We start from the raw sequence: 275226 nt of genomic DNA, 5'->3' as shown, positions 1-275226 counted from the left end.
TTTAAATAATTTAGGGAACAATAATTTGGAAAAGTGCTGATAGAATTCAACTGTGAATCCATCTGGACCTGGCGCTTTACCCGTAGGGAGGTGTTTGACAGCTAAAAATAATTCTTCTATGCGTTGTGGGTGAGAAAAGAATAACGTCATGGCTCCCAAGATGACATGCATTCAAGAGTGTACAGGGCTTGATAGTAATCCGAAAAGCAGCTAGAAATATCTGTATCACGAAACAGGCTAATACCCAATTGATCGTTTATTAATTTGATGGAGAATTTTTCTGTCCTGCATTTCAAATAATTGGCCAACAGAATACCAGATTTGTTTTTGCCACCATAATATTTAGCATTGATTTTTAAAAGCGTACCACATGCTTTGTGTTGATTTGTTGAATTGAATCTTTGCGGCCACCAGAGCCTCCAGATCAGCGTTGTTATTCCTAGAAGTGTAGTACTTGTTTTTTAATTGCAGCCATTGCTCTTGCAGGTAGGAGGGGTGGGGCTGGGTGGTGGGGGGGATTTCAACAATGAGGGAAAATGTATTATTTATTTAATTTTCCCTAGTGGTCGTCTGTTGAAACCCTCCCAACCTGGCCCCACCGCTCTTATCTGCACAGGCCACTGCTGTCTAATTGCTTTATATTAAATAAAATGTAAGCTGATTCCTACTCCATAGCTTTCCTTTTATTGGAGGAAAAATTTGAAATAAATCTTCTGGAGGCAGCTTTGAAAGCAGGCCCCAAAAAATTGAAAGGCGATCTCCCCTGTGTCATTAGTCGCAAAAAAGTCATAAACGTAAGCTTCATACAAAGTGAGGAAAACTTTGTTAGATAATAAATTATAATTGATCCTCCAGCAAGATTTGGGAGGGTCATCTGGAAGAATATCTAGATCAGTCAGACAGGGACATGATCTGAAATCATGATGGAACCAATTTCCAAGTGACCTTGATTAAATGATTTTCATCCTAATTCTTATGCTTTTGAGTCCCAGCGGCATTTCAGTCTCACAGAGGTCTGATTTGATGAGTTTTGTACTTGCATTGCTGACTTGATTGGATCTTTTTTTTAGGTCTGGCCTAAGCCAATTTCCCTTGGGAGCCCCGGCAGCACTCAGGGTATTGCTGATGAGTCGCTCATGCAGTGTAGAGAGCCTCAAATGCCTTGCAGCCTACAAATCACTGCTTATCCCTTCTAAGTTCCCCGGTAGCCCACCTGCCCCATAGACCCTGTGCAGAACGTAGCACCAGAGACATCACATACTTCTTTACAAAACAGGCCCTGCAATTGCATAGTGCTTAGTTTAAAACAATAATCAAAGTATTCAACACTGTAACTGGCAAATACATTTCAAGTTGCTAATAGGGAAAAATATATAGCTTTGGAAAGGTAGGGTGCCATATTTTTTAACATGAACACTAGAAACACGGCACGGTAGAGTGGAAAGCAAGACAGTTTTTCATTATAAAATACATTTAAGGCTTGCAGTGATAGTAGTTATGATAGTGGCTATGCAGATATCGGTCCAGGACTGTGGGTATGAAGGCAGCCTACTCACCTCTGTTTGCTATGCTCCAGAGACTGATGCGTAATGGCTTCAGAACAACTGAGAGCCGACATAATACAACACAAGTAATTGAATGGATATTCAATTACTTTAAACACTGAAATGACGATTAACGTCTGGGCAGTCTTTCAGGGCACATGTCACACTGCTGTCTCTCTAGCTTCTCAAAACAGAGCTTGTGGTTGTTTATTTTGTCTGGAATTTGAGTTCAGTTGATATAAGTGCAATTGTCACCTTTTGCCAAAAAAAACTTACTCGTAAGTCGTGGGCACCAAACTTGACAACATGAACCTTTTTCCAATGTTAGAAAAACGACAAATTAGCCAAAATACATTTACTCACATGCCCTCATCAAGGTGCTCCTCTATCCTGTGGGTCCCTCATTTGTCTGTCTCACTGTCATTGTCCAATCTATCGATTACTGCGTAATCCCACAGGAGACTGTGGATCATCCTTCAGGAGGCTATGGTTAATGTCTCCTTCTTTCCTACTACCAGGTGGTTTCTGGAAAGTAGAAGAACATCTTTAAAACAACGCATACACCTCCAGCATTCCTGGAGGTCGCTGTGCGTGTGTCCCTATATATGTAGCTTTCAAATTTCCAAGTCAAAGTCCACTTTACAGTGGACCAAATGTGCAGAGAAACAGGCACTACACTTGAGCTTAGCCAAAGATTGAGAAGCGATTGTTTATTGCTTATACAAAAATAGAGGGCAACAATTTTGACTTCTACAGAAACTGGGTAACAGTTTAAACTTCACTTTATCAAGAACCAGTAGTCGCTAAGAACCGGACATGACCGTATAAAGTAACTGTAGCTTATTTTTAACATGAACTACAGAGCGTTACAGACAGCTTTTCAGTGTAAAATGCACTTAAGGTTTGCAATGGTAGTGAAAGAGATTCTGGATATGCTAATGTGGTCTCAGGATGGTGGGTATGCAGGCAGCTCACTCATGTATGTACGCTTTTCTGAAGGCAATAATGTAAAAAGGCATCACACTGGCAGCCAACTGAGGGCCCCACAATTATAACTGATTCTGTTACAGTGTATGGCTTGACATGATTAGGAGGGTGATGCACCCTTTTTGTTACTGGATTGTCCAAAATCGGAACAAGAAACGTATCCAGGTGCAATAGTGCATAGAGCAAAGATGCATGGAATTTGAGAGCCACTTTATATAATCCATGTTCCTTTTAAAAACAGGAAAAGGACATAACTATGGAAAGTAAGAGTAGCTTATTTTTTTTTAAATGAACACTAGATTAATTATTCTAATGATAGTGGTAAATAGAGGCGTCTCTAGATGTAATTTTTAGTAGGATACACATGGAGCCATAGATAAAACTGGCAGGGTCACCTACAATGGGCGATCATGAAAACACTGAATTGAAGGTTAGTATGGTTTGTGGAAGGGGCAAGGCCTTTAGAGTGTCTCAATCATTTATTTCTCCTCTTAACACCACTCTCTTTTGCAGTCTCCTTGTTAGATAGTTACGCTGTTTGTCTCCACCTATCTTTTTGAAAGTCTGTTTGCACAGCTCCATCTCCTCTCTTTCCTCTTCTGCACCCTCTTTTCACTTTCTCTTGTAAGTACTTCCTTGCATCTTCTTCACTTCGCCAATCACCCCAAACACACACAACGCGCCCACTCACCTGTAAACGCTGCATTTATTTTATCTTTCATTAGGCACATGAATTATCAAATCCATACTAATATTATAAAGAGAGAGCCCAAACCTTTGAGGCGGGTAATCTCAGTAGCCACAGCACCAATCACAACACCCAATACAGCGTTGGAAAGGGCAGTTGCACAGGACATAGGCTATGCAGACGGCCACCATATACATTTAAACAGTAAAAGAACCGTGCCAGCAAAGTAGTCCCTTGTGGGCGTGTCTGCGTTCTGCTGTGGGCGTTTGCTGGGGGCGTGACAAATGCTGGAGGCGTGTGGTACGTTCCGCCCTTCATGCCATGTAAGTCGGAATTGCACCGCATCAAGGGGCACGCTGGGGGCGTGACACGCTGGGGCCGTGACAAACGCTGTGGGCGTGTGTCCGCACTCTGGGCATGTGTCCGCCTTTCATGCCATGTGAAGCGCTAATTACGCAATTGCGCCGCATCAAGGGGCACGCTGGGGGCGTGTCCTATGTTCCGCACTTCATGCCATCTGAGTCGTACATTAATCAGATCATCTGCTGTGGCCGTGTGCTGGGGGCGTCACAAAGGCATTCACCCCGAAGCGTGGTAAGTAACCATTCGCAAGACTCCCTTGGGGGACTGCCCGTTGTCTCACACATACTGGGGGTGCCGAATGCAGTGTGTGCCTTGGCCTAGGTGCGTCTGAAAGGGTCGAACGCAGTGTGTGGCTTGGCCTGGGTGCGTCTAAAAAGCACTCGGGCCGAAGAGCGTCGGTGTGGGTCATAAAAAATAAGAGCAGGCGGAAACAATCATTCACGACTCACACAATTCTAATTGTTAGACGGTCGCCGCTGGCCCTCAAGCAGGGGCACACGGGACTGAGCGTGTCTGCGGGGACAATTACTGCAGCTTCTCATGCGCGCTGTTAGTGAACTATCACATTAAACCAAAGTACACGCGCCTGCTAACATCAGCCGGGGCTGTAACCGGGCTCAGGCGGCGGATCACTACACTAATTACACGCGCCTGCTAACATGAACCAGCGCTGCAGCTGGGCCTCAAGCGGGGGGACAGGCGCCTGCTAACATCAACCAAGGCTGCAGCTGGGCCTCAAGCGGGGGAACACACAAATGACCGTATCTGAATACACACATTACACACATTCTATTTCATACCCGGACAACGTTGGGACGGGCTGCTAGTATGGGATAGAGAGGGTGCTACAGTGTAAGCAACTCAGGAGAATTGTGTATTATATTGGGTTTCACACCACACTGGTTGTCTCTAAGCTCTGTAAACCACAAGTGTTACTGCTGCTGTTAACTGCCCCAGTTCCTCGACCTTGGAAGCATTTAGCATTGAAAGCAGAAGAGGCCTTGCTAGGATTCAAACTTGTGAAATCACCGTAAATGCCAGTCTCTAGCGTTTATCTTATTTCGCTAAAGGAACAAGATGATTGGAAACAAATGAACCAGTAAGGCAACTAATTGAGTTCAGTGGCTGATGCTTACCTGCCGGCTAGTATTTCAGCTTAGTATAGGTGGCTCAGCCTTTCATCCTTCTGAGGTCAACACACAGATTACCATCACATTGGGCAATATTAATTAGCATGTATTGCTTACATCACTTTGAAACGAGGAAAAAGAAGCTTCCTCATTTGCTCAGCAGGTCGGATAACTGCAGGGAATCAAGAAGACCCTAACAGTGTGAAGATTTCGGCATTACACTTTTTTTCCACCTGGCATTTTCCCCAGTGGGCTGTAGCCCCTCTGCCACTTTCCCCAGCTCTTCTTAATTGCAGCAGGCATGGAGAGGATTCAAGAGAGAGAAAGATGGAGGGGGAAGGTATACAGAAAGCAGTCAGAGAGGGAGAACAGAAGAAGAGAAGGAGAGAATGGATTTAAGGAAAGAGAGAGGTTGTATGAGGAGTTAAAGGGAGCAGGGCTCATTTGAGCATTTTTGCCAGGTCTGCTTTGGTCCCTGGATTCTGATGGTGCAAAAACTGTGTGTAGGCTTTGAGAACTGCAGGGGATGTGATTGAACCTTGAAATAGGGCTGTGAGGAAACAAATGAAACAAGAAACATCGAGGTTGTGAGTGGGCTTGAGGTGGAAGAACAGACAAAATGTTGTGAGGAGTAAGGGTGATGAGACCAAGCAGAAGAAGGCTACAGGAAAAATGACAAATCTATACCGATTTTCATAGCGCTGTTGAGGATCGATGGGGCCAGGGTGATTTAGAAGAAATTAGATACACTGAAGGACATTGTTTGAAATGGAGGTTTGCACCCTATCCAAGTAGGGACCACAATCCTAGCCATGGTAAGTCAGATAAACACCCTAAATTAACCTGTGCTCTCCCTCTGGTAGCTTGGCAAAGAGGCAATGTGTAAAGTATTTATTTGTGCAGTATTACAGCAACTCAATGAAAACACCACAAAAAGACTCCTCACAGGTTTAGAAAAAACAAATAATATTTATCTGGGTAAAACAAGACCTAAACATCCAGAAGTCGAGATATGAATTTGTAAAGATTAAATGTGAAATCAGAGCTTTGGAGTCACTAGAGGTCAAAAGGTGACTTGAGGTCGCGAGGGACTAAGGCATAGCCAGATTAAATACCGATGGACTTACTCTTTTGGCATAGCCTTCCCGTTCGGCAACAAACAACACTACTTCACAGAGTGGAGGGGACGGTGGCCTTGAAAAAACGCCACAGCAGCAGGCAGCAACCGCAGGGAGATAACACGCGGAGCAGGTGACGGAGCAGAGCAGCACTCACTAGGCCCCTGGCTGACGCCCAAGAGGGGTGGCAAGACAACGAACCGTTGACAAATGTTGGAACTCCAACCCACGACCCAGTGCTGTGATCATCGGCTCCCTCTAACCTGCTGTTCAAGCAAAGACATCACCCTGAAAAAGCGGCGATATAGTGAAAGAGTCTCCCTGTGCATGAGATCCTAGGGTATAAGACAAAGTAGAGGGGAGTATCTCTATTTCATCAGGCTGAGATAAGATTACGTTTTTTCTCTCTTTGTGCTCGGCTCACTCCGGGTCAAAAGAAGAACTGTTCTAGAAAACTACTGTCCACATATACATGCAAACAGGGCTCTAGGAGCAGAAATGGACACCCCCTGGAGTTACAAAAAGTGAAGCTTTTCTATTGCTTTGGGGACTTCTTGGCTAAAAGTTATTGTTTATGTTCTGTTTTATTGTTTTCACCTTGGCACCTAGGATGTGGCATATTTGACTGGATTGCTGGGAGGGGGGAGGATGGATGTATTGAGGTTCGGGAGGACTTGTGGCTGGACCTAATCAATAAAATGCTCGCGTTAATGAAGGTGCTACACATCACTATTTTAATGGCAGATAATTGCATGTCATGGAATGTAAGGGGTCTCAATTCCCCGAACAAGAGGCAATGTTTGTGGAAATTCCTAGTGGACCATCATGCCCATATAGTAGCCAGTCAGTCAGAAATAACTTTATTTCGCCCACACAATATGGGCATACAAAGTATTCTACAAACACATCTACATCAATGGATAAAAACTATCATTCAAATTTAGAGTAACATGTATTAAGACACAATTTGTAAGAATGTAGATAAAAAATGTTCGTTTATAAACATTAGTTCATAAGTATACACACAAATATTGCACAGCCCAACATCTTGGTTTACATTTTAAATATCAGAATAACAGTTTGATCTCCTTTTGCTCAAAGCAGATAAAAAGAACAAGGCCAAAGAGAAACATGTAAAGGGATCAGACAGTAACTGAAGATAATATAAGGCTATACGACATTGTTTAAAATTCATTTTCCGAATAAGTGGGACAATGAATCTTTTTCTTTCATCACTATAAAATTTACAAAAGAATAGAAAGTGAAGGTCATTCTGGGTGGATCACTTGTCACAGGGGCAAAATGGGAGTGCAGTAATCTGTATAGTAGCATTACATAAACCCACCTAAAGAAAGGGGGAGACCTCCCCCTGAAACACAAAACCTACCCACTAATTTTCTGCTCTTCGATCACTACTAAACAGAACAGCGTCGCCCTCATTTTTCACTCCTCGATTCACTTCCAGCCCCACAACACCAAAACTGACTAATTTGGGGAGGTTCCTTATGGTCAGAGGGGTATTGATGGATAGCTATGGTCTATGCTCCCAAATGCCGGTCAGTTGGAATTTCTCCTCACATTTTTATCTCCTCTGGAAGGCTTTGCCACGGGAGACATAATCTTACTGGGATATTTTAATCTCATCTGGGACCCTACAATAGACACTACTCAACCACAGCGGTCAGTGGGGGGAGTCTCACACTACGGGAAGTAACTGCCCTTAAAGGGAAACTCCAGGCAATATATACCAATAGGGCAGAAAAAAACATTCTAAGCCTCCAGTCCTGGGGATATGATGAGAATGATAAACTAGGCCCTCTGCTAGCATGACAGCTTAGAGCAAAACAAGAGAAAGAATAAATTAAACAAATAGTCGATGACAAGGGCACCACACACCTTAGTGTGGGAGGGAAAGCGGGGGCCTTCTGTGACTTTTACCACTTATTCTATGCAGCAAATCCACTCATAGAACAGAACTGAGCTCATTACCTAGACTCCCACAGGTCTCCCCTGCCAATAATGAGGAACCTTAACAGACCAATTTCAAGGGAAGAGGTCCCGAAGGCAATAGATGTCCTCAAACTCCTGCATGCCCAATTCTACTGAAATTTACAGTCGAGTTAACTCCCTACCTGACAGATCTCTTTAACGAAATAGCAACTACCCACCAAGTATCTAAATCCATGGGGGAAACATTAATCACTATAATCCCCCAAGGCAGGGAAAGATCCCCAATTATGGGACTCATAGCACTACTGAATCTGCACGCAAACTATGGGGCTCATTAGTATGGCGGACGGACTTGAGTCCGTCCGCCATCCTGTGGTAAACCGGGACCGTCCGCAATACATGAGACGGTCCCGCATACCAAATCAGGATGCAACTACCACCATGGTGGTCAAATTTTGGTTTTTAACATTGTGGCGGATGCTACTCACAGCAGCACCGGCGGCAAAGCAAAAAAACATGTTGTGCATTTCAGTGCACTACGTGGAAGGCAAATAGTGTTGTGAAATGGGGGGAACCATGAGTACCCCCCAAGTGCACCCTCACCTCCCCCCAACACATAGGGGCCCGCAACGGGCCTTCCCTAAGTAATCCCCACATGCCTTTTCAAGGCCTGCAATTACCATCATCATAATTTGGTGGACGGTGCCTGCTAGACAAGGCCACCATTTTATGGTCCCTGGACCCTCCACTAGGCAATCTGAATGATGGCTTATGGCGGACCATCCGTCCGCCGCGGTCAGGAAAGGATTCCCCACCATCCTACTTCGGTGGGAGGAAACTTGTGGTCGGCGGACGGAAGGACTGCCACTGCATGGCTGGCGGTGGCGGTCCTTCCACCATCCTCATTGACCCCTATATTCCAAGATATTGGCCAGCAGACTAGAAGATATTTTACCTACACTAATTCACCCTGACTAATCGGGTTGTATAAAGGGACGCCAGACCCATGATAACTTACGCAGGATAATGCACCTAATTGATAAAGCTCAGAAGAAACGTATCCCTATCATTGGATGCAGAGAAGGCCTTCGACCAGGTTGATTGGCCCATTTTAAAGCACCATACGCCGATTTGGGTTTGGTGAGGCCTTCCTGGGAATGGTGAAAGCTAACGCTGCTCCCCTAGATCCCAAGTTCTAGTAAATGGAGTTGCCTCAGACTTTCAATCCATCACAAGGCAAAGGGCAGGGCTGTCCCCTATTTTCCATGCTCTTCGCCCTCTGTATCAACCACTCACAGCGCGGATAAGATCTAATCCAGAGATCAGCGGCATCAGATTTGGTCCAGATAAACAAAAAATGTTGCACTCCGCTGATGATGTATTGCTACCCATCACTGACCATAGTGCTTCCCTACCGGCTATGCAGGCCGAACTAATTATTTTGAATGAGTAGCTGGATTTAAAGTTAAACTTTCCAAATCCTTCTTACTTAACCTGACAATGCCCCAAGAAATGATTGCAGCGATCGAGGAAACTTTGCCGTTCCGATGTGCATGCAAAGAAATTACCTACTTGGGCATTAAAATTACCCCCAAACTAACAGACCTCTATAAGGCTAATTTCCCCTCTTGCTGAAACAACTCAAAACCGATTTTAAAAGCAGGAGCTCTGCATATATAACATAGATAGGCTGAATAAAAGCAATCAAGATGAATGGCCTACCCCGCCTTCTCTATCTCTTTCAAGGCTTCCCGATCACTGTGGACAAATACTTATTCATAGAGCTGAAAAGGATGACCACAAAATGTATTTGGCAGGGGCAAAGAGCCCGCTTATCCCAGCGATTATTAACTGGCCACGCCTGGAGAGAGGTCTGTCACTCCCTGATTTCATTACAAGACCGGAGGCTACCATTATGCATATAACTTTTAATGCAACTCCAAACAGCCGCATATGTCACAAAGCAATAGTTCCAATGGAACATTACTAACAAAACAATTCTAGTAAGCACTAGGTAATCAGCCTCTTTTAAATGCGGCTCCAAGCAGATAAGTCATGCTTTTTCTTACTCTCTTCTGACATTGCTATTCGTGTTACTTATGTTTATTATCACTACCTTTAACATGTATATATTTACTCTTAACATGTATTTACCCTTAACAAATAGGTATTTACCCTAATACTGTTACTTTTCCACTATCCAATATCAATTGGTAAAACTGTGACGTTTTTACGTGATTCTTAAAAATTGTATTGTTTACTTGAATTGCTTACTGTCCCTTCACTCGATACAGATTACTTCTTTCACGCCTTCCGGAAGGCTCCTTTCCTCCCCCTTCCCTCCTCGAGCCTCCGACCTCCAATTTATGGAGGTCGGCTTCCCCTCGATGTCTCTGCCTTTTCCGTCTTTTTCCTACGAGTAAACCGTTTGCTCTTTTCCTATTCCGACTTGTTTTTTCTCCGTTATGCCGTCCCGTCCTTGCCGTTCGCATATTAAATGAAAGGCCCTTAGCAACACACGCGCTGCGTGTTGTGCCTGCCTACTTGTTTTCCTCGGACCGCGCGCTCGAAATGAGCGTCTCCGAGCAACCAGCTGATCGCGATCGGGAAACTGCCAGTTTTTCCGACGCGATCAGCTGATTCTCACGAAGGACCTCGTTTTGGCTACATTTCAAACGCTTTTAAGCTAAGAACTACCCTAGATTGGACAGGATCTTACTCCCTTTATATCAAATAATTCTCATATCCCAAAAAAAAAAAAAAGAGGAGAAATACTATTTATTTAATTCATATTCATAAAAAAAAGGGGAGAACAGGAGAGAATTATTTATTATTTATTAGTATTATTATTATTATTATACCTTACTTTCTCATACCCATAATGTCTGATTCTGACTCAGAACAAGACAATGTTTCTCTCCCCAATATTGATAATGAGGCATTTAAATCTCTTATTCATAGAGAAATGAGATCTTGTATGTTCTCTACACTCTCTAAAGTCATGGCATCTAAGAGATCCCTTTCTCCCGAAGAGGAGGATGAATTTCAACAGGGATTTGATAATGATGATAACCTCACTGATTCAAGGGGTAAAAAGACAAAAAAAATTAAGAATGTTGACTCTACCCCTAAGAGCACTATTTCAGGTCCTAGTACCTCGGGTGTCCCTAGCGGCACAACATATAAAGGTGTCCACCGCGGCACAAATTTTAAAGGTGTCCTCAGCGGCACAACCTATCCAAGTGCTCGAAATAATGAATCCATCTGCCATGATGATTTTGATAACCTTGTCCATGATGACTATAATGATACTGCCTCAAATTTCCCTGATGAATACATCCTCGATTTGGACGAAGATGACCAAGATTTTGAATCTATTGATGATAATTTACCATCTTCCTCAAAGGATAGCATCTTAGACCCTCTTGGTCAAGAAATGTTTTCTCCTCTTAACATTAGACATCCTAGGAGCTCTGATTGGACTCCTTTGGAACATGTTAGCCAATTTATCACCAAGTGGATCAGGAACCCTCTTGAAAGTAATACTCGCAACCTCTTACGGATGGAATGCTCAAGACCTTCTATTGAAGGCAAGGTCTGCCAAACACCCAATCTCGATCCAGAGTTGATAAAATATCTCTTCAAACTCGGTAGGGTTCCCAGGAAGGGTATGGAGAGATCCCTCAAAATTTGTCAGGACCGAGTTCTGGATATCTTAGGCCCCCTCACTAAAATTATTGATGCCGCTGAAGACAGTCACATCAATGGCTCCACCTTGGATACTGACCTTATCCGTGGTTGGAGTCAAAGGGCACTAGTCCTTTTAGGAAACGCAAATGCTGGTCTCAACTCCGAAAGAAGGAGCGTTGTGCTTACAAAAATCAGCCCAAAGTTGAGCGACTTAGCCGATAAAGAGCCCTCTCTCAATCCTAAAGGGCTACTTTTTGGTGAAGACCTAATCAAGACACTAGGTAAATACGTGTCAACCTTTACTGCCCTAGATAGAGCTCATCAAAATATGAAGAAAGTCTTCAACCCCAACACTAATAACCTTTTTGGCAGGGCCGGAAGAAGGTGCCAATCTTTCGGCCGTTTTAATCGTAGGCCCTACGGTAGATCCAGAGGCTTTGACCCTAGAGGCAGTTACCAATCCTCCTACCAATCTCAATTTTACCCTCCAAGAGGAAGAGGCTTCCGTTCGAGAGGTTCCAGACCAAGAGGAGGGCCTAACGACAACAACCCACAAAGTAAGTGTTTCAATTCCTTCCTCCCCTCCCACGAAAGTGGGAGGCAGACTGAAATTCTTTCTCCAAAACTGGAAACTTATCACTGTAGATCCATGGGTTCTGAACACCGTTACCGGTTTTACAATAGATTTCATAGATACCCCAATTCAAGTTTCTTTCCCAAGAGTAATGTCTCTCTCTCCAGATCAAGAAGTGATTATAGAGGAGGAGATTTCTTCAATGCTCCAGAAAGGCGCAATTATAGAAGTCTCCATGGAATTTCTGAGGTTTGTAAGTACTCTCTTTCTTGTGGAAAAAAAGGACAAAGGTTGGAGACCCGTCATAAATCTCAGGGAACTCAACAAGTTCCTTGTTTACAGACATTTCAAGATGGAAGGTATCCATCTTCTGAGAGATCTCTTGTTAGAAGGAGACTGGTTAGTCAAACTAGATCTCAAGGACGCCTATTTTACCATCCCTATGGCCAAGGAACATCAATCCTTCCTACAATTTATTTGGAAGAACTGACTGTGTCAATTCCAAGCTCTTCCCTTCGGTCTCTCATCAGCCCCTTGGTGTTTCACCAAAATAATGAGAGCAGTTGCATCCTCTCTAAGAGAGAAAGGGATTCGTATGATTATTTACCTAGACGACATCCTTATCATGTCTCAAGACCTTACTCAAATTCTTCAAGATCTCAAAATTGTTATGATCTTCTAGAAAATCTAGGCTTTATTGTAAACAAAGAAAAGTCAATACTTTCCCCCTCAAAATCCATGGAATGCCTAGGTTTTACCATAGACACCTCCAATTGTCTTCTTCTTCTTCCCCAGAAGAAGATTTCCAAAATCAAAAAAAGAAATAAGACATGTCCTCAAACATCAAAATCTTTCCTTAAGAGAACTGGCCAGACTCCTCGGTCTTCTCTCTTCCTCCATTCAAGCCATCTTCCCAGGCCCTCTGAATTATCGAGCCCTCCAAAGGTTAAAAGGCAAAGCCTTGAGATCAGGTCTCTGGTACGGAGACCATGTTTCCCTGAATCAAGAATCTATTTCAGAACTAACCTGGTGGTTGGAGAATTTGGATGCTTGGAATGGCAGAGCAATATTCGGTTCAACACCAGATTTCATTTTGGAATCAGATGCGAGCCTTCATGGCTGGGGTGCCTGTCTCCTAGATCAAAATACTGGTGGAATTTGGTCTCGAGAGGAGTCTTCTCACCATATAAACTATCTGGAACTGACTGCAGGCCTTTATGCTCTAATGAGCTTCAAACACTCCCTTCAAGGCAGATCTGTAATTCAAAAAATGGGCAATATTTCAGCTGTTGCTTACATAAATCGTCTGGGTGGAACAAAGTCAAAAGACTTGTCAAATTTAGCCAAAAAACTTTGGATGTTTTGTCTAGAACACAAAATATCTTTAAGAGCAGAATACCTTCCAGGGGATTCCAACCTTTCTGCAGATTGGAATTCCAGATTCCTCTCAGATCATTCCGATTGGAAACTCAACACCTTAGTTTTCAGATCCCTCAACTATTTCTGGGGTCCCTTTCAAATAGACCTTTTTGCGAGCAGACTGACCTTTCAACTAGATCCTTATTACAGCTGGAAGCCCGATCCGGGTACTTTAGCAGTCAATGCCTTTCTTCAATCATGGGTGGGAGTCAACGCTTATGCCTTCCCTCCCTTTGCCATGATCCAGAGGGTCCTCCAGAAAGTGAGACATCAACATGCCTCCATTGTCCTGATAACTCCCTTTTGGCCTTCACAAGCCTGGTTCCCAACTACTCTAGAGATGTCTTACGATCTCCCCTTCTTAATTCCTTCCCTCAACAACCTTCTCACCGACATAGACGGTCAAATTCACCCTCTTGTTCATATAGGGAAGCTGAACCTTCTTGCTTGGAGAGTGTCAGGAGATACAATGATCTCGCAAGACTTTCGTCTACAGCTTCAACTCTCCTCGGAGAATCTTGGGCTCCAGGAACACACTACCGGTATAACAACATCTGGAAAGTATGGTTACGTTGCTGCTTGGAAAGGGACTTGGATCCCGTGGAAGCACCTATCGTTGATATAGTCAATTTTCTCGGAGAACAGTTCGACAGAGGTCTAAGTTATAGATCTATCAATTGCTATAGATCCGCTATTTCTGCTGGTCATTCCTTGGTCAACAGTAAAACGGTAGGTAAAAATCCTATCATTTGCAGAATTCTTAAAAGTATGAGACTTAGAAGACCCCCCAAACCTAGATATCAATCTTTGTGGGATGTTAAATTAATTCTTGACCTTTTCTGTAATTGGCCATATAACTCACTTTTGAACAGAAAGAATCTTTCTATTAAATTAGCTACCCTACTCTGTTTAATTTCATGTCGTAGAGTTTCTGATGTTAAAGCTCTAGATATTTCTTATAGATCTTATGATATGTTTGGAGTTAAATTTGAACTCCACAGAAGGACTAAAACTATGTCTGATTCCATTTTCTATCCTCGTTTTGATATTTGTAAAAAACTTTGTGTTGTGGATTGTATGAAACAATATGATTTGAGGATGCATGCTCTTCGCCCCTGTGGTGTTAATCAGTTGCTTATATCCTTTGTTAAACCTCATAAGGGTATCTCCTCTGCTTCTATTGCAAGATGGGTCAAAATTGTTATGAATTTTGCTGGTATTGATCTAAATATCTTCAAACCACACTCTATCAGAGGTGCTATGGCCAGTAAGTCCTTTTGGTCAGGAGGTAAGTTGGATGATATTCTTAAAGCTGCTGATTGGTCGAATTCTAGAACTTTTGCTCATCATTATTGCAAACTTATCACTCATATGTCTGATGTTGTGTTACATGGCTACCAACATGCATAATGGTAGCCTCCGGTCTTGTAATGAAATTGCGATTCTCCTATTAACATGACTAGAGAATCTGGATTTCATTAAAGAAACGGAGGCTAACATTATCCCCCCCACCCTCCCTGGGAGGTTGATGGTTAATATTTTACTTACTGTTCATTTCTTCTAAATTTACTTATATATGCAATAATAATCTTGCCTTAACAATGAACGTATTATAATTAATAAAATGTTTTACTTAAATTCTTAATTCCTTTTCAGGATTTATCTTTATTCATATTTCTAGATTTATTTACACTTCTTTCTTTTCATATAACCTCTCGTGAACTCTTGTTCCTGATTCCTTCCCTACGGATCTTGGAGCTTTTTCTTGCCTTCATCTACCTTGGTTTATTTGAAGTCTCATCGTTGAATTTCTCATTGGGACATTTCCTTCCTCTCTTTTACTCCTTATTTAAAAGAGGCTGATTACCTAGTGCTTACTAGAATTGTTTTGTTAGTAATGTTCCATTGGAACTATTGCTTTGTGACATATGCGGCTGTTTGGAGTTGCATTAAAAGTTATATGCATAATGTTAGCCTCCGTGTCTTTAATGAAATCCAGATTCTCTAGTCATGTTAATAGGAGAATCGCAATTTCCTCCTGTATAATAGAGTTGCACAACTTCGGGTCTTGGACAAGTGGTCCCTTAAATCCTCAGATAGACATTGGCTCCTGATGGACAGGCAGATAGCGGGAAGAACTATCTGGGACCTACCTTGGAAACCGAAGCAAGACAGACCAAACAATGTCTATCTGAGCACCCCCCCAGCCACCACCTTAAAGTGTGGGATAGTGTAACCAAGGAATCGCCCCTAACGACCTTTCCATCCCCCCACACTTCCATTTATTTTAACCCTGCCTTCCCTCCAGTGCTTCTAGAAGGTCCCTTTCATAAGTGGATGGAAGGTGGATGCCTCGTATTATCTTATCCCTTCAAGCTAGGAGAACTAAGCTCCTTCGCAGATTGTTCTGCTCTTTTTAAGCTGCAACTCACAGAAGAATACCACTATTCCCAGTTAAAACACTGGGTGCAACAACCCCAGGAGCATCTGGCCGCGACCAGGCACTTGCTCCCAAAAGAGAGATTTTTCCAAACCGGCAACACAACTAAGGGCTGCATATACTTTCTGTACTCTCTCCTTTTAATGGTGGGTCCAAATCAAGCTCCATGCCACAGAGGGTTCTGGGATGCCATGCCACACTCCCCCATAGCAGAGAAACAGTGGAGCTCCCTATACAAAGACATTGCTAAATATAACCGCTCCATGTTCTTGAGAGAAGCTCATTACAAAATCATGCATGAGTAGTATCTACAACCCCAGAAACGATATACTGTTTTCCCAAACACTTCCGACAGATGCTGGAGGGGCTTTGGGCTTTTGGGATATTTTCGTCATATTTGGTGGGACTGCCCGTCCATTCAACCCTTCTGGAAAGAAATGATTTCCCAAATTAAACAGATTCTAGGGGACTCAATCCCTTCTTCGCTAGATCACACACTTCTGGGGGTGCGTGAACCCAGCCTGAAGTACCAAACTCAGGGTGACCTCTCTATTATGTGGCTATGTCTGGGGCGGCCAAAATGACAATAGCAGGAGCCTGGAAGAAACCAGAGGCCCCCTCTCTTACTCAATGACATGCCCGTTTCTGGTGAGCCCTAGCCCTTGAACGGATGACAGATATTATTGAAGATTCCCGTAAGAGCTTTGATTACATTTGGTGTCCCTTGGTGGGTTTCCTGTCGGAGGGGTTACCTCTATTTGCTTTTGGGCCTAGGTTGCTGGCCCTCTACCTCTTTCAGGTATAACAGATTTGGCCCCAGTCTTGAATTCCCTGGAAGTCGAAGCATTAAGCCTTCTACTGACTCTTCCGAGAGTGGCCTCAGTCTCCCCCCAAGCTCGGTGTGGTGGACCTCTTAGGTCCTTCGGACTCCAGTTAACGCCCGCCCTACACACCCCTTAGCCACAATAGGCTCATATACACGGTGGACAGACAGAATATCGAGTTTTTAATATCGATATACAAAATTATCGAGTTGCAAATATCGTGAGACAGGAATATTGACAGCAAGAATATCGTGGTCCAGAATATCAACTTGAAGGTAAGAAATATAGTTTTTTTTAAATATAAAAGTCAGTAATATTGTTTGCAAAATATTGTTGTTTAAAATATTGATTTTTATATTAGTGTTATGTATTTTAGTATGTATTTTAAAGGTATGTAATCTAATTATTAAAAATAAGTATTGCTTTTGTTTTTTAAATAAGTATTGCTTTGGTTTTTAAATATATGTGTTAAATTTTTAGTTGTGATTAATTTTATGTTAATTAAATTTTGCATTTTTTTTGTTTTGTCGTGGGTTTATAGGGGAATAGGGCGGGAAGTAATTTAATTTTAATAAATTAATTAGTTTTTTTACTTATTAGTATTTATTTAATATAGATTTAAAGTGTTATTTGTCGTACTACATTTTTTTTATTAATTAATTAATTGGTTGCTAAATTTTAATAATTATTTAACTGATAATTATATTAATTGTGTTCTTTGTTTAGGAACAGGTTGTGGGCTTATAGGGGATTAGGGTGGGAAGTAATTTAATTATAATAAACTAATTAATATTTTTTATTTATTAGTATTTATTTAATTTAGATTTTATAGTGTTAAATGTGGGAATTCATTTATTAATTAATTATTAGGTGGTTGATTATTATTAATTAATCAGTAATTATGTTAATTGTGTAAATTTTGTAGGAGCGGCTTGTGGGTTTATAGGGGAATAGGGTGTGGAGAAATTTATTTAAAAATAACTAATTGATTGTTAATTAATGGTAATTAAAAATTAATTATGGAAATTGTGTAATTAATTTGAGATGTGAGTTGTGGGGTTTATAGTGGTAAAGGGTGGGAAGTAAATTATTTTCAATTAATTCATAAGTTGTTAATTGATAATAATTTAATAATGTAAAATTAGTTATAGAAATTGTGTTATTTGTGTGTGTGTTGTGGTGTTTGTTGAGTTAGAGGGTGGAAAGTATTTTAAGTTGTATTAATTAATAATTATTTTCTCATTATGTTTCATTTATTAATTGATAAATTTTTTGGTAATTGTTTACTTTTATTTTGTGTGTGGATTTTGGTTTGTGTTTGGTGATTAAGTTTATTTTTAAATGTTTTAATTTGATTTTTACTTAATAATATTTGTTTATTTGATGATTAATTATGTTAATTATGGAGGTACAGCTTTTAGAAATTTAGATGTGTTGTGAAATGTGAGGTGTTATAGGGTAGGAAATAAAAAATATTGATTTTGTGTAATAATGTTTTTGATTATAATTAATGTTTATTAAACATAGTTATTTGTTTGTAAAATCTTTTACAAATGTTTATTAAATAATATTTGTAGGTAATTTGTTGATTTTGTAAACATTATAAAATGTTTCTATCTTTTGTAAATTTTTTATATTTTTATATAATTTATATTTTTGTGTTATTAACAATTTTTTATTGTAGTTGATATTTTGTTTCTTTTTTAGTTTGAATTGACTTTGTTGGGAATATTAATTTTAAACCTCTGCTATCCAACACTTTCCCTACTGTTGCAGTCATTGGAGTGGGAATAGTAATGTGTACCCCTCGGCTTTCCAACACTTTCCCTATTGCACTCACTAGAGTTGGAATAGTAATTTTGACCTCTCAGCTACCCAATACGTTCCCTACTGTTGCTCTCTTTGGAGTGGGAATAGTAATTTGAACCCCTCCGCAATCCAACACTTTCCCTACTGTTGCACTCACTGGAGTAGGAATAATAATTTTTACCCCTCCGCTATCCAACACTTTCCCTACTGTTGCACTCATTGGAGTGGGATTAGTAATTTTTACTCCTCCCCTATCCAACACTTTCCCTACTGCTGCTCTCTTTGGAGTGGGAATAGTAATTTGAACCCCTTGCTATCCAACACTTTCCCCACTGTTGCACTCACTGAAGTGGGAATAGTAATTTTTACCCCTCCGCTATCCAACACTTTCCCTACTGTTGCACTCACTGGAGTGGGAATAGTAAATGTTTCTCCTCCTCTACCCAACACTTTCCCTACTGTTGCATTCACTGGAGTGGGAATAGTCAATTTATACCCTCCGCTATCCAACACTTTCCCTACTGTTGCACCCACTGGAGTGGGAATAGTAATTTTTTCCCCTCCGCTATCCAACACTTTCCCTACTGTTGCTGTCACTGGAGTGGGAATAGTAATTTGTTACCTCTACGCTATCCAATACTTTTCCTACTGTTGCACTCACTGGAGTAGGAATAGTATTTTTTTCCCTCCGCTATCCAACACGTTCCCTACTGTTGCACTCACTGGAGTGGGAATAGTAATTATTCCCCTCCGCTATCCAACACTTTCCCTACTGTTGTTGTCACTGGAGTGGGAATAGTAATTTTTTTACCTCTACGCTATCCAATACTTTTCCTACTGTTGCACTCAATAGAGTGCAAAATGTAAGTTTAAAAATTATTAAAATTTTTTATAATTGCATTTATAATATAATGTTTTATTTGATTCTGTAGGTATTTATATATATATATATATATATATATATATATATATATATAATTTATTTGTTGATTTTTATATATTTATATTTTAAAATAAATTAAAGGTATTAGTTTATTAATTGTTTTACAGTAAATATACATTTATATATTACATTTTATAAATGTATGTTTACATTTTTTAATTACATTTAGTTATTATATTTGTTAAAATGTACATCTAAATAATTTTTTACGTTGATTTTATTATTTAATTTAGTATTGGTCCTCACGAGTTGGTTTACACTGGATGGTGTGTTGATGGGTTACTCCGAGCCCATTGTTTGTGAGGACGCCTTGAAGGGTCGGGGGCTCCAGAATTGGGAGGACTGTGCAATAATCAAAACGAGGAGCATGACCCACCCACGCACCAGAAACCTACAATAGGATTCTACTATAGCGAAAATTAGTGCGAGGCGGAAAGGATTCGTGAAGGGTGACATCCTTTACGAGCGTGCTGGAACTGAAAGGATTTTTTCAGGTGGAGTGAAAAATCGAAAATTAACTTCACATTGAGGATTTACATCTTGCCTGACTACTCGCCTTAAAGCCCACACTTACAACAATGACATTGTCACTAAAGAACACTGCAACCTCTGAAAAAAGGTGAAATAAAAACGAGAACTTTCCGGGAGAAAGTAAGATTGAACGGACAATGCATTGTGGGACTTGTATTTGAGCGGAAGGTCACGTGAGGAACAATTTTAAAAGGCAGGCACGAATGCACTTTGCAGATTGGGCAATCCTACTTCCTGCTTTGAGAAAGGCTGTTTGCCGAAACGTTAGCTTGTGGAAGTCTGTTGCGCTGCTGTAAATACCTGAATAAAAGCGCTTTCTCTCCAGTATTGGTCCTCACGAGTTGGTTTACACTGGATGGTGTGTTGATGGGTTACTCCGAGCCCATTGTTTGTGAGGACGCCTTGAAGGGTCGGGGGCTCCAGAATCGGGAGGACTGTGCAATAATCAAAACGAGGAGCATGACCCACCCACGCACCAGAAACCTACAATAGGATTCTACTATAGCGAAAATTGTTGCGAGGCGGAAAGGATTCGTGAAGGGTGACATCCTTTACGAGCGTGCTGGAACTGAAAGGATTTTTTCAGGTGGAGTGAAAAATCGAAAATTTATTTTACATTGAGGATTTGCATCTTGCCTGACTACTCGCCTTAAAGCCCACACTTACAACAATGACATTGTCACTAAAGAACACTGCAACCTCTGAAAAAAGGTGAAATAAAAACGAGAACTTTCCGGGAGAAAGTAAGATTGAACGGACAATGCATTGTGGGACTTGTATTTGAGCGCAAGGTCACGTGAGGAACAATTTTAAAAGGCAGGCACGAATGCATTTTGCAGATTGGGCAATCCTACTTCCTGCTTTGAGAAAGGCTGTTTGCCGAAACGTTAGCTTGTGGAAGTCTGTTGCGCTGCTGTAAATACCTGAATAAAAGCGCTTTCTCTCCAGTATTGGTCCTCACGAGTTGGTTTACACTGGATGGTGTGTTGATGGGTTACTCCGAGCCCATTGTTTGTGAGGACACCTTGAAGGGTCGGGGGCTCCAGAATCGGGAGGACTGTGCAATAATATATATATATATATATATATATGTATAATTTATTTGTTGATTTTTATATATTTATATTTTAAAATAAATTAAAGGTATTAGTTTATTAATTGTTTTACAGTAAATATACATTTATATATTACATTTTATAAATGTATGTTTACATTTTTTAATTGCATTTAGTTATTATATTTGTTAAAATGTACATCTAAATAATTTTTTAAGTTGATTTTATTATTTAATTTAGTATTGGTCCTCACGAGTTGGTTTACACTGGATGGTGTGTTGATGGGTTACTCCGAGCCCATTGTTTGTGAGGACGCCTTGAAGGGTCGGGGGCTCCAGAATTGGGAGGACTGTGCAATAATCAAAACGAGGAGCATGACCCACCCACGCACCAGAAACCTACAATAGGATTCTACTATAGCGAAAATTAGTGCGAGGCGGAAAGGATTCGTGAAGGGTGACATCCTTTACGAGCGTGCTGGAACTGAAAGGATTTTTTCAGGTGGAGTGAAAAATCGAAAATTAACTTCACATTGAGGATTTACATCTTGCCTGACTACTCGCCTTAAAGCCCACACTTACAACATTGACATTGTCACTAAAGAACACTGCAACCTCTGAAAAAAGGTGAAATAAAAACGAGAACTTTCCGGGAAAAAGTAAGATTGAACGGACAATGCATTGTGGGACTTGTATTTGAGCGCAAGGTCACGTGAGGAACAATTTTAAAAGGCAGGCACGACTGCACTTTGCAGATTGGGCAATCCTACTTCCTGCTTTGAGAAAGGCTGTTTGCCGAAACGTTAGCTTGTGGAAGTCTGTTGCGCTGCTGTAAATACCTGAATAAAAGCGCTTTCTCTCCAGTATTGGTCCTCACGAGTTGGTTTACACTGGATGGTGTGTTGATGGGTTACTCCGAGCCCATTGTTTGTGAGGACGCCTTGAAGGGTCGGGGGCTCCAGAATCGGGAGGACTGTGCAATAATCAAAACGAGGAGCATGACCCACCCACGCACCAGAAACCTACAATAGGATTCTACTATAGCGAAAATTGGTGCGAGGCGGAAAGGATTCGTGAAGGGTGACATCCTTTACGAGCGTGCTGGAACTGAAAGGATTTTTTCAGGTGGAGTGAAAAATCGAAAATTAACTTTACATTGAGGATTTACATCTTGCCTGACTACTCGCCTTAAAGCCCACACTTACAACAATGACATTGTCACTAAAGAACACTGCAACCTCTGAAAAAAGGTGAAATAAAAACGAGAACTTTCCGGGAGAAAGTAAGATTGAACGGACAATGCATTGTGGGACTTGTATTTGAGCGCAAGGTCACGTGAGGAACAATTTTAAAAGGCAGGCACAAATGCACTTTGCAGATTGGGCAATCCTACTTCCTGCTTTGAGAAAGGCTGTTTGCCGAAACGTTAGCTTGTGGAAGTCTGTTGCGCTGCTGTAAATACCTGAATAAAAGCGCTTTCTCTCCAGTATTGGTCCTCACGAGTTGGTTTACACTGGATGGTGTGTTGATGGGTTACTCCGAGCCCATTGTTTGTGAGGACGCCTTGAAGGGTCGGGGGCTCCAGAATCGGGAGGACTGTGCAATAATCAAAACGAGGAGCATGACCCACCCACGCACCAGAAACCTACAATAGGATTCTACTATAGCGAAAATTGGTGCGAGGCGGAAAGGATTCGTGAAGGGTGACATCCTTTACGAGCGTGCTGGAACTGAAAGGATTTTTTCAGGTGAAGTGAAAAATCGAAAATTAACTTCACATTGAGGATTTACATCTTGCCTGACTACTCGCCTTAAAGCCCACACTTACAACAATGACATTGTCACTAAAGAACACTGCAACCTCTGAAAAAAGGTGAAATAAAAACGAGAACTTTCCGGGAGAAAGTAAGATTGAACGGACAATGCATTGTGGGACTTGTATTTGAGCGCAAGGTCACGTGAGGAACAATTTTAAAAGGCAGGCACGAATGCACTTTGCAGATTGGGCAATCCTACTTCCTGCTTTGAGAAAGGCTGTTTGCCGAAACGTTAGCTTGTGGAAGTCTGTTGCGCTGCTGTAAATACCTGAATAAAAGCGCTTTCTCTCCAGTATTGGTCCTCACGAGTTGGTTTACACTGGATGGTGTGTTGATGGGTTACTCCAAGCCCATTGTTTGTGAGGACGCCTTAAAGGGTCGGGGGCTCCAGAATCGGGAGGACTGTGCAATAATCAAAACGAGGAGCATGACCCACCCACGCACCAGAAACCTACAATAGGATTCTACTATAGCAAAAATTGGTGCGAGGCGGAAAGGATTCGTGAAGGGTGACATCCTTTACGAGCGTGCTGGAACTGAAAGGATTTTTTCAGGTGGAGTGAAAAATCGAAAATTAACTTCACATTGAGGATTTACATCTTGCCTGACTACTCGCCTTAAAGCCCACACTTACAACAATGACATTGTCACTAAAGAACACTGCAACCTCTGAAAAAAGGTGAAATAAAAACGAGAACTTTCCGGGAGAAAGTAAGATTGAACGGACAATGCATTGTGGGACTTGTATTTGAGCGCAAGGTCACGTGAGGAACAATTTTAAAAGGCAGGCACGAATGCACTTTGCAGATTGGGCAATCCTACTTCCTGCTTTGAGAAAGGCTGTTTGCCGAAACGTTAGCTTGTGGAAGTCTGTTGCGCTGCTGTAAATACCTGAATAAAAGCGCTTTCTCTCCAGTATTGGTCCTCACGAGTTGGTTTACACTGGATGGTGTGTTGATGGGTTACTCCGAGCCCATTGTTTGTGAGGACACCTTGAAGGGTCGGGGGCTCCAGAATCGGGAGGACTGTGCAATAATATATATATATATATATATATATATAATTTATTTGTTGATTTTTATATATTTATATTTTAAAATAAATTAAAGGTATTAGTTTATTAATTGTTTTACAGTAAATATACATTTATATATTACATTTTATAAATGTATGTTTACATTTTTTAATTACATTTAGTTATTATATTTGTTAAAATGTACATCTAAATAATTTTTTAAGTTGATTTTATTATTTAATTTATTTAACATACTTTTTTATATATAAAAAATTGATATTTTGCACATCGATATTTTTAACATCTATATTATTTGTGCGATATTATTGTATTTTACATTTTAAAGATAGGATGTCGATATTATGGATATCGAAATTTTTGTATCGATATTTGTGTATGGGATATTTATGTAGTTGATATTATGTCAGTGATCCCGTATACACCAGGTACCAAGAAAAGTTCAGTTGTTTTATGTTCTGCTTCCTTTGTTAGCTCCCAATTGTAGGACGCAGAAGCAACACGAGATATGTAAACTATGCATGTAAGGCACTGTAATGATGGAATGTCTGCGCCTAGGTAAGGCGAATAGTCATACTGAGAACTTATGGAAAAGCTGTGTATTGTCTTTAGATAACTGATGATCTTGGCATGAGAACTAAGGCCCCCATTATGATGGCTGGCGGATCCGGAACGGACACGGCGCCCAGAAACGCACAGAATCCTGAGGCGAGACCCCGAGGCCGCGGACCGCGGCGCCGCCGTAGGAACAGAGACCACAGGACCGGCCGCCCGGACGACGCGGCTCACCACACCCCGCCACAGGACCAAGTCCTCCGAGAGCAACGAGACGCACTCCGGAGAGTCTCCCAACTAAGTGCCTCCCAGACCTCAGACAATGTTCAAGCCACGAGCCCGCAGATGGTTCAAAGTGACGATGAGGCTATCTACGGGATACCAGACTCCCAGCTGTCGGTGGAATTACCAGAAGTCACGCCACAAACGGCTGACATGCCCCACTGAAACACAACACATGCTCACATCGGACATCACCAGGGCGGCGGGGATGAGACTGAGGGCCAGGCACTACCTAAGACACTGCAGCCTGGACCATCGTTGAGCGTGTCCCTTGCCGCCTTGGGAGCAGACGGAGAGGCCCTAATGCAGTGAGTACTCGCCCGGAGGTATGGACATGGTGGGGGCGGCACGGGGGTGGAATTGTCCACAGGGGTATCTCCCCCCTCTTCCCCCCTTAACTCCTGTCACCCTCCCATGCTGCCTGGAAACATCCCTACTCCGTGCATTCAGACAGTGGGGTTTGCCTCTCTCACATGTATGTGTATAATTGACCCGGCGGCCACGTTCCTGGCGATGACACTACCTGTTGAACGCAAGAGGTAGACTTGATGGGCACCCGGTGGTACTTGCCTCCTTATACTCTCCAAACACTGATCAGGGCGGCTTTCTTGAGCGCCTCTCCACAGCACTGGCGCCCTGGCATGGGCTCCCGTGGATCCTTGGTGGAGATTATAATTGTGTCCTAGATGTACACTTAGACAGGTCAACTGCACCCCCGCCTACTGCTCAGGCACACGTTACCACGAAGGCTCTTCTCAGCTGGGCCCAGCAATGGCACCTACAAGACGCATGGAGGACACGCAACCCCGTGACACGCACATATTCCTATTGGTCAGGCGCGCACGCACTGCATGTCCGCTTAGACAGGTACATGATTTCCCCTGATCTCCTTCCATTAGTCCTGGACACCCAATATATGGGCCGTACCCACTCAGATCACAATCCTCATACATTGGTCATCGCCTGGGACACTCCACATCCTCCCATTCCCACCTGGCGACTCCAACCTGACCTTTTACTTGACGTGACCTTCCGCGACTCACTACTTACACAATCAGCACAATACTTTGATCTCAACACTGGCACAGCGTCCTCTCCCCAAACTGAGTGGGATGCTTTCAAAGTGATGACCCGGGGGCTTTGCCTAGGAACACAGGGACACATGAGACGCCGAATTGAACAAGACTTGACGCGACTGGAATCGGTCCTACTAGACTTAGAGAGCTCTGGGGGGGGGATGCGAACGCCCGACTGACGGAAGCTAAGGCGAACCACGACCGCCTACTGGACCGTCTGCGAAACATCAACTTCGCAGCCCACTCCGCCCGGGTCCACAGACAAGGTGACAGACCAGGCAAACTGTTGACATGGCTGATTGAACGGGAAGATCGGTCTGCCCCAATATCGGCCATACAGGCCGGTGATGGCAGGCTGCTATACTCCCAACGCCAAATACACGAAGCGTTCACGAGTCACTACACAGGCCTATATCGCTCCCGCCTGCATGTCCCACCGACTGCCATCTCAGAACATCTTTCTGATATCCACTTACCTACCCTAACGGCGGCACAGCAGGGTGACCTCGGAGCACCATTGACTCCTGAGGAACTCCGCGACACCATCTTTAACCTCTCAAATGGCAAGACTCCGGGACCGGATGGCTTGCCGGCCGAATTCTATAAAGCTGCCTCGGACGTCCTGATCCCACACTTGGTAAAGATGTACTCTGCGGCTGTGGACGACTTCGCCTTACCCCCGACTCTCAATGAGGCGACCCTGGTCTCCCTACTCAAGCCTGGCAAAGATGGCACGCAGATGGGTTCTTACCGCCCTCTCGCACTTCTAAATACGGACTACAAAATTCTTGCTTCCGCACTTGCCCGCAGACTGGCCCCTATCGTCCCTGCGCATCCAGACCAAAATGGGTTCGTACCGACAAGACACACTTCCCACAACATCCGCCGACTGTTCCGCTTACAGGAATACGCCACAAGACAGTGGCCGAGAGCGGGGTGCCTTGTACTGGATCTAGAGAAGGCGTTTGACTCGGTGGAGTGGCCCTACCTACGAGCAGTCATGGAGAAATTCGACCTGGGGGATGACTATTTGGCCATGGTCGGTCTCTTATACCGTAGACCCATGGTCCGTGTCCGCACTGGAGCGCTGCTCTCTGACTCCATCCGTGTACAGAGGGGCACCAGACAGGGCTGCCCATTGTCACCCCTACTGTTCTCCTTAGCAGTGGAACCCCTAGCTGCGACCCTCCGGATGGCGGGAACGGACTGGGGCGTGCCGTTGGCGGACGGACTGCATGTAGTGTCATTGTACGCTGACGACCTCCTCTTGTATGTCAGGGACCTAACCACCATCCCAGAGTCCCTCGCTGCCATTTTCGGCACATTTGAGGAAATATCGGGATTGCGTGTCAACTGGGCCAAATCGGGAGCCTACTCCTTCAACCCAAACGTTCCTGAGTGTAACATACGTATCGGCGACGAGAGGTTACAGTGGTACCCCAACACGTTGCGATACCTTGGGATACACATCTATCGAGACCCCAAAGATATTCTGGAAGGTAACCTGATGAGGGCGATCGCCTCTACACGAGCGCAGGTGGGGTTCTGGAACACACTACCGCTGAATGTCCCAAGTCGCATAACCTTAACAAAAATGATAGTCTTACCAAGGCTCTTGTACTACTTTGCAAATATACCAACCTATGTCCCTGCCCGGGTGTTTCGAGACCTGGAGGCCCTGCTGCGAGCCCTGATCTGGAACAAAGGTCGACCTCGGGTTGCGTTGACGAAACTCTATAGGCCCACTGCAGAAGGTGGACTAGCTGTTCCCAACATGGAGTTATACTATCTAGCAGCACAAATGCAGTGGGTGTCGGGCTGGCTAGGTGGTAGGAACCTGGGAGACACGGCCACGGATGCCACTATCTGGTCCCTATCCCAGATTCATGTACTGTTTCATCCGCTGACACGGACTCCCCGGCCGTCGCAACTGCTGCTCGCAGTGGCGCGCCGTTGCTTCCTCTGCTGCCTACGACTCACCCGAGCGACGGTACCATATGCGCCTATACTGCCACTGTTAGGCACTCCGACAACGGCAGGGACCCTGACCAATACAAGGCTAGACAGCTGGATCGCTGCGGAGGTAGAAACGTTAGGCGACCTTTACTCTGACAGCGCTCTTTTACCCTTTGCGGCCCTCGTGAGAGATACCTCCCTCCCGGCTGGGCAGTTCCTAACTCACGCGTCTCTTGTACACGCGTTGACTACCGCTTGGGGGGACATGTCTAGCGAACCACCGACACACCACTTCATGCAGTACCTTCATGTCATGAGTAACGGCACACACATCATTCATTGGTTAACGCAAGCACTCCTCCTGCACACATACCCGGCAACTGTACGCCTGAGGGAGACATGGGCGACGGACAGAGGGAGAGACTGGACAGACGGGGAGTGGGCTATGGTCCTGGCTGGCCCAGCGAACATCCCCCGCAGCCCTCGCTTCAAGATCATACAGTTTTATATATTACACCGCGCCTACCTTACCCCGGACAAGATAATTAAGTATTTTTCGGTCACGGATACTGCCTGCGGCCGCTGCTCCCTCCTCGGCGCGGATCTCCTCCACATGCTCTGGCTCTGTCCCGCCCTCCAGCAGTACTGGGAAGGAGTGACCAAGATGCTCCGGCACTGCACTGGGGAACGAGTACCACACACGTGGGAAGCCTGTATATTGGGCTTGTACAAGCGTACGCGACTCAACAAAGTCCAGACCAGGTACTGGGATCTTGGACTCATTACAGCCAAAAGATTACTCACCAAGCGGTGGAAAGCTGCCACACCCCCTCACCTTACACACTGGTGTCTTTCACTGACGAACTGGGCGAGGGCTGAGAGCTCTGTCCTGCGCCGGGAAGAGACAGCGGGGCTCAGAAAGTTCCCCATCGCACAGCAATGGGACGGCATACTGCATTCATTCCTACAGCAATGTGCGGACCATGGAATTACGTGAAGACTTGTGTGTTGCCTCCCCCCTTCCTCAATACACGCTCCTGTGAACCACGCGCGATACATCACACGACACCTATTTGACCGCCCGACTATCTCACACTGGCGACTGCTTGCCCCCCTCCCGGACACGCGCCACCACGCGCGACGCTGTGGTGAGAGCCCGGACATTGCAGTGCTGCGCCGGAATGCAGCACCCTACGAACACTTGAAACCCCCCCCCCCTCCCCTACGACTCTGCCGCGCGAGCGACCTACATTTTTCCACCCCCCCCCCGAATTCCCCGTCTACCTATCCTGTGAGACACGGCTGACATGCTGATTCCGACCCCCGCTCACAGCTAAGGCAAACTCTACATGCACATACCCCTACCTACCTCCTCCATGGTTCATGTTACGGTTCTGTAGTTTATTACTGATTTGGTTTAATCTCCTCTCAGGCCATGTCCGTACACATTCAGTCTTACAATTCAAACAGTTTCATACCACATGGTGCCTTTGAATGTGACATCTAGGGCTTAGGCGCCCCACCTGCGTGCTGAAAAACAGAGGAGGTATTTCCAACGCAATGGGCAGACAAGGCAACTATGCGCCCCAAACACGCTCAGATGCTATGCACCCTCATCACTCGTTAACGTAACACCGTACCCGTCTACGTGTAGACCCACGTGATCAACCTTACCTATGACACACGGCAGATATAGTAGACTTGGCTGACACTACCGCTGATGATGAGGGTTTGCTCGACGTAACTACTCTGATCCACTGACCACATAAAGAAAACCCATAGACCACACACTTACATAACATCGAATGATTGCATAGTTGTTGAATCATGTGATGTGTTGACATACGCTGCCGGACCCCAGGGTTGTCGGCCTTGAAGCTGTGTTCCACTATTCCGCTTAATGCAATGTTCATTACCTGCAGCTGGCCCGGCTGGGTTGTGAGCTACAACGCTGTGTATACTGTATGTTAGACAATAAAGGTCTTTTTAAAAAAAAAAAAAAATGATGGCGGGCGGATCGCCCCCGCCGGGCCGGCGCTGGCGGGGGCGATCCGCCCGCCATCCCTGCAGTAATGACCCCCGCCATATTATAATGGCTGGGGTGTCCGCGGCGGACGGAAAGACTGTCCGCTGCTTTTCCGATGGGTTCTATATGGTGGCGGTGTCTGTAAGACACAGCCAGCCATATTTGGATGTGGGTTTTCAGATGCATTTCCGTGGCGGCATTGCCGCCACGGAAAGGCATGCAAAGTCTGCTAGGGGGGCCCATTGTGGGCCCCCATGGACTCCGGGTGGGTGGGGGGTGCACATGGGGGGTATCATACCTTTCAAAGGACAACATGGCAGGCACCGTGCGGTGCCTGTCACGTCGTGCTTTGAAAAGCACAACATGCATTTTTAGCATTGCGGCAGGCGACCGCCACTGTGGTGGAGGCATTCTAATTGGCCCCACGGGACACCCGCCCTTAAGGCGGGCAGTCCCTTTTACTGTGATGATGGTGGTCCTAATGAGGCCCTAAGTTCGGCTGAGCTACAAATGCTGTTTACTTTGTAAAAAAACAATAAAAAGATTTTGACAACAAAAAAAAAGAGCGTCAGATGTGAAGACTGGAGGATGAGGCTGAACCACACATGGGACCTCCAGCGTCATGAACAAATGCAACTGGGCCGTGAGAAGGCCCTACCATGGGAACAGACAGTGCCTGGAACACCAGGTGAAGAGAAAGAGAAAGCCTGAAACACGAATGGGACTGAAAGATGGGGGTAGTGTGAATTAGTTGGCGTGGGGGATAGCAACACAGGTGGCGGGAGTGTGCGGAAGCAACAGGGAGGTCCCAAGTAACACGAAGAGTGTGGCTAGGGAGTAAGCAACACAGATGGGTTCAGGGAGTAAACAGGAGAGAGAGCAACGTGGAGCAGGGAGGCTAGGTGAGAAACAGCAAAAGAGTGAGAGAAAGAACATTTGGACCTGTAAGGAGGTTGAATCAAATGGATAAGAAAAAAACGCGGACATGGAGCACACCAGGGCAGGTGCATTTCATGAAAAGGGACGCGGGAGCGAGAGAGAGCAGCTCGGAGAGTGGAAGAGATCTACACTTGGAAGACAGTTGGAAAATATATGCCCTCTTATACAATGCTTAAACAAAAAAAATGTAGCGCCTGAAAAAGCGTGCAGTATAAGGACAAGTAATGTCTATGCTGAGGGTGAGGGACAAACACAAGAAGAAAGAAAGTCCACACACACAAATAGGAAGCAGGTAAATGAGAGAGACAATAAAACCAACCAGTGGTAGGCACTAAGCTCCCCTGTAAGCTAATATGTCTAGCAACGGACAGTGCATGCGCTGTCTACGAGGCATGACCTAGAAATGATTGCTTTCTGTATACAATGCATTTACGAAATAATAGACTTAACGTGTGAAGATTCAAACTACATTTGGAATGATGAAATAGTCTGCCATGGAATGCAACCCTTCACAAGAGGTAAAATGATACACCAAACAGCCAATAGCATGAGTTGGAAGAGATTTCTACTCTTCCGGGATGGAGGCAAAGCCTACACTGTGTAGGTTAAAAAAATTAGGGGCTCATTAGGATGGTGGACGGACTTGATTCCGTTCGCCATCATGTTGTAAACCGGGACCGTCTGCCATGCTGCAGTGGTACCGCAACACAAATTAGGATGTGACTGCCACCATTGCGGTCGCATTCTTCATTTTAACTATGCGGCAGGTGCTGCTGACAGCAGCACCCATCGCGATGTTAATATCGGATGTGTTGCATTTCACTGCACTACGTGGCAGGCACCACACTGTGCCTGCCACTTGGTGCAGTGAAATGTAGGGGGGTACCTATGGTGCACCCCCCATCCCCCCAACGTCCGCTACAGTCCCCCGAATCCATTTCTGCCTGTCTTTTCGCGATGGGAAGACCGCCTCGAAAAGATAGGCAGAAAGGGATATCCTAATCCCTGCGGCGGTGCCTGCGAGGCAAAGCCACAATGCTGCCCTATGCTTTGGTTCCGCAAGGCGGGGGGAAAAGAACTGCCTTGCTGAACCGTGGCGGATGGTCTTTGTGTCCTCCACACTTCGCTGAGGATTCCCCCGCCATCATAATCTGGCAGGGGGAAAACTGCTTTCAGATGGCGGAAGGCCCGCCACCGCATGGCTGGTGGTGGCAGTCCCTCTGCCATTGTAATGAGCCTCTTAGTTACAATAGGTCAGGCAGATCCCTACACTGTCAAGTCATCAAGCCATAATTAAAAACTGCTATTTTGCAAAGGGCATTGTGGACCGCAGCAATTTCCTACCAATGGCCGAGCTCACATTCACAAAGTGGTAGTAGCAATCCCTCTTGGACATCTTCCATTTCGGGAATACTACATCATCCCACCCTCCGTTTGTGGAGGCGGTATGTCATCAATGATTCGAGACCAAAAATGCGGTTGTAAAGCATTAATATGCAAAAGAAACAATTGACGGACGGAATGCTGGGCAATGCAAACATTCACCCCCAGTCGCAAGGATCTGGGTTTAATCCATCATTCTTTTGCTCACCACACCACCACAGTTTGGACCCAGCCATATGCAAATCAGGCTTGATCCTGTTCCTTGTGGGAACAGTCCAGCCCGAACTGCCAAGCCAGGTACTCCCTGGACCAGAAACACGCCTCCTGGGTCCAGTTTCAGGGCATCACCCTTCATCAGCCAGGCTAGCTTGAATCCAGTGGTATAGTGACCACGGGACCCACGTGAAGAAAAGCAGAAGTACTGACATAACATTTATAAGCTTGTCCCAAGAATAAATACTCGACACAAACTATCACATAAACAACGCTCAGTAAGTGTGTGGAATATAACAGCAGACATAAGAGAAATCATTATTCACGCTCTGTGTATGTGGAACTTTAAACTCTGGGTGCACCTAAACTTGATACTTCAATTTAACATTAATAAGTGTAATCAATTATTAACCTAAGTATTTTTTTCACAACGAGTTGCTACGATAGTGTAAACAGCGTCAACCGGGTGAGAGGTATTTATTTAACATTTTGTCCTCACTAATTGAAACATAAAATAAGTATGCTTATTTTATAAATGTTTAGGAAACAGTACATCCAGGAAAAGAAGGGGCAACTCTTGAAAGAGTAGAGCATCAATTTAATGTGCTGGAACAGAAACATGGTAAAAGATAAAACTATAAAATGTTGGGATATTTCGAAACAAAGGGTGTGTTTCACAAGGTCCTGTTAAGAGGTTGTGTCTTATTTTGCCACAGGTGTGAATTGAACATGAACTTCGGGTCCGATTTTAAATAAATGTTTTCCATAATTAAGCATTTCTTACTCCTCCAAGAGTAAGTCACACCCAAGTCAGTATTAAGACACAGCTACTCACAGAAAGGTTTTGACAAGCAGGAATGAGATGTAGGGGGCAATTTGCAACCTATGCCCGAAGTATAAAGTAGCTATTCGAAAAAAAAAACTTTGAGAATCATTGCCTGGAGTATCATTCACAAGAATCTTTTAACCATGTTCATGAAAATCAATTGCTCACCGTTTTTTCATGATATTATTAATCCTGCACAGTTTACTTTAGCTTATATTTAAAAGTCTGAGTGCCTACATTCTTGCAAAACTGTTGCCAGTGGGGGTTTTTGTTTCCCCGCTTGTATGCCTGCTTGCTAGAACACCACTAAATTTGGGATAGAGCTACAAGTATGGACGCTTTCACATTCTACACCCAACCACTGCCATTTCCTTTTTGTGGCTGTTGATACAATTACCAAGGAAGAAAATGCATTGCTACTCTTTACAATTTCCCAAATGTGTGGCATTATTGTTGATAGTTTATGTCTGCCTTATTTTCAGTTGCATCGTTTCCCTATGCAGGAATGCGCTGTGCCCCTTGTACTGCCATCAAAGCTCTTGAAAATGTAGGTAGAGTCCACTCTTTCAAGGAATAGATGTCAGTGGTATTGAGATTAATATAATTGCATACGTGGATGATACATCAGTACTGATGAGCAACCCTATTTCGGCCCTACAGTCTGAGAGGGAGACAGCAAACTGATATGTAACTGTGTCAGGTATGAATTGAGCAATAAATATAAAGTTGATCCACTTTGAGTGGGCAGACTTGAGGCTGACTTGACCTGTCAAGGGTCAAGATGAAAAGGCCTTTATATACAATATTTTGCAGCACTTGAGATAATCTTAAGGTCTCCTTCTTTGTCCTTCAGTTAAATCAAGTATAAAGCGCACCTTCTGAAATTCTTTTCAACATGGTGTCAGGCCGATTTGTCCTCCTGATTTCAAGTTTTGCAATGTACAATAGGGAATAATCTGGGAATAACGTGTGGCAACTTTTTGCAATTGTTTTTTTCCACACTGTATCTTGCATGCTTTTCTGTATTGTGCGTGAATTTCCTCCTTTCAATATATGGGGAAACTTGCAGGAGCAAACATTCAGGACTGAGAGCAATTTACTTGAAACCTGTGATTGTGCTTGGTGTGAAACTGGATTAAAAAGTCATATGTTCCCAATTGTACATTTCCTCCATCACTGGGAACGAGGTCATTGATGTCTGGGTATAACTCAATCTACCTTTATCAGAACCAATAGATAGCATTCAAGTGAGTTCAAACAGTTGTTTAATTTCTTAAAGCCGCAATTCTTCTACCATTCCCTGCATGTTTCTTCAAGAAAGTGTTTACCAGTTTTTTTTTATTGGCTGTGGAAAAACACAAAGAATTATTTTATAAAATATATGGAAATAAATGCTGTGGATGCATCAATACTAAAATATACAATAAGTATCACAAGTCTGTATCCTGAATCTGACACAACATTGATTTGACACAATAGGAAAGAAAAAAACGTTAATTATTTTACCATCTATGAACACTTTCGGGTTTAAAATGAAGGAAAATATTAAGCTTGGCCTGTGCAGATATTGATAATATAGATGTATGGCCCAGTGCATCGGAGAATAACTGCAGACAATCAATCTGGTTGAACAAAACTCTCATGTTTAAGAAAGAGCTCCTGAACCGATCACCTTGGTCAAACCTTCAGACAATTGTTGAAGTTATTCTAGTCAACGAAATCCTAAAATTATCTTATCATATAAAACAATGCATTTGGGCAATTAGATAAAAGGGCCCTGCACAAGCTGGCAGACACAACGCCAGTTGCCCAATCTGCCAATAAATTCAAACGAAAGCCTTCATGATTGTTGGGCGCTACAAATTACACAAATATTCAATAGTGTAATTTATAGGTGAAATGTTTTATTCTAAACATGATTCAGACTATTTTGGGCCCCATTAGGATGTCGGGCGGATCGCCACCGTCATGCGAGCGGTGGTGATCCGCCGACATCCTTACCCGCCCGTCACCCATTTCCCCCCGCCAAATTACTATTGCGGGGGTCGACCACGGCGGACAGAAAGACCGTCCGCCGCTTTTCCGGCGGAAAAGGGTTTCATATGGTGGCGGTGTCTGTTGCGGGCCCCCAGGGACTCCGGGGGTGGGGGGTGCACATGGGGGGTACGTGCCTATAGTACCCCCCTGCACTTCACTGTACAACGTGGCAGGCACCACACGGTGCCTGTCACGTTGTGCATTCAAGTGCACAATGTGCATTTTTAGCATTGCGGCGAGCGGTGCTTTTAGCACCGCCCACCGCAATGTTAAAAATGCAGGATGTGCCCGCCAGTGTGGCGGGCGCATCCTAATGGCCCCCACGGGACTGCCGCCCTTATGGAGGGTGGTCTCGTTTTACGTCGGGATGGCAGACGGACAAAGTCCGCCCGCCATCCTAATGGGCCCCCATATGTGATCACAAATAACACTAATTAATAAAGGCAAATAAAAAAGCACAAATTGCTTGAATAGTCAATATTGACATTGTAAATACATGGAATACATGTGTAAAAAATTCATTCATAATGAACTTCAGCCAACACGTGTTTCGTAGGGGATTTAAGCCACTTCTTCAGGGCTGAAACAAAATAGATTTAATTGACAAATTACTAACACATTCATTGACAAGTTTCCTGTTTGCCCAAAGAAAAGCAACAAATATATCAAAAGAAATTCAAGACACCTTACATCATTAGCTTATAAGAAGTGAAGAGAATATATCCTCTTTTGGTCTAATATTGGTTCCGATTCGCTCCTAAATCACAGCTAAGCTCTCAGTTAAATATACATGTTGTTTCTTAATCCATCACCAAATATAACGGATAGTATGTGATTTTTTGGCAAAGAAATAACAACATTGTCCTGGCTTACCATGCAATGCATTTTCCATTATATTTCTTATTCTCTCTCTTCTCATGAGTTAAATGATGGGTCAACTGAAATGTATCCGTTTCTTTTTATTATTAACAACAAGGTTCGTAGGCTTGTTACAAAATTCACGATCGACAGGCTCTGTATCTATAGTAATACATACAAAGTATATATCATGCATAAAAAACCTATGAAGCATTCAAAGTCCACAATCTCCACCAATTGTTCCGACTGCTTATCTATTAACCGCATGCGTGCGGCGGCTTTTCCCGCTGTATGCGGCATTGTTAAAATTACCGCGATACATGACGAGCTCAGCTCGTCATCAGCACACGGCAGGTAACGAAGGGGTTAAAAGAAGCGCTTCATATCACAACTGTTGTATAAGACAATCACATCTCATCCCTTGTTCGAAAGTGCTTGGAGTTTTATGTGCAAGGTTTAGTCTGTCAATTGGAAATGTAGAGAGAAAACACCAGGTGAAAGGGAATTAAATTGAACACCAAACTGAAAAAGGGAAAAAAGGAAAAAGAAAGCTAACCTCATCACAAATACCCAATGCAAGAACAAAGACTCATTTAGACCCCATTCAACAGTAATCTACACTACACTGGAGCGAGAAACGGTGTGTTACTCTTACCAAAAGCTGCCTTGACCTGTTGGTAATCAAGGAGGATACCCTCACTATCGTCTTAAATATCATGTTTCACACAGCGTCTATCTTCCAAGATTAGCAGCATTTCAACTTCACAGCTGCCCAAAGAAGAAACAAAGAGCAACAAACTCATCGTCTTCAAAAGGAATCTACTCTGCACTAGAGCTAGAAAGCAGTTCTATTCTGAGGGCTCATCTGACCGAGTCCAAGAAGTTCATCCATCGACACGTTGGCGTTTCCTAAAGGGTAATGACCGCGGAGTTGCAGCTGCTTAAATACCTAGGGGCATATTAGCAAGGAACCTCGTTAGAATTATCGGCATTTAATCGGCAGGAAACTGCATAGAAAATGGCAATAACGGGCTTGCTAATATGCGTTATAGAATTCCTATAGAATCCCAGGTTAGATGTGCAGGACTAGCCCGGGATGAGAGCACAAGGGGGAGTGGAAGGGGCTTAAATGCCTCATGCGTCCACGCAGAACAGCACTGTAATTTTTAAGAGAGAAAGGCATCCAAAATGGACACTGTCATCAAAACAAGTTTGCTTTTCATGTTAGCGATCTGACAGGATGTGGCATAACACACACGGCTGCCATCTTTGGGACTGGGGACCCGGAATCAAGTCTCAGCATCGGCTCTCCTGATGAACAAATGGCACAGGACTAATTCAAAGAACAAGACAAACTAACAGAAGAGTCGAGAGAAAGCAACATAAATGGACACAGGAGAGGGGAAACATGTGAAAGGGCCAGTCACCATTGGCGGAAACAAAATCAACAAAGGTTGGACATTTGGGACAGTTTCATCACTCAAAAGACACAGAGTTTAAAGATACACCAAAACACTGATTAAAAGCGAGGGACGTGTTGAAACCCAACAGAGTAGATACAACATGTCTCAAACGAGACAGCGCATGCACTGCCTAGGCAAGACCTAATGAAACTATAGAAATGATTAATCATGTTCCTATATGCTTCTCTAGGAATATAGGAGGAACTGTCACATGGAATATTATTTACCAGTGGAAATGAACTACAATAATGACTATGTGTTATTGGTTATGCCATAATGTAAATAATAATTAATCATGTCAAAAGTTTGAATAAATGTAAATTAAATCTATTTCGTTTTAGCCCTGAAGAAGCTGCTTAAATTGCTGTGAAACACATGTTGGCTGCAGTTCATTTTGGATGAAGTCTTTAGACGTAGTCCATGTATTCGCAATGTCAATATTGACAGTTTAACCTATTTGTGCTTTTTTTTATTTGCCTTTGTTAAATTGTGTTTTTGAAATAACATATGTGGGAACCACATATAGTCCCCTTTAGGTTGAGACTAAAAGAGATTTCAACTATAAATTTCACTATTGAGTATTTGTGTTTTCCATAGCGTCTGGCAATCATGGATGCTTTAGTTCGAAGTTATCATATGTTTGCTGGTGCTCACCATCAACCTGCTTCCCAATGGTCTGTGGCCAAAGACCTGTGGTTATTTATTGCTAATGCTGATAATTACATGAGCCTGTTTCTTATGTTTTATATATTACGGTAGTGTGCTAAAGTAAAAAAAATCATATATGTACAGACTTTAGCTTTGGTCTAATGTGTTTCTAAATGGATATTCATTTAAACAAAAATCTTTTTACTGAAGTTTCCAGACAAACAATAAGCGAACAGTGTGAAATCCAGTACGTTCCCAAAATGTTCAGTACAATGTGTCTAACAAATAATATCTGCATTAACTGTACTGGAGGGGGGAATGGGAAATAATAGAGTATAGAGGCGAGAGCCACTCAGCAAGGGAGACAGTGCCAAGACTCTGCAAAGGGATCTTCAAGGCGTGCACTCTGATGTATGATGGCAGACGCATTGCTCTGAAGTCGAACTGAAACGTCTAATGAGCTTAAATCACAGCAGTAGGAGGGTCCAATACCTCGGTCACCCCAATGACAGCTATAGGTTCTTCCACACCAGTCCGGGCGCTGAGGTACAATTCAAAGGGTGACCATATATCATTGGGACGATATTTTGCTGGCATCAACTCCCAGTAGGCAGTCAATTGTTCCTGGCACTAAGCTGCATCCCTAAACCATCAATCTCTCTGTGGCATTGGGCGCCAACCCCGATGTATCTCCACTTGGAGCTTTGCTAATAAAAAAAGAAGAGCTGTCAATTTACACACGTTCGGGGGATGTCTTAGAGATAACCTAAGAGTGCTTTGCACGGTGAGCGCTCAGGTGAGTACCCAGTAATTTCCAAAAGAGCTTAAAATATATATATGCAGAAGTGCTGCACTCCAGGGCAGTCCCACTCAAGATGTAGGAAGTCAGCGCAAGCAGCAGCACAGCACTCATCATCAATCAAACTCATTCTGTACATCTTTTCTGGGGGTGCGGTATAATCTATGTAGATATTTCAAATGCACTAATCGCAGTCTGTAATTGGGAGAGAGAGCGCAGGATTGAGCGCAACAGTACTTCCACTAGTTGTCACAGAAGGGGGTCGCCAGATCTGGGTCCCACGTCTGCTGGCTCGCAGGAACACGCACCAGCGCAGTCGCCTGCATCACAGCATAAAGTCTTGTGATCAGCCTGCATGGGGAAGGGTTTGTAAGAGTCGCCTCCAGGACCTGAAATGTAGGTGGAGTCAGTGGGCAAGATTCATGAATAGTTTGGACTGCGGCTTGCAGTTGGTAATATGTGAACATGTCTAAAAGGGCCACATTGGGTCCCTGCAGAGCCTGTTGTGTTGCGAAGAAGGTGTCATCTGGGTTCACCGCACCCATGGAAGTCAGTTGTAGATTGTGCAGCCTGTTGCGGGTTCTAGCGTCAACATTAATAAGAAAGGAGGGGTGTCAAATAAGTGGCACTCAAGGGGCAAATAGGCATTCCAGTTGTGCCTGCCGTCAGAGCTTGTTCTATGCCCACACCATACAAGCCACTGTGTAGGGTAAAGCCAATAGACTACAAACTGTGCCTGGGTGCCATAGTAATACTAATCTATATCTGGAGCCCGAAGCCCGCCCTGCTTGAAAAGGAGCGTCATTATCTCTCATGTGATTTGAGGCTGTCCATTAGCCAACGTAGGGATAAGAGGCACGAGCGAAGTTGTTGGTAGAAATACAATGGCAGGGTAAGTGGCAGGTTAATGAACAAATAAAGAAATGTAGAAAATGCGGGCCAGGGTGCCGGAATACTCTTTATAGAAGGCAGCAGTGAGGCATGTAGGTCAGGAGCCTGTCTCCAGGCATTGCATTGATAACCAGGACAGCCTCTTCCGCTGAAAAGGGCTTGTCAAAGAATCGCCTATGACCTCATCACGCCACAGCAACTGCACTGAATCGAAATAGGAGGTAAGGTCTGGAGGAAATTGGCAGGCTGCTCGGTTGTGTAAAGGGTGAAGAAAAATATGGTAATCTCTCTCTATAAGGCCACAGTACCAACATGCTCGTTATGTAGTGTAGTTCCTATGTTCCCAATAGGCTCTGTGCATTGGAATAACATAAACGATAGTTTAGACGTAGGACTGAGGTCGACTAGGTTTCTACTGAATATGTTAGACTTAATTATGAATGCCAGCTAGCTCAGAGGTCACTAGAAACTTTCTCGAGTGAACAGGAAGGAGTTAACTTTCCTGAATAGACAGGAAGGGATTAGTTTCTGACAACCGCATAAACATGACAACTTTGTTCCCTCCAGAATAAGGAGTATATCTCCAGAGTCGCGGAAACAATAGATAACTATTTCACTCAGTCAATCGTACATGCTTAGTTTCGCCAGGAGTGCAGAGAAATAGAGAGACGGGCGTTTTCAATAAAAGTGGTTATTTATTGAGCAGTCTTCTTTCGCATGCAAGAGAAGTTAATTGCCACAATTGCAATACTTGTCATAAAGTAAAGTGCATACAGTAAAAGGAGTATTATGAAATAATACTGTAAAAGCATTGATATGGTTTCTAAGCCATAAGATACTTAAAACGGATAAAATACATACAATGATAAAAGTTGACTAAACGTACTCAACTGGTGTTTCTAAAATACGCCTACCCCGGTGTACCTAACCTAAGCCTAGTACGTGGGAAGGAGTAAGTGAGATGTAGTTTGAGTTAAGATAGTTTTTGCCAAGAATCTGAATCAAGAATTCTTTAAGGGTCTAATCAGCTCCGTACCTTGGTTCATAGAATGAAGGAGGTCTTGTATCTCTTTCTCAGGACTTGATCTCCCAGCAACCCGCAAGGGTGACTGGAAACACTGGAGCTGGATTTCTCGGCAGGAGAAAAGGCAGCGTCTCTCTCAGTGCATCAATGGGAGGGTCGGCTTCCTTCGGCACTCGTTACAACAGGGCGTCGGGGAAGTAGATAGCTGATCTGCTCCAAACCACCGTGTGTTTGCTAAGGCAGATGCTAGTATATTTATACCTGGAAGGTGCCGAGTTTGACGTAAGGTTGGACATAAGACGTCACTAAGAACTCGCAGTTCTTTCAGGACTCCAGGAGTTCTTGGACAAATCAAAACAGAAGCAGGGGGAATTCCCGGGCTGCTGGAGGCTTGATTTGTTTTAGGAACGCGTTGTACTTTCTAGGAGTCTATGGGAGTAGCCTTGCCGTATTTGGACTGCATTGGCTATGACTAAATATGGATATGATTCTTATGCCTTTATAAGGATATGATTTGTTATAACCACATGAGGGCATAAATCGGGAATATTTAAATAGGGTCCTAGATACGTTCACAACAGTTAAGTTGGTTATCCTACAGTTCAACTATGAAATCGCTTGTTGGTTTGCGTAAAAAGTTGGCTATTGTCTTACCTGCCCGGTCACCCTCACCATATCGCCGAGCGTGGGCCTCTTTCCCAAATGAGTTTCCGTATGTGCTGTCTATTCGTACTCCGCAAGTTTGCCATGGATAGATGCCAACGTGGAAGCACTGCAATCTGCAAAGTACTGGAAGTCCAACACTCGGTTCGCCTCTAAATGTATAAGCTCAGCACAGCTCATGCAGTACCCCAGGCTGTTTTGCTATACATACTTTCTGCCTTTGCAGTTAAGTGTTAAACAGAAAAGTGGATGAGAGGGCAGAAGCAGCCTTTCAAACACAAATGGCAGATTCTTACTGCTAATAGGCTAACTAGGGTTAACACTATTTGGATAAACAAAAGAGAATATTAAAAAGATATTTACGTAAACAGTGTGAGCAGCAGCAGCTAAACTGTCTGAAGAGACACTGAGAAAAAACTTGTGGCACCCCTCTTTCTGATCCCATCCTTGCTCTAGAGGTTGGTGTGATTTAGGTGCAGCTCGGGAAACAGGCCCTGCCTAGAACAAGTCCAGCACATGCTGCAGACCCCACAATGGGCGCCAGTGGCAATCATTCGGGGCACTGACAAACAGTCTTGGACCGCCAATAGTAAGCAGTCCTCAGACACAAGGGCCATGTTTACCAGTGATCTCTTGGCACCAGATCCAGAAGATTCAACAATATTACTCCAGTTCTAAAACTGTTGACTTAGGTCTCACTGGAAGCAAAATACCAGCTGAAGATGCCCGCATTGACACACAAGGCCCTGCACCATAACACTCCAGTGTATCTGGTGAAGAAACTTGAACTGTTTGGTGGTAGAAGCAACCAGTTTGTGTTTAATTGCGCATCACAAAACATTAAAGAAAGAATTTTAAGTTGCAAGAATCCCTCGCTTTCTGAAGTCATTGACATGGCTTTAAGTATAGAACGCTCTACAATTTCTACTAAGGTTATGCAAAGTAAACCAGAAGGAGAAGTATGGCTCAATGGTTAGAGCGGCAGACCCTGATGCAGAGGACTAGCACGGGACCAGGGTTCAATTCTCCGCCTCGACGGGTCTTGAGCTCAAAAATTCCACGGACCTGATAATTCTCGCCTAGGTGCCTATTTCCAATCATGGAGTCCCACTCTGCAACTCTGGGCAATACCTTGCTTAATCTCCACAACGGCCTCCACAACGCTAAGGATGCCTTGCCTTCACCCTGGGGGTGCCCAGGAGTGGACACCTCACAGGGAAAGCCAGGATGGGTTCGACAGCGTTATTCGTACAAGCGCCTTGAGACCCTTGCGAGTGAGTAGTGCGCTATACAAGTATCAATTTACATCCAATGTTAATTAAATTTCTGAGTTGGAAGAGAGTTACGAAGATGAATTATACTCTATTGACTCAAAAGGAAAAATGTCAAAGCCTGTACAAAAAAGTAGTCAATCATATTGCTACTGATGTGGATCGAAAACAAATATCGGAAATTTTCAGGGATGTCCTGCTTTAGGAAGACACTGTGCTATTTGTAAAAGAATGGGTCATTTTCAAAAGCTCTGCAGAGGTCGTAAGAAATCAGTTTCGGTTTGAAGTTTGGACATCGAAACGGACCAGTGCACAGAGTCTTTAGACAATTTACTTTTAACTGCTGACTATACAAAAGACCCTTTAGAGATTAAGGGCCCATTATGTACAGCATTAATCGACGGTAAAGAAACCAACGTTATGGCAGACTCAGGATCTCCAATAACAATACTTTGAGACACTTATTTTTTGGAGCAGTGGGGAGATAAAGTGTCTTTGTTAAAAACTGATGTTAATCCAAAGGCCTTTGGCGAGATTTTTGTATGGCTGATGTTGTAATTTTGGAAAGAAAAATTATGACAAAAGTCTATGTAGCAATTGAGGGAAAAAAATTAGTAGGATGGAAGGATCTAGCCCGTTTGGGCTTGTACTTAGTTCCAGGTGATGTAAACCCTATAAAAGTTAAGGATATGCCTGTATGCAGCCTAGATGATCTGTCTTCAGATTTAAAGAGTTTATTATCCGAATTTAAGTCTGTTTGCAGCGATCAAATATGAACAAAATTAGGTTGGTTCCTAACGCAATTCCGGTGGTGCATAAGGTCAGACCCGTCCCCTTGAGTGCACGGGAAGAGCGGAAAACCATGCTTGAAGATTTGTGCTCACAAAATATCATACAACCTACGGAATCTTCACAATGGGTGGCCCCCATTGTGGTTGCTCGAGAAAAAAACTGAAGAAATTAGGTTATGTGCGGATTTGAGGGGGCTTCACAAGAACATTGTGGTAGACTGCCACCCCCTTCCTAAGATACATGATCTATTGGCAAATTTAGGGGGGGGCTAGATAGTTTTCTTTAATCGACCTAAAATCTGCATACCATCAGATTCCACTAACTGAGTAGTCTCAGGAGTTAACTACATTTGTTACACCTTTCGGTGCTTACAGGTTCCTGATACTTCCCTTTGGGTTGGCGTCTTCAGCTAGCATTTTTAAGGGCATTCAAACATACTTGGACGATATATTAATTTTTTTCAAAGATTCTATTGAACACGTTGAATTGTTAAAACAAGTACTGTCTATTCTAGGGAACCATGATATGACAGTTAGAGCTGATAAGTGCAAATTTGAGGTTATTGAATTAGACTATCTAGGTCATACAGTGTCTGACAAAGGTATTACTCCTAAATGTTCTGTTGTCAGAGCACTTAAAGAACCAAAAGCTCCATCAGACAAAGATACCCTTTGTTTTTTTTGGGAGCTAGCTGAATATTATGTGAGATTTGTATGAACTATGCTCAAATTGTAGAACCCCTGAGAACGTTGCTAAAGAAAGGACAACAAAAATTGTTTGGTCACAAGATTTAGAGCAGGTAGTATTTCAGCTCAGGCTTTACATGCTTTACGTGATGATTTTCCATCAGTCATTACAGTGGACGCTAGTATGAGGGGTCTGGGGGCTGTCCTTAGTCAGAAAGTTAACGGCAAGGATCAAACTGTAGCGTTTGCTTCAAGGTCTCTGAAATCTTTCGAAAAACATTACAGTACAATTTAGAGAGAAACCTTGGCTTGCGTATGGGCGGCTCAAAAATTTAAGATGTATATTTGGGGCAGAACATTTGAAATTTTTACTGACCATAAGCCGCTAACCTTTATTTTTTCTAAAGTCCCTAGTAATAATATGTCTGCAAGACTGACACGTTTAGTCTCAAAGTTACAAGAATATAACTTTGATATGAAACACAAACAAGGAGGTAAAAATTTCCAAGCGGATTGCTTGTCTAGAATGTTGATGGAAAAAGATGATGAGGATGATATGGAGGAAGACGAGGTTGAATGTGTTGCCGTTCTTGATGCAATTGAAAACTGTAATTCAGTTATTTCCGAATCAGAATGGAAAGATGCATGTGCAAGATAACATTCCCCCCCCTCATCACCTCTTACTTTACCCCCCCCAATGAACCCAAGCCGTTTGATTCAGCTTCCACCAATCTCTCAAGATGAATTCTTCGCTCTTCTTCGTAAAGTCAGCTCAGGATCACCTAATGACTGCTGCCCTCCTCAGATCCTTAGAGAAGCCTTTTTGTCATGCCCTGGCCCCCCATTAGCCCTGCTTAACAACTCTCTCGCTTCTGGGGAGGTCCCTCGTTCCTTCAAACAGGCAGCTGTTATTCCCATCCTTAAGAAAACTAATGCTGACCCCACCGTTTTAAGTAATTACCGCCCAATTTCTCTTCTTCCTTATTTGGGCAAAATCCTTGAGACTTATGTTACTCGCTGCCTGAGTACCTTTATAGAGAATTCCTCCTTCCTGGATAACCAACAAGCTGGCTTTAGACCCCTCCACTCCACCGAGGCGGTCATAGTAGCCGTCATGGATGCCTTGAGGAAAGGTGCCGACAACAACATCCCCCAGGCCCTTGTCCTCCTGGACCTGTCGGCTGCATTTGACACGGTTGATCATACCATTCTGATCGACCGTGTCAACAATGCCGGTATCCAGGGGGTGGCCCTCGAATGGCTCAGATCTTTTCTGAAACATCGTACTCAGGCAGTACACTTATCTACTTTTTCTGCGTCCTACTCACCCCTTACTTGTGGGGTCCCTCAGGGCTCCGCGCTCTCACCCTTATTGTTTAATCTGTACCTCCAGCCCCTTCTTGTCTCCCTCCGTAATACCCCGGTCACTATTTTTAACTACGCAGATGACCTCCAGTTAATTTTTCCCATTGCCAATCTTCCTTCCTCTCGCTCCAATTTTCAGTCCACCATGCTTAACATCGCTGAGTGGATGCTCCATAGTCAATTAAAACTAAACCCAACAAAAACTGAGCTGGTACTAGTTGGGGGCTCCACCAATCCATGGAATTCTACCTTTTGGCCCCCCTCTCTGGGTACTCCTCCTAACCCGGTTGGCACGGTGAAGAGTCTGGGGGTGATCATTTCTGAGGACCTCTCTATGAGGCCACAAATCAATGCAGTTACCTCATCCTGTTTTTTTCACCTTAGGCGGATTCATAAGATCAGCAGGTTCCTCACTAGAGATGCTCTGATCTTAGTCATCCTAGCATTGATCACCTCCAGACTCGACTATGCTAACACGTTGTATGCCGGAATTCCATCTATCCACCTCCACCGGCTGCAACTTGTTCAGAATCAGGCAGCCCGCCTGATCTTTCGCCAGCCTAAGTACCAGCATGTCACTCCTCTTCTGCGTAGTCTTCACTGGCTTCCTATCACCAAACGCTGCATCTTTAAACTTGGCTGTGTCATTTTTAAAGCCTTGTCTGACTCAGCCCCAGCATTTATTATTTCCTGCCTGACACGGTACGTCCCTCACAGAGACCTCCGCTCCGCCACCCTCAATCTCTTGGTCATCCCCAAAACCAGGCGGAAAAAGCATGGTGGCCTTAGCTTCTCCGCCATGGCACCTGCCACCTGGAATTCCCTTCCTACTGCACTTCGTCTTTGTCCCACTTACGATCATTTCCGTAAACTCCTTAAGACTCTTTTATTTCAATCACTACCTGAGTAACTTCCCCACCCTAGCTGCTGTTATGTCAAGAGCGCCATGAAACCGTTGATGAACGTGCGCGGTACAAATACTTTTAACGTAACGTAACGTAACGTGCAAACAATGACGTTTTAACTAAAGTCATAGAATTTTCTTTGTCTAAGTGGCCTGATGCTAGAAATGTATCTGGTGAGTTAAGAAATTGGTCTTTAGTTGCAGATGAGTTATCTGTTAAGGAAGGTTTGATTTTATGAGGTGACAAATTTATTCCACTTACTAGTTTAAGAAATGCTTTAATCAAAATTGCTCACGGGGACATCTAGGGGTGACAAAAACATGTATGAGAGTTAAGCTTCGTTATTGGTGGCCTTCGTTAGAGGCTCAGGTAAGAAGTTTGTTGGATGGATGTGAAAAATGTTTACTGTCAGATAAACACTGGAAACGTCCTAAGGTTCCACTTCACCCTACTGATTTTCCGGAAAAAGCTTGGGAAAAAGAAAGTCTGGATTTTTCTGGACCATATAATCTTCTTGATGAGTCTTCGAGATTTTTTATTTTAGCTGTGGATTACCACTCTAAGTGGATGTACTATAAATGTGTGGATACTCCGACCACAGACAGCACAGTTGCTTTTCTGAACAAGGTGTTTTTTTAAAAGGTGCACCTAAATCTCTGGTTACTGATAATGGGACTCATTTTGTTTCTGAAAAGATGTGCTTGTTTTTGAAAAATCATGATATCAAACATTTAAGAGTAGCCAGATATTCTCCAACTTCTACCGGGTTAGTAGAGAGAGGCAATAAAGTTCTTAAAGAGGGGATTCAGACAGCACTGGCGGCTGGCCTGGATATGAAATCATTTTTGGAAAAAAAGTGTGGAATGACAACACTTCTCCACACTGTACAACAGGAATCTCTCCTTTTGAGTTTTTGAGGGGCAGAAAGGCTAAAACAAATTTGCTTCCATCTTGGTTAGAAAGTAGTAAAATAACATGTGTTGCTGAGGACAAGAATTTAAGAAAGAATGTTAAATTAAGTCAAGAGAAAATGAAAAGAAAATGTGATGGTAAGTGTTCTACGACCAATGTTGAAATTAAGGTGGGTGACTGGGTTTTATTTAAAAAACCTTTTAAAATCAGAAAAGGGGAATCCATATTTTCTAATCCAGTTCTGGTTTGTAAAGTCAGTAAGGGTTCAGCCTTCCTTCAGGATAAAGGCTGGTGGAGCAAAAGGCAATTAGTTAAAGTGTCTAAAAATCAATCTGAAGTAATCAGAAACAAGAAAGCCTCTTTGATGGAGGAGGAGGGGCTCGATTGCTCATACTGTTTGAACAATGGTGAAAGTCAAACATCTTTAAGAAATCAAACACCTTTGCCTTCGTCAGGTAATGAAATGGAATGTGATGGAGGTAATTCTTGAGGTTGTCGTGTAAGAACACTACCTACGAGATTTAAGGATTTTCTTTCCTATTAATACTGAAAGGGTTATTGAATTTTTGCTGTTAGTGATGTTACTTTGTTAATTTTGTTGATTTATTTATTTTTGTTTATTAAGGTTGGAGGTGATGTAATAGTTATAATATTGCTACTGTTTAAACATGCTGTATTTGCCTGATGTTACCATTGATGTCATTACATTCTTTGCTTTACTCGCGCATGGAGTGTGCATCTCCGGAGGTTCGATCGGTTGCTGTCAGTTGCTGACCGAGCCTCTGAGGGTGCGACGCTCCTGGATGTGGCTGTTGTACTTACTTGAAAAATAAACCTGATACATCGTTGGGAATGTGTTTCTGTCTTTAAATATTTCAACTTAACATCTAGGAAGCGTCAACTCCCTACTAAGGAAACCTCAGAAGTTCAACAATAAAGAAAACTTACAACTGCTCATTCTCCGGTCTAGCCCCAAGAATTTGGAATGTACTGCTTCCTTCACTCAGGTCTAACCCCTCGAAATTCTCCTGAAAAAAAGAAGTAAAAATGCATCTGCTGAATAAATGACTTCAAAAGTAGACCTGAAGCCACTCAGCTTTACTACTTTCTGGGGCACATATGGTGCTTAATTATGCGTACTGAGTGTTATATTGTATATGTTTTGATAATTGTTTATTCCTTTTGCATTTCTCTTGTGTGTGTAACTTACCTGTTGTTTGTACAGCGCTCTGATACCCTAACTGGTCATGTTCTTCAAATAAACTGGTCAGGTATGCAAGCACACATTTTTTGGCTACCTCTTTGCAATCCGAAATATTGCCTCGGGAAGTAGATGGGTGCTTTCTTCCAATGAATGACTTTGACTAAATATTTTGGGGGTTCTTCACCAGATTTACTGCCGAGCAGGTGGTTTTACATTCAATAAGAACGATTTTATCTTAATCTCCGTAAAACTATGGTTTGTAAGATGAGAGCACTGGTAAGTAAACTGCCCTCTGGTGAGATACATAGGTGAAGGATTAGGTAAGGATATAAAATACATGGAATTGCATCTCATCTTGAGCTATAATACAACTAATGTACTTTAAAAAGTCTTCAGGCTTACAGTCTACTTACAAAAGTTGCAAATACTAATAATAACACAAATCTTCATATCGTGTGTATAATATTCTAGAGCAACCTGTGTGTGCTTTTCCACGTCAGTGTTAAACTGTACACACAAGATAACACAAGAAATAAGCTTTTCCAAAATGTTCTTTGTGAACTGCAGATACTTAAACGGACTAAATAAACGTAAAATTTTTATAAAAAAAAAGAGAAAATCAGACTCAATGTTTTTCATTGTTTTATAAATAAAAAATGTCACAAAATACAATAAATCACATAGCGAATGTCATCTTCTTTAAATCCAGTAGGCAAAAAGAAATGCAACACTGCTTATAGGGCTTCCTTTATTATAATTCATCGTGCTGATAGACATTGTATTCCTTGGCGGAAATGAAACCATCTTCGTCATGGTCATTCTTCTGGAATATATCTTGTAGAATCTTGTCATGGAGAGATTGGTCGCGTGGTTTGCCGTCTCTCAGAAATTCTTCTGTCAGGTAGTGATTTAACTGCAAAAAAGAATATCAAAGATCATTTGGTTGGACACGAAATGAGAGAACCCTCCCTAAGGTAGAAATAAGATGCAGATTGTTTTATTGAGCAGCAATATGTACTGTGATGTTCCACCTCCTGAAGTACTTAAAACCAAATGGTATTATTAAGAGGTAAGCAGCGGTGGGACATCCAACAAAAACAGAGGATATTCCCAATCATCTGCCTCTGCCTTCTCCACCTAATGCACAGTGTGGGAACATGTGGTGTTTTTGATGCCAGAGCTGCTGTTGGCTTCATCATCTGGAAAACCCTGTTAGTGGACCTGGCATCACTGGAAATAGCGTCCTTGCTGTCTGACAACACCTTGTAGACCATGTCAATGTCAGTCAGAAAAATGCTTTAAATTTCCCCCATGTGATTGCAGAAAAGCCTCAGTGAGTGTGGCATGTTATTTACAGCAGACCTATCATTACTGATAATAATTTTCCAGAAATGGCACCTGCAATGTCTCCAGGAGCCACTTTGGCAGACATCTTTAAATTAGAATGTACAGGTGCGGATGGTGTGGCATCAGGTCTGTCTCCATCACAGTAGCAAATTAAATGAGACCCAAATTCGCAAAGCACAACGTACAGCAAAGAATTTCAGCAATCATTTATGTATCTGCATTTTTGATATCAGACACAAGGGACTGGCCATTCTATTTAGCGACCACAAAGGAAACGCAGTAGAGCTAAGCCAGGCTCATTTTAAGAGGTTTGATTCACAAAGGAAATGTTATAGTCAGAAATATAAGCATGATGTGTTTTCTACAGAGATTTGCCTACATTTCTGGCTTTACGGGGAGTCTCACAAATCCAAGAGAGTATACATGGAAATCTACACATAAAATGTCCATGTATCTACATTCTCCTCTACAGTCACTCCATATTTACTTGTGTGGATTGTCTGGAGGATAGAAGAAAAATGAGGAGTAAGACTGTTGAATATGTGCATTACTATACTGTTTTAATTCAATACGTTTTTGGTAAACCAATTTATAATATACCTCACATCAAGTAAAAACCAATAGTAACTGTACAACAAGGTGCAGCAAGGTATTGTCACATATACATACCTACATTTATCAAGTAAGTGCAGCCATGGCCCGTGCAGGTAAGAGCGATTGGGGCGGGGTTGGGGGGAATTCGGCAGATGACCACATGGTAAAAGTAAATAAATAATCAATTTTCCCTACTCGTCGTCTGTCGAAATCACACCCACCCGGCCCCCCACTCTTACCTGCACGGGCCGTGGCTGAGTAGGTGTAACTAACCTACATGGCACAGTTGTACTGATATCTCATGTCTATGACCGTTGTGTAGTCACGTATAAAGAGTTCTCAATAAAGTATTCCATGGTACTACACCCTCACCCTTGGCTTCCAATTCTGCATCTAGTCCTGTTTTCATTGTAAGAGGGCGTGGAGCTACTTATAATCAGCCCAAGTCCCCCAAACACCGTCATGTACATATTCAAGCCCAGATCATCCAAGATATTAGGAAGTGTCTGTTGAGAATTAAGTAAATTTGGGGTGCCCACGACAATATATTTAACTCTTGCTGGTGCCTCCCAGAAGCCATTTAGAGCCTTACAGATCCACAATGTATGTATGAAGTCTGCTTCACCTTCCTGACATCTCGTACAAGTCAGGAGGGATCTCCTCCCATTTGCTCGAGCCTTTTCCTGGCTAAGTATAAGAGTGGAGGCATTTAAATTAAGTCTATGCTGAGTGGAGATGGCAATCTCTCTAGGAGCCATTAAGTTAGTCTGCCACTCACTTTCGTCCAAGGGACCAAGTTCTGACTCCAAAGCCACTCTGAGGGTTGGAAATATGCCAGACGTGTGTATTACCAATGTCTTGTAGATTTGTAAAGTTCTTTTGTTAGGTAATTCAGACATGGTTAGCTTCACCTCCACCAAATTAAAGTCAAAAGGGTCTCTGGTTGGCAGGTAGGGTGTTAATGCATGACGGAGTTGTAAAGAATATAAAACTAGGATCTATAGAGGCATTTAACTGCACCGCCTCTGGGCTTCTCAGCAGAGCTTTTGGCACCGGAACTCATTTTTTTTAACAAACGAAGCACTGCTTAGAAGCCCAGTTTTACTCTAAATGGTCACAAAGGAATGAGGCATTAGATACAGACAAATAACTGGTCTATATTGCATATTTAACAGATAGTACTAGTTCTGTAAAAAAAACAAGGGCACACCAAGACCTCTTTCAAGGCATGTGCATAGTTTGATGGCGAGCGAGGTGCTGAAATTGTGCTGAATGGTTGGAGCAAACTCTAAACCACATCTGATTTGAACCACAGATGGATTTAAAGACAAAAAGCCTCCTGATTTCCAAGAGAAGACTTTTCGGACTGTATTGATTTACTTCCTGTGAGTCAAATTACAATTAATTCTTAAGAATGTGCAGTTTCTTCCAAAAGTTTAAAGGTCATAGATAAATACAATTTAAATAGAATGCATCATGTTCCTCTTTTAACAGCATTATTAACAATACGCCACCTCATTTCGTGAAAGTTTTTGGTCCATGTCCAAGTCTATGCTTTTAAATGCTTCAACACTTCGTGGTCCTTTGCTGACGGCAAAAAGTTCAATCTCAAAAATCAATGTAGCATTTGGTGGAATTTTGCCTAAAATGAGGAGTACAAAAAAGATAAAAATTAAATAAAGGGCACAAAAAACATGTGTACATGATTAACACTATTATAAAGATGAAAAACCTACATTTGGCAACCTTCATTCTGCTAGATGACATAGCTCTTGCACATTTCTTGTACGAACCGGAACATTATTCTGCATTCCTATTTCACAGGTGCTTGGATTCGCTACACATCAATGTTTCCAGATTCAAAGATACCGGAAGTGAATGAATTATATATGATACACAGATTCAGCAAGTAACATCAGTTCGGCCCATTTTCTTTGGCATCCATCGTAGGCTATAGCGGCATAGGCAGAACGAATAAAAATACATAATGAAGAATCATTCTGAAGAGGAAAGTCGAGAGGGCAACAATGAATCTCCAGGAGCTATCCTATCTACCAAAAAGAATATTAGAAAAGTAAGTAAAGCATGGGTACTCGCCAACATTTGACCAGGGGCCAAAAAAGTATGGCCTGTGGTGTGTCCCGCACATATGCTAGCAGGGTGGCAGTAGGGGGTGTGGGTGCGTCAGGGATTGTGATGGGAGGTCTAAAAAAAAATGATAAATTAAGAGGCAAGCATTTATGTGCAAGTTAACAAATGTTTGCCTGTTTTTTTTTTTTTTTAAATCTGAATATAAGGGTTCAGCAGCTAAATAGTAGCTCGTGCTGCTATTCACCAGGGAGGCCACATGTAAAGGTCAAGAGGGCCGCAAGCTGCCCCATGGCCATACTTTGAGTATCACTGTTCTAAAGGAAATTCACTTATGCAGAGTCTTTGTATAAACCTTCCCACAGCACTAGTGAAAGTGGGGGCAAGGGAGAGGATTACACCAGAAATCTCTGATATGCAAATTGACTAAATTGATACACCACGCAACAACCACCATCGAGGAAACATCCTTGAGAACGGGAAACATCCTTTACCGCAGGAAGAAACACAACCTGCCTACTCTGCAGTCAGTACCCCGAATGCGACGTCACCACATGTTCCTTTACCTAAAGCAAGTCGTTACAACAACTTGCTTTAGGGGCGCAATTGTTGGACTCGTGTTGGATTTTAAGTCCAACACCTTCCCTACTGATAAACTGACTGGAGTTGGAATAGTAATTTATAATTTTCCAAAGTGCAGCATCCCCGTAAGGCAAGTCATGGTAACTAATTGCGTGGTAATGGAACGCGCGGTAACGTCACAGCTGGGTAGTGACTGCAGAGTAAAGGCATGCATGGGAAATGCATGCAGGGTTCCTCCATACATCCCCTGAGAACACAGCTCTTGCAGGAGGTTGCCTGCTGCACAAAAAACACCACCTTAATGAGGTCAGAGCTATTCTCCCAAATTCCATTTGGATGTAAGATTTGACTCCCGAATTACGATAGTAGAAAGTCTGAGAGCAAATGCACTCACAATGTATCACCTGTAGGAGGTCTGGGTATCATGGATGCCATGCCATTTCGGTGTGATATGAATAACACGAGCTTCTTACTTCTTTTCTGAGTGAGGCAAAGGAAAGGGTCTCAAGAAAGAATCTTTCACTCATTTGTTACTTAGCTGGTCAAAATTTGGGAGCGCTCGTCGCTCTCTTTTGAAACACCTGGTCCTGTCATATGGATGCCGTACTTGGAATGAGGCCTTAGCACTAGGTTTTAACTCTTGTGTCTTGGCTTGCTATTCTGAAGTCATTTGGGGCCATATGTATCATACTACCGTTTAGCGAATTCCAAATAGCGAATTTTAAGGAATCGCTATTTGGAATTCGCAAAACGGTATGTATGTACAAAATCGCTATTAAATAGCGATTCTTTACCATTCCTAATTTGCGATTAGCAAATTGCTAATCGCAAATTACCCATTCATTTCCATGGGCCAGGAGGCCCATAGGAATGAAGGTGCAATTTGCGATTAGCAATTAGCTAATCGCAAATTAGGAATTTTTCCAAGGGTGCAGGGGTGTCTCAAGAACACCCTGCTGCACCCCTGAAAAAGAAATTTGGGGGCATATGGCGCACATACATGCCCTAAGGGCATGTATGGGCGTCATATGGCACCTTTTGTTTTTTGGAAAAAAGCTTTTTGAAAAGAATTCGCAAATTACCACCAACTAGAAGTTGGTGGTAATTTGTGAATCCTTAATGGCATTTTTTGCATATTTTTTGTTTGATACATTGCATTTAAGGAATCGCAAAATTTGCGATTCCTTAAGTGCAATCGCAAAATAAGGAATAGCAAATTTTGCTATTCCTTATTTTGCATCAAACAAGTTTGATACATACCATTTGTCTACTTAGCATTCGCAAAGGCCGAAATTCACAGAATTTCGGCCTTTGCGAATGCTAATTAGCTTGATACATATGGCCCTTGGTCCTGGAGCAAGCTAATCATAGGCTAACAACAGGATCCCATGTAATCACCATCTGGCTGTTGACCTTTTATAGCACAAAGAGGGCAGAGACAGACTGGCATCAACACACAAGGGGCCTAAATAGCCTAGTTACGCATACCTGTTCAAGCACTGTGAACCTCACTTATAGCCTAAAGGATCCCTATATGACAACGAGAAAGTATTCTGTGTCTGGCCTCTGCAGGCGGTAGGTGGAACACATACAGATTTTGGTCAATTTGTTTTTATTTTCCAACGCACAAGAAACGGTACATGTTCATATAATCACATCTTATAATTATTGCCGGTACACACATGTATATATTTACATTTCTTCTTCAACATTCCTATGTTCTTTGTCGGTTTACCAAGAAATTACAAAGCCTAGTGAACTTGCCGCTCATTACACAGTCGTCCCTTTTAATCTCTAATTAGTCGCTAACATCAGACCCAGCATCCTCCCGGGGGGGGCTCACATATATTGCCACGGTAGGCGTTCCAATTTCCCCATATTCGGGCCCACTTTTTGGGGCATCCCCTGTGTACATATACTGCTTTCTCAGTCACCATTGTGGTGTCCATATCTTCGTACCATTTTTGCAGTGTTGGGGTCTGCCGGGATCCCCAGTTAAGAGCTATATTCAATTTTGCCAATGTCAGGCCGAGTGTTACCCAGTTCTGGTCCGACTGATTGAGGTCTGTTGGGTCCCATATATTAATAGCGAGGACTTCTATCCCTGGGACCTGCGACATAGTGGTCATAATTGCTTCACAGTATGACTTGATGTTGGGACATCTCCAGATAGTGTATATGAACGTCCCGGAAAGGCCACATTGTCGCAGGCAAAGCGATGTGTCAGTGCTTGCCAATTTATGAAGTAGTATACGTGTATATTATGTTCTGTGTAAGGCTTTTAATTGTTGTAGTCTCAGCCTTGAGGGGATTGCCACCTCCTTTGGAGACGCCAGTGCTTCCTGCTAGTCTGCCGTGTCCAGGGGCCCCAGCTCCGCCTCCCATCGTTCTTTAAGGGCTATTGTGGGATCTTGTTGGTTGTTCACTATTTTTCGGTACAATAGGGAAATGGCTTTCTTGTGTAAATGATCTGTGAGAAGCCTATCCTCTAGTGGTGAGGCTTCCGGCAGCTGCGCACCTCAAGGCAGGGCATTCTGTAGTGCGTGTTGCACCTGTAGATATCTAAACCTCTCTGTCTGTGCTAATCCATATGTTCCCTGTATTTGTTCAAATGGGACGATTTCCCCCTTTTTCCAAATATCCCCTACTTTTGAAATACCTTTTAGGTCCCATTGCCGGAAATCCTTCGTATTGCTCAGTTTGCCTAGTCGCTCTGTGTCCCATATAGGTGTAGCCTGTGTAATTACCCCTTCCCATCCCAGTGCACGCTGTGCCTCAAACCAAATTTCTACTGTGTGTGCTGTTGGGCCTGTAATTGCGGGTCCCGTTTTTTATTGTATAATGTTCCCACGATACCTTCTTTTTCAAGTAAATGCCTGTCCATGCGAAATGCAGGTACTTCCTGTGATACATGAAGCCATTGGTTTATAACCATTAGCTGCGTAGCCCAATCATATTGTTTAACATTAGGAAGGGCAATTCCTCCGTCGTACCACCCCCTCATAAGCTTTTGTATGGCTAGCCGACTCGTTTTGCCATCCCACAATAGTTTGATCATTTCTGCATTAAGCGCTGCGAAATATGCGGGTGCTATCGGTAACAGCGTGTTTTGAAGGGTGTAGATAAACCAAGGGAACGCCATCATTTTAAAATGGGCCGCCCTTCCGAGTAGTGTTAATGGCAATGAGCGCCAATGCTTGGCATCACTTTGGAGTTTTATAAGAACACATACAGATTTAATTGAAGCCAAGACTTCTTGACTGACCTAAGTTAGATTTTCTTTTTTATCTGGAAAAATTGTTGTATGTTATTTTGTTTTGGTGCTTTTATCAGTTTGTGTATTTGTAAAGATTTTAATTAATTATACACAATAAAATTATACATACATACAGAATAACATGAGCCTTGTGTTGCCTTACCTTTGGCACAACCCTTTAAATGAAAGAATTGTGGGAATGCATTGTACAAATCTAGCAAGACTCAATGTGGCTCCCATCGAATGGAGAGCATCCTTCTAAAGGATCCAGTACAGTGGGCATTTCTTGTTGCAAAAGGTAACAAAAGGACTGTCCCATATGAGGAATATTGTTGTCACCACACCTTGCTAAAGCTCTCAATCATAATTTACAGAGGACACTTTTCTCTCTCCGTCACCCTCCACATTCTAACTCCATGGATGCGATAGTAACAACCCACTTTTTCTGAATATATATAATAGGCCCAAACATTCTCACTGCTCACGCTTAGGGACCTCTTCTCTGATGGCCAGCTCCTCATGTTTGAACAATTGATCTTGGAGCACGACCTCCAACCAGGGCAGTTTCTTGTCCATAGACTACTTAGCATCATGTGCCGTACTCTATGGGACACTTCAGAGGGAGACCCTGCCACACATCCGGTACTGCACACAATCATTACCATGGACGACGACCGCAGCCTTATCATTTGGCTGTATAAAGCCATACATAAAATAGCAGTTGCGATTTTGCATGATAGGGAATGGGAACAAGCGTTAGAATGTCGCCGTCTAGTCCCCCGTAAATCCAGTTTTAAAAATATAAAATTGTTGATGCTTCACAGAGCGTACCCTACGCCAGGCTAGTTGAATCGCAACTTCACTAAAGCACAGGAGAACAGTCCACATTGCCAGACCCCTGATGCAAATCTCAAACAAATGCTGTGGTTCTGTCCTGCAGAGTTACTGGCAGTCAGAGCACACCACTGGTGTGACGTCACGGAACTGCCTGATATCCTTACTTGGGGAGCATGCTCCTTGGGCATTTTTATGCGTAGAAAAGAACATAAAGTGCATGTCCGCTTTGCGGTCCTGTCGCTCCTCCTCAGGGCCGGACTGGGAACCTAAACTGGCCCTGGCAAAGAGCTTGGCTGGCCCCCCTGGGAGCGGCAGAGCTGTTTGCCAGGGCCGGTTTGACCGATTTTGTTACAGGGGCCGATTTTGCAGCTATGCTGCAAAAACGGCCCCTGTAACAAAAACGGCCCCAGGGGCCAAAATCGGCCCCCACCCGAGCGGCCCACCGGGGAAATGCCCGGTGCCCACTACGGCCAGTCCGGCCCTGCTCCTCCTCGCTGAAGGTGCACTTATAATCCAATGACGCTCTCCAATAGCCACGCCAGTTGCATTGCGGCACAGGATAGTGCGCAAATGGGGCATGGCTGAGGAGAATGCCCTCCACCATGAAGTGGTTCGACGCTTGCGCAGGTTACCTATCTCACCCCAATGGGCTACCCTCCTTACAGTGCCAAAGGTGTGCAGGAGTGGGGACAGAGCCAAGATACAACAATTTCAATAAAGAAAGCAGGGGCAGCAAAGAGGATGGGAAAACAGGGATAAGAAGGAAGTGGAGAAAAGGAGAGAAAGTACTCCCTCATGCACTACAATGCAAGTAACTGATGTTAGCAGGAGAAGAGAAGTGGCGGTGGGCTAGGGTCTAGGTGTCATTCCGCTTCTAACTACAAGTGTTGGCGGATATCATTGGATATTTCTGTATGTACTTCTCCATTGTGTCTTTGTTCCCTTCCCCTTTCTTTCTAGCTTTTTATGCTTTGTTTATTATCCTGATGACAATAATGCTGAGAGTATTGTATTTTTTATTTCTTCTTTATGTAACATTTACAAGTCGGTGGAATGTTTTGTATTTTTGGTTGAATTATTTGCATAAAATGAAAAAAAACACACACAAAAACTGATGTTAGCAGGAGAAAATACACCTCACATAATCAAAACACAGTGACACCGAAGCGCTCTTTCAGCGGCAAAACACAACAATTGGAAGGAAAGTCATTGAATCATGAAAAAGGAACTGAAATAGACAAGGAACCACTTGACTGTGAGCAAGGAGTTGACCCAAAGCCCACTCAAAATCTATTTTAGATAGAACAGTCCTGCTTACCATCAGATAGCATAGGTGAGAACTAAAAATAGAAGTCCCTTAAAAAGTCACTCAGAAGTCAATCGAAACCAGAGGGTTTACAAAATGCTTCTATATTAAAGCTACTTCTTCAAAGGAAAATGACACGGATTCGCAGTGAATGCTTACATCCAATCCAATGTTACAATTTGCCTAGTAGGGAAAAGGTCAAAGATCACTGTCACATGTATTAACGTATGCCAAATACCAGCTATGTTACAAGCGCCCATGAACAATTTAATGGACAAGAACTAAGAATGAAGAAAGGAGATAAACATATAACCCATGCACTGAGGTTTTCTGTGCAGTTACTGTCTGAAGTATAATAGTAATGACTCAGCACATCCTATTTTTGTAATGTCTACTAATAATATCTACTTTAGGGTCAGTCTAGTTATTGTAGTTCATACAAAAACAGGAGCTCATCCTATGCATACAGATAAATAAAACATTGCTGACAAAGCTATAAATCACTGGAGTTGGCCCCCACCCCCAGACTAAGTGAAAGCTCACTGACATGACCCAGTGATCTCAGGAGTTGGCCTAGTCCTTAAGGATTACAAAAATAACTCCTACCAATCTACTAGAAGAGCTCCTGACTGAGAATGCCTTGAGCCCAGTCACTTGGAATAATTACTTGAAGCAACTCCCAAGGGCCAACTCAAGCAACATAACAAGATCCTCTTTTAAATTTAAGAACGCATTTAACAGATCAGTACTACCATTAAAGGGGCACTTGAAAAAACGTATACGTCAGGCACGTGGACAGACCCAAAATGCCAGTGTCTGGTTAGCAGTACGCAAGGTCAGATCTCAATATAAGAAATTAATATGGACTGAAAAACAAAACCTCCAAAATGAGTTCTGGTCCAAATTACTGTGCAACATCAAGATAGCGGACTCGCGGGCTTTCTGGCTGCAAGTTAACTCTGTAAACCGGACAGCCCAACCAATAAGCATGGCCTGCATAACTGAATTAGAATGGTCTCAACATCTAACGGACACATTCTCAACCAACAACCAGAGCACGGCTACCACCCTGCCCTTCGAAGTAACAGACAACCCAGTGTGGGAAGCCACCGCCCCAGTCCCTCAAGGGAAGAGCGCAAAGGCTAATGGACCAACAGTATCATGGCCAAGGCATGATGATGAGCAAAGTATCTTAAAAATAATTGGGAAAAGTAGGCAAGACAGCGCCCCAGGCCCAAATGGCGTTCCACAAGCCATCTACAAGATGGATCCGCAGTACTGGGCTAGTAAATTCAACTTACTGTTTCGAACGGTAACTAACACAGGTGGTATTCCCGAGAGTTGGAGGGGAGCTATTATATCCCCAATCTATAAAGGCGGAGAGCGCAAGGATCCGAACAACTACCGCCTGATTGCCCTCCTTGACGCTGAATCAAAATATTACGTGTCACTGATTCTAGCAGACCTGGCTGAATGGTCAGAAACGAGCAACAAAATACCTCTGAATCAGACCGGCTTTCGGCGCGGCATGGGTACAACAACGAATGCCATGGTCCTATGCCTCATCGCCGAGAAAAGTCTACAGAACTCCCATGGCCTTTACAACTGTTTTGTAGACTTTAAAGCCGCTTTTGACCGCGTCAACAGGCAAATGCTATGGGCAAAATTAATACATCTGGGCCTACCGGACTCAATTCTCCTGCCCATTATTAACCTCTACACCGAAACCTGGATGCAGGTAAAAGTCGACAATGGGCGTCGTTTGACCAGGAGGATCTATACTGTTGACGGACTAAAGCAAGGATGCGTCCTGGCACCACATCTATTTAATTTATTTATGAGCGACCTGGCAGAAAGCCTTGACAAGGTTAACGCGCATCCTCCCAGGTTAGGCACCCTTCGCCTAACGCACTTATCGTACGCGGACGATGTGGTACTACTGAGCCAGACAAGAATTGGTCTTCAACGTCTGCTAGACGACCTGTCCGGCTACACAAAAAGGAACCTGCTAACAATAAACATCAAGAAAACAAAGACAATGCTCATATCACGACGACGTAAAAATCCGCCAACCTTTCGAATAGAGAACGATCAGCTGGAATCCGTCAATAACTACAAATACTTGGGGGTATACCTAGATAAGCGCCTAAATTTCGTAGTTCACCTCAAAGCTATGGAAAGAAAGGGGGCCACATTACTGCACGCCTTCACCAGCTTGGCAGTTGAGCTAAAGGGCCCTCTCGTCTCCCCTCTGCTAATTGCTATGAAAGCAAAATTATTGCCTACAATAGCATACGGGAGTATTTTGCATCACGGGAAAAGCGCCACCCTCCTGGACAAAATACAAACTAAAGTCTATAAACGGGTCTTCTTGTTACCGAATAACTCTTCCCCAGCGCAAGTTAGACTTGAATTTGGATTACAATCTCAAGTTTTACTGAAAAAATATGAGACCATTAAATTTTGGTACAACGTCTGGAGGAACAAGGAGAACAAGATGAATGGTGCACTCTGGGGAGCGATCCAGACAAGCCCGAACTCTGAGTACTCAAAATACCTAAAGTCCTCACTAGAGGCAACTGAGCTCGGGGCATTGTGGGAAACAAAACTGCCAGTTCCTTCGTTTAACCAGGTAGTCAAAAGGACTGCCAAGAAACACATTCCTCAACGACAAAATAACTTTTAGCAACCGGACTCATGCCTGGATGACTATTAAATCATACACAAGGCCCGCACCAGCACTTTATTTAGATACGGCATTCTCGATGAACCATAAACGTAAATTTCTCCACCTAAGGCTGGGTATTTTAGCTACAAGACTAGACCAACCTAGATGGAAACCACAAGCAACAACGGAATGTGACCATGGCGGTGCAGGTAAACAAGACTTCATACATATAGTCTGTATTTGTCCGGCCATGTACCACGGACGGCGGCACTGGCTCAAGGACAAATTCAATGAGCTAGGAGTCCGCACTTGCCGATCCGCGATATTTCAGACCTTATGTTCAGCGGACGCCCAACTGATCTGCAAATTTGTAAAATTCCTGGCCAGTTTCGTGGAAAAAACAAGGCACGCTGCTACTTGCCGGATGCCCATCGAGGCTCAGAACATTGTTGAAAGATAATCCTGTGCTCTAGAAAAGTTTACTGAAATTGGTTAGACTCTTCGCAACATAGTCCTTACACTTTTCTTTTATCTCCTCTCCCTTCCCCTTTTCTTATTTATTTCCTAGTCATAGTCCCAAAAGTTTGTTTTAAATATTGTAGAATGTCATAAATTGTAATGGTTTTAATTAACCAAACAATAAAGATTTACCTTACGTAACTCCTACCACTTAAAAAAAACTGTGGATGGTAGAACCCACTGAAGGGTGACAGAGAGAGAGGGAAAACTACAAGTTTCAAGATGCCCTTTCATGAATGCACCGGAGCCAGCCCACCAGGGGTTGGTAAATTAGTATTTAAATGAGGTGATTTGGAACTCTCTCGTAAACCAGCCAGAAACCGCATTTGCCAGCCCGTGAACAAGCAGCAAGGAGCTGCGAATCCCGTAGGGCTTTCTCACAGAATTTTAGAAATGCAGACCGGTTTATGCTTGAAAAAAGGTAACTGTTGGAAATAATGGGGTCCTACTTGTTCATTGAGTGCGTCTCTAAGCAAGGGAAAACAACAGTTTGAATATATATATATATATATATATATATATATATATATATATATATATATATATGTGAGATTTCTGTGATTTGCAACCGACTTGGGTTTGTTTTTGTATGAAATGCAAATAATGATGATTCACAAGCAACCCATGGTGCAATGGGACTCCGATCATTAATTTGATTTGGTATGTTGTAATTTGTAAATACTTTGTAAATAGGATTCGCTGGATTCCGTGATTTGCCGATCCACGGCGATGTTGTAATATTCACTGCTATTTAAGTGAATGCAGGAATCAGTATCAATCAAGGGTCAAACTTGCATGGTGTAAATAGAACTATGCATGTGAAGTACTCACTTAGAAATGGCCGCTCCATTTACTCAGTATGTAATGGTGTCTGTTTTCCTTCCACATGTGACAGGAAGTGAAGTCTGCTTATAATGTGCTTGATAACATTGCATGCATTGACACTGACGAAGGACTTACAGTCCGAAACGCGTCTGTCTGTTTGTTGGAGAAAGCCGATAATAAAATTAACTGAGAACTATACCCCCGTGAGTGCGTGATCGTTTTCCTTGGATTCAGGGACGGTTGGAGCTGGAATATTGACGCGCTGGTACCACGCGCGAAAACAGCACCCGCCCGCGAGTGCCTCGGGATTTTGGTACACCCAGGAGCTGGTTGAAGTGTACCGGGGCACCGCGATAACGCAGCAAAGGAAGAGACGTTTCACACGGGTCGCGAGGAAGAGCGACGAATAAAACGTGAGTCACTCCATTGTATATACATAAGACTGCGAGCTGAGCAGGGCGAGGGGGCATAGTTCATCTGAATGCGGTTTACTGTCCCGCAACGGCTAAAAAGTTGAAGTTAATCTCTTTTCCAACTGATGTGTGACAAAACGGATCGCCGCGAGGCGGCGCTAGACATCTTTAAAAAACGAGCTCCCACTGCGCAGGCAATGCCGTTGAGAGGAAGCGCTGGGATGAAATCTTTGGACGCCCTGACTGTTTTATTAAATAAGCTTGAACGCAGCAGCGAGAAGGAGATTAGAAAATGGTGGGAGGCCACCTCCCTCCAAAATTACATGGATGTTGATAGGGTTCCGAGGGGGCTCCGGATCTATATTGTACCGGCATATGAAAATCCAGACCCCATGTTACTGGAACAATGGGCTGAATTGATGGCTGCGTCCTGCAAGGCAATGTTGGACTTATTAGTCAAGTTTGCATGGAGCGACCGAAAGAAAGCCCTAGAAGAAATCGCATCCTTGGAGAGAGACCTCTCAAAAGAGGAGGACCAAACAAAAATACAGCAACTGAGGGATGAAATGAAGAAGAGACTTATGAAATATGAACTTAAAATAAGATCCAGAAAACAAGAAAAGTTCGAAAGGGACGAACGTGATTATAGTCAAGGGAGAGTATTAACGTTTTCTAAGAAATACGATGGTGCCAGAGCAGCCATGAAGGACAAAAGCAAAAAGCAAATGGCGGAACCAACGGTGGAACTAGTTACTTCAGAGTCGAGTGCCACAGATGAGGAGCCCTCCGGGGAAGAAAATCTGGGAACAACGAGCCAAGTGCGGAAGAATCCTTTTCACTTGGAATTCAACCTAATCAAAAAAACGTGGCTGAGAGGGGGAAAGAGCAAACCCCCAGACGACGACGATGTACAAGAAGGGGCGGTTGGCAGAGGAAGAGGCAAAACGACAAGTTACAACACTCGCAAGAAGGGCAACAGGTGGTAGATTGTGATGATAATCTAACAATAATAAATCTCACTGATAAAGACCTATCGAATGTTGAGAAAGACACCTTGCAATTGGGCCTCACTTTCTGCCCGAGTGAAAGACTGGAATTCACACAAACAAGAATCGACCTTTTTAAACTTGTAAGAAAAATGAAGTTACACAAGTTCCACAAGATGAAACCTAGCGATGGTGAATCGCATCACAAAAGTAAGAAGAAAAAGAAAACTGCCATACAATCCACTGACACTTTAACGGTGAGAGATTTACGCTCTGTTCAGGTACTACAAGACCTAAGAGAGGAACAAACACAAACAACTGAGACAACAATAGGTATTGAGCAGGAATCACCGCAAACTAATTTCAGAGCTGTCTCACAGTTTATTCCTCAGATGCCTTTTGATGCAATAGATACTTTTTCAGAGGCAGTCATACAGGATCTTGTACATTATAGAATGAACAACAGTAATAAGTGGAATGTGAAACAGAAACATAATTTAACCATAGAACAACAATCCGCCTTGGAGAATATGAAGAAAAATGAGAAAACGGTATTGAAGCCATCTGACAAGGGCGGTAATATCGTCCTACTATCAAGAGAACAGTACTGCAAGGAATCCCTCCGCCAACTGCACAATCCAGAAAATTATATCATTACTGATGTGAGGGAGTATGAAGGCAGTATAAAGATGTATCATGATCTCCTAACGAGATGGCGGAATAAGTCCATGCTGGACATGGATGAGTTTCTATTCCTGCGGAATCCTGAACCAATCACTCCCACGTTCTACCAGCTCCCAAAAGTACACAAAGACATAATCAATCCGCCGGGACGACCTATCGTCTCGTCTAAAGGTGGACTCACGGAGAATCTATCCATCTATATTGACTACTTCTTAGCTGAATTTGTGGTGAATTTGAAATCATACGTGAGAGATACGAAACATTTTATAGAACAGATCGAACACATCACTTGGGACAAATCTTTTTTGCTCATTACTCTCGATATCACGAGCCTCTACACCTGCATAAGGCACGATCTAGGGGTGAAGGCTGTTAAGTATTTTCTTGAGAAGAGACCCGGGAAATACAGGGAGCATGGTATAATGCTAATTGAAATGCTGGAATTTTGTTTGCAGAATAATATATTTTTATTTCAGGATACCCTGTTTAAACAAATCTCGGGGACCGCCATGGGAACCTGCTTCGCCCCCAGCTACACGAATCTCTTCGTGGGCTGGTGGGAGGAGCAGGTGGCCACTGCCGGGGTCAACAGCAAATGGGCGGATAACATTGTGGTGTGGCGTCGTTACATTGACGACTTGTTTGTGGTGTGGAGGGGCTCCTCCACAGAAGCTAACAATTTTATCAGGGATCTGAATAATAATGATCTGCATCTGATATTTACTGCTGATGTGAGTAGTGAGGAAGTTCACTACTTAGATCTCAAAGTTTTTGTAGAGGATGAAAAGTTACAAACTACCCTCTACAGAAAACCTACGGCAGGAAACAGTATCCTCCACGCAAAGAGTAGTCATCCACCTAGTCTAGTAAAAAGTATTCCATATGGCGAGCTATTAAGGCTGAGACGTAATTGTTCCCGTGAGGAGGACTTTACAATAGCTGCCAATGAGTGCACACGGAGATTTCGCATGAGAGGATATGATCCGGAATTGTTAGATTTAACCTTGAATAAAGTATCTAGGATCCCCAGGCGACAGCTCCTAACGTGCGAGCCTAGAAGAAAGGGAGACAGCGAAAACATTAACAAATTCAGAATGATCACTACTTTCTCAGAAGGAGCGAATGCCCTCAGAGGGATGCTTAACAAGAGTTGGCATATATTGCGAACTGATCCGGTGATTGGGAGTGATGTGCCGGAGAGACCACTGATCACTTTCCGGAAATCACGTTCCATCAAGGATATGGTGGTACAGAGTCATCTAACACCCATGAAAAGTTCTGGACAGGGTACATTGCGAGACATGGCTGGATTTTTTCCCTGCGGGAAATGCCGCGCATGTGAAAATAGTCGGAGAATTCTCTCTTATTCTGTCCCAGGCCTGAAACAACCAAAGAAGATTAAGCATTTTATAACATGTACAACACCATATGTGGTGTACTGCCTTTTGTGTCCTTGCGGGCACAAGTACATAGGGAGTACAATAAATGGGGTTAAAATGCGTGTCTTAGAACACCAACGGGCCATTATGAACAAGGACATAACATACCCTGTGGCGAGACATTTCGCCCAATCGCACCAGAGCAATCGAGAACTTCTCCAATATTTTGGAATAGATCATGTCCCCCTTAACCCCAGAGGTGGGGATAGACTTACACGTCTACGCAGATTAGAATCACGTCATATAATTGACATGCAGACGAAACAGCCTGGGGGCTTGAATATTGGAGAGGAATTAGGTGTCCATCTGGGTAAATAGTCTAAGACTGTAGACACTCCCCTCTCTGAATAGAGCATAGCCAGTGTATACATGCAGAATTTCTAGGATGAAATGTGAACTTTGGAACCTGCAGTTACATTTGCCGATGATTATTTGCTCTATGTTGTCTTTCCTATACATGTATGACACATGTGTTACTTGCAGCTTTAGTCAGATAATTTCTGCCTATCTTGTATCTCCTGTTTCTCCTCTATCTCTGTGTATTTTGAATATTAATTATTTCTCAATTTCTTCTTTTGTTTCCTCTCTCCTACTTGCTTAATCAATTAACTAATTTTTTTTTTCCCCCACCGTTAATATACCCTCTTCCTCCATACCTTTCCTTTGTTCCCCTTTAAATGGCATAGAAAGATGTAACATGTAATGATGACCATAAGGGATGAACTCGGATATATTGTATATATTGTACATAGTGCTAATTTGGCCTGATCAAGATTTTTCCGCTTTGCCACAGTCGGTGACATGCCGATACACGGCGAGATTTCTGTGATTTGCAACCGACTTGGGTTTGTTTTTGTATGAAATGCAAATAAAGATGATTCACAAGCAACCCATGGTGCAATGGGACTCCGATCATTAATTTGATTTGGTATGTTGTAATTTGTAAATACTTTGTAAATAGGATTCGCTGGATTCCGTGATTTGCCGATCCACGGCGAGATTGTAATATTCACTGCTATTTAAGTGAATGCAGGAATCAGTATCAATCAAGGGTCAAACTTGCATGGTGTAAATAGAACTATGCATGTGAAGTACTCACTTAGAAATGGCCGCTCCATTTACTCAGTATGTAATGGTGTCTGTTTTCCTTCCACATGTGACAGGAAGTGAAGTCTGCTTATAATGTGCTTGATAACATTGCATGCATTGACACTGACGAAGGACTTACAGTCCGAAACGCGTCTGTCTGTTTGTTGGAGAAAGCCGATAATAAAATTAACTGAGAACTATACCCCCGTGAGTGCGTGATCGTTTTCCTTGGATTCAGGGACGGTTGGAGCTGGAATATATATATAAAGTTCCTCTCAAGGCCAGCAGAGACTGGGACACCACTGTGTGTTTGAACATTGCTGCTCACTGTACCAGCATTCACCAGCGAGGAGAGCACAAAACCCGGCATGGAGTGACGCGGAACTGTTACGGCTGGAGGTTGTGGTGGGCGGGCAACTGTGTTTGCACCAACCAGCAAACGATGACTTCATCTTTAAATGTAAGCCCCCGAGTGTAACATCATCTATGGTGAAATGGGCACTGAGGAAAGCTGACAGGCTGAAACGCGTCTGCCCAGCGTTTCACCTTTTAACAGGACATTTGACCTTGGCCTGAAAGAAGCAAATAAATTTTACCTGAACCTCGGAGCATGTGTCGGTCCCATTCTTTGAGTGGGAAGTGGTGTGCAGATGTGAGACGGTTTGCAGGCACCGTCTTTACCGGCACGCCCTTTCGGTCTGGAGCTACGTGCATAAACCTGCGCCAAGTGGTAGAGTGGAAGAAAGCACAGCACGTCGCCCCCCTGGAGGGTCCTGATCACTCACTGTAGTTGTGTGGCCATTCCGGGGAGAAAAGGAGCAGCTGTATGCTGCTTGAAGAGGTTCGGGTGTAATTTGAACATCTCTGCTTCCTGCGGACCCTGCCGGAAAATAAAGTTCCTCTCAAGGCCAGCAGAGACTGGGACACCACTGTGTGTTTGAACATTGCTGCTCACTGTACCAGCATTCACCAGCGAGGAGAGCACAAAACCCGGCATGGAGTGACGCGGAACTGTTACGGCTGGAGGTTGTGGTGGGCGGGCAACTGTGTTTGCACCAACCAGCAAACGATGACTTCATCTTTAAATGTAAGCCCCCGAGTGTAACATCATCTATGGTGAAATGGGCACTGAGGAAAGCTGACAGGCTGAAACGCGTCTGCCCAGCGTTTCACCTTTTAACAGGACATTTGACCTTGGCCTGAAAGAAGCAAATAAATTTTACCTGAACCTCGGAGCATGTGTCGGTCCCATTCTTTGAGTGGGAAGTGGTGTGGAGATGTGAGACGGTTTGCAGGCACCGTCTTTACCGGCACGCCCTTTCGGTCTGGAGCTACGTGCATAAACCTGCACCAAGTGGTAGAGTGGAAGAAAGCACAGCACGTCGCCCCCCTGGAGGGTCCTGATCACTCACTGTAGTTGTGTGGCCATTCCGGGGAGAAAAGGAGCAGCTGTATGCTGCTTGAAGAGGTTCGGGTGTAATTTGAACATCTCTGCTTCCTGCGGACCCTGCCGGAAAATAAAGTTCCTCTCAAGGCCAGCAGAGACTGGGACACCACTGTGTGTTTGAACATTGCTGCTCACTGTACCAGCATTCACCAGCGAGGAGAGCACAAAACCCGGCATGGAGTGACGCGGAACTGTTACGGCTGGAGGTTGTGGTGGGCGGGCAACTGTGTTTGCACCAACCAGCAAACGATGACTTCATCTTTAAATGTAAGCCCCCGAGTGTAACATCATCTATGGTGAAATGGGCACTGAGGAAAGCTGACAGGCTGAAACGCGTCTGCCCAGCGTTTCACCTTTTAACAGGACATTTGACCTTGGCCTGAAAGAAGCAAATAAATTTTACCTGAACCTCGGAACATGTGTCGGTCCCATTCTTTGAGTGGGAAGTGGTGTGGAGATGTGAGACGGTTTGCAGGCACCGTCTTTACCGGCACGCCCTTTCGGTCTGGAGCTACGTGCATAAACCTGCGCCAAGTGGTAGAGTGGAAGAAAGCACAGCACGTCGCCCCCCTGGAGGGTCCTGATCACTCACTGTAGTTGTGTGGCCATTCCGGGGAGAAAAGGAGCAGCTGTATGCTGCTTGAAGAGGTTCGGGTGTAATTTGAACATCTCTGCTTCCTGCGGACCCTGCCGGAAAATAAAGTTCCTCTCAAGGCCAGCAGAGACTGGGACACCACTGTGTGTTTGAACATTGCTGCTCACTGTACCAGCATTCACCAGCGAGGAGAGCACAAAACCCGGCATGGAGTGACGCGGAACTGTTACGGCTGGAGGTTGTGGTGGGCGGGCAACTGTGTTTGCACCAACCAGCAAACGATGACTTCATCTTTAAATGTAAGCCCCCGAGTGTAACATCATCTATGGTGAAATGGGCACTGAGGAAAGCTGACAGGCTGAAACGCGTCTGCCCAGCGTTTCACCTTTTAACAGGACATTTGACCTTGGCCTGAAAGAAGCAAATAAATTTTACCTGAACCTCGGAGCATGTGTCGGTCCCATTCTTTGAGTGGGAAGTGGTGTGGAGATGTGAGACGGTTTGCAGGCACCGTCTTTACCGGCACGCCCTTTCGGTCTGGAGCTACGTGCATAAACCTGCGCCAAGTGGTAGAGTGGAAGAAAGCACAGCACGTCGCCCCCCTGGAGGGTCCTGATCACTCACTGTAGTTGTGTGGCCATTCCGGGGAGAAAAGGAGCAGCTGTATGCTGCTTGAAGAGGTTCGGGTGTAATTTGAACATCTCTGCTTCCTGCGTACCCTGCCGGAAAATAAAGTTCCTCTCAAGGCCAGCAGAGACTGGGACACCACTGTGTGTTTGAACATTGCTGCTCACTGTACCAGCATTCACCAGCGAGGAGAGCACAAAACCCGGCATGGAGTGACGCGGAACTGTTACGGCTGGAGGTTGTGGTGGGCGGGCAACTGTGTTTGCACCAACCAGCAAACGATGACTTCATCTTTAAATGTAAGCCCCCGAGTGTAGCATCATCTATGGTGAAATGGGCACTGAGGAAAGCTGACAGGCTGAAACGCGTCTGCCCAGCGTTTCACCTTTTAACAGGACATTTGACCTTGGCCTGAAAGAAGCAAATAAATTTTACCTGAACCTCGGAGCATGTGTCGGTCCCATTCTTTGAGTGGGAAGTGGTGTGGAGATGTGAGACGGTTTGCAGGCACCGTCTTTACCGGCACGCCCTTTCGGTCTGGAGCTACGTGCATAAACCTGCGCCAAGTGGTAGAGTGGAAGAAAGCACAGCACGTCGCCCCCCTGGAGGGTCCTGATCACTCACTGTAGTTGTGTGGCCATTTCGGGGAGAAAAGGAGCAGCTGTATGCTGCTTGAAGAGGTTCGGGTGTAATTTGAACATCTCTGCTTCCTGCGGACCCTGCCGGAAAATAAAGTTCCTCTCAAGGCCAGCAGAGACTGGGACACCACTGTGTGTTTGAACATTGCTGCTCACTGTACCAGCATTCACCAGCGAGGAGAGCACAAAACCCGGCATGGAGTGACGCGGAACTGTTACGGCTGGAGGTTGTGGTGGGCGGGCAACTGTGTTTGCACCAACCAGCAAACGATGACTTCATCTTTAAATGTAAGCCCCCGAGTGTAACATCATCTATGGTGAAATGGGCACTGAGGAAAGCTGACAGGCTGAAACGCGTCTGCCCAGCGTTTCACCTTTTAACAGGACATTTGACCTTGGCCTGAAAGAAGCAAATACATTTTACCTGAACCTCGGAGCATGTGTCGGTCCCATTCTTTGAGTGGGAAGTGGTGTGGAGATGTGAGACGGTTTGCAGGCACCGTCTTTACCGGCACGCCCTTTCGGTCTGGAGCTACGTGCATAAACCTGCGCCAAGTGGTAGAGTGGAAGAAAGCACAGCACGTCGCCCCCCTGGAGGGTCCTGATCACTCACTGTAGTTGTGTGGCCATTCCGGGGAGAAAAGGAGCAGCTGTATGCTGCTTGAAGAGGTTCGGGTGTAATTTGAACATCTCTGCTTCCTGCGTACCCTGCCGGAAAATAAAGTTCCTCTCAAGGCCAGCAGAGACTGGGACACCACTGTGTGTTTGAACATTGCTGCTCACTGTACCAGCATTCACCAGCGAGGAGAGCACAAAACCCGGCATGGAGTGACGCGGAACTGTTACGGCTGGAGGTTGTGGTGGGCGGGCAACTGTGTTTGCACCAACCAGCAAACGATGACTTCATCTTTAAATGTAAGCCCCCGAGTGTAACATCATCTATGGTGAAATGGGCACTGAGGAAAGCTGACAGGCTGAAACGCGTCTGCCCAGCGTTTCACCTTTTAACAGGACATTTGACCTTGGCCTGAAAGAAGCAAATAAATTTTACCTGAACCTCGGAGCATGTGTCGGTCCCATTCTTTGAGTGGGAAGTGGTGTGGAGATGTGAGACGGTTTGCAGGCACCGTCTTTACCGGCACGCCCTTTCGGTCTGGAGCTACGTGCATAAACCTGCGCCAAGTGGTAGAGTGGAAGAAAGCACAGCACGTCGCCCCCCTGGAGGGTCCTGATCACTCACTGTAGTTGTGTGGCCATTCCGGGGAGAAAAGGAGCAGCTGTATGCTGCTTGAAGAGGTTCGGGTGTAATTTGAACATCTCTGCTTCCTGCGGACCCTGCCGGAAAATAAAGTTCCTCTCAAGGCCAGCAGAGACTGGGACACCACTGTGTGTTTGAACATTGCTGCTCACTGTACCAGCATTCACCAGCGAGGAGAGCACAAAACCCGGCATGGAGTGACGCGGAACTGTTACGGCTGGAGGTTGTGGTGGGCGGGCAACTGTGTTTGCACCAACCAGCAAACGATGACTTCATCTTTAAATGTAAGCCCCAGAGTGTAACATCATCTATGGTGAAATGGGCACTGAGGAAAGCTGACAGGCTGAAACGCGTCTGCCCAGCGTTTCACCTTTTAACAGGACATTTGACCTTGGCCTGAAAGAAGCAAATAAATTTTACCTGAACCTCGGAGCATGTGTCGGTCCCATTCTTTGAGTGGGAAGTGGTGTGGATATATATAAATATATATATATATATATATATATATATATATATATATATATATATATATATATATATTGCCACTATTCCCGTCTTTTGGAAAAAACGGGTCTGACACATGCTTGAGCTGCATTCAGGTAAGTTTTATTGCCACCATTTAGCACTTTTCAAAATTCACAAGGTCCTGTCTCCCAGCTCCTGGCAGACGTGTTTCAGCGGTATGCTTTCCTCAGTGCCGGTTGTTTGCTGGAAGGGTGGGTTGTGCTAAAAACTCTCGTAGGCAGTTTAAATCGCCAGGTGAGTGACCCCATTGGACAGCAGATATTCACAGAGAGAGAGGACTGGGACAGTTCCACACACAGTACTTTTACCCTCTCTGGTTCCAAGGTCTCTCAAGTGCACGGATCACGCTTTTACAGGGACAAAACGCTTTAGAAATGTGAGCAAGATACAGTGTTCCTCTCAGGCATCCGATTGTGCCCTGACTTCGTCAGCCCTCCAAGCGCCCTATTCCTTCATACAAAGCACAATTCATGGCGGAATTCTTCACCTGTGCGCAGCTCATCAACAGACAGGCTGTTGCTCTTTCCCCAATACCTACACTTTCATCCAGGTTGGGGGGGCGCCGCATTTGTGCAGTCCGTGCACGAAAACCACAGAGTTGCCGGCATATGCGGAGCTCCAGATCAAGAGGCGTGCCAGTATGCGGAGCCGACCTCCGTCATTAAACAATGCCACCATTCCCGTCTTTTGGAAAAAACGGGTCTGACACATGCTTGAGCTGCATTCAGGTAAGTTTTATTGCCACCATTTAGCACTTTTCAAAATTCACGAGGTCGGGTCTCCCAGCTCCTGGCAGACGCGTTTCAGTGGTATGCTTTCCTCAGTGCCGGTTGTTTGCTGGAAGAGTGGGTTGTGCTAAAAACTCTCGTAGGCAGTTTAAATCGCAAGGTGAGTGACCCCATTGGACAGCAGATATTCACACAGAGAGAGGACTGGGACAGTTCCACACACAGTACTTTTCCCCTCTCTGGTTCCAAGGTCTCTCAAGTGCACGGATCACGCTTTTACAGGGACAAAACGCTTTAGAAACGTGAGCAAGATACAGTGTTCCTCTCAGGCATCTGATTGTGCCCTGACTTCGTCAGCCCTCCAAGCGCCCTATTCCTTCATACAAAGCACAATCCATGGCGGAATTCTTCACCTGTGCGCAGCTCATCAACAGACAGGCTGTTGCTCTTTCCCCAATACCTACACTTTTATCCAGGTTGGGGGGGCGCCACATTTGTGCAGTCCGTGCACGAAAACCACAGAGTTGCCGGCATATGCGGAGCTCTAGATCAAGAGGCGTGCCAGTATGCGGAGCCGACCTCCGTCATTAAACATTGCCACCATTCCCGTCTTTTGGAAAAAACGGGTCTGACACATGCTTGAGCTGCATTCAGGTACGTTTTATTGCCACCATTTAGCACTTTTCAAAATTCACGAGGTCCTGTCTCCCAGCTCCTGGCAGACGCGTTTCAGCGGTATGCTTTCCTCAGTGCCGGTTGTTTGCTGGAAGGGTGGGTTGTGCTAAAAACTCTCGTAGGCAGTTTAAATCGCCAGGTGAGTGACCCCATTGGACAGCAGATATTCACACAGAGAGAGGACTGGGACAGTTCCACACACAGTACTTTTCCCCTCTCTGGTTCCAAGGTCTCTCAAGTGCACGGATCACGCTTTTACAGGGACAAAACGCTTTAGAAACGTGAGCAAGATACAGTGTTCCTCTCAGGCATCCGATTGTTCCCTGACTTCGTCAGCCCTCCCAGCGCCCTATTCCTTCATACAAAGCGCAATCCATGGTGGAATTCTTCACCTGTGCGCAGCTCATCAACAGACAGGCTGTTGCTCTTTCCCCAATACCTACACTTTCATCCAGGTTGGGGGGGGCGCCGCATTTGTGCAGTCCGTGCACGAAAACCACAGAGTTGCCGGCATATGCGGAGCTCCAGATCAAGAGGCGTGCCAGTATGCGGAGCCGACCTCCGTCATTAAACATTGCCACCATTCCCGTCTTTTGGAAAAAACGGGTCTGACACATGCTTGAGCTGCATTCAGGTAACTTTTATTGCCACCATTTAGCACTTTTCAAAATTCACGAGGTCCTGTCTCCCAGCTCCTTGCAGACGCGTTTCAGCGGTATGCTTTCCTCAGTGCCGGTTGTTTTCTGGAAGGGTGGGTTGTGCTACAAACTCTCGTAGGCAGTTTAAATCGCCAGGTGAGTGACCCCATTGGACAGCAGATATTCACACAGAGAGAGGACTGGGACAGTTCCACACACAGTACTTTTTCCCTCTCTGGTTCCAAGGTCTCTCAAGTGCACGGAACACGCTTTTACAGGGACAAAACGCTTTAGAAACGTGAGCAAGATACAGTGTTCCTCTCAGGATATATTTGCACAATCCTTTGTTGGCGCCACCGCGGCAGCAAAAAACCCCACACACCAGGTATAGTCCAAAGTAATTTATATATATAGATATATATTCACTGAAAAAAACACAGATTTCAAGGACGTTATAGTTAGTTGAGCTAACTATAACTCGCACTCCCGCAATACACTGCTGATGAGGTCACGTATGAGGTCACATATTACATCACTTCTGAGATGGTCAGTGACATCACTGATGACATCACTGATGACATCATCCTGTGAGTGTTTCTAAAACGTTTAAGAATGTTATATATATACGCCAAGGTGTATTCGAAGAATGAGTGGGTGTATGAGTCTCTATGGATGATTTGTTGGGTGCGAGACTGACTGTATAAGTGAGTGTATGGGTGAGTTAATAATCTGAGTAAATGTGTGTATCAGTCTGTCAGTTGGTGTATAAGTGGCTGCATGGGTTGGGGAGTTGGTACAAGAGGGTCTATATGGGTTATTCATTAGTTTTCTTAATATCTGTATGGGTGCCTGATTATCTGTGTGGGTGGGTGAGGGGCTGTGTGACTCCTTGGATGGATGTATGAGTGGGTGAATCCCTGGGTGGATTGCGTTCATGATTGCGCCTGTGAGGGACAGTATGGTTGAGTGAGTGTGCGTATGGATTTTTTGGTGATTGTATGGATGTCTCAGTGGCATATGGGTGAGTAACTGCATATGTGAAAGGCAGTATATGTGAGTGTTGGAGTATATAAGTGAGTGAGTGAGTGAGTGGGAGAGTGGCTATATGGGTGAGTGTGTGCTTGTGTGAGTGATTTTAGTCGAGATTAAGTATGTGTTACTATCTGTATGAATAAGTGAGGTGATGTGTGTATAACTGTGTAGGTGAGTAAATGGCAGTGTGATTGATTCTTTGGGTGAATGACTAGGTGTGTGATTAACTATGGGTGAGTGGCAGTGTGCGAGTGTCTGTATGGGTGTATTAGTGCATATATCAGTGGCTGCATTGATGAGTGACTGTGTGTATGAGTGACTGTTTGGGTGAGTGGATGTGTGTGTAGACTTATGAATCAGTGAGTGGGTATGTACTAACTGGAATTAGTGTGTCTATGGTTCGAGAATGGTAGTCTATATTTTAGAGGAGGTGTATGAAAAGTTACATTAGGGTGCGAGGAGGTGCATCAGATATTAAGTGGATGATGTCATCAGTGATGTCACTGACCATGTCATGAGTAATGTAATATGTGACGTCATCAGCAGTGCATTGAGGGGCGCGAGTCATAGTTGGCTCAACTAACTATAATGGCTGAATTTATCTGGTTTGTACGAGTGAAATGTCCAACTAACTATAACGTTCTTGAAACCTGAGTTTTTTTCTGTGAATTTCTAAGGTTTTTTTAAATGCTAATTTCTAACTATAACGTCTGTTAGACCTGACATTCCTTGGCGTGGTTACCCCTGACTTTTTGCCTCTACCACCCCTATATTTGGTGTTGTAATGGATTTTGTTTTGCTGGCTTAGATGCTTTGGGCACTTTGCCACTGCTGATCAGTGTCAAAGTGCTTGATTCCGGTCCAAGGAAGACATGGCTTGGCAGTTCGGGCTGGACTGTTCCCATGAGGCACAGGGTCAAGGCTGATTTGCATATGGCCATGTCTGAATTAGGTTGGTGTGGTGAGCAAAAAAACGATGGATTTAGGCCCAGATCTCTGTACTGGGGTGAATGCATGACATTGTTCTGCATTCTGTCCATCGACTGTTGTTTTTGCATTTGTCACCCCGAGTGGGACGGGTATGCTCAGACGTGTCTCTCCACACCACTGGAGTCAAGCTATCCTGGCTGAAGACGGCTGATAGCCAGAAACCGGTCCTAGGATGCTTGATTCCGGTCCAAGGAAGACATGGCTTGGCAGTTCAGGCTGGACTGTTCCCATGAGGCACAGGATCAAGGCTGATTTGCATATGGTCATGTCTGAATTGGGGTGGTGTGGTGAGCAAAAAAAACGATGGATTTTGGCCCAGATCTCTGTACTGGGGTGAATGCATGACATTGTTCTGCATTCTGTCCATCGACTGTTGTTTTTGCAAAGTGCAAGTGCTCCCTGTTTAAAGTGTTATGGTAATTAGTTGTCCATAAGTGGTATGTTTGTCTTACTAGTAAAGTCCCTAGTAAAGTGCACTATGTGTACCAGGGCTGGCAATGCAAATGCAACTAGTGGGCCTGCAGCACTAATTGTGCCACCCACACAAGTAGCCCTAAAAAGAGATCTCAGGCCTGCCACTGCAGTGCCTGTGTGCAGTTTGTTAACTGCCTTGTTGTCCTGACAAGTACACCTACGTGGCAGGCCTTCCCTTCCCTTTTTATGCACACCAGACACCCCTATGGTAGGCCCAAAATAACTCCCTGGGCAGGGTGCAGAGTATGTGAACGGTAGGACATGTACTGAGGTGTGTACCATGTCCTGACAGTGAAATAATGTCAAATTCGTTTTTCACTGTTGCAAAGCCATCTTGCCCATAGGAAAGAATTGGGAATGCTGGGTCACATGTTTCCAGCTTATCTTTCCATAGGCATAAGATGGAGAGATGACGTTTAGTGTGCCTGAACTCATAATTTAATAACACATCTTTTGGTGAAGGTGGTTTTTAAATTGTGTGCTTAGAAACCACGTTTTTAGTAGTGGCTAGTTTCTTGTCTTAAACCATCCTGTGTGCCTCTGCCTGTTTGTGTATTGACCATTTGGGTTTGGATGTGACAGTGTCTGGGGAGTGTCCTGACCTCAGAGAGGGTTAGATGAGACAGCAACAGGTTGGCTTGCATTTGATGTGAGGGGGGAGTAGCTCTCCTGGGTGTGAAGAGGGCTGTGTTGTTGCCACAAGGCTCCACCTCCTGTCTGGGACCCAGACCAGCACTATCAAAGGAAGAGGGTGTGCACTGGCAGGAAGTCACCCCAGTCTGGTTTGGACTGGGGTCAGAGCCCCCTAAACACAAAGACTTCAAAGGCATTTAGAGGTATAAGTGTGAGAGCTGAATCCCCTGAACTCAAGACTGAAATCCAGACTGAAAAAGGTTTGAACATACTTGGTGATCAAGAGGAGCCTCTTCCAAAGAAGAACAGCTGAAGAGACTGAAGAGAAGGACTGCCCTTGCTGTGTGTTCTGGGGCTGGCCTGCAGTTTGCTGATTTGACTAAGGAGAGAACAAGGGACTTTGATTTTTGCTGTGTCCCCCTGCGTGTGGGACTTCGCTGTGTGCTGTGACCTGAAGTAGCGAGTCTCCAAGGGCCTGAGAAGAGTTGGTCCCCTGTCGTGGAAACTCAGGAACATAAAAGTTTCCAACCGTGTCTCAGTGACGCTTTGTGCGTGGTGCTTGTGCACACCTGAGACTGCTGTGTGGTCCGTGCTACTGTTTACGAGGTGCACCGTGACCGCATTGCCCCCGAAGCGTGAAACATCGTACACGCTGCTGTATTGCTGTTTGTGGCCTGAGCCGTCATCGTAACTGAGGCTGTTAGTGAGGATCACCGCCGCCTGCCAGAGCCGCAACATGCTACAGGATTTCTGGAAGGCTGCCGTGTGGCCCAAGGTACTGTTTACGAGGTGCCCCATGATCGTATTGCCCCCATAGCTTAAAACATCATCCATGCTGCTACATTGCTCTTTGTGGCCCGAGTCGTTATCATAACTGAGGCTGTAAGTGAGGATCACCGCTGCCGGCACGAGCCGCAACGTGCTACAGGATTTCTGGAAGACTGTCGTGTGGTCCGTGGTACTGTTCCCCGCAGCATGAAACATCGTCCACGCTGCTGCATTGCGGTTTGTGGCCCGAGCCGTCATCGTAACTGAGGCTGTGAGTGAGGATCACTGCCACAGGCTCGGGCCGCAACGTGCTAAAGGATTTCTTGAAGCTAAGAGAGCTGCAAGGTGAAACAGATCGTGATCGTTGTTCACCAAGAAGAATCTGCCCAAGATCGTCAACGAAGGAGAAGACAGTGCCGTAACCCGTCCGGCTACAGCGTTGCCTAACACCGGAGCTGCAAAGTCATTGGGGCCGCCCAGCAGGACGTACGACGAGCGGGGAAAGAGAGAGAGAGAGCGAGGTAGCACACCTCCCCAGGTAAGGCCTGGACTCCGGTTGGGAGCCACAAGCGTGTGTGGCTTAGGGAGGTGTGCAGGAGGAGTACAAGAGTGCTCCGAGCTCTCTCCTGCTGCTCCGCTTTAGACATGCTGAGTCCCCAAGCGGCCCGTACCTGCCCAGCAGTACTGGGGCCGCCCTTTTAAGCGTATGACAATTGTCCCTGTTGTTGGGCCCTAGTGGGGGCCCGGGTTGACAGCGCAGTTTGCCATACAGCATTATTCCTTGCATTACAAACTGCCTGATTCTTGCATTACGAATCGCATTATTCTTGCATTACAAACTGCCTGATTCTTGCATTACTAATCGCATTATTCCTTGCCTTTCGAACTGCCTGATTCTTACATTAAGAATTGCATTATTCTTGAATTATGAACTGCCTGATTCTTGCATTACAAAATGCCTTATTCCTGCATAATGAACTGCATTATTCTTGCTTTACGAATCGCATTATTCTTGCATTACGACCTGCATTATTCCTGCGTTACGAACTGCATTAGTACGTGCATTAAGGACTGTGGTATTACTACAATATGAACTGCATAGCATTGCATTAGGACTGCAGGAGATCATTGTGAACTGCTCATTAATACAGCAAGAACCTATAAGTGATTGCTAGCCTAATAAGCGGCAAAGTGTAATATTATGAATATGCATATGTTGGATTTCTATTGTTTGTTTTCATCGTATTCCTTTTGATACAGATACCGCTATGTTTATAAAAACCAATGTGGTGTCCATTTGTGGTGTTATCACTGTGTTACTGGGAGTGTGGTTGCAAATACTTTACACATTGCCTTGGAGATAATCCTGTCTGCTCGTGCCAAACTACCGGGGGGGTGGGGGGGCAGGGGTTATCTGTGAGGGTGTCCCTCCTTTCCCCGACTAGAAGCAAGGATCCCTATTTGGACTAAGGTACCTACCTCAGCCAACTAGAGACCCCCAGTTCTAACAACATCCCTGAAACCTATGGATTTTCCAGTGAATTTCTAAGGGTTTTTAAATGCTAATTACTAACTATAACTTCCCTGAAACCTATGGTTTTTTCAGTGAATTTCTAAGGTTTAATAAATGCTAATTTGTAACTATAACTTAGTAGTTGCATTTGTGGAGTGGTGCAGAAAGGGGGCTGGGCCTCCGACTAGCTCTCAGGAATGCTGTTGTATAGGACTTACAAGAGGTAACGGGGTAGTTGGCCCCCAAGGACGTCCTTGGGGGCCAACTACCCCTCCTATTACCTCCAGTAAATCACAAACAGCAGGATTGCTGAGATCCCTTTCTCCAACACTTGCAAACGCGCCACTTGGCGCACTCCTAGTTGGTGGATGAAGCCCCCTTGGCTCTTGAGGGTCCTTGGGGGCCAACTAGCCCTTCTGTTACCTCCAGTAAGAACCACACGGGTAGATTGCAAAGAGGTCATCAGAGGCCACGCCCCCTATCTCCACCACTATGCAAACGCCAAGGGGACTGGGATCCAAGAAAGGCAACAAGGAAGAAATCTGGAAACCAACCATACCTTGTCCCTAGTTTATAAGTATGGGCAAGAACCCGATGGGAATCAGCAAGAAGTTTCATCTTTTATTTGGACTCTCGAAGATTGATCAGAACGATGTGTCTGATGGTGCGTAGTTATCGGAAAGAAATGGCAGCCGCCAGAACGATGGTGGACGGTGGCAAACTAGATGGGAATGAATATGGATGAAGACCTGCAGACAAAAAAATGGTAAAGTGTCTGTAGCACTGTGAACAGAATTATAGTAGGAGAATTCAGCTAATGCCAAAATCGAGGACCAATAGCTCTGAGTTGGGTTACAAAAACATTGATGATATTTTTTGAGCCCCAGTTTAAGACGTTTAGTCTGACCATTAGTCTGGGAATGGAAACCAAATAACAAGGCCATGTCACTGTGAAGTGTTTTATAACAGGATTTCAAGTAGGGAGAAACATACTGGGGCCCTCAGTCTGAGATAATGTTAGATAACCCATGCTACCGAAAAATCTTCAGAGGATTTGACTCAGTTCTTGAGCAGACAGAAGTTTTTTCAGAGCCATAAAATGGGCCATGTTAGGAGCAAGAATCAACAGTTACCATAATTACGATGTTAGCCCCAGAGGGTGGAAAGGCCACAAAGTCAATGGAAACATTATGCCAAGGTTTTGGGGGAACTGGCAAGGGCTGAAGATGACCACAGGTGGAGCCTGTGCGGGCTTAGTTCGAGTACGTTAGACAAGATGTTACATAATTCTCTGTATCTTTCTGAATGCTGGGTCCCCAGAAGGAGCAAATAATCAGATCCAGAGTAGATTGTACTCCTCTTTATTCAGTGATGGGCAGAAGTTACACATCTGGAGTACATCGAGTCTAAGATCTTGGGGTGGAATAAGTAAAGTGTTGTCCTTAAAGAAAAGGTTTCAGCATTTCTGGATGATGCCACGTAGCATACACAATTCTTTATTCATCAATCTAGCCTGCACCTTTTCAATACAAAATTGTACAACCCCAATTACCTTTGGTAATGGAAACATATTGTGCATAAAAACTAGAGAAGTTGCAGAGTATCTACGGAAAAGACTGTTAGCTAGAGCATTTAGGAAACAGGAATATAAGTAATGTTGAAGTCGTACTGATTAAAGAAATAAGTCCACCTAGCTTCATGGTTATTTCTACATGGCATAGTCCTCAAACATTATAGGCTATGGTGATCAGTTTGTATTTCAAATAGTTCTTGCGCCCCAATCAACATATGCTTCCACTCAGTGTAGGCTAATTTAATTGCCAGGAGCTCCCTTTCTAGGACTGAATAGTTCTGTTCAGTGTTTGACAGTGTATGAGACAAATAAAAAAATAGGGTGTTCTAACTCATTGTCTTCCTGAACTTGCAGCAGGACAGCACCAATAGCTCTGTCAGAGGCGTCAGTCTCAACTATAAATGTCTGAGCTGGATTAGGATGACGCAAAATGGGTGCTTGAATGAAAGCCTGTTTTAGCTTAGTGAAGGCTTCATCTGCCAGTTTGTCCAAAAAAAACCCTGAATAAGAATTTCTTTTTTTAAAACTCAGGTTATATTGCTGAAAAGAACCATAAAATCAGGTATGAATTAACACTGAAAGTTGTGTAAACCAAGAAAGCATTGAGCTTCCTTCACAGTAGTGGGGACTGGCCATTCCGATATTGCAGTAACCTTTCAAGGATCCATAGAGACCCCTTGGCTTTGGTTTGGAGGAACTCACACTTTGCCTACTTACAATGTAGACCGTTATTCTGCAATCTTCCCAACACTTGGCCAACATGGGAATGGTGCTCCACTGGATTCTAGGGAAAGATGAGGATATCATCTAAATACATCACAATCAATTGATTCAATATGTCAGCAAATAGGGTATCCATGATTACTATTTCTGGAGCATTGCTCAGCTCAAACAAACTGATACAGTACTCATAATGGCCCAAAGGAGTTCTAAAGGCGGTCTTTCATTCATCACCCTCCTTTATGCGCACGAGATGGTAAGTAACATGAAGATCTTGCTTTGTGTAGATTGTTGCTCCCCTGATTGACTCCAGAATGTATTTGATCAATTATAGTGGGTAACAGTCTTTGATGGTTACCTTATTCAGGACCCTGTAATCTATGCAAGGTCTTAACTTGTTTGATTTTTTTGCCCCCTTTGGACCGAGTAATGAGACGGTTACGAAGATTTTCTTCCAGATATTGTTTGATTAACTCCTTTTACACACACAGAAAGTGAGTACACCCTTGCAAAGGGAACAGTTGTTCCTGTTTCAATTGGAATGACACAATCACATTCTCAATAGGTTGGTGAGCACAGTTATTTGGGCTTTTCAAATAGTCCAGCAAAATGAGAATATTGCTCTGGAACAATGTTCAATACCGTTCATTGTTCTGGAATCTAGCTGAATGTTCACATTTTCGGAGCCCAATATTCATCTGAGAAATAGTAGTGATGATAACAACATTGTAAGGATAACAAGACTTTTCTGGTCTCCTAATTGATGTATTGGTTGTGGCAAATGTACCAAGGAATCCCTAGTATGATGGTATGAATTGTCAAAGAATTACGGTCAAAAAAGACCATTTCCTGATGGATACCAAAAGCCAAACATAAAGGAAAGGATATTTGGGTTTGCTCCACCCAAGTAATTTCAGCTGCAAGCTGGCAAAAGCAGGTAACATAAGACAGATGTCTTGTCCGCCTTGTTGGATTTCACACAAGGTTCCTTCAGTCATACTAATGAGGTCACCCATGATAGCGCTGGTCCTGACAGTGCACTTATTAAATACCTAACTTTGACTTGGCCCTGAGAGAAGTGGGCAGGACGACAGGAAGAGAAGAAAATCAAAGAGTCCAAGAATTCTCTTAGCTTATTATGGGTCTCTCTTTTCTTCTCTCGGAAATGATTTTCCGCACCTTAAAACAGGGCAGATTGGACAGATTAGTTGTGATTTCTTGAATTACCAAATTAAATTCTGCCATGTTTTTAGGCCATTTCAAATACTTGGTAAAAGCTTCCATGTTAGTAGATAAAGCAACTACTGTAAGTGAAATTATTTAACCATAAAATACAACCATGCCCTATTTCTTAATCTTTACCCAATTACCCATCGAATAGTGCACCTCAAACTCCCCAAATTAGAATAAATCCCTTTCTGAGCATTCGGGTAATGATTTAGTGAAGAGCTCTTCAATATACTTGGACGGAGTAATGAGTCAGTTACGAAGATTTTCTTCCAGATACTGTTTGAGTAACTCCTTTTACATACACAGAAAGTAAGTACACCCTTGCAAAGGGAACATGTATTCCTGTTCTAATTGGAATGGCACAAACACTCTCAATAGGTTGGTAAGCACAGTTATTTGGGCTTTTCAAATAGTCCAGCAAAATGGGAATATTGCTCTGGAGCGCTGTTTAATACCGTTTATTGTTCAGGAATCTAGCTGATTGCTGAATGTTCACATTTTAGGAGCCCAATATAAATCTGAGGAATAGTAGTGATGATAACAAAATTGTAAGGATAACAAGACTTTTCTGGTCTCATAATTGATGTATGGGTTGTGGCAAATTAACCAAGGAATCCCTAGTATGATGGTATGAATTGTCAAAGAAATACGGTCAAAAAAGACCATTTCATGACGGATACCAAAAGCCAAACATAAAGGAATGGACATTTGGGTTTGCTCCACCCAAGTAATTTCAGCTGCAAGCTGGCAAAAGCAGGAAACATAAGACAGAATGTCTTGTCCGCCTAGTTGGATTTCACACAAGGTTTCTTCAGTCGTCAATTCCAAATAAGGCCTCTCGAAAATCTTTTAAAATGTTGTTTCAAAGGTGGCATAGTTAGACAGGCAAGGATCTTCTGTGGCTACTAATGAGGTCACCCATGATAGCGCTGGTCCTGACAGTGCACTGATTAAATACCTAACTTTGACTTGGCCCTTAGAGAAGTGGGCAGGACGACAGGCAGAGAAGACAAAGAGTCCAAGAACTCTCTTAGCTTATTAGGGTCTCTCTTTTCTTCTCTCAGAAATGATTTTCCCCGCCTTAAAACAGGCAAGATTGGACAGATTAGTTGTGATTTCTTGAACTACCAAATTAAATTCTGCCATGTTTTTAGGCCATTTCAAATACTTGGTAAAAGCTTCCATGTTAGTAGATAAAGCAACTACTGTAAGTGAAATTATTTAACCATAAAATACAACCATGCCCTTTTTCTTAATCTCTACCCAATTACCCCTCAAATAGTGCACCTCTTAGTCCCCCAAATTAGAGGAAGTCCATTTCTGAGCATTCAGGTAATGATTTAGTGAAGAGCTCTTCTATTTATTTTCCAGGATCACTGCACCGTACTCCTCCCTTGCATCCAACAAACTGGAGATTCCACTGTCTCTGCAGAGTCTCACAAACGCCACACTTGACCTACCAAAGATGATATGTCCTCAGCTAATGTTAGATCTTGGACCTTCTTGCACTCCATTATGACCCGAAGAAGGGTTGGGCTAGTTCGGAAATCCACACTGACAAGGAACACTTTTGCAAAAATGGATTTGCTGTTGTAAATGTATTCTTTAAACGTCGCATTGCATTATATAAATATGAACTTTTTAAATAAATGTTGCATCATGCATATGATCTATAGCATTTTAAGTGTAGAGTGTGCGTTTTCAGACTGTGAGAAACATCACACTTGGAGTTATTGGGCTTTCAGTGGTCACCAACACCTGCCATCTCACACGTGAGCACCACAGATTTATAAACATATTCCATGCATGACAACTGAGAGCCGCGAAGTGTTGCTACAGTGCTTTTGGATGTACTTCATTAACATCTGTCTGAAGCCTCTGAGATTTGACTTCCTCTGGAACCAAGGATTCTGCTTGAATTCTTATGCTGATGACACAGGTTTATTCGCAAGTCAACGGACCCTATGAGAGTTGCATCAGAGTGCCTGAGGGCCGGATCTGTTGTCAAAGAGTAAGGGAGTTGGTGGTCTGATGCTGAATGATTTAAGGTCATCAATACAAATTGGCTGGATTTGAAGTGGAGAGATATTGGAGCCAGAACTAATAATTCTGGATAGTATTTATCCACCTATATTTGACCATCATGAGTTTAAGACCACAGAATGAAGATTAACCTATGAGACCGGGAATCACCTGTTCTTTTGCGAAAAGATCTTTTTCACATGCCAAATTATTCATCTACACTGGGCAGCTGGTAAATGGGAATGGTGCAAAACAGTGGGTTACTCTGTGGGTAGTGGGGAGTGGGCCTGGTTTCAGCATAGTCTTTTGAGTTGCCTGGGGAGTCACTACACTGAGTTCCCCCGTGTTGTTTGCTGGGATGGATTTCAGTCAACTTGAATCTCTTCTAGTTTCGAGCTCTGATTTGCCTGCAAGTTTTACACACCCAGTAACATTTAGCCTGGTATTGTCTCAGCTGGTAATTTTGGGTGCGGGAAAACCAACCCTCTCAGAATTGGCCGACTTGTAATGTGGACTAATGAATATGCTACTTACCAGTATGCATCTGTTCTTGGCATGTAGGGCTGCTAACATTCATATCTATTGCATAGATCGCCGCCTAGTGTTGGGTCCGGATGATTGCACATTGTTGTCCTGGAAGAGTCTTCGAAGTATCACGAGATAGGTGGCTCCTCCCCTGGTCTACAGTGCGCATGGGCATCGACTCCATCCCCAGATTGTTTTTAGCCATTGTGGCAAAGATGGAGTGCGATAGTAGAAATGATGTCCATGCTAGTGATGAAATGCAAGAAGTAATCTGCAGCTGCTACAGGCGCCGGGGAGGAGGGTGGGCGATATGAATGTTAGCAGCCCTACATGCCAAGAACAGATGCATACTGGTAAGTAGCATATTCAGTTCGAGGCATGTGGGCTGCTAAATTCATATCTATTGCATAGAATACATAGCAGTCCCCTCATTAACGGCGGCCGCCCGTGCCAGCTGCAGAAGTCTGAAAAAGAGTTTTGAGAACAGCCTGTCCTACAGCTGCCTGCTGTTTGGAGTGCACATCTACACAGTAATGTTTGGTAAATGTATGTGGTGTAGCCCACGTGGCTGCTCTACAAATGTCTTCCAAAGGAATGTTACCTAGGAATGCCATGGAGGCCCCCAACTTGCGTGTGGAGTGTGCCCTGGGGGGACCGTTAAAGTGCGCTTAGCCTTCTGATAACAAATCTGAATACATTTAACGATCCACCTGGCTATTCCAGCTTTGGAAATAGGGTTGCCTTTGTGCTGTGCTGAGAAGGCAACGAAAAGTTGCTGTGTCTTTCTAAAGTGTTGTGTTCTGTCAATGAAGTACATTAATGCCCTTTTAACGTCCAGCGTGTGGAGCATTCTTTCTGCTACTGTTTCTGGGTTTGGAAAGAATGCGGGCAGTTCAATCGTCTGATTGACATGAAACTGTGACACCACCTTTGGAAGGAACTTGGGGTTAGTGCGGAGCACTACCCTGTTTGAATGCACTTGTATAAATGGCTCTTGTATTGTGAGCGCTTGTAGCTCACTAACACGTCTTAGAGACGTGATAGCAATGAGGAAAGCCACTTTCCATGTCAAGAACTGAACCTCACACGAATGTAGAGGCTCAAAAGGTGGGCCCATCAACCTAGTGAGGACCACGTTGAGATTCCATACTGGAGCGGGTGGGGTCCTGGGAGGAATGACCCGCTTCAGCCCTTCTAGAAAAGCTTTAATGGCAGGCACCCTGAAAACAGAGAGATGCTGCCTGTTTTGAAGATAAGCCCCTATGGCGGATAAGTGTATCCGAATGGAAGCGTACGCTAGATTGCATTTGTAAAGATGCAACAAATAGCAGATGATGTTTGGAATGGATGCATCTAGTGGGTTTATGTTATGTGCTGTACAATAAATGACAAACCGCTTCCATTTTGCTGCATAGCAAGCTCTTGTAGTGGGCTTCCGTGCCTCCCTGATGATGTCCATGCATTCTGGAGGCAGGTTAAGGTAGCCAAACTCTAAGACCTCAGGAGCCAGATCGCCAGATTGAGCTGTTGCGGATCTGGATGCTGAATGTCGCCATGGTTCTGCGTCAAGAGCCTGGGTGTGAGGTGCAGCCTTTGATGCGGTACCACGGAGAGTTCTAGAAACGTGGTGTACCATGGTTGGCGTGCCCACGTTGTAGCAACCAGGATGAGTGTCATCGAGTGTTGCTTTAGCTTTCTTGCCACCAGCGGTATTAGAGGTGCTGGGGGAAAAGCGTACGCAAATCTGCCTGACCAGTTCATCCATATCGCATTGCCCTGCGATTGTGGGTGAGGGAACCTGGCGGCAAAGCTTTGGCATTTTGCGTTTTCCCTTGTGGCAAACAGGTCTATCTCTGGATGACCCCACTGCTGGAAGTACGGGCGGAGTACTGATGGATGTATCTCCCACTCGTGCATTTGATGTCTGTACCTGCTGAGCAGATCAGCCATTTGATTGTCCTTGCCCGGGAGGTGTTCCGCCATGAGGAAAATGTTCCTCTGAATGGCCCACTTCCACATGCTCTGAGCCAGATGAGACAGCTGTGGAGAGTGCGTACCTCCCTGCTTCTGGATGTAGTACATGGCAGTCATGTTGTCCGTCCGGATCAACACGACTTTTTCGCACAGATGTACCTTGAAGGACTTGAGTGCCATGAAGATTGCCATCAACTCTAGATAGTTGATGTGCATCTTCTTTTGCTGTGTCGTCCATAGTCCCTGCACCGTGTAGTGGAGCACATGAGCTCCCCATCCCTGGAGAGAAGCGTCCGTCGTCATGATGATCTGCGGCATAGGCTCCTGGAACGGTCGGCCCTTGCAAAGGTTGTGTGGATTCCACCAATGCAGAGAGCGGTATGTCCGACCGGTCACCAACACTAGGTCTTTCAATTGTCCTTGAGCCTGTGTCCACTGATGCGCCAAGCATTCTTGGAGCGGACGCATATGCAACCTTGCGTGCGGGACTATGAAGATGCAGGAGGCCATCATGCCTATCAACTGCATAAACACTCTCGCTGGGAGTGAGTGTTGCGGTCTGAACCTTTGGATGAGCGACTGGATGTTGTCGATCCTCACCTGGTTCGGCTGAGCCGTAGCAGTCAGAGTATTTATTGTCGCGCCCAGATACTGCCGCACATGGGCTGGCTGAAGGTGCGACTTTGGATAGTTCAGTGAGAACCCCAGACTGTGAAGGAGGTGGATTGTGTGGGACATGTCTGCGGCGCACTGCTGTTCTGACTTTGCTTGAACGAGCCAGTCGTCTAGGTAAGGGTAAACATGTATGTTCTGTCTCCTGAGGTGCGCCGCCACGGTCGCCAGACACTTTGTGAACACTCTGGGGGCAGTGGTAACTCCGAACGGTAGGACCTTGAACTGGTAATGCCTGTTCTGTATGGTGAACCTGAGGTACCTTCTGTGGGATGGGTGGAGTGGTATGTGAAAATAAGCATCCTTGAGGTCCAAGGTTGCGAGGAAGTCTCCCTGTTTTAACAATGGAAGAACCTGCTGCAGTGTTAACATATGAAAATGTTCTGAGAGGATGTACAGGTTGAGGGGGCGCAGGTCCAGAATGGGTCTGAGTGAACCGTCCTTTTTCGGGATTAAGAAGTAGAGGGAATAAACCCCTGTGCCTTCTTCCTCCACCGGCACGAGCTCTATTGCACCTTTTTGCAGCATCACAAGAACCTATTGCTGCAATAAGTGCAAGTGCTCTGCTGACATAGGTCGTTGTCTTGGGGGTATGTTGGGTGGAGTGGACGTCAACTCCAAACAATAACCGAACTGGATAAGTTTCCTTACCCACCTGTCTGTGGTGATGGACGTCCAGACTGGCAGTAACTGCTGGAGTCTCCCCCCGACAGGTGTTGGATGGTCGGGGGGCAGTGACAGAGAGTCACTGTTTGTTGGCAGCAGAGGAACGGGAACTATTGTTGCCTCTGCCTCTGCCCTTGGCGCTGTTTCCTCTGTAACCACCTCTATTCTGTTTGGGGTACGAGGACTGGGCGCCTCCTCTGCTGAAATGTGATTGCTGTGCCAAGTGTCCTCTGGTAACACCCCGTGTACTTGAGCGAGGAAAAGTGTTTCCTCTGTATTGCTGAGACTGAAGTGCCCCCATGGACTTAGCCGTCTCAGTATCTTTTTTGATCTTTTCGAGGGTGGTGTCAACCTCAGGCCCAAACAGTCTGTCTGGATTGACGAGCTGGTTGAGGATAGTCGTCTGTATCTCTGGCTTGAACCCTGAGATGCGGAGCCATGCCTGACGCCTCAACATAACACTAGTGTTGACCGCTCTCGCCGCTGTATCTGCCACGTCTAGCGCACATTTAATTGCAGCGTTAGAAATTAGCTTGCCCTCTTGTATCAGCATCTCAGCTCCTTCTTTAAACTTGTCTGGAAGGTGTTGTAAGAGCTGCTCTAAGGTGTCATAGTGCGCCCTATCATACCTGGCTAATAGGGCTTGTGTGTTAGAAATGCGCCATATGTTGGCTGCCTGCGCAGCCACCCTTTTGCCCGCTGCCTCCAGCACTTTTGACTCTTTGTCCGGGGGAGGAGCTTCACCCGTTGTCTGCGAATTCGCCCTTTTGCGGGCATTTGAGACCACCAAAGAGTCTAGAGGCAACTGACCTCGTATATAAGTAGGGTCCCCAGGTGCCGGCCTATATTTCTTTTCAATTTGTGGGTTCACCACTCTGGCTCTGGTGGGTTCCTTGAAAATGTCTGTGGCATGCTTGAGACCCCCTTTAAGCATTGGAAGTGTCTTCATAGTTTTTTCTGATGCAGAGAAAGTATCAAACAAAAAGTCAACTTCCACAGGGTCGGCATGCATCTCCACCTTATGGTTTGTAGCCGCCCTTTCAATTAAGGCATTAAATGCCGCAGAGTCTTCAGTTGGAGAAGTTTTAACCCCACACATATGTGGGTCACTGACCACCTATTGGTCCCCCTGATCACCAGAGTGTATCCATGAGTCCTGCTGCTCATCAGGGTCAGTATTGTCTGGGAAGTTATACCCCTCATCTTGTTCACTTTCATCTCCATTTGAGCAAGTGGGTGAAGGTGTAGGACTCCTCCTAGGCCGTTGAGGAATGGGTTCAACAAGGTCTGGTGTGTCTGGTGCAGGCTTTTTCTTCTTTAGAGGTATTACATAGGATTCCACAGGCTGGGATGTAATTTTCCTCTTGTAGAGCGTTAATCTACCCGTGTTGGCGTCGATAAAATGCTCCGCTTGGTCGTCAGGTAAAGGTGGTCGACCAAAGCCTCCACTTAGCTGAGTCTGCCTCAATGCCTCCGAGTCCTCGGGCACCGTACGAGGTGCAAAAGCCTCCGGCGCCACCTTCGGTGGTAGAGTATAGAGGATCGGCATCGAAGTCTTCTTCAGTGGAACACTTGGCTTCGGTACCGAAGGTGTTTTCGGCTCCGACGCCTTGTCTCTTATCCGTTTCAGGGAGTCCGAGATTTGCTTCGTAAAAGAAGCGGACGGCTTCGTCGATCCCACCGACGACCTCTGTCCACCCACAGGGGAAGATCCGAGCGTCGACGATTTTTCTTTGGGTGGCGGAGGCGCGGACGCACCTTCGACAGCTGCGCTCCGCTCCCCTGTCCCGGCCTTAGTCGTCGACGTCGCAGACTTTGGATCAGCAGATTTTTCTTTCTGCATCGGGGCTCCAGACGTCGGCTCGGTGCCCCTCGCCGACTTCGCTTCGACTGTCCATTTGCCTGTCGGTGCGGCAGTCTTGGTTGAAGGTGTCTCGACAGTCTTCTTCGACTTCGACTCGACCACCTTACTTGACACTGGCTCGACGACCTTCTTCGAGCTGGTCCCCCTGGCCCCTTTCGGTACCTTAGCCTGTTCGACAGCCTTCTGCGGCTTCGAGGGCTCCGAAGACGACGGTTTCGATGTAGTCCCAGACGTCTTCGGTGTCGATGGTTTGTCGGCCATCTTTGTTGTTTTCGATTCCGATGGTTTCGGTTTCGGTTCCGATTTGTGTAATGGAGGCTCCACTGGTATGTCCGTAGCCGGGCCAGGAGGCGGGGCCGAGGACTGAGGAGTAGGGTCGTGGGTAAGGCCGTGTGGCGATCCCGTGACCTGAGCCTTAGTAATTGTACGCACGGGGCATAGCTCTTCCTCCGAGCTATCTTCCGCGGCCCAATAAACTTCCTCGTCGTCCCCTACCTCCTCGACGTTTTCGTCTAGGTCCAGGCCCTCAACGGGTTCTCCGCAGTCGGCCTCGACCTCCGCCGATGTAGGTGAGATCTGCAGGTGAAGCTCTTGCTCGTCTTCTTCGTGGTCGCCAAAGATGTCTGCCGGCGCCGGTGCCGATCGCTGGGCCTCGAGGCGCACCACGCGCCGAATCTTGAGCGTCTTCTTCGACCTGAATTTCGAACAGGCCATACAGTTGGCCTCGTTGTGGTCCGGCGACAGGCACTTGTTGCATACAGGATGCACGTCGATGTGTGGGTATTTCGAACCGCACATGGGGCAGTACTTGAACGGGCTTCGTTCCATCGTAGCGTCGTCCTGGTCTTGCTGCGTCGACAGGGCCTCGATGACCGAAGAGTCACCCGACTCCACAGTTATCCGACTCGAAGAGTTGGAGTACACACGAGACCGAACGCTAACAATACCGACGAAGTAAAGAAAGCCTCGTGGCCTTCAAGAGTTGTTTTATCGATTCCGAACAGGAGACGTCGAAATCACATCCGAACCCAATGGCGGAAAAAAACAATCTGGGGATGGAGTCGATGCCCATGCGCACTGTAGTCCAGGGGAGGAGCCACCTATCTCGTGATACTTCGAAGACTCTCCCAGGACAACAATGTGCAATCATCCGGACCCAACACTAGGGGGCGATCTATGCAACAGATATGAATTTAGCAGCCCACATGCCTCGAACAGGGTTTTATTGTTGGGTCCCACACTTGATTACCAATCCATGTGGTCGCCCTAAACCTGGAGCAAATGAATATTTAATTAGACCAAAGCAAATGTATGCCCAATGCTTTCAATTTTACAAAGGATCCCGAGATCACAACTAACCCTCTCTTTTGGCTTGTGAAGTATATTTTTTAAACCAAAACCTCTGAATAATCTGTTATTTCATGGTTTGAAAAATGTGATTGAACTTCTTTTTTTTTCTTTGTGCAAAAAGTGTCACACTCCTCGTTAACTGATAATAAAGAACATTGCTCTTACATTGTATCTAACAATGAGGATTATTATTCTACATAATGCATGTCAGACTCAGTAGGCTACTTTGTGAGACAACTGGCTTGGTGGTAGAAATGGGACTGTTTGATCTGGTGATGTGACATTGGTTTACGTGGTGGATGAATACTGGTGTATCTAGGATGGGATGGATTCTGAAGGTTTTTGGATCAGTTTACGCTCCGGGTGCACTGCCCGTATGTATGCACACAATACAGATTAACTATTATTCAGGTGCAAAATCGGCGAGTGGAGAAACCCTAAACCACTCAATTAGAGTAGAAAAAACTACCCCTTAATCAACAGATTTGGTTGCCGATGCACTCAATATGGTACACATTGTTCAGTAACAATATACAACAAAAAACGTAACAGATGACAGAAGTGTTTAAACAAAAACTCTCATGAAGGGTAAGTCTTGGAGTCTTTAATGCAGTATACAGCCAGCCGACACGTGTTTCATCGCACTCGCGATTCCTCAGGGCTAGATGGCTGTGTCCAGGTCAAATAAGGTCGCTCAGCTGGTGATAATTCCGACCCAGCCGGGCCCTTGACCGTGAAGATACTCGGTATGAGTATGTGTATAGATAGGTACGAATATTGGTTGACCTTGAATTCTTATCATCAGTCTCGGAGGTCACAGTTTATTGTAATTTCAAAGTTGGTTGCCGCCCTCGTCGAACAAGGTGTTGTTCTATTTGGCGGGGAATGACTCGTGTATGCCGTTTAAGGTTCTAACGTCAGTGTACGCCCCAAGCTGTATCAAGCAGAGGAGCGGCGTGTAGCATGTCCGGACCCCCGAGCCGTGTTCCTGTTTGGACCTTTCGGAATTATCGGAATTATCACCAGCTGAGCGACCTTATTTGACCTGGACACAGCAATCTAGCCCTGAGGAATCGCGAGTGCGATGAAACACGTGTCGGCTGGCTGTATACTGCATTAAAGACTCCAAGACTTACCCTTCATGAGAGTTTTTGTTTAAACACTTCTGTCATCTGTTACGTTTTTTGTTGTATATTGTTACTGAACAATGTGTACCATATTGAGTGCATCGGCAACCAAATCTGTATCTAGGATGGGACACCGGTTATTCCAGGGTGTTACGCTGGTTAATAAAGTAGTGCATCTATTGGATATCTAGTGGTGCGAGACTGTTTTTTCTGACAGTGAGACACTAGTATATCTTATGGTGAGACACCGGTATATCCTATGGTGAGACACCAGTATATTTTATGGTGAGACATCAGTATATCTTATGGTGGGACACTGGTTTATCTTTTGGTGGGACACCGCTATATCTTGTGCTGAGACAACGGTATATCTTAAGGTGAGCCCCCAGGATATTTTATGGGGAGCCACCAGGCTATTTTATGGTTGGACATTGGTCTATCTTTTGGTGGGACACCGCTATATCTTGTGGTGAGACACCGTTATATCTTATGGTGAGACACCGGTATATCTTGTGGTGATACACCAGTATATCTTGTGGTGAGACACCGGTATATCTTGTAGTGCGACACTGGTTTATCTTATGGTGGGACTGGTGTATCTCGCAGTGAGACAGTGGTACATCTTGTGGTGAGACACTGATATGTCTTGTGTTGAGACACTAGTATATCTTGTGATGGGCCACTAGTTTATCTAGTGGTGGGACACTGGTTTATCCTATAGGGGAACATTGGTTTTACCTTTGGGTGGGACACTGGCATGCAAATAAAGCTTCTACAGCTTATACAGTCAATTATTTTCTGACCAACGGGGTTGCTTTCCATTTGTTGCAGAGATAAAAATTAAAGTTCCAGCAACGCCATTACAAAAAGAAAATCCCCCAAACTTCAAAACGTTGGGAATCGCAATTAGGTTTCACAAGAAGAATCCTGAATTATCCAAGGAAACATTTCACCAGTGAACAACAGAAATCTATAATTTTTTGCATGGGTGGATTTAAAAATAATAATTTGGATGATTATGTCACAAGCACAGGAGGCTAAAGCAGTAGAGACCCTGCAACTAGATACATGTAGCCAGAGCATGGCATAGCAAACATTTGGGGTAAACTTGATATTCATGCACAATAATGTGAAAGTATCTTTTACCTAAACCATGTATTCCGTATGCTAACGTGGGTGGTATTGTCACTTTTCTTTTCTCGCCAGGACACATATCCATCATTGAAATGTCCAGTCCTTTAATTACTTGTCCAACACCGAGAACAAACCACTTAGGATGACCATCCTGTTCAGACCGACTAAAAAACAGAAACACATGTGAGATATAATAAGGAAGGAATACTCAAATAAATCACATAAAGTCGTACAAAAGATGCATAATGTGAAACCGTTTTTTTAACAAACACACCCACCAATTGCAAAAAGTACTATGTGCACTACTAGGTAGGGGGTTCACATCTGAGTCAATAACAGCTGACGAAAATGCCACATATAAAGAAATTCCTATCGTAAATTAAGGCACCACATAAAAGTCCATATTTATAGGTCCTGCCAGAAATCTCACTGCCAGGGTCTCACTATCCGATCCATCCAACATGAAAGGGGGATAATATAGCACATTATTGTACTTCTCCTGGCAACAGTGAGGTTGTGGTCAATCAGGCAATAGTGCCACTGTTATGTTAAGCATTTTTTACCCTGAAGCATACCTTTACCTGGTGGCAGAGATTGTGGTGTTCACCTACTGTGGAGTAAAATGTTGGAAGTGTTGTGGGCGGGGCCAGGGAAAGGTTAGGCAAGTAGGATAAGTTTAGAATAGAGGTTAAGTAGTTACAGTTGCAGAAGCACAGATAGGGTTGTAGGTTTTTATTAGATGGCAGGAGTTTGGAACTGCAATACTGTGGAATGGGATTGTTATGGAATGTTATGTAATGTTATGTTATTGGCAGGGGGGGAAATGGAGGATCAGTTAATTTATGTATAGTGAGGTTTTAGTTTGTAAGGCAATGGCCTAGGTTGGACATTGAGATATGCACCTGTTTTCAATAAAGCGGCCTTTTCACACACAAACAATGGGTCACGGTGTTCACTGTCCCCCTTCGAGGCTGGCGGGGCACAGCCAACAGCAGCCACTCCGAGTAGGCACTCAGCATGGGTGATCCAGTCAGTCCAGGTGCTATCTGGCATGCACCAGTCTCTGGCTGAGCAGGGCCCTCCCCTCCGGATCCAGTTAGCTCCTGCGGACCTCCTCTGGTGATCCGAGCACAGACTCTGCACAGTCAGGACCCCATATCCAACTTTGACTGTCTGCACGGAGGAGACAGCATATTCCTTCTCCCCTCAGGGTTGAAGCAGCGCCTGTTTCCCTTGGCTGTGAGTCATGGAACTGCACACACCTCACGCAGTTGGGCTCATGGTGCATATCATCCAGGCCTAAAAGAAGGCTGTGAGAGGCCTTCTAGGCACTGTGTTGCTGTTGGAACATATGGGGCTGACTACGCACCGCATGGCTCCCTCTGCACTCTCTGCCTGCATTTGTTCCGCTTGTTGGCGGAGAACGGTGCAGCCTGGTGAATCAAATTTAGGTGCTTGGTAACTACATGCTTTGATGGGGGGGCATGGCTTTGCTACGTTTTCATTGTTAGATGCTTTAAACAACCAACCAAAGTCACCTCTCATAAGTGAGGACCAAAAGTTATGGTTTCATGTCCCTCCTTTGATGCAAGAAGATGTGGCAGTAGGGCCAGAGCTGTCGACTGTGAACAGGGGAACAACACAGAATTTTGGCTTCAGCTCAACATCCTGTAATTCTGGGCACTATTACTTAATCTCTCCATGCTTACAAATGAAGTGCTTTGTATGATGTAATTAGCACTTGAGCAAAGTGCCGTAGTACATTCAGGTTGTGTTTGCGCTATATAAACAGTCAAATAAATGCTCAGTAGTCTGCACTGGCCCTTCTTCCGCTGTAGGAGTGACTCACCACTGCTCGGACAAAAATTGGGGGGTCCGATGGGGTGGGGGGCATAGGCCAATAGAACGATCTGATGGCAAATAAAGTAATTAAAATACTATGGCACAATATACAACTGAGGCAATTAGGAAGGCTCTGCGTACACTGTGTGCAGCTGGACAGGATAATTTGATACATCCAGCTGTCCTTGATCAAGAGTGAGTGGGAATGGACCATCCTCGCAGGCAGGAGGCTGAAGAGGTAAGCTGCGGCGGTTGCCGCATACTCTCCTCCATGTGGGAGACAAAGGTTGTGATTAATTAGGGGTACAGTTCAAGTGCATACCATTCGCTGTCACAAAAAATCACTGTTGGGGTCACCCGCCTTATATGTTGAGGCCGAAGCTGTACGGGCTACCAAGCATGTGAAAAGAGGAGCCCGAGGGGACAGAGCCTTTCGCTGTGGGAAGTGAGTGCTGGTGTTTCACTGACGCATTTGGGTAGTATCAGGCAGGGTAGCAGACAGTGGCGGCTCCTCCTCTAAGGCGGAGGAGCGTCGCCCCACTGAGTGAGCAATTAAAAACTGAAAAAGAAAATGAGAATACCAACGTTATTATCATTTTATTTAAACTACTGGCTCAGTTGGTTGGGGGCGAGTCAGGGCTGTGCTGTTAAAAAGCTAGGGGAATGGTAGGCACTTCCTAAGTGCGCATGACATTTTAGCCAGCTGTCTCGGCCCAGCCGAAATGTCATACACACTTTGCATGTTCTCCACTCAGGCTGCATTACAGCCTGGGCGGAGAACATGCCCAGCCTCCCAGCCCCTGTCTGAGCTCCCAACTGCAGTGCTCAGACCAATCACAAAGCTGCATTGCAGTGTTGTGATTAGCTTAGGTAGCCTGGGTGCTTCCTGCTTCCACAGAAGCCAGGAAGGAGGACAAAGGAGAGGTGGTGGCCAGCCGGCCAGTCTTCTGCTTCCAGGTAAGTATTTAAAAAAAAAAATAATAATTCCCTCCGCTCCCCCCCAACCCCCATTTGGTAGCAGCTGCTATGGTAGCAGTAACAGTTTCTGAGGCAAATGGACAGGGTGCAGTTGGGCAGCAGGGGTCGCAGGTTACTGACCAACCCATACAACGTGAATGTGATGACGTTATGCCTAAAACTCGCTGGGAAAAGCATACCTGTCAACTTTCAAAACAATCTCACGGTGTGAGGAGGGGTGGGGGCTTGAAAGGGGTGGGGCCTCGTACCCAGAAGTACCTACGAGGCACCTTTAACCCCCCACCCCCATAAAAAAAGCTTGCTTAGGCTGGTGCTCATGTCCTGGGGTTTTTTCACACCTCTTAATGGATGTCCATAGTTCAAAGCCTGGAAGACCTCTATTTACAGTGATGTGATATCGGCTCCTGACCGGGGGACCGTGTGATGGGAGCCGATATTGTGTGCCACAATGTGGCAGTGGCACCAGCACCGTGTGAGTTTACAGGTATGGAAATGTAGTTCCCAGAGTGCAATATACGCCCTTTGCAGTTTAGTGAAGATGTCCCCGAAAAGCGGGACCCTGTTCACAATTCGAGGGTATTGAACTTTACAGCTGCAGATAAAAGAAATTATCTGGCACAACACGAAGTTTGGTTTAGAGAGCTCATGGGAAGAAAAATGTACTTTACAGGAGAAACACTTAAACGCACAAGGCATAATAGTTGATAGGGAGTGGGATTTGGTACTTGGTGAAGATATTAAGGCAAACGTTAAGGAGGATAATGGGGACGAGGTAGGTGTTAGGCCAGTAGGTTTGGGTCCTGAATAGGGACGAGGTAGGGAATGTGGAGAAGGAGATTTAGCAGCTTGAGGGGTCCACGGATCAAGGGGTCCCCCAGATTGGGATGCTCAGGAGGAATTTTGCCCTACAACACCAGTACTGGAGGTTGGTGATGCTTCACTGCCCCTGACAGGGGCAATTATGGCCCTATTACATAAGCCAAAAGCGAGGATGCAAATTTTGGCAGCCTTTCCGCGCCAGGACATGATGTCTCCACTTCAGCAATCACCAAAAACTGTAGGTAATTTGAGGGTGTATGATGGAAAAGTGGATGATAGAAAACTATCGGGAGTGAGTGGGGGCATGGATGTCGAGTGTGGAGATGGTATTGGACTTTGATGATGAAGAGGTTGAGGTGGAAGAAGGAGAGATTGTGGAACATGATGGTAAGTGGTAAGGGAAGTGTATTTTTGAAGGCTAAGGTGGGAGGTGATGCAGTTAACAGTGGTCTGGAGATCGGTGCCTTTTAGAAGTCAAGAGCGGACATGGCACTTCAGAGCTCCCAACTGATGCGAAGTTTTTCAGAAGATGGGGTCGGAATGAAGCCTTAAGACAGATGAGATGGCTACCACAAGGTACGCATCATTGGTGATCGGTTTGAGATATAAGTTCATATGGGAAAAAAGGCATGAAAGTAAGTCAGTTGTGGTGGGAGAGGGGATAATAAAGGTTGGGGTTTCATATGTGAACGCTTTGGAAGAAATGTTGAGCTCTGTGGGAGAACAACAGTGGTTTTGAACTCTTTGGAAGATACAAAAGACAAATGAAGTCCTGCAGGGACAGAGGCTAAAAAAGGGGATGTAGCTAATGAAGAGGGAGATAAGACCATGCCGGTGGTTGTCCATATGGCAGCAAAAACGAAAGAAACAATTTGTAAGGGAGAGTTTGTGGATGTTTTTTAATTGCTTAATCAAGACATTCTGGTGAAAGTGGGTTTCACAGAAGAGCAGTGGGAACTGGTGAGATGTCCAAGAGTACCCATTAACATTAATATTTGGATATCAGCGTTCTTAATTTTTGCTAGCATGTACTGTGGGCATTATTATGAAATGGTAATGGCACTGTTCAAATATGAGGACATCAATGTAGCGGAGGAATTTGGTGTTCCATTGGCACCATAAAAAACAATGGGACCAGGCGCACTCCTGATTTTTCTGGGTGTTGAACTTGATACCCTGAAAAATCAAGCAAGCATACAGCTGATAAAGTGCAAGAAACCGTTGCTTTATTACCAGAAACAAGTGAGCTGCAGAAAGTTCAACATCTACTAGGTCATCTTAATTTTGCTTGCAGGGTAGTACAGGCAGGGAGTACTTTCTGCAGGTGGATTGGTTTGGACATATTCGAGGCTAAGTTACCTCACCACAGAGTGAGGGTCACAGAGGCTTTGTGGGCAAATTTCAGTATTAGGCACCAGTTTTAATGCTGTCAGTAAGTTTTTAGAGAGGAGGAAACATGACATGTACAGACTTTTTCAGATGCAACTGAAGCCACTGGTTGAGGACTATTTTGGGGGATGGAAGGTGGTGGGCTGAACAGTGGCTAAATCATTGGTTGAAGCGTGGGAGAAGTATTGCTTTTCTGGGATTTTTTTCCATTGTTAGTTGCGCTGGTGATGTGGGGTAGTGAACTGGCTAACAGAAGAGTGGTGTTCAATGTATCAACATGACTGGGGTGCAGCTGGTAAACAGACAAAAGGCTCGGGACTTAAGGGTTTTGAGGCGGTTGCAGAGATTTATGCTGGATTGTTTGCATTACAACATGCGAGTCATGTACCAGGAGTGAAGAATGATATAGCGGGCGCTTCATCTCTTTCACAGTGACAGAATTTCTACCAGTTGGTCCCGGGAGCAGATGACGAGAAGACTGAGTTACTGCTGAACATCTGGGCACTGGGGGGAATAAGTTTTGAATTTGGTGGAACATTTGTTGTCCAGGTAATTAGGAGGTCGTATGTGAATACTTGGGAGTAATCTTTGAGAGGTGGGGTGAGACAAAGAGGTGGTGGTGAGGCTGGTATTGCACATAGCACTAAGGATGTTCTGAGTTTTGTTGTGTTGTTAATTGATTAAGTTTTATCAGCACCTACTCTTTCTGATGACAAGTTTGTCGTTTTACAGGAAACTGTTCTGGGATTATGATTTAGTAGAAGAAGATTTGGCAAGGCATGTTTTGTTGGGTTGGTCTAAGTTGGGGGACAGGATGGGGGAGTGTGGGAACCAGGTTTGTTTTCTTTCTTGGTGAAGTTAATAGAGGCATTGATTATTCTGTTGCTATGCGTTTGAGGTGGGCATTTTAGGTTTCGCATGGTCTGGATTATTTGGGGGGCTCTAGGGTGTCTACGTTGTTGGGTTGTAGAGACAGGCCACGTTTGAGGTTTCATGAAGTACTGAAGGAGGGTGGATTGCTAACTTGGCGGTGGCAGTTTAAGACAGATAAGCATGGCAGGGGGAAGTGAATTATTTGTAAACAGTGTTCTGTGGAGGAGGCTTGTCTCCTGGCTGTGTGGAGCAGGTATCTCCAAGGGGGGAATATGTTGTCATGCTAGTGGCGCGAGGTTATGGCAGCATGACTTGTTGGAGGTACTTAGGAAGGCCCTGGGTTCTTTGGGTTTGGATGCTACATGGTTTGGTTCACATTCTTTTCCACAGGAGCTTCTTCAGAAGTGGAACGCCTTGGCCTGCATTGTGGTGACATTAGGCAACTTGAGAGGTAGCGTTCTAGATGGGTGGATCTATTATAAGGCGGGGGAAGGACAGGTAAGCTAGTACCATGTTTTTTGTTTACTAACCGTTTCATTTTTCATAGGTTGCGTTAGAAGTCCGGCCTCTGAAAAAATGGTGACATGGATTGTCGGACACTCTCTTCTTTAGTGGGTGGCCATATTTGCAGGCAGTTGACCTTGTGTACTTTCATTGGGGATGTCACGTAGCAGGTATGTAGTACTATGGCGTGGTAAGAGTGGTTTGAGATGGGGGCAGCTATTGCCCTGATCAGCAGACTTATTTGTAGGAAAGGAATGCCTAGAACATTTTGTAATTAATTTGGATGAAAATAGTTCAGTTAAGTTATTGGGGTTGTCATTAATGAAAGCAATGGAGAAGATTTAAGAAGGCTACAGCAGCTTTGTACGATAACTTGTTTGGCTTGGCTGAGTTAGTGTGCAGAAGACATTGGCGGGGTGGTACAGCATACTGCTGTGGACAATGCGAGACAGAAGTTCAACATAGCTACAAGAGTTTTCCCATAGTGGATGTGCATCAAAGTTTTGACACATGAACATGTTGTGAAAACTGATTTTAATGTCTACAGAGCGGATGGGGTATCTTTATCACTTTTTGGCAATGCATATTATTTGATAGACCAACAGGAATTGTTATCCAAGATGAGGGATGAGAGAATATGGGGTTGAAGGCATGCGTTTGTTGCGCTTGGTTTGGTTTGTTGGGTGTGGGGCAGGAAAATACCTTGGTAGGTTTTTCCTGGGTGGTGGAACTGGGTGGATGGTGAGTCACGAGCAGGAGTATCCACTCCTTGGCAGGGGCACATAGCAGCCAAGATTATCACTTGTGGTGCCCGAAAAGCTGCTCTGATAGGTGAGCATGTGGGCGGACCGTTAAGAGGTTTACAGGCCAATTGTTCAGGGTTTGTGGGGCTTTCATTTCTATCCTATTAGGACAAATATTGCCTTTGACAGGTGCAAAGATAGTCAGTATCTCGTATCCTGTAAACACCCATAGAGCGAGCCATGAAGGGTTCAAACTTGACATAGTAGCAAATATGGGCCATTTGAGGTCTCTGATTAGCTAGTGCAAAGGCCCCAGCCTATTTCAGTTATGTGTTATATGTTAGACGTGGAGGTGACGGAGGCAATCAGAGAATGTCTGGACAAGGGCGGCAGAGCGGCGCTGATTTTATTAGACCTCTCTGCCGCCTTTGACATGGTACCTCACCAGCTTCTCCTGACGCGCCTATCCGCCATCGGCCTCTCTGGGCAAGTGTGGTCATGGGTGAAATCCTTTTTGACCTCCCGCTCCCAGCAAATCTGGATGCCCCCCCATTCCTCATCGACCAGAGAAGTTCAGACGGTGTCCCGCAGGGCTCAACGCTGAGCCCGCTTCTTTTCAACATCTATATGACCCCACTGCTCTTTCTGGCTGAAAAACTGGGCACCAAGATTATGGCATACGCCGACGACACCCAGCTGTTGTTCACCTGGGACGACCCGATCGTCAGCACAGAAGTGGCGCAAAGATTCTTAGCCGCCGTGTTCACCTGGCTTGCCCAGGCGAAATTAAAATGCAACGAGGGGAAATCGGAAATCATACTCTATGGTCAATTTCCCCCTCAGTTCACAGAAGCTCTGTGGCCCCCAGATTTTCCCCGGCCTCTATCGGAGGGTGGCCCGGCTAAGAATCTAGGTATTTGGTTTGGAGCAGATCTTAGATTTACAGAGCATATAAAAAGACTTACAGGCATCTGCTTCGGGACCCTCAAATCCTTAGGCAGATTCCTCCCTCTGCTCCCGCAGCCTGCCAAGGAGATGGTTGCCCGGGCACTTATTCTGTCCCGCTTGGACTATGCCAATGCTCTCTTCCTTGGCATTCCGATATACTTGATCAACAAGCTACAACTTATTCAGAATGCGGCGGCGAGACTCCTTCTAGGCGTCTCTAAACGGACCAGTATAAGAGCACAAATGTGCACACTCCACTGGCTGCCGGTGACTCAGAGGGTACAATTTAAGGCTCTGGTCCTTACACACAGAGCTTTACACGACACCGGCCCCTCCTACATCAAGAAGAGAGTGGCTTTTTACATTCCCCGACGCCCGCTTAGGTCGGCTGCCCAACGACTGATGGTAATTCCTCATTTCCGCCGAGCTAGGATGGGCGGTCAGTCTCTATCGGTTAAAGCAGCCATCCTTTGGAATGCCCTCCCGTTAGAGCTGCGCCACACTCAGGACCTAAGATGTTTTAAAAAATTACTTAAAACCCACCTTTTTAAACAGGCCTACTAACTCATCTTCTCTCGCCAGTTGTGCTAGACTGCTTCGCGCCAGGATACTCAGGAGTAGTTGTGCGCGCTACAAATCACAATATAACATATAACATATTTCAGTCGCCAGCCCAACACTGCATTCGTGCAGTTCTTTAAGGAAGGCGTCCTGATCAACTTTCAGTTACAGAATAGCAAAACCGATATTTTGCAGTTCTGGTGGCATTTCAAGTAGGCCTCGGGAGGAGGATACCGCAAGGTATTGAAGCCCAAAGACTGCAACTCACCGGCTACCAGCCCACTTCCATTTCACAAATAAAAGTGGAATGTGAAGATTTATTTTGAAAGGCACTGTTAATAATGATCTGTGCTACACTGGCAAGGGTGAATGTACCTGCGATTATTCGGTTGCATGCAGTAGCGCTACTTTAAACGCCTCAACTAGGACGGTAGTTTGGGTACTGAGAAGGCTGTGGCGCCATTATGGATCGGGTCGCAACCATAAGAATATTGTCTGGGGGGCACGCACATGTGAAACAGATATAATCATGGAATGACACAAATTGAAAAAGTGTGATAAACCCAACCCCAATATACCCAATTTAGGGGTGAAATTTCTCCACTAGAATTACACTACAACTGAATTTCAGAATGAAATACGAGAATGGCAGAAAAGACTACAGAGCAAACCTGAGCATATTTGCAAGCCTCTTTGTATTGGTACTAGAGTTGCCAACTGACCAGTTTACTACCGGTATTTTGTGTCTTAGCTGGAACAAAAAATAAGCATAATCACATGAAGCCAGCATTTTAGCTCTTATCTGTGCATATTTCAAACAACAAATATTGATAGAAAGTACTCTAAATGTGTTAAAGAGCTGTGTTAATAATCCCAGACTAATAATAAAAGGAAAGAAAGGAAAAAAAGTAATGTTACAAATATAGGGGCAGATTTATGTTAACTGGCGCATCCCCAGGGATGCGCCAGTTAATGTGCGTCACAGTGCGCCACAGCTCCGCCACCCATGGTGCGCCGCATTTACAATGCGGCGCACCATGGGGCAAAAACGGCACAGATGCGTGACGCATCTGTGCCGTAAAGGCGGCGCATTGCTGGAGTTGCGTCGCAAGCGCGACGCAGCTCCAGCAAGGCTCGGGGGTGCCCTATCTGACCAATGCTGCATCAAGACCTACGCCTGCTTCAAGCAGGCGCAGGCTTTTGACGCAGCATTGGCCTGAAAGTGACTGAGTGAAATCTTATAGATTTCACTCAGCGCACCTGCCCCGGAACGCCCACCCTGCGCCGGAACGCCCACAAGCGGCGCAGGGCTTCACAACGTGACGCATCTGCCTAGATGCGCCACGTTGTAAATCGTTCGTAGGGATGCGCCACGTTTACGCCGCCTTGCGTGACGCAACAGCGGCGTAAACGTGGCGCAAGGGCCTCATAAATCTGCCCCATAGGGTTTAGTTTGGAGTCTTATTTTCATGCCTGGGCCTTTGCAGACTCTTAAGGCGACAGCAGATGGACGGTATTTTCTCTTCGAAAGGTAGCAACCCTATTAGTTATCAGCACCTAGTCACTAAGGGATCACAAACATGCTGGAATGACCATGTGGAGCATGGCATTGTACATGCGTCGCAATGATATAGGGCACTGGGGGTGTGCAGTTTGCAACTATTGTAAGGATCCTGACCATTTCTATTTCACATGGGTGCATGTAATTGATGCCACCCTACAGGCGAATTAGGCTGCCAGTCTCGATTCTCAGAAGTGGCAGACGCACATAGGATCACAACTGTCTTACATTTTCCTTTGGTGGCTGGGGCACAGCTCTGGATTGGCATTACAAGCAGCAATGCCACAGGCATATATTCATACCATATGTGCATGATCGACCCGTGCGTACCACATTTCAGAGCTAGCTGGTTCATTTAATAGATTTAAGCACATCTGATTCTTCACTACTAATGTGCATCAAGGTGATTTTGTGACCTATACCTCTGAGGTGATAGTGGCATAAACCTACATAAGGTACACTTTTTGTGTAACCGTTGAGAGCGATCCTCTTACAGGGCCACAACTAGTGTCCATTTGGAGACAGGATGGCTTCACCGGTGGCTGTTACTGATGTTAAAGTCATTACTAATAGTTAACCTTATACCAAAACAAGATTGAAGCCCTAACTGATTTAAGGGCTGGTAGTTCCCGATCACCTCCGCTTTGGACAACAGGTTACCTGCCCCTTCTGACAATTCCAGGAGGGTATTGTTGATCCTAAATGCCTGGAAGCCTTACCTAAGCAGCTGGCACAACTGCTGGGGATTCAACTACTCAGTACCGAATATCTGCTCAGACTGTCTGAGGCAGGCTCACTGGTTAATTCTCTAAGCAACCTGAAATCTTAAACACTGTAAATTTGAGGGAATTTGAAGCTGGAGGCTAGAAGCTTGTCGCGATCCTTCTGTTAATCTGTGGGAGCAGCGCAGGTGCTGCACGAAGAATCTAGTGGGGATGAAGAGTGGCCCCAAGTATTCAGAAGGCACAAATTCCTGCAGATAAGTCAGCAGTTGCCATCCATACGGCATCCACACGCGCATGTCACTCACCCAGTACCAGTCCACCCTCTGTCAGGATGGGGGCAGCAACACCTTACAATGGAGCAGGGCTTCACCCTAAGGCAGGAGAGAAGAATTGTAAGGCGGGGGCAGATGCTAGAAGCAGTATATCTGCACTAACATGATATAAACACATGGGCACATTGGGACTTTTAAGTAATGACAGGTATTCTATATTCCTATCTCCTGTCAGGAGGGGGAGCTGCCATGAGAGTGCTCTCAAACTAGTCGGATGCTCTTAAGCAAAGAGGGCCAAGCAATGTAGGGTGGGGGCTGCGATGAATGTGAAACCGCCAGCAGCGTGGACGAGACGAGACAGCACAGTTAAACTGCATCAATAACACATGCGGGCGGCTGCTAGGCCATCGTAAAGGAAAGAGTTGCCCTAGCAGTGGTCCTATGGGATGCCTGATGTCTGGGACACTGGGGGGCAATGGAGAAAGCCAGAGGGGATAATCGTACAGCAAACACAGAGCTTGTAGCCCGGGCACAGCCAGAAAGGGCCTTGGACGTAACACATCCAAATAACTGACTAACCTATCCACCACTTAACCCCTTCCATGCTGCCGTCGGCCATTGGCCAACGGCAGGACTACCTGCCCAGTGCTGCTGTCGGCCAAAGGCCGACGCGGCCCTCCACCCGTTTTGCGGAAGTGCCGCACTTCCGCAAAATCGCGGGCGCATGAAACGGGTTAAAATGTACTTGCATGTTTCACTATACTAATTCAACACTAATCCTCTATGGGTCCCGGAGTAGCGTGCTACTCGCCGAAAAAGCACTTTGACACCTCGTCAGGGGTAGTATGCGCTATATAAATGCAATTACAATACAATACAATACAATACATAGGTAGCAAGGGAAGCCTAGAAGCTGCTGAGCTCAACATGAGGACCCTTCACATCCAGGCCATGGACAGGAACCTGTGTGGGATGGTGCTGGCAAAAGATGATATGTGGTGTTGCCAAGCTAGCTTAAGACTGTGGATCACTGATTTATGACAGTACGATGGATTTATGCTGACATTCTTGCATGATATATGGTGTATAGCAATTATCGATTACTGTCATGATGATGTACGACCAATGTCATGATTTATGACTTGACATTAATAAACTGCGACCTTTTGCTCCACACAGGGGCCCTGACTCTTATTGAAAGGAGGGTGGGTGGAGGGGAAGTACGGTTAAAGAGCCACTTGGACCGGGTAGCCTGTCTGGGGCAGGTTAGTCCTATGTGCACAACAGGAACTGTTTGCCTTTGTATCCAACTAGCAGCACGTCCCGACGTTGTCCGGGTATGAAATAGAATGTGTGTAATGTGTGTATTTGGCAAGGGCAATTTATTTTAAAATCTTGCGGTATACAACATTTTTTGTTTCATTAGAATAGGGACGGAGAAGGCCCAGCTGCAGCCCTGGTTGATGTTAGCAGGCGCGTGTAATGTCGTTGAATGAGAGTTATCAGCCGCGGGTAAATCCATTTAATGAGAGAGTTGAGTGACAGCGAGTAGGAGAGGCTGCAGTAATTGTCCCCGCAGACACGCTCACTTGCGTGTTCCCCCGCTTGAGGCCCAGATGCAGGCGTGTTTGATGTTAGCAGGCGCGTGTTCCCCTGCTTGAGGCCCAGCTGCAGCCCTGGTTGATGTTATCAGGCGCGTGTAATTAGCGTACTGATCGGCCGCCTGAACCCGGCTAGAGCCCTGGTTGATGGTAGCAGGCGCGTGTAATTTCGGTGAATGAGAGAGTTCAGTAACAGCGCGCAGGAGAGGCTGCAATAACATTACTTACCAGGCCCCCAGGTGAACGCGTTTGTCACGCCCCCAGCACACGGCCACAGCAGACGATCTTCTGAATAATGTACGACCCACATGGCATGAAGGGCGGAACGTAGCACACACCCCCAGCGTTTCTCACTCCCCCAGCGTGCCCCTTGATGCGGCGCAATTGCGTTCACATGGCATGAAGGCCGGACACACGCTCCCAGCGTTTCTCACGCCCCCAGCGTTTCTCACGCCCTCAGCGTGTCACGCACCCAGCGTGCCCCTTGATGCTGCGCAGCAACGTAATTGGTGCTTGTATGTTCGACTCACATGGCATGAAGGGCGGACACACGCCCCCAGCGTTTGTCACGCCCCCAGTGTTTGTCACGCCCCCAGCACACGCCCACAGCCCACGATGTAATGGCCGTACCACACGCCCCCAGCATTAGTCACGCCCCCATCCCACGCCCACAGCACAACGCAGACACGCCCACAAGGGACTACTTTGCTGGCACGGTTCTTTTACCTTTTAAATGTATAGAGGAGTTGGCCTAACGGCTAAGGAGCTCGACCTTGGACCTTGGGATCTGGGTTCGAGTCTTGTTAACGACGCCAAACATCCTGTGATTCTGGGCAAATCACTTAATCTCCCCGTGCCTAACAAAAATGAATGTGTATCCTCATGTAACGTAACTGGTGCTATGTAACGCGCTCTGATACCTGATTCAGTTCGGGTCAAGTTTGCGCTATATAAAACTCTGCAAAAAAATTGTTTTTAAATGTTGGCCGTCTGCATAGCCTATGTCCTTCTGCTGCAACTACCCTTTCCAACGCTGTATTGGGTGTTGTGATTGGTGCTGTGGTTACTGAAATTACCCGCCTCAAAGGTTTGGGCTCTCTCTTTATAATATTAGTATGGATGGAGTTCAAAAACGGAACGCATAATCAACATGCACGTTCAAGGACTTATGGACTTGTATTTCCTAGTATGTTTAAACAGAAAGTTGTTGAGTACAAGAAGATGGTTATGGATTTTTTATTACAATTGTGTGTCAATATATTAAATAAACATGGATGTAAATATGAACCTCAATGCACTCTATCATATGTGTCCACAACAAATCACTAATGCAGGAAATGTGAATAATGGATTAAATCCAGGGAAATTACAATTCAGAAGCAGTGCCACATTTCACTCCAAAGTGGATATTTTTATAACTTGGAAAGTGTTTTTACGCCACACTACCTGAAGTGCCACTGTTGCATCACCCACACTATCGGCTCTAGAGTGCGAATGAAGGCCCAGTGCACACCCACTAGAGTAGGCTGCTGGGAGAGCTACCCAGTTAATTTAGTCCTTTGTTCACAGCTAACTTGATATTGGCTCCCCCAAGAAAGTTTTTAATTCTAAAAGGATAACAGAGAGAGCACAAGTACCTCTAGGTGTCCAATGTAAACCAAGTCAGATGGCAACACACTGACAATCCATGGAGAATGAATCCAGTCTGTATTTACTCTACGACCTAACATTTGAAAGTGATGTGCATATGCCAGAAGACTATGTCTCAGATGTATCAAGCTAAATTGCAATCGCAATTTAGCTTTTTGCAATGTAGGAAAGGAAAACCTACTCGCAAAATAAGGAATCGCAAAATTTGCGATTCCCTATTTTGCACAAACGTTTAGAGAATCGCAATTTGCGATTCCCTAAATGCTATTCTAGTAGCCATCGCAAATTGCAATATAGCTGTAAGGAATCGCAAATTAATACTAACTTCAAGTTGGTGGTAATTTGCGATTACCTTGAAAAATTTACTTCAAATTGCCATATGGCACACATACATGCCCTTCGGCATTTATGTGCACCGCATGTGCACACATGCACATTTCAGGGGTGCAACAGGGTGTCCTTTAGGAACCCTTGCACCCTTGAAATTGCTTGTGCAATTTGCGAGTACTTATTGGGTTCTCGCAAATTGCGCACGCAATTCCCATTCATTCCTATGGGCCTCTTGGCCCATAGAAATGAATGGGAAGCCATTGCTTATTTGCAACTCCCAATTCGCGAGTCGCAAATAAGGAATGTGTAGGAATCCCAAAATATTAGCAGATTCCTACATACATTGCATTTTGCAGGTCTATAATAGCAAATCGGTAAAATTCGCTAATATAGACTCACAAAATGTAATGTTGATACATCTGGCCTTGTATGTTTTTCAATACCAGGAGCCGTATTTCTTTCAGTTATCTGAAATATTTGGAGTGGTTAAAGCCAAAACTGGAATACCCGTAACAATTTGCAACTGCTGCTGACAAGCAAAAAGCCAGCAGAAACAAAAAACCATATGGGTTCAAATAATCTAGGTACATGCCTTATTACCTGGTTTAAAGAGTAGTAACAGCAAGTTTAGGTTGTTGAGGAAAGAACTTAGAAATAGATGGCAATCAGAATTCAACTTTATGTAAAACAAATTGTGTGTGTGGGGTGGAGGAGGGTCATGGCCATCCCTCTATCCAAGCGTGGAATTCTTTCCTGTCAGTGCTTGTGAAGCAGGTCTATTTCTAATCCCATTGGGTCCACTTAACCTTGAACTATTTCAAGAGTTGGTAATATGCGAAACATTGAGTTTGGTACCAACAAACATCTGTAATCCAAGATACCCCAAGGTGTGAATGTGATTTCAATAAATATATATTATGTTAAGTTAGGTTGTGTCAGAGTTACTCTTCAACCAAGCAGAAACTGCTCTGCTGGACCGTTTTTGTTTCTTTGCTCAATAAAAGCCTGTGTTTCACAGATCTTGGTTATACCCAACCAACCTTACTAAATTAGGGGCTACCTAGACTAAACCTCAAATATGTTAAAGTCTATCCTTGAAATCAAGGTTGGATTGCTGGAACAGCTTTCTCCTTATGTGTTTTATTGCAGCTTTTCTCATTTTTCCCCAGAGCATTACTGATGATTAGATTCTGCTGGGAAATGATTTTCTTATACTGTACTATATTTCACACGTCAATCAAAGAAACAAGTTCTGCAAATCCTCCAAGACGAATATGACATTTTGGGGCCCACATGACAACTGAAGTAAGCATATCTTTCCTGGCATGTTCAAGCCTGTTGCTAATAGACTTTTCATGATTTGCCCAGATGAATCAAACTCAGAAAATGTGTCAATGAGACATCTGTAATATCCCTGGACCTAATCTGCATGGACATCTTAACACTAGATTTTCATAAAAAATGGTAGTCAGAAAAATCACACAAAAAAGATTGTTCATACCATCAGACATAAACAAGCCTTCTCAACAAAAGATCAAAAAGCCACCCGATTAGTCGAGGTGGTGTGGGAGAAGTATTTTTTGCACTGTTGATGGCTTACTGCCATCCACTCAGACAAGTGAAACTATGTTGAATCAGGTAATAGTTGCAAATGGGGTGCCTGCGTAGAGGGGAAACATGGCGGCCGCAGGCTAGACGCGGCTCGCACGCTCGCCGAGTCCTGAGCCCTTCGCTGCCCTTCGCTGATTTTTTCGATGCGATATGCTATAATTGCTCCTGCGCCAGATATATAGCTGCTAAAGGAGCATTGGGGGAGCTTAATTTGATTTTTAACTCAGAGGTTCACCTTCAACGACGAGAAGACGCTGGATGTGCCTGCCGCTCGATCCGCACATCCCCGCCTCCAACTCTCCCCTTTGCTGGAGGCGGGCAGCAACAGAGATTAGGCGCGGCCGGGCGGCTGTAGCGAAGAGAACGCACACGGCGACTGCACTAGGTGGAGTAATCGGAGCTGGAGGCAGAGGCCGTGGCAGGGGAGGAGGGGAGGAAACGCCAGGAATCCCTGTGACATCCACCCTGGAGCTGCAGAAATTAGAGGAGACGGACGGCAAGACTGTAAACGAGAAGGCTGAGAAGGTTTGCTTATTCAATCAAGGGGGGTTTTTTCATCAAGACTCAAGTAAGCTTTTTTGTTTATTTGGGGAGGCGCCCATCGAAGTTCAAAATAAAAAGGCGTTGGACTCATATACGAGGGTAACCAGGAGTAAAACAAAAGGTAGAGGTAGGGACAGGGAGACAGGGCTGGAGGAAGTACTACAACTCCCAGAGTGCACCATAGAGGGAGATAAAAAAAAACCATAGCAACTAAAAAGAAACTTTCAGTGACAGTCAAAGACAGGAGTAATACATTAAAACAATCTAAGAATAAGAGCAAGAGATCCAAAGCTACCGGCGACATAACTCCGTCACTGCGCTCGTATTTTAGAGCTCTGCCGCAGGTTCTGCAGATTACACAAGACATGGCAGAAGCGCTGAAAATTCAGCAGGATAAACAGTCCGAACATTGCGGTGTGGCTCTGAGAACTGATTTAACCGACGATATTTTGTCTGGGGGGGGGGTATTAGAAGCCCCTTTTGTTGATATCCAGAGCTCCCTGACTGAGACATACACAGAATATACTGCAGAGAGTCAGGAAACTGTAAGATCAATAGATACTTTAGAGAAAGAAAGTCTAACCAAAAATAAATTGGGCAAGAATAAAAAAGCTACTCCCCAAAATTTAGACCCAGCGATCGGAAGTGCACTTGAAGCAATCGTCTCTTCAATATCAGAAATGAGAGAGGAAATAAGGCAGGACTTTGTAATATCTAAAACGAATCAAGCAGAAATTAGAGCTACCTGCGAAGAGTTGGGACAAAAAGTTGAAGGTCTTTGTGAGAGAACCGAGGCATTCGAAAGCTCAGTAGGCCTACTGACCACAAATCTGGAAGCAGCTAGATCAAAAATTCATAATCTCCAAAGAGATGGGGATGACATGAGAGAAAGAATCGAAACAATAGAAAATTATTCTAGACGCAATAATATTCGACTCCTTAAGATACCAGAGGGAAAAGAAGGAGGGGACCTCAAGAAGTTCATTGTCATTTAATTAAAGATACATTGAATTTGGAAGAAACGGTTGAAGATCTGGAAAAAGACATCCAGCGAATACATAGGGATCCGTTTCGTTTGAATCCCGCAAGGACCAAGCCAAGAAAAATTCTAGTTAACTTTCTGACATATGCCCTCAAAGATAAAGTCTTAAATCTTGCCTTAAAGGAAGGTTCCATAAAGGGTCCCGACTTTACTTTCGAAATACGATCAGATCTCCCAAAGACTACCCTAGAGAGGCAATGGGAGCTGGGGCAACGTATGGATAAATTCAGATCACTAGGCGCAACGGTACAGATGAGATTCCCTGCTTTCCTCCGGATCATGTATAACAACAAGATGCATAATGTTCGCTCCATTCATGACGCCGATGAGTTACTTGAATCTATTAGTAATCACGCTCAGACCCAGGCGCATAAGTCAAAATTAGTAAATTGAGTAAGAATATAACCAGTTATAAGCAATGACTCAAAAAAAAAAATATTTTTGAAAGTTATAAAGAGGGGAGTTGGGGGAAAAATAGGAAAAAAAAGGGAAAGGATTGAAGGGAAAAAAAAAACACAGGGAAAATGAAGGAAAAGGGGAAAAAGAAAAAAAAAGGAAAAAAAAAATATATATAAGAGCACATGCATTCACTGTATATAAATATAAATACGAAAGTTTAGCACATCAACTCATACCTATCCTCTTTTTCATCTTTCAAGGTGATTTATTTCCTATAATTTAGGACTAGATACAGCTATTTTTTTGCTTCACGAAGGGCGGTAGAAGGGTGAAGGACAGGTTACTGGCGGGTGGAAACTGGTTCAACACCGAGCCAGAATAAGTAAGGGGGGGTTTCCCAGAGGGGAGGGGGGGAAAGAAAATAAAAAATCCTCATATGTCAGATCAACTTCAGTTCTTAGAAGCCAACCTTTTTCAGCAATTAAACAATAATATGCTAAAACTAGGTCAATATCAAATCCTAACCTCAAAAATGAAGGAGAAGGCAGGGGGGGAAGCCAAATCATGACAAACATAAACTTCATGTCCTGGAATGTCAATGGTCTGTGGGTGCAAGAAAGAAGAGATAGGATTTTACAATACCTTAGAGACTCGCAAGCACAGATCATTGTGTTGCAGGAAACGCATCTCCTTAAATCAGAGGCTAATATCATATTTAAGAAACAAAGATGGATAGATAAATTTTGCTCCACTGACCACAATGCGAATGTAAGAGGGGTTGCATTCATCTTTAAAAAATCTGCAAAAGCACAAATTCTAGACTGTAAGGAAGATAAGACAGGAAGATGGCTGATAGTTAAAGTCTCTCTCTCGAGGGTCAGAACAGAATATTGGTCGGCTATTACGGCCCAAACTCTGATGACCCATCACATTTGGATGCCGTAAGAAACCAATTAATATTAACCCAGGAGCCGATAATTTGGATGGGAGATTTCAATATTGTTCTTGACCCAACATTAGATAAATCGAATACATCCAGAGTCGCCACTACTGTAAAATCAAGAGAAACTCTCAAATCAATTATGAAACATCTAGGTTTGGCGGATCTGTGGAAAGAAAAGGTGGGCAACAAACCGGGAGTGTCCTTTAGAAACAGTCGCTTTAAGCATAAATCCAGAATTGACTATGCTTTTTTCAGCTACTGTCTAAAGGACACCCTAACATCAATAAACTATCTACCATCACATCTATCAGACCACTCTGCAATAGAATTTACCTTAAAAAGTGGCAACTCAGTTAAACATCCTTCCTGGTCTTTTGATCGGACAATTTTACTGGAGGAGGAAGAGGTCAAATTTTTAACAGATGTGACCATTTCTTTTTTTGATATTAATAAATATTCTGCTACCCCCTACAATGGTCTGGGAGACATTTAAGGCCTTCTTAAGAGGGCAGATCACAAACAGAGCTTCTTATAGACGGAAAATATATAACGAGAAAATCAGGACAATAGAAAAGGACATGAAACTTCTGGAATTAAGATTAGATCCGATAGTTGTAACATCTCCAGATCATGAAAAGCTGGCTGAATTGAAAAATGAATTGGAAAATACTCTACAAGAAAGAGTAAACAAGAGGTGGGAAGCGAGTAAATCGTCCCACTTTGAGTTTGGAGAAGCTTCAGGAAAAATATTGGCGTGGAAAAAAAAAAACGACAAAGCCCTTAACTATATAAGAGAAATCAAGGTTCCAGGGGAGTTAGAGACTAGAACTTCTAACCAAGAAATAGGAAATGCATTTTATACATTTTTTGAGGAGATATATAAAGAAGATCTCCATAACGATCAACAAGCAAGAGACAGGTGGTTAGATTCCATCACACTTCCAACCTTATCAATAAATCAAAATATATCATTAGAGAAAGAGATCTTGTTGGAAGAGGTTATAAAAGCAATTCGCCACCTACAAAAGGGGAAAGCAGCAGGGCCGGATGGCCTGCCAGGAGAAATATATAGATCTCTTGAGCATATTATAGCCCCAGAACTCAGGGTACTTTTTAATGGAATTCTACTAAACGGCGACATACCACCTAAATCTTGGGGAGAAGCTATAATAGTGCTTATTCCTAAACCTGGAAAATCTCCATTAGAGTGTGGGTCATACAGACCAATATCACTTCTTAATAGTGATTATAAAATATTTACAAACATCATTTCTACAAGATTGGCTAGCGTTATTTGCAGTGTTATTCATCCTGATCAAAAGGGATTTATCAAAGGGAGACAGTTAGCGGAGTTAACTCAAGAGCTGGTGGGGGCCATAGATATCGCAACTGCCACCACCGTACCCCTGGCTACTCTGACTTTAGACGCAACAAAAGCGTTTGATAGGGTCAATTGGTTATATCTAAACGACGTACTAAAAAAATTTATTTGTGGGAAAGGCTTTCGTAGAACAATTAAACTCTTATATAACACACCTTCTGCCAGGATAATGATTAATGGGGGTTTAACTGAAGCCTTCGCCATAACTAGAGGTACAAGGCAGGGCTGCCCGCTCTCCCCGCTCCTCTTTAACTTATATATTGAACCGTTCGCTCAAATTCTAAGGAACGAGGCTAATATTCCATCTTTTAGCTATGGAGAGTGGGAAAAGCGGGTAGCTCTATACGCGGATGATATCCTGGTCTGTACATCTGACCCAGTTAAGGCATTACCAGTTATCATCGCATGTGCAAAAGAGTTTGGTCAGATATCGGGATACAACATTAACTCTAGCAAAACAGAGATCATGGTATGGAATCTCCCTAATATCCAGCTAGAGATAAATATCTCAACATCAATGCGCTATCTAGGAATAAGAATAACACAGGAAGTGGATAAGATTGGATCAAATAACCTAGAAAGAATACATATTGAAAGTAAAAAACTTCTTAAGTCTTGGTCACACCTAGTACTCTCTATAACGGGTAGAATAAATCTAATTAAAATGTGCATTCTCCCCAAGTTTACTTTTATCTTTAACACAATTCCAACTGCATTTGAACAGAAACAAATTGAAAAATCTCAAAGTGAAATTAATTCTTTTATATGGAATTATAAAACAACAAGAATAGCATGGAAGAAATCAAGAAGAAGAAGGGAAAAGGGGGGACTTGCACTTCCAGACCTGTTATATTACTCATGGGCTTTTCAGTTGTCACACTCGAGAATGCTACTGAAAACACCATCCAACTTAACTCCTAACTCCATGTACAAAGCAATATTATTGGGGGCAAACTTAACACCAGAGGGATTTATGTTCAAATTTGGAAACTATAAAATCTTCAAAAAAATGAAACTGAAAATGGCACAATCATGGGCTAAAAATTGGTATAACATAAGGAAAAAAATAGGCCTGTCATATTATTCCACGTACTCTCCAATATGGGACTCACCCGGCATACCACCATTTTTGAAAGATAGTCTATCAAATACCATAAAACAAGCAGGTATTACTAGATGGGGGCAACTAATTATAGACTGGAAATTAATTGCTTGGAACGAACTACAAGAACTGGTAGGAACAGATATATCTAGATTTAAATATATCCAACTAGATAGCTGGGTGAGATCACAGAGCCGCACAGACACCAATATTGGGAGAATTAACCCACTAGAACAAATGATGGTAGAGCCACCCAGTGGTGGAAAAGAAGTAGCTACCTGGTACTGGCAGATGTTAGAAGAAAATGATGGGGAGTTTAAACTACCAGATGAATTATGGGGAACAGTGATCAATACCCATGTGACGAGAAATGGCAACAATCTTGCGGCTTATTGTATAAAACTGTAAAACCCGCATGGTTAAGACGTAATCATCTTTTTTCAATTGATCGTGCATACATAACACCATTAAAACTGTCTAAATTCCTACCAGACAAAATTTTTTATAAATGTAATACGGTAGGTGCCAATGACATACATATGTTCCTAGAATGCCCAGATCTCTCGAAATTTTGGGAAGAGGTGAAGAACACCCTTAATTCTATTTTACACACATCTTTGTCAATTACTCTTCCACTTGTCATTTTTGGAATAGAAGATAATATTAAGGGCAAGGAGAAATCTTTCCTCTTCTATGCGATTTTATTGGCGAGAAGACAGATCTGTATCCAGTGGATAGAAAAAACTCCCCCTTTATATTCACGGTGGCTTTCATCTTTATATGAAACATCGAAAATGGACCTCAAAAGAACTGCTAGTAAACGTAATTTGGCCTTTTGGGATCTCTTAATTAACTGGAAGTGAACCCAGGTTTTTTTTTTTTTTTCCCCCCCCGGGTCCGATGATTATGCCATTAATGCTCTTGGACCAGGGCCAGCTTAGAATCGATTTGGTCCTACAGGTTGAAAAATACCTAGATGGAGCTAAATATACTCTCTCTTTCTTTTGGGACACCTCTGCCATCGAAAAATCAATCCACGTCTGCAAGGTGGTTGGTGTGACCCTTGACGGAAAGGAAAGGCAAATGAGGACAAAAAGAACAAGCATTGAAAATGCAATAGGTATCGCAATAGAAGAGTTTGACCTTTTTCGTTTTGCAAATGGATGAGTGGCATTGCGTGGATGAGTGGCGTTGCGTGGATGAGTGGCGTTGCGTGGATGAGTGGCGTTGCGTGGATGAGTGGCGTTGCGTGGATGAGTGGCGTGTGTGAGTGGCGTTGCGTGTGTGAGTGGCGTTGCGTGTGTGAGTGCCGTTGCGTGTGTGAGTGGCGTTGCATGTGTGAGTGGTGTTGTGTGTGTGAGTGGCGTTGCGTCGATGAGTGGCGTTGCGTGTGTGAGTGTTGTTGCGTGTGTGAGTGGCGTTGCGTGTGTGAGTGGCGTTGCGTGTGTGAGTGGCGTTGCGTGTGTGAGTGGCGTTGCGTGTGTGAGTGGCGTTGCGTGTGTGAGTGGCATTGCGTGTGTGAGTGGCGTTGAGTGTGTGAGTGGCGTTGCGTGTGTGAGTGGCATTGCTTGTGTGAGTGGCGTTGCGTGTGTGAGTGGCGTTGCGTGTGTGAGTGGCGTTGCGTGTGTGAGTGGCGTCGCGTGGATGAGTGAGGTTGCGTGGATGAGTGGGGTTGGAATGCAATATGTCTCGCATTAGAAAAGTTGTAGTTATTGGTCTAGTAAATGACATATATTATTTATTTGTTGGTTGTTAAAATTGCTAAATTGATGGCTTTGTCATTTACAATGCCAATAGTTATAACTTTCGCGAATGTGACACCTATAGCATTTGGAATCCAACATGTTTTGTATTTACGTGACTTATATGGCAGCTCTGGTCGTTATGCCACATCTCTAGAGAGCAGGAGAGTGCAGCAGGGGAGAGAAGCACAGCAATGCAATAGGTCTCGCATTATGAAAGTTTGAGCTATTGGTATTGTAAAGGACACATTTTTTATGTATGTGCTTGTTTTGAAAATAGCGTAATTAATAGCTTTGTTTTTAACAATGCCAATAGTTTTATCTTCCGCAAATGTGACACCTATTGTAACACAATATGTGTTGTGAGGGTGAGTGAGGGTGAGGGTGAGGTGTTGAGGGTGAGTGAGGGTAAGGTGTTGAGGGTGAGTGAGGGTGAGGAGTTGAGGGTGAGTGTGAGGGTGAGTGAGGGTGAGGGTGAGGTGTTGAGTGTGAGGCATTGAGGGTGAGTGAGGGTGAGGGTGAGTGAGGGTGAGGGTGAGGGGTTGAGGGTGAGTGAGGGTGAGTGAGGGTGAGTGAGAGTGAGTGAGAGTGAGGGGTTGAGGGTGAGGTGTTGAGGGTGAGTGAGGGTGAGGGTGAGGTGTTGAGAGTGAGTGAGGGTGAGTGAGGGTGAGTGAGGGTGGGTGAGGGTGAGTGAGGGTGAGGTGTTGAGGGTGAGTGAGGGTGAGGGTGAGTGAGGGTGAGGGTGAGTGAGGGTGAGGATGAGGGTGAGGGTGAGTGAGGGTGAGGAGTTGAGGGTGAGTGAGGGTGAGGGTGATGAGGGTGAGGGTGAGTGAGGGTGAGGGGTTGAGGGTGAGTGAAGGTGAGGGGTTGAGGGTGAGTGAGGGTGAGGGTGAGTGAGGGTGAGGGGTTGAGGGTGAGGGGTTGAGGGTGAGTGAGGGTGAGGGTGAGGGGTTGAGGGTGAGTGAGGGTGAGGGTGAGTGAGGGTGAGGGTGAGTGAGGGTGAGTGAGGGTGAGTGAGGGTGAGGGTGAGGGTGAGTGTGAGTGAGGGTGAGGGTGAGTGAGGGTGAGTGAGGGTGAGGGGTTGAGGGTGAGTGAGGGTGAGGGGTTGAGGGTGAGTGAGGGTGAGGGTAAATGAGGGTGAGGGGTTGAGGGTGAGTGAGGGTGAGTTAGGGTGAGGGGTTGAGGGTGGGTGAGGGTGAGTGAGGGTGAGGTTGAGGGGTTGAGGGTGAGTGAGGATGAGTGAGAGTGAGGGTGAGTGAGGGGTTGAGGGTGAGGGGTTGAGGGTGAGTGAGGGTGAGGGTGAGGGGTTGAGGGTGAGTGAGGGTGAGGGGTTGAGGGTGAGTGAGGGTGAGGGGTTGAGGGTGAGTGAGGGTGAGGGTGAGTGAGGGTGAGGGGTTGAGGGTGAGTGAGGGTGAGTGAGGGTGAGGGTGAGTGAGGATGAGGGTGAGTGAGGGTGAGGGTGAGTGAGGGTGAGGGTGAGTGAGGGTGAGTGAGGGTGAGGGTGAGTGAGGGTGAGGGGTGAGGGTGAGTGAGGGTGAGGGTGAGTGAGGGTGAGTGAGGGTGAGGGGTTGAGGGTGAGTGAGGGTGAGGGGTTGAGGGTGAGTGAGGGTGAGGGTGAGTGAGGGTGAGGGGTTGAGGGTGAGGGGGTGAGGGTGAGTGAGGGTGAGGGTGAGTGAGGGTGAGGTGAGGGGTGAGGGTGAGTGAGGGGTTGAGGGTGAGTGAGGCTGAGGGGTTGAGGGTGAGTGAGGGTGAGGGTGAGTGAGGGTGAGGGTGAGGGGTTGAGGGTGGGTGAGGGTGAGTGAGGGTGAGGGTGAGTGAGGGTGAGGGTGAGTGAGGGTGAGGGGTGAGGGTGAGTGAGGTGAGTGAGAGTGAGGGTGAGTGAGGGGTTGAGGGTGAGGGGTTGAGGGTGAGTGAGGGTGAGGGTGAGGGGTTGAGGGTGAATGAGGATGAGGGGTTGAGGGTGAGTGAGGGTGAGGGTGGGTGAGGGTGAGTGAGGGTGAGGGGTTGAGGGTGAGTGAGGGTGAGTGAGGGTGAGGGGTTGAGGGTGAGTGAGGGTGAGTCGAGGGTGAGTGAGGGTGAGTGAGGGTGAGGGAGGGTGAGTGAGGGTGAGGGTGGAGTGGGGTGAGTGAGGGTGAGGGTGAGTGAGGGTGAGTGAGGGTGAGGGGTTGAGGGTGAGTGAGGTGAGGGGTTGAGGTGAGTGAGGGTGTGTGGGTGAGGGGTAGAGGGTGAGTGAGGGTGAGGATGAGTGAGGGTGAGGGGTTGAGGGAGGGTGAGGGTGAGTGAGGGTGAGGGTGAGTGAGGGTGAGGGTGAGGGGTTGAGGGGTGAGTGAGGGTGAGTGAGAGTGAGGGTGAGTGAGGGGTGAGGGTGAGGGGTAGAGGGTGAGTGAGGGTGAGGGGTAGAGGGTGAGTGAGGGTGAGGGGTGAGGGTGAGTGAGGGTGAGGGTGAGGGGTAGAGGTGAGTGAGGGTGAGGGGTTGAGGGTGAGTGAGGGTGAGGGTGAGGGGTTGAGGGTGAGTGAGGGTGAGTGAGGGTGAGGGGTTGAGGGTGAGTGAGGGTGAGGGTGAGTGAGGGTGAGTGAGGGTGAGGGTGGAGTGAGGGTGAGTGAGGGTGAGTGAGGGTGAGGGTGAGGGGTTGAGGGTGAGTGAGGGTGAGGGGTTGAGGGTGAGTAAGGGTGAGGGTGAGGGGTTGAGGGTGAGTGAGGGTGAGGGTGAGTGAGGGTGAGGGTGAGGGGTTGAGGGTGATCTAGCGGTGAGGTGAGTGAGGGTGAGGGTGAGTGAGGGTGAGGGGTTGAGGGTGAGTGAGGGTGAGTGAGGGATTGAGGGTGAGGGGTGAGGGTGAGTGAGGGTGAGGGTGAGGGGTTGAGGGTGAGTGAGGGTGAGGGGTTGAGGGTGGAGTGAGGGTGAGGGTGAGGGTTGGGGGTGAGTGAGGGTGAGAGAGGGTGAGGGTGAGTGAGGGTGAGGGTGAGTGGGGGTGAGGGTGAGTGAGTGGTGAGTAAGGGTTGAGGGTGAGTGAGGGTGAGGGTGAGGGGTTGAGGGTGAGTGAGGGTGAGGGGGTTGAGGGTGAGTGCGGGTGAGGGTGAGTGAGGGTGAGGGTGAGTGAGTACGATGATGAATGAGTTCCATGATCAAAAGTCTGCTGATCTTGAGGGTGCGGGGCAGAGCAGGTGCTGCTCTCGAGTGCGAGAACTCAGTTGGATTAAATGCCCATGTTCCATTGTGGGTAATGTTGTTACATGTTGTATGAATTACTTTGAATTTTTCGTGACTGTTAACCAATTCATCTAGAGGGCAATACATGCGCACTCTAGTCTGTAACAATACCATGTAGCCGAACAAGAACATGATTCTTTCTACAAGGGAACGTGTTGACAAACCTCAGCTGGAGGGCGGCAGCTGCCACGCTGCTTTTGATGGGAAGAGGCGCCACTTACTTACTGACGTGCGACTCAGTAAAAGGTTTTGCTTTTTCACGAAATGTAAATTCCCGGTGTAGTTTCTCTTTCCAGGATGCATCCTGTGTTTCCGGTTAGTCTTCCTTGCATCAGTGCGCGTGGCCGGCCCTCTGTGACGCACGAATTGTGAAAGTACGTGACGTGCTAGGCTTTTCCTGGTGGTGACCAGTAGTGTACCACGTCCGTTATAAATAGAATGGTTAGTAATATTTCTCATAAGTCCGTATTGTCCTAGTGTAGTAGTCGTGGCGTGATGGCGGGGGGGGGCGGTATTGGAAAGTATGATACGTGTGGATTACGCAATTAGGTCCACATGTGGAAGTGGATTTCCTTTATCCTGGAAAGAGCTTTTGTTTTGTTTTAGGGGGAATTTCCAAGTAGTCTGTGTAAGGGGAGTGAATAAATTCATCCGAGACAAGTGATAATCAGATTTGTAGTTTATTACAGGAAAATACAGGAGCCCACGGTGCTGCGTCCTCGTCCCAAGCACAAGAACACACGGCGAGTCAGCATCCAGCCACATGTCGAAGCTCATGTTTATAACGTGCATTGTAAATGCATTTAAACCGTAACACACGTAAATATGCACGTTAAATGAAAGCAGGGACACCAAGACAAATGTGCAAGTCATTATAGCTTATTTCCTCTTATAAAAACGAACCTTATCCTGAAAACACTAACAAAATAACACTCTTCAAATCTGAGGTACAACAACATTTCATGACTGTTTGCTTCGTGCATTTTACCATGCAAAACACCTGTGATCATTGCCGCATGCAATACTCGTCCTGTCTTGAAGTCCTCGATATACCTTCTTGAGCAGCTAACATACTAGTAGGAGACCAAAAGAGACAAGACGGAGGGAAGGCAGAGAAGGGGAGGGGGGAGGAGAAATGCGACACGGCGGGCAGGGGAGGGGGCGGAGCGGGGAGAGGGTGTGATAGCAGCAGGGGCCTGGAGTGCGGCTGAGGGAACTGAAGAAATGCGACAAGGCAGGCAGGGGAGGGGGCGGAGCGGGGAGAGGGTGTGAAAGCAGCAGGGGCCTGGAGTGCGGCTGAGGGAACTGAAGAAATGCGACACGGCAGGCAGGGGAGGGGGCGGAGCGGGGGTGTGGGAGGAGTGCGCCTGAGGGAAAATACATGCAAGGCTGGCGGCTGGGGGCATGTGCACGCGCTTTTAAGCTCAATGTGCATGCGCATTGAGCTTGAATTTCACGGGCACTGCAAGGAATCGCCACGATTCCTTGCAAGTTGGTTAAAGACTGTTTAAGCCCCCATAGTCTCGCAAGCTCGATGCGCATGCGCATCGACAGGCGAGACCTAAAAAAAATAAAAAATAAATAAAATGTTGCAAATGGACAGTTTATTACTCTCGATATGCTTGGAAACCTTTAAACTAAGCATGGACAATAGTGGAGTCAACATGTAACCACACCTACATCCATTGCACACAAGTGTACAAAGAATGAATCCAAGGACTGCTCACCCCATGACGTAATGGTAGGTTGTGATGCTCAACTGCTAATAGACCTGTGTTGAGGAGTACTACCAGATAGCTGTGGTCGGACAGTTATCTGAAATGTGTACAACAGTAATAGAAACAACTCTATCAGGCCAACCAGTTAGCCACGGCTGCAGATAAGACAGCCAAGAAAAACAAGGCCTGGAAGGGAAAGCCAATGCATCTTGTCTCTGAGACAGAATATTAATATGAAACGTAAGTGGTAGATAAGAACAACCTTTCTAACAGTGAAAATTAGAGCCAAACATCTTGGAACGCTAGAAAACCAACATACTAGAGCATAAAGACATTAACACAGGAAACACTATAATCATAGAAATGAGGAGAAGAGGCGAACACACCAACATCACAAAAACAGATGTTTTTAGTGAAAAAATAAAAAAGAACAATGCACTCACTTGAATAAGACTATAACTTATGTCAGACTTCCACATAATTGACTTGCTAAATCACACCACAAAAAAGTGGCACATTCAAGTTATAAAGGCCTCTTCTGGTTATTGCGTCATTGAATGCTTGTCTTGCACACTCCATATTTACCCTCATGAGGCCTCTCTTACAGTTTTTTCTGTGTTGACTAGTCTTGGGTCTGCCTGATCAACTTATAGTCTCAGGTTATCTGTAGCAATAATATACACAGTGCCCCAGAAACGAAACAGTCATGTGTGCCACCTTTTTACATCTAGTACCAGGCATGAGTGCATTTCAGACGGGGGCGCAGATGCTAACACAGCCCTTTGTGTAACATGAAATCGACTAGAGCGAAATGTGTGCTGGTACGACCCAAAGGGGGCATGCTCATGTGCTTGAGGGAGTGGCCTCAGGCAAATGAGGGAATTCTGTGACCTCTCCTCCACTCCCACATTACAAACACAGGTCTAGGGCGAAAAGGGCATAAGGAGGTGCACTAACTTTGTGCCGCACTGAGGTGGCACACAGTCAGTGTGCCCCATGAGGGAAGCCTTGGGACACCCTAGGCTTCCACGTGCATGATGGTGCAGTCAAACACTGATCTTGTCTGATAGGGGATCTCTGCCCACCCCCTTCACTTTGAAATACAAGGCAGGTACCCACAGTGAAAGGTGAACTGGTGCCTTCAAACAGCCAATCCGCCGTTCACTAAGGCACTTTCAGAATGCAAGTGCAAATGTGTGCCTTCACTTTAAAGAGTGTATTCACTATACTAGGGATGATGCACTGTCCTGCTCTGCACACAGCACAGACAACTTAAGTCCCTGGGTCCCTCGCCGTTTCATCAAAACCATTCACTAGAATAACTGTAAAAGATCCCTTCTGAAGAGTACTATTTTAATGTTCACAACATTTTTGTTGGTAATTTTAAAATATACAACCAAAAAAACGGGGGAGGTAGAGGTTAAGGCTAGGTGTACCCTCCTTACTGTATATAGTTTCCCAAAATCTGAGTATATCTAAAAAAACTAACCTATGGGGGAACTAGGATTCAACTAACGTTTGTTGCAAACACCTTCCTAGAACAAGCATTAGAAATGCAATCGGGTTCGGATTTATTTGAGTTTGAGCTAATGGCATTGTAAATGCCAATGTATTGTTGCTATGTGTTATGGAGTGTGTTCATGTGGTGTGTACTGCCAGTGATCTCCTTGTGAGTGTGAGAATATTGCACCATTACTGCCTGTGATGTCCTTCTTGTGAGTGTGAGAAGCTTGCACCTCTGCTGCCTGTGGTCTCCTTGTGAGTGTAAGAAGCTTGCACTGCTGCAGCCTGTGATGTCGTTCTTGTGAGTGGGAGAAGATTGCACCTCAGCTGCCTGTGGTCTCCTTGTGAGTGTAAGAAGCTTGCACAGCTGCTGCCTGTGATGTCCTACTCACTACTCTACTCACTACTCTACTCACTACTCTGCACTCACTACTCACTACTCTACTCACTACTCTACTCACTACTACACTCACTACTCTACTCACTACTCTACTCACTACTCTGCACTCACTACTCTACTCACTACTCCACTCACTACTCTACTCACTACTCTACTCACTACTCTACTCGCTACTCTAATCACTACTCTACTACTCTACTCACTACTCTACTCACTACTCTACTCACTACTCACTGCTCTGCACTCACTACTCACTACTCTGCACTCACTACTCTACGCACTACTCACTACTCTCCACTCACTACTCTACTCACTACTCACTACTCTACTTTCTACTCACTACTCTACTCACTACTCTACTCACTACTCACTTCTCTACTCACTACTCACTTCTCTACTCACTACTCTGCACTCACTACTTTACTCACTACTCTACTCTACTCACCTCACTACTCTACTCACTACTCTACTCACTACTCTGCACTCACTACTCACTACTCTACTCACTACTCTACTCACTACTCTACTCACTACTCACTACTCTACTCACTACTCACTACTCTACTCACTACTCACTTCTCTACTCACTACTCTGCACTCACTACTTTACTCACTACTCTACTCTACTCACCTCACTACTCTACTCACTACTCACTACTCTACTCACTACTCTGCACTCACTACTCACTACTCTACTCATTACTCTACTCACTACTCTACTCACTACTCACTACTCTGCACTCACTACTCACTACTCTACTCAATACTCACTACTCTACTCACTACTCTACTCACTACTCACTACTCTACTCACTACTCACTACTCACTACTCTACTCACTACTCACTACTCTACTCACTACTCTGCACTCACTACTCACTACTCTACTCACTACTCTACTCACTACTCACTACTCTACTCACTACTCACTACTCTACTCACTACTCACTACTCTACTCACTACTCACTTCTCTACTCACTACTCTGCACTCACTACTTTACTCACTACTCTACTCTACTCACCTCACTACTCTACTCACTACTCTACTCACTACTCACTACTCTACTCACTACTCACTACTCTGCACTCACTACTCACTACTCTACTCACTACTCTACTCACTACTCACTACTCTGCACTCACTACTCACTACTCTACTCAATACTCACTACTCTACTCACTACTCTACTCACTACTCTACTCACTACTCACTACTCTACTCACTACTCACTACTCACTACTCTACTCACTACTCACTACTCTGCTCACTACTCACTACTCTACTCACTACTCACTACTCTCCACTCACTACTCTACTTTCTACTCACTACTCTACTCACTACTCACTACTCTACTCACTACTCACTACTCTACTCACTACTCACTACTCACTACTCTACTCACTACTCACTTCTCTACTCACTACTCTGCACTCACTACTTTACTCACTACTCTACTCTACTCACCTCACTACTCTACTCACTACTCTACTCACTACTGACTACTCTACTCACTACTCTGCACTCACTACTCACTACTCACCTCACTACTCTACTCTACTCTACTCACTACTCACTACTCTGCACTCACTACTCACTACTCTACTCACTACTCACTACTCTACTCACTACTCACTACTCTGCACTCACTACTCACTACTTTACTCACTACTCTACTCACTACTCTACTTACTACTCTACTCACTACTCACTACTCACTACTCTGCACTCACTACTCACTACTCTACTCACTACTCACTACTCTGCACTCACTACTCACTACTCTACTCACTACTCACTACTCTACTCACTACTCTACTCACTACTCTACTCACTACTCACAACTCTACTCACTACTCACTACTCTACTCACTACTCACTACTCTGCACTCACTACTCACTACTCTGCTCACTACTCACTACTCTACTCACTACTCTCCACTCACTACTCACTACTCTACTCACTACTCTACTCACTACTCACTACTCTGCACTCACTACTTTACTCACTACTCTACTCACCTCACTACTCTACTCACTACTCTACTCACTACTCACTACTCTACTCACTACTCTGCACTCACTACTCACTACTCTACTCACTACTCTACTCACTACTCTACTCACTACTACCTACTCTACTCACTACTCACTACTCTACTCATTACTCACTACTCTACTAACTACTCACTACTCTGCACTCACTACTCACTACTCACCTCACTACTATACTCACTACTCTGCACTCACTACTCACTACTCTACTCACTACTCTACTCACCACTCTACTCTACTCACTACTCTACTCACTACTCTACTCACTACTCTACTCACTACTACCTACTCTACTCACTACTACCTACTCTACTCACTACTCTACTCACTACTCACTACTCTACTCACTACTCTACTCACTACTCACTACTCTACTCACTACTCTGCACTCACTACTCACTACTCTACTCACTACTCACTACTCTACTCACTACTCACTACTCTGCACTCACTACTCACTACTCTACTCTACTCACTACTCTACTCACTACTCTACTCACTATTCACTACTCTACTCACTACTCACTACTCTACTCACTACTCACTACTCTACTCACTACTCTACTCACTACTCTGCACTCACTACTCACTACTTTACTCACTACTCTACTCACTACTCTACTCACTACTCTACTCACTACTCACTACTCACTACTCACTACTCTACTCACTACTCACTACTCTGCACTCACTACTCACTTCACTACTCTACTCACTACTCTACTCACTACTCTACTCACTACTCTACTCACTACTCACAACTCTACTCACTACTCACTACTCTACTCACTACTCTACTCACTACTCACTACTTTGCACTCACTACTCACTACTCTACTCACTACTCACTACTCTACTCACTACTCACTACTCTGCACTCACTACTCACTACTCTGCTCACTACTCACTACTCTACTCTCCACTCACTACTCTACTCACTACTCACTACTCTACTCACTACTTTCTACTCACTACTCTACTCACTACTCTGCACTCACTACTTTACTTTACTCACTACTCTACTCACCTCACTACTCTACTCACTACTCTACTCACTACTCACTACTCTACTCACTACTCTGCACTCACTACTCACTACTCTACTCACTACTCTACTCACCACTACCTACTCTACTCACTACTCACTACTCTACTCACTACTCACTACTCTACTCATTACTCACTACTCTACTCACTACTCACTACTCTGCACTCACTACTCACCTCACTACTCTACTCACTACTCTACTCACTACTCACTACTCAGCACTCACTACTCACTACTCTACTCACTACTCTACTCACCACTCTACTCACTATTCTACTCACTACTCACTACTCTACTCACTACTCTACTCACTACTCTACTCACCACTACCTACTCTACTCACTACTACCTACTCTACTCACTACTCTACTCACTACTCTACTCACTACTCTACTCACTACTCACTACTCTACTCACTACTCACTACTCTGCACTCACTACTCACTACTCACCTCACTACTCTACTCACTACTCACTACTCTACTCACTACTCACTACTCTGCACTCACTACTCACTACTCTACTCACTACTCTACTCACTACTCTACTCACTATTCACTACTCTACTCACTACTCACTACTCTACTCACTACTCTACTCACTACTCTACTCACTACTCACTACTCTGCACTCACTACTCACTACTCACCTCACTACTCTACTCACTACTCACTACTCTACTCACTACTCACTACTCTGCACTCACTACTCACTACTCTACTCACTACTCTACTCACTACTCTACTCACTATTCACTACTCTACTCACTACTCACTACTCTACTCACTACTCACTACTCTACTCACTACTCTACTCACTACTCACTACTCTACTCACTACTTTCTACTCACTACTCTACTCACTACTCTGCACTCACTACTTTACTCACTACTCTACTCACCTCACTACTCTACTCACTACTCACTACTCTACTCACTACTCTGCACTCACTACTCACTACTCTACTCACTACTCTACTCACTACTCTACTCACTACTACCTACTCTACTCACTACTCTACTCACTACTCACTACTCTACTCACTACTCACTACTCTACTCATTACTCACTACTCTACTCACTACTCACTACTCTGCACTCACTACTCACTACTCACCTCACTACTCTACTCACTACTCTACTCACTACTCACTACTCTGCACTCACTACTCACTACTCTACTCACTACTCTACTCTACTCACTACTCTACTCACTACTCGCTACTCTACTCACTACTCTACTCACTACTCTACTCACTAGTACCTACTCTACTCAACACTACCTACTCTACTCACTACTCTACTCACTACTCCACTCACTACTCACTACTCTACTCACTACTCACTACTCACTACTCTGCACTCACTACTCACTACTCTACTCACTACTCTACTCACTACTCTACTCACTACTCACTACTCTACTCACTACTCTGCACTCACTACTCACTACTCTACTCACTACTCACTACTCTACTCACTACTCTACTCACTACTCACTACTCTACTCACTACTCTACTCACTACTACCTACTCTACTCACTACTCTACTCACTACTCACTACTCTACTCACTACTCACTACTCTACTCACTACTCTACTCATTACTCACTACTCTACTCACTACTCTGCACTCACTACTCACTAGTCACCTCACTACTCTACTCACTACTCACTACTCTGCACTCACTACTCACTACTCTACTCACTACTCTACTCACTACTCTACTCACCACTCTACTCTACTCACTACTCTACTCACTACTCACTACTCTACTCACTACTCTGCACTCAGGTTTTCAGGTTTTAATGTCTTTATTTCGATAATAAAATCATAAAAGACAAAAATAAAAACATTTTTAAGAAAATCAAGAAACCACCACAACATACAAACGATTATGAAAAACCAAATCTAAAAAAAAAAAAAAAAAAAAAAATTTTCAAGTTTATACTAAAGCTAAAATCACAATAAAAGGTTATTAAACATTAGTGGATTCCACGAGACATTAAATAAACCTCGTACCAGAAATATAGTGACACACAAAAAACATTACAGAGTGTAATTACAAAACAAATTTTGGGTTCTTTCTGACTCTTATTGCCCAGGCCCAGCCTAAAAATTTGGCCAAACATATCACGATGAATTCAGAGGTATTTGTTTTTAGAGCCCATATTGCATCCGAAGATTTTCTACAGGGTAGTCGTTTGAAGATGGGTTTTAGCCACTTAGAGCGGGGTTCTGTGTATTGAGGACAACCAAACAAAAAATGGCCCTCGGTTTCTTTATGATTGGGGCAACAACTACAGAAGCTTGTTGGAGTTTTACCCCAAGATGAAGTAAAGGAATTCAGGGGTAATGAGCCCACCCGAAATTGATGGTAAAGCTTTTTATCCAATGGCCTGGTGATGGAATCCCAATAGGTCTCACGGGCAGGATCCAGCTTAAAGCTTAGGAAACGCCCTGTTAGACCCTCAGAACTAGAGGCCTGTACCAAGGAGAGGCGGGTTGAGGCCCAAAATAAGTCCTTGAATTCCTTTTTCGAGGGAAAATTATTATTATCTGGGGACACCCATAGATGGTTTAGGCCCATGTCACACAGGCTCTTTTTCACCGAGCGGAGCCATGGGATCCGCTCAGAACCCCACATAGCCTTTACTTCTGCTAACTCTTTTGCAAACAGTACAAGGTCCTCAGTGGTCCATAAGCGCCTCCAGGTAGACACTACTCTGTATCTTGCCATATCCGTGATTGGGGAACAACCCATATCATGACAGAGAGGGATCGATGGAGTTGATTGTGGTAACCCTACTAGGTTACGAAGAAATCTACACTGGGTTCTGTATAGACTCGAAAGATCCATAAACCCCCATAACTCTGCCCCATAAAGTGTGGCTGCGTTAATTTTGGTATCATATATTCTCAAGGCGGGGATAACCCGTTTTGTGATGGATTTCTTCTGCTCGCGCAGAAGGCATCCAGTCAGTTGGGCGAATTTCAATTGCTGTGTCGCTATTTGATCTTTCCAAGACAGACGACGGTCCAGGGTGACCCCCAGATACGTCATGGTTTCAACTTGTTCCAAGTTGACCCCATTTAATTGTACGCTACTGCGTATTACATTTTTCCTGGATAAGACCATAAACTTGGTTTTACCCACGTTTATCTGGAGGTCGTTTTTTTTACAAAACTCCTCAAAATGGTTTAGGGCCCGCTGTAGGCCTCCCCGGGTTTTTGATAGGAGTAGGGTGTCGTCAGCAAAGATCAACATAGGAAATTTAGTCCCCGCTAGAGATGGAGCATCGGTATTTATGGGCATAAAAAATTTAACTATTTGGTCAATAAAGAGTAAAACAAGCATTTGCAATGCAATAGGTCTCGCGTTAGTTAAATGCAGAGCTATTGGCTTTGCAAATGTAAAAGTAATACAGCAATGTTTTATTTTTTTACTTTACTTTTAATTTATTGACTTTTGTAATAATAGTGGCGCAGGGGCATGCCACCATTGTTGCATAAGTGAATACATTGAAAAAAATAGTTGTTTGTTCACCGTATTACTTTTACATTTGCAAAGCAATAGAAAACAAGCCCATGTGAACGCAGTGCTTTTAATAGCTTTCATTCTGCACCTCACAAATATGTTTCAAACCCACACTATATGGACCCTGTCTGCAACTCTCTCCAATAAGCAACCACCCTGCAGGACAACAGAATTAATTTCATTTCTTTTGTTCATCACTGCAAGGACAAGGCTAGAAAAATATGCAACATATTAGGGAATCTTTAAAACAGCATGCCCCTTGAAATGACTGCTGCTTTAAACAAGTACTCAGTCTGAATACTTATTGAAGACTTTTATGCTGCTCTTCCGTCAACGTTCTTACCCCAGTCCATTCATGATGTTGTCAACAGTGTCATTTCTTTGATTGCCTACATATCACGTTTAAAAGCAGGAAAGCAACAGTTACCTTTTTCAACTTGAGCACTTGGCTTTAACATGTGGGTTAGTGAGAGCAAAAACCCTTGTTTACTTGAAAAGCTGCTGGTTATGCAGCAGATGGTTGAGGGCAAATACAAAGCCACTTGTCAGTAGAAAGGCAGTCAATTTTAAGGATCTCGTCTACAGTAAGCTTGCTCCTGGCTGGAAACTTCAATAGCGACTAAGATTTTGGGATGCAGCCTCCAGGTGTTAACACTCACACTTGAGTAGTGTTTTCTATATAAAAGGATCAGCACACAAACAAACCCCTTGGAACCCCAACTCACCTATAATAATATCTATGAACACAGCTCGCTGTGGACATCAGGGAGCTACAAAGATCAGCTGAAGCATGCTGAGGAGTTCCTAAGTGCTACAGCACAGGAGCTGTGCGAGGCATGGATCCTTTTTGGCTTTGAAGGGTTACATTTTTTTACATGGGCTAGAGACTTATGACATCTACGGTGAGGGCTCACATAAGGCAATACCTAGCGCTTCACTAAGCGCTACAATATAAATCAAAAGACGGAAATGTTGTCTTCATTTTTAAAAATGAACTCCAATGAGAAAAAAGGGGTGGGAATATTTTAATAAGTGAAAACATTGCACCAAGGATGTAACAAGTAGTCCTAATCCGTGTAACTAGGGGAGAACTAAACGTGAGGAAATGTTAGAAAAAAACAGAAGAGGGCCCAGACGCACTTTAAGAAACAACATGGGAAACAAGCATGGGGTGGACATCGTGTAAATCACATTAAGTTAGAATGGAATGTGGGAAATGGGAACAGAGGTCGAGTCTACATCTTTAAATACTTGGAATGCTGAAAAGACTCACACGCTCAGAAAACAACACCAGATTTAAAACTATACACGCTCTTTTTGTATGGGAGCCATTTAAAAGGGAATAAAATACGAGGAAGACATTACGTTTGCTGCACAGTGCAGACTGTAAGACACAAACAAAAATCAAACCTCAGGATCGAGTCCCAGAAAGCACAGCTTGCTACTTGGCGGTAAAGCGGGTAGAGAATGTCTTTAGAAGACAAAAAGTACACAAATGCCGGATGTGGGGCGGGAGCCCTGCTCACCTTCGCATAGATGAAGGAGCCGACGCTGCTGCCATTGTTATTTGTGAATCGTGTTGCGCTGCTTTAAAAAACACTTGTTTGGCACACGGATCCACCCATTCCTAATTGCCCTTAGAGACAGCTGATACTAGAAACTTGTATGTGAAAATCAGCCTAATGAGCGGCACGCTGGCAGAGGGGATCACGTCAGAGCAGTTTGCAGATGTCTGGCGTGCAGCCACCATAGTAAAAGTTAAAGTGCACACATGATGTTTTCTCAGCGGTCTTGCCAGCAGTACACGCGCAAACTGTGCGGGAGTGAGGTGAGAGGAAGGGGAAGGGGATGGAGTGTCGGGATGGGGGTGGGGGTGAGCGGTCAGAACCATTGTGCAAACTGCAACTGCTTACAAGCAACAGAGCGGGAGCCACTGTGGGGGGGGGGGGGCAACAGTAACTCGCCGAGGAAGACAGAGTCAGAAGAAGCACATGCATGTCACAAACAAACAGTACCAGCGGCAATTAAAAACAAGTATTTGCAATACGGACATCGGAAGAAGGGTGAGAACTGGATGTCAACACATGACGGCAACAGAAAAGACGGGAGGGAAAGCAAAAGCCAGAGTAGCACTTACTGTGGTGGCCTGAGCCGCTCCCAAAGCACGTCAGCCTCCTCCATCACAGGGCTCGTCAGCAGGGCGCGCCGGGATGGTTCACAGCGACTCGAGGCTGGGGGTCCGTTGCCCAGCGATGAAGCTCAGTGCACGTGGGCTTAGGCTCCCCGGATCGAGTGAGGAGGCAAGGAGCGCGTGCTGCATCTCAGCAGCTCTGTAGAGGAAGGCACAGGAGCAGGCTGTGCTGAGGAGGCAGCAAGCACGGGTGACGCCTTAACAGCAGAGAGGCGAGCCTCGCTCACGAAAGTGAAAGCATAGGGGAGAGCGCAGAAGTGCTGAGATCGCCGGAGAAGAGATGCTGCGGGTGCACATCGGCTGTCTGAAAGAGACGCTGTGAGCGTGCACATGTCCTGTCCTGCCACTTCAGCTAACGCCGCCGTACGCGTTTACAGATGATGTCTACAAGCGCGTGCACCTATCCTGTCCCGCATCGCAAAGCAATTCGCCGATAATAGATCTCGCTAGCGAGCAGCTTCACTGCGTCGCTAGGGGAGACCTAAAAACCGGCACTGAAATCCCAATACAGTATAGTAAACAGACAGACCAAGACAAGAGGACAACAAGCACGAGCACGGAATCGAAACCGGCCGACGCGGGAATAGAAACCAGTGGTGCGCGCGCACCAGAGGAGCGGGGGCAAGGGAGCGCGATGACAAGCCGAGACGAGGTAGGAGATTTGTGTGTGTAAGGGGGGGTTCTGTGTGTGTATGCGCGGCGGGGGGGGCCTGTATGTGTGTATGCGCGGCGGGGGGGCTGTATGTGTGTGTGTGTGTGTGTGTGTGTGTGTGTGTGCGTGTGAGTCTGCTTCCAAGGAGCCATGGGAGACAGGAGGCGCGCGACCTGGTCCCAGTTCCAAGGTTGCGCGTGCACCGCAATTGTCTGTCTCCCTTGACTCCTTGAAACCGAGAATGATTACAATAGAGTCTCGGAACGACAGATTGCTTCGCAATCTGTTCGCAGTTCCGAGACCTAAAAAGGGTGGGAGCAAGGACGCACCCCTGACGGACTCCTCGAGTTACTGGGAATGAGTCCGTGAATTGACCTTGAGCTCCCCACCTTACCCTGGCGTAGTTCTCATTGTGTAGTCTGATAATCAACTCAACTAATTCCCCCGGCATACCCAGGTCCCTCAGAACCTGCCATAACTTTCCCCTCGGTACTAGATCGAATGCTGACTTCAAATCTATGAAGGCAGCAAAAATGGTGCCACCACCTAATGTAACAACCTTCCAAAAGATCATACAGAAGCGTAGCACCTGATCGATGGTACTTGTACCGGATCTAAACCCCGCCTGCATTGGGGATAGTATATTTTCAAGATCCATCCACCCCTGTATTCTCGCCAAGATCATACGGGCGAAAACTTTTTGAAAACAATCAATTAAACTGATCGGGCGATAGTTTCCTGGATTTGATCTATCTCCCTTTTTGTGTATAGGCAAAATCTCGGCCCCCTTCCATGTTTTAGGGATACAAGCTCCTCTCGCTATAGCATTAGCTATACTAGTTAAATAGGGTACCCAGAGGGCAGTATTAGCCTTAAACAGGTCAGCTGGGATATGATCCAACCCAGGGGCTTTTCCCCGCTTTGTCAAGCCTAATGCTATCTCCGTTTCAGTTTCGGTGAAGGTCAACGTCACATCACAGGGGGGCATTACGTTTAACGGGTTCAGTGTGGTTAGAGGATCGGTAACCTCTGCACTGAATTGAGATGAATAATAATTTATCCAGGCTTCAGGGGATACGTTATTAGATGCGGTACGAAAATTACCATCCTTACCGCATTTAACGATGTCCCAGAATTTAGTCTGATTATTAGACTTACTAGCATCCAAAAGGTCCGTCCAATAGTCATCTTCCCATGCCCTCTTAGCTTCCCATTGTGCTCTTTTGTACCTTGGCCTGGCCACCTTTACTTCGCTCATGTTTCTGGATTTCACTTTCTCAATCAAGGAACTGTGGGCCTCCCTGCACTCTCTGTTATACCATTTTGCTCTAGGGACTTGCAAATGCCCAGTACTTTTCTTACAGGGTTTCGAGAGAAGTTGTTTAAGCTCAATAAAACAATTGTCATGAATACCCATAATCTTATCTAGATCCATCTGGTCCCTCTCGACAACATTAGACCTCATATTGTTTAGTGCAAGCTTCACCACATTTTCTATGTTAGCCTGTATAGATACATCATTAGATATGGTGGACCATTTAAGTCTCCTCCGGTCATTTGATATGGTTAGAACCCCTTGCCCCATCGGATCTGGTTCCGCCAATCTTATTAGATCATATGTTTTAAGTTTCATGGACAAGGGATTGTGATCGCTTTCCGGGCGCATAACAATTTCCATATCAACAATTAGGCTCCAAAATTCCATTTTTAAAAAAATATAGTCAATGAGGCTTTTTCTCACACCGTTGTCAAATGTGGAGTTAGCGCCAATGTCTGATTTAGTACGGCCGTTTAAGGCCCTTAACCCCCAAGTAAGACAAAAGGCAGTCCAGCTCAGGGCGGCCTCCGTTGCTTTAACAAGAGTTCCATTCGTTAGCTCCGGGATATTCCATGTTGCGTCCTCTGCAAATCCCCAATTGTCCTCAGGCAGATAGAGTGGCTCGATAGTACAGTTTATATCACCAGCTATCAAAATGAAAGTATCTTTGTTCCAACCAGTTAAAAGGTGGTCTAAGACACCTATCAACTGGGGACATCGCCCACCAGGAAGGCCACGAGAATAGATATTGATAATAAGCATATCCTGGCCCCCTGCCTTGCGCAACCTAATTGCCAAGATGTCAGGATTATCCACATACAATTCAAAAACTGAATAACCCCAGGCCTGTTTTACCCACGTTGTCAGACCCCCTGAAGCACGCCCTTTATTGCTCTTTATTGCGGGCTTAAAAAAATTTATGAACCCGACTCTGTGTAAGGGTACTGTAGCCCAGGTTTCTTGGAGTTGCACAACCTCATGTTTGTCAATGAACTCTAACCAATCTTCGGAGTCCAAGCGGGACTTTACTCCGGCTACATTCCAAGACACAAAGTTTGATATCAGAGGATCAGTTTCTATAGGGTTGTTGCTGACATTGGCAGGGGAATCAGTATTAGATAACCTAACACTTATTGGCTCAATACTGGCTCTCTTTTCTACTATCTTATCAGTCTGCATCTTTGCCCCAACTGACACGGCCGGTATTCTAACTTTCTTATTGGATAAAGGCTGGTGATCCATTTTTAATTCCAAAACAGAGTTAGGTGGATGTTGCACTGCTTCCCCATTCTCTACGGACAGGTTAGATGACAAGCTTGATGCAAACAGTCAATCGATCCACTCTAAATCAGACAATACCTCAAAGTGGTTGAAGAGCGGGGGGTACTGTTGGGGATAAGGTGTTGTTGGCTCTCGAAATCTCCCCTCCCTTGTTTTCCACTGGTTGGGGCCCATTTGGTGGTTAGTATGGGTGTGGGGATAGATGTAGCCAAGGGACAGGGTCTGAACATCACCCAGGCGGGCAAATCTAGCTTTCCTTTGGATTCTGTCCACCACCCAGGGGTCTTTAAAGGAGATCAAGATACAATCTCCTTCTAGGTCTTTTGAACCTTTACCCACCCAATCAACTCTCCTTACATACAGGATTTCGGTTGGTGATGAGGGGGGGAGGGGACGGTGTTTATTTAACCAAAATATGACCTTATTCCGCAAGTCCCCTTGTGACTCTTTAGTACCATCTTTTAAGGGGGCCACCCCAGTCAAAACAATGGTGTATTGGGACGCTTCTGGTGGTAGGTTAACTCTAGGTGTACGACGTGTATTTCGGTTATCCGACCTCTGAAACCTAGACGGTTGTGGTTTATTTTGGTCTTTACCCGTCATTGATGGTTGCACAGAAGTAATATTTATATGGTTTGAAGGGCCGTTCGACACGGGATGTTTCGCTGCAGTATTGTTACCAGTTAATGGGCGTTTATCCCTCTGATTATCTTTCGTGGGCACTCTACTGGCAGAGGGCAGAATGGCAGCGGGTTTAGCCCCTAGTAGGGAATTTTTATTATTAGCAGCTGAAGTCCCCGCGGGGATCGCTGTGGATTTCCCTGCTTGTTGATTTGTGCCCCAAGTAGAATTACGGTCCCCCGTCCCAGTGGCGGGTTTAGTTAATTTTTGTAAGAGACCCATGTTGGTATTGACAACTGATTCCAAAACGTCTATTTTGGCAGTCATCAACCTTGTTCTCTCTAAGACCGGGAGCAATATAGTTTTTAACATAGCTTCCATCTTAGCCAACAGAGTATCGTCACTGCTAAGACAGGTTGGACACGGATTTGATGAACCAGAGTGGGCTAACGATGGGCAATACACCATTGGTGGACTGTGGTGGGACTGGGAGGGAGGTAAACTCACCCTATGGGTAGGATCGATTTTGGGTTGTTTTTGTACCTTTTCCCCCTGTGGGCTAGAAACGTATTTTCTTTTCCGGGATCTTGGATTTATATTATCTTGTAACAAGTTGGGCACACTGGGGGGAGTGGGAACAAAAGACTGTGATGCATCAGACGGGCTACACTCATCATCCTTAATATACTGGCTGTCATCCTCATAGCTTGTCTGATTAGTATGAGGGTTCGGTTCTCTATTATCATGGGGTGGGGAAAAATTGGCTCCATTGCCATCCATATGGACTATCGCCTCTGTCTCTGTAGTAGAGATACAGTTAAAAGCTGCATTTGTTAAGGGGCTTTTAACATGAGCTAGAGCGCCAATTGAAGAACACTTCCCGGTAACTAAATCCAGGGACAGTCTATGTTCTACCATTTCTATTTCCTTTTCTAGGATATCTGTCGCTCTGGTGATAAAAGCATCAAGGGGACCAGAAACAACACCCTTGGAGGTTTGTATATGGACTAGACGTTGTTTCCCAGATCGTAGTACCATGTTTACAGGCTGGGTGTGATAATATCTAGAATACAATATAATATAAATATTAAAATGTCCACTATACCACCTAAAAATACCAATACAGCCCCTCTCTATGAAATGCAATAAGGCTAGATACCACACAGGACAAGTTAGTACACACGAAAATAAATTTTAACTAGGGCTCTTGGCCCAACCCAACCTTGTCCGACCACGGAGGGCCACAGACGGTCCCGCCCTTGTCCCGGGCTTCTCCCGGCGCGCTCCCGCGCGCTCCCGCGCAGCGGGAATGATGCTTCCCTTTTGTTACAATGTGATCAGACGTGAGGGGCGGAGCCGGCAGGGAGAGCAGCCCAGATGACCACGGGCGCGCGGGGACTCCTGGAGCTTGGAGTCCGCCGCTTCTAGCTCGCAGCCCTGCCGGTCAGGAGAGCAAACACACCTCAAGGTCCTGTAGTCTGCTCCTAACCGCGAAGCGGGACCCGCGAAGCGGGTCCGGCGAGGGGCAGCGGCAGAAGCAGGCAGGCAGGCAACAACAGGCTCCCTCAGCTCCCTCCTCGGTCAGTATCCAGCGTTTTCACTACTCACTACTCTACTCACTACTCTACTCACTACTCTACTCACTACTACCTACTCTACTCACTACTACCTACTCTACTCTACTCACTACTCTACTCACTACTCACTACTCTACTCACTACTCTGCACTCACTACTCACTACTCACCTCACTACTCTACTCACTACTCACTACTCTACTCACTACTCTACTCACTACTCTACTCACTACTCTACTCACTACTCTATTCACTACTCACTACTCTTCACTCAGTACTCACTACTCACTACTCTACTCACTACTCTACTCACTACTCTACTCACTACTCACTACTCTGCACTCACTACTCACTACTTTACTCACTACTCTACTCACTACTCTACTCACTACTCTACTCACTACTCTACTCACTACTCACTACTATGCACTCACTACTCACTACTCTACTCACTACTCTACACTCACTACTCACTACTCACCTCACTACTCTACTCACTACTCTGCACTCACTACTCACTACTCTACTCACTACTATACTCACCACTCTACTCTACTCACTACTCTACTCACTACTCTACTCACTATTCACTACTCTACTCACTACTCACTACTCTACTCACTACTCACTACTCTACTCACTACTCTACTCACTACTCACTACTCTGCACTCACCTCTCACTACTTTACTCACTACTCTACTCACTACTCTACTCACTACTCTACTCACTACTCTACTCACTACTCACTACTCTACTCACTACTCTGCACTCACTACTCACCTCACTACTCTACTCACTACTCTACTCACTACTCTACTCACTACTCTACTCACTACTCACAACTCTACTCACTACTCACTACTCTACTCACTACTCTACTCACTACTCACTACTTTGCACTCACTACTCACTACTCTACTCACTACTCACTACTCTACTCACTACTCACTACTCTGCACTCACTACTCACTACTCTGCTCACTACTCACTACTCTACTCTCCACTCACTACTCTACTCACTACTCACTACTCTACTCACTACTTTCTACTCACTACTCTACTCACTACTCTGCACTCACTACTTTACTTTACTCACTACTCTACTCACCTCACTACTCTACTCACTACTCTACTCACTACTCTGCACTCACTACTCACTACTCTACTCACTACTCTACTCACCACTACCTACTCTACTCACTACTCACTACTCTACTCACTACTCACTACTCTACTCATTACTCACTACTCTACTCACTACTCACTACTCTGCACTCACTACTCACCTCACTACTCTACTCACTACTCTACTCACTACTCACTACTCACTACTCAGCACTCACTACTCACTCCTCTGCTCACTACTCTACTCACCACTCTACTCTACTCACTATTCTACTCACTACTCACTACTCTACTCACTACTCTACTCACTACTCTACTCACCACTACCTACTCTACTCACTACTACCTACTCTACTCACTACTCTACTCACTACTCTACTCACTACTCACTACTCTACTCACTACTCACTACTCTACTCACTACTCACTACTCTGCACTCACTACTCACTACTCACCTCACTACTCTACTCACTACTCACTACTCTACTCACTACTCACTACTCTACTCACTACTCACTACTCTGCACTCACTACTCACTACTCTGCTCACTACTCACTACTCTACTCACTACTCTCCACTCACTACTCTACTCACTACTCACTACTCTACTCACTACTTTCTACTCACTACTCTACTCACTACTCTACTCACTACTCTACTCACTACTACCTACTCTACTCACTACTCTACTCACTACTCTACTCACTATTCACTACTCTACTCACTACTCACTACTCTGCTCACTACTCACTACTCTACTCACTACTCTGCACTCACTACTCACTACTTTACTCACTACTCTCCACTCACTACTCTACTCACTACTCTACTCACTACTCACTACTCAGCACTCACTACTCACTACTCTACTCACTACTCTACTCACCACTCTACTCTACTCACTATTCTACTCACTACTCACTACTCTACTCACTACTCTACTCACTACTCTACTCACCACTACCTACTCTACTCACTACTACCTACTCTACTCACTACTCTACTCACTACTCTACTCACTACTCACTACTCTACTCACTACTCACTACTCTACTCACTACTCACTACTCTGCACTCACTACTCACTACTCACCTCACTACTCTACTCACTACTCACTACTCTACTCACTACTCACTACTCTACTCACTACTCACTACTCTGCACTCACTACTCACTACTCTGCTCACTACTCACTACTCTACTCACTACTCTCCACTCACTACTCTACTCACTACTCACTACTCTACTCACTACTTTCTACTCACTACTCTACTCACTACTCTACTCACTACTCTACTCACTACTACCTACTCTACTCACTACTCTACTCACTACTCTACTCACTATTCACTACTCTACTCACTACTCACTACTCTACTCACTACTCACTACTCTACTCACTACTCTACTCACTACTCACTACTCTGCACTCACTACTCACTACTTTACTCACTACTCTCCACTCACTACTCTACTCACTACTCACTACTCTACTCACTACTTTCTACTCACTACTCTACTCACTACTCTGCACTCACTACTTTACTCACTACTCTACTCACCTCACTACTCTACTCACTACTCTACTCACTACTCACTACTCTGCACTCACTACTCACTACTCTACTCACTACTCCACTCACTACTCTACTCACTACTACCTACTCTACTCACTACTCTACTCACTACTCACTACTCTACTCACTACTCACTACTCTACTCATTACTCTACTCACCACTCTACTCTACTCACTACTCTACTCACTACTCTACTCACTACTCACTACTCTGCACTCACTACTCACTACTCTACTCACTACTCTACTCACCACTCTACTCTACTCACTACTCTACTCACTACTCTACTCACTACTCTACTCACTACTCTACTCACTACTACCTACTCTACTCACTACTCACTACTCTACTCACTACTCTACTCACTACTCACTACTCTGCACTCACTACTCACTACTCTACTCACTACTCACTACTCTGCACTCACTACTCACCTCACTACTCTACTCACTACTCTACTCACTACTCTACTCACTACTCACAACTCTACTCACTACTCACTACTCTACTCACTACTCACTACTCTGCACTCACTACTCACTACTCTGCTCACTACTCACTACTCTACTCACTACTCTCCACTCACTACTCTACTCACTACTCACTACTCTACTCACTACTTTCTACTCACTACTCTACTCACTACTCTGCACTCACTACTCTACTCACTACTCACTACTCTACTCACTACTCTGCACTCACTACTCACTACTCTACTCACTACTCTACTCACTACTACCTACTCTACTCACTACTCACTACTCTACTCACTACTCACTACTCTACTCATTACTCACTACTCTACTCACTACTCACTACTCTGCACTCACTACTCACTACTCACCTCACTACTCTACTCACTACTCTACTCACTACTCACTACTCTGCACTCACTACTCACTACTCTACTCACTACTCTACTCTACTCACTACTCTACTCACTACTCACTACTCTACTCACTACTCTACTCACTACTCTACTCACTACTACCTACTCTACTCACTACTACCTACTCTACTCACTACTCCACTCACTACTCACTACTCTACTCACTACTCACTACTCTACTCACTACTCACTACTCTGCACTCACTACTCACTACTCACCTCACTACTCTACTCACTACTCTACTCACTACTCACTACTCTGCACTCACTACTCACTACTCTACTCACTACTCTACTCACTACTCTACTCACTACTCACTACTCTACTCACTACTCTGCACTCACTACTCACTACTCTACTCACTACTCACTACTCTACTCACTACTCACTACTCTACTCACTACTCTACTCACTACTACCTACTCTACTCACTACTCTACTCACTACTCACTACTCTACTCACTACTCACTACTCTACTCACTACTCACTACTCTACTCATTACTCACTACTCTACTCACTACTCTGCACTCACTACTCACTAGTCACCTCACTACTCTACGCACTACTCACTACTCTGCACTCACTACTCACTACTCTACTCACTACTCTACTCACTACTCTACTCACCACTCTACTCTACTCACTACTCTACTCACTACTCACTACTCTACTCACTACTCTGCACTCACTACTCACTACTCTACTCACTACTCTACTCACTACTCTACTCACTACTACCTACTCTACTCACTACTACCTACTCTACTCTACTCACTACTCTACTCACTACTCACTACTCTACTCACTACTCACTACTCTACTCACTACTCACTACTCTGCACTCACTACTCACTACTCACCTCACTACTCTACTCACTACTCACTACTCTACTCACTACTCTACTCACTACTCTACTCACTACTCTATTCACTACTCACTACTCTGCACTCAGTACTCACTACTCACTACTCTACTCACTACTCTACTCACTACTCTACTCACTGCTCACTACTCTGCACTCACTACTCACTACTTTACTCACTACTCTACTCACTACTCTACTCACTACTCTACTCACTACTCTACTCACTACTCACTACTATGCACTCACTACTCACTACTCTACTCACTACTCTACACTCACTACTCACTACTCTACTCACTACTCACTACTCTACTCACTACTCTACTCACTACTCTACTCACTACTCACTACTCTACTCACTACTCACTACTCTGCTCACTACTCTGCTCACTACTCTCCACTTACTACTCTACTCTCCACTCACTACTCTACTCACTACTCACTACTCTACTCACTACTTTCCACTCACTGCTCTACTCACTACTCACTACTCTGCACTCACTACTTTACTCACTACTCTACTCACCTCACTACTCTACTCACTATTCTACTCAATACTCACTACTCTACTCACTACTCTGCACTCACTACTCACCTCACTACTCTACTCACTACTCTACTCACTACTCTACTCACTACTCACTACTCTACTCACTACTCTACTCACTACTCACTACTCTACTCACTACTCTACTCACTACTCTACTCACTCTTCTACTCACTACTCTACTCTCTACTCACTACTCTACTCACTACTCACTACTCTACTCACTACTCTACTCACTACTCTACTACTCTACTCACTACTCTACTCACTACTCTACTCACTACTCACTACTCTGCACTCACTCCTCACTACTCTGCTCACTACTCACTACTCTGCACTCACTACTCACTACTCTGCTCACTACTCACTACTCTACTCACTACTCTCCACTCACTACTCTACTCACTACTCACTACTCTGCACTCACTACTTTACTCACTACTCTACTCACTACTCACTACTCTACTCACTACTCACTACTCTACTCACTACTCTCCACTCACTACTCTACTCACTACTCTACTCACTACTTTCTACTCACTACTCTACTCACTACTCACTACTCTGCACTCACTACTTTACTCACTACTCTACTCCTGTGTCAGTTTTCTGATGTTAGTGTGAGCCTCCCTTCTATGTCAGTGTACCAGCCTTAGAGCCCCATGTGATGTGATTGTCTCCTTATAAACTGCTTATTACATACTAAGTAAGCTTAGAAGAAGTAACAATATGGATGACCACTGGGGGTGGGGGAGAAGGGGTAAAGGATAAAGATGGAGAGTTCTGGTGATCTAAAAAATGGACCAGGGGTGATGAATATTTTAGGTAAGAAACTTGAAAAAAAGTGGAAAGTAAAGGGCAAATTTACTAAATGTTTGTGCAACTGATCCCAGAAATCAATGTTTCTGTGTGCGTGGTTCAATTGAGAGAGAAATATTGGCGAGCTATATTTACTAAAAAAGGCCTGTTCCTGCATTCTCCCACTGCACTGCTCCATGATGCACAAGCAGGCACCATTGTGCAAAGGTGTGTGTGTGTAAGTGTGTGCGTGTGCGTGTGTGTGTGTGATGGTGTGAAAACTAGATCTGATGCATGTGATTCTCTACATTGCTGCCCGGCTGTTCATGCGCGCGCACAGAGCTGAAGGGAAAAAAAACACAGCAGTGCACACGCTCCCAGCACCATCTGCCTTCAATTACCGGCACCTCGGACAGCTGGTAATTGAGGATTTATGTATTCTTCTGCGCGTTTCCAAACACTTTATGCAGGAAGTGAACATTGACAAATTCCTAAGCCCTATGGCGTGCTGCCTTACTTAAACACAGCCTTGCCTGGACCAATTACCATGCACATGGCAAAATACCACACGCAAAAACCGCGCGCTTTCTGGAATGTGGCAGCCGGACCCCTTTCAGACTTCTTTTTTTTTTCTACTCCATAAGAGCTCGGAAGCCCCGCCCCACTTCATGGTGACGTAGGCCCGAGCCCTAAAAACGACTCTTTTTCTAGAGACCCCTCATCCACCAGGATTCCCCTAGGCGGCATGCATCATCTTTGGGGGTTCCTCTAATTCCTCTACGGATTGAGGAGTGCTGCGACTTGCGTAGGAGCACTCAGTTATGGACTATGTGAGGTGCAGTGATGTAGAGTGGAAGGAAAATAAGTTTTAAAAATACCAAACCAGTGAGCTACTATTATTTTTTATTCCCGCCCCTAGCCAGTATGGTTAAAATCAGGGGTTGATACCAGGGTGAAACCTGCCTTTTTTTTTTTTTTTTACTTTATTTTTCAATTTTGCAGTTAGAAACAAGGTAAACCCCCCCGACACCCCCCCCCCCCCCCCCCTCCAGGCATCGTTAAAAACATTTGGTCGCAGATCGATAGACTCATTATGGCACATTACAGGTTAGGACATCATCTGGTAAAGTTACGAATATTCATGTGGTACTATAGCATATATCAATGTATTGTGGATAGTGTGAAGGTAGATCGGCCAGGCCACCATATCGCACCTTGTGCAGGCGTCCCCTCAGGGCTCCCCCCCTCCCTCCCCTTCAGAGTCTGATCCTTGTGCTGAAAAGAGTTCGCCACTGGTCCCCTCTGAGTTTGCTGTGTGATGACTGATCATCAGTAGTGAGCCCCGCCATACACATGATACGCCATGCTAACAAATCCTTGTGTAGTTTCTCATCTTTTCGAGAGGCTTGCATGTGTGTTTCCTCTGCGAGGGTCCATTCCCTCATGTCTTTGAGCCAAATTTCCACCCCGGGGGCCCTCTGTCCCATCCATGTGATGGCTACCCTACGCCTAGCCAGCACCAACATTAGTTGCAACAGTTTAAATGGAAGCTTCCTTTTCCTAGGTTTGGGTGCTAATCCCAACAGGCAGTGAAATGAAATGAAAAAGGTTCTTAATAAAGCGCACTGTGACCAAGTGGCTTCCTGGCGCTAGAGGTGAAAAACTGAGGGAGATAGGGGAAACCAGAACTGTTTAGCAGGAATAAGCAATGGAGAACAAGTGGGTTTTTAGGGCCTTACGGAATTGGGAATAAACGGTGATGGATCTGATTGGAAGAGGGAGACTGTTCCAAAAGGAGGGACCCAAAACAGAGAATCTGGTGCCTCCGGTTTTGGATCTACGGAACCGAGGTACATTAGAGAGGAACTGATTAGCAGAACGGAGGGAACGGTTGGGGGTATAGGGAGTGATGAGAGAATTAATAAAGGCTGGGCCGGTGCGGGCTCGAGCCATGAAGACCAGACAGCCCATCTTAAAGAGGGATCTCTGAGAGATGGGGAGCCAATGAAGTGTTTTCAGAACGGGGGTGATGTGGGAGGACTTTGGGAGGTGAAGGATACGACGGGCGGCCTGGTTCTGAACAGCCTGTAGGCGGCGGAGTTCATACGCTGGAATGCCCACGTACAGGCTGTTCCCGTAATCGAGACGGGAAAGAATCATGGCCAAGATAATGAGCTTAAGGGCGTCAGAAGAAAAGAAACGGGACACCTTTCGGATGATTCGGAGGGAGAGAAAACCGAGCTGATCTGGGCATGCATAAAGAGGTCCCGACTGACTCTAATGCCCAAGGTCTTTGCCGAGGCCGCTGGTAAAGGTGGAGGGCCAGAGATGGAGGGCCAGAAGGCAGTCGACCAAGGGGAGGAGGAAGAGCCAGTCAAGACCAGCTCCGTCTTGTCCAGATTGAGCTTCAGTTGGTTCCGATTCATCCAATCTGAAATAAAGACCAGGGTGGAGTGAAATTTGGGTGGGGAGTGCAAGGGAGAGGAAAGATCAAAAACAAGCTGGAGGTCATCCGCGTAGTTATACACGGAGACCCCCATATCAAGAAGGGAAAGAATAAGAGGACGGATATAAAGGTTGAAAAGAAGAGGGGACAAAGAGGAGCCTTGGGGAACTCCACAGGGGACCAAGCGGGAAGGGGCAGAGTAACAGGAAAGATGAACCGCCTGAGTTCGATCTTTAAGAAAGGAGGCGAGCCAAGAGAGGGCAGTACCCCGAACGCCCGCTGTGCTGACACGGTCGAGAAGGATGGCATGGTCGACCGTGTCAAACGCAGCGGACAGATCGAGGAGCACCAGGGCTTGGGGCAGGTTAGAATCTGCCTTACTCTTTAGCTCGTCCAAGACGGACAGGACAACAGACTCGGTGGAGTGAGCCGGTCGGAAGCCCGCTTGGTGGGAGGCCAGGAGGTGGTTGTCCTCGATGTAGGAAGAGAGACAGTGTAAGGGAGATAGTTCAATTCGAAGACCCGTAGTAGCCGCTATACGAACGACCACCCCTGTCCAGAAATTCCCCACCAACGGACATTCCCAGGCCAGGTGTAGGAACCCCGCGCCTCCCGCTCCACATCTGGGGCAATTGTCCCTCCTATCTTCCGAATAACGGCTCACCGATTTCGGGGTGAGGTAGGTGCGGTGCATAAAGTTGAAGTGAATTAGCTTAAAGCGTGCATTACAGGATACCCGCTGTGTCAAAAGCCCTATGCGCTTGCGCTGCCCCTGGTCTAGGGGTGCCCCTAAGTCTGCCTCCCAGGCCACCCATGCTGGTGGCACCGGGGGGGGGGCAGAATCGCGTTTCATAGCCGCGTAAAGCAAGGTTATCAACCTACGTCCTTTGCCACAGGTCAGCAAGATATGCAAAGTGTGGGTCATCGGGGGTATTTCCGGGCACCGTGGCCAGACTGAGCGCACTATTGAGCGCAATCCTTGATAGTGTAGGTATTGACCTCCCCCAAGGCCGAATGACTCCTCCGCCAGCTCGTATGACAAGAAGCTCTCTGAAGGGTACAGATCAGCGAGAACCTCACATCCCCCCTCCCTCCATGCGCGAAATTACATATGCTGCTCTAATTCCATCATAGGTGCCAAAATCCAAATCGGCAGTTCCCTATGAAATTGCAGCTGTGTGCCTCACCACATAAGGGAGTTCAGCCTTGGCTCCGGACCCACGCATCAACGCCACCCGGAGCTCCGGTACCGTGGCCCTTCCCGCTAACAGTCGTGTCTCCCACACGTCTGTATCTACAAACCACCTGGCTGCTGGAAGGAGCTGCGCCGCGTAATAGTAGAGATCGATGCGTGGGGCCTCCAACACTCCCTCCTCGAAGGAGCGGACAACGGTACTTAGGGCTACTCTGCTACGTCGCCCCGCCCAGAGCAGGCATGTGAGCAACGTATTGAGGGTCCGGAAAACCCTGGGAGGAAGGGGACACAAGGAGTTTTGAAGGACATACAGCGACCATGACAGCATCACCATTTTGGCGATGGCCAACCAGCCTATTAGGGACAGTGGTAAGGTGTTCCAAAATAGTATGGATTGCCGGAGGGACGTAAGCACCCTATCCGCGTTACGGGCGAGGGACTGTTCCTCAGTCGAGGTCACATGTATTCCCAGGTATTGAGGAACCTGACTTTAATGAGTTTGGTTCTCCTAGAATTGCGTATACACAAAATACATACGGTTACTAAATGATACTTCGTATTTCTCATTAGGCAATACTATTGAGAAACCTGACCTTAATTAGTTTGGTTCCCCTAGTATTGCGTCTGTGTCAACATGTTTCGAGCTGTCCCCTACAAGCTCTTCATCAGGACTACAAGGGGTCCAGCCCCGTGCGTACCACTCCTAATAAATCTTATAATGAGGATACAGTGAAGTGCAGTGAAGTGTGTATACACAAAATATGCGGTCTCCAGGGACAGAAGTAGGTAACGAACCGAGAGGCGTGCTTTGATGAAGGTGTGACTAAAAGCCCCTCTACCCCTGTTGTTGGCCATGAGGCAATGGTATTGCCTAATGAGAAATACGGAGTATCATTAAGTAACCGTATGTATTTTGTGTATACGCAATTCTAGGGGAACCAAACTCATTAAAGTCAGGTTTCACCCTGGTATCAAACCCTGATTTTAACCATACCACCTAGGGGCAGGAATAAAATAGTAGCTCAGTGGTTAGGTACTTTTAAAACTTATTTTCCTTCCACTCCACAGCACTGCACCTCACATAGTCCATGACTGAGTGCTCCTACGTAGTTAGCAAGTCGCAGCACGCCTCAATCCATAGAGGATTGAGAGGAACCCTTATGATGAAGCATGACACCCACTGGAAACCGTGGTGGGTAAGGGGTCTCTAGAAAAAGTGTATTTTTTCTAGGAAGGTGACTCTAACAAACTTTCATTGAATCCTAGCTCCCCCATATGTTAGTTTTTTTTCGATATACTCGAATTTTGTGAAACTATTTTTAAAATATAAACAGAAATAAAATACATGAAAAATACATAAACAAATAAGTCCTCCCCCTCTCAATCAAGCCGTCCATCCCAACACTCACATAAAACCTCTATGAAATACACAGAAGTGCGAGTTTATATTTACCCATGACATATTATTTTAACAGCCTGTGCTGTTGATTTTCAACTGTCACATCCATAAAATTAAAGGCTGACCATCACATGGAAGCAACAGTGACTATGTTATATTCACCAACATACATTTCCTTTATATACCTATGATTAATCTTGTTCACGTGATGGAACAAGAAATATATTATGGAAACAAACATGGTCAGTAGGAACATATATACATTGTTCCATGCATGCAGGGAGACCACAATAACAAAAAATAATTGCTTAAATTGTGTCAAGTAATGTATATTACAAGGTTAGTACACTGTTATTACATTATGCCATTTGTAAACTGAGAACTGCTGTGGAGATGTCGCTTCTCCATGCCGATGCGTGCCTGCTGCGCTGCTTTCAGTGCTCTGGCTCACAGAGGGGCGAGGGCACATTATACGCTCTGCTGGTGATGCTATGAGGAGGGCAGGCCTCACCTGGCACAGAGTGTGCATGGCTGCGCTGATGTGTCATCAGCATTGACAATGCCTAGAGACATTAACACTGACAATGCTTAAAGCTCTCGGATTGCGAGACCTATTGGCTTTGCCAGTGCTTGTTTTTTTAATGCACTTCGACTGTTGGAGCCGACTGATGAATGTCTGAGTAACTAATTCAATTGTATAGGATAAAGCAAAAAACCTGGACTTGATCAAATACTGGCAAACAGACCTGGAAATCCTGACTGCTCCGCTTTTAGCACATGTGCGTTATTTTTGTCCCGCCCTTAAGTAGCCCATGACTTCAAACCCCATCTTTAAGTCCAAGAGAGGTTATGGGTAGGAAAGAAACAGTGTTAACAAGAAGATTATGCGGAAAGAGACACTGGTGCAACATGAAAAGGGAGGGGTCGAAAGAGGTTTAATAGGGGGAATAGAGTGACAGACAAGAAGTGGGCAAAGGACGGCAGACAACAAGGAATTTATTTATAAAGTTTTATATAGCGCGAACTTGACCCAAGAGGGTATCAGAGCGCTTTACATTTAGGATTGTTGCGTTACAAATTGGGAAACACCCTTAACAACGAAGTTTAAATTACGACTTACATGAACAACGAAGTAGAACAACGACTTGTCTAAACCACGACTTTAGTTAACAACGAAGCTTAATAGATGCTTCTGCCTTCTGTCATCAAGATACATTGAAAGAAATGACCACTAGATGGCACTGTACGGTCAAAACTGTTGAAGATGGACAGATTGACATGTATCTTAGCTCCAGTTCACTAAGAATCCATTTTGGGTGGTTGCTCTACTCTGGCATCAGAGGGCTCATGTAGTCCAAAAAAACTCACAAACAGATGAAGAATAAAAACACAAACATGCAAAAGAATTCCTATTATTTTTGTCAACAAAAGCCAATAATTTGAAAATCAAATTTTATGGAACACCAGACATCGTAAGTAGTTTACATTGGCGGCTGGAACCCAGCGCAGAAACTCAAAGGGTATCACTCGCTATAGGGCCACATTTCCTAGTGGACCTTCATTCACTTCATAACTGAAAACCCAAGAAAATTATTCTATGATGCAAAAAAGGTCACTGTCCTAGGTTATAAGAACAGAGTGAAATAGCAGGGGGGATAAAACAGCTGAAAGGGAGTAGCCATTTTAGGTAGCCCAGTGTATGTCTAATCATCCCACATTACAGCCCTTTTGAGTCAGTGCAGTCTCAGAGCCATGATACATAGAACGCACCAGCCCAGTGAACTGGGACAGTGTGCCCAGTCCCTTTATGTCAGGTAAAAATTCACAGTTCAACAGATCGAATGTCTTCTTTGCAACAAGTAAAACAAGCATTTACAATGCAATGTTCTCAGCATTATTAAAGGTAGAGCTATTGGCATTGCTCATGACATTTTTTTTTTTAAATCATAAATAAATAGCATTGTCATTTACATTGCCAATAGCTTAATCGTTAAATAAATGGCATTGTCATTTACAATGCCAATAGCTTAATCGTTCGCATATGCATGACCTATTGCATTTACACCCACACTGAGCCACACATACAGAGCCACCCACACACGAGTCATTCACATAGAGCAGCCACACACACAGAGCCACCTACACAGAGCCACCCTCACACAGACAGAGCCACTCACACATAGAGCCACCTACAAAAAAAGCTATCCACACAGAGCGACACACACACACAGAGCCACACACACACACAGCCAAACACACACACAGAGCCACACACACACAGAGCCACACACACAGAGCCACACACACACACACAGAGCCACACACACACACACACACACAGACAGAGCCACACACACACACAGAGTCACACACGCACACAGAGCCACACACACACACACACAAACAGACACGCACACACACACACCCCCTTATTACAGATGGTCACTGAGTAGCCCACACATGAGAAGCAAATTGTTATTTTCTGCCTTCCTTCCTACTCGATTCCTTTCAGCTGCGCACACACATACACACACACACACACAAAGCACATACACTCTGTCCACACACTACAATCGTCTCTGAAAGTCTGTACAATTCAAACATGTATGAAGTTAACCCTCTGCCACTCTGCTGCGCACGTTTTTTCTGCTGTTGTGGATACAAAGCTGTATGTACTCTATTCCTGTCTACTTAATCCAACCTGATTTGCTTACACCAGGCTTGTTCGTTGCCTCACACGCGGATAGGTGTACACACTGCCTGCACACTACTGTCACACACATAAACACACTCTCTGCTAAAGCTCCATGTACTATAGACCCATGTACACGCCTTGCACGCATACACCCTTCTTGTGAACACACGAGACTGCTTCCTCTGCCTCACAAATATATAATCAGCTCAATGTACACCATGCCTGCACACTAATCAAACACATTCACGTACTGCGCTTACACACAGCCTCCTTCCGGCACATCAGACTGCTGTCTTTGTACCTCATAGGTATATCCGCAGCTCCCTTGTCGCACTGCCTGCAAGCCTCTCACACATCATGTACACACCATCTCTCGTGAATTCCCCAGGCTGCTTCCTTTGCCTCACTAGTATATTCCCAGCTCCATGTATACGCACGCACACACACACACAGTCTCTCCCCCTCCTGAACACGCCAGTCTGCTCTCTCTCTGTCGCACAAATATAGCGCCAGCTAAGTGTACACACTGCCCACACACTACTCTCACACACACACACCGTGCCCACGCACACACACACACCCCAGCCCTCCTGGAGACATCAGACTGCTCTCTGCCTCACAAACAGATACATCGCCAGCTCCCCTGAGCGCCGGAGCAATTACTGGATGAGAGGAGAGTTAATGACATGGAAATGGGCAGGGCTTTCCCATCCTCCCAGGAGCGCCCTGCGGTGCACAGAGAGGCTCCATTAACGATGGGAGCTCCCACGTGTCCCCGTGCGGGGTATTCTTGGAGAAGGATCCCGGGACCGGCGGTGCACGAGGCCCAGAGGCTTGCGGGAGAGAGACCTCGATGTCAGAGCACAGACCCACCAATGCAGGCACGCGCGGGCAGCCGCGGGGGCTGGGTGCACTGACGGGGCTGCAGAAAGTCCACCAGGGGCCCTAATGCCAGCAAGGGCCCCATGGCTGGATAATAAAACACAGCACCAAGGGGTGCAATGGCCTCCAGGATCGCTGCTGCCTTCAGCTGCACGCGGAGGAAGCTGCTGTCACGTGGTAACGAGCTGCGGGCCCTCAAGGGCCCAGGCGGGTCTCACAGCAATGTCTGTGACCCGCTCTCCCGCACGCTTCCATGGAGAAGGGCCGATTACATAAGCACCACCTAGCTAAGAGCCGGAGTCACTTTTTGGAGCATCAGAAAAAGCCAGCCTTTTTTAAATTGTATTTTTAATAAACAATATGGACCTGCAAGCAGCAACGTGGCATTTGCACAATAACCGAGGCCACTTGATCGCACACTCTCTCTGTAAAATGCACTTGTTTGTAAAAAAACAAGTCATACAAATGAGAGAAACCCGGATCGGACGGCGAAGGAAAACTTTTCACTCACCAACTAAGCCTCCTACCAGAAACGCCAGCACTTGGAAAATGAGCAAAATCACCCCGACGATGCAGAGCTTCTTGGTGCTCATGTTTTCTATGATTGCTCCAGCCATTGTTTCCCCTTACAATCGCCACACACTGCTTGAAAACAATCCTGAGTGCGATGAAAGCAGAATTCCCCCAGAGCCGGGCCCACAGGACCACGTTTCTCCGAAGCGAGGCAGAAATGCCTTGGAGAAAGCAGGGTCATTTTTCGGATTGAGGGGCGTGTTTTCGTTCTCTCCTCTTCCCATTGGCTGGAATGTAAAATTCCAGCCAATGGGAAGAGGAGAGAAAGTAAATAGAAAGAAACGAAAAAACACACCCCTCAATCCGGAAAAGACGGGGCTTGAACCGAGTGATGCCCCTCTCCTCCAATGGCTGGCCTCCTTTTAGGAAGCCAGCCAATGGAGAAGAGGGGCGGGTTCCAAGCCCCCTCTAAGAAACATTAAATCTTCGGGATCCGCCCACACTGCTTACGCAGTGCGACGGAGTCCTCAACCTAAAAATGGTCAGCGGAGTTTCCGATGCTTTAAAGTTATTAAAGACAGTGAGTCTGAGAGTCTAAAAGGTTAGCAGGGGAATAAAGCTAGTTTGGTTGAACTGGACTAGCGTGCTTATCATATAGCGGAGTGAGAAAGAATTTGTTTAATAATTTAAAAAAAGTAATCAGCATTTATATGGCAAGAAGACCCACAGAGCTCTGGGACAATACCAGGGATTACAAAGACGAGCAAATGGGTATTGCGGAACAATTTGGGTGGATCAGGTCATATCTCCAGTAGCCTATTGCCAATTTGGTGAAGAGAACCTTATTTCTTTAAAACTATCTTCCCCACAAGCCTTAGCCTGACCCGAGGGCTAAAATATAATGACCTTAAATGTTTCTTCAAACAATCTTGCAGGTGGAGCTGGGAAGACTGCTTGTTTTTCCTTAATTTTTCTAATTTCATCTTTGACAGCACCTGAGAAATTTCAGCTTTATCTTGTCAAAGGGTTTCAAATTATAATACTTAATGGGGGCTTAGAAATACATCGGCTATGCTAACTGGGCTAGGATACAATAGCCCTAGAGTTACTGGGTTTCAGTTAAATCCGATTAGAACTGATAAAACATCTCGGATGAGATTATTTGCTTTTCAGTAGAAAACCTAATTTTGCTGCATATTTACTGCTTTGGCACCCTTCAGTGTTCAACAGTATAAATGTAGTCTCTACTTCTATGTAGTTTTCTGTGATTAATGCACCCACTGGGATGAAGCCATTTATTTTGGCTTTATGGCCATCTGCAAGGATTGGACTTCTAGTACTCAATTCCACTCTTGTTTTGGGAGCATGGCTCACATCATTTGGCTTTCGCTCTCTGTTCCTTGCATATTGATTCAGAGTGGTCAGCAGGCTTGAAGATGGACTCAGAGCAGCGTCTACATACAAGGAAAGAACCACCATGAAGTCACCCCCCTTCATTGGAAGCGGCAGAGAGCTTTGTATTCTGAGAGTTCAGGTATCAGGATTTTGGTAGAAAAAGATGGCTGTACGTATGGATGCCTCCAGAAGCAATGATTTCCAATAAAACAATGCATGCAACACTCTTGGTCCTAGGTTTACACTGTAGTAGTCTAAAAAGCATACCTATAGGAGATGCATCCCTTCATATAGAAGGATCAGTGGTCTTATCATAGACATGTTTAGCGTCCAACTGCCACGCAGACAGGCCAATGAACTGGTTTTGGTGAAAATGTTCAGCTTTTATTGCATACATTAACTCAGAACATTTAGGGTTTAGTGTTTAAGCTATAGATCAGACAGCTCAGAAACATGAGGAGGCAACGACTGCTCACAAACGTGCTGCAGATGTTTCTGCTGAACCAAGTACATGGACCATTCTGACTCCACACACAGATGATGATACAGCCTCCGGATCACCAAGTTCAACTTTCATTCCTCCTCTCTCCATGTGATAATGTAGCTTGGAACTTATTGTGGCAAAGCAAGGCTTGATACGTGGCAACATCATTATAACAAAACAATGACTGCATTCAATGGGAACTAACTGAGCTGTGCTTGTTCTTTTCCCCCTAAGATGGGGAATGCCCACTGCAGAGGATTACCCTCTACACAGACGACAACTTACAGTTATTTGCTGCCCTCCAGATTGCCAGGCCCTGTGTCTTGAACTTCTCACATTATTCGGCGAGGCCTCTAGGTGAATACAGCCAAATCTATACTGGTCATGGTTGGAGGCAATGTGAGCACCCAAGCATAGCAGTACGAAATCCCGGTAAAGGAGCTCTGCTTCAAATACCTCGGGTTTCACATATCCCTATTGCCCGAACTCAAGAGACACCTCAATCTGACCCAATTGGTGTCCAAGATGAACACAGACATCTAAAAGGTGGGCGCAGCTCTCCCTACACATGATTGAGCCGCATCGCCCACTTTAAGATGATGATCCTCCCTTGCTTTCTGTATATATTTCGGCAATTCCCACTCCCAATTTCCCCTTGATTGCTCAATACACTTAATTCCATCATTCGTTCCTTTCTTTGGTCAGGTGGTCAGTCACGAATTACATACCCTAATGGTAGGCAATCCCCATATGATGACGACTGAGGATGGTGAACCTCCAATGCTATTACTATACTTCCCAACTGATTGTCATTAACGACTGGTTTAGTGGCAGGTGGGATGATCGAGGGAAACTCTCTTCTGAGGCTTGACCACGACCTACATATTTTTTATGGAGCTTCGATACCCCATACCTTACCCGGCACCACTCATGTGGTCTTTCTTTGTTGGAGATCCGCACAGAGATTATTGGTTTGGAACTGTAGACTGACTGGGATGACCCACCCCTCCTCCTCCTCCTCCTTTAAGAGGGGACAATGGCTCCACGACATAGCAGGGTTAAAGGGATCCCGTAAATGTGATTTGATAGGCATCACAGTCCTGGGAGATGTCTGAGCCGGGAAACACTTTTTGGCCTTTCAGGAATTACAAGGCCGATATGACCTCAATTGGACGCAAATCCACCAATATTTACAACTGAGCCACGCCCTCATGGCCAACATCCCTCCTGACCCCGACATCCCTGAATTTAGCCCACTTGAGGCCTATCTGCTACTGGGGCTCACTGATAAAGGTGTCATATCCCAAATCTACCGATTACTCATGGCAAATGTACCACACTTTTTTGGCACTCTTAAACATCATTGGGTGGCGAACTACACATGGCAGACTGGAGGCAAGCCCCACGCATGGAGGCCATTTCCACACGCCTCCGGTTGATCCAACAGAATTATCTGCACATGACATACCTCACACTAACGCGATTATATCATGTCAGCAGGATCCCCCACCCTGCTTGCTTTCGTTGATCAGAAACTCCAGCTGACTTTTACCACAAGGTCTGGGCCTGCCTGAGCCTCTCACCTTACTGGCAATGAATAGGATGTGAACTCTCCGTGGTCTTGAATCAAGACTCTGAACTAACACGTAGGGGGGACCCTTTTGGGCATGGTCAACAAGATTGGCAACCCCAAAACTTATCGAACACTTGTGGGTATTGCTACCTTGGTCACCAAGCATAATATTGCACGTAGATGGAACTCCCTTTCCCTGGCAGAGATGAGGGTGGGAGTGGGCTGGTGCGCCTATTTGGAGACGCTCATCTATACTGCACAAGGCAGTTTGCAAAAACACAAGACTTGGGGATGTGGGGGGCCTTTATGGTTTGAGAATGTGATTTATCAAGTGGTTAACTGTAAAATGAAGGTGCTTAGCAGATGTAATTGTTCTCTATGTGGTGGAATTACAACATCTAATATTTTGTTTAAAACAAATAAAAAATTGTACACTGCATGGAAAAGAATGGTAAAGAGCCTAGTGCAACTGTTACAAATGCCTAGCAGCAAAACAGTTCCAGCACTGCTTTCAAAAACACAAAGAACTATCTACATGCTTGGTGAAAAACAATGCTTGAAGGCCCTTGTGCTGGCTTTCAGATAAACATAAAATGTGACAGACGGGGACCATTAGAGAGGAGGAGAGTTAAGTGAAATAATTAAAAATTACTTGAAAGAGCCTATTCAAACAAATGTACAAAAGAACAGATTAAGGAGGAATACCAGATTACAAGAATGCAGCATTGTCCAAAGATTGAAAAACAGGCAGCTTTCCAGTGCACTTTAGATACATTTTGTTCCAGATCTTACACTTATTGGATGTGGAATGCCTTCAATCTAATGCCATTCAAGTTAACAGTACCACGTAGGTATGCTTTAAATGAATACTATAGTATTCCATCCATCAATAATGCCAGAATTGTATCAGAAAACCTTACAGGTTTTTTCACATTTAAACCTTACTAATAAAGACACATTTGTTGTCAATTAGAAAGGGGTCAGCCCAAACAGCACAGTAAATTCAGCAGATCAAATAAATAAAAGCACAGTGCAAAAGAACTGGTAAAAGAATATCTAAATCATATCCAAAAGTGATTGCGGAACCAAAATAATCTACCCAGACATGGTGTTCATACTTTTAGTAAAATGACCCTTGAGGGGCCTTACATTAAGGATCTACCAGACCCGGACTCTGATGTAATACATAAATTGTTTCAGTCATTGTACCCCCCCATTCTATAAATATTCCTTTTTACAGAGATACAGATGAAGTGATCTAGCTCTGATGGGGTGACGATGAAATCTCCTCTGCGGTCCTCATTGCAGAGTTTTGCAGAATCTGGTGCAGACATATGGAGGGGGCACAATCTCTGTATCGCAGCACAACATTTTGACTATTGACAGTTTTGCACCCAAAGTTGGGGATAGCTACACAGATCCAAGAATACCTGGTCCTTTAACATGTGTTTTTTGGTGCTTGATGTATACAGCTACAGGCACTGCTCCCAGCCTGGCATAGGTCTATATCTGTGAGAAAGAGGGAGTGGTTGGTGCACATACCCCTAGGGACAGCGTTTAGCCCAAGGGTAGAGTTAATCTGTGGGCTAGTGGAGAGGATCCAGCCAAGAAAACTACTCTCAGCCCAGGGCTGATTTAAATCCACAGGGAGTAGATAAGGTTGGGGGGAAAGAATAAGATTTCCTTTGTGATATAATTTGAGCAGGTGCAGCAAATAGTCACAAGATATGCCAATATCCAGCGCTGTCATGCTTTGGTGGGGGAGGGGAGTCAGTGAGTGAGTGTAAAGGGATCTGGGACTTGACAGGGGTGAGGGATACTATTTGCTCCCATGCTGGTGCAAGGGTCAGGTGGAGCCAGTCTGTGCTCCAGCCCACAGCCCCTGCTCTTTTGCACCAGGTGAGATCAAGCCTGGCAATCTCCAGCATTGATTTATCAGGACCTAAATTTGCAGACTGGGCCTACTGGAGAGTAATGGAATCCCCCTCCCCGAGACTTACAACTGGGTGGAATACTTCCAATCTTAAGGATGGCCTTAGTATCGCTGGGGAAGTAAACTGGCCAGTTCAAGATTCAAATCTTCTAACGAATGGGGGTTATCTAGGGTCATCTATGGTGGAAACTGAATTGCCTTATGTATCTAGTCAACCGCCACATGTAACCTTGCAGAATTTCAGAATTGCTGGATTCCTGCTTTTCCATATAATGATGTAGTAACGCATATTTATAGAGCGCGACTGTCACCCAAAGGGTATCCTGGCGCTTGACCACAACACTACCTACATATGACATACATTACAGAGCCTTTGGAAAAAGATGACTTTTAAGGTCCTTTTTAAAAGACAGCAAATCCTGCCTACACCTCAGGAATAGCGGTAAGGAATTCCAGAGTTTGGCGGCCGTAAAGCTGAAAGAGCGGCCGCCCATCCTTACCCTTTTTATTCTGGGGACTGTCACCAAGAATGCCGAAGAGGACCTCAAGGTTCTAGAGGCTGAGTACCAGGAGAAGAGATCTTACAACATCACTGGACCCAGACCATGCAGAGCTCTGAAGACCAAGCAAGAAGCCTTAAAACAAATCCGTTGCTGAACCGGCAACCAATGAAGATCCGAAAGTGCAAGGCAAGAAGAAGCAGAGCGAGGACGAAATAGGGCCAGCTTAGCCGCCATATTCTGAACCCGCTGCAGCTTCAAGAGCAGAGTATTAGGAGCCCCTAGAAGCAGTGCGTTGCAGTAGTCCAACCTACTGAGAATGATACTACGCACTATTTCAATCCTAGCTGAAGGGGGAAATAGCGGAAGAATTTTCCGTAATGTACGGAGCAATAGCATGCATGTCGCCGTGGTTTTATTGACAAAGGCATCCAACTGAAGGTTGGGCCCAAACATGACACCCAGATTGCGCGCAGACTCGGCAGCCGCCACAGTGCCTAGGATGGAGGTAGGCCAGAACTCCTCAGGTAGAGGGCGAGGCAGCCGATCCAAAGTGCAATGGAGAACCTCCGTTTTCGATCCATTAAACTGGAGTGAGTTCTGGCGCAGCCAGTCTGCCGTAGAGGTCATGCAACGGTGAAATGTTTCCCTAGAAACCGCATCCTCGCCTTCAAAAGAAAAAATAAGTTGAGTGTCATCGGCATAATTGATGACCGATATGCCGAATGACTTAATCAATCTTATCAACGGGCGAAGATACAGGTTAAATAGGATCGGGCTGATAGCCGAGCCCTAAGGCACGCCCTGATTTACTTTTTTGACAGCTGACCGAAAAGGTGGCAAAGCCACAGCTTGTTGCCTATTGCAGAGGTAGGAAGTCAACCAGTCCAAGGCCTGACCGGTCACCCCGGCCTTCTGCAGCCTGCTTAGTAGCACAGCATGGTCAACCGTATCGAACGCGGCCGACATGTCGAGCAGCACGAGAAATGCCGCTCTTCCCATGCTCCATGTGACATCTCATACACCTTTTGAGGCATTTGGGCACACTGATACCTGGAAATTAAATAGTCCCAAGGAAAAATGTATCCCTTGAAGCAAGTGGTCTGTTTTGCCACAGTTTCCACTGCCTGGGAAGTGTAAATACGATGGGGCCAAGATGTAAATTACTGATAAGATTCCTTACAACTACAGTGATGAAATCTTGACGACAGTGAATACGTGACCGCCCGACCGCCCGCCCGCTGAAGTCGTACATATGCCGAGTGTGAGACACCTTTTTCCCTCAGCTGCTGTGTATATTGTTTTCATCCCTGCAGTTATCCTAATCGAGCTGGTAAGAATCCTAATCAGGGACTCACGCTTGGGTTCCGGTTTTATCGACTCGAATGAGTGTTTGTTATCCGCCTGCGACTAGTTTTTTGAAGTTGTGAGAAATCCTATCAGTAATCTACATCTTGGCCCCATCGTATTTACCCGGATGGGCATTGGCAACCAGCCTGCGGTTCGGCAAAGTTGTTACACAGGGTGTAACTGATATCACGCTCACCAAGTAAGCATATCATAGAGTGAGAGAACATAAAAGTTCCTTGGTTCATGCATGAGATATAAATTGACTCGAATTTCGAACTATGAAAATATGACTATTAATAGGACAGCCTAAGGTGTGTCTCATTAAGTGACCCTTTGTATCCTCACATCTTTTAACATCAATTAAAGCTGTTTCACCCCACCAAGCATTCAATATTCAATGTATGTGCACAGACGGTGTTCCTGATGAAGGCAGCAGTGCCGAAACGCACGTAGTTTTCAATTCTGCCGCTTGCCATCATCAAATCATCAATCTTCTGATATGTCAATACATACTAGTTGATGTCATTGCATACCCTGATTGAAAAGCCATATAACTGTGTTTGTTATTAGTTATAAGTTTATTTTTATATGAATATTTGTTTATGTGTATCCGAAACACATATGAAGAAAGATTAAAAAAGAATCATATGAATGATCAATGAATTTATGAATTATCTTAAAAAGGCACAAAATTAATAAAATGAAAACATTTTTCTACAATTGTAGTGGGGGATTTGCACAATTTTGTATAATTAATTTGTAATCACACCTAGAATTCATTAGTCTTTTCTGTATTAAGAAGCTTGCTATAGTTTTCATTACACAAAAGCTTCTCAATCAGCTACCTTTAAGACAGTCACCATGTTTTAATGGAAGCTCTCCTCTGCCCTGCTTCATTTCTGGTCTCTTGGTATTGTTCTGACTCTACATATAGGCTTCTACCAGTATCTCCTAGAAATGTGTCTCTGTGTTTATTACTTATTTTCGTAATCTAAAGAGTAGCTGCTAAAAGTCAGTTGCAGGTGCAAATGGTGAGGCTTTACCAGACCTGGTTTCACTCCCAAAGTTACAACTACTTAATAATCACCACACTGTGTATGATTCCTCACCCAATAACAACCAGCTGGACTAGATACATGATTAAGCCATCAATAATGATGGTTTTCTGAATTTACTGATAGTATGGATGCCATGAAGGGATGCAAAATGGGATATATATATATATTACAGGGGTTCCAATCTCTAAACCAATCAACCAATCTAGCTTTTAAACAGGTAAACAACAATTGCTATTCAGACACTAATCCAATCAAGGCTGACTTCAAATTAGGAATATCTGTCAACAAACCGCTTTAGCAGTTTCTAGTACATGGATGTCTCCTAAAAATGGCTTTCACACACTCTGATGAGCTTTAAAAGCTTCTGATGAATAGATTTCTAAATCTGCATGCTAGCCCCTAAGAAAGTAATATGTGGACCATGACGAGGGAATCCTTGGGGGTCCCTCTTATTGAAATCACTTGTGCTGAAGATACAGCAGCACAATTCATTTATGACTCACACCGAAAATAAATCTCACAGTATTTGGCTGACGTTTTGTCCTAGAGATAGGAGATGGCAAGTGCAAAAGGCCAAGACAATGCTCCATGTTTGTAGGGGCCTCTTCTCTACATGTGTGGGTTAGCCTGATCTGAGCTCCAATCTCATGTGTGTGCCTCCGTGTAAGAGTGTGATAACCCTGAAATCGCTCCACAGGATTTTATAGTTAGAGTGATTAGGGAGGGAATGATACAGATATTGCTTTGTAGCAGCAAAGACGATGTGCATAATAGGAGCTTTTTGTAGCTGACACAATGACTAGAACTAGAGAATGAATGTCAATTCAACAGTGTTATTAGATGAGTACGGACTGCCCATAACATCATTCTACGGACAACTGAAATGCGTTCAACCTCTTCTTCAAAGAGAAATGAGACAAGATGAGAAAAATAATCAAGCACACCAAGAGATCAAGATCCAACCCTCCAATGCACATTCATGGACACCCTTCACTACTGAAGAGCTGCTAGTCTTCTCAATTACCTCAGGACAATATGCTACAAAGACATAATCCCCTATTCAACAGTGAACCCCATCAGTGGTGAAGCAGTCTAATCACCACCACCATATGTGTAATCCCTGACATGAGGCATTCTTCTCTGACAATCTGCAAACCAAACAGGTCCTTTTTCCAGTGAAAACCCGCCGACCTCCGTCTCCCGCCGGTCTCTACTAATCCTGAATTTACACCCTGCCTCCGGGCGTGTGAACTGCTGTACTGTATTTTGGAGCGATCCTGGGACTTTACCGGCTTGGTGGACGGAGTTATGTAGAGTTTCAGTTTGGGGTCTACACCAGCTTGTGAGCCGGGGACTTGAGTACTGGCCCAGCCGAGTTCCAGTTGAACAACATCGGCCGTGGGTGATCGACAGGGTCCAGTCTTTGGCTGTGGAGAACTTTCTAAGCCCGATTTTGACGGCGGTTGTTGATCTGGCCTAAAATCGACGGAGGGTTGATGAGGCACGATTGCGGCTGTGGGTGGAGGTCCCTGATACGGAGACCCGGTTTGCCGTCGCCGGTGTTCGCTGAGTCGGGGTCTTCGCTTGCGGTAGCGGAGCGTGGATTGTGGCCTTGGTATGCCCTGAGTCTCCCTCCGTGACAGTCCGTCCCAATTTTGCTGGTTCCCCCGGGGATGACCGGGCCTCTGGGGGACGCTATTATGGTCGACTCGGAACGAAATGTGGTCGGACAGACTGAGTGTGAACCGTCGATGCGGACTGCACTGGCAGCTATCGGGGCACTACATTCCCATGTGGAGTCCATTGTCCACAAAATGATAGCGGTCACATACGGACATGGGCGTGAGGGACGGACCCTGCTCCATTGCAAGATCCTGATCGGCCTATACTACCCACGGTGGTCCTCGTAACGGAAGTGGGCCCTGTGCCACGAGGGGTGTCGGATGCTTCATGTCAGTGTGATGGCCGACGACCGTGAACTCGGTGCTCTCTACAGTTTGCCAAGCCCACCATCATTGCTCACTGTGTGTGGATTAACTGGTGCCTCCTTTCCGGATACTCTTGGTGGGAACTGTCTACGGGACGAAACAGCGTTTTCCCCCTCTCCGACACCTTTACTACGATCGCGGAGACAACGACTTCGGGAGCTCATGGCGGTGAGGGAAGTCGTCGATGTCGATGGAGTTCCCAGTGACTTTAAAACTTTGCCTTGCCTCGGAAGGAACTTTACCGAACTGTTTCTGCATTTTGACTATCCTGCAGAGGCGACAGTCCGTCCGGAAGGGGCTTGCACGACGGATCGGAAGGGTCAAGGATGAGACTGATTGTTAGGGCTTGGCACCGCGGGCTTGCTGAAGTGGGATTCGCTACCATTGTATTTACGGGAGGTATTGTTTACTGTTTCCCCTGTTTCGTTTTATATCGCTTCTTAATAGAGTTGTGGGTTTTATCCTGGGGGATTCTTGGTTCTGGCGGGGGGGAGGGGGGACCGGGGGCCCGTACCGAGGTGTCCTCCCCCATTTTTTCTACTTTTAGTTCCTAGTTAGATGGGGCGACAGGCACACTGCTAGTTGGGGACAGGTGCAAGCCATATGCAGGGGTGCAGGGTGGGGGAGGGGTGTTCGTCTTGTTAGTGTTTTTACTTTTTATGTTTGAAATCCTTTCGAATCCTTATATAGGTGGTCTTACTGAGGCGCAAACTTGTGTTTTGGGTGATTGGGTTCTGGAGGTGGTATTATTTGCATAAATTAGCCAACTGTTGCGTCATCCAATATTGTATGCGGTATGCGGCTGTAGTCTCGTACCTTTATACTGCTGCCCCCCCCCCTCCCTGATTCACTAGGCTGCTTTTCAATGTTCATCCTGTTTCCTGGGGAGGTGGAGTTAGTGGTTGGCATTTGTTTGATTATCCTGAATGTCATACGGCTGCATTCCCGATGTAGCTTGTGAGCTGGCTTTTATTGATAGTTCTCCGTCCATTATGCCCTGTATGTATATTTCTCATCCTTTCATTCCGCGATGTAAGACACCTGTTATTGGTTTTTCTTTGTTTTTTCTCAATAAAAAGATGTTTTAAAAAAAAAAATGCAACTGCAAAGATGCAAAATAATAACTTTAAAACCAATACTCCCCCTCCAGTCTGAAGTCAGACGCAAGTGCAGCACAGCATCAACCATCATCCAGGTGAAAGTCGGCTTCATTCTCATTACCATTTTCGCCCTTTACAACACCCAGGGGGCTGGATGGCACTATTATAAAATTGCTATCATACTACATGACTAAAGTATCACCTCTAAAAGAACTTCTCAAGATCAGAAAACATCAAGGGATCTGTAGCTCACACCACAGTTCTATTCTATCACCTGTCAATTTCAATCTGTACACAAAGTCTCTCAGCTTATTCCTAACAAGAGCCTCACTTTTTACCAGTACAGTGAAGACACTCAGCTCTATTTGAGGCAACATCAACCACCTAAAGAATTGCCTTTCCAATATCTACGCTGTTTATTGCAGGTCTGCTTGATGCGTGACCCTCTGAAAACACAGTTAATCTTAATTAGCAACGTCAATACACAATATCAAATTTAAAAAAATGGTTCACTGCAATGAACTCTGAACTTTGACAGTTATACCACCATCTTGCAAACATACCAAATTCCTCAAATTTATGACAAAGAAGACGGAAAGCCTGGCACCAGTTCTCACTTCTGTTGAAAATTAAAGCCTACCTCCCAGCGCCCAGAAAACAGCAACAGTCTGCTTTCTAGTATCCCATACAGCACATAACCTAATCAGTAAAGAGCATCTGCCATCATGAGAAGAAAGACCCATCAACAAATTCACAAAGTAAGACACGATCGCTCCCATACTCCTGAAACTCCATTGCCTCACTGGCAAGTTCGAACCCCTTTCAAGACATGCTGCATCACATACGGCACACACAACCAAGACACTGCTAAGCTGGACAATAAAAAAATGAATGACCAGAATAATACATTCGATGCCAACCAATGTGACCCTGAAAGCCTTTCCTTTCTCCCCTTTTTGTCTGAATTTTGGATTGCGTATCTGCTTAATTCCTGTCGCCAAGAAATATAATGTTAAAACTTTAGGTTTTACTAAGTTACAAAACTGTATTTAGTCAAACGTTTACCTGGGTGACAAAAGAAGAAAGTTCCATATTTCAAGCAGCAGGTAAAGGAGGAGCTCTACCTAACCTTGGAAGCTGTGCCTTGGGAACATGTTAGAGGGAAAAGGACAATTTCAATATTAATGAGGTAACATGTTTTCTTTGGTTTAGCGCTTCAAAGGCATAGGAGTGATGATAAATGATATGCTTAGATAAAGGCAGCCTATCAATTTCAGATACACAAATTCCATACTTGAAGCATGACAAAATAGTTGCATTAACTGAAGTCTTCTGGGAATCAGTCAGAAGGAGAGAAAGACTCTTACTAAGAACCAAAAGAATGAACTAAGCAATGCTGCAAGACTTGTAATATAGGCATTGAAGAATATACAGCTTAAAGATGAGAGCTGCGACTGATCCATGTTTGCCAAAACACAGGAAATTCAACCTAAGGCTGCGCCATGGACGTCCCTCCTGGGAAGCTAGGATGCAACCTGTTGATGGATTTAACAATATGAGGGAGCAACATTGGCACTCAACGAAGGGGGCAAGGCCAATTCACAGTCGGAGTACTTCTGTGCCGTTTTAATTTCATTATTTCTGACTGACTAGTTCCATTTTTCCTTTCAGTGATACTGGTATCATGAGTCCCCTAAGAGGTGCTCCAGGTTAAGTTGATTTGCTTCACAGCGGAGTGGGTGACTCTACTGGGAAAGGCACACCACAACTGTAACCACTATAAATAGTAGTCTTTCTTTGTGAAAACCTTTATAATGTTTAATTAAATAGTATTTCACAATACCTCCTCGAATGTAATATGAACGTGGTTACACATATGAGGAGAAGGGATCGGCTCTGTCTCAGGCCCTTCGACCCCTCCCACGTGGGTGCCCATCGATGTTGGTCTGACAATGAGAACAGTTGTGCCCTTACCTTGTAGCTTACTCTCCCTTTCCTAGAGCAGGTAACTCCTCCTAACCCAGTCCCCCCTCTCTGGAAGGCCCAGGGAGGCAGAAAAGCGCGCTTTGTATTAAAAACAAACAATTTGGGCAAGCTCTAGCAGGTGAGCCTGCGGCCTGCAAGAAATTAACACTGTACAAGTAAAAGCTATCAGCAGTGTCACATGCTCACATCTGTGGCAAAGATGTTTTCCTCTGTACCCATTCCCTGTTCTATATCCTGCAGCCAACTTAAGCTCTCTGTGACAGGAATCAATATAGAGAGAAACCACTATCTTTGCGACTATTATGATATGCCTCCCATTACGGTTCTTTCTGAGACACTGCAATATTATGGTCTTCCTCATCACCATCCGACTAGGCGACAGACTAAGAACGTATATTTAAATGATCCACCCTAAATTTTCAAGTGCAGTTAAGAACCTGAGTGGCTGCTTGACCGGACGTTTTAGCATAAAACTGGTGCTTGAGACAAGCACAACACATCAATTCTTCTTTGAATTCCTGGAAGCTCTGTGAGCCAGGACAGGGGACGAATTAAAGCAGGGCCATAGCACTATCTTTGAGATCCATGGATAGGCTCTAGGACTGAGTAAAAATGCTTTTATTGTTGTGACTATTAAAGAAGAAGAGGATAGACCAACACAAATGCAGAAAACTTGTCTGAAATTAACTTGAGGAATTGCAAGGCTTGACTATTTCACGTTACCAGATGGACTTCTTGCCTGTTAAAGATAGCCAATCCGACCAAGACAACACATAAGGTGATACAGATTAATTCTCTCCACTCATGGAAGTCAGTTGCCATTTTTGTGTTTTAACCCAACTTCAAGGATGTGACTGCTGAGGGAAGAACTCAAAACACCTCAGAAGCTAACTGGTGGGTTGCTTGCTATACTTACTTCCCTAAGGTTTACAACAATGCCTATGTCTTCTCTAGCAAGATCATCCAAAGTGATCTGATGACATAGTAGCATCAACTACAAAGACCTGTGGAGAATAGCACTCATCAGGCCTGCTGAAGTGAGACAGCAATCCAACTATGTTGCATACCTGCCGCCTTGCAAGAGACCACCTTGCAGCAACCAACTGCTTTGAACCCAGGAATGTTGCATGATTTGGTTTCCAAGGTTTGTTAGCATGGCACTTTTTCTAGTGATCTTTATTTGCTTTTTTATGCAATGTTAAACTCAAATAAAATACTATATCATGTAAGTCTGATCAGCAACGCACATGTTAATTATTGTCCTATGGCTACCAATAGATTTTGCAATAATAAATATTGTAGTTAATGTACATCTCTCAGGGAATGATGATTCCTGATATCAGATGATTCTGGACATCAGTTACTTCAGCATCACAAAAGTCTTAAAATTTGCCCATATACTTTCATACTTCTGTGAACAGCCATGGGCGTCAAAGGCCTACTGCTCCAGAATTTTGCATCACTCAAGGCCCACTTTCCATTAAGCAGGATTCGGTGCATTTGAAGCTTTCCATGTCTGCAATATGTACCTTGCAAAAATCAACAGTTAAGAGTCCTATAAAAAGTGTAGGATCTATGTTAGTATGTAGGCCATCTACGATATTCAATACCGCCCATCATGTGTAAAGAACACTTTTTACCTAAGTGACATCAGATAGAACATCTGGAATTGTGTGCCAATATCTTTGCAGCATTCTACACCTCCACACTGAGTGCAAGAAGTCTCCACTTCACAGTCCCCATTACATCGAAGACATGTAGGCAATTCTTTCCGTCCCATTTGCCTTAGCCATTCCCTCCAGTAATAAATGTGGTGCCAACATTTGAATTGAATGAGCCTCATTGATGCTGCAATGGCAATTTCTCTTGAGGGACCTCCTGCCACTTCCCATCCTTCAACGCCTGCCGGGTCAGTCTCTCAATCTCACCTTAACTGTGGGAACCTGTTAGGTGTTAAGATTTTATACATATGAGAATTGTTTTTGTGAGCAATGCAGCAAAACTAATTTTGGCTTTGAGGGTATTAATTCTGGAATGTCTTCTCTTGTATTTAGATATGGTACGGGTGTGTGTCTAATTTGAAAATAACAGAAGAATTGGGACCTTAATATGCCAAATTCCTCCAGTAGCTCAGTGAACGATATTACCCAATTATGTTCCCCAATGTCTAAACACCCAAAGAGTTCCATCCTGTGAATCCTTTGACCTTGGTTACCTCAAAGATAAAGGAGTCTGTGCCTTCAGTTTCTTTTGCCAACCAATTTCTCAGAAAGTTTCTTTCCAAATGTGAGAACAATTTTGGTGGCTGGTGGAATATCTAGGAATGCATTGATCCCATATAGAAAACATGTTCGGTGTGTGCCACAAATTACCCATGTTTCACTGGCAAATGCGGGATCTGGCATCCAACAGCCATACATTGATTGTGCTGGTGTGCTGCTCACAAATACTCAACAAAGTCTGCCATTGTCCGACTCCTCATCATAGGGTGACATGCAATATTTTTCCATGCTCAGTGCAGGGGTTTGTTACATCAAAGGAATGACTTAACTATGGCTGAGAATAGCTTGAACAATTGTTTGGGAATCTTGAATGATATATTTTGTAAGATATAGGTATTAAAGTATGGCTCCTGTCCAGTAGCCCCGTGACAAACGCTTTGGGCAAAACTATCATTTTGATTAGAGTCACTCTGCTCATTAACTAAACTGGTAGGGGCATCCAGCTGAGTGTTCCTTTTCGGTTTTCTATCTGTGAAGACATATTTCTGCCCTATAACATTTCTTGGGCATTTGAGACATATATGGTGAAGTATTTAATCCCCTCTGCAACTCTCTTTAGGTAGCATTATGTGACCCAGCTATCGTAAGAGACCCTCCCCAATGAGATACATAACAGATAAAAAAAAACACACCTGTTTCGTAGCTGCAGTTACAGAAATTCACACATCTTATATTACAAAGTAAGGGCAAGTTAAAAAAACACAGCAAGAAAGAACAAACTATGAAAAGTATTAATAGGCAGTCCAAACAGTGCCCATACACCTTGCTGCCTAAAGGTGTCCAACTGATTGTATAAAAAAAAGAAAACAGTAATAGAATACTAATAAGATACTGGAGCCCACCAACACTGTGTGTTATTCATTTTCGACAAGATGCACCATAGTTTGTATGAAGCCTTGACAATTTGACAATTTATTTTATGTATTTGCCTGGTGGGTGAAAATCATTGCAAAATATTAGTTAAAAGGAAATACAGTACGATCCAATAAAATATGTGGCAACCTGAAACACCAGAATGCTAGTGCCATTTAACAGACAATGATTTACCAAAGCATAAAAAGGACACAACTATTTTGGAACCCAAAAGTCAATGCTGTCCGCGAGCTGAAATTAATATAAAACCAGTAATACAAAATATCATGTAATTCACAAACCTTCAGAAATATAATAAAGTTGCTCGAGGGATACAAATGCACAGGCGGCCCAGGTCGACAGTAAATAAGATGAAAAAAGTGCAATTAAAACAATCGGATTCTATTTGTATTTACAACTACTGTGCAAACAAAAGCAGCATCTAGCTGGCAATTATCTAAACATTACAAATGGGTTAGAGCAGCTGAAACAGCTGACAAAAGAGTCAAGAAAAGTCAGTAGCCGGTATTTGTGCAAACATAGCAGTTCAAAATGAAAAAGAGTTAACAATAAGAAAGTTGTGCCAGCATTATAGTAAATGCAACCAGTCCACCTCTGGAACAAAAAAGTGTTAACCAAGTTTGTATCAATTTCTACTGAATCTTGCAGTCAATACACAATCTAGTACAAAGCAGACCTCTTGACCAGAATTAAACCATTGTTGTACTATTAAAACAATGATTTTAAAAAGAAATGTTAAAAAATAGACAAACGTATAACTGTAAAAGCTACAGAACTCAACATCCTGGTTGCAAACTTCATAAACTTAAAAATCGAGCTTATAAATGGCTCAACTCCCCCTTCAGACATTCAATAACAGCAGCTTTACAAGATCGAATATTCAGTTGTCAAAAAATAGGTAGAAGCTAGTAATGCCTGAGACAAGAAAGATGAGGGCACACGCAAATAATTTGAGAAAGAGACTCATTCGTGGCTTGACAACCCCTGCATAAATCATCTTGTTCGTCAGTCAAGCGTCAATGCTTGAATGCTTTTAGAGCAATCAGGCTGAGCCGTAGACGAAGTAATTGTGTTCTAACAGTAAGTTTTGATGGACGCAATAGATAGAATAACTTGCAAGTCATCATGAGCAGACAACAGCCAAGCTTGTTTCAAAATAATTTTAGCCAGCTTTCGATGGTAAAGAAACTTTAATGAGATCATTAGCTTAATCCGTTGCTCAATTCGCCTTTTTCCAAAGACTAGAATCTTAGTTTTTGATTTATTAATGCTAAACGTGTTAGCTTTATAGTAATCTGATAGGCTGGTCAAGGTTCTTTGTAACCCAATTGCAGATTGGTCCATTAAAATCAAATCAAGAGCATACTGCAATAGGTGCATGTTTTTGCCTCGTATTTTAGGAGGGAAGGCTTTGGCTGTGCACGAGTGATTATCCAAGTCTGAAAAGTACAGATTAAGGAGTAGAAGGGCCAAAATGCAACCCTCTTTCAGCCCCCTATTAGTATAAGTCTTTGTTGAGGTGGACCATTTGTTTAATACTCTCACTTTCACCCATGTATTGGAGTAGAGGCTGATGATGGCCATCTGCAAGTACGAGGGAATGTTCCAGACTGATAATGTGGCCCAGAATAGGCATCTATCCACCTTAATAAACGCTGTGGCAAAGTCAATGAACATGCTGTACACAGGACCTGCACCCTTTTTTGTGAAACAATCGATAAGTGCCATTAAACATACCAAATTAATCTCCATGCCGTGCCCTTTCGGAAGCCTGTTTGTGTTGCGGGGATAATTTTCTTGTTGCTTGCCATTTCCTCCAGTTTTTATTCAGAATTTTCGCAAAACACTTTCCATCCCATCAAGTAGGGCAATGAGACGGACATTTTCAGGCTCGTCGTAAGAGCCCTTCTTATGCATGGGAATTAAAAGAGAGGCCCGCCAACTCTCCAGAACCTGATTACTCAACGAGCATAAATTAAAAAGAGGAGTCTATTCGTCCATTCTGTTTTAGCTGCTGTGAAAATACTAGCTGCGAGTCCATTTAGACCAGGAGCACTTGCTAGACGCATCGAATCTCAGGTATCAGTAACCATACCCTCCATGATTAGATCTAAGATTGGACTGGAAGTGCTTACAGGCAATGGCAGACTGGTTGAGTCTCTGACAGTCGTTGGCTCATGCAGCAGAATGAGCAGATTGACATACAGCGAGGAATTATAAACAGACCATCCAGATGCAGAAATATTGATTAATTCCCTTGTCTGATGGCCTCTGAGAAGTTATGAACCATAAGCCAAAGTTTCTTAGGATCCTTAGATTTTATTGACTTAATATTAGCATTCCATTGCTCATCTTGGAGCTGCTGTTTTTCCTCATAGAGGTGGCGCCGATAGTGCTTGCATTTGGTTTTGAGCTTCTCCTTCAAAGCAAGGTTTGCTTTGTCCTTTTTCACAGCCCTTATTTTTTTGTTTAAACAATTGTTTTCGAAATAATACATCTTGATGTTTTTAGTAAACCCGAGGTTCAGGGTGTTGAATCCCAGTACCTGGGAGTGGAGGGGCAAAGGCCTTGAGACCAGCCTTCAATTGAGTGCAATGATTTAATTTCTGATGACGATAAATATGCTTGCAACTGCTCACTCATACTGGCCTTTAATCCTTCATCCCACCAGAGCCTTCTGTTTCCATCTCTGATTGTTGTCCCTGCATAATTTCTCTCTGCAAAGATACAGAACTCAGGGGTTAAGGTCAGGACAAAATAGCAAAATCACTTACGAGCATGTGATCGATTTTTGAATTTACAGTGTGATTGAAGTGCTGGATTGTAACCCATAAATAAACTACAGTGGCCAATCTTTGATGAAACGTGTGTGTAAAAGCCGCAGTATGGTCGCTTGGGCTTCTGCCATTCAGTGACTGCAGGCCTAAAGTTTTCAGAGTCGTAGTTAGTGTGTTGCTCAACTTAGTAATGGTGCCTTTATTTTCACCACTTCTGGTAGTCGTGGAAAATCTTGGTTGGACAATAAACTCCACAACTGCAAATCCAATAGCTTACAGCAGACATGTGCTTCATCTCAAAAGAGACTTCTACAAAGCTTCCAGTACTCGTCTTAGTATATGAGTCGGTAGCGTATCCAGAAATAAGAGCTATTGGTATCTTTATCCAAGTTCCTGCTAGACTGGAAAGTTAATCCATCAACATTCTTTACCCCACAAGCCAATTATGTACATTATCCATAAAACAGAGATTGGTGCATCATCATAAGAATTTTCTTTTGCGTCTCTGCGTCAAAATTCGACATGTAATCTCAATCAGCCATGATCCTGCTCTCATTCAGCGTTCATGTCAGATACAAAATTGATTCATTCCAATTAGCCTGGAGGTTTGAATAAGAGTCAAAATCATTTAAAACCTTCATTGCTATTGACCTAGAGTTTTTGGGAACAAGCCAGACCACCCTCCTAATCCTGCTAGACCTCACTGCTGCATTTGATACCCTCTCTCCCTCGGTGTTAGCATCTCGCCTGAGGGAGATTGGCGTGGAGGGGCCCGCTCTGGATTTGCTGGCCTCCTTCCTAAACCAGAGGGAACAGAGAGTGATGCTGGGGGAGTTTCTATCTCCATCCCTGTCTGTGCAATGTGGGGTCCCCCAAGGGTCGGCATTAAGTCCGACCCTTTTTAACATCTATGTGACCCCACTTGCCAGGCTGATAAGATCTTTTGGGATGGAGGTAGTTTCCTACGCCGATGACACCCAGATCCTGGTCTCCCTCTCTCAGCCCGTTAACGAGGCTGCCTCCAATTTTAGATCCTGTTTAGAGGCAGTCGCAAAATGGATGACTTACAATACATTCGAATTGAACGGGGAGAAGACGGAGATTCTGGTGTTTGTGGGAAAAGAGGACATCTGGTCGGCTGCTTGGTGGCCTGCCTCTTTGGGAGCGTGTCAGGTACCTACTGCTCTGGCAAAAAACCTAGGAGTCCTGATTGAGCCCACCCTCAATATGCATCAGCAGGTGAACAGAACAGTCTCTACCTGTTGGGGCATAATCCACATTTTGAGGAGAATCAAACACTACTTATCCCAGCAGGCCAGAAAGCAAGTCGTGGTTGCTCTTATTGGCTCCCGACTGTCATGCCTCAAGCCCCCTCCCAGTGCCTGTCCCTTTAACTGTGCACTATTTAGGATTCCTTGACCCATGGAGCGACGCTCCACGTTCTTGCGTCTAGCTCCGTCGGGTCCGTTTGCTGCCTGACTTCCTGTGCCTGACTTCCGTTCCTACGACCTGGCGTTCTTCCTGCTCGAGAGAGTCCTCGGCTCCGTTGGTTCTTTTCCGAGCCTCCGCAGTCTTTCTCTCTTGGTTAACAAGCGCCTTGCCACTGCGCTTGTTCTTTTTGACACGGACCGTGTTATTTTTCGTTTCTCATTGCCTCCCCATTGTTTTGGTGTCCCGCCCGGCGGCCGGGTTTTACTCCGCCATCCGGTGGGATTCCTCTTCCTTCTGTTGGCCCTCCTTGTTGCTCCGATTGTCAGCCGGGCTTGTTCTCCGCTGACGGGCCGGGCTAACCTTCCCCCTTCATTTCTCCTACACCGGGGTGCTCCGCTGTCAGCTGGGTTCTTCTCCGCTGGCGGCCGGGTTTTTTCCCGGTGCATTAGTATTCGTCAGTTAGGGTCTTTCTTTACCTTGTTTCTATTTTCCCTGCCCGTCCCTTCTCACATCATTTCCTTGGGGTTATTCAGCTCTTGTGGAATATCACATATTTGGACTTGGTATCTTGCGTGGACCAGTGTGGATTGGGCTACAGCTACACGTCCCAGAATCACGGTAACAGCGCATTATTGCGCTGCACATTGTATTGGTATAAGGAAGATTGTATTGTAGTGTTTGAATTCCTGTTTTGTTTATTGTAGATGTTTCTCCAGCTATCAAGGATATTGGCAACCGAGTTATTGTATTCAATCCATCATTTGGGGTGTGCTTCTTGGCAGTTAAGACAGAAACCAGAGTGAGCAGTATATTTTTAGTCGCTCATAGCACTAGTAAACATAGAGACACTAGACTTATGTATATTTTGCCTCCTTCACTGCAGCTCCAGATAAATCCCTTACCAGAGGTTCTTCCATATCCATTCAGGGACATTAACATACATCAAACTAGGTATGAAAGGTTATTATGTATAATTGTGAATGTGATTGTCCTATTCAGACTCAAAAATATTACTCCTTTGCATTACAGTCTATCTTGTTGCCAAGCCCTCAAGAAGGTTGAGACATCCAGTCTGAAGACCCTCAGCACACAATTGTTACCCCCAACCTTTCCTTGTTTTGTCTCCCTGTTTTCCCCTGTTCCGCCTCTTGTGCTCTAGTGTTCGATAGAGTCGGAAGGCTGCAGGGGAAGGCTGTGGATTATACTTCGGATTCCTGACGCTCCTGCGGAATCATCGTGTATCCTTTACACCGACTTGACTATTGCAATGCGCTGTATGCAGGTCTCAGTAAGGGGCTGCTGCAGCGCCTTTAACTGGTCCAAAATGCGGCAGCTAAGTTTGTGTTGGATCTACCCAAACGTGCATCGGCCACCTCCGCTAGGAAGGTTTTGCATTGGCTACCTGTTGAGGACAGGATCTCTTTTAAAATCCTGTGCCTTACCTTTGGCGCCCTAGCGAGAAATAGGTCTGTGGGGATTGGGGCTCTTTTGACCCCCTACTGCCCCTCGAGGAATTTGCGCTCTGCTAACAAATCCTTGTTATCCGTACCACGCATTCGCAGAGCCAAATGGGGTGGCAGAGCTTTTTCCACAGTGGCACCTAAAATGTGGAATGCTCTTCCCGTTGAAATTAAGGCCCTTCCCACTCTTCAGTCCTTTAGGAAAACTCTGAAGTCACGACTATTTGCCAAAGCATACCTGTGGTTTTGCCTCTGCCTTTTAAGATTTATTTTATAGGCGCCTTGATGCCTTCGGGTTTTAGATGCGCGGTTATACATTTTCTTTCATTCATTCAAGCAAGTATATGAGATCTTCTGCATATAGCGAAACTGTATCTACCAAGCCTGCATTCCAGACATAGAGCCTGATTATGATCTTGGCGGACAGGGTTACTCCATCACAAACGTGAAGGATATCCCATCCGCCAAATTGCATTTCCCTTATATCCTATAAAACTTACAATACGGCGGATGGGTTATCTGTCACGTTTGTGACAGAGTATCCTATCCGCCAAAATTGTAATCAGGCCCATAGTCTAATTCCTCTGTATACCCTAATAAATGTTGCCAGGGTTCCACTGTCACGCAAAATTAAGCGGTGATGGGGGCATCCCTGATGGGACCCTCGTGCAATGGGGATGAGTTGTGATAATATTCGATTGACCATTACCCATACTCTGGGTTTGTTATATAAAAGGAGGCTGTATTCAATGTATGGTGCAGTGTTTTGCAGTGTAAATAAGTAATTCCAGTCTACAGAATTGGAGGCCCTCTCCAAATAAATTTGGAGCATAGCCACCAGTTCCTTCCGTTTAGGTGCTAAATCAATGAAGTTGAAATGTCTTTGAATATTATGTCCAGTTAACCTGATTGACATAAAGCCACTTTGGTCTTAGTAAACAAGTGTCTCAATCACTACTGTTACTAGATGATTCGCTAGGTTTTTGTAGTAACCTGGCCTCTGCGTTCAATAGAAAAATAGGGCTGTATGAGTAACACTTATAAAGAGGTCTACCACTCTTGGGAATGACTGCAATTACTGCCTCACTGACATCCTCTGGCTAAAGACAGCTTTCCAAGCCATGCAAAGCTAGTGGCATTTGCCTTGTAATATTCAATTGGCATACCACTTTGTCATGAGGTCTTGCCAGACTGCATATGTTCTATTTGTTCTGTGATCTCCTCATAAGTATTTATTGGTTAGGTACTCATCTCTGAGAAATGTAATTTTGGTGTGTGTTTCAGGGAATACTTGATCGCTGCTGCCACTAAAAAAATGAGCAACTTCCTGAGTAATGGGTGAGTACCTGATCATTTCAGTTTATGATATTAAACACTTTCCTCAATTTATTAACCAATAAATCAGTTTATCTTCTATGCTGCCTTCTCTACTTTGAGATGCTTTTTGTGCTTATCTAAACAAAGCCTCTTATAGTGCTATTTGGTGGTATCTATTTTGTACTGGAGTAATTCATTGGAAGACTCTCTGTACCTCTTTCTAGATGTAGTATTATTTGCTCAACTCCTTTAAGTTTTTCAGTTTTTTCTTTCTTGTGCTGTGTGATGAATACAATCATTCTACCGGTTTGAGGGTCACCCATAGGACCACTGGTGAGTCCACTGAGCTTTTGTTGAGCTGAAAGTATCAAGTGGATTTAGTTCTTATGGTGCAGAGTGTCAGCTCATCTAGTAGGGTAGGGTAGCAACTCTCGGTGTCAGCTAGTGGGACAAATAAATATAATCTAAACTTGAGAGAATTTATGTGTTCCCAAGAAAAATGTATAGACACACTTAAGGAGTATGCCACAATAAAAGTAGCTAAATGGGTCAACCCTACAACCCCGGAGTCTGAGTGCCGGTGCCTGCCTAAAGCCTGGTGCATGACACCAAATATCATTATTCCTTTGGAGCTTCTGGGAGTAGCTTGTTGAGTGTATTTAAAAAATCTGTTGACAGCAATGGCGGTACTTAAACTATCAAATAAATTATTGTCTTCCCCTCCTTATCCTGTCATTCAATGTATGAGTTACAAAAAAAATGGAAATTGTTTTTAAGTAGAATCACAATACCTCTCAAACCACATTTGAACCCAGCATGATGCAATCAGTCAACGCCCCATTTTCCAAGGGACTCACAATTATTTCTCATCAAATGTGTTTGATACATCACTAATATATCGGAAACTAGGCAGATTATAGGACTGCTGTGTGCTTAATTTTGTTTGGTTAACCATTCACAATCCACTATACATAATGAATTTCTCCTGACGTATTTTACTGTCTGGCCTGAGTCAAAGTCTGTCTCCATGTTAACTAACTCTAATTGTATCAATGTTAGTGTGATCTCACGCTTTACATAATGTTACACTGCTTCTCTCAAACTAAACCATTTTAATCCAAGAAACAATCTTAACTGCTTGTGTTGAATATGGAGACTGAGAGGTTACGAGTGTAACTATTAATTGGAAGCATTTAGAGTCTGCACTGATATGCATTACCACGAATACATTTCCCTCTGACATTAATCTTGGAGTGATATAACAACATGTACTTTAGATCTATGGCTCTCAGTTTTTGTTTCACCAGATCAAATGATTTCCTCTGCTCGTAAACCAGTCTAGTATAGTCTGGGAACTCTAGAATAATTTGGTGAATCACACTGCACTTCCTCTTAGTCCCTTGTCATTCTTAAAGTAAGGTCAGTATCTCAGGAATCTTAAAATCAAATTTGGGCAGGGCCCAGAGGGCAATTTGAGGATTAGAGTACAGTGTGCCAGTTCAACTAGAAATCAAGGGGAAAGCATGTCATAGGGCAGAAAGCTCTTGCGTCACGGCTCATGAAATGCTTCTGGCCTGGGCCTTCTATTCTTTTCAGGAAGCCCATGATTCTTAAGTTGTTGCAGTGAGAGTGTTGCTTTGTATCTTCTGCTCGTGTTGACTGTTTGCTGGAATTTACTTGTAATTGCTGTACTATAGTTTTGATCTCTCTCACCGTATTTTAGAATTCAGAAAATAGGCCATCTACCTCCGTTACTCAGACCACTGTTTTTCGCAGATCCTGGCAGAAGAGTGTTATATCTACAGTTCCGTCTTAGCTGAGTGCCTGCATACTTTGTAATGTATGTTTGCGCAGTGAAGCATCGGGTATGCATTTCAGGTGATGCTTATCCAGAGCAGCAGGAAAGCTCATTATGTGATAATTTCCAAAGCTGACCAGAAAAGAAAACAAAAGACAAATACAGGCAGCAGAATGTGAAAAACAACACAAGCCAGAAGTAACTTGTTCCCTTGACTTAAAGCACTACAGAATGTCCCACTATTCAACTGACGGAAGAAGTTTAGCCTGTGCCTGTGTTGTACCATAGCAGCATTTGTTGCTCATGTTTAACAGCATCTATGAAGCTTTAAGTAGAACATAATTGATAAAACTGCAGTGCATAAAACTAAATAGGAAATATTCATGACATTTTCTGTGCAGAAAAAAATTATTTTATGAACCATCCTCAGTTGTTACATCAATCAATGACATGTTAGCCCTAAAACTACCTGCATCTATCTGAACACCATGCTGAAAACCAATAAAAAATAATATATAAAAATATTTCCACTAGCCCAGCCATGGCTGATGAAATATTTGACATCTGCCATGTAATAATTTGAGATCTCTCCTTTTTGCATATGTGGGTCTGTGATTGTACATTGTTCAATGTAAGTGTCTGCTAAGAAAGAAAGATATTTATCAAGGCTTACTGCAAGCTGTGCTCTTTCTTCTACCTGAGCAAGCACAAGACCAGAGGGCACACTTGGCCTTCGGCCAAATACTATGTACTGCTAGTCGCAGTGCCCTACGTGTCCAGACAGGCTCACACAATGTGGTCTGCCTGTCACGTCTAAAGGGACACTGGACCCAGCCGTTCCAGATACTTCTTTGGCGCATTTGCTGGTTTAATGCTTGTTACTTTCACTCTTTTCCTATTGGGCATCTTTACTTTAGCTGTTAAATGCACTGAAGCCAAGTACAAACAGTGGCATGAAACTCTTAAACGTAGTTTTGCCTAGCTACGTATGTTTTGGGAGGTAATCTGCAAATGTAGTGGTTCCGTCCCACACTCTCTTCTGCAAACAACTTTTCTTCGCTCTATCCAATCCACTGCTAGCTGCACCTTCCACGCAGTGAGAGCAGGGAGGTTTGTCTCCTCTCGGCATCCTTACGCCGCGCTGCCGTAATGTAACTCTATCCTAGCATTCGTACCCCGTTCTCCCTCCTACCCCGTGTAGCCCGAGTCAGCTGATAAAAAATCCGATTGGCTTGAGCTTGGTATATACTGGCGTAGCAAACCTTAACAAATAAGGTGAAAGAGTCACAGAACCTCTAAAAACAATCTTTGTCGCAGTATTTTCGTCGGAGGGTCGTTCCACTTTTATGTCTGCCCAGTAAAGATTACGTTTAAAAAGCTGGCATGAAACTATGTTTTAATGCAGATATATATATCAATAGAAACAAGATGCCTCGGACTTACCTGCAATAGAATTTAGTGTTATCTTCCGCTAGGTATCCATCGTAATGGGCGTTCACAAGGTCGCCTTTCTTGCTTTTCTGGCTGCACACGCTCGGAAGTTCAACAACTTCTATCTTCACTCCTTCTTTAAACACAACTTCGTTCGTCTGTCCGAAAACGCGAACCGAAAGAAGGCTAAAGCACTGCAGGAAGAAAAGTGCTTCGAAAAACGCAAACATGGTTAACTGTCTGCCGACTTACAGATGCTCCGACTAGTGTAGCTCTCGAGATTCCGCACGGCGTTTGACTGATCTCTTGAACACGTGGCACTTAGACAAAAAAAACTATAATTTACTTCAGACTGCTTCGAGCACTGTTCACCCGCTCGCACTCCCTATTTTGATTCAACCCCTCCAGCTACATGATGACAGACCGAAGCAATCTGAATTCCTCTCCTGGCTCTTTTTTATCATGCATAATGATGTAGACAGCAAGCTTCAAACTATAACCTCATTATTAACATTTGACCGTGATTTCCAAATAACCGAATAAAAAATAGCACACATGCTATAAATACTGCACAGCCCATTTTGACAATATTTGTTCAGATTTGTAGGTCTGATAACATCCTATTTTTCCCCTCTTCTCAGTGCTCTTGGTTTCCCAGCCTTCCTTATTTATACCTGTCACTTGCCTATACCCTGTGATTGTTTGCTTTGCCTTCTAGGTTTACTCCTTGCCGGTTCTGTAGTGTCATTTCTCCTACTTCGGCTATTGAGCACGACTTCAGTATGCTTGTGGGCTTATTCAGTCCCCCTGCACTCTGCACCTGGTAGGTCAAGATCTTCTCCCTGCTATATGTGTTTCCTTTTCGTGTGTTTGCCTCCATTGACTGTTCTATATCTCCTAAGATAATGTCAATCCCTTGAATCTTGGCGTGAGAACGTGCCTCTTTTTGCCTGGTCACCCTCATTTTTTGTAATGATGTTGCTAGTTTTGAACTCTGCACAGTGGGGCACTGCAGTCCAGTCCCCGTGTATGTGCCCCGACCCTTAAAAAAGGTAAAAGTGGCTAACTCCTAGTTGGCATATTTAATATCATAGTAAGGCCATAGCATATGGCACAGGAAACCCACTAAGGGCATGAGGAATTTGAATGTCATCTGTGGGTTGCAAACAATGTTGTGGCATTCACTAAGCTAACAAAGGAAACATGTCTTCAGGCCTACCTTTGAAGACTTATTAAAAAAGCCAACCTTAATCAGCCCTGGTAGCCCACAATTTAGGGTGCCAAGTATTTGAAAGTGGTACATGCAGGAATTTAATGTTGGCATATACCTACAGTGACAAGCCCACAAAAGCTATTTTCAATGTAAGGGGCTGAAGCTGTGCTGTGACAACAATTAGTATTCAGAATAAAGCCATAACTTCCATCAGTTGACTTAAAATTTATCACTCCACTATCCTTTTTCTATCAAAATTTACAGACTAACATGTTCATTTCTCAAATTCCATATTCAACTATACTAATATACTGCCCAAATAACTGAATAACATATCTACTACTCAAATTACTTCATATGTATACTATACTAATTTTCAACACTAATCCTTTATGGGTTCCGGAGTGGCGTGCTACTCGCCAGAAAAGCGCGTCAACGCCCATCAGGGGTAACAAGTGCTGTATGAATGCAAATCTTTCTTCCCCTTTTATCCATCCGCTATCCTTCTCACTCCAAGTAATAGACTAATATCCACCACTGAAATTACCTCATATTTCACCATATTAATTCACCACTAATCCTTTATAGGCTCCCTGATTAGCATGCGACAACAAGCGAGCGATAAATGAATACAAACCTTTGTCCTCCTCTATCCTTCTGCTATGATTCCAAATAACAGACTAACCTATCCACCACTTAAAATGTACTTGCATGTTTCACTATACTAATTCAACACTAATCCTCTGTGGGTCCCGGAGTAGCGTGCTACCCGCCAAAAAAGCGCTTCGACGCCTCGTCAGGGGTAGTAAGCGCTATATAAATGCAATTACAATACAATACAATACAATAACTCTGATATCTTTGGTTTAGGACAAGGTACCGGAAAAATTCATACACTATTGTTTAATGTTTATTAAAATTCAATTCAGTTGTGAAGTAAGATTTTCAAGAAATATTTAGGGGAGAGGATTTTTAAAAAGCCACATTTTACCTGCCCGAGTCTGCTGGCAGATGACCCTGCCAGTGCTTCACCTTAGTGAGAGCGAAAACTAGTGAGAGCGAAAACTACTCCCAGGCAGCAACATTGGCTTAGGTCTTTCCACAGGAAGATCTGGGAGTCAGGTGCCTGACACATATCAGATCAGGAAGGACATCTGGGGATGATCCAAGAACTTCATTAGCTTGAAAAAGACCAGGGTGTGGCCTGCACATTCATAGTTATGGATAAGGGGAGAAGGGAGGAAGAGAAGGCTGTTGGTATTTAGTGCCTCTGTTGCCAGTTGGGGACGCAGTGCCGACCCGAAGACATCCCTGCATGGCTTGATGATAATGCAGAGACGATCCGAGGTCCTGACTGTGAGTTTCGATGGCAATGCCGAGTGGATCCGAGGTCACAACTGCTTGGCTCGAAGACGACGCAGCGCCTGCATCGTAAGGAGTTCAACGACAAAGTGGGACCCCTCTGTGAGGTTGAGTTTGACGCATCATCCCGGCTGTGTGAATCAGAACCGACACATTGAGCCTTTGACACCGACTCTTGCTCCATCCAAGGTTCTTTTTTAGCAGGCCCTGCATGGGTCCTGGAACCAGCCTGCCATCCATTGCGGTGGGCCTGATACTTTGGATTTACCACGGTTCAGAGTGACCCTAAGTAAACCTTGAGCACAATTGACTTTTAAGCATTATATTGCAGTTATTAAAAATTCAAATCTCTAGTTCTACTTATTGGATTTTTGTTGCTGTGGTCTTGTTTTACTCAAATAAGTATCCCCTATTGTTCTAGACTAGTGTGGAGTCTTTTTCTGGTGTTTTCACTGTGTTACTGTAATTCAAGTGTTGTACAAATACTTTATACATTGCCTCTTAAATTAAGTTTGACTGTTTGCAGTAAGTCAAACAGGCTGTACTGCAAAAGTGGGAAAAGGTGCCCTAGAGCTTTTTCCTAATTGGTCACAGAGTAACCCCACCCACTGGCTAGTAAATCCTTCAAAAGTGGCACCCCTACTGAGTGGGTATGGGAGATAAAGAGTGGGAAAGCTCAGCACTGTTATAATGTGTATTGCTATAAAAGTTACCAGAACGCCCTATTGTAACTTGTATTGTCAAAATATTACAATGTGTAATAAGCAACTGATTAATAAAAATGAGTTAAAAAAAAAAGTGGCACATCACTATAGCTCAGCAGATACTTTCTGGGCCAGCGGAAGAACAAAAGAGGATTGAAGAGGGCTGAACCTGCTGTTTCAAATCTGGGAGACCTGAGGGCCGGACCTCCTCCCACTTGTACCCAGGCCAAATGGGCTTTAGGAGTCAGTTGGTTGTCCTCCTGTGTGGCTACCAAGACATAAAAAGCTGCAAGAGGCCTATTTTCCTGGAGGGATCAGTGACGAGTTGCAACTGGAAGAGGACTCTGCTGGAGTGTGTCCTGACATATGAATGTGGTACCTGATGTCCTGGAAGCCTTAGCAGCGTCCAGAAGGGCTTATTCTGAAAAATGTGGACACAGAAACATTTGGGCTTTCAGACCACTGGGGAACCAGGACCAACCATCCAAGTCAATCTGCCCAAGGCAAGACCTCGTTGGGCAAGAAAACTGGTTGGTTCTGCTCGGAGTTCTATGACACTTGAAAATCCAGGTCAGTGGACTCTCGCAGCAAATCTTGTGGACTTCGCTGCAAGTTTCCTGGCTACAGCTTGATGGCTTACTCCGCAGGAGGAATTAAGCGGTGTGGGGAAAGTGGTTTATTACATGGTGTGGTTGTGCAACCTCACTGTGTAATAAAGGCACAATCCAATATCAGGTCCAGTCAGGTTTGTTGGTAAAACTTTAGCTCAGTCCTGCGTAGCTGTGCTCAGAGCAGTCAGCCTTTATCAAAGGAACACGTGTAAAGCATTAAAAAATACCCAAACAATTTAATAATAAGAAAAGGCAACACAATAAAAACCCAACATCATTTTATATAAGTAGTTTGTATTTTTATCTTTGTGAGTTGTGAATTTCAAAGGAACAATAAATCACAGCTTTCACCTAGTGCAATAAATCATTGTAATCTACCCGACTCGCAGTTTAGGAATAGCAATGATAAGTAACTTGAAAACAGATATAAGAGCATTTTTGTGGGGACCAACATTGACATGGAGCTGGTCACAGGGACCAACTATGTCCAATTGAACAGTTACCTTGTAGTTAAAGTAGTCTTCAGTCTAGTGCCAGGGTCTATATGTGAGCCAGTATAGGAAACAATGGAGTGGTCCTGATGTGGAAAAAGGGTCAGGCAGATCAGGTCGATTACCCCTTTTCAAGGTTTGCCCGGCGCTAGCCGCCTCTCGCCCAACTCACGGTTACCAAATAAAGAGGCAGGCGCTGGAGACTGGAAGGCAGGAAACAGGAGTTTATTCCGACGGAGCAGAACACATCAAATCAGACCACAGGGTATCTTCTCGAGGTGCTCTAAACGCATCCTTGAGGCCTGGCCTCTTATACACAGGTTTATTGCTTTATTACATGAAACACATTCTTGTCAATACTTTGATGTACGGAAAGACATCCTCGGAATCCTCACTTTGGGCCTGTTCCCACACACATTTACAGTAGAAGTCCCCACCCCGGTCACAGTAGGTGATGACTATCGCACACCAGGACATTCCGTCGATTCCCGGAATGTGTGTCTGATCGGATCTCATGGGGTGGGGTGGGGGCTTTGATCAGTCAGAGATCCTTTGAATCGGGGCAGCCGCTTACTGTAAGGGGGCCAATAAATGGTGTTCGCAGGGCCAGGTGGCGCCCCGGGAACGGGCAGGACGATTGGGCACAGAGGAAAGGGGGTTCATCAAAGCATGGGGAGGTGTTGGCCGGGAGCGGAATGCATTTCCGAGGCAGAGTCGCGCTGGAGGGGAGTTTTATGGTTCAGGTATGAGAGAGCGGGGGCTATCAGCGCGCGGGGGATGCTTGCGAGGTCAGAGGGAGAGACGCGCTGGCTAGCGGCGCTGGGCAGGGAGACCATGGTTTTCAAAATGGCTGCCACTTACGCGCACGAAGGGGCCTAAAAAGGGACAAGATGGTGTGGCCAATGTTTCATGATTTTCACTTTACGCTCAACAGTGGCTATGGTGAACATAAATGAACGCCGCTTATGTATACCGATTTTAGTCATTTTCCACAGTCCCCAGTTTTTATCATAAGTTAGTTCATTTCTGTTCATGTCTGAGGTAAGGACGTACAAGCTGACATTTAGTTATACTAATAAGGGAAGTATGTGGCTGGGCTGTCTATTGAGGTCTTTGGTAGCCCATATGCATTACGGGCAGATGGAAATAATCCTGCTATCAATGTTGACAGAATCGTACATAACCACATGTAGTCAATGCGATAGGCGAGGAGGCAGTGCATACAAAATTACATTAGCTGTGTCATACGTTAGCCCTTGGAGACGGGGACATTATTTAGACGATGTAGGAAATTCGTTCGAATACAAACATGATGTCATAAAAAAATGTTCTGGCAGAATAAGGGCTATTATCACTTGAGGTCTGCACTCCATGGGGATCAAAACTAGACAGTATGCTCATGTGCATAACTGGTGTTCTACAATCATCATGATACAGAGTTAACGCTTTCTTAGTTATCCATGTACAGTTGAAAGTGACCGATGTAAGGTTTCGAAAGCTCAATTGGGTGATAATCAATACAAGTGGTTGGGAGAGGAATTCAAATTAATACAAGTGTCAGTCAAGGGGTGGCAATGTTCAAAAAGGGTTCGTCTTTCCAGTGTCTTATTACAGCGAGCCATCCCTGGTAGGCTCTCATTGTTCTTCTTCTTTCATTGGCACTGTTGAGCACCGGCGGTGGAGCTATGCGTCCAGCTCTAATTCAGATTTCGCGTTGCAGGGTGTGGCCACTCTTTGCTCTCGGACCACAGTCCTGGTTGTCCTGTTCCCTAACTAATCTATCATAGGTACCTTAGGCGGGGTACCCGCATTCCGTTCTTCTTTCGTGACAAACCCTACTCTATCTTTGTGCTGTGCTTCTTCTTCAAGTCAAGTTCAAAGAAAAACTCCGTATGGAAAAAAGGGGCGATGGGGGCGTGCTTTGGGAGGCCGAGGGAAGAGAGGGTGGAGTGGGATCAGATCTGAAACGGACCAAGGAGGGCAGAAATTTCAAGCAAGTGGGCCCATCAATCGGGCACAATGGGCTGGGACTTTCGGCACAAGCTCATCAACATGCAGGGGCTTCTGGACAGCCCTTCTTTCCTTCACTTTCCACGTTGAGAATGGTGCCTCGTCCCGCAACTCTTTGCCCTGTGGCTCCACCTTGGTCGAGGTCATAGATATTCCCTGATCTGCAGCCAGGCTGTGCGTCACGTCCGGCCCCTCTCCTCCGACGACTGCACGTTATCTTTAAATGAGTACAAAAAAAAGTCTTAGAGAACTGACAGGGGAAGACGTTTACACACTTTGATTTCTCTCCCAACCCCAAGTAGTTGGGGAAACGTTTATCGGTCATGATAGGGTGGAGGCTTATTTATCCTTACGACGGGGTATGCTGTTAATTCATAAATCATTGTTGTGGTGTAGGTTTGCGAGCAATTCTACAAATTTCCATAATCATGTCTGTTAGGTGTTGATTCCTGTTACATTCGTAAACGTGGCAAGGAGTCTGGTGTCTATCAATTACATGGTCTATTAAATTCAAACCGGCTCCTCCGGTAGAGACTCGTCTTTCTAAAACAAATCCTGTTGAGCTATATTTTTCTTCAGGGTCTGCTAATTTTATGAGAAAGTGTGAGGGGCTACTATCATGGGCTTATAGGTACCTTTTTTCCAGGGAAGGACATAGGTTAAGCATTTTTCTTTTCTGAAAGCAACGGCTAACTTTGATCAGTTTTAGACTATTTGTTTTTTTTAAAAACAAGGTCATCAGCTACAGTCTTTAAGATTTTCTGGGACGGCTGGTACAGAACTGGGACCATTCTGGAAAAACGGGGACGTTTCGGACATTCTACTTTTGTGCAATGGGCGGTGGTAATCTGAATGAGGAAGGTGGTGTTACTAAAGCACTAAAACAAAAAGCCACTGACATATAGTTCCCTTTTAAGGGTCAGATTTGGGGACATCAGTCGTCTTACCTGTCCTTTCTTTCCCAGCCAATTAAGTTTCATCATTTTACAGAAAGGAGAGGCAGTAATATGGCAAAATACGATCGTTTTGTTTCTGTCAATTTGTTCAAACACTGTCGTGTCTAAAGCCAATTATACCTGTACCGGCGAGGTACAGCATCGCCATTTATTCAAAAGGGAGCAAGGGAGCCCTCAGAGGGAGAGAGCGTCGTGCGCACCAAATAGGCCATTAGTACACGTACAACATAGAGAGAGAGAGAAAAACGTGTATGATAATAGGTTATTCAGTGCACACATATATAGAACAATACGGGTTGGTTTCACGTATAAAACACAAGCTGAGAGAAAACATAAATTCACAGTTTACGTACACACAAATACCGGATAGGGTGCGACAGTACATACATCAAGTGCAAAAACCTAAGACAAAACACAGAGCTATTTTGGGCAAAAGGACTTTTTCATGCGTGTTGCGCATTCTCAGTATTCCATTTAATTCATTTGGGGGTCGAGCTCTTTATTCTCCTTCCTTCCTAATAGTGGACAATTTTTGTTGGTAACCTCGTTTTTGAAAATACTTACTCCCTCTTAGTTGGTCGGACACTAGTCCAGTCGTGCTTATACTCACGGTGGGGCCTTCCAACATCTAGCAAATGATGATCCAAGCTGAGGTAAAGGAGGGGTGTCAGTCGGACGTGTAATGGTACAATTCTGATTTTCCAACGAGGATGGAAGAAGAAGGGGTAAATCTAAAACATAACAATATCCCTAATTTCTGGGCTGAGGGGGATTTGGGATGAACCCCAACCCGGGGTACTCTTGACTTCTCTTATTTAGTCAGCACGTAAATTGACTCACCGGTGCGCATTATTTTGGGTGTACATTTGGGATATCGGTTCGGGTCCGAGGTACTACAATAACCCTTCAAGTTTCTGGTGTAGGCCACTCTCCCATTCACTAGCTCCAGAGAGGGAGAGAGTCGTTCCTAGGTAAGGTAAGTGCTATATTCCTTTTCGCCCTTCACATGCAGGTACCATGTTCGGGCTTATTTTTCTTATTCCATTAACCTCTCGATCAACACCTCCGTCATACAAAAAGCATTCTTTTATCGACCCAGACGTGCGCCACACATACGCATTCATACCGTACAAATCAGGGTCCATGCGCACATTCATACCATACAATTGTCATGCTCTCAGAGATAGCTCCTGCATATAATGTACCATCTCACAGAGCTGGCCTATTTTCCTCGCGTGGAGCATGGTGCGTTTTAGGTCCTCTCCATACTTCAGCTGAATTTCCGATGTAACCTGCAGAAAAAAAAAAGAGGGGGAGGGGGCAGTGTTCAAAGCACATCAGCGCGCATAAACATAAAAAATGTTTTTACCTACCACGTACCTGACTTATCTCTGTGGGATGCAGTCCCTTTTATCTCGGCATTGAAGCCCAAAGGAACCGGTAGTGCGGAAAAGATAACCAATGACAGGCTGTTCATTACATAGGTCGCCCGAGGGCGGTAGTACAGACCGCGTGTAGGGAGGGGTCAAAAGCCAGGGGCATTCGGTATAAGGTGGGGGGGGGGTGACGGATTCACGTTTTCATTTGAGGAAAAGAAATGGCCTACGGTGGTATAGGGTCGTTCCTATTCGCAGAGCGTGGTATTTAAAAAAACCTTACCAATCAAAGTGACTGTTATGATGCTAGTTTCATATATTTTAAAAACCCTTATTTTGGAAATGTCAGTATTCAAATAAGGGCCTCCAACCATATAGGTCGGTTACGGAACAGACAGGAAACGCATGAGGTAAGGAGAGATACACTGTAGTATAGAAGCAAGTGAGTCATTTAATTGAGAAAAAAAAAACAAATGTGACAAACGGTTGCAGGATTAGTGAAGGTTGATTTTATAATTGAAAGTATAACAGGATCAGTTACGATAAAATCGTTCATACGCACACCATGGGCGAGTATCATGAGTAACATTACTTCGAAGCTATAATAATACAATAATCAATAGTGAATAAAAACCAATATCAGTAGGGTTGTCCGCATGCCCAGTCAGTACCCTTCCCCGCCCGCCACGTGCTCAAGGACCGCATACATATCCCATAACATCAAGGCTACGTAACTAAAACGTCATAAGGAGTTGCAAGTCCCGCCTATACTGGCGCCATTTTGGGGCGAGGCTGGGTGGGTCCAGAGTATAGTCCAAATACCTCCAACAACTAGCGGCCGGACCAGAATCCCTTTCGGCAGTTCAAAAAAAAGTTCGTTAGCGCCAACAGAAAGAACAGGCTGCATGAACCGTGACTCAAGGGGGGGGGGCAAAAATCTTCCCTACCGGGTCACGCCACCGGAGCTGATCGAGTGTCTCTTGGTAATTCAGACAAAAGCTGGCGTCATCATGAGAGCACCATCCTCTCGCGGCAACGTCGCGGCCACTCCGGGGAGCGGGAGAGCAGGCGTATCCCTCCACCGATGCGCTGAATCAGCCTCTCTCACGGCACCAGATGGGGATAAGGCAGTGGTCACCCGGGGCAGTGGCATATCCATGGGGGTTAGTCGAGCAACAGTGGCAGTTGCCCCCACCGGAAGCCCGCGGGAGTCAAGGGCCAACGACTCTCGTAGAATCTTTAAAGCTTGGACAATGTCTTCAAGAGTGTGGCTCATGCCCGAGCAGGCAAGCATTCGAGTTCCAGAGTAGTCCAGAGCCATTCTAGTGGACCAGGCCCAAATCCAGGGAGCCGGCCGCCATTTTGAGCGTTCCGCAGCAGCAGCCGCTCTTCACCCCGGCCACCGGAGCGGGTCCCCCGGCCATCCAACCGAGTGGAACGCCAATGGCAGTCCTGGTGCAGCCGTCCGGCAGGTGAAACGCTAATGGTTGTCCTGCTGCAGCTGACCGGCGAGTGAAACGCTAAGGGTCGCCCTGCTGCAGCTGACCGGCGAGTGAAACGCTAAGGGTCGCCCTGCTGCAGCTGAGGAACCTCCCCCTGGGGAGGTGGGGGAGGCCCGTTCGCGTTGCCTCCCCCCAGGGCACCCCACGCCATCTCTTGGTGCAGCATTATAGGATGGCTGGACCAGGCAACAAAAAAAACAAGCATTTACAATGCAATAGGTCTCGCGGCATTTAATTTAGAGCTTTTAACATTATTTTGTGACCAAGTTCTTTGTAATGAAATGATAATGCTTAATATTATTTGTTCGCGCCGCCGTAGACAAAGCAGAAATATATTAATACAGAGTTGTGAGAAGTCTGCTTTACATATAAAACCGCGCGCGACCGGCTCCGATCGCTTTCGCTTTCCCCACCGGAAGTCAGGCAATGTCGCCTGTGACGGGGGCGGGGCCGCGTCAGGACCGGAAGAGGAGGCATGCGTATCGCGGCCCGGGGCTCCTGTGAGCAGTGGAGAACCCCGGGCCCGCCAGCAGGAGGTTACGCGACTGTTGCGGGGCTCCCTTGACCAAGAGGGAGCCCCGTGAAAGGAGCTGGCAAGAGCTGCAGCGGCGGAGTCCCCCGAGATTGCCCCGGTAAGTTAGAAAGGGCTGGGGGGTGCGGTGTGCGGTGTGCGGGCGAGGGGCATAAGGGTGGCAGGGTATGCTCAGACGTGAGTCCCTTGCTCACTTTGCCACTGGATTCAAGCAAGCCGGGCTGAAGAAGGCTGTAATGCCAGAAACCGGTCCTCGCAAGCTTGTTTCCGATACAGGGAAGGCATGGCTTGGCAGTTCGGGCTGGACTGTTCCCATGAGGCACAGGGTCAGACTGATTTGCATAGAGCCATGTCTGAACTGGGGTGGCAGAGTGGGCTAAAGAACGGTGATGGATCAAACCCATATCTTTTGACTGGGTGTGAGTGTTTGATTGGTTCAGATGCTCCGTCCATCACCACCCCCTTTTGTACCGCTTTGGCCGCCATAAGTGTGGCAGGGTATGCTCAGATGTCAGTCCCTTGCTCACTTTGCCACTGGATTCAAGCAAGCCGGGCTGAAGAAGGCTGTAATGCCAGAAACCGGTCCTCGGAAGCTTGTTTCCGGTCCAGGGAAGGCATGGCTTGGCAGTTCGGGCTGGACTGTTCCCATGAGGCACAGGGTCAGACTGATTTGCATATAGCCATGTCTGAACTGGGGTGGCAGAGTGGGTAAAGAACGGTGATGGATCAAACCCAGATCTTTTGACTGGGTGTGAGTGTTTGATTGGTTCAGATGCTCCGTCCATCACCACCCCCTTTTGTAATGCTTGATTTTAAGCATTCGTAAGTATTTCATAGTTGCACCTTAACCATTTTCAAAAATTTTAAGTTATGTTTAGAGAAATGTGTATACAATGATGCCCTTAATTCCAGATATCACTTGTGCACTTTAAGCCTGCTGATACAGCATTAGATATTTCAAAATTGTGGGTTCCCCTACAGCATCCAGATAAAATTACCCAACATGCAGGCTTTTAAAGGAATATCGGGCTTGAATGTCCTCTGCTGGTAAGGATGCACAAAATGAACGTGCATCTATCTGCCTGGAGAACCGAGCGGTTACAATATATCACGTACATTGTATTTTTGTGTACTTAATTGTTTTGTATGCAACTTTCGTATGACTTAAACCATCCCCCAGATGCATATTTTTTTTATCACTTGACCCATTCATTTTAACATTGAAGCCGTTCGACATTACCTGCCCTCAAGCCCATTTTTGAAAGCGCCCCATCCGCCTTGCAATGCCAAACCCACAGAACCGCCTAAGGGACTTTAAGGAGGGGGCAGAGCTTTGGCCGACAGAGCAGTCTTTTGACGTTGGCAGTCCCCGAGGGTCATGACCTTGCTCTGTATTTTAGTTTGGCGCGATTGAAATTGAAAACCTCGGCATTCCTCAGTTTGTTTTACCAACTCCTGCTGCTGTGTTCTGGCGCTGGTTGAGGGCTGCATGATTGGCATGCTTTTATTCTTTTACGCAGCTTCATTTACAACAAAAAACATCTCTGCATCTTGTCTTCCTTTATGGTATAGTATTCAAAATCATTTGATGAATGCACCTCTCCACATTTTTATCCCGAATGCATTGTGGGCGTTTTTTGGCGTCCCTTTAAATTGAAAACAAAACTAGGTTGATAGGAACCCACACGTTATTGATTCAGATACACTTGGGAATACTTGTAAGGGGCTTAATCTTGGTAGAAGCTTTATAAAACCGCGCGCGACCGGCTCCGATCGCTTTCGCTTTCCCCACCGGAAGTCAGGCAATGTCGCCTGTGACGGGGGCGGGGCCGCGTCAGGACCGGAAGAGGAGGCATGCGTATCGCGGCCCGGGGCTCCTGTGAGCAGTGGAGAACCCCGGGCCCGCCAGCAGGAAGTTACGCGACTGTTGCGGGGCTCCCTTGACCAAGAGGGAGCCCCGTGAAAGGAGCTGGCAAGAGCTGCAGCAGCGGAGTCCCCCGAGATTGCCCCGGTAAGTTAGAAAGGGCTGGGGGGTGCGGTGTGCGGTGTGCGGTGTGCGGTGTGCGGGGGGGGGCGGGCGAGGGGGGCAGCACTCGTGTGTCTGTGTGCGTGTGTATGTGTGTGTGGGAGGCTGTATGTGCGTGCGTGCGTGCGTGCATGGGCGCTTCTGTGTGTGTGTGTGAGAGTGCGCGTGCTCGTTTGAAATCGCCTCTAAGGCGATGCGCGCGGCCAGCAGTGTCTCCTGGAAAGGAGACACGGCAACAATAGGCTGTCGGCGGACACGCGCTTCCGCGCGTGCAGCCGAGACCTAAAAAGGGGGGGGGGGGAGCCGTCAGTAAGGCATCCCCTGCCCGCAACTTGTTGGACACTACATCTGGATGATTTGGGGACGTGTCTCTGCACGTTGTGTCGTCTCCGGGCTATCCGCACAACGACTTCCTCGGCCAGCTTCCTCCCTCCATCCCAGGCCTCCACCGATGCCACATCGCCGGCTGATGGATTTTGTAGGCTTTCTATAGCCCAAAGCCTACTAAAAAGTAGCCCAAAGTAGCCCAATGCTGCTACTCTAAGGAAGGAGGGACAGGGACAGCGTCAAGCAGACGGTGAATGCATTCGGATTGATGTTGCAGCAGGCTGCCATGTAAATAGTTGTTTAATAAACCGTTTTACCCTGTTACTTCGCTGGAGTGTTGTATATATTTAATATTTGTATAGGGTTTGCCGTTATTTGGGCGGGATGGGCGGCGGAGTCGAGCTGCCATGCGGCCATCATGGCGTCGAGCTCGGCTCCTCCCACTAGTTTCATACTCCTCATGAGGGGTTGTTCCTAATGTTTCTATTTTAGCGGGGTCAAAAAGATCCCATCAGTGGCCTACTGATTTTGCTCGATTCCTTTTGTTTTTCCTAACGATTTTTATGTCATAGTTTGCTAGCAGGATACAGCGGCTAATCCGTATTTTTATATACATGTCCTTTTTATTAGGGGTGTCCTCCGGTGGAGCCGGATGATCTACCTCTAATAAACGGTCCGGGCTGAACCAACTACTGAACAATGGGGAGAAGATAGGCATGACGGGTTACAATGGGGACAAAAGTCTGCACTACCTATCCTTCACTGCTTTGCGAAGACTAGACAGAATATTTCTATTCTACAGTATTCGCAAATAGGGAATACCCAAAGAGAGAACCAATTCCAAACAGTCAATGTTCGGACAAACAATCAATCAATCAAATGAGGAATAAAATAGGCGCAACGGGTTACAACGGGGGCAAAAGCCTGCGCTACCTACCCTTCACTATCTGCAAAGAGAGAGGGAAATTCCTGTTCCTCCCTGTTTGTAGGCAGAGAAGATCCTTTCAGAGAACCAATTTCGAACAGTAAATGCTCGAACAAACAATCAATCAATGGAGAGGGAAGTAGGCGCGACGGGTTACAACGGGGGCAAAAGCCTGCGCTACCCACCCTTTACTATCTGCAAAGGGAGAATACTCCTATCCTTCCCCGTTTGTAGACAGAGAATCTCTCAGAACCAAACAATCAAATGCGTAATACTAGTATTTTCCAATGACAATCAAACAATCAATTCGCAATTCGTCGTGTTACACGACCTTACCCGGACCGCATGGACAGTTTCTCGTCTTCGGCTTCCAGCGCCTGATCGTTCTCTATTCTCCGTAATTGCTGTGGCACTCCTGATGGTTCCCAGTCAGGACCGTAGATCACTCGAGAGAGAGGTCTGCTCGGAACCGGTGAAGTTCGGATGATCGGCTGCCAGACGAGGGTCTATCGGGCAGGTGCACTTCCCGATCGTTGCAGTCGTTCACTCCGTCGTCAGGACCTCTCCCACTGGATCCACGTGTCGCTGATGGGCCCCACGTTTGGGACGCCAATTCTGGAAAAAGGGTCAGGCAGATCAGGTCGATTACCCCTTTTCAAGGTTTGCCCGGCGCTAGCCGCCTCTCGCCCAACTCACGGTTACCAAATAAAGAGGCAGGCGCTGGAGACTGGAAGGCAGGAAACAGGAGTTTATTCCGACGGAGCAGAACACATCAAATCAGACAACAGGGTATCTTCTCGAGGTGCTCTAAACGCATCCTTGAGGCCTGGCCTCTTATACACAGGTTTATTGCTTTATTACATGAAACACATTCTTGTCAATACTTTGATGTACGGAAAGACATCCTCGGAATCCTCACTTTGGGCCTGTTCCCACACACATTTACAGTAGAAGTCCCCACCCCGGTCACAGTAGGTGATGACTATCGCACACCAGGACATTCCGTCGATTCCCGGAATGTGTGTCTGATCGGATCTCATGGGGTGAGGGGGGGGCTTTGATCAGTCAGAGATCATTTGAATCGGGGCAGCTGCTTACTGTAAGGGGGCCAATAAATGGTGTTCGCAGGGCCAGGTGGCGCCCTGGGAACGGGCAGGACGATTGGGCACAGAGGAAAGGGGGTTCATCAAAGGATGGGGAGGTGTTGGCCGGGAGTGGAATGCATTTCCGAGGCAGAGTCGCGCTGGAGGGGAGTTTTATGGTTCAGGTATGAGAGAGCGGGGGCTATCAGCGCGCGGGGGATGCTTGCGAGGTCAGAGGGAGAGACGCGCTGGCTAGCGGCGCTGGGCAGGGAGACCATGGTTTTCAAAATGGCTGCCACTTACGCGCACGAAGGGGCCTAAAAAGGGACAAGATGGTGTGGCCAATGTTTCATGATTTTCACTTTACGCTCAACAGTGGCTATGTCATTTTCCACACTGATACAAGGAACGCAGTATGCTGAAGATGCTAAAGGATTCTGAGTATGCGGAGCCGGTGTCGGGGTCTTCCTGTGACCAACCCTCAGTCCACGAAAACGGTGGGGCAACTTTGGCCTCAGGGGTAATGTCCCTCGAAGTCCAGGTGTAGTTGAGCACAAAACTAGTTTCCACTGGTCCACTCATCTCCAGTTACAGTGAAACTGCATTTCCCTTTACCATGCGGTAAAGTCCGTGCTGAGAGACCAAACTGCACTCTGACGACTCTCCCAGGGTCTAACAGACTTATGTGCATCTTTTGAGGGTCAGGACTCAGACTCCCAGGCTATACCTTGGCGTCAGGTGGCAATCAGACTTCCTGGAGCTGGGCTTTCAAAGAAGCAGGCTTCTCAACTTTTATGGCCCTGTGGATGTAACAGGGAGTCAGCCAAATGACTCTTGGAGTCACCTTCCGCGTCTGGGGCTCAGGGACGCCATTTCCTTGAGTGTGACACCACAGACACAGTCATTTCTTTGGTAGCCCAAGGTGTTGTCCAGTCCTTTGCGCAGCCTGTCTTTGCTGGGTCCAGGGAACAGCAGGGCAGTCCATCTTCAGTCATCTCTCGAGTGCAGAAGTGATCTGAGGGCTGCAAAGAGTGGCATCTGGCTAGCCCAGAATGCACCATTCTGCAGACTCCCAACATGGCAGAACCCTTCTCTTGGTGTATGGAGCTCCTTATCCATCCCAGAAGTGTAGCTACCTGGGAAGGCCTCGAAAAATCATAAAACTTTTATCAGACTTTCAAGTCTATTGACTTAATTAATCAACTCGACCAAACTGCAATTTGCTTGAACAGTAAACTGATGTCAAGTTGTGTGATCGTAGGCAGATATTTTATTTTACATAGTTACCTTTTATTTCATTATCACATATGAGAGCACCTTCAAATATCTGAGTTTAGCATGTCTGCAATAAAAAAAACTATTTTATTTGATTTTCTCCATATATATTAAGAAACTAGCCCAAATATAAGGTATACATGACACCGACTTGCCTCTTAGTTCACTAATAGCATCATCAGGGCAGGGTAGGCAGTAATGTTTCTCTAGTCATGTTTAAAAAACTCTTACTTTTAATAAATATATTTCTAAAGCATGATGTGGTAGCGCAATGTTATTTACAGACAGTACATTTTCCATTGAAAGGGCCACAATCATTCCCACTAACATGCAGCTTTACTGATAAAGCTTTATTGCATAAAAATAATAATGTGATACAGAATGACAAAAAATGTACTTTCCTTATTAATAAAATATATTTTAAAATATTTGTGCAGTTAATTTATAAGCTATTTAAATGTATGTTCGAAAAAAACTGACAACCTACAGCCTTTCATTTCACACTTGTTGGACAGCACATTTGTCAGAAAGTGCATTAACAAATCCTTAAACTTTGCAGTCAGAGAAAGAAAAGTAAACACCAACCTACGATATAAAATAAGATGCACATTTTAAGAAGACATAAGCAGACATCTGACCTCCGTATTTGAATACACAGCAAATGTGACAAGATAGAAACAAGATTTCAAGGCATCTTTATTGCTTATTCACTTTCTGATTCAACAGAACACCTGTTCCTTGACAGGTTTTCAGAACTGCCCAGTAGACCCAAAAATAGCTTGCCCTGATAAAATCTGACTCGCCACAGCGAGTGGGCGAGTAGATTTCTCAAGGCCTGGTAGGGTTAGATGCCCATGGTAAAAAACGGTTTTACAATAGTTCCTTCCTCTCTGTCAGAGATGCTAGCCTGTCTGCTAAAACAAAAGATCCACCCCTGTCATGTATGGCTACAATTTGCCCTTCAAAGAGGCTTCCCCTTTGAAGCTCACCTTTTGGGCTCACACCCAACTGGCCATCCTGCCAGGAGGAGGGCACAGATCTGCTCTCAGCAGATCGTTTTTGTTTCTTACTGAGAGTCGTTCACACCTCTCCTCAGGAGGTCAGAAAGCTGTCTTGAGGACAACAGCTTGTTTGCAACCACAACCGGCTACTGGATACTTTGGGCAACAAAGTGGCAACTTGGTAAACTTGCCATTTGTGCAAATGTTACATTAAATTCAACTTGAGCAGCGAGTAAAGTTTAAGTAAAGTTTAAGGCAACGTTTCTTTCGCTACTTTAAAGTTTCACGTTTAGTAGTCCTATTCAGAAGTTAGCACTGCTGAGTGGACAGTGGGTAACTCCATACTCCATACTCGCCAACAAGGTTTGTAAGAAAATTACCCGGTTTGCAGGTGTCCCCTCACATTTTTCCCCCATTTGGACTACTAGATGCTGGTTTTCAACTGTGACAGTGCACTGTAGCCTGCTATCCAGTCAACAGGGCCAGTGTTTGCTCACTAAAATTGATACATGCGAATTGGCAACCCCAATTGGCAAGGACTTTAACCCTCTTATAAGTCCCTGGTAAGTGGATCCAGGAGCACCCGGAGTATAGGAGTTAAAGGAGTCACCAGCGCCTTGGAAAGCGACACAGATCGCTACCTAAGTGAAGTGGATCTAAAACAGCTTTCCTTTGACAATAGCAAACTTTTAGACGTCACCCCAACCTGGGATGAAATCTCTAAAGCCCTGTCTAGCTTACCCGATGGAAAGGCCGCAGGAATGGACTGCATCCCTGTGGAATTTTACAAGATATTTGCCCCTCAAATTAAACCAATCCTCATTGATCTGGTAACCTCTATCGTTGATGGTACCTCCCCCCCTACCTCCTGGTCCAATGCTAGAATATCTATTTTTCCTAAAAAGGGCAAGTCACCTCTAGAAATGAACTCGTACAGACCCATACTCTCATCAACTGCGACTCCAAGGTCTTCTCTAAAATCCTTGCTACCAGAATATCCACCATGTTCGAGTCCCTAGTTTCAGAATGGCAGCATGGCTTCATTCCCAAAAAAGACACCACGGAGCATGTCAGGCAGGCCATTACCCTATTCGATGCTGCGCAGGTAACAGGAGACCCGATGTCATTAACACTACTAGATACTGAAAAAGCATTTGACCGGGTCTCCTGGAGGTTCCTGTGGGCAGTAATGGGTAGGATGGGGTTCGGGCCAAGACTCACCCAGGCAGTACGGGCCTTATACCTAAAACCCACAGCCTGTGTCTCCATCAACGGGCGGCTCACTGACCAAATTGACATCTCTCTGGGCACTCGGCTGGGATTCCCCTGCTCCCCCTTGCTTTTCGCTCTTTACATCGATCCATTTATTAAACAAATCAAAAGGAACCCTGCCATCATCGCCATCAATACTCACGGTAGTAGCACCAAGATTATGGCCTACGCCGATGACCTGGCCATAACCTTCCCTGACCCAGAGAGTGCTATACTGACCCTGGAGATAGAGGCACAAAAAATTGGGAGATTATCGGGCTACGTCCTGAACAACAAGAAAACACAGATTATCATAAACAGGGAAATCACCTTGGTAGATGCTATCTACTAATCAAATCGAGAGAGCCCAGAGACACCATTTCGACTGAGGGGGCCCCTAAACCCAAGCAAGAGGTCAGTACCAGTAAAAAGCTGCAGGGCAAAGCGGGGGGGGCGGACTGCCTAAAGACCCAAAGATCCCTAGAAATCTTAAAGACTCAACCATGCGGCCTCCCCTAGCAAGACTGTTCCTTGGCACTAAAGCTCAAACCGTGGCCAACAACCACCTGCCCCCTGTGCACATACCTCTCCCTGAGACTACCCCCCTGGACCCACCGAGTTTACGTACTGAGCTCATTGACAGCGGTCAGCCCAACCCCTAACCAGGAGACTTCCCAGGGGAAGTGACCCGCTTAACTATAGATGATGTCAATACCTCGACTAAGCACCAAGACTCCCGCAGAATCACTTCCATTACCGAACACTCGAGCGAGGGGACTGGCAGTCTGGACGTTATGTGTCGCCTCTGCTTGGTTAGACCCAGACCCCCCTCCATTCTCTCAGTGGCTGGCCACGCTAATGGCTACATATCATCTAGAGAGAGCTGTATACGCTCGGAAAGGCCGTAGAGGGCGTCAAAGGGGTCTGGACATCTGGGATGTGCTAACGTCCTGGCTCAAGCAGTCGGAATAGCTCTGCCTGCTTTCTCTCTTTTGTATACTTTTCCCCTCTTTTTTCTTGATATCCTTGCCCGAAAACTTCTCTTACATTGTTTCTTCCTCTTTTATATTGTCTTCTTTGATGTAATAGTGCCATTCACTTGTTGCCTTTTTCTCTTCTCTTTCTTTCTGTGTCTTCACACCAGCGTTTCCACTGGGATGGTGGGGGAGGGGTGGGTTTCTTAAACTTATTATACCTCTGTACTGATTTATTTTTGTCACTGCAAAATAAAAACTTAAGGAAAAAAAAAGGAGTCACTAGCGTCTGAAACACTGTTTGTGCCACCCTGAGAGACCCAAGTAAACAGATGACAGAAGTCATGCCATTGCTCAAACTCGACTTTGCCCTCACCATGTATGGCAAGGTAAATGCCCTATTTTTACTAAAAGTCAGTCACACCTAAGGAAGTCCTCCTGAGTCCAGAAGGCAGAGTGTATTATATTAAAGGTGAGGATATATAACTGCAAGCTAATATGTCTCTATAGTAGCCTTTTCTATTAAGAGCTACTACAAGTGATAAGCAGTCCATAGGAACACATGGGCTGGCACCGGGCATCCCGAGGTTGCCAGCACCATTGTGGTACAGCCAAAATATGTCATGTTTAATATCATGCCGCATCACCCCTGACATGATTCTCATGTCGAGGTCGATGTGGCATGCACCTAGGTGGCTACTTTAGAGGTTGCCACATTGTCGCCTCAGGTTTTCCTGTGCTCTGGCTGTCAACACTGCTGCTGCCAAGACAGGAATCTGACCCCCTGTCAGAAGGTGTGAACTCTCCCAGTAGTCAGAAACAATGGCCTGAAGGGGAAGGAGGTAACACCCCCCTCCCTGATAGGATGGCTAGTGAATTGGCACATCAAGGCGGTGAGCTTCAAAGTTTACATCGCCTGTGATATGCAAACAGGCTGCCTCCCAGAAAGAGGAAGTAACCCTCCTCCTGCCCCAAGGAACATTTGCAACAAGGCACACGGGCAAATTATTTAGTAGGGAGGTGTACACCCACAGAAGGCTAGCCACACCTGCAGGGTGGGCTACCTGGTCTGTACAGCTAAGAAACTTTTCTGCCATTTTTAAAAGTGTCAGAATAGAGGGATCTGGGTAGAAAATGGTGGATTAGACGCTGGAGCTGGTAGCCCATTGGCCACTTGCACCCACACCCATAACAACCTAGGAGTTAAGGGACACCCTCAGTTTTGACTTGCAACAAAGGACACAGAAGAGAGAAGTGTCTGTGACAACAGTATATGCACAAACCAAAGGTGGGATTCTCTGCACTTGTTGCAGCCATCCAGAAACTGCACGGCTGTGACTCATCCCAGACAAAAGACAAGTTCCCCCAGACAGAGGGACCCCTTTGAGAGCCAAAAGCAAACCTAGACTTCCCTGGACTAGTGGAACTAGTGCCCTGCAGACCACAGGTAAAAACAACGTACAAAAGCCAAAGAATTGCTGGTCATTGGGCCCTCCGAGGTTCATCCAAAAGTAGGTGATTCAGTGAATTGGACTAAAAGTAGTCCTGACCTCTAGCAAGTTTCAGGTGGCTACTGTGTTCCCCCAGACCTCCGGATGTTGAAATAACTTTTTGCTGAACTTATCGCAGGCATGGCTAGTTGGTGGTCAGTCCGGCAACCGCCATCTTTATTCGATGCTGTAACTTAAGGGAACTCCATAGCACCTTCAGAAAACCACAGCAGTGACCCCGTTGTAAACCTTTTGCACCCATTTCCTCAACAGCACTGTGTAAGCGGTAAAATCAGCTACCCCATGGCTCTCACTTCAGCACCAAGGAAATCCAGGGAAAATCTCCGCATGGACTTCTTAAGCCACATAAAATTGAACTGACTGTTGTGGCTTGGTCCTGGGACCTGCATCACCTTAACCCCTTGTGGGTTCCACGCAACTTGACCTACAAGTGACCAAATGGCACTAGTGTTTTTTCACAATTGACCGCAATGTTAATGTTCTGCTGTATTGAATTGCTCTGATTTATTTTTCCATAACTCTGGTTATACTTATCCAATTGACTTTATTCTGGTGTCTAAATTTATGTAAAGATCTGCTTTAGTCTTTATAAATTGGTGTTCGAGTCCTGTCAATGACTTATCGTCCATATTAGTGCTCTGAAATGCTTAACACAAGTTCCTCTAGTAAAGCCTGACTGCTCTTTGCCAAACTACCAGGACTGAGCTAAGGATTTATTATTGTAAACCCAAGGATCATCTTTGGGGTATTGTGAGAGTATTGCACAGTGAAGCCTAACCAGCATCACTACATAATACTCCACCTTTGTTCTAGCTTTTCCACTATGAAAATGACAATGCAGGGGTTTTCCTGTTAGGACAAATAAAGCTAATAAAACACATGTCCATCTTATCACTATAATTTACCCTGCCCTTAGGGCTCAGTTGACCTGCCTTAGTGGTATTTTATAAATAGTAAAAAGGACGGGCTGGGCTTTGTCATTGGTTTAAATGACAAAGTAGACTTAGTAGTTTGAAAACTGCTCAGTCAGCCTGCAATGGCATGCTAGGAGTCATGCTTTGGTTTGACCCACTTGCGGTGGCACAGTGAGTACTGCAGTCTGTGATAGACTTTAACTTATAGGACCTCGGTACCCCCGGTATCGTCTACTAGGGACTTATAAGTGAACTTATGCCAATTGTCGTTTTTGATGGCTTTTAGGACTCTGTGCACTTTACTTCTGCTAACCAGTGGCAAAGTGTTTGTGCACTCCTTTTTAAACATGTTAAAATTGGCATACACCTGACTGGTCCATTTAATTTACATTTAAGCCCCATATATATTGCACTACATGTACCCATCGCGTGTATATTAAACACTACCAGTGTGCTGCGTCACTCATAGCGTCACCCACTAAAGTGGCCTAGTAAAATATGTCTCAGGCCTGCCACTGCATCCTTTAGTGCACTTTTAAAACTGCCATTTCAATCTGGCAATATAAACCTTTTGTTAGCCAAAACCTCCCTTTTTAACACGTATAAGTCAACCCTAATGTAGGCCCTAAATGCTCACAGGGCAAGGTGGATGGTATTGAAGAAGCCAGAACACGTGTACATAAGTTTTACATGTCCTGGCAGTAAAAATCCCCCAAAGTTGTTTTTCAATGCAGCAAGGCTAGCTCTCCCACAGCCTAACACTGGGTTACTTTATTACACTTAATAAGTGATAACTTCAGTTTAAGACCAGATAGAGAAATACATCTTCCATTCATTTGAATTATAATTTAAATTCCTCTTGAGTGGTAAGGTCAGATTTAAAATTAATATTCTGAAAATGCCACTTTTAGAAAATTGGCATTTATATGTCTAAACCAAAAGTACCTATCTGCCAGTGTCCAGGGTTACATAACTGTTAATGGCTTGTCTGGGGTGTGAAGTGTATTCCTTCCAGACAGGACAAAGGGGCCTTAGGTGTGGGGAATGGTTTTCCTCTCCTGAGCAGGATGGCCTAGGGACCTGTACACAGACCTTTTTGAGCTTCAAAGGGTAGCCTCATGGTCCATCCCCTTCCTGACTTTGGAAGATTCCTGCTCTGTCCCTGGTAAATGCAGACCATACCTGAGCCTGCCTGTATTTTGTTCCCCTAGGCATATTGAAGCCAACCTGTGGAATATGGGAAGAAATTACCAGAATCAGGTGTAGGGTTAGAAAAAGGGGATGAGCCCCACACACAGGGTATAAAAGTGGCACCCTCAGGACTTCTCATTAGAACATTTCTAGACCTGTGGAGAATCTGAGAAGAAGGACTACCCAGATGCCTGAAGAAAGACTGGACCTGCTTGCCCTGAACCAAGGACCCCTGCAGTGAGTCCAAGGGTCAGTTGGCTGGCCTCATGTTTAAGCAACAGGGACAAAACAACCTTCCAGAGGCTTACCCTACCACTGCTCAGCTAACCAGTACCAACTGGACCCACCTGAACTCTGCTTCTTGCCTCTGCTGGTGTGAGTTCTAACCCCAAAGAGGAGTCCCACCAGGTCCTGGACCCTTGCCAGGTGTTAGAGTTTACTGGACTCCAGGTGAAAAGCCAGAAGCTCTGGGCTCTTCGCATCGAACAGCGAGTGCGACTGTACTTCACTGAGGCCAACGTGTGACCTGCATCCGACTCCCAGTGTGACCTACCCAAATACAGACATCGGACTTCACCACCTGGAGCTTTTCCCATCAACAACTGCCCGCATTTTCCACCAACTCAAAGTTCAATCGTCATCGGGCTCATTTGTGCTGACAACAACCGCAACGCCAATACGAAGTTCTGACCAAGGCCTGAAACGTTAGCAACCAGTTGTCGACGAGCCTCTCTCTGGATCTAACTTGCAGTCTGACCCCCGGTGACCTCATCGACGAGTGCTTCTCACCTGAAACTGGACAAAGTTAGAAGGTAAACTTTCTACCGGGAAAGGGTCTCTCCATCCTGTATAAAAATCACACAGCCTGTGAAGAGGACCTGAGCATAAGGGGAAAATGTGGTAAGGAGAGGGAGAAAAAGAGAAATGCTCCTGCAGGTTGGTTAATGGAAATTTAGTATTAGGAGGCTATGGCCACCAGGAAACTGAGATCACAATCTAAAGCCTTATTTGTAGCTCCATCTGCCAAATGGAAAATAGAGCACACAAGCCTTCTGGGTTCAAGTTGCTCAAACATGAAACTCCTTACCCCAAAAAATTTGACTTGAGCCTTCTCTATATAAATTCCAGAAAAGGAAACAGGGTTCTTGCCCAAGTGATAAGAATGAGAAGAGGTATGCGCCTCCATTTGGTCATGCATTAGGGCTTAGAGACTCTTCTAGAGTGTGAATAAAAAAAAACATTTAAAATAAAAAACAAACGGCACAGCATTTCTGACCAAGTGTAGGAAAGTGAATTATTTATCGGGGAGTGTGGTAGTCCATCCTTTAAATAATTTTGCAAAGAATATTGTAAAAGAAGGATCAAAACATATTACAGATGAGGAAGCGTGGGTCACATAGTGTTTAACAAAAGTTGCCTTCCTATAAAACAGAAGTGTTCAAACTGTGGAATAAAAGGACATTTCCCTAGAGTATGTTGAAGGAAATTAACAAATGTTTCAAGAGCGATATTCATAATAGATCAAGTCAATCTGATGAGGAGGCACAGGATAGCAGCAAATGTGTGTTAAGTGTGGACAACAAATAAATTGTTAGACTTAACCAAGGTTCAAAAGAACAAACCAGTGTGTTACATTAAAAGTGGGGGAAATAAAATAAGCTGACTTAGGTTCTCCCTATGCTATTGTTGACAAACGTCTATGGTATGAAAAGTTTGAAGAGGCTATAGGGAGAGAACCGGAACCTCCCACAGATTATTTCAGAGAATCTTAACAGGTGAATTTCTACTGATGATTGGCCAAAGACAGTTATTCTTTGAATTAAAAAATAGAATAGTTAATGGAAAACTGTATGTCAATTGTTATTAGGCTGGATTATTCAGTATTCTCCTGACATAATTCTAAATTTAAATAGCAAGGAACACGTCGTAGTAGCAACCAATAATGTAGAGAATTGGAGAGCGTATGACAAAATAGTTTTCTAGAGTCTTATGTATGGTTGTAAAGTTAGAAGGGTATCTTATAAAGGAAAGTTAAAAAGGCAGGAGTGTTACTATAAATTGTGACTCAAGAGTTGACAAAGTTATAGTTTGCTGGGATCTTAGATCCCACTGAATCGCGGCTCTGAGCAGATAAGTAACATGTTACTCCTTGCCTTTCTCATTGCTATGCTTATGTTTATTATGATTGTTATGCTTTATTTGAGGGAAGTTTGAAATCTCAGGGTTTGGGTTTCCATTCCCTCTGCCCTTTCCCCTCCTTCCCCATCCATACCGATTTCCAATTTATGGAAATCCCCCCTTTTCCCTCCTTTCTTTGGTCGGATTTGACGCTCGACTGTGTATTGTCTGCTGTACATATAATTTAACTTTCTACCCTAATGGTTTCCTTTTCAGCACACGTAAGTACTTTAGACTGCTTATACGTTTAAAAAAAAAAAAAAAACGAGAATTATATTTTCTCATTGCCTTACACTTTCGATTGTCGAATTTGCGTTATACTGAGTTAGCCACTTTCGCTATGTTTGTTTCCCATTCCTTTCACTCGCGCACCCCTTCTTTGCCGAGTTTTCCTTCAAATACTTCAGCGCGAGCATGCCCTGCTTCGCGCTGAGGAAAGGACCTTGCGAGCAACGACGCCGTGTAAGCGCGTTGCCAAGGTGCTTTCTTCTTTATCACGTCGTTGCCATGCAATCGGCTGAGCGCGTGAGAGACATCGAGTCCGTTACTCGACCTCCGCGCTCAGCTGTGTGCCTTCTTAAATACGGAGCTATTTTTTCAAAATAAGGAGCTATTTTTCAAAACGAATTGCTTTAATTCAAACCTGAATATTACAGATTTCAGATCGTTTTTCCTCCTAGTACACCTCCTTTAGACTATTGTAGGGGAATCTCGTGTATTCATTTAAAGCAAATTAAAGTTAACCCATTTGCTTAAGTATTAAAGGATCTTAAATAATTTAAAAAGGGTCATGTCTGGTTCTGACTCTGAGGGTGCCTCGGCCCCTACCCCTGGTGTGGAATGTAATGAAACACAATTTCATCAACGCAATCCTTTGAGCACAACCCTATCTTCCAAAAGGACCATCTCCCCTAACGGAGATGAATTTACCGATGGTCATTATCAAGATTCTTATGAATCAAGGGGTAAAAAAACTAAAAAGCTAAAGAATCTACAAGACTTACCCCTAAGCACTGTGGGAGGTCCTCGCACCTCGCTATACATGGGAGGTCCTCGCACCTCAAACCAAATGGATGCCCTTCGCGGCACAACTTATCGTGGTGTCCATCGCGGCACAACTTACTATGGTGTCCCTCGCGGCACAAGATTTTATGGTGTCCCTCGCGGCACCAGATATTCTGGTGTCCTTAGCGGCACACAAAATTTAATGCTAATGACCATGTGCTCGATAATGATTTTGGGGATGACAAGTCTGATAGTACCCCTGACGAATACGTGCTAGACTTGAATGACGATTATGATGAAGACCTCTTTAATCCCCCGGAGTGTTCTTCCTCCTCTGTTCCTAAAGATACTATCCTTGATCCTCTTGGGGAGGAAATGTTTTCACCCCTTAATCTGACACACCCTAGGAGCTCTGAATGGTGGCCCCACGATCATGTGGCTAAATTCATTAATAAGTGGTTGAGATTTCCCCTCGAGCGCAATACTCGCAATATCCTGAGGGCCGAGTGCGCAAGACCGTCTATTGGCGATAAGGTTTGCCAAACACCTAATTTGGACCCCGAATTAATAACATTTCTTTTTAAGCTTGGTCGAGACCCCCGCAAAGGGATGGAGAGGTCTCTTAAAGGCTGCCAAGACCGTGTCCTAGATGTCCTTGGTCCTCTAGCAAGAATTATAGATGCTGCAGAGGAGAGCCACCTTAATGGAACCCCACTTAACACTGATTTAATAAGAGGCCTTAGTCAGAGAGCCTTAATCCTGCTCGGAAATGCCAATTCAGGCTTGAACGCTGAAAGACGAAGAGTTGTCCTAACTAGGATTAATCCGAAGCTGTCGGATTTGGCGTATAAAGAAACTTCTCAAAATCCAAAAGGTCTTCTCTTTGGAGAAGAACTCATCAAAAATCTAGGAAAATATGTTTCCATGTTTACAGCCTTGGACAAGGCACAGCAGAATATGCGTAAGGTTTTTAACAACAACCTTTTTGGACGGGCCGGAACTAGGGGCCGATCTTCCGGCCGGTTTAATCAAAGGTCCACTTCGAGATCTAGAGGTTTCGGAAGAGGCTTCCAACAGACCAACTATTCGCAATTCTTTCCGCAAAGAGGACGTGGCATGCGTTCAAGAGGTTACAGATCCCGCGGACAATCTTCCAGTGACTCCACACCAAGTGAGTACCTCTTCCCCTCCTGTCCCTCTTTCTTCCCCCTCAGAGGTGGGAGGGAGACTCAAGTTCTTTTCCCAGAATTGGGAAAGAATCACTCAAGATTCTTGGGTTTTGAACACCGTCCGTGGCTTCAAAATAGACTTCACAGAAACCCCAAAACAGTTCTTTCTCCCAAAGAATTTCCAGATTTCCCCAGAACGACAAAGTATTATAGAAGAAGAGATCTCTTCCATGCTCAAAAAAGGTGCAATCATGCAAGTCCCAATGGAGGATCTCAAATTCGTAAGCACTCTCTTCCTTGTGGAGAAAAAAGACAAAGGGTGGAGACCAGTTATAAACTTAAAACATCTCAACAAATTTTTGGTGTACCGACATTTCAAAATGGAAGGGATTCATCTCCTAAGGGATCTTCTCCTGGAAGGGGATTGGCTGGTAAAACTAGACCTGAAGGATGCCTATTTCACCATTCCCATGGCGGAAATTCACTAACCCTTCCTACAATTTATTTGGAAAGATCGTTTATTCCAGTTCAAAGCCCTTCCTTTCGGTCTTTCATCAGCCCCTTGGTGTTTTACCAAGGTGATGAGACCTATTGCCTCCTTTCTGAGAGAAAGAGGAATACGCTTAATCTTTTATCTAGACGACATTCTTATTATGTCTCAAGAACTCTCTCAAATCTCCCAAGACCTGGAAACTGTTATGAACCTTTTAGAAAGCTTAGGTTTCATAATCAACAAAGAAAAATCTGTCTTAACTCCTTCAAAGTCAATGGAGTTTTTGGGGTTCACTGTGGATACATCCAAGTGTCTCCTACTTCTTCCCTCCAAAAAAATTACGAAAATCAAAAAAGAAATACGTCATGTTCTGAAGCTCAAAGAATTTCCCCTCAGGGATCTTGCAAGACTCCTTGGTCTCCTTTCTTCCTCTATCCAAGCGATATTCCCGGGACCCTTGAACTATCGAGCTCTCCAGAGAGTGAAAGGGAGAGCTCTAACATCTGGTCTTTGGTACAAAGACCTCATTTCGTTAGACAAGGATGCCACTCTAGAACTGAACTGGTGGCTAGAAAATCTAGATGCCTGGAATGGAAAAGCGATTTTTGGGACGAAACCCGAATTCGTTCTGGAATCAGATGCCAGCTTGCATGGCTGGGGTGCTTGCCTTCTAGACCAGAACACTGGTGGAACGTGGTCTCAGGAAGAATCTTTCCAACACATAAATTATTTGGAACTCACCGCTGGTCTTTTTGCCTTAATGAGTTTCAAACACTCCCTTGAAGGGAGATCAGTCGTTTTGAAGATGGACAATATATCGGCGGTAGCCTATATAAACCGCCTAGGCGGCACAAGATCTGCAGACCTTTCGAATCTGGCAACGAAACTTTGGATGTTCTGCTTAGAACACAAGATCGCCCTGAAAGCGGAATACCTTCCTGGGAAAACGAACATTTCTGCAGACTGGAACTCGAGATTCCTCAGAGATCACAGCGACTGGAAACTCGACATTTCAGTTTTCAATTCGCTCAATACAATTTGGGGACCCTTAGAAATAGATCTTTTCGCAAGCAGATTAACATTCCAACTCGAAAAATACTTCAGTTGGATGCCCGATCCCGCAGCTCTAGCCGTGAATGCATTTCTTCAGTCGTGGAGGAATCTGAGGTCTTATGCCTTTCCCCCCTTCGCAATGATCCAGAGAGTTCTACAGAAAGTCAGAGTCGAACAATGCTGCCTTGTTCTAGTCACTCCCTTCTGGCCCTCCCAAGCATGGTTCCCAACAACTCTGGAACTGAGTTACGACACCCCTTTCCTGATCCCGTGCCAGGATCATCTTCTAGTAGGCGTAGATGGCGAAATTCATCCTCTAATACAGACAGGGAATTTGAACCTTCTTGCTTGGAGAGTGTCAGGAGATCTAACGAAGTCTCAGGACTTTCGACAACGGTTTCAACTCTCCTCTCTGAGTCATGGTCTCCAGGAACCCATTACAGATATAACAACATCTGGAGAACATGGGTTCGTTGGTGCTTGGAAAGGAACTTGGATTCCCTTGAGGCACCTATTGTCCACATAGTTAATTTCCTACGTGAACAGTTTGATAGAGGCCTAAGCTATAGGACCATCAATTGCTATAGGTCTGCAATTTCTTCTGGCCATATTCTGGTGAATGGTAAGACGGTAGGTAAGAATGTTATTATTTGTAGAGTCATGAAGAGCATCCTTCTGAGAAGACCACCAAAGCCGAAATATGATTCTCTATGGGATGTCAACTTAATTTTAGACCCTTTTATTTCTTGGCCTCACAACAGTTTTCTCAGTAGAAAATTTCTATCTTTCAAACTCGCTACTCTTCTCTGTCTCATTTCTTGTAGAAGGGTCTCTGATGTTAAAGCTTTAGACATTTCTAATAGGTCTTTCAACATGTTTGGTGTAAAATTTGAAATTTATCGTACAACTAAGACTATGTCTGATTCTATCTTCTATCCCGGCTTTGACTCCTGTCCTAAGCTTTGTGTTGTTGATTGTTTACAAGAATATGAACACAGAATGTCCCCTCTCCGTTTTCCAAACGTAAATCAATTACTGGTTTCTTTTGTTAAACCTCATAAAGCCATTTCCTCTAGCTCCATTTCTAGGTGGGTTAAATCTGTTATGAGTCTAGCTGGTATTAATTTACGTAGATTTCAAGCTCATTCTGTAAGAGGTGCTACGGCTAGCAAATCACTTTGGTCTGAAGGCAAATTGGACGATATCCTTAAAGCTGCTGATTGGTCAAACGCTAGCACTTTTGCTCGTCATTACTGCAAGCCTATAGAACATATGTCTGACGTAGTTTTACAAAGCTACCAACATGCATAATGTAGCCTCCGGTCTTGTAATGAAATTGCGATTCTCCTATTACCATGACCAGAGAATCTGGATTTCATTAAAGACACGGAGGCTCACATTATCCCACCCATCCCTCCCTGGGAATTGAAGTGTATTTGTTTGAACCATACTCTTTACAGTTGTATCTCTTTATCAAATACTGCATATATTATTACTGCATATATTCTTACATTTACATTGTTGTAATGTTTCATTGATAAGATTCTTCAATATTGTTTTTTACTCTCAAACTTACACATTTTTTATGCTTTTCAGATAATCCTTCTTAGATCTTGGGATGTTTGGACCCTTGAACTCCGTTTTGTTGGAATTTCTCTTCCTACGCTCCTCTGAAGTTACTCGAAAATGTGGAACTTCTTGCAGTTTTATGAACTTTGTTTGGAACCTTTGCTGTTTTATGACTTCTCTGTAATTTCCTCATTTAAAAGAGGCATTCTTCTGGTGGCTCTTGGAGTTTATTTGTTATGAATGTTCTCAATGGAACCTTTCTATTATGATGTTTGCGGCTGCTCGGAGACGCATTAAAAGTTGTATGCATAATGTGAGCCTCCGTGTCTTTAATGAAATCCAGATTCTCAGGTCATGGTAATAGGAGAATCGCAATTGTGACTCAAAAGTTGACAAAGTTATAGTTTGCTGGGATCTTAAATCCCACTGAATCATCTGAATGTTTTTTTCTCCATTTTTTGGTAGTGACACATGGGAAGATTGGCACATATTTTGTTGGTCTCATGGATTAATTGAGGGATGATGTGCTATCTGGTAAAGAACATGCATTCATGTTGACTGGGGATAGTGAGGGACAAACACTGAAACCACCATCAAAGTTTGAAGTACACATTAAGAAGAGAGTGATACCTGGCATATATTTTCATAGACAATGCTATATATTTAACTTCAAAGATTTCTTGAAAATTGTAGGATTAACTATTTTAAAATGTCAGTATGTAACCTACAGGGATGGTGGAGCGCACCACTCATTTGATCAAGGGAACCATTTAAATGGCCAAAGGGTGAGAAGAGCAGATGAAGAATATTTATCTGCATATTGCACCACTTGTAATATTTTGAAAGGGGAGGATCCTTCCATAATAATGGGTAGAGGGAAGGACCAATGTGATTCCACAATTGATGGATGCAATGAAAGACAGAGGAGTGACATTGAGACGGGACAGACATGGAAAGTGGGTGCAAGATAGTAATTGAGTGAAGGTGAAATTTGGCAGAGGGAGAAATGTCATGGTCACGTTTTCTGAACCAGTGGAGACGGAGAGAGTGAATGGCTGGTATGTGGTGCTAAGGAATGAACAGAGATGGCTCAGAAGGAAACTAGCTTTGCGTCGTGGAAAGGGTGAAGAGGAGGAACGTGGGAAAATAGAGATGAGAAGAGGATATGCAAGGATATAGTGGTTTTATGTTAGTGGCTGATCGAGCAATGACAGTTCATGGGCACAACGGACATGAGGAAGGAATGAAGTGGCTGGAAATGTCACAGACTCTTGGCCATTGGTCAACACCTGTTTGCCCCTGGTTACACACTCTATATAGGGCCCACAGTGAGATGTTTACCTGTACGATTGGCAGATTGTGTGTTGGCCTTATTATGTTTCTGTTGTTTATTGTTGCGGTAAAGAAAGATGATGTGTAATGACAGGCCACTTGAAACTAAGCATGGGCGGATTTTGCGGATTCGCAATCCGCGAATTTGCGGATTTGCGTATTTGCGGATTGCGAAAATACGCAAAATCTGCGAATTCTCGCGGATTTGCGTATTTTTTTGGGGGGGGTGTGTTCGCACGGGTTTCTGCAAGTTCGCGAGGGTTTTGTACAATTTCGCAAATTGCGAACTTACTTGTCGGGTCGCCAGTTTTGCGAACTTGTTGTTTCTACGTGCCCAGCCTGTTTGCAAGGCTTTCTTCATCACTGCCACCCTCTGTCACCACTGGCACTCTCTTTGGTCACCCATGCCACCCTCTGGCTCACCCATGTCACCCTCTGTGTCATCACAGCACCCTCTGGTTCACCAGTGTACATTATTGGGGCAAAGCAAAGCACTGCCATCCTCTGTCAACACTGGCACTCTGGTTCACCCATGCCACCCTCTGGCTGGCACACCCATGCCACCCTCGGTGTCATCACAGCACCCTCTGATTGACTAGTGAGTGTACATTATTGTGGCAAAGCCAAGCACACCTGCACTAAGTTTTGCAAACAACACCACCTGCCCTGCCCCAACTGACATTAATGAAGGCTGGCACCTGCTTGTCTGCTCCCTTTCCTTTTTGTTGCAATAACAGGATGCAATGGCATACTTGTAACTATTCTGTGACTGTCAGAGCAGGGTCACACAATAGTTGCAAGTAGGCAACCGGATTCTGGAGGGGCCCTTCAGGAAGCACTACAGGTAAATGGTTACAAATGATGAGCTCGAACTTTTGCAACTGCTCGTTGGTTTTGCTTTTGCAAAACTCGTTTTTCGGTAATTTCGCCCTATTCGCGAGGCGCGGCATCGTGCGAACTCGACCGTGGAAGCCGCGAACTCGTGCGAGTTACCCCAAGGTTGAGTATGGGCGCCGCCATTTTGTTTGCGTGACGTATTTCCGTTTCCGCCCCCAATTGTAATTTTTGTACTTTCGCGAGTGCGAGATTGTTGCTGCCCGCGCCGCGGCCCGCGAGCAGTGCGAACACAAGCAAAAAATCCGCTTCGCACGGATTTGCGTATTTTCGCCACATCCGCGAGAGTTCGCGGATTGCGGATTTACCGAAAATACGAAAAATCCGCGAGCGTAACGGATTTTACGCCCATGCTTACTTGAAACTCTGTCAACCTTTTATTGACTTCTAAAACCTAGATAATGTGTTCTGTGTGAGGTCCCTGTGGCACCCTGAGGAGTTTGCCAGTTGCTCTTGGGCAGGCATAAGGATCTCCAAGACACTGAGATAACTTGTTATGAACCATCTATAAAACAATTCTCTGCTGAATGTTAAAAATATTATATAGACTTGGCAAATGCTGAGTCACTGCCCTTCACCTATGGGTTTAGCAGATGCAGAAAATGCATCTGACTTTGTTAATTGGGAGAAATTATGGAATGATATGTTCTGCTTCAAGGTTTTTTGTTAGCGCAGTGCAAATGTTCTATCAAGCGCCTAAAGCATCAATGGTAGTAAACAAAAGTAGGAGCAGTGGATTTAGAATCAGCAAGCAGATGGTTGTGTACAGTGGTGGGCTATCCATTATCCCAAATACTGTTTTCTATCTTCATAGAACAATTAGCAGCCATGTTATCCTGATATACATTTGGAGCTTTGATGCAAAAATCAAGTTGAATGCTGATGGCTTGTTAGTACTAACATCAGACCCATCTGCAATCAAGACTATAAATAGTTTGCTGAGAGAGTTGGAACAAGTTTACTAGCTGTAAAATAATTGTGTCTAACTATGATATCATGTTGTCGAAAACACCATCTAACAGTGGAATCTAATTACCCAGAACAATCAGAGGTATTGGCCCTGCAAGATATTGCGGAATTCAGATAATGAATAGGTTTGATAAGACACTAGAAATAATTTACACGATTTTACAAGAATAAATGTACTGAATTCTTCAGCTCCTCAACCAATTAGACGATCAACCTTCTAAAAATGGTAATTCTTTCAAAATATTTTTTTTCATTCCAGCAACTACCAACATATGTCCCTGAACAATACTTTTTTGTAAATTAAAGTCATGGGCGGTTAGCTTTATCTGTCAGGAAAAGAAACCCTAGAGTTGCCAGAAAAAAGCTTATCCCAGAGAGTGAGGAGGCAGTGTTTAGATGAGCAATCTACAGGAAGTTTTACTGAGTGTCTTGTCTTCATGACTTACAGTTTATTTTAATCCGTCACAGAAGGGTGGTAAAGGAGTTTACATTTTATTCGAGTTCATACACCTAAGTGTACACAAGTTATATTTGACAAGGTTTAAGGACCCAATTATTTTTAAGAATTTAAATTTAAGATTATCAGCACTTACCATAGATCGCCCAACTTGAAGATTTTTTTAATTGCAAACACACAAATTATTCAGCCACTTGGGGGAAACACGTTTTTCTGTTGTTAAAAATACAAGTTGATTTAAATATCACTAACATAATTAATTTTGTTGATGATGCCTTTAACACACAGGAAAGGCTCAAGTTTCCTGTTGTACAGCAAGAGCCAACTACAAAAAGTAACCTGCTTCAACGTTCTAACAATTTTTAAACAAACGTTAATATTTGGTAATATTATTTAAATGTATACACAATAAAAAGCCCCCATTTTAGATGCTATATATTCATTTGAATACTCAATATAAGGACAGAGTTTGATCACAAATTACTGTTGCAATAAGGAATCTGGAGTTCTGACTACTTGACTGGCAGCGATTAATACCTTCTCTAATGTTCAATGCTGTTGCAAGCACATCATGACCATCCCTCTTACAGACCTTACAACACAGAAACTTGCAAATATTTATCCAGGTCCACAATAGGGCTCTGCTAGCTGTAATGGCCGTAGTGTTGAGCGAGCATGTATACTTTTCTTATGCCCAAACTTGGGGGGTCAATAGGATGGCGGACGGACTTTGTCCGTCCGCCATCCTGTCGTGGGCAGGGACAGTCCGTCATAAGGGCGGAGGTCCCGTGCCTCGAATTAGGATGCACCCGCCACAGTGGCGGGTGCATCCTGCATTTTTAACATGGCGGCGGGCGGTGCCAAAAGTACAGTCCGCCGCAATGCCAAAAATGCATGTTGTGCGTTTCAAAGCACAACATGACAGGCACCGCGAGGTGCCTGCCATGTTGTACTTTGAAACGCAGGGGGCTACCATAGGTATCCCCCATGTGCACCCCCCACGCCCCCCCTTCACCACGGGAGCACACAACGGGCCCCCAAAGCAAAGCCCGTTTGCCTTAATGCCGCCACGGAAAGGCATTCTCCAAGGCATATCCTAATATGGCTGGCGGTGTCTGATAGACACTGCCACCATATTAGACCTTTTCCGTCACGGTCGCAAGGGACCGCGGCGGAAAAGCGGCAGACGGTCTTCCCATCCACCGCGGACCTCCCCGCCATCCTAATGTGGCGGGGGGTCATTTCTGTGAGGATGGCGGACAGGTTGCCCCCGCCGGGCCGGCGGTGGCTACTGCCAGCCCGGCGGGGGCAATCCGTCCGCCATCCTAATCGACCCCTATGTCTATTTTCTTGTGTTTAAAAGCTTTATTTAAATAATAACAGAAAATACAAAGTGCCAGCAATACAGAAATAAAATATTAGAAAAGAGTACAAAACAATAAAATGGCTAGCAGGAGGAGAGAAAAGAAAGCTGTTTACATTTTATAAGGAAGTAAGGGGGGAGGGGAGAGGGCAGGAGGGGAGAAATAAAGGGAGGTAGAGGGCAACTCTAAAAAATTGGTAAAATATAATATTGCATATCCATAAAGGGATGTGAACAATAATTATAATATGAGTATTAAAAAACAATAAGCCAACAAGGGTTAGAAGAAAAGAAACAGAGAAAATAAATATTTAAAGAGGTTTAAAATTTTCGACATTTAAACGACAATCATTTGATAACGCTAGATTGTCTAAATAAGTAGTGAGTGGCAACCAGAAGAGCTCCCTATTAACCATCAGTTTACAAGAAGAGGCAAAAGCAATATCAAGTCGGTGAAAATAGCAGAGACTATTCCACCAGTGTTGGACAGAAAGCTTTGTAAGAGTTTTCCAAGTAAGAGTTATGTGCTGGAAGTCCAAAGCTAACATAAGGTCCAAAAGACCATGTTTATGAGTGGGAAAATCTAAGGAATCAGACAAACTCCCAGAGAAAAGTAGAGGAATAGAATAAGGAATGAGAATGTTAAACAAGCGAGAAATATAGGACCATATTTTCCCCCAAAAGAGAGAAACTGAAGGGCAAAGAAAGAGAAGGTGTATGACATCAGCATTAGAAGAGCCACAAGGCCAGCAATTTGTATCAGTAGGGTGGGTAAACCTAGCTATAGAAATAGGAGTAAAGTCAAGTCTATGGTAAAGGAAAAACATAGCTTGAGTATGAGAGGCAAAGCGAGAGATTTTAAGAGAGCGGGATCAAAGTTAGTCCCAAACGAAGATAGTCCATTCACATCCCAGGTCTGATGATTCCCATGTATGTTTCAATTTAGTTTTGGTACGATCAGGATTAGGAGCTAAGGAGAGTTTATAGATGAGAGAAGCTTTGGGAAGAGAGAGAAGAACCTTAAGAAGAGGGTTTTGGTCAGAGAGAGGAGAGAGAGGGAAGAGAGTAGAAGATATCAAGAATCACTGTCATTAGGATGGAGAATTTCCGTAGAAAGGAGCGGGAACAATGGAAAGTAGCTTGAAATTGGGGTAATGAGCACAGAGATAAGCCATCAAAAAAGTTCTTAACCCAAATTATCCCCTTTAATCTCCAGGATTTCCAAAAGATGGGTCTATTAATACTAGTAATAAGGGAGTTATGCCAAATAGGAGATTCTAACAAGGATTCTCTGGAAACAAATTTTGGTTGGATCATAGGCTTCAGCAGGGAACACATGTGTTTAAACAAGGGGTGAGAGGTATGAGGGGTTTTGGCAGGGAAAGCTAGAACTTCCTGTCATGCCCCGAGATTCTCAATGTACTGTCCCTTTAAGGAACCACTATAAATCTTAACTGAGCCCTGGGAGCGACGCTTTACGTTCTTGCGTCTAGCTCCGTTGTTCACAGTTCCGTCTTGTTCCTTGTGCCTGACTTCCTGTTTGATTCATCTGCCTGGTGTCTGTAGACGGAAGTCCTCTGTCCTTCGTGTTTTTGGCGTGTTGTACACGGCTCCCCCTTAGACTCTCTACTGGTGCTCTGTTACTCGTCTCCCTTCTGCTGCTCCGCCCGACGGCCGGGCTTAGTCTCCGTCGTCCGGCCGGGCACTAGTTCACTGCACCCACTCCCGTCTTCTGCTCCGCCCGACGGCCGGGCTTGGTCTCCGCCGTCCGGCCGAGCAATTACTTCCCTGCTCTCTTCCGCTACCCATCTGCTGCTCCGCCCGACGGCTGGGCTTGGTCTCCGCCGTCCGGCCGGGCTATACATCCCTGCAGTCCTCCACCTCCTGTCTGCTGCTCCGCCCGACGGCCGGGCTTGGTCTCCGCCGTCCGGCCGGGTGGTGCGTGTGTGCCCCCCCTTTTTTTAGGTATTTAGGTTTTTTTTGCATACCGCCCGAAGGCTGGGCTTGTTCTCCGCCATCCGGCTAAGTCCCATTGATTGTCCCTTCCTTCCATTACTTGGCTGTCTTACGGCTAGCCCCTTCAACATCCATTTCCTGGGCCAGCATCCATCCGTATTTGGGGATACTTGCGTGGACTCTATTTGGGGTGCAAGATTCCAACTACACATCTAAGAATCACGGTAACAGCGCTGTGCGCTGCCTACTTGTTTATCTAAAGCATTGACAGTTAGAGATTTCTCATACATGTGTTTTGTTTTATAGATGTCCTTGCACAGTATTGGTGTTGGCATTGGATTATTGTCAAGTGTATTGTTGATTACCACATCCATTGGACAGTCTTGTACATCAAACCAAGTGAGAGCATTGTGCTTAGGATCTTAATATTACATGTTCTTAGTCATAGGAGAATTGTCATTAATATTTGTTCTATCACTCTAGTTATAGCTCAAGATGAATTCCCACACCTACTCTACATCTGTCCTGAGGCTTAGACAAAACATTGGTGGTATGTAATGTTGATATAGAGGAACATAGAAACATATGTGTATTAGAAACTGTTGTCAAGTAACGTGTATATTTCTTTCAGCCCTACGTCCACCAGAATTCCTTACAGCGTGTTACACGATCACGCAGAAGATTACAGTCAAGCTTTCTTTTTTTCCCTTCCCAACCTTTCCTTGTTTTGTCTCCCTGTTTTCCCCTGGCGAGCCTCTCGATACTCTAGTGTTTGATAGAGTTGGAAGGCCGTAGGGGAAGGCTGTGGATTTCTCTTCGGATTCCTGACGCTCCTGCGGAACCTGCCTGGAAATCATTACACTTCCTTCAAAGAGAAGCGTAATCGCAAAGCACTTTCAATAGAAAGCCACAAGGGGTGAAAGGAGAGAAGCCATTTTGAGGCCTGACCGAGACAAATGGATTGTGGTAAACGCGAAAATCAGGGAAGTTCACACCCCCATTAGAATTTGTCTTGGGAAGAAAAGATAAGGAGATTCTGGCTTTTTTGTTTTGCCAAAGAAATCTGGAAAGGCGAGTATCAATCCCTGTAAAGTAACAGGCAGGAATATGGACAGGGATCATGGAAAAAGCATAAATCAATATAGGAGTAATCATCATCTTAATTGAGTCTAATCGACCCCAACACAAAAGGAAAAGCGGGTTCCAAGAGGAGAGTACTTTGTCAATACGAGATAAGGCTTCAGTCATATTTAAGGGGTGTGGAGGACAACATTTTGTACAAGGGAGAATTTCTGTTTTATCAGAATTGATGTTATAGCCCAAAACGAGGGGGAATGAGGTGAATTCATGTAATAAAGGGGGAATAGAGGTTACGGGATCAGAAATTAAAAGTAGGATGTCATCCGCATAAGCGGAAAGTTTTAAGTGTTTCTCACCTCATGAGAAACCGTAAATAGATGCATTGTTGCAAATTGAGGATAAAAAGGGTTCGAGAGCTAAGCCAAAAAGAAGAGAGGATAAAGGACAAACTTGGCGGACACCACATTGAAGGGAAAAATAAGAAGAAACACAATCATTGATTAGTACCGAGGCTCTGGAGGCAGAATATAATAAAGAAATAAGTGAAATCAGCTTGGGACCAAAATCATGCCACTTCAATGAAGCAAATAAAAAGGACCAATTGACCCTATCAAATGCTTTTTCAGCGTCAACAGAAATGCCCGCTAAGGATGTGGAAAGAGAAGGGATTTTGGTCAAAACATTAAGTAAGAGACGAGAGTTATCAGAAGTTAATCTACCCTTGACGAAGCCACACTGCTCCTTCCCCAACAGATGAGGCATAAGAGGGTCTAGTCGCAAAGCAAGTACTTTAACAAACAGTTTATAGTCTACATTGACTAGGGAAATCGGACGATAGTTCTTACAAAACATTGGATCTCGACCTTCTTTGTATATAAGGCAAATCGTGGCCTCCTGAAAAGTGCCTTCTGTCTTGCCGGAGAGAAAGATGACGACTGTAATACGTACCTTACGGGGAACAAAAGGGAAGGATGAGATGCAGCAATGGACAACGGAAACAGCACACCCAGCAAAGGGCAACACACCACACCAGGACATCAAATAAACATGAGCAGAAGCGGGAACATAAAGAGGAACCTAGTAAACTTCAATGAACCTGCAAAAGGAAACAATAATTATACATATAAAAACAAGAAGAACAATGGAGTACAAATAGTATAAACTATAACAGCAAATTCAATGAGGCAGTCTAAGAAAGGGAGCACCACATTCAAGTTCCAGAAGGAGGAGGAGCCATCTCCAAAGAGGCAGTTGAGTTAGAATGAATAAATCTTCTGAGGTCAATCGTATCTTCAAAGGTGGAAGTCTTGTTGAGGAAGGTAACCGTAAACAGGCATGGATGGAATAAACCATATCTTGCACCCAAGGAACGAAGAGCCGGAAAAAGATCTAGGAATTCTTTCTGTCGCTTGGCAGTTGTTGATAAAAACATCCTGGGAAATAAAGACTTTTGTACCATGCCATAATAACTGGTTTTTGGATTTTGCAGCATTCAGAATCAGCAGAAGGTTAGTAATTTGCAGCAATAAAATAACTATTCCACGGGGTTTAGATGGAGCAGCTGAAGAAGACAAATGTGGACCCAATCTATGTGCTCGTTGTAGATTCAGTTTGGTTGAAGGAGGGAGACCAAAAAACTGTGGCAGGAAAGAAGCAAAGTAAGCAACAGAGTTGTCACCTTCAAGGCCCTCCGGGAGACCATAAATGGGTAAATTATTTCGCAGGTTTCTATTTTCCAAATCCTCAGTCGCTCTTCTCAGTTGCAAGACTTCCTTCTCCAAGGAATAAATTCTAAAAGATGAATCTTGTACCTCGTTGAGGTGTTGTTCTACCATAGTGAGACCGGACTCCATAGAAGAACATTTGTTGTCCAAGGTTTGCAGCCGAGAGTTAGTTTCCTCGATAAAGGGTCGAAGGGCACGAATCTCCTCTAAAACTATGTCTAAAGAGACTGGAGATACAGATTTGGGAGGAGAGGGAGGATCTTGCTTAAGTCTCTTGCCGGTAGACAAGGATAGCTGTGCTTTAGATGCCATGTTTGTGAGATTCTGTGCGTTAACAAAACAGACCCCGTGTGACAATATCACAGATAGGTAAGAGGATTTATTAGGGGTAGTGTAGTTGGTGCCACAAGAAGCAGGATCATTCAACTTCAATTTTTTGATATGATGAAGTAAGCGTTTGCTCCTACCCATGTAATGTCGTAAGAAATGCACAGGAATATGTTGGCAACATATAGCAAAATGAGCAAAATTACGTCATAAAAAAACAGCAAAGAAAATGTGTGAAACACGCAGGGAATATCAAAAGAATTGATTGCACGGTGCCATGAAAGGAAACATGAGGTAAAAAAGGGCTGGGAGAAAGACAAAATGGCGGCCGCTGAGGAGCAAAGAGAGTAACCTGCAGGATTCTATCAGCTCTTCATGGAGATAGAGGATGGAAGCAATACCCTTCTGAGGAAAAAATATTCAGATTCAGGAATATGGTAGCATGATGTCAGGAAATGCGCTGAAACCGCTGCAAAATAAAACTAGAGGTCCGGCGCGATGCGGAGCTCCGTCGCCAGGCGGCCATCTTGGGTCGCGGTGCACGCGACTCCCCTAAATTGGTCTATTTTCATTGACAGAGATTAAGGAATTTCTATGAACTATTAGACAAGAGGAGGTGGAATGGGATGCAAATTTAACTGTCTTTGGATGCTACTGAATTCATTGACTATATCTTTAGATACTGCTGTAGCGAAGCATATAAAGAGTGCTGTAGCACCACAGTTAGCCTGTGGAAAGCCCAAGTGTGACAGGTTTTAACTATAGGAAATGCAGAGGCAAAAAATAAGGTGATATGAAAAAGACTGAATTGCGGATGCATATAAAATTCCTACTAGACACTTCAAATAAAGTAAGCTCTATCACAGGAAAAGTAGAATGGAATGTTTAAAATGTTCTCATGCTTGTGCTACAGTTCATGGTTGAAACCTTGCTGAATCTATCATCACTGATGCTACTATGTAATGTTGTCGTGTTGCAGTATGTGTGGTGTTATTTTGTCTATCCTGATTTAAAAACAGACGGATGTCTTCTGTGATTGAAGTGTTAGGATTACTATAAAAACTATGAGGTTGAGGTTTTGTCTGCAACTGAAACAATGAGTCCACAAAAATAATTTTGTAAAAACCATTCTAAAGACTTTAAAAAGGAAGTTGACATCAACTAACAGGATGGTATTACAATGAAGATGAATAAAGAGGATGAGCTTGATATAGAGCTTATTTATGAAAATGTAGCATTTCCTGGAGGAAGCTAACTAGTAACTAGTCTCAGTCTGTATGTGGTGATAATGGGCACTTCAAATGGGAGAAGTGACTCCCACGCACAGCTTCCCCTTATATCTCAAATACCCTGTAGTGCCTTTCAATCAGGGGTTGTATGGGAGAAAACATCAATGCCCTGTGTTGCTTTTATATACTCCATTGCTTTCTGATAATTCTACTGCAACCTTAGGTCAGGGAAACTGTTCATATCTAAAGCACTGTATAACTAATTATTAGTGTGAATTCATACTCACTTCTCAGTTCCCATCTAAGTAAACCCGCCCGCTTACTTTCTATGTGCATTATACTGCCCCAGCCATGCTACAATCTTTAAGTGAAGTTGTCCTTCCCTCTTTTTCAATAATACCACCTCCATCTCTGAACTAGAAATAGGTGAGCTATTTAAGGCTGGCTCTGGCTCAGCTACAAGTCTTCTTGGACACTTAAGCCAAACTCAGCTTTCACATGGCTACTACCTTCCACTCGATTGACCAAGTATTAAAGCCATATTAACCAATGATGTATAATACAAGACAGAAAGAGATCACCATCAAGTGGTTGAATTGCAGAATGTGAAATAAGAAAACCTGTTATCAGTCCCTCGTTCACTAATCTGTGTGATCTTAGGCAAATATTTATTTTATCAAGTCATCTTTTAGTACACACTCATATGGGAGAGCACATTTTGATATGTGAATTAGGGATGTGCACTGTACAAAAGCCTATTGTGTTTATTTTAATAGGTTAAAATGTTCCTAGTTTTCAAGTATAAAAAGAATCAATGCCACCTATAGGATGTACATGACCGCTGACTTGAGTCTTAGTTCACTAATGGCATTGTTGTCAATAATGTCAATGGCGTAAAATAAGAAGATGGAGCCTCCCTGAAGAATCTTGTGAGTGGCACCTGAGACTTAATAACTCACAGAAAAACGTTTTAGGCATTAGGTTGCACAGTGCCTTAAATGAGTCAATACTTTTCAGGTTGAAGCCTACCAGACAGTGCAGCTGTCTGGTTTGCTGAAGGCATATTGGAGACATTCAGAAAGCTTCCCCGGGAATGCATTCTGCCCATAGCTTACTGTGAGGAAGACAAGCAGATCCCCTGCACTTACCTGGAATGGCGAGGGTGAATCCGCTTTCCGAGGACCTGAACCTGGATTCCATCTGCAAAAGTAACGGAAATGAGATACTTACTACAAATCCCACAAGAACCCAAGTCTATCCCATATCGCAACAGGGAAGCAGAACCCCGACAGAAGAGAAACAATCAATACGGGCCAAAGGAGAAGAAGGATGTGGAGTAGGAAGTCTAGAGAACTGGAGAGAGAAGAAGGCCAATGAAGACAGAAGGATCGAGGAACTTACCGCGAGGCCTGGGCAACAGGAGGACTCCGCAGAAGCCCTGCAAGCTGGTAAGACGGGTCCTTGACTGTGCAGAAGGCAAAAGAAGATGCTGAGATGGAGGTAGCTCCGGAGAGGTGAAGCAGAAATGGTGTGACCCACCGGCGGACGCAACTCTGGAAAGTTGCCACAGATCGCGTGAGTCAGTGTGGGACAGATGGGCAACCTATTGAGGTGGAAGAGAGGGGGGTGCATGGTGGAGGACAGGGAGCAGGGATCGTTTTTGGGTTTAAAATGGCAACTTCTTTCTAGTTGGAAGCACAGTGAGTGGTAGGTAACCGAAGCCGGGATTCCAGAAGAAAATAGAATATTAGATTCGCTCTATGTGAAAAGAACCCAGAGACCACCCATATGTATGGAATTTGCTATCCCTAAATTCTGTTGTTATTGGGATTTCTTTTAAGAGGAAAGAAAACGTGCATCTTTATTTTGCGCACTCCTGTCCCGTATATCACCCTGCACACCTCCCTATAACCCTCGACAAACCGAACGATGACTCTGAAAGATGCCTAAAGAAAAATGAACCATCATAATTGCAGCTGTTTGTCTCTCCTTCTCTGAGCCTCCGGTAGGTGCCACTCGTGAAAGGAGGAACCTAGAAGAAAGAGAGGAGAACAGATTTGTATTGAATCATTCTGACCATCAATTTTGTTTATCACAATACTTCATTAAAGACATCATCAATAACAAATATATCCAGTCTCTGCATCTGTTTATCTGCCCAGCACTCCCACAGATGGTGTCAGAAGTGGGATCCAGTGATGTGGAGGCTGTAATAACCAAGATGGTTGAAAGCCAGGAAAAATTGGAAAGAGTAATGGAGAAATTCCTCTCTGTGGCTGAAGAAGATCAGGAGAAGTTACACCAGGCCTTGACAGGACAAACTCAGGCGCAGGAAACAGCCATAGGAAAATTGGTGGATGCAATGGGGAAATAACGTGGCGACCCTCTCTACTTTCAGTAGTAATGTAAAAGTGTGTTAGTGGCGAGGACCCAGGCTATTTTTTCAACAACTTTGAGCGTATGGCCCTGTCAGCGGCCTAGCCAGCTGATAAGTGGGGACAATATTATGGTCCATTCTTGTCAGGGGATCCATAAGTGACATACCAGGCTGCCAACCTCCAAAGGGTTACTCCTTATGCTGACATTAAGCAAAGTATCCTAGACATTTTGGGCACTGATGAACAAATCTATAGATCAGATTAAGGCAGATTAAGGAGTGTGCCCAAGCGACTCTTTGGACTTTTTGTTTCTGAGTCAAGGATGGCTGAAACCTCTTAGCACCTCCAAAGCAGAGATAATGGGGAAAATATAGCTAGAACAATATTTGTCCTCTCTACATCCCCTATACAGAAGTGGGTCCATCAACATGCCCACTGGAAACTGCCATAGAGATAGCCATCGCTTACAGCAAGGCATAGGAGATGCAGTAAGGCCATGAAAAAAACATGTGGAGACATGGGGTAAATGAGGGTCCCAGACCACCAAGATCAACCCCCTTAAGGAAATCTGAGACTGTTACCATTCTGCCCGGGCCAATCCTCAGACCCCCATTCCCAGGTCCTCAGTGTTTCCACTGTGAAGGTATTGGTCACATAGTCAGGTGTTGTCCACATAAAGAGGAGCCTATGGACATAAGACATAAGAGTTGTAAGATCACTATATTGTTCTACCAAGGACAAAAGACCCACCCTAATGGACAATCCGTCATGGCATCAGTAGATATAGGCTGTCTTTAAAGTGTGTTATGACCCCAAAGTCTTCCTGGAGAAGTAACCCATACTACTGGCAGAATTACTATCCAGTGTGTACATGGAGACACGAAGAGTTACCCCACCACAAACGTATCCGTTCAACAACAAACTGATCCTGCAGTTGATCTGAGAGTAGGACTGATACCTAAACTCCCTGAACAATTGATCGTGGGGAATGATTATCCATGTCTGAACAGTCTGGTTCAGGAAACACAGAAAGAGGGAGAGACATGGTGGAACACAGTCCCCTTCTCAAAGGATGAGCCTCATGAATGGCCTCCCTCCAGATCCCAGAAAAGCTGAAGACATAAATGAGAAGAAACAAAATACCCTTTCCAGGTTTTTCTGATCTTGAAGGATGAACTCATATAGGAAATGGATAAAAACGTCCAAGCTGCACAGAGAAAAGACCATGTTCAATGTGAGGCCAGGAATAAAGCCACTGATCACGAAGATCCACTTCAAGTAGGTCCCCAAAGAGGGATACTATATCGGAAGGGTGGGATGTCTCAAAACCACAATTGTTGGGACCCAGTCCTTTTCAGGAAAAAGACTTGTTCCTAGCCCACAGTCACTTATTTAGGGAGTCATTTTAGTAAAGCGAAAACAGAAAAAGCAATAGTGGAAACATTTTACTGGCCTGGTATATACCAACAGGTTAAGAAATACTGTATTGAATGTCCCATTTGCCAAACAAATAGCAGTAGTGTACCTGCCAGAGTACCCTTGAGACCCCTACTTGCATTGACATACCTTTTTGCCAAATTGTTATGAATATAATTGGCATTCTCTTAATGTCTCGTAGCAGGTGTCATTATGTTTTGGTACTATTCGATTACACCACACGTTTGCCTAGGGCATCGGCCACTAAGACATCTAAATGCCTCCTACATAGATAAAACCATGTTTAATTTTTTTTCCCGGGTAGGGTTTCCTAGAGAAATTTTAACCGACCAGGGCACCCAGTTGTATCTAATCTGATGAAGCAAGTATATGTACAAATGGGGATTAAACAAATCCGCACAGACCCCAAACCGATACAGTAACCACCATTTCCCATGTCCCTTTCCCCAAGACCAAACAAGAGCTTTCCTGGGTATCCTAAGTTACTATCGGAGATGCATACGAAATTTTTCACAGACAGCAGCCCCTCTGACCGATTTACTATAAAAAAAACATAAAAACTGAAACAGTGTTGCGACAACCCTCTCCCGAGATCAGACAGGTGTTTGAATCCCTAAAGAAATCCCTTACCTCAGAACCAGTACTAACCAGTCCGGACAATAATCAACACTTTGTATTGCAAACTGATGCCTCAGACAGTGGTCTTGGTGCCGTCTTGTCAAAGAAATCCCAAGGGGGAATAAAGACCGATCATGTACATAAGCTGTATACTCTTTTCCCGGGAAAAAAACTATGTGGTTATAGAAATGGAAGCTTTGGCCATCAAGTGGGCAGTAGAGGCCATAAAGTGCTACTTGGAGGGGTGAGAATTCACCCTTTTCACAGCCATGCCCCTCTTGAATGGCTAGCCCGCAATAATGAAAGAGTGTTGCGGTGGTTTCTAGCCCTACAACCATTCAGTTTTCAAACAATGAAAAGGTACATATCAGATAAATTTAGATTTCTTGTCAAGATATCCACAAGAACCTAATCTTACTAGTAAGACAGCTAGGGAAGAGGGATGTGATGAAGATTGATCTGAACCCCTGCACTTACCTAGAATTGGGAGGGTCAATCCGCTTTCAGATTACCAGAACCCATATTCCATCTGCAAAAGAAACGGAAACAAGATACTTACTACAAATTCCACAATAACCCAAACCTATCCCGTATTTGTACAGGGAGGTGGCGACCCAAGAGAAGAATGCCAATCACGAAGGGCCAAGGGATGAGAAGGATGTAGAGCAGGAAACCGAGAGAACTGGAAAGAGAAGAAGGACGACAAAGGTGGAAGGAACTCGGAATTCACCATGAGTCTGGAGCAACAGGAAGACACTGATGAAGCCCTCAAGCTGATCGGACGGGTCCATAGCCGTTGGAGAAGGCGGAAGAATACGCTGAGATAGAGGAAGCTCCTGAGAGGATAAGCGAGGAATGGGGGAGCCCACCAGAGAACCCTGAAGTGCGACCGTAACCATGGAGAGTTGCGGCAGAGCGGGTGAGTCAGTGCAGGATGGGTGGGTAACCTATTGTGGTGGAAGGGAGGTAGTGGCATGGTGAAGAACAGGGAGCATGGATTGTTTTGGGGTTTAAAATGACAACTGATATCATTTGAGATGTCATCAGTGATGTCATGAGTGATGTCACTGACCATGTCATGAGTGATGTAATATGTGACGTCATCAGCAGTGCATTGCGGGCAAGCGAGTTATAGTTAGCTGAACTAACTATAACGGGGGAATTTCAATGGTTTTGTATGAGTGAAATGTCCAGCTAACTATAACATGTGTGAAACCTGTTTTTTTTCAGTGAATTTCCAAGGTTTTTTAAATGCTAATTCCTAACTATAACGTGTGTGAAACCTATGGTTTTTTCAGTGAATTTGCAAGGTTTTTGAAATGCTAATTCCTAACTATAACGTGGCTGAAACCTATGTTTTTTTCAGTGAATATATATATGCACTAAAAAACGAAACACCCACTTCCTTTACAAAGAAATGGAAAGTTTGCAACCTCTCTAATTTTTTACCTTAGTCATCTTCCGCTCAATCAACACAACAACCACAAATACACACACCTACTTGCTACCTTTCTTGCCTGAGCTTATCAATTATTCTTCTTTAATTCAAATTCAAAGTGCAGGCCCTTTATTCAGCCTTCTTGGTAACTACTACCTGTGAATAGCAGTGGGTAATTTGCACACTTCTGTCCTCTCTTGCGTCTTTTCTACCACACACTGGGGCAGGTTTACAGGCCCCTTGCGCCACTTTTGCATCATTTTTCCCACAAGCTTGTAAATCTGCCCAACTGTGTGTACTTTATGCACTAGCTGTCTTCCTTAGATGTGGTACTAGTTTCTCTCGCTCCCACTGCGGAATCTAACACCCTATCTGTGTAATGACCTGGAATTTCAAAGATCCACTTCACTGACAATGCAGTGGGTAGTTTGCGTCTCTCCAGCCTTTCTTATTTTTCACGTTTTTCATCTTCCACTCAATCTACACATCATCCACACATACACACATCTAATTGCTACATTCCTTAGCTGTGACTATCAACTATTCTTCTATTGTATATTCATATTCAAAGTGCAAGCCCTTTATCAAGCATTTTTGTTGTAACTACTGTTCCAGGAATTTTGCTCATACACAGAACTGTGCATAAAGACTTAGGACCTCAGTGAATTACGGTGTACTAAAACCCACTTACTACACAAACCCCCTACCAGACTAGCAATCAGTGACTCATTGGTTATTTGCCCTAGAGCAAAAACACCAATGACTAGTCAACCCAGAACATGCGACTTAGATTACATGAAGTAAAGTGGATAACAAGAGCACTCTTTCATTATAGTCTTACACCAGTCCAAAACAAGATGTAAATAGAGACACGTGCAACTTTGAAATGTTTATTTCTAACGCCATAATCTCATGCACAGTACTTTAGATAATACAACCAAACATATTATCAGAAACAAGGTTGTCAGCATTGTTACTATTCTATGAAATACAAATGGAAAAAGCATCCTATAATGTTAAAGGTAAACAAATTTAAAATATACCTACATTTCACCCTCCCTACCTAGCAGATTAGTTTATAACTACAGAAAGTCTCATAGGATTACATGGGGAGACCCATAACTCTGGTACTCAGCAGTAGTGGATCACATTCAGTGCTCCACAAACTGTAAAGATACGAATGTTCTCCAACTGTGTGTAACTTTGCCACCACAATGCATTATGAAAGGCGCAAGTATCAGAGGTGGCCACAGCTGCATATGTGTTATGGCTCGAACGTGCGAGGATCATTCTGAATAACAGACACAGTATTCAAGATAACCTTGATGTTCCATGCTCTCACTATACACACAAAACTAGCAAGGCAGTTTACAAATCTAGCATACCAAATTATTCTCATATAAAGCAAAATACTCAGCCTTCTCTAAACAATATCACAAGTACGTGTCGTGTGCAAAGTAGAGCAGGAAAGCAAAAATAGCGCGTAAGCTTCTAATAAACCCATGCTAACTTAACAGGGTGTGAGTGCAAGGCTCAGCCCCACGGCACCCTTCCTTGATTGAAGCACGTGATATAAACGCGGGCGAATTAGGAACGCAGAGTCCAAGCCTAAAAAGCAGAGTCAAGTTCACATTTCCCAAAAAAAGTAATTCGCTTCTTAATAGAAAGTAGTAGCTAAATAATAAAGAATACATAGAAAATTCAAAGAGTCTTAATTCAACAGCATGTAAGCACAGTATGTAGCAACAGCCTCCAACAGGAAGTCATTGTTCTCATCTGAAAACATTTCTGCCATCCAATTCAATAGTGGGAATGAACATACATGTTCCTCAACGACCGGAGCCTCTATCACCATCGGAGGAAAACTCGGGTCATCTTCAATGTAACTGCGTGCCAAGAACTCAAGCGCCGCTGCAAAAACATTCCAACGTCCCATTATTCCATGTATTGCTGCTAAGGCCATAATCCCGCCGCCAGAACAGAGCACGCCATGAACCACTAAGGGGCTCATCAGCTGGTCATAATCCGCGTTGGGAGACACCATACTGCAGAGACACAAATCCAGGGCCAAGTCGAAATCGCAGCTCAGGCAATGGAACACAGGTTGAACGCATGTGAAAAAGGAAAATCAAAACGATAATCCATAAACTGCACTCAATGTAGCAAGAGTCAGCGCTCTGTAAAAACGAATCATTCGATTGCGAACCATCAACAGCCGGGACATATTGTCGTCTGCTGCAGGATGTGCATCCATATTTATGTAAACAAATTAATAAAAGCACACCGGCAACTAATGCGAGTATTAAGCGCAATCCACCAAAGATGCTGGAAAAAATCAAATGAAAAAATCCCAAAAAGACACCAAATATACTTTCTACAGAAGTCACAAGGCCACTGCTTCTAACTTTAAAAAAGTAAGGTAACCCCGTAGTCAAGGACACATTAAAGATACTCTAAATTACCTCCCCCAAAATTCAAGAGCACGTCTGTATTTAATAAAGCATGCACTTCTGTGCGGGTTTTTGCTACATGAATGACAAATGTTTCTGTAGCAGATATAAGAGCGACCTCTTTTTGAGACAGTAGCGCTCTTATACGACTCATTTGGTTGACTCTGCTTTCAAGGTCGAAATCGACAGCCAGGTGGAAACATCCAGCTTCCCATGCAGAGGAGTTAACACAACTTTTTTTTAATCAAACCACACGCTCAGTTACCGTAATCATGTAAGCGATGCCTGCTAACATTGCATGTTCTGTTATGTTATGTTAATAACCTTTTATAAAGCGCGCGTACGCCCAGAGGCTTCATGGCGCTGACTGAACAGAAAGACCCAGAGGGCAAAGGGTTGGACCTAAGCTGAAGGGAAAAAACAGGTTTTAAGCTGCTTCCTAAATACCAGGAGGTCAGTGCAAGAACGAATCCCCAAAGGGAGGGAATTCCAGAGCTTGGGAGCAAGCATAGCGAACCTGCGTCCGCCCTGACGATGAAGCTTAAAAGCTGGCGTAGACAGGAGATGGAGACTAGTAGAACGGAGATGGCGGGAGGGGGTATACCTAGACAGGAGAGTGTTAATGAATTGAGGGCTGCAGGTGTGGAGTGACTTAAAGACCATGCAGGCAGTTTTGAATTACACTCGCTGGGAGAAGGGAAGCCAGTGAAGTTGCCTAAGGATGGGCCTGGCAGACTGCCAACGGGGCTGGTGGTGAATCAGTCTGGCGGCTTGGTTTTGAACCAGTTGAAGACGTCTGCCGAGATACAGGGGGAGACCCAGATAAATGGAGTTGGCGTAGTCCAGTCAAGACAGAACTAACGCAATCACCACCTGGATCAAGGCCGACTGGGTCAACATCCGGCTGATTTTCTTTATCCTGCGCAGCTGGTAGAAACACGAGGATACCACCATGCCCACCTGAGTTTTTAATGTGAGATTGCTGTCAATAACCACTCCCAGACTCTTGACAGATGCCGAAGGGAGGGGTGCAAGACCCAATTTCGGGGGCCAATATTGAGGGCCCCAAAGTACTTGACTTTTTCCATTGAGGATTATTTCCGTTTTTCCGGGGTTCAGCTTTAAATGGTTAGCATCCATCCAATGGCGGATATGTAGCATGGTATCCTGAAAATCCCTGATTGAATTAGGGGAACCATCGATCGAGAAGATAAGCTGTAAATCATCCGCATAGTTGAAAGTGGTGACTTGAAACTCTCCTAAGGACTGAATCAAGGGGCAAGGTACAAATTAAACAGAAGGGGAGACAACGATGACCCCTGAGGCACCCCGCAGGTTGTCTGAATTGTAGGGGCAGTAAAAGAAGCCAGGCGAACCGCTTGGGTACGGTCGCTAAGGAAAGACCTGACCCAATTAAGGGCAACGCTCCGGATACATGCCTGTTCGACACGGTCCAAAAGGATGGCGTGGTCGACCGTGTCGAACGTGGCTGAAAGATCTAATAAAACCAGAGCCTGAGGGATTCCCTTATCCGCGTTGTCGTGGAGAGAGTCTATAAGAGCGGTGATAACGCTCTCGGTCAAGTGGGCCGGCCGGGACCCGGCCTGATGGGGATTCAGGTAGTTAGAGTCTTCAATAAAGGACGAGAGGTGGGTGGTAACATAAGCTTCAAGAATCTTGGCCATGTAGGGAAGAAGGGAAATCGGCCGGTAGTTGGACGGAGCTGAGGGATCCGCACCAGGTTTTTTTAACAGGGGTAGGATTACCGCTTCTTTAAAGGCTTTAGGGACCACACCCTGGGAGAGGGAAGCGTTAAAGAAAGTCAGGATGGAGGCAGAATGAACCGATAAAATTTCCTTTAAGATATATGGCGGGCAGCAGTCCTTAGGGGAACCGGATTTCACCCTTGTGATGAGGGTACGTAGAGAGTCTTCACTAAGAAGTGGAAATTGCTCAAAGGAGCGTTCAGTAAGGGTCAGGGGGGTAGTATTCTCAGTGATGGCAGTGGCAGGGATACTGGCTTTGATTGTAGAAATTTTATCCCAAAAATATAGATTACGGGAATTACACAAGTCCTGTGTCGCCGTAGGTTGGGGGGTAACTCTCTCCATGTTAGATAGTTTATTAACAATGGCAAAGATGTCCTTCGATTTATTTTCTGAGTTGGTAATTATATTTGAAGAATAAAGTAACTTAGTCAAGACGATAGCTTGCTTATAAATGGTCTGAGCAGCTATATAAATAGATTTAGCCTGGGGATCATAATTTCTCCTCCACTTTCGTTCTTTTTGACGGGTGTCTAATTTTTTCGCCTTCAAGTCCTCGGTAAACCATTTCTGGGAGTCCGGGCGGCGACCTATTCTGAACTTTTTCAAGGGAGCATGTAAGTTACTTGCGGCGAGTAGCCAGCGAGAGATGTTCATTTCGGCTTTTTCAGAATCCAGATTTTCAGTAGGTATTGTGGTAGCTAAATTGTCTAGAAAAGCTTGTTCGTCAAAAGTACTCCATTTCCTGACGAACCCTCCGGCAATTGCCGGGGGTCTGTCATCGCTTGCCATAGAGATGGAGAATTTTATCAGGAAGTGGTCTGGTCAAATACAAGGACAAATTATGGGGACAGAGATGGTAAGGTTATTACTCCACACTTGATCGAGGGTGTGGCCTTTGACATGCGTGGCAGAGGTAATATGGTGACGAAAGTTGAGGCCCGAAAGAAGTTCCATGAGTTAAGAGGCCTGCGGGCGACCCAGCTCATCATTACACCAGTAGTTAAAGTCGCCGAGCAGAAGAACTTTGGAGTAGTCTGTGACTACCATAGCTATCTGTTCACACAGAGAAAGGGGAAAGGAAGCCATGTGTTGAGGAGGTCTATAAATGAGGACGCAAATTAATGGGCCAGTCTTGGTATCAAGTTTGATAACTAAGTTGTCTACTCCAGGGAGAGTGAGGGCAGACATAGAAGTAAATACATGCTCCTTTTTAATAATTGCTGCTACTCCTCCCCCTGTCTTTCCTTGAGCCCGGTTAGCATACAAGATGTAGTATGGCTCTGGAAGAGCTGCTAAGATGTCCGGGGGCGAGTCGCTATTGAGCCAGGTTTCGGTGATAAAAAGAATATCAGGTTTATCATCGAGAAGGAGTGAGAATATGTCCAATTGGTGCTTGACCAAGGAGCGAGTATTGAGGTATAAGATATGGAGGGTTACCTTGGTGGTCACCAATGTGGTGGAACTGTGACTATGGTTTTGACATCGGATGGCGGGCAGAGGGTCAGATGTCCTAGGAGGGTTGCCAAGAATATCAAAATGAGCCAGTTGCTCGAGAGTGGCTGGACCAGGCGCGAGCTCAGCATGATGTAGTGCTCGTAGAGTTTCCGAGGAGTATCTGATCATCAGCGCAGGGGTGCTGGCCCCTGGGCACATCCGGGCGCGAACGGGCGCAGACGGGCTTGCCTTTGGCATGCCTTCGGCTCGCCATCAGTGCGCCCGCTGCGCGTTCTAGGGGGTGCGGCCATTTTGTAGTCAGGAGGGCAGGAGGGGCGGACAACTAGTGCGCCAAGCAGTAACCTTCCCCAAGATGGCGTCCGAAAACACGCCAGCAGCACCTAATCGGCTGCGGCGAGAATGTGGAGAGGGAGCAGGTAAGAGCCAACAGTTTAAAAACACAATTTCAATTTTAAAAGTACAGGCTTTACAAAATAGAGTGGTGACAAAGCTTCATTCCCGGCTTCCGCCTCAGGAATGCTCAATTTCCGACAGTCTGCACGCTTGAACAGGAGCGCGACTTTTGTAGTGAGGAGGGCGGGAGGGACGGACAACTAGTGCGCCAAGCAGTAACCTTCCCCAAGATGGCGTCCGAAAACACACCAGCAGCACCTAATCGGCTGCGGTGAGAATGTGGCGAGGGAGCAGGTAAGAGCCAACAGTTTAGAAACACAATTTCAATTTCAAATGGAGATTTCACAACAATCTCCATTATTTCAAAGTAAATAACTTCCGTTTCCAGTAAACTGAACGTTGTTATGATAGCAGGTGTGGGACTACCTTTCAAAACTCAGTCCAAATTAGGCGCATCTTGTTTACAAGAGCCATGCAATTGTATGTGTCTACAAATTAAGGAGTGATCTGGTGCTATTGTGCAATCCTCGCCATTCACATAGACTTCTTTTCCCTCCCTCAGGCACCTATATGTAAATGGTAATAACCAAGCTTCATGGAGATAAGCGCTGCCTAAACATCCATATCTGCCTATAGCATAGTATTTCATGCAAACCTCAAACTTAAACAGGATAAAAAATAACGTTATGATACTGTGGATAAGCCACACACCTGAATTGGATCTCCAATGAGTGACCACTTCTAACCATTCTCATAGCACGCCCTGTGCTCTGATTTAACAGTGAGAGAGTGATCGCGCCATAGTTTGTACTGCTAATCATTCTCAGCATACGCTACGAATACGCTTCGCATCAAAGCTTCCGTCTGACGTCATGTACGACGCCCCGTACGCGAAAGACGCAAATGTTTTTAATTGTTTAAAAACATATATTCATGTATTTAATGAACATACTAACAGAAGACTTAATCTAGGATAATTATGAAATCATTTTTTCTTTTACTTTTAAAAATCCTATATTACTTTTATATTGTATGAGTGGAGCTGCGTGGCCCTCCGCCTGGTGCCCTAGACTCCACTGCCCAGACTCGGTTCATAAGCACGCGTGATCGTCACCACAAAACCATTAGCACGCATATCGCTTTACCACACATGCTTTTACAACTAGTATGCATTTACCATGCATGATAAACGCATAATCTTAATAATGTTTTTTTGTTGACGAGCACGCGTTGTAATGGCTGTGGCTTACGTCCTTCAAATTAGTTTCTAGGTATACATGTGACCAAGTCTGATAAGATCGGAGGCCAAGGACAAACACCGTGGTGTCTGTGGCAGGAAATCTCATCGATCACAGAGAAAATATGCGCGGGGTACAATGAAAGTAACAGGTATAATAAAAATAACGGAGGAAAACTATTAAAGTGGCGGTTGGATGGAGTATGTAATCAACGTTTGGCGCCGCGACACTACATTTCAAATAAATATAAATACAATATGTTTATTAATATATTACAAAAGTATAGCACCGGATGACACACACGACCCGGGAAAAGAAAGCGGCAAATTTAATACCTAAAATCAGGAGAGGTTTGCTTGGCGAACTTGAAGAAAAAGAAAAAAAAGTGCACTTGCAAACAAGGCTGCGCGTGCGTAGAGAGTACAACTGATGCAGGAAAAAAAACCGGAAAGTTTTACATACTGTCATAGAAATATAGCTCTGAAAATTGCCCCCGGAATTTGCCCCCGAGACCTAATGAATAAAATGGACTTCTAGTTTTTTTCCCCTTTTCCACCGCATACGAGTACCATACGAGTACGCCGCTATTTTTTATTTAAAAATAAATAAAAATTGACCCTAAAATTCCATGTACGACCCCCTGAGCAAGCCTAGAGAGTCAGGATATTTCTACCCTGTCTCCTTTCCTTATTTCTCAACTTTGTTTACTGTTTTCTTGTGACTCGCTTCTAGCGATGAACAAAATGGCTGCCAACACTTCCTGGTTTGCAGTGTTCACAGACAGTTGACATCCAATCAGCATGCAGCTCGTGCTCGTAATTGTATGAATTTCGGACTCCGTCTCTAGATATCTCTATGATTTTACTTGTAATTTTCTCAGAAACTACTGAACGGATTTACACCATTTAACAAAAAGCACAATCTGCAAACTGAACTCTACCTCTCTGCCAAATTTGCTATAATTTCGTTCAGCCATATGGAAAGTTGCATGGGGAAAACACGTTTTGGGACCCCCCTTTTTTCTTGGCCCCCACTTGACAAATCACCCCCAAACTTTCAGGGAAGGAGCGGAACCGAGCAGGCCATTTTCTTAGAGAAATTCACGAAGATTCATCCACCGACGCCAAAGTTATTACAAATAGAATGTTGTGGATTTCCTATGGAAAGTAGGTCCTAACTATAACTACCTACTAGCGACCGCCAGTAGGTAATATATATATATATACATATATATATATATTTGTGAATCACTTCTTGCTCACTCCGTTGAAAAAAGACAATGGGAACCCAAGATTTGGTGCAATTCTATTTTATTTTGTGTCCTGCACCGTCGCCATAACGGTTTCAGCCCTCTAGGGGCCTTGATCACATGTGGATCTGTGAAGGACCCATCGTGGGCAAGAAATTGTCCAAAAACTACTTTTTATTTTACGCATGCTAGGATGTGCGGATCCACTGCACTGCTCAGCATACCTACACAACTACTCAAACACCAACTCACACACCCATATAGCTACCTACAGACCTACACAGCCACTTACACACCCATGCAGTCACTTACACACTCACTCACAGATCCATAAAACCACTCACACAGGTACTAGACAGCTACTGACACACCGACACAATCACTCTCACACCCAGTTACACACCCAGAAAGGCACTAACACACCCACTCACACACCCATTTAGTGTCTCACTCACCCAGACAGTTACTTACACAGCTAGTCACACTCCTAAACACAGGCAGTGATACAGTTATATAATTTGTAATAGGATAGGTTTGTATTACATGTGTTGTTGTTTTGTATAGAATGTGTGCTTTTAGTTGGGAATAGATTGGCAGATCCATCACGGATCCACCATGGATCCACCATGGATACGACTGCACCCTAGTCGGCAGACTCCTTATCTGACTGAGGATCTGCAGTGGATCTGAGTGAGAAATTAGAAAAAAGGATTTGAAAACAAAAAGAACCAGTGTTTGGGGGAAATGTTTGTGTTTATGGTGATTAGATGATAACGCATAAACAAAGAGATTCTATCAATGTGTGGTGATGTGAAATTTTTATTTTTTATTTTTGTGGGTGGTGGAATAATTAACTCTCTCTTAGGGTGGTAAAGATGAGAGCACAATGTGCTTGTTAAAATACCCCTCACACACTAAAAAAATCCATTAGTGTCATGCTTCATCATTGGGGTCTTCCCGTCCCTCTACGGGGCGGGGCGTGCTACGACCTGACGAACTACGCGGGAGCACTGATAAGGTGACAAGGCTATGTGACAGTGCAAGGTGAGTGGTGTCAGTGAAGTGTAGGGACCTAGTAATGTGTGGGAATTAAAAAAGCTAAAAATCCTCTGGCTAGTGGAAAAAAACAATTTATTCACTTCCCTAGCTGGGGACGTTAAGAAGGGGGTTTTGAGGTAGAGCAAATAACTACTACCAGGTCTACATGTTTCGTAAGCAGTCCCCTACTGCTTACTCATCAGGACCTTCTAGTGGTCCCTACTAAGAAATAGCTCAGTTTCTAAGTATGATAAGCCTGTCGTCCTAAAAACTAGCAGTAAAAATCCACTGTTAGTTTTAGCTTCAGGGCATGAGCTGGCCCAAGGGAAGCAAAAAATGTATCAAAAGAGATGACCTGAATATGGTCTCTGTAAAGAAAATGGGAGAAAAAGGGGGAGAGAGGAAAGCACAAATCTTACAATTGTAACTGTAATTTGTCTTTAGGCACAATTTATTACTAGCGCCACAAGTCCCACTTGTCATTCATATTTGCCCGTTTAATAAAGAATTTACTTAAGACTTTATGGACAGAGTGATGGTTCAATCTGCCATCCCCTGAACGTTTGTTTTATGCCCGAACATTGTGTTGCCCCACGTAATTAGGGCGGGTTCATCTCAGCACACACACACTCACAACTCGATGCACACTTAGGCACCACACAGGGTCAAAAACGAGGGACCCGATTCTTTCGTATTTCAATACTAGAAATAGTGTTAAAAACGATCATTAAAATCCCATCAGGCACACCCATGTTGTTAGATAGATTGCGATACATACTGCTAAGGTGCATGTGATATGCCCCATGAGCTGACAGTCGGTAGGTATTCACCGCGGTTATCTGAAAAAAAGAAACCACGCCCGAGAACAATATGACAAGGAGTGCACAAGGTTACTCCAAGATAAAAGAAACTATGAGATCTTATTGACAAACCCCACGGAGAGAATAACAATCAAAATCAAAACAATGGTAGAGGAGGCATTGTCCCATAATTGGATCACTAACAAAGAAGGGGAGTTTCTATGTCAGAAAAACCCTAGAACCCCCTACTTATACATCTTACCGAAGATTCATAAGGACCTGGAGAACCCCCCGGGCAGACCCATCGTATCGGGGATTGGATTGGTCCTTGAACCAGTCTCTAGATTTGCAGATGCATTTCTAAGACCCATGGTACAAAGGACATCGACTTACCTTAGAGACACTAAGGATGTGCTAAATCTACTCGAGGAGGTGTCATTTGATCCAAACACACAGCTGTTGATCAGCTGTGATGTAGAAAGTTTGTACACCAGCTTGCCCCACAATGAAACTCTGGCAATAATCGAAGATGTTCTCTTCGCAGATGACTGGGAGTATCAAACCCCACGAAATGTAGTGATGGAGTGCTGCTCGTTGGCACTAAAGGAGAACTTTTTTTAACACAACGGCACCCTATACCTTCAAAAACATGGGACCAGCATGGGAAGCACATTTGCTCCAAGCATAGCTGGTCTCTATGTTCACCATCTTGAGGAAACAAAGATACTTAATACCAGCAACCCATTCCGAACAAAGATCTTGACCTGGAAGAGATACATCGATGATATCCTTATCATCTGGGATGGAGATGATAAGACCGCCCAGCAGTTCCTCACGTGGCTAAACTACCAAGACGAGTTCCTTAAATTTACCAGTGTCACCACCAATACCAACCTGGTATTTCTTGACCTGAATATTTTTCCCAAACATGGCAGACTTATGACAACAACACACTTTAAGAGCACCTCAAAGAACTGTCTTTTGATGTACCAAAGCTTCCATCCTAGACATCTGAAGGACAATCTACCCTACGGACAGTTTCTGCGACTTCGTAGGAATTGCACTGAAATTGCCAATTTCAAATCACAGTCCAATGATCTACGGAAGAAGCTACAAAAGAGGAACTATCCCCAAAGGATCATCGATCAAGCGTACAAAAGAGCAAGGAACAACTGCAGAGAGAGCCTCCTTGAAGAGAAAGTGAAAAAAGTGGAAGTGCAGAGACCTATATGTATCACTACATATAACACTAGCTCGGATCAAGTAACCAAGATCATTAATAAGAATTGGAAGATTCTTAACAGTGGAGGTCTCGAAATTCCGAAACCCATATTTTCACACAAAAGAGCTCAGAGTGTGAGAGATATACTGGTACACACCAGACCCAAGGAGGTCAATACCCCAGGTAACTCTAGTTTTGTACAAGGACACTACCCATGTGGTGGATGCAAGGTATGCTGCCTCACCAAAAAAAGCAAAAAACTGACTTTCAACAATGGGACTACATGGGAGCAGAGAAGCTTCAGCAACTGCAACAGTTCCAATGTCGTCTACTTAATTACCTGCCCCTGCAATCTCGAGTACATTGGCATGACAAGCAGGGCTGTAAAGATAAGAATAGGCGAGCACAAAAGTACTATCAAATGTAAGAAGTCAAGTACGAAATTAACCAACCACTTCCTAGAAAGTGGGCACAAACCTGAGGACATAGCCTGGACAGTGATCGAACAGATTGACAACGAGAAATACCTACTGGAAAATGAACAAAGATGGGTTTTTCGTGTCCAGTCTAATAAGTATGGGTTGAACGATGAAATACCGTGGGGTCAGCTGTAGATCAACCCACTACCCATTGATAGGTACCACCCCTGTGGGCCACACACACCAACTTTGTTCACCCTCAAGAGCCCATTGATGGACAAAAAGTCTGTTATTCACCTTACCACCGCCAATGATACTACAAAGTTAAATGAACGTTTTGCATATTATTTATCTATCCCAAAGCGTAAGTCCGCAAGATGTGCTAAACTTATAAATATATTTCCCTCTTATATATTTGGCAGTACCACTCAGCACCTTGAGGATATCCGCCACTGACAGCCTTCACCCGTTAGAAATTGTTACCACCGCCAATGATACTACAAAGTTAAATGAACGTTTTGCATATTATTTATCTATCCCAAAGCGTAAGTCCGCAAGATGTGCTAAGGACAATTGAGCGTATTTAATAATAATAAAAAAACTAATCTATTAAGGAAATTTGGGCAGATAGTTTTTGACAAATATAGTAGATACTGAGGAAAGACTTCCGTTAAGCACACCCTTGGTTCCATCGATGGCAGCCATCTTAGGTCAGCGCGCTAGTCTTGCAACCAGACATCAAACGCGACACCAGCGCTCAGTGGAGCTTGTATGATCACTCTACTCCAGACGCGATCACTCTTCAGAGCGGCAGCACGGGTAGGAGTAAGGCAATAGACTTATGCGGACATTGTGAGTAATAGACTGTGCCAAAGGTCTCTAAACACTTGGCCTAAGAGACAGGGGCCAAGATGTATGTGTGTGTGTGGTTTTATGACGCTAAGGGCGTGGTTTCTTTTTTTCTTTTTTTCAGATTACCGCGGTGAATACCTACCGACTGTCAGCTCATGGGGCATATCACATGCACCTTAGCAGTATGTATCGCAATCTATCTAACAACATGGGTGTGCCTGATGGGATTTTAATGATCGTTTTTAACACTATTTCTAGTATTGAAATACGAAAGAATCGGGTCCCTCGTTTTTAACCCTGTGTGGTGCCTAAGTGTGCATCGAGTTGTGAGTGTGTGTGTGCTGAGATGAACCCGCCCTAATTACGTGGGGCAACACAATGTTCGGGCATAAAACGAACGTTCAGGGGATGGCAGATTGAACCATCACTCTGTCCATAAAGTCTTAAGTAAATTCTTTATTAAACGGGCAAATATGAATGACAAGTGGGACTTGTGGCGCTAGTAATAAATTGTGCCTAAAGACAAATGACAGTTACAATTGTAAGATTTGTGCTTTCCTCTCTCCCCCTTTTTCTCCCATTTTCTTTACAGAGACCAGGTCATCTCTTTTGATACATTTTTTGCTTCCCTTGGGCCAGCTCATGCCCTGAAGCTAAAACTAACAGTGGATTTTTACTGCTAGTTTTTAGGAGGACAGGCTTATCATACTTAGAAACTGAGCTATTTCTTAGTAGGGACCACTAGAAGGTCCTGATGAGTAAGCAGTAGGGGACTGCTTACGAAACATGTAGACCTGGTAGTAGTTATTTGCTCTACCTCAAAACCCCCTTCTTAACGTCCCCAGCTAGGGAAGTGAATAAATTGTTTTTTTCCACTAGCCAGAGGATTTTTAGCTTTTTTAATTCCCACACATTACTAGGTCCCTACACTTCACTGACACCACTCACCTTGCACTGTCACATAGCCTTGTCACCTTATCAGTGCTCCCGCGTAGTTCGTCAGGTCGTAGCACGCCCCGCTCCGTAGAGGGACGGGAAGACCCCAATGATGAAGCATGACACTAATGGATTTTTTTAGTGTGTGAGGTATATTTTAACAAGCACATTGTGCTCTCATCTTTACCACCCTAAGAGAGAGTTAATTATTCCACCACCCACAAAAATAAAAAATAAAAATTTCACATCACCACACATTGATAGAATCTCTTTGTTTATGCATATCGGATTGGAGGGTGATTCTGTCAAGACCTCTTCACTTCCTCTATTGTTTTGGGATTAGATGATAACTACACATAGAACAGGATGCAGTCTTTTAAGTTGCTGAGGAACACCCTGCTGCCTGTGAAATGGACTGCATAGTTTTGATATATTCTGCTTGTGTCAAAGCATAAGTTGTTATAGTATAAAGAGCCCCTGCTGTGGTCTCAGAGAAATGCACAAACAGCGTTATTGATATGTTCCCTAGTTTGATTTATCTGCGGACAACATTGGGTTGCCCACTGCCACTTTTGTCTTTAACAAATGTTGGAGAACAGCAAGGTAGTATGTGGGGAAAGTAGCATTAGTTAATCAAAGGTATCCCTCATTAAGATTTCCAGTCCTACCCTAGATATTTTGCCTAGGTCATTGCCACCACAGTGTACAAACATGAAATCTGGATGTTGACAATATGCAATACTTTCACCGCAAGCAGCAATCAATGCTACTATAACTATCTCTGGCCAACTCAAGTAATATCTACATCACAAAAACGTGCCCCCTGTCAATGCCACACTTTATAGCACTCTCTCTGACCCAAAACACAAAACTAAGGCACACAATCCAAACTCTGATCATATTGGAGGCAAGCAGCAGTGGCACACTAGAAAAGGTTGCAGAAGAATGAGGCAGTTTTGAAGATGAAAGGCAGTAACAATGGAGGACAGCAAGTTAAATATAAAAGAACATATTTGATTGGATGGTGGAGTTGTGCAGGGAACTAAATTTAGGTAGTGACTTTAGGAAAAAAAGCAACTAACTCTGTGAATGACAATGGAAAAATAACCAGCGTTATGTTGTTTGGGATATGCTTGGAATTGCTAACCATCAATTAAACTTGCTACAGTTAATGTGAAGCTAGTATGCTGTTTAGAGAAAGTCTTGTGAACTTTTGACCTACCGGTAGGCAGGGGCCATTGAAACATGGTTAATATGGAAAGTGAGTTAAATTAATGTTGGGGGAGGAAACAAAAGATAATGTAGTGTGAAACTGAAAAACAGACTAATGTACAAAAATTGCTGATGATATTTTACAAAATAAAATGTAAATGAAACGCATTAACAGCAGATTATTGAATTTTTTTAGGGGCATTCATGTGGATCGGGAGATCCACTGCAAATTTACACGGGAGCTGCGCTGAGCGCCATGGTGGATCCGCAGATCAGTGAAAAACCTACTAAACTGGCTTCCTTACAGGAAACATGGAAAGGGTTAAAAAATAGTGGCCATTTAGATGTGATATAACAAAAATAAAAGAAGAAAGAAGTCTGTGATTTGCTAAGTATGGGAGTATGAGTGACAGCACAGTGGGAACGGTAGCCATTTTGGGTACTATTACTGAGAGTGGAGGAAGATTACCATATTTCTTCTTTGAGATTTGCAGAAGAAAACAGATGTTAACAGTTATTAAAATAAATGTTGGATAGCAGCAAAGAGATTTTACAGATATGTTAATTAAGTTGTACTATTAAAAAGTATATTTACAAAAACTATAAGTGTAGATAAGCTGAATGAAAATGTGTGGCTTTGAGACACTACAGTAAAAGGCAAAATAGAAGGGAGGATAGATGAGAACAGTAACTAAACATATTGTGACTATAAAAGCAGGAAGAGAAATTGCTATACTGAAAATATAGTTATTTTATCAAGCCAGTATGAATGAATTTGTTTAAGTTAGATGTGAGTGGCAAACAAAGTGGTACTTGCTTATAGTACGTAACTTAATAGTATGTAATTTGTATCCACATCCCCATTCAGGCAGGTACGTACACACCCATTTACACTCCCACAAACCCACTTACATACTAACCACTCATATAGCAAGACAGTGACTAACACACGCAGTTACACACCCACAAAATCATTCACACACCCATTTACTCACCTATACATCCACTTACATAGTCATTCAAACATCCATACAGGCTCTGTCACACCCACTCACACACCTATACAACCATTCATGAACCCAGCACTCAGTCAGTTACACACGCACTTACACACACATACACCCAGTCACCCACCCATACAGCCACTCATAAACCTATTTACAAAACTGTACAGCCACTCACACACCCAGTCAGAGAGTGAGAAGTATTTACATATCCATTCAAACACCCACACACCACTTATGTATGCACCACTAATAGAGCTACTTGCATACACCCACTAACCCAGCCAGTTAGCAATCCATACAGCCACTTACACACGCATTTACACACCCAGTCACACAGCTACTTACAGATCCAGTGACACACCCACAGAAGCACTGATGCACTCACTTATAAATTCACTCAACCCCTCACACACCCAGTTACCCACCGTACAGACACTAATATACCAATTTATAGACCCACACACTTACACAGGCTCTTACCGACTGGCATAACCACTTATGTTATATGTTATGTTATGTTATATGGGGGGTTTTCTATAGCGCTCGGCTACTCCGAAGAGTGTCCCGGCGCTTAGGATCCAACACTAGACAGCGGTGTGGGAGGGCCAGATATCTTTATTGGGTGAATAGCCAGGTCTTTAAACACTTCCTGAAAGGGAGCAGACTACCCGTGGTTCTAAAGGACACAGGAAGAGTGTTCCATATCTGAGGGGCGAGAAATTTGAAAGAGCGACCACCACACCTGGCCCGCCTTGTGGTGGGGACCAAGGCCAGGGCTAGGGAGGCCGATCTGAGTGGCCTGGAAGGCAGGTAAAAGTTCACCCGTTTCCGGAGATAGAAGGCTCCCAGGCCGTGCAATTCCTTGAAAGCCAACGTCATTGTTTTAAAAATGATCCGTTTTTTTATCGGAAGCCAGTGAAGAATGGTAAGAAGAACGCTGGCAGAGGCCCTCCTAGTCAAACCAAAGATGGCACGGGCTGCCGAGTTTTGAACAACTTGGAGGCGAGATAGGAGGAAGTCCGGGAGACCCAGGTAAAGTGCATTAGCGTAGTCTAGACGAGCACCGATCAATGCCTGTACGTAACTCTTCTATGGTCAACTGAGAGAAGGGGCAAAAATTTCCAAAGCATCTTTAAGATGGCATAGCATTTGCCCACCAAACCTGATATCTGGGGTTTGAACGAAAGGCAATTATCAATCTGAATCCCAAGGTTTTTGGCGACAGCCGAGTCACTCGTCGGAGGAAACATGGCGGAAGGCCACCAGGCCTTCCATCTGGGATCAGGGGGGCCGCCAAAAAAAAGTATTTCCGACTTAGCGGAGTTGCACTTGAGGCAGTTCAGATGAAACCAGCCGAACACTGCCTCTAGGCAATCTCCAATGTTCTTACCATTAAAGTCGGCACCTTTGTCGCACGTGAAAAGAAGCTGAGTGTCATCAGCGTACGACACGATCTGAGCTCCGAAAGTCTCTGCCAGAGCCGCCAGTGGGGACATATAGATGTTAAAAAGCGTGGGGCTTAATATAGAGCCCTGAGGCACTCCCACTTCCAAAGGCGGCATCATGGCAGAGAAAGGAGGAGCCCAGACCGTTTGTTGGCGATCGGCGAGGAAAGATTTAAACCAACCGACCACCGACCCCCTTAGACCAATCTCCCAGAGTCTAAAAAGGAGACGGTCGTGGGGGACGGTGTCGAAGGCCGCCGATAGGTCAAGCATCACCAACATGGCTCTTCCCCCCGCATCCAGAGTTTCTCTTAGGACCTCAGTGACTTCAAGCAACGCAGTCTCGGTGCTCATGTTGGATCGAAACCCGGACTGTGAAGGATGCAGGATATAGATGGATTCAAAAAAACTGGCCAAAGTGAGATGCACATGCTTCTCAACAACTTTCGCTAGGGCAGGCAGAAGCAAAATAGGTCTGTAGTTTGCGTGTACTTTAGGATCAAGATTAGTTTTTTTTAAAAGAGGTTGTATCAGGGCATGTTTCCACCGCAGAGGGACCGTTCCTGTGCTCAAGGAGAGGTTAAGCACAGGGTTAATTAGGGGGTTGAGCACATGTGCCACTTGAGCAATCACTTTTGCTGGGCAGGGATCAAGGGGGGAGCCAGATTTTAGATTGGACAATAAATTGAAAGAGGCTTGGTGAGTAATAGGTGGAAAAACCCTAAGAGAGGGGCTCATTTGGTTAGGAAAGGGAGGAGACACCGGCAGATCGCTGATAGCCGGAGCGACAGCTCCAACGAAGGAGGCTTGAATGAGCTGGATTTTATTCGCAAAGAAGTTGGCTAGCTCAGTGATCCAAAGCTCAGAGTGAGTATTCCTGGGGGTACACCAGGAGGGGGAGGTGAAATCCTTGACTATTCTAAAAATCTCTTTGCAGGAGTTAGAAGCAGCGTCAATTCTTGAAGCATAGTAAGACTTCTTACCAGCGTTAATGTCCTGGTGATAGACCCTCAGCAAAGCTCTATAGGTTTCTTTAGAGTTGGCGTCACAATGCATACGCCATGCTCTTTCAGCTTTTTTGCATTGCCGCCGTTTCTCCGCCAACGCAGAAGAGAACCAAGGCGCAGACACTCTAGACTGATTGGTCTTAGGGAGTCGGATAGGAGTAAGTTCCTCTAATTGTTTGGTGAGCCAGGACTGGAGAAGCTCCAGATTAGTCTCGAGTATTCCTGTCAACTGGCAAGGGTGAGTGCATAAGGCCTGCGCCAGCATTTCAGAGGAAACCCTATGAAAGGCCCTAAAACCCTGCGCATGGCGAGCAGGCCCACTGGGCGGTGCTTTCTTGGAGTGTGAAATCTGGAAATCCACTAAATAGTGGTCGGACCAAAGGACTGGTTCGAGGGAAGATAGTTCAATCGGGGTTGTGGAGAATACCTGGTCAAGTGTGTGACCTTTACAATGAGTGGCAGCCGAAAGATACGGGATGAGGCCGAGAGAGGAGGTAATTTCCAGCAGCTTGATGCTATCTGTAGCATCTTCTATATCCATATGGATATTGAAGTCTCCTAGTAGTAGACAGTGGTTGGATCTAAGACAGAGCGTGGAGATAACCGAATGGAGTTCTTCAAAGAAGAGACCCAAAGGGCCAGGGGATCTATATACCAAAAGCCCTATGCATGATTGATTGGGTGTTAGGGTAAGCGAGAAGCCCAGGGTTTCACATTCCTGAATATCATCTGTGGGTATAATAGAACAATTGGTTCGCTTATCGACCACCATAGCGACCCCCCCCCCTCTCCCACTAGCTCTGTCTTTCCTGTAGATCACATGACTGGCGGAAATCGCGGTGGCAATATCTGGACCAGAGCTATCTCCGAGCCATGTTTCAGTCACGAAAAGACATGTGGGAGAATTGTCGCAAAGTAAGTCATGTAAATCCAGGGCATGCTTTCCCAGGGATCTAGTGTTAAGTAGCAGACAGTTACTTTTGGTGGAGGGGAGTTTGGGGAGTGAGATGCCTCTATTGCCAGGTAACCATCCGCACCCTGGGCAGCGTCTATTCCCCTTGGAAATTGTGGGAAAGACCGTGCAGCAGTTGCTTCTAAGGTGTTTAAGAGCAAGAAGCTCACCATGGGTATACCTGGGCATCCCAGCGTCTGAGAGCCAACCTGCCCTGCACCTGTGCGCCTCCGGGACGCTGACGGGCGCAGACGGGCTTTCCTTTGGCGCTCCTTAGACGCCTCCGCAGCGCGCGTCCGCTGCGCGGAGAGGATTGCTCCTAGTTTTAAGGCGTCGCTGGCCGTCCGGTGCGAGTCAGCACCACTAGACTGCCGCCCTCGAGCCTACCTACTCCCAAGATGGCTGCCACCGAAATGCGCGCCTGACCTGTATCCCCCGGCACCTCGATGGACCAGCTGGAAGGCTAGGAGCAGTTCTGGCAGAGCAGCGCGGCACTCTCGAGGATAGGAAAGGTAAGATAAAAGAGTATTGAGGGGCCTAAGGTCACCCGGCTTTACGCCTCAGGTGCCTGAAGGAGTAGAAGGTGCAATGTGCAAATGCCAGCCGCAAAGAAAAGAACAAAGCTCGCTTATGTAGCTACTGACTAGCTTATAGTATGTAATCTAATAGTATGTATTTTCAAGTTAAATGTATTATAAATTTGCTTTACAGATATCTACTTGTGTTTAAAGAGGAATGATGGAAGGAAAGCTGAGGTGGAAAAAAATAACAATTATGCTTGTTGACAGCATCCATAAACTAGGCAAAAGATGGCATTTTTAGTGCAATTGGCATTTGCCACACTTGACCATGTCTTGCAGTTTTGGTGAAATAGCGGGAATGGTAACCATCTGGTCAGGTGGTAAGGGTCCCACAGATAGTTCAGCTGCTGCTGATGATGATACACCCTCTCTCATTATGTGATAAGTCATTGTATGTATGGTTTATAGGTGTTTTCAAATAGAGGATGTGTCATGTGAATACTTCTTCACCATACCTCTTGAGAGTTTTTGTTGCATAGACTGCAAATGGACAAATTTGGGAAGAACTTTATTTTCTGCTGAAGGGATGGAAACATATTTTTGGAGTTGGTAAGTCTTATTCCTCTTCGTCCTGCTCTTTTAAACTATCTTCTTTTAAAGGAAAGTAACAAAAACAACTCTACAGTTGTGGTTTTCAGACTGTCTCCAGAAAGACATGAAACCCAAATAACTGATTTAGGTTGTGGTTTGCAATGTGGGTGGGTGGAGACTTACTGTATCCAATGAGAAGTTGAGGTTTATGTGTGTTCCTGGATTTGCAGCAGATGCAGAGGAGGGCCCTATTCCACTACAGGAGAGGTTCACATGGCACAATCCAAAAAGACAGCTTCGCTCCTTGAATGCCAACCTGATCAAGATCTCTAGGTTTAGGAAAACCAGAATGGGGGGCAGAGCTTTTGGGGTGGCTGCTGCACGACTATGGAATAACCTACCCCAGACCATCGGACAGGCCAATTGGTGGGCTTGTTTCAGAAAGAATCAGAAAACCTGGTTGTTTCCTAGGATGGAAAACTAGTTCTTTCACTGCCTATTATGGGCTGGCAACGTGCTGACCATCACCAATTCTAAAAGCGCCAGGATACCCGTAGGGTGACAGTTTTGCGCTATATAAGTGTATTTTACATTTTATTTTTACATGATGGCATCACTGCAGATCGATAAAATGAATACAAAAAAGAGAACGCTTGCTGTATAACATTTATATAAAGTTTCTATACGGTATGCTAAGTTGTTAATTTTGACTTTTAAAATGTATAATAAGAATAAATGTGTAAATAAAATGTATTTATAAACTTGTAAAAATGAATGCAACTAAATTGAACTTATAGGTGAAATTGTAGTACAATTTATATTTATTTGAAATCTATTCGAGATTGCGTGCTTGACAGAAGAGGAAAAGTTCGTCTCTGTAGCGCTTCCTATCTGACTATGAAGTCTTAGAGGTGCTGGTGCTCTTTCCCACGGCTACAGAGACGAACTTTTCCTCTTCTGTCAAGCACGCAATCTCGAATAGGAGTCTAATTGCTGCCTGAATTCCTGTTCCTACTCAAGGACATTAACGGAAGAAAATAAGGTGGGGGAACTGAGCCTACTCAAGGTTTTAATCACAAACTGCGTGTGAAAGGACTTTAACAACCAGCATGCGTAGCATGCAACCAGAAGCCCACACCCACTCAGGGAGGAGTATTCATCAACTGAAATGAACAAAAGCACGGAGACATCACATCCCCTGCACCTATCCATGAATACGGGGCGTACTGCCTTGAAACGCGTCGGATTTTTATTTCACTCGAGGAAGACAGAAGGCATGTTGCAGAAAGGCAAAGAAAGCCGGATGGTACGAGAAAGCGTCGTGTGCCTTTTCAAAAGCTCAAGGGCTATTTGCTGAAAACACATACTTACACGGCTGCCTTGGCCGTGGGAAAGAGCACCAGCACCTCTAAGACTTCATAGTCAGATAGGAAGCGGCTACAGAGACGAACTTTTCCTCTTCTGTCAAGCACGCAATCTCGAATAGGAGTCTAATTGCTGCCTGAATTCCTGTTCCTACTCAAGGACATTAACGGAAGAAAATAAGGTGGGGGAACTGAGCCTACTCAAGGTTTTAATCACAAACTGCGTGTGAAAGGACTTCAACAACCAGCATGCGTAGCATGCAACCAGAAGCCCACACCCACTCAGGGAGGAGTATTCATCAACTGAAATGAACAAAAGCACGGAGACATCACATCCCCTGCACCTATCCATGAATACGGGGCGTACTGCCTTGAAACGCGTCGGATTTTTATTTCACTCGAGGAAGACAGAAGGCATGTTGCAGAAAGGCAAAGAAAGCCGGATGGTACGAGAAAGCGTCGTGTGCCTTTTCAAAAGCTCAAGGGCTATTTGCTGAAAACACATACTTACACGGCTGCCTTGGCTGTGGGAAAGAGCACCAGCACCTCTAAGACTTCATAGTCAGATAGGAAGCGGCTACAGAGACAAACTTTTCCTCTTCTGTCAAGCACGCAATCTCGAATAGGAGTCTAATTGCTGCCTGAATTCCTGTTCCTACTCAAGGACATTAAGGGAAGAAAATAAGGTGGGGGAACTGAGCCTACTCAAGGTTTTAATCACAAACTGCGTGTGAAAGGACTTCAACAACCAGCATGCGTAGCATGCAACCAGAAGCCCACACCCACTCAGGGAGGAGTATTCATCAACTGAAATGAACAAAAGCACGGAGACATCACATCCCCTGCACCTATCCATGAATACGGGGCGTACTGCCTTGAAACGCGTCGGATTTTTATTTCACTCGAGGAAGACAGAAGGCATGTTGCAGAAAGGCAAAGAAAGCCGGATGGTACGAGAAAGCGTCGTGTGCCTTTTCAAAAGCTCAAGGGCTATTTGCTGAAAACACATACTTACACGGCTGCCTTGGCCGTGGGAAAGAGCACCAGCACCTCTAAGACTTCATAGTCAGATAGGAAGCGGCTACAGAGACGAACTTTTCCTCTTCTGTCAAGCACGCAATCTCGAATAGGAGTCTAATTGCTGCCTGAATTCCTGTTCCTACTCAAGGACATTAACGGAAGAAAATAAGGTGGGGGAACTGAGCCTACTCAAGGTTTTAATCACAAACTGCGTGTGAAAGGACTTCAACAACCAGCATGCGTAGCATGCAACCAGAAGCCCACACCCACTCAGGGAGGAGTATTCATCAACTGAAATGAACAAAAGCACGGAGACATCACATCCCCTGCACCTATCCATGAATACGGGGCGTACTGCCTTGAAACGCGTCGGATTTTTATTTCACTCGAGGAAGACAGAAGGCATGTTGCAGAAAGGCAAAGAAAGCCGGATGGTACGAGAAAGCGTTGTGTGCCTTTTCAAAAGCTCAAGGGCTATTTGCTGAAAACACATACTTACACGGCTGCCTTGGCCGTGGGAAAGAGCACCAGCACCTCTAAGACTTCATAGTCAGATAGGAAGCGGCTACAGAGACGAACTTTTCCTCTTCTGTCAAGCACGCAATCTCGAATAGGAGTCTAATTGCTGCCTGAATTCCTGTTCCTACTCAAGGACATTAACGGAAGAAAATAAGGTGGGGGAACTGAGCCTACTCAAGGTTTTAATCACAAACTGCGTGTGAAAGGACTTCAACAACCAGCATGCGTAGCATGCAACCAGAAGCCCACACCCACTCAGGGAGGAGTATTCATCAACTGAAATGAACAAAAGCACGGAGACATCACATCCCCTGCACCTATCCATGAATACGGGGCGTACTGCCTTGAAACGCGTCAGATTTTTATTTCACTCGAGGAAGACAGAAGGCATGTTGCAGAAAGGCAAAGAAAGCCGGATGGTACGAGAAAGCGTTGTGTGCCTTTTCAAAAGCTCAAGGGCTATTTGCTGAAAACATATATATATATATATATATATATTCACTGAAAAAAACATAGGTTATAGACCATATATAGTTAGCAATTAGCATTTAAAAAACCTTATTTTACTCACACAAAACCATTGAAATTCCATATATAGTTAGTAGTACTAACTATATATCGCGCACCCGCAATCCACTGCTGATCATGTCACATATTACATCATTCATGACATGGTCAGTGACATCACTGATGACATCACTGATGACATCTCAAATGACATCACTGATGACATCACTGATGACATCTCAAATGACATCACTGATGACATCTCAAATGACATCACTGATGACATCTCAAATGACATCACTGATGACATCACTGATGACATCTCATTTGACATTACTGATCACATCACTGATGACATCATTCATGTGATAATACGATGAACCTCTTCAGACTCTAATATAACCTTAGATACACTCAGTGTAAACAGACACTCATAGACTGTCACTCATCCATGGAGTTACTCAGACACTTAGTCAGTCATGCAAAGAATCAATCACACCTCCATTTCCTCAACTATACAGTTATACACACCTTACTTATTCAAACATATACTAAAACATATTTACTCACTTATACAATCCTGGATACAAGTTCACAATGATCCATACAGCCACTCACACATTCACTGGCTCTTATGCACAGTTATTTATATATGTCAACTCTCACATGTACTGTATTTTACATATGTACTTACTTTAACATGTAGCACTGAGATATCCATTCACTCACCAATACACTCATGCACACAGTCAACTGCCCATACAGCTGTTTCCACATGCACTTTTGAACCCATACATCTAGTCAATCAACTGCTCACACATCTATGCAGAGAGTCATACACCTCCCAGCCACCCACACACACACTCAGTCTCCCATACAAATGCTTGGGCAACCAATCAATAACCCATATAGTTAATTATATAGCTACTGATCAACACATGCAGCAGTTTACAGAACAACAGACATAATGATGCACAAATTAAGACAGTTTAGTCACTAACCCATGCACTCAGTGAGACACATTTAATCAGTCACTCATACAGTCAGTCATGCCCCTACTAAATCATTCATCAAAACACTTATACATCCACTCATTCTTCAATATGTAAGACATATTTTAACTTTACAGAATTATAGAGTCACTGGATGTAGTCATCAGTGATGTCATTTGAGATGTCATCAGTGATGTCATCAGTGATGTCATTTGAGATGTCATCAGTGATGTCATCAGTGATGTCACTGACCATGTCATGAATGATGTAATATGTGACATGATCAGCAGTGGATTGCGGGTGCGCGATATATAGTTAGTACTACTAACTATATATGGAATTTCAATGGTTTTGTGTGAGTAAAATAAGGTTTTTTAAATGCTAATTCCTAACTATATATGGTCTATAACCTATGGTTTTTTCAGTGAATTTTCAAGGTTTTGTAAATGCTAATTCCTAACTATATATGGTCTATAACCTATGGTTTTTTCAGTGAATTTCAATGGTTTTTTAATAGCAAATATCATAAGCTGTCGATTGTCAAGTACGTGGTAAGAAAAAACATTTTCGTGTTTATGCACACTGATCTGCTTTCAATGCTGCCCCCCCCCTCATTTCTATTAGGAGTACTCTCTCTTTCCAGATAGTGAAGGTTAGTTAACGCAGGCCTTTGCCCCCGTTGTAATCCGTCGTGCCTGCTTCTCTCTCCATTTGATTGATTGTTATCCAAGCATTTGCAAACAAGCACAGAATCGCCATACTCTGTTTAGTCTTTGCAGATAGTGAAGGATAGGTAAATGCAGACTTTTGTCCCCATTGTAATCCGTCATACCTATTTTTCTCCCCATTGATTGATTGATTGAATCGAGCATTGAATTGTTCGAAGTTGGTTCTCTTAAGGATCTTCTCTGCCTGCAAACGGGGAAGAATAGGAATATTCTCTCTCCCTTTGCAGATAGTGAAGGGTAGGTAACGCAAACCTTTAACACATCGTGCCTATTTCGTTCCTCATTGATTGATTGTTTGCCCGAACATTGACTGTTTGGGAATTGGTTCTTTTTGGAGGTATTCCCTGTTTGCAAATAAACGTAGGAAAATCTTTGCAAGTAGTGAAAGGGTAGGTAATGCTGACCTTTGTCCCCCGTTGTAATCTGTCATGCCTATCTACTCCCCACTGATTGATGCACCTGTTTCACCCGGACCATTTACTAGAGATAGGTCATCTGGCCCGACCAGAGAGCACCCCTAGTGAAAAGGACATATGCAATAATAACGAAGTGATCACTGTATCCTGTTAACAGAAACTTTAGCATGAAACAACCTGGAAAGAAAGGAATAGGAAAACGAAAATCAGTAGGCCACTGATGAACTTTTTATTAAATAACAAACAAAGAAACGATAACAATACGTAATGATAAAACCTATTATTGTCCTAGAAACAAGAAACGTTAGAAGTAAGCCCGTAATAAGAAACCTGAAAACAGTAAGAGAAACCAAGTGTGACATTGCAACGGCCACAAGGCAACGAGGCTTCATCGCCCCTCACTGCCCCAAAACGTGTCTGTCCCACCGCCTGCCACGGCCAAATAACGGCAAACTGGGAAAGATACAAGTCAGCAGACATCCGCCCCATTCTGGAAACTTCCAAAGTGCAACAGGTTAACGGCTACGCCCAGGCGGAAGCAACACATATAAGGCGGGTCCTGCTGCCAACCGTCGGCAGAAGATCATCACGTAGGGTGTAGCCGGAGAAAAGGCCGAGGCCAATGGCACCCGTCCAGGGGGATTGCTACGACCACCCTGGAGAGTTGCAAGGGGGGGAATGTCTGTGTCCTCGACCCTCCCCTCTCTCTCCCAGTCCGGCCACCATCAACCAGAGGCCGAGGCCGACGGGATCCGGCCGCGGTGGCGGTAACCCTGGAGAATTGTAGGTTAGACCCTCTCTCTCCCAGTCTGGGCCAGCATCCATGGAGGGCCTGGGAGTGGAGAGGCCACTGCACGAAAGGCCCAGGAGAGGCACCACACGGCAAGGCCTGCCCCACCGGATGAGCCAAGGAACCCGTTCATGGGGCCAGAGCAAAGGGCGTCCGGGCCGCCATCCACCGGAGGTCCGGCCCAAAGACGGACGGGACATTTCTTCTTTCTTTTATAATGGCTGCGACAACACTGGGGGGGATGTCTTGCACATGCCTCCGACCCCCCCCCCCTCGTCCTCATCGCCTGGTCCGGCCATAACAAATGTCAAGCGAGACGCCGTGGGGTGCACTGGGTGGGAGAGACGGTGCGAACAGGCCTCTCCCGCCTCCCCAGGTGGAGGCTTCCCAGCTGCACCCTCAGCGCTCCAGGCGCCCGGAAAAGGGTTCTTCCACTGTGGCGATGCTGCAACGTCTCGCCCGGCAGGGTGGAGCCCGTCCGCTCATTTGACCCCGCGATCGCCGGTAGCTACCGAACTCTCAAAATGGCGGTCGACCTGGCAAGAGCGGGCCCAGCATAAAGAAATGGCCCGGTCACTGGTTGACTCCACCACCGTAGTCCTCCACGACCTTGAAGATTCTAGAGGAGCCGCGGGAGTCCCCGACCCCCGCAGACACCCCCGATGGGGAATGACTGCCATGATCGCCCGTGGAGTGACGAAACTGTAGCCGCGGGACGTCGGCGCTCCCATGCTGGCGCCAGCCTCAGTTTGAATGACTAGAATCCTGCAGACCTCAGTTCCGGTGAAAGCACAGTGTGACCCGGTAGGAAAAATTGTTGCACCCCCTCCCCTTTTTGACTGATGGTTCAAACCACCGATCCTTTCCTTTGCCCTTTTAACGGAACTTTGGACTGCCTCCCCCCCCCCGCGGCGCCCCACGCCGTTATTTGGTGGGCGGCAACTTACTGGACATCACCTTGGTGCCATCCAGATTTCAGCGCGTTCTGCTGCCTTGGAACTATTCGCACAACAGACCGCTACTGACGACCCACCCCCCGGGACGCCCCACGCCGGATACCCAAATCAGTGCGGCACCCAGGCAACATCTTCTGAATTTTCATAATTTGAAAGAACTAGTAACATGTCCTCATCAGGAATTTCCTCTTCAATCATCTCATCAGGAATCTCCTCATGAAAAGTCTGCAATGATGATTCTTGTAACTCTATGGTCTCCAAACATTCGATAAATTCGCCATCAAGAGATTGATCAAAAAAATCATTCAAGTCATCTCCTCCTTGTGAGAATATTTCATTATTGGTGCTGTCAATTTCAATAAATGTAGTGGATAATTCAAAACAAATTACCACGGTCTCTTCATTGTTTAAATGTTTTTACTGTTTTTGTTTTGTTGTATATATTTATAAGTTATTAAAGTTTTATATTCCTACTACTTTGTTGGAGTGCTATATATTTTTAATGTGACACATAATTGTAAAAACTTTGATGTACAAAGAGTCATCCCTGGAATCTTCCGCTTCAGGCTCGGTCCCCTCCCCAATCACAATACAGGATGGTTTTCAGATAGTAGGAACGCGTGTGGTGTGACGGATCTCATCGGGTGTGGGCCTTGATCTACTATAACTCCTTTGAAGAGGGGTGATTCTTTACAGCTGGGGCCATAAACTACATCTGCAGGGCTAGCTGATAGCCTGGGACCGGCCTGGACAATCGGACACAGAGGAAGAGGAGTGTCAGAGGGTGCGGTAGTGAATAGGGCGAAAGGGAGGTGTCGGGCGGGCACAGGGTGTGATTCTCAGGGAAGAGCAGCGCAGATGGGGGGAGGTTTATTGCCCATGCATAAGACAGAGAGCGGGGGTGACCAGTGCCTGGGGAAGATGCTTGCGAGGGTGGGGAGCCATGCTACGGATCGACAGCGTGCAGAGAGTGGGTCTGGTCAAGGCATCTAAAATGGCTGCCGTGCACGACAAAAGTGTGGCATTTGAAAAAAGGCAAGATGGCGCAGACAATGTTTTTCAACACTTCCTCATTTCCTTCGAATCGAACGTTAACAGACGTTGGGGCATATTACCAAAGTTAAGCGATATTTATCCCTAACGATGCTTAGCAACAAATTTTTTACCGCTAAGCATCGTCAGAAATTATCGCAGATAAACCTTGCTATTATCAAGGTTTATCGCAAATGCCATAAAAAACGGCCGCAATGCATTAATATCGCTGAAAAGTCAGCGATATTCATGCATTACCGAGCTAATGCTCTTAGCCATGTTATCCACCTCCCATTGGATGACATGGCTAAGAACTGCTCAGGACAGGTGTTACTTTTTGGAGATATTCGCGCTTAACGCGAATATCTCCAAAAGTTGGTAATAGGAGATAGCGATGTTAGCGACTGTTTCCAGTCGCTAACATCTTGGCATGCCCACTTTGCATGTCATTAGTGATAAATATCACTGACATGCAAAGTGGAGCCCAAGATGGTCGCTATCTCCTACTAGCGGTCGCTAACTGGTGTTAGCGACAGCTACGTAATACGGAGATAATTTTATCTCCGCTTTCTTGGCTTTTAAAGCCAAAAAAGCGGAGATAAACCCCCTTGATAATATGCCCCGTTATCTCTCCCACACTACCGGTCCCCCTGGGCTTAAACGCCGAGATGGTAGGGACTGCATCCCGTGGAGATAGGCCGACACGTCACTCAGCAGAAAAACAAGTCTATAAACATACAATAAGTTAAAAGTCAATCATTCTTCTTTCCTTGTAGTACGCTCCCCAGTCCACTTCCCGTTACGCTAACCGGGCGCACCCCACCAAAAAAACGATTTTTTTATTTTTTTTGCCCCTCCAAAAAGAACCAATTTTTGCACTCTATACTATAAGTCTTTTTTTATACTACAATCACTTCGCTACAACCTCATAAATTAAAAATAAAAATGAATAATGTCTCAAACAATTTTTGATTTCTAAATATAAATTTATTCTTCTGAATTTTCATAATTTGAAAGAACTAGTAACATGTCCTCATCAGGAATTTCCTCTTCAATCATCTCATCAGAAATCTCCTCATGAAAAGTCTGCAATGATGATTCTTGTAACTCTATGGTCTCCAAACATTCGATAAATTCGCCGTCAAGAGATTGATCAAAAAAATCATTCAAGTCATCTCCTCCTTGTGAGAATATTTCATTATTGGTGCTGTCAATTTCAATAAATGTAGTGGATAATTCAAAAGAAATTGCCACGGTCTCTTCATTGTGATCCATTTTATTTTGAAATTTCTTGCTGTAAATTGCAGAAAAAAATAATCACTTTCATTTATCGTTTTTAGTAATACATAATATAAAACTAACTTTATCAAGTATTTAGTATAACAGAAGGACTGAAAATGAATAACAGAAAACATTTTTCAAATTATCTTAAAGTGTACAACATAGTTCCCCTTACAAATTAACAACTCACCTTTTTGAAAGTAGGAGAAGTGTTAGTACTGTGTAAATCAAACACCAGAAATTGAGCACCAAAAATTCCTCACAAATGTACCTCAGACAGTAGTATCACAAAATGGCTGTGGTTTCCTCTCATTTTTGATATATACATAACCAATTAACTTTCATCACACACAAATACAAAACCAAAGTAACATTTTAATTGGTTCTAAATTTCAACACTTTCAAATGTGTTTTCCCCATGCAATTTTCCATAGGACATTTAGATACGTCTACAGCCTGAATGGCTGAACGGAATGACACCAAACTTGGCAAAATGGTACATCAAACCTAAGAGGTCAGTGAGGATCTACTATGCCCCCTTATGGTCATTTGCCCCTTCGCTTTGGCCTCCTCTTGTCTCTCGATCCTACCGAGAGACAAGATGGCGGCCGCTACGGACTGTTTGGAATGTTTACAGACGCCGGAGAACCAATCAGCTTCGCAAAGCTACGTAACGCGAAAAGTACGCGAAGCGGAGCGCTGTTACAGATATATATCTTTTTTTGAACGTTAATTTCTCAAAATCCACTGGAGCACATATATTGAGACCTAGCAAAGGCACATCGGGCTACCAGTCCCTACAATTTTGCCAAGTTTCGTGCAAATCCATTCAGCCGTTCGATTATTATTTTTTTTTTTGCCCCGCGGGGCCCTTTTAAAACCTCCACATCAAACCTAGGGGGTCAGGGAGGATCTACTATGCCCCCTTATGGTCATTTGCCCCTTCGCTTTGGCCTCCTCTTGTCTCTCGATCCTACCGAGAGACAAGATGGCGGCCGCTACGGACTGTTTGGAATGTTTACAGACGCCGGAGAACCAATCAGCTTCGCTTCACAAAGCTCCGTAACGCGAAAAGTACGCGAACTGGAGCGCTGCCTGGTCCGCTGTTACAGATATATAACTTTTTTTGAACGTTAATTTCTCAAAATCCACTGGAGCACATATATTGAGACCTAGCAAAGGCACCTCGGGCTACCAGTCCCTACAATTTTGCCAAGTTTCGTGCAAATCCATTCAGCCGTTCGGGCTAAAAGTGAGGCCAACCGCCCTATGGAAAACTCAATGTTAAAAACACGTTTTGGGACCCCCCTTTTTTCTCGGCCCCCCATTGACGAAACCCCCCCACATTTTCAGGGGCTGCTCAGAAACAAAATGTTCCATTTTCCTGAAAATTTCAGCCAATTCCGTCCACAAACGCCAAAGTTATTAGACATAGAATTTTCAAAAATCCCATAGAGAAAAAATCCTAACTATATATACCTACTGGCGACCGCCAGTAGGTAATATATATATATGAAGAAAGCAGTCCAGATTCCGAATAGATGTCGGAATCAACGGTCGGGACCTCAAAATGCCTCGCAACCAGCAGCAAACACAGCCTCAAGGAAAATAAATCCACCAGTGGAAGACGTAGTTTTATTTAGGGTGACGCGTTTCACTCTACAAGAGAGCTTGTTCACACTATATATCCTAGTACGCTACACCCAGGCAGCGGAACACTCGGCGGGTGCATCCAAAGTGGGGGGGGTGATCCCACAATGTTAAAAAACAACTCCGGTGCGGGAGCACACATGGGGTACTTCTTCATTTGTAAGTGCGAAATGCATTTTCGGCATCGGCCTTCGTCAGCGCACCAAATGACACAGCTAACACAGGTGAAGTTCTCATTCTCGTTTTATTTTAATTGGCGGGACTGTGAGCCAATCATTGCGCGGCATCTCCGTCTTCTGGGCAGTTTCATTATATCATGAAATTAGCAAGGTTCCACAATCCTTTTCGGTTGTCAAAAAAAGCTGAATGCAATGGTTCTACTGCTTCATGTGGTTATCTTCAATATTATGCCGCTTGTTCACAGTCTCGATGATTAATCCAATCGTGTGCAAGCCTCCCTTGCCAGCTGCATGATGCCCTTCTCAGGAGTCCCGTAGATGGCCATCATATGGTTGGGCATCTCAGGCTTGTATAGTCTGTATCCAATCTCTGGGTGCTGGGCCCCCGGCAGCAGCAGTTCACACTCGCCATAAAATCTCCTAGTACGCTACACCCAGGCAGCGGAACACTCGGCGGGTGCATCCAAAGTGGGTCGGGGGGTGATCCCACAATGTTAAAAAACAACTCCGGTGCGGGAGCACACACGGGGTACTTCTTCATTTGTAAGTGCGAAATGCATTTTCAGCATTGGCCTTCGTCAGCGCACCAAATGACACAGCTATCACGGGTGAAGTTCTCATTCTCGTTTTATTTTAATTGGCGGAACTGTGAGCCAATCATTGCGCGGCCTCTCCGTCTTCCGGGCATTTTCATTATATCATGAAATTAGCAAGGTTCCACAATCCTTTTCGGTTGTCAAAAAAAGCTGAATGCAATGGTTCTACTGCTTCATGTGGTTATCTTCAATATTATGCCGCTTGTTCACAGTCTCGATGATTAATCCAATCATGTGCAAGCCTCCCTCGCCATCTGCATGATGCCCTTCTCAGGAGTCCTGTAGATGGCCATCATATGGTTGGGCATCTCAGGCTTGTATAGTCTATATATATACATATATATATATATATATATACATGATATTCACAGAAAAAAAATATAGGTTTCAGGGACGTTATAGTTAGAAATTAGCATTTAAAAAACCATAGAAATCCACTGAACAAAACCACAGGTTTCAGAGACGTTATAGTTAGTTGATATTTCACTCATACAAAACTAGAGAAATTCGGCCGTTATAGTTGGCTGGCCTAACTATAACTTGCGCCCCCTCAATGCACTGCTGATGACGTCACATACTACATCATTCATGGCATGGTCAGTGACATTACTGATGACATTTCAAATGACATCACTCATGACATCATCCACATGATAATCTGATGCACCTCCTCATAGACTCATATAACCTCTGATACACCCACTCTAAAATACAGACTACCATTTTTGAAACCATAGACACACCAATACCAGTTACCACATACCCACTCACTGATTCCTGGGTCTACACACACATCCACTCATTCACCCCTACAGTCACTCATACATGCAGACACTCATCAATACAGCACTGTCATTTGCACTCACACACCTATACAGACACTTACACACCACCACTCACCCATAGAGTTACTCACACACATAGTCAGTCATTCAAAGAATCAATCACAGTCCCATTTCCTCACCTACAAAGTTATACACACACCACCTCACATATTCATACAGATACTAACACATACTTACTCTCTTATACAATAACTGACAAAAGCACACACTCATCAATACAGTCACTCTCACAACTACTCACTCTCACATATAGTTATTTATATAGTTCAACACTTCCATATACTGCCTTCCACATATGTAGTTACTCACACATGTATCACTCAGACATTCAAACACTCACTAACACAACCATACACACACTCACCCACCCATACAGCCCTTCACAGACACACACTTGAACCTATACACCCAGTGAATCACCTACTCACACATCTATGCACTGAGTCACACACCCCCACCCACCGACACAGACACCCAGGCACCCATACACATACTCAGACAACCAATCAAGAACCCATATAGGCACTCATGTAGCTACTGACAAACCCATGCAGCCGCTTACACACCAACTAACAGACTGATACAGACATTCACACAGTTTAGTCAGGGCTTTAAGTGGGCCGTGTATCAAGGGATCTAAGCACCAGCAGTTTTTTAAAGGGGGCCTCGAAACAGGTCTCTATCGGGCTCTGTTTTGAGCCCTAGCACAGGTGGCCCATTTTTTTCCGGACTGCAATGACAGCAGTTTGCTGTCACTGCAGTCCGGAAACAAGTACCAGGGCGCAAAACAGCCTGGTAGAGACCCGTTTCAAGACAGCAAGCACATTGATATGTGCATGCCCACACTGCTCACTTCTCACTAGCGGAGAAGTTAGGGCATGACGTCATGCCAGGTGAGCGTTGTAGGGGAAGGGAAATTCTTTAAAGAGTCATTTTCTTTCTGGATTTCCCTTCTCTTTCTGAAACGCAAGAGCATCAACATTGTGGTAGGGTCACCAAGGTTTTAATTGGAAGCTTTTTCAATATTATATGTAACAAGCCATAGTTGCAGCTTATTTATCGTATGCAACTAATAACAATTGACAAAGCCAATAGTCCTTACTTGTTGTCGGTATGATGTTACTTGTTGTATCACATATCTGGATGCAGTGACAGAAACAGCAAATTACAGACTATGCTAAACACAGATTTTTAGCATAGGTGTTTTAAAGCCACGCCCTTAATTACTTTGGCCACGCCCCTTTGAGAGACCCCCCAGTTCTTTCATCCCACTTAAAGCCCTGAGTTTAGTCACTAACCCATGCATTCAGTGAGACACGTTTAATCACTCCCTTATACGCTCAGTCACGCACCTACTAAATCATCCATACAGGCACTCATATTTCAATACACTTCGGCGCATATATAATATATATATATATATATATATATATATATATATATAACATATTTAAACTTTACATAAACACAGTCACTGGATGATGTCATCAGTAATGTCATTTGAGAAGTCATGAGTGATGTCATGAGTGATTTCACTGACCATGTCATGAGTGATGTAATATGTGAATCAAGAGCAGTGCATGGCGGGGGCACGAGTTATAGTTAGCTCAACTAACTATAACGGCCGCATTTCTCTGATTTTGTACGGATGAAATGTCCAACTAACTATAATGTCCCTGAAACCTGTGTTTTTTTCAGTGAATTTCAAAGGTTTTTTAAATGCTAATTTCTAACTATAATGTCCCTGAAACCTATGTTTTTTTCAGTGAATTTCAAATGTTTTGTAAATGAAAAATTCTAACTAAAACATCCCTGAAACCTGTGGTTTTTTCAGTGAATTTCTAAGTTTTTTTAAATGCTAATCCCTAACTATAACTTCCTTTAAACCTCTGTTTTTTTCAGTGAATCTCAAAGGTTTTTTAAATGCTCATTTCTAACTATACCTACATAGGTAGGATATGTGCAGAAAGAGGAAGAAAGCCGTGGAAAAAAGCAAGAGAGTACAGAAAGAGGCAAGAGAGGTGCAGATATAGGAAGAAAGCTGCATAAAGAAACAAGAGAAATGCAGAAAGAGGCAACAGAAGTCCAGAAAGAGGACGAAAGGTGCAGAGAGAAGCAAGAGATGTGCAGAAAGAACCAACAGAAGTACAGAAAGAGGCCTACTTTGACTGTACCTTACAACAGACTCATACAAAGTAGCCTAATCACTAATCCGTCTCCCAAGATGTCTTAAAACCTCACGTTTCTCTTGAAGGTTCAATATTCATTGACTGCTCAGAATGTTAGGCCGACCAAATATAAAACATCAATCCTAAGCATATCACTATTGTAAGTCTGACCAAGTTTTTGATGGTATGCATGCGTGTCTCTGCTTTTACCTAGTGACACATTGCATTGAAATAAACATATAAACTTGAATACCTGTGTTCCAAACAGCATATTCTGTACAAAAAGGTAGAAGCAAGAGTAGTGAAGAAAGAGGCAAGAGATGTGCAGAAAGAGGCAAGAGGGGTGCAGAATAAAGCAAGAGAGATACAGAAAAAAGCAAGAGAATTGGACAAAGAACCAGCGGAGATGTAGAAAGAGGCAAGATGGGTGCAGAAATAGGAAAATGAAGTGCAGAAAGAGGCAAGATAGGTGCACAAAGAGGGAAGAAGGTTACAGAAAGAGGCAAGAGGGATACAGAAAGAAGCAAGAGAAGTGCAGAATGAAGCAACAGGGGTGCAGAAAGAAGCAAGAGTGGTGCGGAAAGAGTCAAGAGGGGTGCAGAAAGAGGCACAGAGGTGCAGAGGGAGTCAAGAGAATTGCACAAGGAGGCAAGAGAGTTACAGAAACAGACAAAAGAGGTGCCGAAAGAGGGAACAGGGGTGCAGACATAGGCAAGAGAATTGTTGGAAGAGGGGTGCAGAAAGAGGCACGAGGGGTGCAGAAATTTGCAAGAGAGGTACAGAATGAAGAGGAGTGTAGAAAGAACCAAGAGAGGAACAGAAAGAGGCAAGGGGTGCAGAAAGAGGCAAGAGAAGTGCAGAAAGAAGCAAAAGAGGTACAGAAAGAGGAAAGACGATACAGAAAGAGGCAAGGGAACTGCTGAAAGAGGCAACAAAGGTGCAAAAAGAGGCAAGACAGGTGCAGGAAAAGGGGAAAAGGGTACAGAAAGAAGAAAGAGGGGTACAGAAACAAGCAAGAGAGGTACAGAAAGCAGCAAGAGGGGTGCAGAAAGAGGCAAGAGAGGTAAAGAAAGAATATAGAGAGATGCAGAGAGGGAAGACGGGTGCAGAAAGAGGCAAGAGAGCTACAGAATGAAGCAACAGGGGTACAGAAAGAGGCAAGAGGGGTAAAGATAGAGGCAACAGAGGAGCAGAAGGAGGCAAGAGACCTGCAGAAAGAGGCAAGAGTGTTGCAGAAACAGGCAAAAGAGGTGCAGAAAGAGGGAACAGGGGTGGAGACATATGCAAGAGAAGTGCAGAAAGAGGGAAGAGGTGTGTAGAAATGTGCAAGAGAAGTGCAGAAAGAAGCAAGAACAGCGCAGAAAGAACCAACAGAGGTGCAGAAAGAGGCAAAAGAGGTACAGAAAGAGGCAAGAACAGTGCAGAAAGAACCAAAAGATGTGCAGAATGAGGCAAAAGAGGTGCAGAAAGAAGCAAGAGATGTGCAGAAAAAGGGAAGAAGGGTGCAGAAAGAAGCAAGAGAAGTACAGAAAGTGGCAAGTGAGGTACAGAAGGAGGAAAGAGAACTGCAGAAAGAGGCAAGAGAGTTGCAGACAGAGGCAAGAGAGGTGCAGAAAGAGGGAAGAGGGGTACAGAAAGAAGCAAGTGGGATGCAAAAATTTGCAACAGAGGTGCAGAAAGAAACAAGAACAATGCAGAAAGAACCAATTGAGGTGCAGAAAGAGGCAAGAGGGGTATAGAAAGAGGCAAGACGAGTGTAGAAAGAAGCAAAGGAGGTTCAGAAAGGGGCAAGAGAACTGCAGAAAAAGGCAAGAGAGGTGCAGAAAGAGGCAGGAGAGGTACACAAAAAAGGCAAAAGGGGTACAGGAAGGGGCAAGAGGGGTGCAAAAGGAAGCAAGAGAAGAGCAGAAAGAAGCAACAGAGGTGCTGAAGGAGGCAAGAGGGGTGGAGACAGAGGCAAGAGAATTGCAGAAAGAGGGAAGAGGGTTGCATAAAAATGCAAGAGGGGTACAGACATTTGCAAGAGAGGCGCAGAATGAAGCAAGAGATGTGCAGAAAGAACCAACAGAAGTACAGAAAGAGGCCTACTTTGACTGTACCTTACAACAGACTCATACAAAGTAGCCTAATCACTAATCCGTCTCCCAAGATGTCTTAAAACCTCACGTTTCTCTTGAAGGTTCAATATTCATTGACTGCTCAGAATGTTAGGCCGACCAAATATAAAACATCAATCCTAAGCATATCACTATTGTAAGTCTGACCAAGTTTTTGATGGTATGCATGCGTGTCTCTGCTTTTACCTAGTGACACATTGCATTGAAATAAACATATAAACTTGAATACCTGTGTTCCAAACAGCATATTCTGTACAAAAAGGTAGAAGCAAGAGTAGTGAAGAAAGAGGCAAGAGATGTGCAGAAAGAGGCAAGAGGGGTGCAGAATAAAGCAAGAGAGATACAGAAAAAAGCAAGAGAATTGGACAAAGAACCAGCGGAGATGTAGAAAGAGGCAAGATGGGTGCAGAAATAGGAAAATGAAGTGCAGAAAGAGGCAAGATAGGTGCACAAAGAGGGAAGAAGGTTACAGAAAGAGGCAAGAGGGATACAGAAAGAAGCAAGAGAAGTGCAGAATGAAGCAACAGGGGTGCAGAAAGAAGCAAGAGTGGTGCGGAAAGAGACAAGAGGGGTGCAGAAAGAGGCACAGAGGTGCAGAGGGAGTCAAGAGAATTGCACAAGGAGGCAAGAGAGTTACAGAAACAGACAAAAGAGGTGCCGAAAGAGGGAACAGGGGTGCAGACATAGGCAAGAGAATTGTTGGAAGAGGGGTGCAGAAAGAGGCACGAGGGGTGCAGAAATTTGCAAGAGAGGTACAGAATGAAGAGGAGTGTAGAAAGAACCAAGAGAGGAACAGAAAGAGGCAAGGGGTGCAGAAAGAGGCAAGAGAAGTGCAGAAAGAAGCAAAAGAGGTACAGAAAGAGGAAAGACGATACAGAAAGAGGCAAGGGAACTGCTGAAAGAGGCAACAAAGGTGCAAAAAGAGGCAAGACAGGTGCAGGAAAAGGGGAAAAGGGTACAGAAAGAAGAAAGAGGGGTACAGAAACAAGCAAGAGAGGTACAGAAAGCAGCAAGAGGGGTGCAGAAAGAGGCAAGAGAGGTAAAGAAAGAATATAGAGAGATGCAGAGAGGGAAGACGGGTGCAGAAAGAGGCAAGAGAGCTACAGAATGAAGCAACAGGGGTACAGAAAGAGGCAAGAGGGGTAAAGATAGAGGCAACAGAGGAGCAGAAGGAGGCAAGAGACCTGCAGAAAGAGGCAAGAGTGTTGCAGAAACAGGCAAAAGAGGTGCAGAAAGAGGGAACAGGGGTGGAGACATATGCAAGAGAAGTGCAGAAAGAGGGAAGAGGTGTGTAGAAATGTGCAAGAGAAGTGCAGAAAGAAGCAAGAACAGCGCAGAAAGAACCAACAGAGGTGCAGAAAGAGGCAAGAGAGGTACAGAAAGAGGCAAGAACAGTGCAGAAAGAACCAAAAGATGTGCAGAATGAGGCAAAAGAGGTGCAGAAAGAAGCAAGAGATGTGCAGAAAAAGGGAAGAAGGGTGCAGAAAGAAGCAAGAGAAGTACAGAAAGTGGCAAGTGAGGTACAGAAGGAGGAAAGAGAACTGCAGAAAGAGGCAAGAGAGTTGCAGACAGAGGCAAGAGAGGTGCAGAAAGAGGGAAGAGGGGTACAGAAAGAAGCAAGTGGGATGCAAAAATTTGCAACAGAGGTGCAGAAAGAAACAAGAACAATGCAGAAAGAACCAATTGAGGTGCAGAAAGAGGCAAGAGGGGTATAGAAAGAGGCAAGACGAGTGTAGAAAGAAGCAAAGGAGGTTCAGAAAGAGGCAAGAGAACTGCAGAAAAAGGCAAGAGAGGTGCAGAAAGAGGCAGGAGAGGTACACAAAAAAGGCAAAAGGGGTACAGGAAGGGGCAAGAGGGGTGCAAAAGGAAGCAAGAGAAGAGCAGAAAGAAGCAACAGAGGTGCTGAAGGAGGCAAGAGGGGTGGAGACAGAGGCAAGAGAATTGCAGAAAGAGGGAAGAGGGTTGCATAAAAATGCAAGAGGGGTACAGACATTTGCAAGAGAGGTGCAGAATGAAGAGCAGTGCAGAAAAACCAAGAGAGGTGCAGAATGAAGAACAGTGCAGAAAGAACCAAGAGAGGTGCAGAAAGAGGCAAGGTGGTGCAGAAAGAACCAAGAGAGGTGCAGAAGGAGGCAAGGGGTGCAGAAAGAGGTAAGAAAAGTGCAGAAAGAAGCAAAAGAGGTACAAAAAGAGGCAAGAGAACTGTAGAAAAAGGCACATGAGGTACAGAAAGAGGCAGGAGAGGTGCACAAAGAGGCAAAAGTGGTACAGAAAGAGGCAAGAGGCGTGCAGAAGGAAGCAGGAGAAGTGCAGAAAGAAGCAACACAGGTGCTGAAAGAGGCAAGAGGGGTGCAGACAGAGGCAAGAGAATTGCAGAAAGAGAGGTGTAAAAAGAGGCAAGCGGGGGTGCATAAATTTACAGGAGAGGTGCAGAATGAAGAACAGTGCAGGAAGAACCAAGAGAGGTGCCGAAAGAAGCAAGAGAGGTACAGAAAGAATCAAGAGAAGTACAGAATGAAGCAAAAGGGTGACAGGAAGAGGCAAGAAGGGTAAAGAAAGAGGCAACAGAGGAACAGAAGGAGGCAATAGACCTGCATAAAGAGGCAAGAGTGTTGCTGAAACAGGCAAAAGAGGTGCAGAAAGAGGAACGGGGTGGAGACATACTCAGGAGAAGTGCAGAAAGAGGGAAGAGGGGTGTAGAAATATGCAAGAGAAGTGCAGAAAAAAGCAAGAATAGTGCAGAAAGAACCAACAGAGGTGCAGAAAGAGACAAGAGTGGCACAGAAAGAGGCAAGAGCAGTGCAGAAAGAACCAATAGATGTGCAGAACAAGGCAAAAGAGGTGCAGAAAGAAGCAAGAGATGTGCAGAAAAAGGGAAGAGGGTGTAGGAAGAAGCAAGAGAAGTACAGAAAGTGGCAAGTGAGGTACAGAAGGAGGGAAGAGAACTGCAGAAAGAGGCAAGAGAGTTACAGACAGAGGCAAGAGAGATGCAGAAAGAGGGAAGAGGAATACAGAAAGAAGCAAGAGGGATACAGAAATGTGCAACAGAGGTGCAGAAAGAAACAAGAACCATGCAGAAAGAACCAAATGAGGTGCAGAAAGAGACACGAGGGGTACAGAAAGAGGCAAGAAAAGTGTACAAAGAAGCAAAAGAGGTTCGGTAAGAGGCAAGAGAACTGCAGAAAAAAGGCAAGAGAGGTACAGAAAGTTTCAGGAGAGGTGCACAAAGGGGCAAAATGGGTAAAGAAAGAGGCAAGAGGGGTGCAAAAGGAAGAAGAGAAGTGCAGAAAGAAGCAACAGATGTACAGAAAGAGGCAAGAGAGTTGCAGACAGAGGCAAGAGAGGTGCAGACAGAGGGAAGAGGGATACAGAAAGAAGCAAGAGGGATACAGAAATGTGCAACACAGGTGCAGAAAGAAACAAGAACAATGCAGGAAGAACCAAATGAGGTGCAGAAAGAGGCAAGAGGGGTACAGAAAGAGGCAAGAAAAGTGTAGAAAGACACAAAAGAGGTTCAGAAAGAGGCAAGAGAACTGCAGAAAAAGGCAAGAGATATTGCAGAAATAGGCAGGAGAGGTGCACAATAAGCAACAGATCTCCTGAAAGAGGCACAAATGGTGCAGAAAGAGGCAAGAGAGGTACAGAAACATGCAGGAAAGGTACTGAAAGAGGGAACAGGGATGCAGAAAGAGGCAAGATAGGTGCAGAAAGAGAGAAGAGGAGTGCAGAAAGAGGCAAGAGAGGTACAGAAAGAGGCAAGAGAGGTACAGAAACAGGCAGGAGAGGTACGGAAAGAGGAAACAGGGATGCAGAAAGAGGCAAGATAGGTGTAGAAAGAGGGAAGAGGAGTGCAGAAAGAGGCAAGAGGGGTGCGAAAAATCAGATGAGGTACAGAAAGAGGCAACAGAGGTGCAGAAAGATGCAAGAGAGGTGCAAAAACAAGCAAGAGAAGTATAGAAAGAGGGAAGAGAATGGTTGAAAGAAGCAACAAAGGTGTAGAAAGAAGCTAGAGAAGTGCAGAAAGAGGCAAGTGAGGTGCAGAAAGAGACAAGGGAGGTGCAGAAAATAGCAAGAGAACTGCGGCAAGAGGGATGCATAAAAGGGAAGAAGGGTGCAGAAAGAAGCAAGAGAGGTGCAGAAAGAAGCAAGAGAAGTTCAGAAAGAAGCAAGAGAGGTACATAAAGAGGGAAGACGAGTGCAGAAAGAGACAACAGGGGTGCAGAAAGAAGCAAGAGAGGTGCAGAAAGAAGCAACAGAAGTGCAGAAAGAAGCAACAGAGGTGCAAAAGGAGGCAAGAAAACTGCAGAAAGAGGCAAGAAAGTTGCAGAAACAGGCAAAAGAGGTGCAGAACAGGGGTGCAGACAGAGGCAAGAGAGTTGCAGAAAGTGGGAAGAGGGGTGCAGAAAGAGGCACGAGGGGTGTAGAAATTTACAAGAGAGGTGCAGAATACAGCCAGAGCAGTGTAAAAGAACTAATAGAAGTGCAGAAAGAGGCAAGAGGGATGCAGAAAGAGGCAAGATAAGTGCAGAAAGAAAGAACAGAGGTGCAGAAAGAGGCAAGAGAAGTGCAGAAAGAGGCAAGAGAGGTGCAGAAACAGACAGGAGAAGTACAGAAAGAGGGAACAGGGGTACAGAAAGAGGCAAAAAGGTGCAGAAAGAGGGGAGAAGGGTACAGAAAGAGGCAAGAGGGGTACAGAAAGAAGCAAGTGAGGTGCAAAAACAAGCAAGAGAGGTAGTGAAAGAGATGAGCAGAAAGAGGCCAAAGAAGTGCAGAAAAAGAGAGAAAGGTGCAGAAAGAAGCAACAGAAATACAGAAAGAGGCAAGAGGGGCACACAAAAAAGCAAGAGTGGTTTGCACACCATTAGTACCAATTTAATACCCACATTTAGCAATGCGTAACGTGACCATTCTAGGTTTGATGCATTTTTGGTAACGTTTGAGCCGTTTGAGCTAGAAACAAGGATTTTTTTTTTCAAATCCGCAGATTATACAGCAGGTGATGGATTATTTGGCAAATTTGAAAAATGTATAACTGTGCAAAAGTCAGTGCAGCCAAACAGTCGCACAGTGGAGTGGTGTGGCTCACTGGTTAGAGGCGGCAGACCCGGAAGCAGAGAACGGCCCGGGACCAGGGTTCAATTCCCGACGCGGCAGGGTCGTGGACCAGGGTCAGCAGACTCGATAATTCTCGCCTCGGTGCCTACTCTAATCAGGGATCACACTCGGCAACTCTGGGCATTAGCTTGCCTCATCTCTACAACAGCCCCCCACATTCGCCGGGGATGCCTGGTTTCACCTTGGAGATACCCAGTAGGGACCATCTCACAGGGATAGCCAGGACGGGTTCCCCAGCGGTCTACAGCGCCACGACGCCTCAGGCCAGCAGTGCGCTTTACAAGACACATACATACATACATAATTCCAGTGGCCTTGCTCATACCTATGACTAGGTCCAGATGTTCTCCTCAGTGGTTCCTTCTTTTTTTTGTCTCATTGAGTTTACAGTTTAGCTTCTATGGAAATGAGGAAGACTAAACCTGAGGTTACCACTCCACAACACAGACTATCTTACCACACAATTACTCTCCATAATACGTAATCCCACTCTACATAATTCCTATACACTAAATACCACATAATTTCACTGCACAACATACCACATAATTCCACCACACACAACCTAGATCCACTCCACTCCAAGAAACATGAATTAAACACTTTTCCATTTATAAAGCCAATAGCTCTAACTCTTGCAAATGTGAAACCTATCAAATTGCAAATGCTTCTTTAACTAGTAGTCACGTTTGCAGAGTGGTGGAGAAAGGGGGCATGGCCTCCAAAGACCTCTTAGCAAACCAACTTTGTGGGACTTACTGGAGGTAATAGGATGGGTAGTTGGCCCCCAAGGACAACCTTGGGGGCCAACTACCCCTCCTATTACCTCCTTTACGTCATACACAGCAGCAATAGTGAGTTCTCATAGCAGGCCACGCTCCCTTTGCCCACCAGTCTGAAAATGTGCTCCCTGGAGCACTCTTTGATGGGGATTTAAGTCCCCTTCACTGCTGGGGGTGGTTAGGGGTCAACTAGCATACCTGTTACCTTCAGTCAGGACCACAAAGTGGGATTGCTGAGAGGTGGACACAGGCCACGCCCCCTTTGCCCACCACTCTGCAAACGCGCCTCCTGGTACGCTCTTGGTTGGGGGATGATGTACCCTTGACTCCTGACGGTCCCTGGGAGCGAACTAGCCTTCCTGTTACCTCCAGTAAGCCCCACACAGTTGGAATGCTGAGAGTAGTCCAAGGCCATGTCCCCTTTTTACACCACTCTGCAAACGCGCTGCCTGGCACACTGCTGCTCAGGGGATGAAGTCCACTTCAGTCCTGAGGTCCTCAGGCACAAGAGGACCTCATCATCCCACCAGCAGTGCGCCAAGAGGCGCGTTTGCAGAGTGGTGTAAAAAGGGGCATGGCCTTGGACCACCTCTCAGCAATCCCACTGTGTGGGGCTTACTGGAGATACCTGGCGAGCTAGATGGCCACCAGGGACCCTCTGGATTCAAGGGGACTTAATCCCCTAACTTAGAACGCTGCAGGAGTGCTTTTGCAGAGTGGTGCAGGGAGGAGGTGGGGCCTCCAGCGAGATGCCGGCTTCTCCTTTCTTTCTTTCTTTTTTTTAAAGGGGGTCTGTGTGGCCCCCCTTCTTTTAATTTTTTGGTGCCCTGGGGATCGTATCCTCCAGGGCCTGAGTCATTCATGTTTTACTTAAATTTCGGCACCCGGGACCCCATCCCCCAGGGCATGGCCTCCTTTCCATTTTTTCTATTTCCACAGGACGGGTCCGCATCCCCCGGGGGCCTGGCTAGGCTTTCCTTTTTTTTATTTTGGAGGTGGGCCGCGTGCCCCCCCTCCAAAATAAGGGCAAGAGAAGCTGCTGACATGCAGCTCCCCTTGTCCAAAAGCAATTCTGCTTTGCTTTGTGGAAGCGAGAGCAGGTATCCTGCTCTACTCTAGCTTCCACGAAGCAAAGCAGAAGTTTGCTATGACAGGTCATAGCAAACTGCAATGTCCCGTGGCTGGGCACCCCAGGACATTGCTGGAGCCGGCCCTGGGTGGTGGCAGTCCCCAGGGCCATGGAGGGCTCTAGGAGGGGGCCCTCTCCAACAAATATAAACCCCGGGGAGGTGGTGTTCCCTGGGGCTGGGTTGTCCATAACGGACCTCCGTGTTAACATAAGTAGTGCCCTGGGGAGGTGGTGGTCCCCAGGGCAGTGTGGGGAGAGGCAGGAGCCCCCCCACACTTCTAAAATGTCATTGGAGCCCCCGGGAGGTGGCAGTCCCCGGGTCTTGGGGAGCCTGCCAGGCCCCCCTCCCAATTAAAGTAAAGCCCCGGGAGGTGGTGGTCCTCTGGGTCCTCTGGGCAGCAAGGGGGGGAAGGATACCCCCCCCAAGCATTTGTTTGTTAATAAGCCCCGGGGACGTGGCGGTCCCCGGGACTGCTGGGGGCCGTGTGCCCCCCCTGCATACTATCATTAAAGCCCCAGGGAGGTGGTGGGCTGTGCGGGTCCCTGCACCCTAATAAAACATTGGCCCTGGACCTGGCCCACCCGGGGGATTAAAGAAACAAAGCACGTGAGCCCAGGCTTCGTTTAAAAAAAATGAATTCGCCTGGATTCGCGCACCCAGCGTAAATCCAGCAGAAAATATATATTTTTTTCTAATGCTTTTTTTGGCACTGGAGGTCCCTGTGGGACCCCCTGAGCAGGCCTAGGGGGTCATGGTGTTTCTACCCTGCCCCCTTGTCATGTTCTCCTTTTTTCTTGTGACTTAATTTTACTTAGTCACAAGATGGCTGCCAACACTTCTTGGTTTGGAGTGTTGCCAGCCAATCAGAATGAAGCTCATGCTTTGGAGGGTTCGCGAATCCTCATCGGCCACCAGATATCGATATTTATTATTTGTGAATTTCTCAGCTACTACTGAATGGATTTACATAATTTAAAAACAAGAATGCTTTCTGAACCAAGGCCTACCTTTTTGCCAAATTTGGAGTAATTTCGTTCAGAAGTTCGGGTTGTAGCTTTGTCTAAATTTTCCTACGGGGATTAACATGGAGAAAACACATTTAGGGACCCCCCTTTTTTCTCTGCCCCCGCTCGACCAATCACCCTGAAACTTTCAAGACAGGAGTTGACCTCAGCGAACCATTCATTTTGAACATTTCACGAAGATTCGTCAAAAGGCGCCAAAGATATTGGCAAAAGAAAAAACGCTTTTTGAATGGAAATTAGGTCCTAACTATAACTACCTGCCAGTAGGTAATATATACATATATATAATACATAGAGATATTTTTGCAACAATTATTGTAGGCACATGTGCCCTGTAGTGCAAAGAGGAGATTTTATTTATGAGCATGCTACCATGCTCATGCAAGTTTTTTTATTGTTAGTATGTGCCACTCACATAACTAAATGCACTTTTAGCATCAGAAAGTGCTTGCAGTGGTGAACAATGTCTTTCTTCCCAAAGAGGTGGGTAT

At 44.7% G+C, this 275226-nt stretch overlaps 1 protein-coding gene across 1 annotated transcript; it reads right to left on the bottom strand.

Moving 5' to 3' along the window:
• Positions 1-49317: 49317 nt before the first annotated feature.
• FKBP7 (FKBP prolyl isomerase 7) lies at positions 49318-181427 on the bottom strand. The gene is made up of 4 exons (XM_078681501.1): positions 181077-181427; positions 94732-94883; positions 52144-52271; positions 49318-49601 (listed from the first exon to the last, which is right to left on the bottom strand). Exons 1-4 carry the CDS (start codon positions 181292-181294, stop codon positions 49440-49442), a joined length of 660 nt encoding a protein of 219 aa, XP_078537627.1. The 5' UTR covers positions 181295-181427; the 3' UTR covers positions 49318-49439.
• Between the last annotated feature and the right edge of the window lie 93799 nt (positions 181428-275226).

This window comes from Lissotriton helveticus, chromosome 3_1 (assembly GCF_964261635.1).
Source record: "Lissotriton helveticus chromosome 3_1, aLisHel1.1, whole genome shotgun sequence".
NCBI lineage: Eukaryota > Metazoa > Chordata > Amphibia > Caudata > Salamandridae > Lissotriton > Lissotriton helveticus.
Note: the sequence above shows the minus strand (reverse complement) of the source record. Positions and strands in the feature narration are given on the sequence as shown.

Bases quoted from the DNA above. Each gene is read 5' to 3' on its own strand.
- FKBP7 (XM_078681501.1), bottom strand. From the start codon at position 181,294: ATGTTTGCGTTTTTCGAAGCACTTTTCTTCCTGCAGTGCTTTAGCCTT. The intron at 94,884-181,076 runs GTAAGTCCGAGG...TCTGTTTTTTAG, and splicing joins AACACTAAATTCTATTGCAG to TCGGTCTGAACAGGATGGTC. The intron at 52,272-94,731 runs GTAAAAGATACT...TCCTCATTTTAG, and splicing joins ATACGGAATACATGGTTTAG to GCAAAATTCCACCAAATGCT.